The sequence below is a fragment of the Cupressus sempervirens genome, chromosome 3, assembly GCF_028749045.1.
Source record: "Cupressus sempervirens isolate cs-2001-9-10 chromosome 3, ASM2874904v1, whole genome shotgun sequence".
NCBI lineage: Eukaryota > Viridiplantae > Streptophyta > Pinopsida > Cupressales > Cupressaceae > Cupressus > Cupressus sempervirens.
Genome location: NC_143120.1, coordinates 54,095,769 through 54,384,126, shown reverse-complemented (window position 1 = coordinate 54,384,126; position 288,358 = coordinate 54,095,769). Strand labels below are relative to the sequence as shown.

General features: G+C 34.6%; 6 pseudogenes; all 6 read right to left on the bottom strand.

Annotated features, from left to right (window-relative positions):
- Nucleotides 1–116,755: 116,755 nt before the first annotated feature.
- LOC149564751 (cAMP-dependent protein kinase regulatory subunit-like) lies at nucleotides 116,756–117,657 on the bottom strand (annotated as a pseudogene).
- A 9,877-nt stretch (nucleotides 117,658–127,534) lies between these two features.
- Nucleotides 127,535–128,437, bottom strand: LOC149564750 (cAMP-dependent protein kinase regulatory subunit-like; annotated as a pseudogene).
- A 3,675-nt stretch (nucleotides 128,438–132,112) lies between these two features.
- LOC149564749 (uncharacterized) lies at nucleotides 132,113–132,725 on the bottom strand (annotated as a pseudogene).
- Nucleotides 132,726–132,909: 184 nt separating this feature from the next.
- LOC149564748 (uncharacterized) lies at nucleotides 132,910–139,624 on the bottom strand (annotated as a pseudogene).
- A 965-nt stretch (nucleotides 139,625–140,589) lies between these two features.
- LOC149564747 (uncharacterized) lies at nucleotides 140,590–144,066 on the bottom strand (annotated as a pseudogene).
- An 8-nt stretch (nucleotides 144,067–144,074) lies between these two features.
- LOC149564746 (uncharacterized) lies at nucleotides 144,075–288,065 on the bottom strand (annotated as a pseudogene).
- Nucleotides 288,066–288,358: the final 293 nt, after the last annotated feature.

The following is a 288,358-nucleotide window of genomic DNA, read 5'->3' as shown; positions in this document are numbered from 1 at the left end:
TCACAAATTGAGTTTCTAATGGGATACAGTATAAAAATCTTGAGACTTAGGATAACAAGGATAAGCCAGAGTTTTGAATATATCTTTATTTGATCATTTCTATTTTTGAATATATGATTGTTGGACATGTTTCATAGCCAACACTTAAATTTTGGCGAGAGGGAAAATATGGTTAATAGGTCACAAGAGGCAGTTTGTCAATTGATGACCCTCTACGGGTTGTTTAGGAATTCCAAGGGTGAACAATTTTCAAGATGGAGCTAGGATACAAGTTTGTTCAATAGATCACCAAGTGAGAGGTAATTGGCACTTATAGTTAGATTATCCAAGCTAGATTAGTTGTACCGAAGGATTGGGAGCACTTATATATTAACACAAGGTTGAAGTCTCAATCAATGGGAAAAATTTAAGCTACTCTTGCTAAGAGTAACACATAAAAGCTTAATAAAACAAACAACAAGGAAAATGATGCTATAAGCAACATCTTAAAAGGTGTAATTATTTAACTTGACATAATAAAATAACATGTCACATGTCTAACTATGAGGCCTTTCAAGATGCGGCCTTATATAGAAAGAAAATTACAGTTTAGTATTCAAGATTGCATCATGTATATTCTACCTTCTCTAATTACTAGTTATCTTCCCTTTTTCTACATCTAATAGATCTTCTTATATAACTAGCTAAGCCATAAGTTGGCTAGTCATGCATTTAATTACATTATAGGTCCAATCTTGGAAGAATAAACCAAACTCAAGAAAAGGACAACATAAGAAAACAAACACTTAATGCTAGGTGCAAGCAGGAGTTAGGACTTGACTCACAACTATGCAAGATGCCAAATCATCATTGAAAACTCTTTGAATAGAAATGACATGCCTTGTTGGATAAAAACTATAAGAAACAAAGCCTACAAAGAATGGTACTATCAGGTCCCCTCTCTTGTTTGACTAGTAGAGGTAGAGTCATCAAAATTAGTCTATTATTGGAGTCTCGTAGGCTAGTAGTGGTAGATAGACATTGACACTAGATACTTTGTGAACAAAGTTGGTTCTATAGTTAGTTTGAGAGCCAGTTGGGGCAGTTCCTTAATTTTTGGGATTTTCCTAAAATTTAAGTGGTTGTGGCAGTGATCATATTTGAGGCTACTCAGTATCAATATATGGTTTCAGTTTTAGGGTGATAGGTTATATTCCATAGTTTCTAGGAGAATCTCTAGTTTTTATGGATGACACTTCTAGTTGGCCCACATTGCCTGACATCAATCACAAGCAGGTGATAGAACCCATTCACTGATTATTTAATTAGTTTGTCTTTTCAATTGAATTTGGCTTTCCTATTGAATAAAATGAAATATTTTTAATATTTCCTAAGTTATTATTTAAATAATTTACAATAAGCTATTTATATAGCTAATTGGAGTAATAAGGAGATTTTTGGCTTCATCTAGTTAGGTAGGCCTATGTGTTATAGTTCATTGGGAATGTCTTGAATTATTGTAACTTATTTTCATCATCCGGAGACCTTCAAGCATGGAGAGTTTGTTATTTGAGGAAAGGGTCAATTTTCCTATACATAAAGGCCTTTTAATTGAGAAGATATCATTTTATAATAAAGGGAAAGACATATTCTCCCTTTAGAGGTTGATTAGGTTTGAGAGTGAGATAAAAGGATATGTTGGCTCATTATTTCATTATCTTTTATAGCTTCATTCTTTGTATTTGTGATTTTTCTCTAAGGAGCGATTTTAGAGGACTGGGACACAAGCCTTAGAGCCTAGCTATTGGGACGCAAACCTCAATAGATGATTTTAGAAACATTCTATAGTATTGTTTCAACATTTGACAAAGATTTTTAAGTTCAACATTTGAGGGTTCTTGTGCATTGCATGTTGAGTCTTATTAGGCACATTGGTATCTCCTGGCTGCCTTGGCATGACTATAGTAGTTGTACAACTACCTTTTAGCTTGTATGTGATTTATTAGTTAGTTTACGTCAGCCATCTCTACCCTTTTGGTGCATGGCTAGTGCATTTTTGCAGCTAGTATCTTCGTTCGTTATTTGTAAACACCTTTGCTAGCATATTGATTATATATCTTGCCTAGTACGATTTGTAGCTATTCTGGTTGATGGAATATTATATTATTTTTTTCTGGTGTTAATAATTATTTTACTTATATCTAGAAAATAAAAAAAAGAAGAAACAATATTTTGGTAACTTATGACTTATTCTCTCAGACAACCCTCATTCGGAGCTCTCCACCCTCTTTTATGTGCAACACTCCAAAATTGATCAAAACAAATGGAGAATAATTAACGTCATGTTTTTGTTTTGTTTATAATCCATAATCCTCAATCCATAAGATCGCTTTGTTTATATACATAAATAGATACATAGACACAAATATGTGTTTATATATGTATACACATGTACATACATGCATACATATACCCTGTCATGTCCCCTTCTCAGCACTAGATAGATCGGCGCTAATTTAATCTATCTCCACACTCGGATAGGTTAATAATATATTTGGCAAGATGTCTACTAGTTACAATAGGAGTTTAAATTAATTTACTTCAGAACTTTATTAAAGTGAGAGAAAATTAAGTCATTTTAATGTTATAAGTTATTTACTTTATAAAATGACTTTAAGTGACTACAGGATGAAAATAGAGTTTTAATCCCACATTCTTTACTCCTTGTCATTTCCCTCACTTTGAGGCTATAGAAAGGAGCTTACATTGGGATTATCAACACACAAGAGAATTTATGAACTAAAATATTCTAAATCCTAGTTGGCTTGATGTGACTAGTCTAAGAACTAAGAGGATGAAAACCCTCTAGTTTGGAAAGAATTAAGGATTTTGGACATCACCCCAATATTCACTATACCATTTTGAAGTTGATAAAAGATTGACCCCACAGCTCCCAAGAATTATTTGCATGCAAACACGTCACGAAATAGAGAAGCAAAATGTTATGGAGGTTGGAATTGCCAGATCCATAGACAAGGCATTCTTGATGAGCAAAAAGAGAGATTGCTATAATCAAAAGTGAATTAGTTTATAATTACAAAGAGAGATCATAATTATAAAGGATATCAAAACCCTAAAAAGGTCTAACCTAGTTTGCATCATAATAATTAATAAAAGAACTAATTATTAGATGGCTAAAGTTTAGCTTAAGAAAACTAGAGTTAATTATCAAATATCTCATTACTCTAACAATTTTCTCATAGAGCCTCTGTTTTAGAACACTTATCTTTGTAAATCTTCTTTGAACATAGATAAGAATATTTTCGTATAAAGCTTCTTTGAACATATTATAAGTAGAGAAAATAATATTAATTTATTTTCAATATTGTTAAAAGAGAAAGCTTTTAGAGATTTCTTATATAGATCGAATAAGTAATTTTCTTTTTCTCAAAAGTATTTTTATTTAACTATAAATTTAATTAATTCATGAGCTTATAAAATTATAAGAAAAATATCAATATCAAAGAATAAAATAAACAAAATTGTATCATAAATGTTTGTTGACATTATTTTAAATAATTATTGTAGATCTACATGCTTTTCTTACCTATATAAGTGAACAACATTTTAACATAAAGCTTGGGTATAAATTGATTTAAAATATGTTAAATTATGATACTAGTTTAGAACTAACCTTTTGTGATTAGGAATTAGGAGTGGAATTTGAGAACTTGGAAAGGAGGTTGACACATCTAAAAAAAATGTAAAAGTAAGAAATTTGACATATATCATCATATTTTAATAATTATTTTTATAGATTATATTATAAATTTTATTAAATATTTACTTTCATTTAAAATATAGCAATACTTTTTTTTATGATAGACACATGACTAGTGAAGATTTGGATATGTTAGATTTTAAGGAATTGAAGTGTCTTGAAAAGAAGATCAGTATGGGTGTAAAGAAAATAAATTTACGAAAGGTAAGTCACAATAGCTTTATTTTTACTAATTATATTTTAAAATAATGTTTACCTAGATTAAAAGTATATAGTCTTCTAGTAGTATTTTCCTTGTAACTCTTTGAATATTATTTATTTTGAAAGATTGAAGTCAATTACAAATATATTTTAATTAATTTTTTAAAGGTATCTGAATATTTGGTAAAATATTATCTATATTTTGCAGGAAAAAATTTCACAAGAAAATATTAGATTGCTAAAAGTCAAGGTAGTGCACAATATCCTTATGAAAAATCAAGTGTATATGTATTTTTCAATTATTTATTTAATTTGAGTTTATAAAAAGATAAGAAGGATTTTTTATACTCTGTATGAATAGTGAGACTAGATAAGATTTGATGTGTTTTAATTTGTGTAAATAATTATATATCATAAGCTCCTATTGAATTATTTAAATAGTAAAGTTAGTTTTTTTTTTTTTTAAAAGAGCAAAGAATGAATATATTTATATTAAAATATTAGTAATTTATATAATTAGTATGAGGATTAGCATTCAAAAAAACATTATAATCATAACACCTAAGTGCCCATTGATGCCACTTTTGGGAACATGAGACCCTCAAGGGAGCATGCCATATCTTTAGGAAAATAGAACCCTTGAGGGACAATTAAACCTTTATGGGACCATGGCATCGTTGTTGTACCATAACATGTTATTCAAACTAGACACATGAGTAGCCTAGGCTATCACTTAAAATTATCATGATAACAAATATAAAGAGTTAAAGAATTAATCAAAAGTCCAGCCTCATATGTGTTGGAAATAACAATGAGAATGTATGTTTTGGATGGGGGGGGTAGGCAGGCGTGAATTAGCACTTAAAAATTTTTCCTGTTAAAATATATAACCAACATCCATCTCATAACTTAATGTATAAACTAAAATATCTCAACATGCATCACATCTATAGCATAAAGTAAATAACAAATAACAAAATAAATTTGGTTAGCTGTAAACCCTCAAATGAGAAAGTAAACTGGGGTGGGGATGGCAACTACAAATTTTCACTACTGTAGTTGTAAAGTGTGGCCAATTATGGCTACAATGTGTTTGATTATAATGTATGTTCTACCCTGTTAAAGGCTTACAAAGACTGTTAGGTCTCACCTTGTTAGAGGATTTAAACTTACAATAAAGTAAGTACTCGGTTAAGAGATTTACAAAAATTTGTTAAGACTAATTGGTTAAGAGATTTTCTCTGTATCACCTATTCGAATGATTCAACACTATGATCCTTTGGTTAGTACCTTGTTTCTTGATGCCAAATATCCTCCTTGCTATTTAAACCTTGATCCTCCTAATTAGGTATGTCTCCTTTGTCCTTTCACTTCTTTCCTATGTTCTTCTCAAACTAATTCTTTGAAGTATAACTCTGTTATAGCCATCTAAGCCACCATTAATACCTTATGAACTCTTAGCATTCATCTCCTCACACACTCATAAACCTTTTAGGGTTTAGCCTTCTTAAATAAATATTGGTGGTGATGGATTAAGTAAGAATCAATGGTTGTGGTTGATCATTATTTTCCCCTAAAGCTTCCCTCAATCTAATTGGTTGCATGTATTATTTAGGGATTCGTAATATGTCTCTATACTTTCTAAAATCATATAATATTGTTTATGTCAGCCAAAAAATGGTTTACATAGAAGTTTCTACCATTATAAACATCTATGTCATAAACTATTCACTTGGCATCTATAGGCTCTGATGCTCGTCCTTTACTGTGTACTCAGCACTCGAATCACTTGACACATACTACTTTACTCATCTCCTTCTACTAGATTGACACCTAAATGAATTGGTACACATTGACTGCTCGACACCTACTAGTGCTTGGTACTAACTGCCATATTGCTTGGCATGTATTGTCTGGAGATTGATGCTTGGCATACTTTGATTTGCTCAGCATGCACTCTATATTTGCTAGATAATGATTGAAGTTTTTTTCACCATCTCATCCAAACCAATCTAAGATTAACAATCTCCCCCTTTGACATGAGTGGAAAAAACACTTTTCATGGCATATACAACTTTATTGTATGCATAAGTCAAACAATATATCTTCATGACTCGGCTTATATACAAAATTCTAAAAACATAAAAATTTGCAGCCTTGATACATTTCCTTCAAAAATACTTAACCAATACTTTATATCCCAAAAACTTCATATCTCCCTTTTTTGACACTTATGCCATTTTGGTTGTACACTTATAGTGTGTTTGTCCAAGAATGGTTTGTGTAGCTCAAGTATGATCTTCAATGCTGCATCCCAGTTATTGCATGTTACATCTAATAAGTGAATCTATACTTCAAGATTAGTAGCAAGGTTAACTAAGCCTTCATTTGTAGAAATTTGGGAGTCTTCATCAATGTTTTAGCATGGGCTAGTTCATTGTTTAACACTTCCATGTGAGGTGTTAACATGGATTGTATACCGATCAGGGTAGATCAGATATTAGTAGCTTTGGCTCATAATTCAACAAGCCTACTCTAAGTAGTTAGTAACCTCTAAAAGTGTATCTAAATTTGACCAGGAGATTGTTGTAATATACTATCTAAGAGTTTCAAATCACCTTGTAGCTAGTCAGTAGCCTTTTAATTTTCCCTAGTGAATAGATCAATGTTGCATGATTTTTTGTATAGAGAGAAAATATTCTCTAATACCTTCTTCACAAATTCCATTTTGGTTGCTAAATCAACCCATCTTAGTGTAATAGCACTAGATATATTCTCTAAAACCCCTTTGTATAAAATTTCCTTTCAGACCACTCTAACAATTTGATATTATAATCTAGGTCTTCAACCTTTATCTTGTCAAAAATGATGACAAGTTGCTCTATAATGGGCTTATCTTCATTAGTTTCTGGAAGGTTAAAAGAATCCATGAATATGTCTTTAATTTCATGTAAGACTTTCTTTATTTCTATTCCATCCTTAATATTTCTTGCCTCTTCTTTCTCTATAGAGTTTCCTGAAGAATGTTCCTCTCTTTAATTGTGATTGTATATAGATCAAACTTTGGTAACTAAATCACCTCATCTAAGCTAAGCTTACATCCTCAAATTATGTAACTTTGTCTCTCTTTGGTGTGCTTGAACTTAGCTGTGATGTTTGTAATGGTGTTGCATGTGTACTCAGCATCTGAAGAGTGTAATGACTGAAAAGAAAAGTGGAAACTAGCGAGGGGACTAGAGTCTATATTGCAATTTTCTCCTCGAGTTTAGTAGTCAGCTTCAACTCTTCAATATTGTCTCTTTCCTTCTAGATTTCACCCTATAATGGTGGAATAGGTATAGGAATTGCTTCCTGACCCTTATACACTTCTATTCCATCCTTCTAAGTAATCACTACAATGGGCAAACTTGAATTGTTTAGGTTGGGCACTAATGTATCTCTAGATTGTGCTTCTGCCTCTTTCATCTAAATCATAGTTGTCATCATTGCAGATGGTGCCTCAGTTGTATCATCCTTTTATTCTAAGTAAACACTTTGATCTCTTTGTAGATCCTATAATTCCTTTTCTTTTATCTTTGTAGTTCGTGGGGATACATTTGATGTATCTCGTGGCTTCTCCCCTGCACATGCAACTTTTTCCTATTGAATCTAATCCACACTCAAAAATATAGGAGTATTGCATAAAAGTGTTGCATTCATAGAGTTGTGTAGAATTTTATTCAAAACATCCTCACTCAAAGAATTAACAATCTGTGTTATTTTATTAGGAATTTTCTTGATGCTTATTGAGTCCTGTTGACTCTCTTGGTCTTCATGTGGGTGATTGGCACTCAATATTTGTGTATATATCCTATACATCTTGCTACTCTTCTTCAATTTTTTCCTCCTTTTCTATTCCTTCAACTCCCTCCACATTTCCTTCCTTGACTGGGCTTACCTCTTTATCTTTCTCTTCTTCATCCTTCCTAGGTTCTTTATCTTCTTATTCACCTTTCGCAATTATAGCTTTAGTGGATAAACATAAATAGATTTCCAAATTGATTTTCTTTTGGTTACCACATCTTTGATTTTTTTCTTTAGAATTTATTTGGGCAAAAATTTCCCTTTATGCTTCTCCATTACTTTGGCAATCATCTTTTTATCTCATTCAAACATTGCTTGGACTAGAGTAGTTCCCCTAATTTGTCTCTTAGTGGTCAAATTGAATTGCCATTTTTCTCAACTCTTTCATAAAGAATTTGAGGTAAAGTGTTGGCAATCTATAGAGATGTGGTCTCAAAAGTTTCCATCATATCATATATGGCCTCATTAACCTTATTTTTATCAATACTCCTTAGCTTATCAAAATTAGCATTTGCAAAACCTAACAAATTTGCATTGGTTGTAATGTTTTCACACAAGTTGTTAATGTCAGAAGAGGGATTGTGAGTTACCATCTTGAATTGATTCAAGTCATCTGACTCTGTCTTTTCCTCATTTGAATCTTTCTGAGGTGTGTACTTATTGCTTAATCTCTTGAATGTCTTTGGAGTAGGTTGGATCGAGTCTACTATAGTGTTGGCTCTCTTTCCTTTTGCCTTTGTCACTTCTTTGGCCTATGTAGTGGCTACCCTTGTGGTTTACCTAGTTATACATATAGTTGGATTTCATCGACTTCTTCATATTCTTCTCATGTTTCTCCACTATTTCAATTTATGCTTTCCTTTTCTTCTCTTTTTCCTTAGGTGCTTCCTCAGCTTCTTCTTCCTTGACACCTTCAATATCTTCACCTAGGCCTTGGATAAGTTTCAATGGTGCTTGGCCCTGTTCTTCTTCTTCATCATCATCTTGACCTTCACCTTCACCAAATCTCTCTTTAAGATTTTTGATAAGTTTTTTCTTCTTTCTCAAAATTGTAGTTGTTTTCAAGTCAATGGCTATTTTGGATTTAGCTTCATCGAAGTTTCCAAAAGATGTAGATCATTTTATTCTACAAGTAAGGTTGTGATTGTTGCAGAGGCTTCATCGACATTGATCTCATATGGCAAGGGTTTTAACCATCTAACTATCTCATATGAATAATCTGCATCAACTAGGAAACACACATAATTGTAATGTTGTTCCACTAATGATTCATGAATCCTCAATCTTTGTTTCATGGATTTCTTAAAGTCATCAAAATAACTAGTCATAATTGACCAAAAATTGTCTCTAAGTTGCTCAATGAATTCTAAAATCTGCTATGTAATTGACCTATTGGTCTTCGAAGCAACTTTAGGAAAAGTAGGAAATGTGTTTTGCACATAGAAAAATATGCAAACAATCAAAGAACCAAACTTGAAAAATGCACTTTGGGGCTTTCTAAGGGCTTCCAAGTTTTATGATAATTGTTATATTTGTAACTCGAAAAGGTCATAGGAATGATCTCTTTTTGCAATTTTGTAACCTAAATCCACTTCCATATAGGAAACACTGTTTAGCCAACTTGACTGAAATAAGTTATGGGCAATGACTTTGACTGCAAAGGAAACAATGAGATCTAAAATAGTATCTATTGACATCCCTCTCTTATTCCATGTGGCACCTGTATTCTTTTCAATAACCTCCTTTGCATCACTTTGTGTGATCCAATTTTCCATAATTATTGCAAGTGGGTTTGTATTTCTTACCTTTGTTATTCCTTTGCTCACCACTTTTAGATGATTCTCATTCTTTAGTATTAGTGTATCCCAATCTACCTATATCATTATTAAGGCTTGGTGATTCTATTAAATTCTCAAAGTATTTTATGGCTTTACTTGATTTGTAAAATCTTTCAATGAATTCCTTTTCTATTGTTAGTTCACTTTTCAATAGATCATTCAGTGACTTTACGGTTGTGATCTCAGTGGCCTTTCTATTCACTTCATGGTTTGTAAGAATTAATTGATTTATTGTATCCAATTTCATGTTAGCAAGATTTTATGCATCTAATGTCTTCTCTCCGAGTTTGTTAACCAATATTATTTTGTGTTCTTCAATCATGACTTTGTCTGTCTTGGCTTTCTTTTTCATTTTAGTTATCTGACGTAGCAATATTGATTGTACTTCTTGTTCTCTTTTGAGATTTTTGACTTCTTCAGTTAGGGTATTGTTCTTTTCCACTAGATCTATAACTCCTACATCAAATTCATTTTATTTTCCATCCTTAAACAATCTAGTAGTATCTTCTTTTTGCTAGAGTGTCATTTTGTTGAATAACCAATTCCTTTCATCTCTTCAATGAACATTGCAATTCCTCTCTTGCTCCCTTGAGTTGATGTAGGGAAAGCTATATTTCTTTCTTCTATTTCTCAATAATCTTTCCCAACTTGTACACTTTCATCTTCAAGATCTTACCTCCAAAGATGTAATACTTTACTTTATAGAGAACAAAGCTCTGATACCAATTGTTGGAAATAACAATGGAAAAGTAAGTTCCGAGAAAGGGGGGGTGAATAAACAATTAAAACTTTTTCCTCTTAAAACATATCACCAATATCAATATCATAACTTAACATATAAATTGAATTAACTTAACATCCATCACATCCATAGCATAAGGTTATCGTGAAACCCTCCAATGAAAATGTAAGATTGGGGTGGGGATGACACCCACAAATCTTCACTACTACAGTTGTAAAGTGTGGCCAATTATGGCTACAATATGTTTGATCATAATCTATGATCTACCTTGTGAGAGGTCTTCCCTGATAGAGCCTTACAAACACTATTATGTCTCACCTTGTTAGAGGATTTAAACTTATAATAAAGTAAGTACTTTGTTAAGATATTTATAGTAGCCTGTTAGAACTACTTAGTTAAGAGATTTTCTCTGTATCACCTATTAGAATGATTTAGCACCATGATTCTTTGATTAGTACCTTGCTACTTAATTTCAGATCTCCTTGTTGTTGAAACCTTGATCCTCTTGATTAGATATGTCTCCTTTTTCCTTTGACTTCTTTGCTCTGTTCTTCTCAAACTGATATTGTAAAGTATCACTCTATCATAGCCATCTAAGCCACCATGAATTCCTTATGAGCTCTTAGCATTTGTCTCCTCACACACTCATACACTTCTTAGGGCTTAGCCTTTTTAAATAAATTTTGGTGGTGATGGATTAGGTAAGAATCAAGAACTGTAGTTGATCCTTATTGTGACCTAAAGCTTCCCTCAATCAGATTTGTTACATGTATTATTTAGGGATTCGTAATATGTCTCCATGATTATCTTCTATAATTGTAATATACTATTTATGTCAACCCAAAAATGGTTTACATAGAAGTTTATGCCATTACAAACATCTATGTCATGAGCTATTCACTCAACATTCAGAGGCTCTGATGCTCAGCCTCCACTATGCTCTTAATGTTGTAACTCAGCTTCTAAGTAGCTCGAAACTCACTATCTAATCGACACCTAAATCACTCAACACATACTAGTTTACTTAGCTCCTTTTTCTACTCAACACGTGAATGACTCGATACACATTGACTACTCAACACCTACTAGTACTCCACACTAATTTTTATATTGCTTGGCACATATTATCTAGAGATTCATGTTGACATGCTTTGATTACTTAGCATGCACTTAGCTTTTGCTAGATAATGACTTAAGTATTTTGTCACTACCTTGTCAAAACCAATCTGAGATTAACAATATGGTGGCATTCCATCTTTAGTGGGTTCTCTCAATCTTTCCTTCCTTATGTGCGCAAATGGCCATCCTCTTGGCATCTTTTTGTCAGATTGGGATTACCATTGCACCAAATGACCAATTTGTTAGTGTTTGATACAAATATTCAGCTCATATAACACAAAAGGAAGTTAAGCCCTTGCTGTGAACCCTAATGGTAACACTGATTATTTTATCAAAAATATCCCCCTCAGCATTATCTAAGGGCCTAAGGATTCAAACCTATAACCAAGCTCTGATACCACTTGTCAGGGTAGGGTCATCTTTGCATGAAAAGATTGATCTATTAGTGTTTGATATAATCACTTAACTTATAGCACATAGGAGGTATTTAAGCTCTTGTCACAAATCCTAAGGGAAGCATTGCATATTTTGTCAATGCTTTCTAGATCACTCACTACAATGCAATGATAAATATTGAAAAAGCCAAGGTGAATAGTAATTTTTTTACTATAAAAAATATAAGTCTTTCTAGAAACTTGATGCAAGAGAATTTTATTTTCTTGGTGATCTTGCATATTTCTTCTATGTTTATTCTCAAGTAATGATCATTGGTTGTTGAGATTGTAGACCATTGGATATAGTGAAGAGTTGTGTGATTCTTACATGGGGCCATTTGAGATATATATGTGAATTTTCATGGTGATTCTTAGAATATGTGATGATATATATCTATAATAGATATTTCTTATCTATTTTGTATCCTCATCATTGAGCCTATCTTTGGGGTTCAACCTATGAGATATAATACATCTGCCAAATCATATGAAAAAGTTAATATCCTAAGCCAACATGTTTGTTAAAGTGAATTAATATGGAATTTTTTGGGGCAAAAGCACAAACCTGTGTCACCTTTTGTAAAGAAATAAGATATCAGAATGTGACAGTTCAACATTAATGACAAAAAAATGGTATTTGTGTTTAGAATATGAAGATGATGTAAACTAATGAAATGTGTAGAATTGGATGAATCTTATGCCTATAATTTTTATAATTTTTTTGAGTAAGAATTTATTCATGTTATTTTATTTTGAAGTCCATTTTTTAACTGTAAAAAATATAGTGTAGTTCCTGTCAAACAAGTATATGCAAATCATCTTTTTTTGTTTTGATTTGAAAATATCTTATAGATGACATCTATAGCTAGGGAAAGAAAAATGAAATAATTATTTTTGATGTATATTTTTTTTGTTATAAGTACTCAAGTTCGACCTTATTAGAATCCAACAATTTTTTTCTCCCGTCAAAACTTCTCTAACAAATGTATACCTTCTTGAAAAAAAATTACATATTCATGAAGAGGATTCTCTCCTCTAGAGATAAATATTATTTAAAAAAAAATTTGATATGATTTACTATTTTTTTCTTTTCTTTTTTGAAGGAGCATCTTTTGAAATGTTGAAATATTGATTCATAATATTATGAGATTATAACACATTATAACTAATCAAAACACTCAAAAATGTATATAATGATTATAATTAATCTGAGATCTATAAAAGGGTATATTTAGTTTTTGAAAAATATTGAGTTTTGATAGAGAAATGAGATTTGAGCAAAAAAAGTTTTGGTAACCTAAATGGTGACACATATCTGTTCTTTTACCCTTTGATGTACCTAAGTGTAGAATATTAGACTAACTAAATAGGAAGATGGTTTAATTGAGTTCTCATGATTATATTGATCTCTTGATAGATTTATACATATTTTGAGGCTTCAACCAGATAGGTCTTATTCCATAACACATTGTATGTTATCAATCATTGAACTTGAATGTAATCAATTGAATCTATCCATTTCTTTTCTTCTTCATTTAATATTCTTTCAGATGTTACTCTTTCTACATGGTTGTACATCTCCATTAGGGATTCTTCATCCTAGGACTTTATCAAAAATCTATTTTGGACTTCTTTTATTTTTCTTTATTTACTAAATCTTCCATATCTTGACATATAATTTTTTTAGTTTTGCACCATTTGTTGAACTAAGATTGTGATTCATTTCTATGCCTTTCTAAATTCTCTATGAGAAATTTTTAGGTTCACCTAGATTTTATTGAACATATTTATCCATAAACTTGCATTCATAATTTTTTGTAATAAACATAATAGCCTATTTGACCTTCCTAATTATCAAGCCTATTTATGATTTATTACTTAAATTTTTTTTTTGAATAATTAAATTCATAATAAGTATAGCAAGTCTCCACATTGGAGATTCGGCTCAACAACTTTAGAATGTCCTTTTCATTTATTTTTCTCACAATCTACATTTAATGGCCATATAGTGGTGTATAGTACTAAATTGGGGTATTAATGTAGAATTATAAATTGTATGAACCTCATTGATGTTTACAATTCCATACTTGTTTAATATTCCTTTTATTTTCATCTTAGTATGCATTTTTTGAACTAATGTTATATTTCAAAAAATATTGAACTTAAAATATGAGTCCTCTCCAAATTCAATTTCATCATTAACCAATGTGTGCTCTTACTTATAGGTGCGCCCTTTTATCATTTTGTCTCTTTAGTTGTCTGTTGTTTAATATAGGTCCTATATTGCTATGTGTGACCCTTTAAATTCCATATGGATACTACAACTCAATTTTATTTATAATCTAGCATTGTCTCTACAATTGCGACCTCTAAAGAAATATTTTTAGGTCTATTGTTCAAAGAAAATTATCATAATTAAGTTAGGCTTGAACCATGTTACCACTAATAACTCAATCCTTAATTTTTTCCTAGAAATTTAAATCTAGGGTAGATCTCAATAATTAAGTGGAAAATTCAAAATATAATTGAGATTTATATTTGATGATGTATAAAAGTAATTATCTTAAATCATTTTGGAGAGATGAGATAAATTGCAAGGTTGTATCCACAATTTAAAGATATCTTATAAAGTGCAAATCTGTTAATCAACAAGCATCAAGATGCAAATTTTATTTTTTGACATCTAGCAGTCAACAAATACATCATCAACCTAGGAATTTGAAAGAATTTTGAAGATAACTATGAAACCATAGATTGAAAATTATCTTGTATGCTACCTTTGTGTTTGGGTATGGTTTCTTGTTATCATAATATCTACACATTTGAGGTTTTGATTCCAATTTAACAACATTATTTCGATAAAATTTGATTAAATTTTTATATTAAGTTTTACTATATTATGCTTTAGTACATCTCTATTTTACATTTATCTTACAAAAATATAAGACACACTTAGGATTCCAGAGCTCAAAGATTCCCTTTGTTATCATATTGCCTATGTCTAGAGGTAGAAATCACCAAAATAGGGGGCTCACTAAAGAATCCCCGATATAACCACACACATGCATACACTCCAATTCCAATTTTTATTGGAAAAAATAAGTCCTTATCTTAAAACATTTACAAATCTATTAATTTAAATCTTAGTTACAAGTACCATGTGATCCTAGGCAACTTGCTCCTAGACCAAGTTTCAACTAATGAATTTTTCTTCCTCGAGATTGTTCATTTTTTTAGTAATGGTTTTAGGAAATAGAAACCCAAATTTGGAAGTGGAATTATTTGCACATTCTTGGGGACCAAAAGAATAACCCACATGGACATAAAACTAGTTTGGTTCACAAGTGTAGAAAATATCCTCTTAATTTGCCTTTGTACTTTATTTATGATTTTATAAAGTCTTTTTTTTAATTTGTAGTTATTTGTATAAATCTCTATCGTAGTCCTATCAATTCTAAGAAACAACTGAATAGAAGTGATCATAGATAGTGAATCTACTCTTTTACAATGGTAAACCAATCATTCTTGCATTTTTGTTTCTTCATATTCTAATGTGAGTGGAAAAGAGGGTACTTAATCTAGTTTAGTCTCCCATTTTCAAAATGATAGATAGTTAGACATAATCTTCTTACCTCACTAGGTCTCAATATAAAATAAGCATTAATTTACAAGAACTTTCATCAAGTCTTCATTTAGTCGATCAATAAAACTATTTAAAATGTTTAAATAAAAATATTTCATTTCTAATTAACGGATGTAGTCAATGTGATGCAAGAGCATCCTGGGTGTAAGAGCAATCTTGCATCACCCAAAAATATTTCCTTTTTTATTCTTGAATAAGGGTTGTTTCAGTGTAGAGTCAATGTATTTGGAGGCTTTCTACTTAGTAAGCCAGTCATAGTATCTCACAATGTCCTAATTTCAAAGGTGGATGCTCATCTTAGATATATAAATCTACTATTTGAGGCTTAGTGCCATATCATTAGTATTTGTGGCTTTATTATAGACTTTTGGTGTGCAAGTTTTGTATAAAAACTTTAGGCTCATTGTTTAATGCCTAAACGTGCATAGATAAGGCCCAAAAACTTGATAGATGGGCATTTGTGTGAATACGTGCTTGTAGATTAGAAGCTAAGAATTTTTAAAAGTGGTTATATGTTGGATACAATTGTTCAATTGTGTGTTGTCTTTGATGTTACACAAATGTCATATTAGTTATAAGATAGAGTCTACCAAGCTCAGGTGGTAAGCAAAGCAAATGAAAGAGTCTATCGAGCTCAGATGGTCAGCTAAGAAAATTATAGTTTACTGAGTGTTCTTGAATATTACACTGTGGAGATAGTTTCTACCCTGCTCACTCGGGCGATGAAGGCTTTTGTGACAAAAATTAGTTTCTACCGAGCTCACAAGGTCAGTGAAGGAAAGTTAATGTCTACCAAGTTCACTCAGTCTCCAAAGAATTTTGTAGAATTTGCAGTGTTTACCGAGCTTCACTTGGTTAACACTAGAAATCATTTCTGGAGCAATGTTTATTGAGTAGGGTCAGCCAATGAAGGATTTCATTGTTTTGGAAAATAAAGTTTAATTGTTTCATGTAATGTTCATAGCTGACTGATGTAATGATTATTGGTAAATGTAACTTGGAATTGAGCTGACTGGATAATTTATAAGGTATAAATAAAAGGTCAAGTTGTGGATTCTAATTGTAATGAACAAGCATGCAAGTGAGTTGATTGTGTGAAGAGGAAGTGTGAGTAAATTTTGAAGAAGGATCAGATATCCTTGAGGATCAGCAAAGTTGTATTCGATTACAGAGGATCTAGTGAAGTAGAATAGAGATCTGTATCAGCAAAGTTTAGTTGCATCTCATTCAGGTCACTCATTGTTACTTTCTCACAATTGTAGCATTGATTTCTAAATCTCCTAATAGAGTTGGTTTAATAGCCATTTTGTAAATCCTCTAACATGGTGAACAATTCCATTGAATTGTTCTAGAGTCCTCTAGCAAGGCCACTCCTAGTAGGGTGAATAAATCCTCTAACAAGGTCATACCTAACAGTGTATTTTTGTAACCTTTAACAAGTTTGGCTCCTAACAGGGCTCACTTTAGAAGAGTGAAAATTGATAGCTAGTTACTTAGTGGTTTTCCCCATATTGGGTTTCCATGTTAAATCTAGTGTCTTTTGTGTTTAGGTTATTTCTTTTGCATGCATGTTAATAATTGTGTATGCTTAAAGATCAGTAATAAGTTAATACACAGTATATCTACCGAGTGATAGTAGTAACTAGTTATTTAAGAAATCTAAGGGATTTGTGGATTTTTTTTGTGGTAACTGATTCACCCGCCCTCTTAGTTACTTATCTATATTTCCAACAGTTATAATGGCAACCCGTAGCAATGATTTAGAAATTACGGCTTTCCAAAGTTAGGCCAGCCAAAAATTTCAAAATAAATGCCAAAGGTGTATTTGGATTACTGTATATCTATTTTTAAGGTGTATTGGCCCTAGGTGATATAAAATTGCCTATTGAATAAATGCTCGTACATTGTCTAGGATAACTCTTGGTGATAGTTCACAACTTTGTCTTGTAGATTATTGTAATGAAGCCAATATTTTTTTCTTGCAAATTGTTGTTATATATTTGTCTCTATTATATATTTATGGTATTAAGGGGAGCACACTTTATTAAGTGGTATCTGAGTTTGAGTTCTTGAGTATGTAAACAGAATACCGATTGTGAGGCAGTTGCACCAAGATCATGGTTTGGGTTGTGTTTGTAGATAGATCGCCGACTATGAAGCAATTTTCAATAGGGTTTCAATAAAAGTAGAAAGATGCCTCCATGAAGAGAGCATGGTGGTAGAGTTTGAGGTGTTACACCTAAGGGTTTTAGAGCCCTCCAGAGATAAATGCAAGCATTATAATAATAAATGCACAAAGGAATGAATTTTATTGTAGGATATAATGAAAGTGAGGATGAAAGAGAAGACACAAATGTTGATCAAATGGTAGTAGATGAAGTTCTTAACCTAGAGGAAAAAATATTTTTAAGGCTATTTCCAATATTGGAAAAAGACTTGACTTTGATATTCCCACATTTTTGATATATCTTAACAAAAAGGAATTGTTTGATTAGATCAATGAATTGGAAGAGTACTTTGAATATGAAGATATTGAAGATCTGAATAGGGTCAAGTTTGCAAAGGCCAAACTAAAGGGTCACATTAAGATCTAGTGGTAGGAGATCCAATTGGAGTGAAATAGAAGAGTGAAGGAGAAAATCATTAGATTATGAAGTGACAATTGAATCCTGTATATTATGAGATTGATCTACTAAAGAAAAGGTGATGGTTAAAGCAGGCAAGAAGATCTACTAAAGAGTATAATGAGGAGTTCTATCAAGTTTTCAAAAGAACCAACAATGCGGAAGCTAATAAGGAGAAAGTTACCTATAATATTAATGGACTAAGACCAAGCCTTCAAGAGGAGTTGAGCTTGGTTTGAATGACTAGTACTAAGGAGGCATACTAGTTTTCCCTAAGAGTTGAGGAGAAGTCGAGAAAAATGTTTGATAACAAGAATAGTGGAAGAGATCATTGTTGAAGATTTGGTAGATGGTTGTATAAAGGCCAAAATTATGATCAAAAGAATAGGGATGAGGCAAGTAGTATGATAAGGAGGTTAGATGAACCAATCAAAGGTTCATGCAACTAGTCTTCTTGAAAGACTTCTAGGGTATCTCAACCACACCACTTGACACCTATAGGATATTTATTACATATGGATCCCCTGGTATCTCTATCCAAGAAAGATTCACTAATAATGCAAAAACATGATGTATTCTTTCTTCCCTAGCCATAGCACTTAAACCACTTTAAAGGCTTCTAACCTCCAAATCTTGTAAATATCCTTATATAGGTGTGAAATTTTCTCTAAATACTTTATTTCAACCAACTAGTGGTGTTAGGATCCCCACCTAGTTAAACTTTTCATTTGATTCAACCAACTCTTCATAAAACATGCTTAAAAGTCTACTAGCCCAATTAGGTTTCCCGCTTCAAGAAAATAGGGATTTTCTCTTGATCATTCCAAATAATATCTATATCATTTCTTTTAATTCTTGAATCATTTTTCAATCCCTCAAGGATTTTTGGGGTCTTGAGGTCACTACCTCCTATACAATACCCTAACTCAAATTGAGAGAAATTAAGGGTTTTTGGGCTCTTATTGGCACCTTTGTAAGATGTAAATTTTTAAGCTAGTAAATGGATTTTTATAACCATTCCCTCTTGAAAAAATCTTCGCAAGACTCCTATCTTCAAATTCATAAAGGAATTTTGGTTTTAACTATGCACCTCTGCAAGCTATGTTGTCCACAACTTAGTCTCCCCTAGTTAGGCTCACCGTAGGCTCGCCTAGGGCAAGGCATTAAAAAATATCCTCTACAATTTAGGGCCCAAGATTCTACACCATATATGTAAATGTAGTCTAGTAACTATTTCAAAGAGGTTATTCAGAATGGATGGTGGGAAAGTGTGTTAAAACTCCATCTTTGCAAACTACCTAGACAAAATGAGTGATAGTTCAAAAACAAAACTATTTACAAAAAGAAAACAAATATGAACAAAAATCCTAATTAATACAACACAAGATCAAGAAAAAATCTAAAATAAACCATCCACAATTTATTGTGCCAACTTCAATCCTCTAATTACCCACTATCATGAAATTACATAGAAAATGCACACAAAATCACTTTGATACTTCATTACTCAAAGTTTCTCTCTGTACAATGGGTGTCCAACTCTACACTTAGGCGAGGTCATGTCTTATGTAGTGTGGTTAGGTAGTTACTGACCTCTTAGGGCTCTTTGTTAAGGAGTTTCAACATTTGGACAATGTTTTCTTGCTCTCATCCCCTTCCTTGATTCTAATTTGATGGTAGCCACTCTTGAGGTCCAGCTTGGTGAAATACTTAGATCCTCCTATATAATCCATCAAATCCTCAATCCTAGGTATATGAAACCTATATTTGATTTTAATCCTATTAATAGCCCCAGAATTAGTACAAAGCCTCTAGTTACCACCTTTTCTTGGATGCTAATACTAGTGGTACTGCACGAGAGTCGATGCTCTTCTTAATCAATCCTTGGTCTTGCAACTTCTGCGATTGTCTAGCCACTTCCTTGTTCTTCTCTAGTGGGAGCTTGTAGGCTACCTTGTTTGGTAAAGAAGTCCTTAGAATAAAGTCTCTCTGATGACTAATAGATCTCTTTGTAGGTAATGTTGGAGGTGTTCTATTACTAATTATGTCCTTGAACTTCCCAAGCAAGTCTTCTACTTCCTCTAGTATTGGTGTCTACATAGTTTGCTCTCCTTCTTTGGGTTGTACCACTATAGCATATCCTTCACCTCCATTTTAAAGATTTTTAATAAAATCCTTGCCACTATTGAATAAGATACTAGGGGACTTTGACTATGTTTTCTCTTCATCTATTAGTAACTGTATTTTGAAGGTCATGCCATCCTTCTTGAAAGAGATTGTGTTCTCCTTCCCACCATAGATGGATTCCCTATCATATTGCCATGGTCTACCCAAAAGGATAAATCCACCCATTTCTACTCATTTACAAGGACCCTTTGCCCCTTATTCAACCATGTAACCTTGTATGGATTAGTATAGGGTATCTTCTCCAACTTGAGCTTCTTTACTACTTCATTTGAGATTATGTTATCTCTAGAACTTGAATGCATAATAATTTTACATACTTTACCAAGTATCTTGCATCTTTAATGAATAAGGCTCTTCTCTACTTTGGCTCCTCTTTGACTAATTGTCAAATTAGAGCTCTTCTAAATATCAAATTCTCCCCCATCTATGAATCAATATGGCTAACATCTAGTAACATATGTCTACAGTTATAGCACTTCATGCTAGCAAACTATTAGTTGCTTCTACCTACACCTCTTTCTTTGTTAGAACCCAATTGAGTTCCTTAACCTCTTCCATGGCCTCTTCTAGTAGTGGCATCATTCCCATGCTTTGAAGATTTATACTTTCCTTGATTTCTTGATTCCATACCTCTACCTTGATATCCACCTCTATGATCTTTTTGGTGTTTTCCTCTTCCTATTCCCTTGGAATTTTGATTATGTTTTCTTTTTCTCTAATATTGAATCTTGATAATCAATTGATAACATTGATCTATTATTTTGGGACTAAGAAGAGTCATATATTCTTGTATACTCCATTTCAAACTATTCAAGTATCTAACCACCTTAAGACTTTCATCTTTAGATACATAACTCTCATGCAATGCTTTTGGAATTCCTCAATATAGGAGTTCATATCAAGATCCCTTTGTCTAAGACCTTGTCTCTTCTAATGTAGTTGAATCTCATAATCCTTTGGCATGTATGCCTCTATCACTTTAAGAACCATTCCCTTCTAAGGAAAAATTAGTTTCTTACCTTCTTTCTCTCACTTTCCCTTGATGAACTTCGACCATGTCAATGTAGAGCCTCTAAGCTTTGAATTTTCTACCCTCACTTTTTGTGCCTTAGTGATTCCATCACACTCAAAATGGTTTTCCATTCCTTCTATCTAGCCCATGACTAGATCTACCTCCATCATCCTACTAAATAGTGGTATCCCTTCAAGTCCCATCCCACTAATGGCATCTAATGCCTTTAAGAATGTTTTCACTCTAAGGATAGGGTTATGTGTAGGTTCTTCATCCTCTCTAGCCACCCCTTTCTTCTTTCCTTCAAACTTGCCCTTGACTTCCTTAGTCACTTCTTCCACTTGATCCAAATCTTTCTGTATTTGGGTTAATTTGTCTCTGAGCAATTCATTTTCTTCCTCTTTCTCATTCACCTTCTTTTCTAACTCTGCATTTTTCACCATCATAGTTTCTCCTACTATTTCCTCTATCTAAAACATTTACCCACAAGCCTAATCTTTTGTGGCTTTGGTACCAATCTAAATGGAGGTTTGGATGAACCAATCACTAGTTCATGCAACTAGTCTTTTTGAAAGACTTCTAGGATGTCTTCACCACACCACTTGACACCTATAAGATCTTCATTTCCTATGGACATCTTGGTCTGTCTAGCCAACCAAACAATTAAGAAAGATTCACTAATATTCTAGCCATAGTTCTTAAACCACCTTAAATGATTCTAACCATCCAATCTTTTAGTTAGCCCTACATATGTGTGCAAGTATCTCCAAAGACTTCAATTCAACCAACTAGGGGTGTTAAAATCCCCACCTTGCTCAACTTTTCATTCAATTCCACCAACTCTCCATAGAATAGGCCTAAAATGCTACTATCACAATTATGTCTCCTACTCCAAGAAAATATAGATTTTCTCCTCCTTCTTCCAAAGAAGACATGTATCATTTATTAGAATTCCTTAAATATATGTGAATCCCTCAAGGTTTTTTTGATTCTTAAGGTCACCACCTTTCGTACAATACCCTAGGTCAAATTGAGTAAAATTAAGGGCTTTTGGACTCTCACTGATTCCTCTACAAGATGGAAAGTTTAGAGCTAGTAAATGTATTGGTGTGAATATTTCCTCTTCACCAAAGCTTGATAAGACTCCTATCTTCTAATTCCTAAAGGAATTTTGTGTCTAGATATGCACCTTTGCAAGTTATATTGTCTATAACGTAGTCTTCCCTAGTCGGGCTCACCGTAGGCTCGCCAATGGAAAGACATTAAAAATAGCTCCTCTACATTTTAGGGCCAAAATTTCTACAGCACATATATACATGGAGTCTACTCACTATTCCCAAGGGGTCATTCATAATGGATGGTTAAAAAGTGAATTAGTACTCCATGATTGCAAACTATCTTGACAGAATGAATAATAATGCCAAAACGAAACAATTTATAAGAAGGAAGCAAATATAAACAAAACTCCCAATTAATACCACATAGGATCAAGAAAATATCTAAACTACAACATGCACAATTTAAAAGTGCCAGCTTCAGTCCTCTAACTACCCACTGTTATAAAATTACACAAAAATTGCACACAAAAGGACTTGAAAACTTCATTACTCAAATCTTCTCTCTGTACAATAGGTGTCTAGCCTTGCACTTAGGTCAGTCCATGTCTTTTGTAGGGTGGTTAGGTACTTACTTACCCATTAGGTCTCTTTGTCAACAAGTTGCAACATTTGGACAATGTTGTCCATGCAACATTTCAAAGTTATAAAGTTGTAAAATGCAACTTTTATATCTTTTTGGCAATTTCTTGCACGACTAAGTAAATGAGTTCTAATGCTGATTAAACCTTACCAAAGAGCTTCACCATGATTGAAACACGGTTCTAACCTATCCTAGACCTTACTAACTTTATGCTGATGTACTAGGACTCTTAAAATAAAATCCTATTGCACTCGTACCATGACCCACATGACTTAAACAAAATACTTCCAAAATACCCTAAAGACAGAAAATAAAACAAAACTTGACTTGATTAAGCAACCCTTAGGTGCTCCTACACCATAGTAGTAGTCAAAAAAGGAGGAAAAATAATTCCAGTGATTTCAATGAATAAAACAATAAATATCAAAGAGAAAGAGGAAGAGGGGGTTTTGTGGCGAATTATTTCATTGTGGAGAAGTAGGGCATAAGGCACTATGGAGATGAAGGATTTATAGAAGATGCAAATGGAAGACTATCTTTATCAAAGAAATTTATGGAAGCCATTGGAAGGAAAATCCTAGAAATAGGAAACTATGACAAATGAGGACTGGGATATTTTAGATAGAAAGGAATTTGGAAGCACTCAATTATGCTTGGTACCATCAATGACATTTAACATTACAAAAGTGAAGATGATAAAAGAGTTGATGGAAACCCTAGTGAAATTATATGAATAACCCTCTACTTCAAATAAGGTATTTTTCATAAAGCATTTATTTAATATGAAGATGGAAGATAGTGGATCTATTGTAGATCATTTAAATAAGTTTAGTACTGCTACTAATCAGGTATCTTCTGTGCAAATTAATTTTGATGAAGAAATTAGGGGTCTCTTGATTTTGTGTTCTTTGCCTGAAAGTTGGAATGGCTTGCTAATGGCTGAGTAATTTTTTTCTAGATCTAATACCATAAAATATGATGATGTGATTGGTATTATTTTGAGTGAGGAAACTCATATGAAAACCTTAGGTGGATTTACATTAGGAAGTTTTTTAAACACACGAAAAAAAGGAAGAATGACTAAGAGAGGAAATTATTCTAGAAATCATGGGAAATTAAGAGAAAAGTCAAAGGGAAAGAGTTCTCAATCCAGAGGACCAAGAGATTGCTGGTACTATGGTAAACTAGGGTATAAGAAGAATGATTGTTAGACTCAAAAGAACAATAAAGGAAATGAACTAGAAGGGAACGAGGAGGAAAATATTGTAACAAATCCAAAGGGGATGCTTTGCTTCTTTCTTTAGAAAATATTGATGATTCATGGGTGTTAAATTTTGGTGGTTCATTTCATGCTATATCCCATAGAAGTTATATTATTGATTGTGTCCAAGGGGATTTTGGGCTTGTTTATTTGTGGGATAACGAACCCTATCAGATTGTTGGGAAGGGAAAAGTTAAGATTAAGTTGTAGAATAGGAATCATTAGCCACTATGTGAGGTAAGACATGTTCCAAGGCTGAGTAGGAATTTAATTTCAGCAGGGCAACTTGGTGATGAGGGTTGTTTAGTTACTTTTAAGGATAAAAATTGGAATGTTTCAAAAGGTTCCCTTGTAGTAGCAAAAGGAGGGAAGTTAGAAACCTTATATCTTTGTACAGGTCATATTGTTCCTTCTACTTTGATTGTTTCAGAGAAAAATGAATGTTTAGGAATAGTTGTTGCAGTTGAGCAAGGAGAACAAACTATTGTTGTCAATTCTAAAACAACATTGTGGAATGACAAACTTGGCCACATTAGTTAGAAATGTACAAATGTAGTTCATTCAAAGCAAGTTTTACTAGGTCTAAAATGTGTTAATATGGATTTTTGTAGAGATTGTGTGTATGGAAAAGAAAAGAGAGTAATTTTTGTGAAGAGTGGAAAGCAAAAGAAAAATGAGAGCTTAGAGCTTGTGCAAACGGATGTATGGGGACCATATTAGGTATCTTCCCTTGGTGGCTCTCATTATTATGTTACATTTATTGATGATGCAACTAGAAAACTATGGATTTATTTCCTTAAACAAAAATCTAATATATTTTAAACTTTTAAAAAGTAGAAATGTTTGCTTGAGAATGAGACTGGCAAAAAGCTAAAATATCTTAATGTAATGACCCCTTTTAGTTCTATGACCTGTATTTCAACATTTAGTATAATTTTAGGAAGTCATTCCAGTTAACATGCCTTAGATCCTTATTATTATTCAAAATAGAGGGATTGAGCAATATAATTAATTAATTTAATTGATTTATAAAGTTTCACTCTATAGCACCAGGCAAACTGCTCTCTTTGGCTATGACTGTATGGAGATGGTAGATTGATGGTGCAAAGGGCGCGTGAAACAAGCTCCAAGTGGCTCCCTAGAGGATATCATCAATTGCTCAAATTTACTCCACCTTTCCCTCCACCCACTCCCTATCTGAAGACGTCATAGTTTAGAAGAGAACAAGGTTTCCTGGGCTATAGTTTGAAATACATTTCAATGGTAATCTTTAAGATTATTGTTAATTATAATGTAACAATATTTTTTATTTAACATGATTATTTACACATTATCATTATTTAAGATATTTATTTTTGTGTACCTATATATATATATATATATATATATATATATATATATATATATATATATATATATATATATATATATATATATATATATATATATATATATATATATATATATATATATATATAGTATTAAATTTTTAGATATTTATATGGATTTGATTTCATTCTCTATAGAATCTTGAATTATCTTTATCTATTCGGGTTGATGAATGAAGGAAAGCTTTAATATTAAATTTATGTGTTACGTATATTACCAATTGGAATATGTGTGACAGTCACAATGATTCATAACCAAGTCCATTATCGTTATTTATTCACAATCTTTGTAACAAGTTATCATGGTGTGGCATCGTACCTGGTAAGAGAGTTGGTTGGGTGTTAGTCCATGGTACAACATGGATTCACACTGCGTGGCACAGTGGTCCAGAAAGATATTCCGTGCACTGAGCAAAGAACAATGTAGGCCGATATTATTATATTTTTTGACTTTATTGCTTGGTTGTATATATTGTATTTCACCACTTCTTCCTTCCGTAACCTAACCCTAATAATGGGTATATATATATCTTTGGATAGTCACGTACATAAAGTCGTGACTTTTAATAATTTTAACTTTCATTTGTATATTTCAATGCCGATATTATGTTTATTTAATAAGCATTATTATATTTGTATTTATGTAGTAGGTGTAGTCATATGAAAGTATCAATAATAATCAATTGATTAGGTTTTCCTTTCAAAGAATGTTTATAGTAATCAAATTATATTTGTTGAACATAGATAATATTTGTAATAATAGGATTAGTATAATGGAAGTTAATATGCAATAATATATTTATAATGTGAATGTTTATATGGAATTTTAATATTAATAACATTTATGACAACTTATATGCTATTTGATTAAAACAATTCAAAGTAATGCCATCACATAAGTACATTGAATATATATTACTTTTAATACATAATATTTTTGATAAAAAGAGAACATATTAATCCAAGTTCATTACACTTAAATCTGATAATGGTGGTGAGTATTGCAGTCATAAATTGTAATATTATTGATCCACTAATGGTATTCATAGACATAAAGTTATGCCAAGGACTCCATAGGAAAATGGAGTGGCTGAACATATGAACAAGATTATAATGGAGTGTGCAAGGAGCATGAGGTTGCATACTGGGTGGCCCTTAAGCATGTGGGTAGAGGTTATCAATACTACTATATATTTGATTATTAGAGCTCCCTCTACTCCTTTGGGTTGTGGTATTCTAGAGGAAGCATCGACCGGAAAGAAGGTCTATTCTTTTGTCAAAACCTTCAGTTGTGAAGCATTTGCTCATATAGATATTAAAAATAGAACCAAGCTAGAAGATAAGTCAATGAAATGTGTATTTTTTGGATATGGCATTGATGAATTTGGTTATAGGCTTTGGGATTTTGAAAATTGTAAAATTTTAAGAAGTAAGGATGTCATATTCAATGAAAAAATGTTGTACAAAGATTTGTTGTAGCATCATGAGAAGAAAGAAGATGATTATGTACCACTGGATGATACTCCAAAAGATGATGTTCTCACAATTCCTTATGATTTGTAACAACCACAATAATAAATACCACACACCCTAGTGAATGTTAGATGGTCAACAAGGCTAAGTATACCTCCAAAAAGATTTTCTCCTTCTTTGTACTATATTTTACTAACAGATGTTGGTGAACTTGAATGTTATGATGAAGTTGTGTAGGTGGATATTAAGATTGAGTCCGAGTCTGTAATAGCAGATGAAATGGACTCCTTGCTGAAAAATAACACTTGGGATTTATGCAAGTTGTTTGTAGGTAAGTGGGCTTTACAGAATAAATGGATTTATAGGTTAAAAGAAAAGGATAGAGGTAATAATATATTTAAAGCCATGTTAGTTTTAAAAGGATTTGCATAGAAAAAGAGCATTGATTTTGATGAGATATTCTTTCCTATTGTTAAAATTACTTCTATTTGTCCTATTTTAAGTATTGTAACTATTGAAGATTTGTATTTTTAGAAGCATGATGTTAAAATAACCTCCCTTCATTGTGATTTGGATTCAAATATATATATGGCACAGCTACAAGGATTTGAGGTCAAAGGTAATGAGAAATTAGTGTGCAAATTGAAGAAAAGCTTATATCTCTTAAAGCAAGCACCTCGACAATGGTATTTAAAATTTGATAGTCTTATGCATGAGCTTGGATACAATAGGTGTCATTCAATTCATTGTATCTTAATAGGTTGGATGATGGCAACTACATTATTTTATGTTTATATTTTGGCGATATGGTTGTAGTTGGGTCTAATATGAATCACATTGAGGGGTTAAAAGAACAGTTAGCATGTTCATTTGCTATGAAGAATTTTGTGCTAGCAAAAGAAATCCTTGGAATGAAGATTTTTAGAGATAGGAAAAATAGAAAATTGACATTATATCAGGTTGATTATATTGTGAAGGTGTTGCAATGTTTCTCTCTAGAGAATGCTAAAGGTGTTAGCACACCTTTACCTAGTTATTTGAAGTTGACTAAGAAGATGTGTCCAAAGAGATAAGAAGAGGCTAATAAGATGTCCAAGGTACCTTATGCTTCAACTATCAGAGGCTTGATGTATGCTATGGTATGTACAAGGCCAGATATTGCACATGTAGTGGGAGTCATTAGTAGGTATATGAGTCATGTAAGGCTTCACCATTAGAATATAGCTAAATGGATTCTATGATATTTGAGATGAATATATAGTATGTGTCTAAATTTTGGGGGCTCTACTACTGACTTACAAGGATATGTTGACTCAAATTTGGTAGGAGATATTGATACCAAGTGGAGTACCATAGGTTATGTATTTACTATAGGTTATGTATTTACTTGTAGGAGAACTTGTGTACATTCATATCACAATTTATGACTATCGATAGGCCAAAGCAATCTTCCCTCCTTGTTTTAGTTTTTACTATAACGATTAGAGGGTTTCAAGACTACCTAAAGTCATTTTATAAACATGATTGCTGTTGTTAGGGATTTTGTGACTTGTATGGATTTTTTCTTTTTCATTCTTTTATTTTTGTCAGAGAGTTTCTCTTATGAGCCATTTTATGTGACTTGTTCGGATCTCTTATGCTCGATTGCATTGCCTTTGTGTCATATACCTAGTGATGATGGAGATGATTTTTTTATTAATTAGATATCTAAATATGTTAGTGCTAGGTGTCATGCCCACTGGAAATCTTGTGTGGAATCTATTACTTATAACCTTTTGATTACTGATAAGAATTTGTGGTGTCTTCTCTTGCACATCATTCCTTTCTTTATTTCAACAAATACAGCCATAGACTACTCATTTCTATATGGGTATGTGAATTAGGAACCTATCGATTGTTTGTATCAAACATGTGATTGCTAGATCAAAGTATCACACTTTTGCTACCTATATTAAGAACTACCCCTTATTATTAGTAAGATAGATTATGTTATGCTAAAAAGCTTAATTCATTCGTCAATTTTCCCTACACTCATTGGGATAGTTATCTTTTTATAAATCAAATCATCCTTCTCATTTGTAAAGGTTGACATGGCATGATTTTGATACTTGAACAAATGGATTGAAGTGTTGACTCTCAATCTTTCATGACTTGATTTCATATATTTGCTTGAATGAAAAGGGGGCCTAGAGAAGAGTTATTAGGTTCAATGAGTTTGAATTTGTGATATTGTTACTATGTTTTCTTGGTTAGATAGATCTTAAAAGATTCATCGATTATATAGTTTAATAATGAATGTGTGTTAATTGTTTTCTTTTGAATCAAGAAAGATGAAAATTTTGTGTATATAAAATGTAAGAAGGGCTTGTCTATGATCATTCTCATAAGAGATAGGAAATTTTATTGTTATATAGAATTAAAATTCCTTGTAAATTAATGTGAGAATAAAATGAAATGATAAATGGGAAGAATATCATGAGAAGAATCGGTTGAAATGATAAATGGATTCTATAAAAATGGGGAATTGTGCTCCATTTTTCTTAGTGTTTCATTTTCTTCTATTTCTTTCTAGGAGAATCATTGTGAAGACTTTTTGATTTAGTCTTTAAAAAGTTAATTGTATGCAATTAATTTTTCTTTTGTGAGGAAGATGAATTTTAAAAGGGTGTGTTAAAATTTGATTGAAAAGATCATCATTGAAGAAGGGATATTGTTGATAAAGAATGTTTTTAATCATTGTTTTTTCACTAATGTCAAACCTGCTATTTGTTGGAATGACAATTGCTTATAAAATCCAAGTGCTATCACTTAGTTGATTGATGAATTGGATTTAATCAATAAGATATTACAAAAGCACCTAAGGGAAATGTTGAATTATGGTTTTGTAATGAAGTACAAAGATCAGTTAAAAAAATGGTAAAATGATGTATTGATAATACACTTGAAGATACTAGGGTTGGATACACTTAGAAACTTTAGAAGAATAAGTTATAACAAAGTTGTTAGCAAAGCTTGACTAAATTCATTAGTGGGTGCCGAGTAAGCTAGTTCATGCCTAGCAGATTATTAGTAAGTGCTGAGAAAATGAAAAATTTAGTGTGTGCCAAGTGAAACAGAAGGTCTCGAGAAAGTTTAGGTGTTGAGCTAGAAAAAATGTAATAGGTGCCAAACATCAGTAAAACTACATTGATGCTGAGTGAATCCATAGTAGGTGTCAAGTAACATAGTATGTGTCGTGCATCAAAATGTCAATAGTGTTGAGCTACTACATTATTTCAAAAGTCAAAGATTCACCAGGACTTAGCTGATAAGTTTGTTACCTTGAATTTTGTGAACTAGATGGAAGATAAGGATGATGAGCTGGTGGTACAAAATTCTAGTTAAACTATTTTTAGGTGAATATAGGTGTATTCCACAAGATGTTTCTAGAAGAAACAAGGTTAGGGAAAGATTCATTTTATCTTACCTAATCCATTTGAACCTAAAATAAGAGCAGAAAATTAAAGTGAAAAAGTATTCCAAACTTCTATTTAAGGAGTTACATGCCAAGAAGCAAAGGGGGATTGGAGAGAGTGTATGGTGTCAAGGGGAAGGCATTGAGAGGGAAGAGCAGAGTATAGAGACTCTACTTTGATAGGTGATCATAGAGGTGATTGCATTGGCATACTGAGCATGGAGACTCAAGGAGACAAAGCTTGAAAGGAGGACAAGTTGTCAGAGCTATAGAGACTGAAAGCTAGGCAAATTTGTGAACTAAATTGAAATATAAAATCTACAAGTTATGTTGTGAGTTATATCGGATCAAAAGGCCTTATTATTACTCTCTAGCAATTGTATCAGTTAGGAAAAATCCTATAGACTTAGGTTGGTTTAACAACCATTTTGTAAATCCTTTAACAAGGTGACATTTCAATTGAATGTTCTAAAGTCCTTTAACTAGGCTCACTTCTAACAGGGTGGTTGAAATCGCTTAACCAGGTCACATTTAACAGTGTGCTTTGTACCCTTTAATAGGGCAGGCCTTTCATGGGGAATCACTTTAGAAGAGTGAGAAAGGAGTAGCATGGTATTGGTGTTTTTTTCCAGATTGGGTTTCCACGTAAATCATTGTGTTATGTGTTGATTTTTCATGTCTTATTCCTACATGTTGAGTTATCAGTAACTTGCTAAGAAGAATGTTTAGTTTGTTGGCTCACTATACTTAGTGAAAATGTTTTATTAGGACATTTGGACCCCGAATAACTAATTAACTCCTCCCTCTCAGTTATTCTAAAGCATTTCTAATAGGGTGGTGATTATGGGTAAATTAAGGAAGGATAGATCAGATGAATGTGTGTTTGATATGGTGCATAAAATCCACATGTGAGTATATCGATGTGTTTCTCTCTTTTGGATAGTTGAGATTCAATGAACTAGTTAAGATGTGGCTTCACTTGATATTCATTATTTCGCTTGCTTGATTTATGAACTACATTTTATTGATATGTTAGAAATGACACCAATTTTATTGACATAAATGGAATGTATCCATAAAGTGTTTACGCTCTTAGGAAGCATTTTAATTGTATAGCTAAATGTTGGTAGTGCATAGCGGAAAATAGAATGTGATAGAAAATTAGATCTATACATGTTGATCAAGGAATGTTGATGAATTTTTTTCATAAATTGATTTGGCTATCCATGTTATTTGTGAATGCTTTTTTGAACATGGTTTGATTTGACCACACCTTCCATTACTACTCTGAGTTTTACATGTTTAGACTTCCTCGTTGTTAGGCTGGGTATCTTTCATGTCAAGAAAGATTTTGAGGAAGCTTAATAGCTTCGTGGTAAGGTGGTAAAGGAATCCTACAATATTCTCATCCTTGTGTTCTTAGACAGGTTCTTGAGTATTTGTCAAAATGGTTGACATAATCAGTACATCTCAATATTCTGGTAATGAAATTATGCTTTCTTTTAGATTTGAGAATATATGTATATGTATCATTTTTATTAAAGTTAATGATAGTTAATCTAGGTCCTCAAAGTCTCCCTTCATAATTTTCTCATTTATGCTTTGAGTCTCTTCACAATACATTTGAAGTACACAATATGATTGAAAAGATCCACAAAAGATTTCTTTGGTTGGGAGTTGAAGAGAAGAAGAGAGTGACTCTTATTTCTTGTGAGTTTGTCTGTAGGTCCAAAAGGCAAGTTGGGTATTCAAAGAATTATAACTTTCAATAGGGCTCTTCTTTCCAATGAATTTTGAGGGACTTTTGGAGATAGATTGGAATAAAATTTTAGATGGAACAACAAATATCTCCAATATGCTAGTTCTCAAAATAAATTTCTCTTCTCTGATACCCTCAATTTGAATCTTCTCTTACAAACAATATCATTACTACTAGGGATGTTATCATAATGTAAGCCAAGTGGAAGGTTGGGATAGGTAGAGCAATTGTCTTTTGGGAAGATTGTTGGTAGGCCAATGTTACTCTTTTCGATATTAATACTTTTAACGAGTTCATTGTGTCTACAAGAGGGATAATAGATGGATTGGTTTGAATTTAATTATTTTTCTCATTTTACCCCTTCAATGTTTTCTTAATTCTTAGCTCTTGGACTATGGTAGAGGTGAAGATATCTTAGTATGGAAATGGTCATATTCTAGTATTTATTCTCTCTCCTCTCTTGTCTCTTTGATTGATTAGTCGGTTGATCCTTATTGTTTTTGGGGTAAAGTATGAAACAAGATTATTATAATTAAAGTAAATGTGTTCACTTAGATCCCCATTAACAATAAAATTCTTAAAATTGATCATCTATAGAAGAGGTTATTTTGTATCGCTAACAAATGCTATTTATGCATGAAGGATGTTGAGTTTGTGATACACCTTGTACTCCATTACTACATGTTGTTGATATATGGAATTGAAATGTGCAACTTGTAACACCCTGCCAGGGAACCAAAAAGAAATTAACCTAATATGTCACTAAGTTTGCCAAACTTTTTTTTTTTGAAAGATTAAAACAACAAGATATAACATAGTGGAAGCAATAACTCAAATACGTACATAAGAAATACATTAAAAATTACATCTCTTAAGGGCTCCATGATGTTGAATCACATATATAAGTTTTTTTAATATTAAATTTCATACATAACAAAATTCAAATGCTTTGATTCATATATAACATCTGCACAACTACATCTAGCAATGGCATCCAACTATCGGATATCAATGATATAAGAAACACTATCATCCAACCTCATGGAACCTAAATGGTGCACTCCCACTGTGCTAAGGAGATAATTGTTAAGGCTCAGAATTTGCACCCTATTAAACTATACTAGTTTAACAATCCTGCCTAACATGGGAGTTATTTCTGTATGTGGGACATGTGTACCTAGAAATGAAACCTCTGGATTCAAGGCCGGTTCCTATTTGATAATCTATAGTTATTATATGAAACTAATTTAAACTTAAGGGGAAAGAGTTAGAATTGCTGGAAATGAACTTATAATTTGTAACTTAAACTAAATAACTAGGTGATACACCAAATGTGACAGGAATACTGAGAAAATAATGGCTTTCTTAATAAGACTATATGAATTCTATAACTAAAGATTAAAAACTTCTATTTTGTATAGATAAGCATTAATATTTCATAATAAGGTCCTTAAACAGATTAGCAAGGAAGAGGAATTCTTCACATGAAAACCAAATTTAACTTAGACACAAATTATAACCTGCATACAACATACACTCCTGCAACAAGGTAATAGATGAGACAAAAGAAAATAATGAATTATTAACTCACTTATATCTCTCATCAATCATGTAGTTGACACACAAACACAGGAAGAAAGAAGGCTTGAATCTAATAGAAAATTGCTCCAAAATGCTGCTAGTATTTACTAGTCTCCAAAAGAGTTACAAAATTTTGCATGAAAACTGCCAAGGACATAAAAAATTCACAAGAGCCTTTCTCTACATCAAAAAAAACCTCCTTCAATGAGTTCAAAAAAATTCATAAATACAATCCCAACTTAGGTCGAATTCAATAAAATAGGCTACAAAAAGGGAGTGAAAACTTATCAAAAAGCTAACTCACTGCTTAACAACTGTACCAAGTCATAACAAAAGCTATGACTCATGTTAAAAATCCCTAAAAAGTTCTAATTGATCATAAAGATCTCCAAAAAGCTTGGTCAAAGTATGAATTCGACCAAAATAGAAATCTCTACAATCTCTCTTCATAATCCAAAGGATTTGAAATAGTAAGTCTTCAACTAATCTTTCTCCATTTTCTTCTCTCTTTAAACACGTCACACTTATAGTGATATAAGGGACACATGTTGATAAAGATTTGCCATTAACACAAAAATATAGAATAGTTTATAAGGTCACTATTAAATATTTGCATTTTCAAATGAGTTTGCAAAATAATAATAAAGTGTTTATAAACACTTCTAACCCATGGCACATACATATAGTGAAAAGAAAGTAAGAAAAGCAAACCGACCTAAAAGTCTCCCATAGATTTCAAAGTTTATTCAATGAAGGAAAGGTGTGAGAGACTTAAGTCATATTAGCAACCCTAAAAATTTCTCATTCATGCTTCACATCACATGGAGGAAAAGAGAGATAATCGGCTAGGGTTTGCTGAGAAAACTCTATTGTTTGCCATCACCAGCTTGCTGTAGTGTTTGAATCACCTTGTTTTTCTCATTCTCGAACATGTTTCAATGCTAGAAGCACGATTTTTCTCTTCTACTTTTATTTTGGAGTCACCATGGTCTCTTACAGCTGGAGGTAACATTTTTCCATTCTTAATAAATATTTTGCTATTATGCTGGAAGCACAACTCTGTTACATTTGATGGTATATTGCAGGTATATTTTAGATTTGCTTGTTATTTTTTGGGTATACATCAGTATTACATTTTAGAAGCAAAAGTAAATATATTGCTCACTAGTGCTGGAAGCACATTTTTATGAGCATATTTCATCACCTTGTTAGCACGGTCTATTGCTTTGAGTTCATCATTTGAAGCAACTTTCGCTGCTGTTATGATAAGGGTTTTTGCTTTATGCAAAGCATTTATCAAAATATTCTTCAATCAGCTTTTCTTCTAGTTTCTCATATGAAAAATCTTTTGGTCCTGGTTGTTGTTTTCCCTCTTCTTGTAACATTCTTTCCCATACCATTTCAGGTTTGAAGTGTTCCAAAAGCTTTGTGTTCATCAAGTGGAATTCCACATGATAACATTCTGGGCACAGTATAATCTTCATCTAGATATCTACATTCCTTTATAACTTTAAATGTTGTTGTTCTATCACTGAGCTTATTTTTTATGTGATCAAAAGCTTCATACATAAGTCCAACAAAGATTTCATCTGGAACCCCACTATAATTCAATAATGTAATCAAATATCGTGAAAGTGATGACTGTTTTGGCTTGCAGCTTGTTTTATAAATTTCAAATGACTTCATAGTTTGAGCAAGAAAGAAGACTATCTTTCTCAACTGTTATCATTGATTTATGAACATGTATGGTCTTGGGTGGCAACTAATAATGTTAGCATCTCTCTGCATTTGATATGTCATTTTCATTTACATGATTGATATCTGATAACAAGTAAACAGGAGACTAGATAGAAATCTATGGCTGTAACTATACCACCATTTACAGTAGCTTCTTTATCACCCCCAGTTTTAATGGAAAGTAGTAAAACATGAGAGGAGATGATGCATCTCTTGACATCGACCATTCCATTACTATGTCCAGTTTCAATGAGTTCAAGTATATTGAAGCTCAAAATTATTTGGGTTAAGAAATTATTTCCTTTTGTACTATACTCTGCTCATTAGAATCTCTCTTTAGAACAATGACATCGTCAATCTTTTCCTGTTATCATTAAGATCTATGTATCTTTTTTTCCATTTTTTATAGGTGTATTGGCTGAGTTATCATGGCATTGCTTTCTTTTACTGTTTATGCTTCAATATTCCAGATAATACCTCTATGTTTTTTGACTGATCTATTGTACTGTTAACAATTTTTAAATTTGTTGTTATCTCTACTTGTTCCTTGTCACAGTGTTTTATTTTCTAGCAACTCACTCTTTTAAATTTTTTGATATTTGAAATGATCTTTTATGAGGTTCGAGCATGGGCTCGTGACACTCACAAACTACCTCTTTGTGATTTGTATCTGAATACTTAGAATGCACTTGCTATTTTTTGTACGTATTCAAAAATGAGAAGAATATGATATGTGTGAGTACATGGTTATAGATAACTAGTCTTTGCTTAGATCATAAAGATCTAACCCCACCTCTTTTCTCTTGTAGGAGAACAAAGAACAAGAAGCTTACCGGATCAAAATTGAACCATGGGCGACAATGCAACGACAGAGAACATCTAACCAGTCAAAGTCTGAAAGGAAATGACTGGTTATTGTTACCACATTTTGTTTGCCCTGCTAAGGATTCAAATTTCAAATGATCAGCTCGTCTAATGGCTAATTCCCAAGGATAATACTATTTTAATGCCGAGTCTTGTGATATATTTTGTGGCCCGTAGGTTCTCTACCGTCAGATCTAAGGCAGATCTACGGTTGGCGTTGTCTTGCTATGGTGAAGTTGTGCGAGGTTTACAATAGCGACATTGTGCCCTATTGACACATGTCTGGTGGGTCCAGTTGCAGGTCATCCAAGACTCGCGACGGGTCAGAAAAAGACTCACGATGGGCAGGTTGCATCACTAAAAAATGTTTGCGGGGGTTGGGCGAGTATGTGGTTCACAAGCCGAAAAGTCCAAAAGACAGCAAGGCACCATGTCGCAATCAAAAAACTCATGAGTTTTTCGATAGCGACATAGCGCCCGGCCGACTAGAGGTGGTGTTCTACGGTGACTCTCTATGTTGGCGGCAAGGTTCGCGACAACAGAAAAGACCAACGGCAAGAGCTTTAGGCAAGTGGTTGGGTCCCATTTTGTACCTCATCTGCCCAGTTGGTGGAGTCTGGTGTCATGGTGATGAATTAGAGGGAGCCACGTGTGAGAGAAGACATGTCATCAGTTGGGCACTATGGTGCTATGGGAATTAGACCTCAATTTTTTCATAGCGACATGGTGCCTAGTCGACACGTGGCTGCTCTGTGGGGTCAAGTCTCTCAAGTCTGCCAGGTGGTGCTTCGTTAGGCCAATGGGGAGCAACCACATACGCCAGGTTAGAATACAGTCAGCGTCGCTAGTGCATGAAAGGGTTAAGATCTCCACTATCAGATCTACAGAGATCAATGACAGCACCATCGTGCTATGGATAAGCTACGCGAGTTTTATGTTAATGACATAGCACTTGGAGGACAGGTTTCTGGTGGGTCCAAGTTTGGAGGAACGAAAAATATAGATGGTTGGAACGTGACCGGTTCCCATTAACTAATATGTTGAGGGGCAGGGGATAGCAGTATCTTGCTTGCTGTTGGATTAATTTAGATCGACAAAAGGTGCCATGTCGCCATGGTGAAGTAGCATGATCTTTACCATAGCGACATGGCACCCTTTTTCCATGTGTCAGCGAGGCTCGATCACACTAGGGTACATCGATCAGATATTGCCAGGTGTTGTTTAGGTGTTGTGTGGTTGCTAAGGTGGCACCACATATGATGGGCCTAGGGTAAGGATAGCACGGAGCAGTACGAGGGGGTTCTAATCATCAAATTGAGATAGATCTACGGTGGGTGCCATCGTGCTATGAGGAACTGCTTAGGAGATAACATTAGCGACATCGCACCCTGATGACATGTGTCTCACTGGCCCGATCAGGATTGACGGTCGGCTGGCAATTAGGGTAACCATCATAGTTAGTGATAACAGTTCAAAGGTGGCATGGTTAGTCCAACGTAAGGAATGGTCAGCGTGTGGGACCTTGAGGAGGTGGAAAAATAAAGAGAGACGATTGGCCCGTGTGGCCTAGTTGGCACATAAGGAACTATTTGACTTGCCTTTACCTCATAGATTCATGAACCAGAGACAACGAATCAAGTTTTTTGCCACGAGATTTTGATTGTGTGATTAATTGCCACCAACTTAGAATGAATACCAGGTGCAGAAAGACACTCCATCCATCCAATCGATCTACCTACTATGTCAGGGAATGTTGGGGCGTCGTTTCTATCTTCTCCAGGCTCTTTCTTAGAGAAATATCATATTTTTTGGTACGCAAACCATTTTCAAATCAGATCTTTGATTGGATTCCCAGGGTGAGAAGTTAATGCCAGTAGGTGAGAAGTAATTGTAAGGCTAAAAATCTTTAGTTATGCCTAAACTATAAAGGCAATTTTGTGATCTTTTTCTTGGGTCGACCTTCTCTCTAATTTTCCTTTATTTTTGCTCTTCAATTCTAGTGTGAATTCTCCTGTGCCTCTGAACTGTATGATTCTCTACTTATCTCCTTCAGCCATTGGTATTAAAGTGCAAGAATTCTTTGCTTGTGCAATTATTTTGTGGAAATTTGTAATTTGCATGACTGTATATTTGCTGGCCTGTGAATGATATATAAGTAAACTTCTTCCTTGTGTCATTCATCTTGGTTTTCTGATCTGCATGTGGTTATTTGATTAAAGCAAGTCTGGATGTGTAATATCCTTAGTTTCATTCTGGTTCAGTAGCACATGTATGGGCAGAGAATTGGTCCGAACACTCTATTTCCGTGCATCACCTCCTTAGATTAGACTAGGTAGATTTTCTTTTGTGTTCTTCTTCTCCCTTTTCCTCTCCAAGAGTAGATAGGTGTGCCCTGATAGTAAGAGGAAGCCGGCCTTCTCCAGAGACTCAAACTCATAGTTTAAGTCCCATAGCTTGGAGGTTGTTTCCATGTTTCACTAGGTTGTCCTCACGCATAGGCCTTGGACAAGGGTGAAAACCTAAGTGACAACAATTTTTGGCATGCCCAGTGGGACACTTTTTCAAAAAAAATTTAAAGTCTACTGGTGTCAAGAAGAAAGAGTTTCAAAGATTAATGCTGAAGAGGTAGTGCTAGCTTCAGTATTCAAGCCTTTAAGAGGTTGATCCTTCAAAGTACTTCGTGACTTTGAACATCAACAAATCTAGTTCCAGGCCAAAGTTGCAGCAATTCATGCCCAGAGCTGAAACAAGGGTGTCTTCTAGAGGTAAATTTCAATATCAAGAGCTTTCTCTTTCAAACCCTAGAAGGAGGACTAGAACTTCATTATCACTAGTTAGGGGCATAATAATAGTTAATATACATGTAAGATCTATCTCTACTCCTCCTATTGTTCAAACTCATCCTAGATTGCCATCAACACTCATCAATAGAACACTTGTTTACATGGCATAGCCAAGAGTTCATGCTTTTGCCACCTTTAATGGTGGAAGTCCTCTATTGTTAGCCCAAAGACATGATGTACCAGTATCTGCACTAAAAAGCATACCTGATTTTGCTGGTGAAACTTCTATCTCCCCTTCAGAGCATATCCAAGAAGTAGCAAATGTCTGTAATATTCATGGTATTACAGAGGATGATGTTGCTGTCAGACTTCTAGCCTCATCTTTAAAAGGAAAAGCATTACAGTGGTATAGAGGCTTAGCTCATGGTTCTATAACTGATTGGGATGGACTAGGAGTAGGATTATGCAAACATTTTGAGGATAAGAGTGACCATTTGTCACTTTTAGAGCAGCTGACTACAATAAAAATGGCCCCCATGAGTGTATGACTGATTTTAATTATAGATTTCAAAAGAAATGGGATAGAATACCCACTACAGTGAAACCTACCCTTGGTAATGCCTTCTTGCATTACCTTAGAGCTTTTAATAGTGATATTGCCACTACAATCCAAACTATGGGAGGAGATACCTTGCCTAATGCTTATGAGATAGCCATAAGAGCTGAGAACATCTGTATACAAGGAGGAAAATTGGCTCCAAGGCCCCCTATGCTTTTCTTTCCTAATGTTCCCAACCATCAACCAGCAATAGCCCCTCTTCCTACAACTTCTACATCACAAGCCCTTACTCCAGTTCCCCAAGCTTCCACATCCTCAAATGGGATAGATGAACTCAAAGAGATGCTCCAAGGTCTAGTGTTGAATACAGATAAAAGAGAGAAGACCCTGGATAAAAAATTGCAAGAGCAGGGGAGGGAGTTGAAAGACCAAAGGAAAGAGATTAGAGGATAGTTTTTCTATAATACAAAAAATGAGTAACAAGGTGGTGGCCTTAGAAAGGCAGCAAGCTCAAGGTGGCAAGCCTCCCCAATTGCAATATCAAGCTCCAAATGGTGGTAGGCCTCCTAATCAGTGGAATTGCTCTTTTGATCAGGGTAGGCAAAATAGTCATGCTTCTGCTTCAAGCTCAAATCAGAACAGAGCTATAGTCCCTCAAAATAACTTGGCCCAAGATCAAGATTTATGTCCTTCCTGCAACTATTCTTATACCTATTGCATGTGCCAGAAGGCAGAATCTTATTTGGCCCTGACTGACTAGGAACCTACCGCAAAGCAACCATACAAGGAAGATCATCCCAAGGAGGCCTCATATACTCAAGGACATGATGATTGCTCTTTCATGAATCATCAGATTGGGGAGCATTGTAATGTAAACTAGGATTCTGTTGCTTATAATACAAGGAGTAAGAAGAGAGCTATGGAACATGTTGCCCCTCCTTCTCCTAAGCAGGCCTCAACTTCAAGTGCTACACCTCATGCACATGCAGCAAATGAACAAACAAGTACTTCACAACAGAAAAAGCAAGATTCTAGAAAGAAAGATGCAAGTGATCCTTATGTTGCTCCATCTCAACCTCTTATAAGTGCAGCTCCCAAAGTCTCTACCAAAGTTCCTAATACACCTTTCAGTGTGGTAGAGCAAATGAAGAAGGCCAATGTGAATATTTCTATGTGGAATGTTGTTGCTGCCATACCAATGCAGAAGAGGATGCTGCAGCAAGAGTTAGAGAAGATTGAACTCAAGGATCAACCATCTATCATAGAGAGTGCCACAAGTCTAGTACAACCAGTAGAAGATGTGGAGACAAATAAAAAGGTTAGACCTCCTCCATTCTATGTTTCTCTGATTATAGGGGGCAAATTGCTCCACAATTGCATGATAGATTCAGGGGCTAGTAGCTCAGTAATGCCTAGGTGTGTTGCTGATGCTTTAGGAATGAAATATGAGCCCATTGTTAGGTATGTGTTACAATTAGATGGTAGTACTATCAAAACTATAGGTATCCTTAGGAATGTGGAAATGGCCCTACATGCATGCCCTGGTTGCACTGTGGTTCAAGACATATCTCTTGCTGAAGTCAAGCCTTATTTTACCATCTGTCTTTCAAGAGACTTCATTGCTCAAATTGGTGGATTCATATCTGCTGATTGGTCATATATGTCATTTAAGACCAGATATGGAGCCAACGCCTCAATTAGAGTAGAACCTCAAGCCCTTCATCACACTGAATCTTACACCCCCAATCCCATCAACATGAATTGCCCTATTCTAGAGATGGATGAAAATGACCTAGTAAATGAGCCTGTCACTTCCATAGCAGAGATTCTTGATTTCTTCTTGGATGAGTGGGAAAATGTATATCAGTTTGAGCCTATGTCAGAAATTCTTGAGATAGGCCTTAGTACATATTTCATAATAGAGAAAGATTCTCAAGTTCCTGATATTGTTAGGACTAATGATGATATGAATGGAACATGGAGTATGTACGTTGATGGCTCAAGGAATAGAAATGGAGTAGGTGCTAGTGTGATACTGATCTCTCCTACACAAATAAGATACTACTTCTCCTTTAGGCTCCAATTTAGTTGCACCAATAATATGGTCGAGTATGAATCTTTGATTCAAGGTCTCCTACTTGCCCAAAAGAGAGGAATTCAAGCCTTGAGAGTATATGGGGATAGTGAGTTGGTAGCTAATCAAGTGAGAAATTAGAATATCACCAAAAATGGCCTTCTCAAGTCTGACAAACATTGAATCTGGGTTTTGCTTGAGGTTTTCAATGCATTTAATATTCAGAGCATTCCTAGGAAAGAAAATAAACATGCTAATAGACTTGCAGTAGTGGGTCCATCTTATGATGTACTAGGGAATCTTGAGGAAGAGAAGAAGCAACAAATAAGAGTGGTAGTGAGGCTTTTCCTCCCTGATAACAACACTCATTGGCAGGTGTTTGATTCTAATGAGAAAATTGTGAGTTTCTTGTAGAATGAGGTAGAATTCTCAGATAGAAACTAGTCAAGACTGCAAGATCAGTATGGTGATCAGATCATTCATCTCAGTTCTAACAAGTTGCCTAAGGGTCTCATTACCTTGGAGAGTTTTTTTAATCTTGATGATCAAACAAGAGGCAAAGGGATGAATCTAGCTACAGAAAAGGATGATTATGCCCCAATTACAATTGCTGATGGAAAATCTCTGAATATGGGAAAGGTATGTTCTGAAACTGAGCAAGAAAAATTCATCCATTTATGTCAAGAATTTAATGATGTATTTGCTTGGACATATGATGACTTAAAAGGATTTGACCCTAGTTTGTTCCAGCATACCATAGATTTAGTTGATAAGGCCAAACTAGTAAGGAAAAAATAGAGGCCAGTGAATCCTAAGATTGAGCCCCTAATGAGAAAAGAAATATCCAAGTTGATTGAGGCTAATATAATATTTCCTATCAAACACTCATCATGGGTAGCTGACCTTGTCCCTGTAAGGAAGAAAAATGGAGAAATCAGACTGTGTGTGGACTTTAGAGACCTGAATCAGGCTTCTCTTAAAGATCACCATCCTCTCCCTTCCATGAAAAAAATTCTATCTAGAGTCAGTGGGTCAAGGAGATTCTCTTTTCTTGATGGATTCTCTGGTTATAATCAAGTGTTGGTTAAAGAATTTGAGAGATATAAGACAACATTTACTACTAAATGGGGCACCTATGCTTATTGCAAGATGCCATTTGGACTAACAAATGCAAGTGCCACATTTTAGAAGGCAATGGAGATGGCCTTCAAAAAATTAATTGACAAGTTTGTCTTGGTATACCTTGATGATATAACTGTATATTCAAAAAATGTAGAAGATCATTTTAATCATCTAAGGCGGGTATTTCTAAGATTTAGAGAGTTTGGGGTCTCCCTCAACCCAGCCAAGTGTGTCTTTACTACAAGCCAAGGAAAATTATTGGGACACATTGTATCTGAGGATGGGTTGACCATTGATCCAGAAAGAACAAAGCCAATACTTGCCCTTCCTCTTCCTAAACACAAGAAGGGGCTGCAAAGTTTCCTTGGTAGGATAAATTTTGTAAGAAGGTTTATTCCTAACCTTGCTACCATGGTGAAACCTCTTACAGCTATGCTTAAGAAAGGTATGGTCTTCTCATGGGCCAAGGAAGGGAAGGAGAGTTTTGAAGAGATCAAAACAGCCATAGCCTCAGCCCCCACTCTCATGAACCCAAATTTTGAGAAAGATTTTGTCCTCTGCAGTCTAGGTGGTGAGTCAAGTATCTCTGTTGTCTTGACTCAAACAAATGACAAGGATGAGGAGCAGCCCATAGCTTTCTTTAGTGAAGGGCTCAAGGAATATGAGGATAGGTACAGCTTTGTAGAGAAGCAAGCCCTTGTAGTCATCAGAGCCTTGAAGAAATTCAAGCACCTCTTATCCCACAATAGGATCTATTTGTTGGTGCCCCATGCCAGTGTAAAAGACTTCCTATTAAACAAGGATATGAGTGAAAAGAGAGCTGGACGGATCACTAGGGTAATGGAATATGATGTCGATATTCAGATTACCAAGCTGGTAAGGGGAAGAGGATTGTGCAAAGAAATGTTATCAAACCAAGATTTTGATGAAGAGGTCGCTATGGTAATAACAGAGCAGCAAGAGGAAGGAAATGTTAATGGTCCAAGGAGCTGGATAAATGACATGAAGAGCTTCTTGTCAGGGAATGGATACACTTAGGGATTGGACAGAGTTAAAAGAAGACAATATAGATTGCAGTCCATTCCCTATGTTGTGATTGATGGTATCCTATTCAGGAGGGATTTTAATGGGACCCTGTTGAGGTGCATTGAAGAGGATCAGGCTGAAAGGATGATAAAGGAACTTCATGATGGCCCTGATGGTGGCCATTTCTCTGCAAGAACAACTGCTATGAAGATCATGAGGGCTGGTTATTATTGGCCATCTCTGTCCATGATTGTCATGGATATGTGAGGAAATGTGAGAAATGTGCTTTCTTCTTAGGCAAACAGAGGCTTGTAGCTCTCCCCCTTCATCCTATTCAGGTGGATCAGCCCTTTACCCAGTGGGGGTTGGATTTTATAGGCCCCATTAATCCTCCATCTAGTGCAGGTCATAAATGGATTTTGGCTGCTACTGATTATTTCACTAGATGGACAGAGGTAGTTGCCTTGAAGGATGCCACAGAACCATCAGTTGTTGAATTCCTTGATGGAATTGTATCTAGGTTTGGTGCTCCTTCTACTATCATTTCGGACAATGCTAAGTCTTTTGTTGGAACCTAAATTTGTGCATGGGCAATGAATCACAATATCTACCTAAGTACATCATCAAATTACTATCCCTAGGGTAATGGTTTGCTTGAGTCTTCCAACAAGAATCTGATCAAAATCACGAAGAGGACAATAGAAGACAATCAGAGGGTTTGGCATAAGAAACTAAGGATTGCTCTGTGGGCTGATAGGATAACACCCAAGAGATCTATTGGGAATTCACCCTTTGTGCTGGTATATGGTAGGGAGACCAGACTCCAAATTTCATTGGAATTCCCATCCTTGGAGTTGGCTCATTAGCTGGAATTAATTAAAGATAATGCCATGTCGATAAGAATGGCGGAGCTGATTGAACTAGAAGAAAAGAGAAACAAGGCTATGCAAACCCTAGAGACACATCAGCAGTAGATGAAGAGGAATTTTGACAAGAGAGCTAGGGTTAGGACCTTTAGAGAAGGAGATTTAGTTCTAAAGTGGGATTCAGACAAAGCAAAACTAGGAAGACATTCCAAATTTGATGCACTATGGAGTGGCCCCTATCTGATTGCCAATTGCAAACAGGCTAATGCATTCGAGCTGAGCAGATCTAATGGTGAAGTTTTTCCCATTCCAATTAATGGAATTTATCTTAAAGCTTATTTCTGATGAAGTTCGAGTTCTTGTATATAGGTAGTTTAGTTTCTTTTCTATTGTTTCCTGCTTTTCAAGAAGTGTGCGGGCACAACCGCCTCCTCATAAGGTAGCAGATTTTGAGTTGTCTCAAGTTGCAGAGGAAGTTTTGTTTCAAGTTGTAGTTACTGAGCTAGGGTTTTTGATGTTTTGATCTCCTCATAGAAGGGTTAGGGTTTCACAGTATGCACAAACCCAATTTCTGACTCCATAGCCCAATGGATTTTTCGCAGGCACTAGTCTAATACATAGCAGGCTTGCATCCCCTATGAGTTGCTAGAATGTTACTGCATTTTGTTTGCCTTGCCAAGGATTCAAATTTCAAATGATCAGCTCGTCCAATAGCTAATTCCCAAGGATAATACTATTTTAATGCTAAGTCTTATGATATATTTTGCGGCCCGTAGGTTCTCTATCGTCAGATCTAAGGCAGATCTACAATTGGCGCTATCTCACTATGGTCAAGTTGTGCAAGGTTTACATTAGCGACATCGCACCCTATTGATGTGTGTCTGGTGGGTCCAGTTGCAGGTCATCCAAGACTCACAGTCGGTAGGTTGCATCGCCAAAAAATGTTTGCGACGGTCGGGCAAGTACGTGGTTCACGAACCGAAAAGTCCAAAAGACAAAAAGGTGCCATGTCGCCATCAGAAAACTCATGATTTTTCTGATAGCAACATAGCACTCGGCCAACCAGAGGTGGTGTTCTATGGTGAGTCTCTATGAAGGTGGCAAGGTTCACGGCAACAAAAAAGACCAATGGCAAGAGCTTCAGGCAAGTGGTTGGGTCCCATTTTGTACCTCATCTGTCGAGTTGGTAGAGTCTGGTGTCATGGTGGTGAATCAGAGGGAGCCACGTGTGAGAGAAGACATGTCATCAGTTGGGTGCTATGACGCTATGGGAATTTGACCTCGAATTTTTCATAGCAACATGGCGCCTAGTCGACACGTGGCCACTGCGTAGGTTCAAGTCTCGAGTCTGCCAGGTGGTGCTTCGTTAGGCCAATGGGGAGCAACCACGTATGCTAGGTCAGAATATAGTCAGCATCACCAGTACATGAAAGGGTTAAGATCTCCATGGTCAAATTTGCAGAGATCAACAGCAGGCGCCATCGCACTATGGATAAGCTGCATGAGTTTATGTTAATGACATAGCGCTTGGAGGACACGTGTCCGGTGGGTCCAAGTTTGGAGGCACAGAAAATACAGATGGTTGGCACGTGGCCAGTTCCCATTGACTAATACACTAAGGAGAAGGGGATAGCAGTATCTTGCTTGCTGTTGGATTAAGTCAGATCGATGGAAGGCGCCATGTCACCATGGTGAAGTTACACGACCTTTACCATAGCGAAATGGTACCCTTTTGCCATGTGTCAGCAAGGCTCGGTCTCACTAGGGTATGTCGGTCAGATATTTCCAAGTGTCATTTGGGCATTGTGCAATTGCTGAGGTGGCACCAGATATGATGGGCCTGGGGTAAAGATAGCACGGAGTAGTACGAGGTAGTTCTGATTGTCAGATTGAGATAGATCTATGGTGGGCACCATTGCGCTATGAGGAACTGCTCAGGAGATAACGTTAGTGACATCACACCTTGATGACACGTGTCTCATTGGCCCAGTTAAGATTGATGGTCAGGTGGTAGTTAGTGTAACTGTCATAGTTAGTGATAACAGTTCAAAGGTGGCATGGTTAGTTCGACGTAAGAAATGGTCAACGTGTGGGACCTTGAGGAGGTGGCAAAATAAAGAGAGATGATTGGCCCGTATGGCCTAGTTGGCACATAAGGAACTATTTGACTTGCCTTTACCTCGTAGATTCATGAACTAGAAACAATGGATCAGGTTTTTTTCCACGAGATTTCGATCGTGTGATTAATTGCCACCAACTCAAAATGAATACCAGGTGGAAAAAGACACTCCATCCATCCTGTCGATCTACCTACTATGTCAGGGAATGTTGCAGCACCATTTCTATCTTCTCCAGGCTCTTTCTCAAACAAATATCAGATTTTTTGGTACACAAACCATTTTCAAATCAGATCTTTGATTGGATTCCCAAGGTGAGAAGTTAATGCTAGTAGGTGAGAAGTAATTGTAAGGAAAAAAATCTTTAGTTATGCTTGAACTATAAAGGCAATTTTGTGATCTTTTTCTTGGGTCGACCTTCTCTCTAATTTTCCTCTTCTTTTGCTCTGTAATTCTAGTGTGAATTCTCCTATGCCTCTAAACTATCTGATTCTCTACTTATCTCCTTCAGCCATTGGTATTAAAGTGCAAGAATTCTTTGCCTGTGCCATTGTTTTGTGGAAATCTGTAATTCGCATGACTGTATCTTTGTTGGCCTATGAATGATATATAAATGAACTTCTTGCTTGTGTCATTCATCTTGGTTTTTTGATCTGCACGTGGTTATTTGATTAAAGCAAGTCTAGATGTGTAATATCCTTCATTTCATTCTAGTTCAATAACACATGTATGGGTAGAGAATTGGTCGGAACACTCTATTTTGGTGCATCACCTCCTTAGATTAGACTAGGTAGATTTTTTTTCATGCTCTTCTTCTCCCTTTTCCTCTCTAAGAGTAGATAGGTGTGCCCTAATAGTAAGAGGAAGCCGGCCTTCTCCGGAGACTCAACCTCGTAGTTCAAGTCCCACAGCTTGGAGGTTGTTTCCATGTTTCACTAGGTTGTCCTCGTGCATAGGCCTTGGACAAGGGTGCAAACCTAAGTGACAACAATTATCTTTGACTTTCTCCCATATGTTTTATTTTTCTTGTTCTTTAGTATGTATGAAAGATAGCAATTGTATTCTTAATTTGTGTGATGTAATGCCCTGCCAAGGGATCCAAAGAATTAACCTAGAATTTCACTAAGTTTAGTAGCATTTTTTTTTCCATAGAAGTGAACATCACCTATAACTTATGCACATTAACGGAAGCAATAGCATTGTCCATCTGAAATTAAACATAACATAAATAATAGATTACATTCTTTAAGATCCTTTAACGTTGAATCACATACATGAATCCATCGAGTACAACATCCACATGAAATAATAATGATAAGCCCAATGTTTATACATTACATTTCAAATACTTAATCATCCACTATACATGCCATAGGGTATGACAAGCTCAAAAATATACATACATAGAATATGGTACATCATCCTATTCTAATCCATGATACATCAAAGTAGAGATAATCACATGATACAACATCATAGAGAACATATACATCCATCATAAAGATCAAACATAATAAACTAAGTGCATGGTTCCTCCCAACTGTCAATAGCATCATTAGACCATTGTGGATCCTAGCCATCCCTCCGTGCGTAACATTCCAAATCACCGAATAGATCATCGGTATTACATAGTAGGAATGTCACTCCTAATAAATACAACATCATATGTAGAAGTAATCTAACATGCAAATAAAAGCATAAGATAGCATCATCTAACATATGCTAATCATCAATGAAAAAGGATACATATCCACCATCATGAAGGACGCATCAACCATGATGTCTCAATGAATCTCAAAATGATAAGAGTGGAAAATACACTACCACCTGACCGTGTGGTACCAAAGTGGTCCACTCCCACCATGTTGAGGAGATAATCTCAAGTCCCAAATAGGCTATCAAAATCACATAGCACAAATCTCCATAAGTCCAGGAATCCTAAAAGTATACTAACTCAAAGGTTCCAATCACAAAACTAACATCTAATCCCAGAGGCACACAATGAAATGTAGGAACCTACTATGCAAGCGAGAAAGTGTCATTGCATTTATCATGTACAAGTTACCCTGGTAGTTAGCTAAACTCCATGGGTCCATATTGATTTCATGCGGCCACTAGTATCCTCTCATACTGACGAGGCATACTACAGAATGCAAGGTCACAACCATGCATCTCACTACTCCCATCCTAGCCTGTACAAGTGCTCAAGGCATGGGCAAGAACAAAAAACTTATCTTTTTAGGTTCATTCAGTTAGTATTAGGTGTGAATGTTATCACTTATTAATCCAACTTACAATGAGTTACTCTGGTAGCCTCTTAGGGCCCCGACCCCCATTGCAAGCCACTTCCCGTCACTACATGCAGATATCCTACCCTAATGCTCATGGACTCATAAATCTCAAAATCAAAAAAGATAATCCAAAATAAAATCATCAAATATGCATAAAATCATCAAATCTCCATGAGCAAACATCCATAGAAAATCATGAACGCAACAGCTCTCTATTGGCAACTGAAGTATCACTGATAATCAAATATCTAGTGGTTCTCGATAACCAAAATATATCTCAATCAAAATGATCGAAGACTCCAAAAATGGTTGAGTCAAACATGTCACAACATGACATCATCAAGAATAAATCCACATCTCAGTCCCATCATGGCGACTAGAAAATAATCAAGGATAACTGATCGATGACCAAAATAATGGTTAGGTCAAGAGTCTCATACACAAGAATCTCAACTATAGCAATCAGTAATCACATCCAATACATAGAGCATTCCATCACAAACCATGGTTGGGTTTATAAAGATCAAGATTAAAACATCATCATGACATCACAATCACATAACCCCCCAAGCCTCTGGTAGACGTCCTATACTGGCCAACACTAGTCAACCCAAAACCCAAAACAATAGCATAAAGAATACAAAATGTAAACACATGTTTTGATTTTGCTAAGTTTTCAAATTTGAATTTAAAAGTCCCAGTTTACGTTTTTCCAAATTATATTAAGTGGAGAAATTTCACGTTTTTCCTAACCCATGTATTTTTTTGATAGATAAAAGTTTCTCCCCAAAACTATTAGACTCAATTTTCTAATTGATCTAATAATATTTTGTTTATATAACATTGTTTGAAAATTGACACTCTCAATGAATCAAAACTTCGATTATATATGCTAATAACTAATCTTAATTAAATTGAGTTTAATTAAATTAATTATTAATATCTCTTCATAATTGACAAGCTCAATACCAATATTTTAAATCATTAAAAGAGTGATCCATTAATTTAGAACTTTATAACATTCATTTATAATTAATTATATATACATATATACTTATATACATATATATATACACATACATAAATATATATATAAAATAACATTTAATAATTAATGATATTGCAACAAAATCGAGATTCATATCCAAATCTCATATGAAATAACGTTGCAAATAAAACTTTATATAATTTGAAACCAAACTCAAATCGCAATGCGATTTTAAAATTGTGCAGCCCAATACATCCGCACCGCAGGTACCCTGCGATCTCGCAGGCCTGCAGTGGGTGGGGTATATAATACCCGCCCAACATCATATATATATATATATATATATATATATATATATATATATATATATATATATATATATATATATATATTTAAACGTGATTTTCAATAACATTTTTTATAAAAAAACGTTCCCATGCGATAAGAAATACTATTAACATGAAACTCTATCGCGATTTGACATTCGATTATTATATAAATAAATATATATATATACATATGGATGTACATATATATATGGGTATATATATGTATATATATATGGGTATATATATGTGTGTGTGTGTGTGTGTATACACGCAGAGTTTATCACCATCACAGCACATACATATATATATGTATATAATGATATATATGTATATGTGTATGCAGATTAAGGAATATACACAGTTTACTTGGAAATTCTAATTTTCAGAATTTTCCTTTAAATCTTTGATCTTAAAATTTATCCAATAAATAATCTAATGGGTTTGGTTATGAATTTAAACCCTGGCCCCATTTTCTTTCAGATCTATGCATATAAAGATTTCCACATAAATTTAATTGCCCATATTGAGAATGCATAAAAATATGAAATTCCTCAGAAGACATATGGAAGACATGAAGAAGACAGGGAATGCAAGATGCAGAAATAGCATAAGTAAAATGACAAGAATCTACCTGAATTCTGATGCTAATTCACTCTTCCTCAAAAAACTCGCAGAGCAAGCTCCCTTCTTCAGAATTCTCGAATCCTCCAATGCTCCGATTGCACTCCAAACGCTATATCTAAGCTTCTAGGAATGCCTGAATATAAAGAGATCTCAGGAAACCTCTAGAATGTTTCTAGAAATAGCTAGAAGGTGTCACCAACTAAGCATGGGTCTTTTCCAACCTTCAAGATGAGCCTTAGGGTTGTAGACACCATGTGCTTAATTGATGCACAAACCCTCGTGTTGATGACACATGAGAAATAGAGAAGTGAGCTAACTCCCATTCACTTTTTATATAATTTCTATCTAAATATTTATAACTTTCATCTTAAATTTTATAACTTTTATTATTATTATTTATTTATTACTTTATTATTATTTTTTTATTATTATTAATTTTAATTTCTAATTTTCTTTTATTTAATTCATTTTTCTCAATAATTCTCATTTAATTAATTACAATCAAAATATCAAATAACATGATATTTTATATTAATTTTCTCAAATAATTAATTTATTAATTAAATCCATTTATTAAGACTTAATTAATAGAAAATTCACCATAGACCTCCAAGATAAAATATGAAAACCCATCATAGAACAAATCATACAAAATCAGTCTAAAGGGTTAAAAATCACAAAATATGTCATCCGACACATTCGATCAGTACTCAACTCTGATACTTGTCCTAACTCACTAGGAAAAATGGTTTAAGGGTTTGGGATTTGGACTTGAAATTTTATCTCCCTTCTCTTATCATTGAGATAGTATAATAGGGTATGCTCATCCTGGCAATTCAGAGAAGTCGATACCCGATACCTGCTACCTGCAGAAAAACCATGCATGTACATACAATATATATAATGCTAAGCTAAATAGACAATGGCAAGAAGTGGTGCATCGTGTAGATCCCAACTAAGCAGGTGACTATGACTCCCTTCCTTAACCACATCAAAAATGTCATACAATAAGAAAACAAGCACACCATACACATGCAAGTATGGGGTAAGTATCCATAATTAAACACATGAGATAATATACCATCTAACTAATCATCATTAATAACTGAAAATAGTATAATGATCATCATACATACATGAAATGTAAAGTCTAAATGATCTCATCATATATCAACTAAATACATATCATAATATCTAATAGTGTCAAAACAATACCACTAAACCATCAACATAAAAATAGTCCATCAAAGTCTGATAATAACATCAATGTCCAGAAAAGATGTGAACAAGGGTAGGCACTACATGTGAGATACTTTGCCCTCAGCATTTCATTATTGTGTAAAATATCAATTGTATATTCATGAAATGAATGATACAAGGACATTTATATTCTTTCAAATAACAAATGAAAAGTGTTTTCAGCAAATAAAATTTTAATTTTCAGAAATGAATTTTAACATGTGTTAAAATTAAGTAACAATAATCTCAAGTACCATATAGATATTAATCCAAAAGTCATAATCAAAAATCTAGGTCAAGGAAATCCTGGTAGCAATCTATCTCAAAGGTACCAAGTACACAAGTAACATCTAATCCTAGAGGCAACAAAGACATGTGGGAAATATACTATGTAAGTGGGTAAGTGTCACCACATGAGCCAACTCTAAGGTCACCTTGGTAGCCTCTCTAGACTCTGGCCCAATAGTGACTCTATGTGGAATCAATATCCTTTTGTACAACCAATGCAAGGTTACAACCAAACATCTTGTCTATTCCCATCCTATCCTATACTAGCACTCGAGGCATGAACGAGGTAAAACATTGACTCGTGTTAATTTATTCTAACCCATTTAATAAAATTTTATCACTAATTTATAAAACTTAAAATGGGTTTCCTAGGCAACCTCTTTAGGGCTCCGGCCTCCATTGCAAGCCATTTCCTAGCATACACATAGATAACCTACCCTAAGTTCATAAAAAGAATCTCATAAAACAATCACAATATTCACCTCAGTCCTAAACAAGCAATTGGAAAGCACCAATAGATAAATCACAATATCCACCTCAGTCCTATACAAGCAATTGAAAAGTACTTATATATAAATCACAATATTTACTTCAATCCTATACAAGTAACTAGAAATGATGGGGGGGACACAACCCAAGCACAGAATGGACATAACAAGAAAGGGAAAATTGTATTAATTGTGTAAACATTCTATTACATTCAGTACAAAGAAAATAGACTTCAAAGCATGCCCTAAGGGCTTATAATAGTATAAGTCTAGAGATAATTTCTCCTTTTAGTACCACCTCTCAAACTCCACTCTGAACCGCCTTTTACAATGCCTGAAATATTCTTAAATAGACCCCGGAGGTTTAAGGATTAGGAGTAGATTCTAGAAAGTGCTAGTTGGCATCCACCGACTAAATAGAAGGCTCCAGAAGCTGTGTTAGATGTTGATGCAAATCTAGAAGAATCCAATAACAGCAACCAAACTTTCGGGAGGCATAACTTTTGAACTGTAGCTCCGATTGATGAATTGTTTACATTTTTGGAAAGCTCTTGAAGCACTCTATATCCCTATGGACCAGCTTCACTCATCCCCCATTTTTTGGCCCTGTTTGAGGTCATTCAATGCCCCTAACTTGACTTTGAAGCATTCTTAAGAGGTCTCCAAAAATTGAAAAATTGCAATAACTTTCAAATCGTGGGGCCTTTCGACCTGATTCTTTTTCTAGAATGCTCTAAATTACAATTACAATCTTTCGACCAATTTACACCTTCTAGTTCACCAAAATGATGGCTCAATTACATTCTCATATTTTTTCAACATTTACACATATCCCAAGGTGTTCAAATACTCTATTCTAGAACACTGATAGTGGAACTGTGAGAGTTGTAACCTTTATTTGACCCAAATGGGTATCCAGAAATGAAAACACATGAAACAGAAACTAAGTCTAAGTACATTTTTTTTTGTTGACACAGAATTGCCCTTATACCTCTGGATGCTCCTGCATCAGACACCCAGGGTAGATTGAAAATTTACCCTATCACTTTATGAATGGTAGAGGAAATCCCAAATGGGAAACTTTAGCTGCTGAAATCCAAGTTGAGTCCTCTATTGGCCATCCTTTCCACTTGACCAAATACTCTTCATATTGCCTACTTCTGGTACTCCTACCCACACAATGATCTAGAATGTCTTCTATCTCCTCCTTCTTAGAAGTAGGAATTGGACATGGCTCTAACATCAGCTCGTCATCTACACCATCATCATGATACTCTATTAAGTGTACAATGTTGAAAATAGGAGAAATGTGAATACCATCTGGCAACTCCACCCCATATGCATTTCTTGAGTCATGTTTCTTCAAAATTTTGCATGGGCCAAATTTCTTCATTTTTAGCTTGTTGTAAGTACCGGCTAAAAATCTTTCTTTTCGTAAGTGTACCATTACTAGATCCCCTACTTGGAATTCCTTATGTCTTCTCCTTTGATCAGCCCTAGCTTTATACTCTTGATTCATCTTGGTAATGTGTACTTGAACCTCCTCATGTAGACACTTGATATGTTCAGCAAATTCTTTAGCTTTAGCACTTGTCCTCTCCCCTTGCTCTATCTTCCTCAACTCTGGTGCAGTCCTTGGGCTACTTCCATATACAATTTGGAATGGTGATCTACCAGTACTCTTGTTTATTGAGTTATTGTAAGCAAAGTCTGCTTCTGTTAGAATCAAATCCCACCCTTTGGGCTTATCCCCAACTAAACATCTCAGAAAATTGTCCAGACTTCTATTTACCACTTCTGTTTGCCCGTCAGTTTGTGGGTGATGTGTGGAACTGAATTTCAAGTATTCTCTCAACTTCTTCCACAATGTCCTCTAGAAATACCTGACAAATTTAGTATCTCTTTCAAAAACTATACTCCTTGGAAGACCATGTAGTCTTACCACCTCTCTGAAAAACAAGTCTACAATATGGACAGCATCATGAGTTTTGTGGCATGGAATGAAATGTTCCATTTTGGAGAATCTATCAACCACCATGAATACTGAGTCATTACCCCTTTGTTTCTTGGGTAATCCAAGAACAAAATCCATACTTATGTCCTCCCATGGCTTTGATGGAACAGGCAATGGCTGATATAGTCCAGTATTGTGACTAAATCCATTGGCCACTTGACAAACCTGGCAATTCTATACAAACTTCTTCACATCCTGTGAAATCTGAGGCCAAAAATAATGTTCTCTAAGAATGGCAATGGTCTTATCTCGACCAAAATGTCCTGCCATCCCTCCACTATGTCTCTCCTTAATCAAATTTTCCCTCATGAAACTCCTTGGAATGCATAATTGACTACCTTTGAACAACATACCATCCTGAATCAGATAGTCTAGCCACTTGGTTCTGTCTACAGCAATAGGCTCTTTACAAGCTTTCCATGCTTCAGAAAAATCAAGATCCTCAAGGTACAAATTCTTCAGTTCATCAAACCCAACTACTTCAACCTGCATTATTGTAAGCAACAACTGTCTCCTACTTAATGCATCTGCAACCCTGTTAGATTTTCCACTTCTATGCTTCAACACAAATGTATAGCTTTGCAAGAACTCTACCCACTTCATATGCCTTTGATTCAATTTACCTTGGCTATTTAGGTATTGTAATGCCTGGTGATCAGAATATAAAACAAATTCCTTTGGCAACAAATAATGCCTCCATTTCTTTAAGGCCTAAACTATTGCATAGAACTCTCAATTATAAACAGAATACTTCTTTTTCACATCATTCAATTTTTTACTAAAATATGCAATAGGCTTACCTTCTTGACTTAATATAGCCCCAATAGTGCTGCCACTAGCATCACAATCCACCTGGAACACCTTTCTAAAATCTAGAAGTGCCAACACAGGCTATTCTGTCACCTTCTTCTTCAGCAATTCAAAACTTCTCATAGCTGTTGTAGTCCATTTGAACTCTTTTCTATCCCCCTTATTGTGTCAGTCAGGGGTGCACATATGCCACTAAAATTATTAATGAACTTCCTATAAAAAATAATCAAACCATGAAATTATCTTACCTTAGTAGCAGACCTTGGAGTAGGCCATTCCAAGATGGCTTTTACCTTCTTTGGATCCATTTTAAGACCTTCAGGTGATATAACAAACCCTAAGTAGACTAACTCCCTTTTTGAAAAGATACACTTCTTTAGATTAATTAATAGATTCTCTTCCCTTAACCTTTCAAGGACACTACAAATATGCAATAAATGTTCTTCCAAAGTCTTGTTGAAAATTAAATTATCATCCAAATAGACAATAACAAATTTTCCCAAGAACTTCTTAAGTACCTCATTCATAAGCCGCATGAAGGTGCTTGGGGCGTTCGTCAATCCAAAGGGCATGACTAACCACTCATAAAGACCCTCCTTGGTCTTGAAGGTTGTTTTCCACTCATCTCCTTCTCATATTCGTATCTGATGATAGCGACTTTTGAGATCTATCTTTGTGAAGTACTGAGCTCCACTCAAGTAGTCCATAAGATCATCCATTCTTGGCAAAGGAAACCAATACTTGATGGTTATCCTATTTATAGCTCAAGAGTCTATACACATCCTCCACTCTCCATCCTTCTTTGATGCTAGTACTACAGGTAGTGCACATGGACTCAGGCTCTCCCAAATCAAGCCCTTTTCTCAATAACTCCTGCACCTGTCTATTTAGCTCCTCAGTTTCAATAGGAGTCATCCTATGAGCAGCCTTGTTAGGCAAACTAGCTCCTAGGATTAAATCTATCTAATGACTAATTTGCCTTAGTGGTGGCAATCCTTTTGGATCATTATTAGAGATGATATCTCCAAACTCACCTAGTAAATCTGAAACTTCAAGTGGTATTTCACTACTACCTTCTTTATCTTTCCTAGGGATCAAAGCATAGCACATACGTTGATGTTTCATGCCATCTAAAAACTTCCTTCCATCAACAAGATAAAACCTAACATTGCTACATACCTTTTCGCCTTCCTTTTTCAGGGGCTTTAGTTTTTGGTGAACTGCATCCTTTGTTAGAGAGTATGTGTTTGCATGACCATTATGTACTGCATGCCTATCAAACTACCACGGTCTACCCAGCAATAGATGGCAAACATCCATTGGAATAACATCATAGAGAACTTCATCATGGTAACTCCCAATTTTGAATTTCACTAAACATTGTTCACTTACCAAGACCTTATGATCATCCTTCACCCAAGCAATCCGATAGGGGGGTGAACCCACAATGGTGGGTTACACTTTTTTGCCTAAACTGACATTGAACTCTGAATTTTTAAGAAAATGTTCACTTTCAAATGCAAATTCATGTTTAATGGTTAGGAATTTGAAGATGAAGTAAACTAGAGTCATTTAGGATTTTGTGTCTAGATTCTAAATATTTTTTTTTTTTTTGAAAAAAAATTTATTTTATTGAATTATTTTTTCTCCTACGAAAATTGGTATGATATCAAAATCTTGATTTTTAAAGAGTGACACTATTTTTGACACACATAACTTTTTTTCTACAATAGATATCAATGTGATTCTTTTGAACTTAGTTTTTTAACATCCATACCTAAACTGTAGAGTTGGTCTTATATCTTTATCATTAGTATTTCATATTTTATTGTAGTTTAAAGTTGGCATACCACTAATTTAGACATACGTGGCTTTTGACACATGTAACTTGTTATATATTTACCCAATTTTTAAAAAGTAAAATTTAATTGAAAGGTGACTCAAATACGGAGACTGTACTTATTTTTCAAAAATTTAATTTTTATATTTACTATTTTTCCATGAGCGTTGAATATCGTAGTTTATTTTTTACAATAAACCTATATTTAATTCATGTTAAAAAATATATACCTAAAAAATTTGAAAAGCACCAAATTCATAGTCATTAGAAAGCTAGTTCAGAGTACTTCAATCATGTACAATTTCAGGTCTTTAGTGCTCCATTTGAACCTGTTAATTCAGCTCCGAAGAAAGGAAATCATTGAAAAAACTTCAAACTATTCATGGGGGCTTCTAACTAGCTAGTTTCGATAGAAACTTAGTTTCTATCGAAATTATTTTACAAACTTTCGATAGAAACAAAATTTCTTAGTTTCTATCGAAACTATTGCGAGCTTGACCACGTGGTTAGCAAACCGCTTTCCTAGTTCCGATCGAAACTATCCACCTAGTTTCGATCGAAACTAGGAAAGCCAGTTAACCCCTTAGAAGCAGACCATAGGGGTGTTTTTCTAGTCGGCTCCTTAGGATTTTTGTCTAGTCGGCTAATAAAGAGGTTTTTTTTAAAAAAAAACTTGTATATAAATATGAGTTTCATTTTTTACAATTTGCATTTATGTGAAATCAAGTTGTTGGCTTTTGAATTGAGTAGAAAGAAATATTTGACAAACTTCAACCTATTTTCAAATTTTGGAAGAAGAATTTACAACATGGGCAATAAAGATAAAAGAGCAAGTAAATATGCACAAAGAAGAACTAAGGAACAAGAAGATGAAAATCGTCAAAAAATGCTAGCAAGATACTATCTTAGATCAGGTACACATGCACAATCTTTTTTCCAATGTATTTAATTAGTTTATTTAGTTAGGATTAGGGTTTAAATCCAATTAGGAATATCATATTTATCTTAAATTAGCATTACTAGATTAACTTAGTATTAAGAGTTTATTTGAAATTATGTTCATATTTAGGCCATTAGGGTTTATCCAATTATGTCCATATTAGTCCTTAGGTTGAATATTACATTATGAATAAATTTAAATTATGAATTTATTTAGCATGGGAATTACCTTGTTTATTCAATTATGTTAATAATTTATAGTCCATTAAGGTTTATTAGATTATGATTAAAATTAAATAAATGAATTTATTTAGGATGTAGTCAACCAGGACAACCTATCGACATTGGAGAAGGTTCATCCCAAGTTCAAATAGGTACATGTGCATCTCTTGCAAGTATATAATATAGATCTTTCTAGAATTCTAGGTCTCTATCAAACTTTATATCTTTAATTTTTAAATTTAGTGAACAATATTTCCCCTTATAAACTTACTTGATTTTATTTGTTATATCATGCACGTGCAATTCTAGTAGATGATGAAAATGTTGGACATGAGGAAATTGAAGATGAAGCAATGGATATTGAAGAAGGACCATCTGAAGGTTAGGTAATTTAATCAAGTACATAATATTTCACTCTTGAGTTAAACATGTATATATGTATACATATATGTCCCCTAAATCTAGATTGTATCTTAAGACTTTGTTTCATTTTTTCTTGTGCAGCCCGAGATCAAACAACAAATGAGAATGTTAATTTAGCTTAAAGATTAAAGAGAAAAATTAATCATAGAAACATAGATCATTTAATTGAAATAGATGTGGAAACATTGAGAGAATATGCTAATCAACCTACACATACTACGAAGAGGAAATTGAATAAAAAGTCTAAAGACATAATTGCACAATTTGAGAATCTATCAATAGTGGAGAAAACTCAACTATTATCAATTTCACTTCTCAAAGATGAATTAAACGAGCCATTGAGACTATTGGGTATAGATACAAGTATAAAAAATATGAGGACTTCTAAACTAGAAAAAGATATTGTTGAAAGTGTTAAGGAAGGGTTACATTCCATTGGGAAAAAAACTAGATCTGCAGATAAATCCATTGCACAAAGAGTGATACTAACATCTATTTTAAATAAGAAAACATCCCAAAATAGATAGATCTCTTCATTATCATCTCATTTCGGGTATAGTCGGAAGACAGTACTACATTATCTAAAAAGGAGAAACAATTTTAATGATAGTACATTAGAAGGCAATTGGGCACTAATGTGTAGAGCTCCTTGATTTGACATGATTGGGGAAACAGTTAAGAACTTAGTTATTCAATTTTGGATTGATAATACTCATCCTTCACCAATAGAAGAGATATCATCAAGCAGAGGATTGGGCCCAAGGAATATATTCAACACGCAAAACATTGGTTGGATGTCACTCAACATGAATTGTATCTCTCATTTTGTAATTTAAATCCTAACATAAATATTGGACAAACAATGTTTGAAAGATTGAAGCCCTATTTTGTGAAGATAAATAAATCTTTTGAAACATGTTGTTGTCGGTATCATGTTGAATGTGATCTTTACTATGAAGGGTTTCAAAAGATGATAGAAGAAAGTGGTGAAACTTCTCAAAATAATTTTCCTAAATGACCGAGTCAATTCATAACATCAATCTTATGTGACAAACCAAATGATTGTGTCCATGAAATAGATTGCATAAGAGGAACTTGTGAAACATGTGGTAACTTGACTAAATTTCCTTTGAGAGAAGAAGATACTAATACGACAAGGATGGTAAAATGTAAGAGATATAAGTACATAAAGTCAGAAACAAAAGCTGGAAAAGAATCAACAAGGTTATAATATGTAGAGGATGAGATATCGGTTGGAGAATTGATGTCAAATTTTCGTAAATTGATTCAACCATATGTACGCCATGCATTTTTTGCTAAGTGGCAAGCAGAACAATTTCAAACACTAAGAGAAACTTTCCCACTTGGAACAATTCTATCTGTTGTTGACTTTGCAGAGAATTACTCTTTCGTATCTCAAAAACAACTTCAAGCAGAATACTACTATATAGAGTAGGTTACTATTATGGTTCAAGTGTCTTATCGACATGCACAAATTGATCTAGATGGTGTGGAAAGTACAAATCAAGTACGAGTCATTAAAAAAGAGTATCACTTTTATATTAGTGATGACAAAGAACATGACACACATTTTGTGGAACATTATTTTAAGACATTTTTTGAATATTTGAAAAAAAAAACATTAAAATAGAAAAACATTTGGTATGGTCAGATGGATGTGCAGCACAATTTAAATCAGCTAGACCATTTTATGCATTATGTAGATATCATCGATACCTTAATATACCACACATTTGGAGTTTTTTTGAGAGTGGACATGGAAAGGGTGAGCATGATGGTGCAGGAGCTTGTATCAAACGTGCTTTAAGAAAGTATCAAATGGACTATAAAGGATATCACATTAATAATGCTCATGATGTGGTTGAGTGGTGCAAAACACATTTTTCGGTGCCAACAAATATAGATAACACATCATCAGAAGCAGATCGAGTCATACCATTTAGAGTGTTTTGGCAGGTATCAGGTATATATAAATTAATTTGTTCATATTTTTAAATTGAATCTTAAATTTATATTTAATATGTTACCTTAGATGATCTCTAACTAAATTATGGACCTTGTGTACACATTCAGGTGTTGATAGAAGATCAATGCATGCATGCAAGAGGGTAGAGAAGACATGATCTTTGCATTCAGTCATGAGTACAAATAGTAATGTGTGGTCATTGTATACAAGAGAATACTCATGTTTTTTTCCTAATTGTATTGATGAAGACTATGGTGGTTGCATTAATCAAGAACGTGGATATGTGGGTGAATGGACTTTGGTGCTACTAGATGTTATTAATACGAATGAGTTTGAGGATGAAAACTATGATGATATTCCATTAATTTCTAGTGATTATAACCATATTTCAAGATTGATCAAAGTTGGTATGTATGAACTATATATATACTTGGATCATGTACATGTATACATTTTTCATAATTTTGGTTAATTTTTATTATATATATGTACTTATGTAAATGACATGTATCCAGAATTTTGACATATATAAGTTTGTGTAGGAAATGTTTTTGCAGTCATAGCAGAATCGAAAAATGTAGAAGGTGCTAGCTATTATTTATTACGTTGCACCATGGAAAGAGAGAAGCTAACAAAGACTGAAATAAGTGATGAAATTGTTTTTCCCACAGGTTAGTATATAGTTGAATTATGTATATATGTATGTCAAGTATCTATATTTTTAATGAATTCAAATTCTTTGACTTAAATTCAAGATTGATGTATTTTTTAAATGTGTACATGTGTAGGTTCTGTTGTTGTAAAAGGAACATATTTGAAGCAAATAAAAGTACTTAAAAGTGGGATTCATTTCACCGATTATCAACCTAACAATAAGGTATATCAATATAGTAACCATGTTATTGCCACTGGTCTAACTCTTCATCCAGTCAAAGGACCTGGAATACATAAGTGGAGGCTCCATATTGATGATCATGAGAAAATATTAAATGTTATCCAAGAACGAGTTGATCCACTTGATATGAGATAGAAACAACTCCTAATTTGAAATGTAACTCAAGAACAATTTGAAATTTGGTTCAAACTATTTGAAATTTGGTTGAACAATCATTTGATCAATTTGAAATTTCGTGGAATAACTAATTTTCTAAATTCAACTTTTACTCTTTCATTTTGAATTTTCTAAAGTAACTAATTATAGAAATTATGAACTTATATGTACATGTGTGTACACTAATTACCTGACATGTGCACCTTGAGGGAAAGAAATTCGAACACCACTTGTCTTAAGAGGATGAAATTAGGAGTTTGTAAAATTAATTATATTGAACTTTCTATTTCACTTAACTTGTCAATTTTTGGACACATGTATGCTTTCAATTTAACTAATTAGGACATGTGCTTTCAATTTCAGGGCATGCAAGCTTTCAATTTAACTAATTACCTGACATGTGAGCTTTCAATTTTAGGACATGTGAGCTTTCAAGTTCAAATTGTGATTTGTTTAACTAAATTTTGAACATGTACATGTTTTAAGTTGGACTTGAATCAGAACATTGGGCTTAAGGGGATAAAATCCTAGGATACATGTGTGCACTTGAATTAAAATTTCACTATGATTAAAATTTGAAATGTAACTCAAGAACAATTTGAAATTTGGTTCAAACTATTTCAAATTGTGTTGAACAATTTGAAATTTGGTGTCCAATAACTAATTTTCTAAATTGAACGTTTACTCTTTCATTTTTAACTCAATGCAAGAATTCATTTAACTTTCTAAATTATATTGAACTTTCTATTTCATTTAACTTGTCAATTTTAGAACACATGTACACTTTCAATTTAACTAATTAGGACATGTGCTTTCAATTTTAGGACATGTGAGCTTTCGATTTAACTAATTACTTGACATGTGAGCTTTCAAGTTCAAATTGCAATTTGTTTAAACTAAATTTTGAACATGTACATGTTTTAAGTTGGACTTGAATTTTACAACATCAATAAGGGGATAAAATTCTAGGATATGTGTACAAATAAAAGGGATGAGTTCTATAGATTTACTCGAGTTAGGAATTATGTACAACTAATTACCTGATACTTTAACATTTAATACATGTTCAATATATTACCAAACATTTAAATTACATGAACTATTTATATATATATATATATATATATATATATATATATATCTAAATTTAATCAATAAATTAAACATGCACGTACATATCTAAATAAATTACTTACATATCTTAGATAGAAACAATTTATAATATACTAGATCTAGATCTAGTATGTACATTAGATTCCACAACATAATGCAACATGTATCAATCATCTCGAGAACAAATAACAAAAACATGTATCTATCTAGAGATCTATCAAAAGATAATATCAAATATAAATATAGTGTGCACACATGTAGACATGTAAATCCAGGTACATCTATATCAAATCAAATATAAATATAACATGCATCATGTGTGTATATAAAGTGTCTATCTAACATATATGAATGTCTCTCTGGATGAAAGTCTACAACAAATCATCTAGATTAAAAAAACTATAGATCATCACGTGCAGGACTATCATCGCCATGCCTCCTCACAACGCGCTCTGAAGACTGACTAGTATAAAGGTTCTCACTAGGATGTGCTGACCCCTATATATAAATTCAAGAGAAAGTGATATCAATACATACATACATTTAATCAAGAGAAAGTGATATTGAAATACATGTACATGTATTTAATCAAAACATAAATAAACATTACCTGTCCACTACTGACATCATCCAATGAGTCTCGATGATGTACATGATCTGGCATCAAAGCCTGAGTAAAAATAGGCATGTCCCCCTACATTGTACACGTGCACAGGCAACACATCAAATTAAAATTTCTCTACATGATTACATTTGAATCTACGTGCATGATATACATGTACATGTGCACACATGCACATGTCTAAATTAAATTAGTTTGAAATGATTGAAATTTTAACATGAACTTGAAATTTTTTTTACCTGTGTAGATGGTGGCATTTGATAATACTCAAACTGCCTAGCATCGATCATGTCCACTAATGCATCCAGATTTTGTTGCGTCGCATCAAGCTCAATCTTTGCATCTACACGAGCCCCATGGCTGGTGACTGGCACATGTCCTAATAATGATGAGCCAAGTGGACTATGTACATGAGATGGCATAGAAGTAGAATCATCACGTGTCAACAAGTCCATCCACCCTATGGTCGACAAGCTCAAATCAACATCATCAAGGCCCACATCTGAACTCTGAGCCTACACTGTAACACTGGCTGAAGGGTCTGTGGTATGTATATGTCTTTGTGGAGCAAAAGAGTGGTTAGTAGATGGATCATCATGTGCACTACCACCATGACCACTACCTAATCGATGAGAGGAATATGGCTGAGGATGTGTCCTAGTACTACCATGGACACGACCTCGAACATCTGATATGGGTATGCCAAGATGCTCTGATACAAATCTAGATGTATCTAATAAATCCTTAGCCAAACCAATCATAGCATCTAATACTGACCAACCTCATCACTTGAAATATCTAATAGCTGTTGCAATCTCTTCAACTCCCTGAAGGAACCCACGTAACTGAGTGGTACGCATGGCCTCATCAACTGATGGACCTAACACAGGGGAAATAGCAGGTGCCCTCTCTCCGACAATCAATCTATGTGCCAGTGGGGGACAACCTGGTTGCCTATCAACCAATCTACCATGCCCCTATCCTAAATGTCCTAGTAAATCTGTGTAGTTCACCACCCTATGTAAGCGAACCTCTGCATAAAGTTGTCAGGCAAAATAGAGTGGAATTTGGTCGTTATTTGGATAACAACCATGGGAAGCAAGGAAGTGTGGGTATATCAATGTAGCCATCTATGGATCTGTACACTTAAGGGGAGAATACCCCTTCACATACTTTTGTGAAAGATAATGAGGGAAATATTCCCTCTTTAGGACATCTTTGGGCACCAAGCCCTGCACCTCCTGGAGTGAAAGACCAGAGGAGACCTCTCGTCTCTTACTGTCAAGGACAGCCTGTATAGTATGTGTAGAATATGGGGTAGCGCCATGAATCTTATCTTGAATAAATGTCAGGCTGCGTAAGATAGTCTGGCATGCACCACTATAAACACTGGAGCATGTGCCACTAGTCAGGGATTCCTGGAGTCTATGAATCTCCTGGTTAGTGTGATCATAGAGCTCCTGAGGTGGGATAGGTAGCTAATCATGGGGGACATGATGCTACTCAGGGGGGACAGGATGTTGCTCAGGGCCTGGGATAGGCTGCTTGGGCCTGGGTATAGGCTGTTGCTCAGGGCCCAGGATAGGCTGCTCGGGCCCAGGTATAGGCTGCTCGAGGGGGATAGGCTGCTCGGGGGGGATAGAAGGTTGTTGATCAGCCATGTCAATGTATGTAGGTGCGTGTATAATGTGTAAACCTGAAAATTAAAATTAAAATGTATGACATTTAATAAAATTGAAATTTATATTAACATATATGTATGTACAATTTGACAAAATTAAAAAACTTGTATCTAAATTGTTTTAATAAAATTAAACATGCACGTACATGTCTACATATATATAAAAGTCCTAAAACTTAAATGAACATATACCTTAAAAGAAAACTAAATTTTAAAACACATATGTTGTTATATATATAATGTTTGTAACTCAAGGACCTTTTAAGAACTACATGTCTGCAAGTAATATATCTATCTAAGTTAGATTGAATGTTCAAAGGTTTTAGACATATGTGTGCACATAAACTTGTCAGATCTATTTGCATATATAGATCTATTTGTGTACATATATATAACATTGATGTATCATTTTGAGACCTTGATATCAATGTTTAATTAGTTTTAGGATTAGGGTTCAATTTGGTTTGTACTATTTGATTAGGTTTACATGCTTAGGTTTCAATTAGGACAAGAGTTAATAAATTGAATTAACATTTCAATTAAATCTTAGGGTAACGGTTCAATTTTGTTAATGGTTGGGGAAAGGATTTAAGGTTAAATTCAAGGTTTCTACTATTAACTTGGGATATATAATTACCTGTTTATGATCATGGTTTAATTCAATTTGGTTTATAAGTATAATATTAATTAGTTAAGGGCCAGGGTTACCTTTCAATCTAGTTTGATATATTCAATTTGGTTTAAGGTCAAGACCCAAGGGTTAGTTTATTTTAGTGTTAAATATTAAGATATAATGCTAAATTATGATATCACTCATTTTTTGATATTTTGATATGATGGACATGTCATAAATGACATTTCTATATGATTCCTTTGATATGATATGAATGGATTATATATATATAATATTATGATTTAGCCCGTAAATTATCATTTATAATATAAGGGTTTAGAAATTAAATTTTAAGATCTTGAGGTTAGGGTTTGGATAATTAAATTTTAGTTTTAGGTTTACCTGGTTAGAGTTAGAATTATGGTTAGGGCTATTATTTAGGATTGAGACCACGATTAAAGGGTTAGGATCATGTGGTCGAAGGTCCTAAGTACCAGAGTAGAAATTATAGTCTAGATCAATTAGGGTTAGTAAAGTAGGCAAGTTAGTATTTAGGATTTAGGGTTATAGTTATGATTCTAGGGTTAGGGTACATTGGGTTTACATTTCTATTAGTAATATTTATAGGGTTAGGATATGGGTTGACATTGGTATTAGTATTATTTTTAGGGTTATGGTTTGTACATCAGGGTTTAAATTTATGGATCTAGGATTACGATTAGGGCTTATAATTTAGGATAAGGGTTGGGGCTTATCATCTAGTATAAGGGAACTTACCATTATAATTTATGAAATAGGGTTAGAATAATGGTTTAGTACTTAAATTAGTTTATATCTAGCTAGATTTTAAAATTAGAGTTTAGCATTTAAATTTAACAAATTTTAGGATCTTAGTGTACACATACATCTTGATTCTAGGGTTTAGTATAATTTAGGGTCATGGTTTAACATTTATTCAATTATAGCTTATAGGTTTGTACATGATCATTGCTAGAAGTATGGTTAGAGGGTTAGGGTATGGTTTTACATCATGTTGAACTAGAAGTATGATTCTGAGGGTTAGGATTTGTATTAGCAATAAAAATTTTGATTATGGTTTTAACACATAGTTTAAATAAATTTATATAATTAAATTTAGGATCAAGTATTAATATGATTTACTATTTAATGTTGGGGTTTATCATTTAGACCTCTACGGTTCAAATTGAGATTTAGAAAAGTTTTATGATTTCAAGTGTGCATCTAAGATTAGGGGTTATAATTTATGATTAAAGGGTTTTTCAGTTAGGATTATGACCAGGTTTAGTATAATTTAGGCCTACAGTTTAGCATTAAGGAACTTAAGACTTAAAATTTAAGTTAAATATATTTAATCTTTACATGAACATTAGATTATATGATGTACATTTTTTTATGTAACTTGGATATTATTTAATCAAGTTATGTTCTTATAATTAACTTTTATTAATTAAAGGTTGTAACATGTATTCTTTAGGTCATACACATTCTAAGTTATATATGTTTCAAGTATGTATGTATATGTATGTTATATTCTTACCTAGATGCAAATTAATCTCTGACATTCTTATATATGTATTTAATTTAGGATCTGGACCCAAGTTAAGACATGTGATTGAATATAGTTATAATATACTTAGATTATTTTTAAATTCAATTTACAAACTGACATTATAGTTAATTCTAAATGAGGCCTAGCCAAGGGATCCAAAGAACTAATCAAAAGTTTTACTAAGCAAACAATAACATACATACAATAATTTACAATTATAAAAAACATAAGAGATTGCAAATTCCTTAATGAGCACATTTACATTTCATTTTTAAATAATTATAAGTACTAAAAGTAAAATAAATAACACATCCACATGAAATAATATTAACTAGACTTCAGTTCAGTCCATTTAAATAATTTATATACATTTGTTCCGAATGCCACATGGCAAATTAATTCGGAATGCACAATCATCCACTGTACATGTTAGAGGGTATGAAAGGCTGAAAGAATATACATTTATAAAATAGTTTACATAATCCATTTTTTATCCATGAAACAAAGTACAATACAATTTAAGTAAAATTATTTTAAATAGTATTAGAAGTTTTTTGTTTGGATCCCTTGGCGAGTTGTTATGTGATTAAGTACTTACTTATATATGTTTAGGGTTTTATTGTACATAACTATATGGTTAGGTCATGATTATAGTTTAAATAATGAATTTAGGTCGAGGTTATATGGTTTTAGGTCAAGGTTATATGGTTCTAGATCAAGGTTATATGGTTCTAAGTCAAAATTATATTTATTTGTAAAATTACATGTAACTTAAACCATAAATTTACATCTAATCTAATCATTCAACATTGTAGTAAATACATAAATTAAATACATTTTAGAACATCTAAAATAATAAATTTTTAAATAAATTTTAAATTAAAAGACAATATTATATAATTAGATCTAATTTAGAGATTCATAATAACATTAGAGGCTTAAGCATGAATAGTAAAATAAAATATACAAAGAAACATATATAAAAAACAATAAAATATATGAAAAAACATATAAATTTTAACTAAAACAATAGAAAAAAGGAAAAAACAAATGTTTCATACCTTTTTCAAACGGTCGATAAAGCGGATGCCAGGCTCTCTCCAACTTTCGATCGAAATAATCAGGAGAGAATTTGACCATGCCGCTATTTATGCTACCGGGTTTCATAGTTTCAATCGAAACTTAAGTAAAGTTTCGATCAAAACTTTTAAACTACGAGGAAACCTACATTCAAAGTTTCGATCGAAACTTTACTTAAGTTTCGATCGAAACTATGAACGTGGGTTAGTTTCGATCGACAGTTACTTTCTATCGAAAGAAACTAGTTTCGATCGAAACTTTGAAAAAGAGTTTCTATCGAAACTATACGGGTAATTTTTTCGATCCGCCCTTGTTTGGAGGAATTTCTTCCTCTGAAAAAGTGTAACCCACTATTGTGGGTTCACCTAGGGCTGGGGATGTTTCTCCCTCTTGAGCTTTAGCTTAGAGACCATCTCCTATGATACCAAGTTATCAGTGCTACCACCATTAATGATCACATCAAAACATTTATCGTCACACTTGCACCTGGTACAGAATAAACTCCTCCTTTATCCTGGTTCAATCTCACCACTTAGTAGGATCCTTTCATTTACTAAAGTCTCTCCTCTTTCTGCATCCTCTGAATGTGATGATTGTGCATCCTCATCCACATGAGCAACCGTAGCTTGACCCTCAGCGCTCCTATCTGTCCTTCTTTGTCATTGAGGGCATTCAAAGGCTCGATTACCTTCTTCATTGCAAAGGAAATAGGTACCATGGAAGCCTCCTCTTCCTTGTCCACATCCTCTATCTCTTCCTCTCTGATTTCCAAAGTCTTGATCATGGGAGCGGTTAAAACCCTCATTCCTCTAGTTCTTGCTAGTACCCACACTTCATTTTTCTTTTGGATTTCATTTTGGCCTCCAGATGACCTACCACTACCCCTTCCTCCTTGACTGTGCCCTCTTTGTTTCCCTTCAAACTTTTTATCTAGCTTCTCTTTAACTCATAGGGCAAATTGGTATGCCTCTTCAATGCTGGTCATTCTTACTAGACTTAATTCCTCCTAGATGCTAGGTCGCAACCCACTGATATAAAAAGCAACCTTATCCTTATTTTCTTCTACATGCCCTACTCTAATAAGAAGTTGGTAGAACTCCTCTGTATACTCTTGGACTGATTTTCTTGCTTGCTTTAACCCATGCATCTTCTCAAACAAATCAAGCTCGTAGTCAACAAGAATGAAGTGCTTCTTCAATTTGTCCACCATACGATCCCACCTTGTGATCTTCTCCTTTCCTCTTCTATTTCTTTCCAATTGAACCTCTTTCCACTAGATTTTGGCATGTCCTTTCAGTTTTGCCTTTGCAAACTTAACCCTATCTGGATCCCTGATATCCTCATAATCAAAGTACTCTTTCAGTTCATTGATCCAATCGATCAACTCATCTGGTTTCAAATTTCTTGAAAATATACCCACATCAATTGTAGGTCTTTTCCCAAACTTAGTAATGGCCCTAAAAAGCCTTTCGTCTACCTGATTCAAAACTTCCCCATCAAATTCCCCTTTTGGTCCAATTTCTTCTTCTTCATTATTGTCCTCACTTTCATCACCTGCGGCAACATTTGTTCCTCTATGGAGCTCCTCCTGCAACGCATGTACCTACCTTTGGAGGGCTCTAACCTCCTTAGGATTAATAGCTCCAACCCTTCCACCAAGCTCTCTTGATGGAGGCATCTTCTTAACTCAAAACCACAATCACACAGTCCTAGTGCAAACTGCATCAAAGTCAGCACTTTGTCTACACACCTAGGAAAACTAGCTCTGATACCACTTGATGGGGGGGAAATAACTCAAGCATAGAATGGGCACAACAAGAAAGGGAAAATTGTATTAACTATTTAAATATGCTATTACATTCAGTACAGAGAAAATAGACTTCAAAACATGCCCTAAGGGCTTACAATAGTATAAGTCTGGAGATAATTTCTCCTTTTAGTACCTCCTCTCAAACTCCACTCCGAACTGCCTTTTACAATGCCATAAATGTTCTTAAATAGACCTCGGAGGTTTAAGGATTAGGAGTACATTCTAGAAAGTGCTAGTTGGCATCCATCAACCAAATAGAAGGCTCCAAAAGCTACATTAGAAGTCGACGCAAATCTAGAAGAATCTAGAAACGGTAACTAAACTTACGGTAGGCATAACTTTTGAACCGTAGCTCCGATTGACGAACCGTTTACATTTCTGGAAAGCTCTCAAAGTGCTCTATAGAATTATGGACCAGCTTCACTCATACCCAATTTTTGGCCTTGTTTGAGGTCATTTAATGCCCCTAACCTCACTTTGAAGCATTCTTAGGAGGTCTCCAAAAATTAAAAAAATTGCAATAACTTTCAAACCATGAGGCCTTTTGACCTGATTCTTTTTTTGGAATGCTCTAAATTACAATTACAATCTTTCAATCAATTTACACCTTCTAGTTCACCAAAATGATGGCTCAATTACATACTCCTATTTTTTTAGCATTTGCATGTATCCCAAGGTGTTCAAATACTGTATCCTAGAACACTGATAGTGGAACTGTGAGAGTTGAAACCTTTATTTGACCCAAATGGGTATCCAGAAATGAAAACACATGAAACAAAAACTTAGTCTAAGTACAGTTTTTTTTGTCGACACAAGATTGCCCTTATACCTCTGGATGCTCTTGCATCAAGAAAGCACCTATAGATGAATCACAATATTCACCTCAGTCCTATACAAGCAACAGGAAAGCACCAAAAGATAACTGATCGAAACTCATAAGTCACCCCCAAGAAAACCATATTATTGACCTAAGTCCTATATAAGCAACTAGAAAGCACTATCAAATAACTGAACAAAATTCATCACAGAATTATTTAAATAGATCACAATGGTTGGGAATAAAATATTATGACCAAATAATAAACATAATATCATCATAGATCAAACACCGCCAACAACATCACATACAACATCATAAAATAATAACTCCTAGGTCTCTAGTAAACATCAAAAATTGGTCTATGTAATAAGTCAAATTAAACCCCAACACAAAAATAAATCATACATGACATCAAATATTTAACAAGTGTAGTTTCCTAGTTCATTTGGTTTTGGAAACATAAATGTTTGATTTTACCAATAGGTTTTTTTTATTCAAAGTGTCACATTTGCTAAGGTTTTCGAGTTCATGAGTATCTCAAAAGACTCAACAATCCATTAGATTCACCTTAATTTAAAACCCATTTTCATATAAAATGAACTACCATTTTAAACAAAATCAAAATTTCATTAAAGTTCTCTCAAGAAAAATATTAATATTTATTAATTTTAAAGATAAACCCATTTAAAAAAATCTTTAATTAAACATTATTAAGATCTAAAAAATATTAAATTTATTATTATTATTATTATTGAATTTTTAATAACATAATTTTTATTAAATTATGAATAACCATAGCTATTAAATTTACTAATGCACGGTTACCAAAATAGGGAATGGCGAGTGGGAAGAGGACAAGGAAGGGCACCTTTTTGAAATTTGAAGGCTATCCTAGGTGGGATACCTCAGGGAGGAGGGAATCAGAAGCCTGGAATGTAGGAGGGGTTTATGGAGTATCAAGGGATAGTAGAAATCAAAGATGCAATAGAGAATTAAGATGGGGACCCATATGAAAAGAGCAGAGGTCTGGACAAGCTTTTTCTGCCACCGAAGGTGGATCGGTCCGAGGTATTTCCCACAAAATGGTCTTCTCTTTTTGGAGTTAAGCCTATTGTTAAGTCTTTCTTTCCTCCCATTAAAATTCTACCTAGCTTGGAAAAGGGTTCTTGTGCAATTGCTATTTTGGATGAGTTGATAGATCATAGCATTGCTTTAATGGTTTCAACCCTAGTGGGAATGTTTATTGGGCCAAGGCTAAATATATATATTGTAAGATGTTTCACTTAGAAGAAATAAAATCTTAAAGGATATGTCATTGTAATAGTAATGGCGAAAGGCTTTTTGTCTTTTGATTTCTCTTGTAACGAGGACTTGTCAAACATTCTATGTGAAGGGCCTTGGAGCATAGGTCGCTCAACCCTAGAGCTCCAGAAGTGGTCTTCGAAGCTAGATCTGAATGACTTATTTTTTGTGCAAGCACCTATTTGGGTAGGACTCCCAGAGTTGCCTCTGGAGTTTTGGAATGAGGTTATCTTCGTGGGGGTGGCAAATTCCTTTGGTGAACTTTTGTCTGTAGACTCGATAATGGCTTCTAGTAGGAGACTTACATATGCAAGGATCTGTATTAGAGTGAGGGAAGGGGCTGATATGCCAAAAGTTGTGTGCTTTCACTCAAAACTTGGGACACATACTTAGAAATTGGATTATGAAAGCATTCCTTTTGCCTATTTTCATTGCTTGAAATCTCGGTATAAGGCAAATCAGTGTCCTAAGGCTAAAGCTGAAAATAAAAGGATTCCAATTTTTTCTAAACCTAGAAAGGAGAAAAAGGTTTGGAAAAGAAAGGATATTAAGGAAGGCTAGAAGACCCAGGAGATTTTAGAGGAGGTCCTAGTGGCTTCTATCATAGGAGAAAAAAAACTAGTCCAAAATGACCCAAAGGTTGACGAGATAGTGGAAAAGGTCATGACTGGACCAAAGATTATTGAGGTGGAAGACTCAATCAAAATAGGGGAAGACCCCATCATAGTAGAAGACAAGATAGAGGATGAGGTTTTTCCTAGATCTAAGTTAAGTGAGATGGTAGATCTAGTCAAAAACCCTAGTTTCCCTAGAGTCAAGGAGGTAGATTCTCTAGCTAAGGTGGCTATATTAGAGAATAAGACAGAGAATGATAACTTGTCGAAGAGAAAGGGGCAGCAAGTGTTGAGCAATGAAGGGGAATTAGAGAGGGAGAACCAAGATGTAGTAGTGGGAGCTCTTCCTTCTTCTAGGAAAGACTACTTTGTTTCTTGTAATCTAGAGGAGAGATTTGAGAAGGACAATTCCTTATCTCCAATTAAGATGGGAAAGGCTGATGATTGTTTGAAAGATAACAAAGGAAAGCCCAAAAAGAAAAATAGTTGGGAGCCCTCCCTAGCTTCTCCAGCATAGACCAAGAGTCATGGTAGACCGGATGTGGGAGGGAGGTCAAGTTCAATAAGAAGGAGGCCTATTAGTCAAGTCATTCAAGATGAGGCCAGAAGGAGTCTAGCAGATGGGAGCCAAAGAACTATTTTGGAATGTACTTCTAATTTGAAATGAAGATAATTTCCTGGAATATAAGGGGCCTCAATGGGGTCCATAAGCATGAAATTCTTAGGAATATGATTAGAGATCAGATACTTGATATTTTGATGATTTAAGAGACAAAAATGAAGAAGGAGATTCTAGGTAAGATGTCCTTTAGCAGTAATATGATAGGTGAAGCAGCAGACTGTAAATGTTAGTAATAAATAGTTCAAATTTACTTCACTATATAATGATGGAAATAATCTCTTTTGTAAAGTGTTTCATCTACATTCCAATGAATATTGGTTCCTTTTGAATGTCTATGTTGCTAATTCTGAAAGGGAAAGGAAGAAATATTGGACTAAGATTTGTGATATGGTCCAAACTAGTAATTTGAATAAAGGCATTATTATGGGGGACTTCAATACTCCTCTTACAAATGAGGAGAAATTGGGAGTTTTGGCCTTGAATTGAGAAAGCAAGATGGATCTCTCCAATTTTATCAATATCTCTCTTCAATTTTATTAATAGCTTGGATATGTTCGATGTGGATATGTTGGATGGAACTTACACTTGGTCCAACAAAAGAATTGCAAGTGATTGTATCCAGGTTTGGATGGATAGAGCTCTTATTTCTCCGGACTGGCTGAATTCTTTCTCTTGTAGGTTCTCCCTATTCCCAAGAGTTGGTTCGGATCACTCCCCTATATCCCTCTCAGTTGTCTCGCTTTAACCTAGGAGGAACTTCTCTTTTTGGGTTGAAAAGATGTGGACTTCCCATCTTGATTTATTGAATAGGATGTGCTATTGGTGGGGTATGGAAGTGGAAGGAATAGCTATGTTTACAGTTGCTAAGAAGTTGAGTAATGTGAAATGAATGGTTAAAGTCTAGAATAAGATTGACTTTGGCCATATCTTTCAAGACAAAGATGAGTTGTTTATCAAGCTCACTTCTATCCAGGACACTATTCAATAGAACAGGTATAATGATTTGAATAGGAATTTTGAGATGTCCACTTTGACTAACTTGCATAATATTATAAACAAAGAGGAGAATTTCTCAAAGCAAAGACCAAGAATCAATTGGCTTAAAGCGGGTGATCAGAAACTAGGTTTTTTCATATCTCTACTCTTAAGCATATGAGAAAATAATAGAATATCAAGTTTAAAATAGGGGCAAGATCTTTTGACAAGAGAGAATGATATTTTTGCTAAGGTTGTTTCTTATTTCTCCTCTCTTCTATCTTGGGATCCTTTGCTATCAAAGGTGGATCAGAATGAAATTGTCTCTTGTCTCATACAGATTATTCAATCCCATCATAACAAGATGTTGAGGGCAATTTCGAAAGCACAAGAAGTTAAACAAGCTTTTTTTTCTTTGCCTACTAAAAAATCCCCTGAATTGGATGGTTTTCCAACTTTCTTTTATCAAACTTATTGGGAGGTGGTTATGAAAGATGTGATGAAGGCTATCCACGAATTTTTTGGAGCAAGAAGCATTCTTAAGGAGATCAATTCTACTTTCTTGGTCCTCATCCCTAAAGTCCCTAGGGCTAATTCTTTGGATAAATTTAGGCCTATTAGTCTTTGTAACTCTTTCTACAAGATTATGTCAAAGGTGTTAACTTCAAGAATCCTCAAAATTCTCCCTTTGATTATATCATAGCAACAAACAAGTTTTGTTTTTGGAAGGCAGATATTGGATTCTACCATGATGGTTCATGAAGTGATTCATTCCATGGAAGCAAGAAAAAGAGGAGGTATGCTTCTTAAGCTTGATCTTTCCAAAGCCTATGATCGGGTGGATTGGACCTTCCTTGTTTTGGTGCTTCAGGCTTTTGGATTTGATTAGAAAGTTTGTAAGCTTATATCTCAACGTATTTCTACTTCTTCCCTTGCAATCTTGGTAAATGGGGCTCCGTCAGATTTTTTTAGACCTTCAAGAGGGTTAAGACAGGGGAATCCTATTTCTCCTATTTTGTTCATTATCATGGTTGAATGTATTGGAAGGTTGACTTAGAGGAATAAATAAGAAGGGAGACTTAAAGGGATCAAAGTGTCTTCGAGGAGTGTTTCTTTTTCTCATCAGTAGTTTGTGGATGATACTATTATGGGAGGGGAGGCTTCTATTAAGGAGGCAAAAGTGATGAAGGATATTCTGGATTTGTATATTAGAGGATGAGACAATTTATTAATTGGGAGAAAATCTCTATCTTCTTCATTAATACTCCAGAGGACAGACAAAGGAAAATAGCAAGGATTCTTGGGTGTGTTTTGGGAAAGCTCCCTTCTACTTATCTTGGTCTCCCTATGGGTTCAAGGCCTCCTGATTCTTTTTGGAATGGGATTCTTGATAGGCTTAGCAAGAAGCTGGTGGGGTGGAAATGGGCTTCTCTTACTCAAGCAGTTAAATGTCTAATCCACTCTTTAGAATCTCCTGATGTATGCCCTGAGTATTTTTGGGATACTAGTTAAGTTTGCTGAAAAAATGGAAAAGATCCAGAGAACTTTTCTTTAGTCTAGCCTTGAGGGTCAGAAGAAATATCCCTTTGTGGCTTGGGATAATGTCTATCTTGCAAAGTGCTATGGGGGCCTGTGAATTAGGAAATTAAAGCATCTTAATAAGGCTCTTCTAGCTAAATAGATTTGGCACATTTTTAATAGCACAAGGGAATGGAGAGATATTTTTGTTGATAAGTATATTTGAAGACCTATTATTTAGTTCCTACTCAATAATGAAGACATCCTGAATGAATATGTCATTTGGAATGGAATCCTTAAGGCAAGGGATTTGGCTAAAGCTAAGGCAGAGTGGAAAGTGGGTAATGGTGAGAAAAGTCTATTCTAGCATGACAATTGGTTGATTCAAGGGCCCCTTTGAAAATTGGTCAAATATTTGTAGTAGGCAATTTGGTTTAAAAGTTTGTGATTATAGAACTGGCCAGGGTTAGAGAGACTTGTCTCTCATTTCAGATGACCTCAAGCTGGTTATGATAATTTTGAACTCTTTGATTCTTAATAACAAGAGGGATGAGGTAATTTGAGGAGATAGCCCAAATGGTTGTTACTCGGTTGCTTTAGGACATAACTCTGTTTGGACCTTGAATGAGAAGCCCCCCTAGGCTAACTTGGATACCTGATCTTACCCAAAAGATTAATATTTTTTTCTAGCTGGCTTTACAAGAAAAAATTCTTACCCAAGATAATTTAATTAAAAGAGGACATTATATGCCTAATAGATGCATACTGTGTAAAAATCAAATAGAAATGACAAATCATTTATTTATCCATTGTCCTTATTCAAGGGAGGTTTTGGATAGCTTAACAAAGAATCTTGGGGTAAGTTACTACAAGCCAAGTAGTGTACTAGAATTCATTTGTCAATCAAACACTATGTTTAAAGGAACAGATTTGTAGGATTTAAGTACCTGGTCTTTGCCTCATTCTTATTAATGAGTCTGGAAGGAAAGAAACAATAGAATCTTCAGAGAAAGAGAGGAGCCCACTTTTGTTCTAGCGAACAAGATATATAGAAGCTTGAAGGAAAATTTTCAAGTAAGAAAAGGGTGAGATATTGAAACTGGTGTTAAGAAGAAGTAGAAAGATAAGGACAAGAGGACTAAAAGATAGGAGGTGAAATGACTACTCCCTCCAGAGGTATGGCATAAAGAAAATGTTGATGGTGTAGCCAAAGGAAACCCTATACCTTCGGGTTGTGGAGGTATCATTAGAAATAGCTATGGTGGAGGGGATGCAGCTTTTTCCCATCCTTTGGGATATCAGGCAAACCATTATGCAGAAGCTAGTGCTGCATGCCACACAATGAAATTAACTTTACACATGGGAGTTAAAAAATTATGGTTGGAGGGGGGTTCATATAACATCATAAGGTGTATTAAAGGGGTCACTCAACCATCATGGTCCATAGCTAATATTATTGAAAAGACCCAATCCCTTCTTGACAATTTTGAAAGTGTCCACGTCACCCATGAATATAGGGAGGCAAATTCTGTGGTGGACTAGTTTGCCAATGACGCAGTTAGGCAAGAAAATGGGATGATTTGGAATTCTTGTGGAAATATCCCAAAAGAAGAAAAAAGCTTAATTGAGCTAGACAGAATCCACGAAGCTACTGTGGATGTCTAACTGTTATAATGGTATTGAATGAGAGTTGGGGTTTAAGTAATTAAAATAATGGTGTTTATGAAAAATGCAGTTAGATGAGGTTATTAGTGTCACATGGACACATTTCTTGGGTTGAATTCTTTCTCTTTCTTTACCATTTTGGGGGTAAAGAAAGACATATTGGTGATTATCATAGAGGTGACCATCAAGGTGTTCAGAGGTTGGAGAAGGGTTATTAGAAGTTGGGGTTTATGAGAATAGCAAGCATTGAAAATTCAAAAATAGTGGGGGAAAGAATTAGGAAGGAACTTGTTGGTGAAGCAGAAAAATGGAAGCAAAGGATGAAAGTCTAGGAAAAGCTAGAGAAAGGTGGTATAGAAAACTACATCACTAAACTTCATGGCTTCGACCCTATGATCACTAGCAGTATAGTGGATTCATGGAAGTATGAAAGGGTTAAAGTGGATGGGGTTTCATTTTAGGTCACTAAGGAAGTCATTTCTCTGGTAACTAAAATTCTAGTAGAGGGGTTGAAGTTTCATAGGGATAAGAAGATATCAACAAGCGCTGTGAAGGAATTTGCAAAGAATATGGAGGAGAGAAATGAACTAGTAAAGTGTAAAACTCACTATGAAATGGATTCTATCAAGAAGCTATGGAGGTATTTTTTACAGGCCATTATAGAGTATATTTCTTTGGACACTAGATTTGATAGAGTAAGAGCACATCACTTTGGTTTAATCAATCACTTTAGTTATGGTGTCAAGATTTCATTCCCTTTCTAGTTATATACTTCAATGTGTAAGAGTATTTCTAGGCTTAAGAAGAAACCCTCAGAAAATCCGGCCCACATGAGGGGTTATTGCTTCTAATTTATGAGCATTTCAAGGCTTAGACCATAAGAAAAACCCCCCTACAGGGCACAGATGCTTTTGTGGATATGGGAAGCTCTAGTTTCTTGTCTAATTTAGAGGATGTCCAAAGCATATTTTGGAGGGTTAAGAGAACATTACACTTGCTAAGGAGGCCAAGGGTTCAAACAAGAAGTTGCCTTTGTCAATAAAAACCCCAAGCTAGAAGAGCCCTAGAGGACACAAGTCTAAATCATCAAGCCATGTAGATGAAGAGTATAATGAGGAAGGGGATGATATGAAAACTAATGAAGAGTTTGAAGAGGAGGAAGAAACTAAGTCAGTGGAGCCAGTGGCTAAAAAATAGAGGAGGTCAAAATAGAAGGATGTAGAGGGAATTGTGGATTTTGGGCCAAAGCTCTCTACCATTCTTCTTTTCCCTATTCATCCTCAAGAACTGGACAAGGAGAAGAGATTGGAGAGGGAAGAGAGGTGGTTATTAAGGATAGGTGCATGGCCTAGAGAAACTTTAATGTTAGAAGTTCCAAAATGGGTATAGTAAGAGAGGCAATGAACCCACAAATTTTAGAAGAAAAATAGGGTCAGCTCCAGTTGGAGGTCTCATTGATCCAAAAATGGTGGCCATAATGGATAATGCAATGGAGATTGGCATGAATTTTCTTAATAATGCTAGGAACAACATGATTGACAATTGTAGGTCGATCAAATGGCTTTACCATGAGTTTGAGGAGTTTAGAGAAAAAATAGGCCAGTTGGAACACAAAACAAAGATGACAAATTTTGGTAATTTCAATGAACAAGGGGATCAAGTTAGTTTGGTTGAGAAGAGAATCCAAAATTTGGAAAATTACAATCATAATCTAGCAAATTCAATGATTACCATTCTAACTTCTATCAATGATAATATCTCATCCCTTACTGGAATGCTGAAAACTAGGGGTCTTATGGATGAAAATGAGGAAAAGGATAGACAAAGAGCTAGGATGGAGGAGGAAGTGATGATTGACATTACCTTCAGTAGCTTGGAGCGGGATAGTTAGAAGTAGGAATAGATTGCTGAGGAGATTAACAAAGCCTATGAAGTAGTGGAAACAATGCAGGAGCTGGAGAGAAATACAGAGGAATAACACTGGTTTTTCTTTCCATATCTTTTGGACTGTTAGATTGCTCTAGATTTTTGTCTAATTGGTTTATTAATCTGTTGTATTGGCCTTTATGTTGGCCTTCGTTTTCTAGTTGGGTGTTATCTGGTTATTATCAACCTTTGGCTTTTTGTTTATCTATTGAATTGACCCTTTGGTTGGTCTTCTTTTATTGGCTTGCCTTTAATTGCTTATTATCAACCTTATAATATGTTTTAACTCGTGGGTTTCAAGATCCCTGTAAAACCTATTTTTCTTATCAAAAACTATTAAATTTACTATTATAAAATAACACTTATTAAATATTGATAATATTAATTAATTAAGATTTATATAAATTAAAAACATTTTTTTAATTTCTTTTAAAATAAATTATTTTTAAAGCTCGATGGGCTATCATGCATAGTGTGAGGCTACAAGGTAGTGTGAGCTGCTACTTGAAACACATGTTTGTTGTGTGTAATGTGAGCATGCAGCCCTGGCCAGGAGGTAGAAAAAACATGGGGGGGCATTTGGGATCATGGCTTGATCCCCAAAACCCTGAACAATTATTAGATTCTCTTAATCTAATGTAATTATAATTGAAACTCATGACAAACCCACAAATTTGAACAAGAAAACCTAACTGAAAGGAAAAGTACATATTCAAAACTTATGAGTCAAAATCTCAAATTCATGTCACTTGAAAAATTGAGAAGGGTAGATAACTCAGATACTCATCCTACTTTCTAGGACAACTGGCTTATATTTAGAATTTGGACTTGAGAACTATCTCCCCTCTTTACCATTGAGATACTATGATAGAGCATGCTCATCCTAGAAATTCAGGGAAGTTGATGGTTGTTACCTACAATTTGCATAAAGTCAAACATGTACATACACATACATATCTAAACTAAACACGCAATAGCAGTGAATGTTATATTGTGTAGATCTTGACTAACAGGTGACTACAACTCCCTTCCTCAACCACAAAAGAAAAGTCAATCATAAAGTAAAACATACATGTATAAGTATGGGATATGTAACCATAAAAATCATATATACATCATTCATCTAATTTTCATCATGAAACAACTAAAATCACTATATGAACTTACAAAGCATCATCATCAAAAGACTAAACATGAACACATAAAATAACCAAGTATCAAGTAGCTCATCAAATATATAAACTAAGGATACAATAACATCAATTGAACTAGGTAACCAAGTACCACTAAGTCATAACACAACCATAAAAGCTGTCCTATAAGAATTTGGTAATATAACAAAAAAAAAATTAGGGGTAGGCACTACACAACTTTTGGAATCTAAGTTGGGTCTTTTTTAGCTCTTTGTAGGATTTTTTTCAAAAATAGAAGTCTCTAACCTCCAACCATATTTTGATGACTCTCTAATATTTCATCTTTCATCATGTTGCCTTGAAGACGTCGAAGGAGTAGAATGACAGGATCTTTAGGGAAAATTTTCTTCTCTCTTCAATATTATTTCTTGTTAAAATATTCAAAGATATTGGTCAAAATCTCAATATTCTTGTTAGAGCTAATAAACTTGAAGGGAACGTGTTATGTAAAGATTGTCACCATTCCCTTGCCTCTAATTGGAATATTAAGATTGAAATTTCTATATTGGTTCTCAAACATAATAAAGGGAGAGAATATTGTAAATGAATCTATAAAGATTATGATGACCTTCTTGTCTCTAATTGGAATATTAAGATTGATATTTGTATGGTTCTCAAACATATTAAAGGGTAAGTGTATTGTAAATAGATTTCATCTTCTTTTGTTTGGATAAAACTACAATTTGATAGGATGACCAATGGGGTTTCTAAGTCTTCTTGGTTTGGTGGAGTGTTTAGGGATGAAAATGGCATACTTTTTTCAATTATGGTGCTTCTTGTGGGTAGCTAGATAAATAATATGCTCAAAGCTATCTGAGATTATCGGGTTATCTTGATGGCTAGTCAATTAAAGTTCAAAACTTTATTGGTGGAAAGAGATTCTAAAAATATTATTAAGTGCATAAAGGGTAACTCTAGACCCTCATAGACCAATGGAACTTTGATACATAAATTTGAAGATATTATTTCATTCTTTTAATAAATGTTGACATTTACCATTATCCCAATGGGTAGCAGATTGGTTTACAAATAATGGTGACATCAACATGGGGAAGCATATGTGACATAATAAAGATAGGTGGCAAGTACAATAGAAATTTATTGATTAATGATGGTATTTATTTTGGATAGGTAGATTGGATGTATTATTTATAGCCAAAGTACAATTTCTAAAGTTTTGGCTCATGAGAGAACCTTATGGATTTATTAATGTGCTCTTCCTATAATGGGCATTACTTCACTCAATTTTTAAACATAGGAAAGTGTTGTGGTTACATCAAGAATCATAACTCATAGGCAATAAGAATATATATAACATCTTGAAAGTTGGTGGTTTTATTGCCTATTTGGAGCATCTCCATGACTAGAACCTTAAAATTACATCGCTCTTTGATAAACTAGAGTCCTACTTGAACTCTACTATTGGCATAAGTGATATAATTGATGGTGTCATGATTGGTATTATTAGTAATGTCATGATACACATTTGATAGCATGATGGTCAATTAATGTGTTGTTACTAATGTAAACCATTGACCTAGTATTCCTAGTATGCTGACGAACATAATTATGATGAGAATATTATTGCAATAAGGTCCAATAGGTGTGATAATTAAGGGAGAATTGAGGATGTCTATTGAAGTGCATATGGTAACCACTATTACTAGAGTGAAGAGTAAGTTGATTAGTGAATTCACAATGTAACTACTAGAATGTTTGTGACAAGAAATAAGTGATTTGATTGGTTTTTCAAATCCATGTTGAATTGAGTGGAGCAATCATGGGATGATGTGAATAAGTCAGTGAAGCTGATGCGACTATAATATCATGTCACTGTCATTAGAGGTAAATAAATTCCTAGATGGAAAGTTAAGTGAAGTAGTGAAAGGCTTGATGAAAGGATTAAAGAAGAATGAATTATTGGGTAAGAATCAATTAGCTAATGATTGACAATTGGAGTCAGGGTTGTAGTGAATCTAGATGAGTTAGTAGTGATCCAGTGACATTGATGGACATCTAGAGGTGATGATCTTGCATCATATTATTTGAGGATAGCCTTTTTGGTCATTTGGTTAAGAGGATGTATGAGGATGATATAGGGCTGTCATTTATGGCAACATACACTTACTATGAAGAGGAAAAAATATACTATGACATTTTGGATTCTTTGACTTAGAAAATTGTCTAAGTGTTATTCAATAAAACAATGAATAGTCAAAGCGTTTTGTTTAGCATGCTTCACAGGATGCATTTTAGCATGAGTGTAGTTAAGGGAAGATAGAATGGGAAATCTAGAACATGTATATAAAAGTATTACTGATTTGGAGATGGATATACATAGTTATGGACATTTTTCTAGGTACAAATTAACAAGAAAAAATAAAGAAAATTACAAAGAAAACACATTTTGATTAAGGGATTATTTTGGTTTACGAAACCAATGACATCCTAGATGTTATCTCTCACTTAGAAAAATGTAATTTTTAGTTTTGAAAAAGATGCAAGCTATTGATAGTCGATTGATTAAGTAGTTTTGTATAAAGGAAGACTGTTTTTTATGTAAACAAGCATGTTATTTTAATGTAATGGTATGATAGATTTTTGTATGATATGTGATACATATTTTGATGCTAGAGCAAAGCATATACTTTATATGTATAGTTTAGAGAAGAGAAACACAAAAGACAAATAAGATATCAAAGATATCAACATTGTTAGAAAGGTTTTTGTATCTATACCTTTTGTATATACATTGTATTATTATGTGTATGTTTGGGTAGTGGGCTTAGTTTGATACTTGTATTGTAACTACAACTACTAATAGGGTTGAGGCTTCTAACAAGGCCTAGTCCTCTAACGAGGACATATAAACTATATGGATATAATAGATGGGTGGGTGCAAGAAGTTGAGTCCCACTTTTGGCCAAAAAGTTGAAGTGCTTTTTTTATTTTTCAAATTTTTTGTCACTTAATATCCAAATTTGAGGCACATCAAAATTGAATCTTTAAAAACTTCACTAATAAAAATATAGTTTTTGGAGTCCAGTTTTCAAATATATAATTTGTTGGAATACCCACATGGTATAAATTATATTTTGGTAAGCATTTTAAAAATCCACTTTTTTAAAATGCATGTTTTAGGATCATACCAGACAAGTGTACAACCACCCTTTTTTGGAGAAAAAAATGATTTTTTAAAATGTCTTTTGGAAAAAGCTACCTATCACACCAAAGACTGATGAGAATATTTTTCCTTATTTTTGTATTGAATTTTTTCATAAATATTTATTTGACCATAAAGTGGATTTTGAAAAAATCTAGTGTAAGATCACCATAATTTGATAAAACTTCACCTTTTTTCAATTCTTTTTAAATATTGAAGTGCATTCTATGTACATTGGTTACATACAATTCATGTTTCAAAAAATGTAAAATAAAAAAAGTTATTAAAATTTTAGTTAACCATACTATTTGAAGTTTAGGTACAAATTTGGCTTGATAAATATTGTACAAATTCTAAAATGAGACATATTACTATAAGATTTACATTTTTAGAAATTACACTAAGAGTACTATAATGGGTTTTTGTTTCGTCAAAAAATTCATTTGGAATATCCTCCAAAAAAATTTAGCAAGACATGAATTTCATGTTCCTGTGACTTAGCCAAATTATCTGGAACAAGAAGATGCTTCATCCTACCAAACCTATGCCAAACCAAAACACAATGCCACCCATGACATTGAAATTGGAATGTTAAGAAATTAGTACATGTTTCAAAATGGGTACCCATTTCTAAAAGTAGGTAAAAATGAGCTTTCGAGCACCAAAAATTCAATTTTTGAATTTTTTAGAAATGGGTACTTGTTTTGAAACTAATGGGTAGTGGGTACACATTTTGAAATGTGTACCATTTTGAAAAAAAATGGGTATGGTTAGACACTCAAGCCTAAAGCGAGTACCCATTTTTTAATAAATGAGTACTCGTTTCTAGCAAGAATATTTTTTCCTCAATGTCTTCGACCATTTTGGTACTCAACTTGTTGCATTTACCCAGACTTTGTAACATGGTCAACTTTTTTCACAAGATACTTTTAATTAGTAGATCATTTTGTGGGTACCATCCCCATTAGAGTTTTCCCTTAGCTAGGGTCTTCTTAGTTAATAAATAATGGTGTTATGAGTAGCATTGTGTTATTGCTATGCTTACTTTTTTATCATATATGCAAGTTAAAATATTGTTAATAATATCCATAGTTCAGAAAAAAAAAAAATTGGAACAATGATTCATGCCCTCCCATCCATCCCAATATTTCCTATTTCAAACAATTGGTGTTTGAGCCTAGTTACTTAGAGAAGAGTTAACAACTTCAGTAGGATCTCTATGGATATGGATCAATTGCAGAAGAATCTTGAGGAACTTGACGTAATTACAAAAGATAGGAATAAACTGAAGGTCAAACTTAAAGATACACAAAACTTCATTCAAAAAATGAAAGAGAACATTGAAACAATTAGATCAAAGTAGAAAGAGTTGCGTGATCAAATCAAGGATAATGAAACAATTTCTAAGCTTACGAAGGAGAATGAAGTTCTGAAGTGTGAGCTTGATACTAAAAACTTGAAGATAAGTATGATGGAAGATGATAAAGAAAAGTTGATTAGATTTGAAATCTGAGAATGGGGATCTAAAATCTTAGCTTACCAAGGTGACATCTGAAATTGAGACTACAAAGTTAGAATATACAAAACTTTAGAAGTATAACACTATTATAAAAGGATAACTTACACAAAATAGGAAACATCTTGAGAAGTTATATTCAAGCATTAAGAATCTTGATGAGCAGATTATGGCACAAAGATTTGTTGGAGACAAAACAGGGAATGGATATGTTGAATGAGAATCGTCTAATTATTGAGGAACAAGATGTAGTGTACCAACAACCTAGTTAGCATGGAGATCTCAACAAGGAAGTGCCTAATCAATCTAAACAACCTAAAGAAGTAAAGAAATAACTTAATAAAAGATGCTTTACATGTAATTATTTTGGTAACATGAGGATTTACTAAACCCTTTTCTAGTTATTGTTATAATTGCTTTGCTTATATACATAGATTTAATGAATGTAGGAAATCTAGATATAATAATAATAATGGAATGTATGAAAGTACTAACCCTATAGCTAGTATACCATTTTGAGCAATAAATTTTATAAGAAATAGAGTTACATGTTCTAAATGCAACAATTTTGAACATATTTCTAGGGATTGAAAATTTAAAACTAATTAGTTTGGACCTAGATATGGAAACAATCTTATAGCATTTCAGATTTGCAACAAGTTGGGACTTAGGACAAGGTTTTCTAGAATGAAAAAAATGAACATGAGATCATGGAATATGAACTTTAATAGGAATGTGAACAAAAGTGCAAGGAATGGGAATGTGAATGAAAAGAAAATTGAAAGATTGGACAAAACATTTGTTAAATCAAGAACTCTTGGAAGCACTAAAGTATGTGATGTGACACAATGTCTTGCTCTTATCCTAGCTTCCTCTAGGGTCTCCTTGGACCTTTCTCTTGACCTGATAGGGTTTCTAGTCACCCTACTTCCCTTAGGATCCTAACACTAAGGTCCTAGTCCACTCAACTAGTGCACATCAACTGGGTAGATCAACCATTGCTTCACAACTTCCTATGCTTGCTTTGGCCTTATTGCTTCCTCTCCACTAAGTCCACACACCACCCCACCTTCATGATCAACACCCAAAATGTAAGTATAAGTATCTCGGATGACACTAAGACAGTTCCCAAAACTTACTACCACATTTGGGAATGAAACCCTAAATGAGTTCCAAGAAACACATTGAATTGCACAAAACTACTTGTTAAAAGGCTACAAGCAATTAGCCCTGCAAATGAAGAAACACTCAAATAAATTGTAAAGGTACTTAATAAGGAATCAAATAAACTATTGATCTAGGCACCCTTTTTAGAGAACTCAAATATTTTTGTGCTCTAAGGTTCCCAACGTGTCCGTACAGTATGGCCACAAATTAAGCCTAAATCCAAGGGTTTTAAAGGTTTAATAGGTTGTCTGATAACATGTAGGTTTTTCCTTTCATAGAACTTCTGCCAAAGCCTTCCATTCATGTTGGGGCTTCATGACACCTTCCTTCATCTCACTCCAAGCTTTGATTGAAGTATTTTAAATATTCAACTACTCATATCACCTCTGTTGTATACGATGATCCATAGCCAAGCATCTTTGGCTCCCCTAGGCAATCGCCAAAAAAACACTTACCTTGCTTCCCAAGGCCTATCCTTCACTGTTTAGTATGTACAAGTAGTCATCCTCCTAATTGCAAGAGACTTTAACAAATCCTATGGTCGGAAGAGGAGCTATGACCCCATTTTGCTCAATCACTTGATTCAGAATAGTAGGAAGACAAAAAAACAAAATATTTTATTTAGGCAACAAGAAACTTATAAAACCGCAAAGTAATGATGAAAAAACCTTAGAATGAATCCTTCTAATGCTTCTACATATCACCAAGGTAATCTTAATCAATAAAATTACCAAAATGCTCAAAAATAAAAAATGGTAACTATAAACTTGTTGTTCAGTCCATACACCAAAAATTGTTCAAATGTCCAACCTTCCAAAAAAGGTCAAGGATGGCCTTATAAACATATCCCAACTGCTTCAAATAGTTACCAACCTCTAACTGAAAATTTGGTCGAATGCAAAAAAAAAGTTGTCAATCTTGTCAATGACAACATTGATAATTTTTGAGCAATTTTGGCCTCGTTAAGTGTTTGACCCTCAATCTTTCTCTAGAGGTTGCCAAACTTTATAAAAATCCTTAAATGGATTAAAAAAAATAAAAAAGTAAAAAGGTCCTAAAAATACTTATTTGGCCATCCTATCCTTCAAAACAAAAAGATGCTTAAAAAGACCTAATTAAGCAACTATGAGAAATTTAGTTCTTATGAAACTTTCTCACATTAACTCACCTCAACCTAGGACTAGGTTAGCCCTATTATTCATGTAGTGGTGTGGGTAGCACCACTACAAGATAAAATACCCTAGGAGACCTAGGTCTTTCATTAGCCTACCTAGGTGCCCCTACACCATACTGCCCCACAAAAGAAAACTGTCACTGCTATTGACAATAGGTCTTGGGGGATGCATGCCTTGTTGAGATCTGCCTTGGCAACCCAAGTTGCTTCTGAATCAAGTTTACCCTCCATTTGATGAGGTGCTCCATATACACCTAGTGCCTAGTTGCCTTCTTAACTCTAGAATCCAACACTTGTTCAACTTCCAACTTGCTAGATGAATGTTCTACAATAGGCTCTAGATCAGCACTCACTCCTTGACTATTCTAAGGTATTGTACCCTTTAATTCAACCAAATCTTGTACATTGAAGATAGGAGAGATCCCAAATCTGATGGTAAATCAATTTTATAGACATTGGCTCCATATTTGGCCAAGTTTTAGCAAGACCCCACTCTTTTCATTTGGAGCTTAGTTGGCACACCCTTTTGCAACTTGAATTTGTTCAAATGCACCATGACATAATCTCAAAAAAAAAACTAAATGTCATTCCATCTTTCATTTACCTTGGCTTTCAATTTTTTAGTATTATCTTGTATAGTCTTCTCAACTTACTCTTGGATTTCTTTCATTGTTTCGGAAAAATCTTCAACATGTCCACTTCTATGTTCCATTCCTCCAAGATCCCTCTACTCACACTCACCCCTTGGATGCTTTCCATACATAATTTCAAAGGGACTATCATTGTGAGCATACTCTTCTTGGGGAATAAGAAATCTCATATTTACCCATACTCCTTAGCTAGGCACCTCAAGAGATTACCTAGCACCCTATTTACCACCTTAGTCTAACCATCTATTTGGGGATGGTAGGCTGGTAAAAAAGAAATATTAGTACCAAGTCTGCTCCATAAAGTCTTCCAAAAGTGACTCATAAATTTTACATCCCTATCTAGAACTATGCTCAATGCAAGTCCATGAATCCTCACAACCTCTTTGAAGAACAAATGTGCAATGTGGTTTGCATCATTTGTAGTCTTACATGGAATGAAGTGCCCATCTTGCTAAAGCTATCTACAACTACATAGACACTTTCATAACCCTATTTTGTCTTGGGCAGTCCTACTATGAAGTACATGCTCATACACTCCCTTGGCCTACTTGGGACTTGTAAGATCTAATAAAGACCTTCATTACTCATACCACCCTTAGCTTTCATACATACCATGCATTGTTTCACATACTTAGTCACATGTTTGACTAGTTTAGGCCAATAGTAGAATCTTTGGACTATTTATAAGGTTTCACTCACACAAAAGTATCTTGTGAGACTCCCATTATGCTTTTCTTGAATTAGGTTCTCCTTTATTGATCCCCTTGGTACACATAACTAGTTACCCTTAAATAGAAACTCATTTTGTAAGATAAATTCAGAGAACTTGCTATGGAAATGGTTCTCAAAATCGAAACATACCTTATATGCTTCTACAAAGTCTTCATCCTCCTTGTAGAGACTATTGAGGTTATCTATCCCAATTCTATGCAACTGAACCTCTTGGACTGTTAATAATATCTTGCTCAATACATCTTCCACCTTGTTCATTTGCCCCTTCTTATGTTTGATTTTGAAGATGAAAGCTTTTAAGTACTCCATCCATTTCAAGTGCCTATTACTCAACCTCTTTTGAATACTGATGTAGCTAAGAGCTTGATTGTCAATGAATTCAACAAATTCCTTAGGCAATAGGTAATGCCTCCACTTCCTGAGAGACTGAACTAGGGCATTGAGGTCTAAGTCATAGGAGGAATACTTCCTTTGGCCTCATTAAGTTTTTCACTAAAGAAGGTTGTACTAGCCTGCCATCTTGACTCAATACTCCCCTTACTGCTAGGTCACTTGCATCACACTCTATGGTGAAAAGTTTCTCAAAACTAGGCAATTGAAAAATATGTTGGGTATCTACTTGCTCCTTTAACATTTCAAAAGATTTCTCTACTTCCAAGGTCCTCTTGAACTTAGACTTGATGCAATCCTTTATGGTATCTAGCAAAGGTGCACATATGCCACTAAAATTTCTAATGAATTTCGTACAAAATTGTGCTAGACCATGAAAAATTCTTACTTGAGTAGTCATAGTAGGTGATGGCCAATTAAGGATAGAAATGACCTTCTCTGTATCCATCTTCAAGGATCCCTTAGACACCATAAAGCCCAAGTACACAAGCTCTTGCTTGAAGAAGTCATACTTCTCAAGGTTTATAGCAAGTGTCTCCTCATGAAGTCTCTACAATACTACTTCTATATGTTTGATATGCTCTTCCTTTGTCTTGTTGAAGATGAGTATATCATGCAGATATACAACCACAAACCTTCGAGTGAAGTCTTTAAGCACTTCATTCATGAGCCTCATGAATGTGCTAGGAGCATTTGAGAGGCCAAATGACATCACAATCTATTCATGGAGACCATCAATTATCTTAAATGTTTTTTTCCACTCATCTCCTTCAATCCTGATTTGGTGGTATCCACTCTTCAAGTCCAATTTTGTGAAGTACATTGCTCCTCCAAGACAATCCATGAGATCCTCAATCCTAGGAATGGGAAACCTATACCTGATTGTGATCCTATTTATAACCCTTGAGTTTGTACATAATCTCTATTTTCCTCCCTTTTTGGATGCTAGAACGATAGGGACTACACATGGGCTTATGCTCTTCTTGATTAGACCTTGGTCCATAAGCTCTTGTACTTGCCTTGCTACTTGCAATTTTTTGTCTGGAGTAAGTTTGTATGCTGCCTTGTTTGGTAATGATGCACTAGGAACAAAGTCTATTTGATGGCTTATGACTCTTCTAGGAGGTAGGGTTGTAGGAGTGCCATCACTCGCAATGTCATTGTATTTTTCATGCAATGCTTGAACCTCTACAGACAAAGGGTCCTTGACTATCTTGTCTTCTCGCTTGGACTTCAGCACCACTACACAACCTTGTCTCTCTTTATCTTTAAGATCCTTAATCAATTCTTTCCCACTACATAACAACACACTAGGCACCTTAAATTTTGGTTCTTCTCCCTCTAAATAAGATTGAATTTTAAAAGTTCTTCCTCCCTTCTTGAATGATATGGAGTTTGCCTTCCCATCATACACTACCTCTCTGTCATAATGCCAGAGCCTCCCTAGCAGCAAATGACAAGCATCCATTGATAAGATGTCACACAATAGTGTATCCTTGTACCCTACTATGGAGAAGTCAACCCAAGTCTGCTTATTCACCAGTATGCTTTGACCTTTGTTGAGCCCAGTCACCTTGTATGGATTCATATGGAGTAACATAGTTAGTTTAAGCTTCTCAACTACCTCCTCTAATATTATATTATTAGTAGAACCTGAATCTACCACCACCTTACAAGCTATCCCAAGGATCTTGCATTTGATCCTAAGCAAAGCTCTCCTATGCTTAGGTTCATCAGGAGTAGGTTGCTTGATCAATATCCTCCTAAATATAAGGTTCTCACCTTTCTTAGACTCTATATGATGCACTTCATTCTTCTTATAGCTAGAGTTAGCCTCTTGTGCATATGTCACTCTCTTGTCATGGTTTGAAGAAAAGGGCTTCTTAGGGCATCTATATATTGGATGACCTAATTGACAATAATTGTAACACTTCATACTAGAAAAGTATCAGTTACTTCTATTAGATTCTCTACTCCTATTAGAGCCTCTTTGGTTACCTCTTCCTCTACTATAACCCCCTCTAGGAGTTCTTTCAATAGCTTTCTCAATGAGCTTGTTCTTACCTTGGTTCCTCTATTTATTACCTTTACCTTGGTAACCAACTCTTTGTCCTATCTGATTTCTACTCTCACCTCTATCTTTGAAGTTGGAATCCCCTTTCTTCTTATACTTGTCCTCCACCTTTAGGGCTAGTTGATGACACCTTTGAACAATAGTAGGTGTTTACAAACTAAGCTCCTCTTGGATATTCGACTTCAAACAACCCAAGTACCTAGCCACTTTTATTAGCTCATTCTCTTGCTTCTTTGATGTAAGGCATAGTCTATGAAACTCCTTTGTATAAGGGGCCACGTCCAAATCTTTTTGTTTCAGTCCTTGTCTCCTTTTATGAAGCTGAATCTCATAGTCTTTTGGTAGGAGGTTCTCCCTTAGTTTAGTTAGCATTGCATTCTAATTGGCTATAGGCTTCTTGCCTATACTAATCCTCTCATCTTGGACATATTTCCACCATGTCAATGCCGATCCTCTAAGTCTTGATGTGGCCACTTTAATCTTTTTTACCTCTGACACCCCTTCACATTCAAAATGGTTCTCCAACCCATCTATCCAATCCATCACTACATTTATGTCCATCTTCCCACTAAATAGTGGCACACCTTCTAAGGCTTTCCCTCTTAGGGATTTTATGGCCTTCAAGAAAGGCTCTTCATTCAAGATAGGGTTTGGTTCAGGGACAACATCTTCCCCTGCCACCTCTTTACCATTGTCAATGTTATCTTCTTCTTTTTTCTTGGTTGCATCAACAACTACATCCAACTTTACCTTTACCTATGCTAAGGCTTCTTCTAGGAGTCTATTCTTCTCCTTTCTCTCATCAACTTCCTTAGCTAGCTCTATATTAGTCACCATACTTGTCTCACCCATTGACTCTCAATTAGCTACATATATATATACCTACTTCCCAGGTCTTTAACTTGCTCTGATACTACTCTAATGTGACACAAAGCCTTGCCCTTACCTTACCTTCCTCTAGGGTCTCCTTAGGTCTTTCTCTTGACCTAATAGGGTTGCTAGTCACCCTACTCCCCTTGGGATCCTAACACTAAGGTCCTAGTCCATCCAACCAGTGCACACCAACTAGGTAGATCAACCATACCTTCACAACTTCTTATGATTTCTTTGGCTTTATTGCTTCCACTCCACTAAGTCCACAAACCACCCCACCTTCATGATCAACACCTAAAATAAAAGTATAAGTATCTCATATGACACTAAGACACTTCACAAAACTTACTACCACATTTGGGAATGAAACCCTAAATGAGTTCCAGGAAAGACATTGAATTGCACAATATTGCTTGTAAAAAGGCTACAAGCAATTAGCCCTCCAAATGAAGAAACACTCATATAACTTGCAAAAGTCCTTAATAAGGGGTCAAATAAACCATTGATCTAGGCACCCTTTTCAGAGAACTCAAGGATTTTGGTAGTCTAGGGTTCTCAACCTGTTCATACAATACGACCACAAATTAAGCCTAAAACTAAGGATTTTAAGGGCTTTTCCATGTTGTCTGATAACAAGTAGGTTTTTCCTTCCATAGAACTTTCACCAAAGCCTTCCATTGAAGTTGGGGCTTCACCAGACCTTCCTTCACCTCACTTGGAGCTCTGATTGAAGTATCACAAACGTTCAACCACTCCTATCACCTCTGTTGTATACTATGATCCCTAACCATGCACCTTTGGGCCGTATAGGGCATCACCACAAAAACACTTGCCTTGCTTCCCAGGGACCCTTGTTCACTCTTCAGTATGAAAAAGAGTCACCCTCCTAATTCCAAGAGATCATATAGACCCATGGTGGGAAGAGGAGCTATGACCCCATTTTTCTCAATCACTTGATTCAGAACAACAGGAAGACAGAAAACAAAATATTTTATATAGGCAACAAGAAACTTATAAAATCACAAACTAATGATGCACAAAACCTTAGAATGAATCCTCCTAACACTTCTACATATCACCAAGACAATCTCAATCCATAAAATTACCAAAATGCTCCGAAATAAAAAATTGTAACTCTAAACTTGTTGTTCAGTCCGTACACCCAAAATTGCTCAAACTTCTGACCTTCAAAAAAAAGTTGAGGATGACCTTATAAACACATCCCAACTACTTCAGATAGTTACCAGGCTCCAACTGAAAAGTTTCTCGAATGAAACAAAATGTTGTCAATGACAACATTGACAATTTTTGAGCAACTTTTGCCTCTTTAAGTGTCTGACTCTCAAACTTGCTCCCAAGGTTGCCAAACCTTACAAAAATCCTTAAATGGAAAATAAAACAAGTAAAAAGGTCCTGAAAACACTTATTTTGTCCAGATTTATGCATCAACCATGTGAAGGACATTGGACTGCAGCACAATGAGTATTTAAATATTTAAAAAGGAACTCCGACTCTCAGCATAAAATATTCAAAAGTTTCAGACTTCCATCTTACTGGTTATTCTGACTCGGTGTCAAAGAAAATGGGGTATCTACTCGTGGTTATTTGATGACTCTAGGATCAAGTTATAGCTCATAGAGATCAATAAAACAAACAGATCCTGCTGACTTGAAAATGTAGTGGCAGTTCAAGCCACAAAAAATGTTGTGTGGTTTAGGAAAATCTTTGATGACTTGCTAGAAAAAAAAATAACTTCAGCACATTTATTTGTTGATAATATTTGTGCAATACAATCGGCCAAGATAGATTTTATGATCGAACAAAGCATATCAATAAAATATCACTTTATTGACATTATGTTGAGACTGAAACCATATAGTTGAAACACTATTCCATTGAAGAGCACATAATTGATATCTTTACCAAAGCATTGGGATGCATCAAGTTTGAGGGATTCCCAATGCTACTTGACATGAAAGATATCCCTTCAAATTAAGGGAGGAATGAGAACTAATCCTTGGGGATATTTATTTTATTGATTATCTAGAAAGTAGTTTTGATAGTTTAATTTAATAACTATTTCTAAAGTTTTAATCCAACTGTCTCAACAGTTTGGACCTTATTTAATAAAAATCCGTCTCTGTAGTAAATGTTTTTGGTCTGTTACAATCAGCACCAATCCTAATCAACTGTCGAAGAGTCAACACGTGTATTCATAAGCAGACCAAAATAATCAGGCGCACAAGTTGGCCAATCAGCAGGGAATGTAGATTGTTCTGTCATATATACTCTTGGTGATGACCAACCGAACTGTATCAGAAAATTTCCGCCAAGAGAGCTGATATAGTTAACTGGATTCACAAAGACCAATATGAACAGAAATTGGGGGATGTCTACATTCGGAGTAATGCTTCTGCCAGTCTGACCATACTATCATCCATTTGATTGACATATATCAAAAATATGTTACAAAATAGTTTATACCAACAGAATATTAGTATTGGATCTTTTTTGACGCCAATAACAATCAATGGTAGCACCGATATGTCATATCTAACATCCACTTCACTCATCTGATCGTAAGATTCAGACAGCAGTATATTTGGTGTTCAGCACAGATAAAAGCATACAGTTTTACATTTACAACATAGGCTCTGATACAAAAATTAACGTAAAGGTAAATGCATTGAATTTTAATTCATCTTAGTTAATAACATTACGGAGAAATTTATACAATATTATCTGCAGGCCGTTGAGGATAGTTATTACAATTACCGAACCAAAGAAACAATGGAATATGGTTTATGCCAAAACTAAGCAAATGTTGTTGCTATAACAATAATTAGGCAGAAAATGAGAAGATTTCTCTCTTGTATGAGAAGAATAGTACAATTCACTTGGCCAAAACATAGCTTTTCATTCATGAACAAAGTACAAAAAATTGTGCATCTATTGAAAAATAGAACTAGGAAAAAAATGATGACAGCAGATAACAAAGAGATAAATTTAAATATTCACATAGATCTGATTGCACACAAAATAACAGATTACGTAGTTTCGGCTATGAAAAGGAAGTTTCTAGAATTCATATGTGGATTATGGGCAGGTATGCTAAGAACTAGACATGTCTTGAGCAGTTGGAAAGATTTGTGATGAGGTTCTTGACCAACAGCAGTTCAGTTATAACAACTTGATGAGGTGGAGGCTGACAAATTAGTTCTTCCAACTCCTTTCTTTAATTTTCACCACTGGTGCATCTTTATGTGGGAGAAATTACAAGAAGAAATTTAAATAATTCTCCTCCAAAATTCAAATCGATTAGGTCCCGACATTGAGCCTTGTACCCATTTACAATATAAGCTTTTACTTTAGGTTTTTCACCCAAACAAGTTGTTTTGGCTTACGGAAAACCCTTCAATAGACTTTTAGGTTTTTCACCTATACAAATGGTTTGGGCTCACCACAAACCCTTCAAATAGACTTTTAGGTTTTCCAACCAAACAAGTGGTTTTGGCTTACCACAAATCCTTCAAAGACTTCAGCAAAAATACATTTTAATGGCAGTGAAACCATCTCTGAGATGTTATCTTGAACAATAATAATTGAGCTCATATGGAAAACAATCCATCTACGGAGGCATATGGGATGCACTCTTTACAAAAGATCAAGTACAATACATTCTTCGAATTTTTTTTCATTGCACACTATTTAGAATTGATCCTTTTTTAAGAACTTCTCAAATAATATCAATTTCTTGAAGGGTATCATTTCCATAATTTACATGACCACAGCTACACGAGACTTCACACCCATAACCAAATTAGGCTTTTGCTAACTAATCCTTTGGGATATCTTTAGTTTATTTAGTTTTTAGGAAGTAGTTTTCCAGCAGTTTACTTATGTAACAATTTATATAGTTGTACACAACTGCCTGAACAATTTTTAGGTTGTATATATTCCCTTGTTATAATAAATTTTTCGGTGTGTGCATTTCATTTACATTCTTTGGGCCTATTACAATGGTATCAGAGCCAAGTTTTTGGAAAAAAAGAATTTAGAGCGGATTGTGATTCCAATGCATTCTTTAATTTCAATCGTTGGAATAGTTCTTTTTGGAAAAGAGAATTACCATGAATGGTTTCAAAAAGTTAAAAATACTCTTAGTTTTAATGATTTGTGGGATGATATTTGTGAAAGGAAAGATGAAAATGAAGAGCCAACGTAGCCTAAAGATGAAAAGGAACTCGTCATCTGGAAGAGTAAAGACAAAAAGGCTTATGCTCTCATTGATGCCTCCATTACTAAAGAGGTTAGTAGACATTTAATCTCTTGTAAGAGTGCATTTGCAGCATTAAAAAACTCAAATATCTATATGATTCTCATTCAGAACTTGAAATTATTCAATTATTAATGAAGGTATTCAACTTAGAAATGAGAGATAATGATCTGATAAAGTTAGCCTTTGAAATTAGGGCTTTATTTCATGATATTGAAGCCACGAGTCTAAAAGTAGATTTACAATTCAATGGTTTTATTAAAGCTCTTTATCTTACCTATTCACATTATCTTGAATCTCTTCAAGCTAGTGAAAAGATGAAAGATATAACATTTAACAAACTTGTGGAGAAGATTGTAGAGAGAAAAAAAGCATTTGGGAAGAAATAGTCACTTTCAAATGTTGAGACTTTGTGTCTTGCAAAAAAACGATAGGGGTAAACATCCAAAGATGAGCCTTCTAGACATGACATTAGCAATACAGGTCATGGAAGAAGAGAGTCTAGAGGCAAGGGGAATAAAAATTATCAAGGTGATAGACAATATTCTTAGCCACAACACCAACATAGGGATTATCAATAAAAAGAGAGGCAATCTATACAATGCTGTAGATGTAGAAAAATGGGTCATAGTGCCAATCTTTGTCAAACTCCATGCGAGAAGATTTGTGACAAGGAGGAGAAGCCACAAGACAGAGGTAAGCCTCCCGAATCTACACATTATGTTATAGCACATTGTAATGTTGAGATTGAAGAAGTTTTTAGTACTTCAAATTTTAGTTTGAATGATACTCTATTGTTAGATAGTGGAGCCACATGTCATATGACATTTAGAAGAGATTTTTTTGAGACATTTAATGATCAAGTGAATGGATGAGTATATTTTGCTGAAAATTTTGAGTTAAAACCTTCAGGCATTGGATCTATTAGACTTAAATTACCAGGCCTCACTAATTACATACTTTCTAATGTTCTTTATCATCCACAATTGAAGAGAAATTTAATATCACTTGTGCATATTTGACAACAAGGTCATTCAATAAATATGTCTAATGGTATTATTGAGATTAGAAGAGATGATGATCATGTGATTGTAATGACTGGAGTGGAAGATGACAAACTTTTATATTTGAAAGGTACTTAATCAAGATCTCAGAATTATGCAAATTTCTCATAGCATGGTGGTAATATTTCTTCCAGCTTGTTATGGCATGCAAGATTTGGTCACATTAACTATGATAGTCTCAGAATTATGAAACAAAATGGAATACAAGGACTTCTACTATCCCAAAATAAATTTCTCAATGTGATGCTTGCATTTTAGGCATATATAGTAAAGAACCTTTTCATGATTCTATGTTTAGAGCTTCTAGAAAGTTGGATCTCGTTGACTCAGATTTGTGTGGGCATATGCCTTTTCCATCAACAAAATGGAAACAAATACATAATGACTTTTATTGATGACTATACTAGGATGTGTTGGGTTTATTTATTAAAAGAGAAATCTCAAGCCTTTGACACCTTCAAAAATTTCCATTTGTGGATTAAAAATGAGACTCAACTCAATATTGGAACCCTAAGAAGTGATAATGGTGGTGAGTACACTTCTAAAGATTTTGAGAAATATTTGCAGGAAAATAGTATTAAGCATTAGACAACTGTTCCTTATAACCCATAGCAGAATGACATAGGAGAATGTATGAATTGAAGACTCTTGAATATGGTAAGATCTATAATATTTTTTAAAAATGTTAAATCAATGTTTTGGGGAGAAGCAGTGCTTTGTGCTATCCAGATAAAGACTAGAAGTCCTTCTGCTTAACTACAAAGTAAAACTCCCTATGAAATGTGGCATGACCACCTTCCAAGTGTCAAACATTTTAGGGTTTTTGGTTGTACCTGTTATGCTTTAATTCTTGCTTAGTTGAGAAATCAATTAAAAGCTAGGAGTAGAAAATGTATTTTTTTGGGATATTCTACTACTTCCAATGCTTACTGTCTATATGATGAGGAGAATAAAAAAATTGTTATTTCTAGAGATGCTATATTTCTTGAATATTAAAAGATGCACATAGTATTGGCAAACAACTTTCTCATCTTGATAGATTTCAATCAACAAAATTCTATCATGAATGGGATAATGAGCTTCCAACTCTTGAAGGGGGGATTCCCTTTCTAGGTTAATCTTTGGAAGTTATAGAGAATGAAGATAATATGAAAGACAACAATTCTAAAGAATCTGAAATAGTTTGTTAACAACCTATTGAAAGAGAAAAGAGTAGTTCTAAAAAATCTGAAATTGTTTGGAAAAAACTTGTTGAAAAAGATTATGAACCAGCTTGTGAAGAATCTAATTCAAAAGCTCTTGAGATTAATAAAACGCCAGAGAAATCAATTTGTAGATCAATGCGTACCAAGAAAATTCTAAAATGGTATGAAGATTTTGAATTAAATTTTTCTATTGTTGATGAACCTTCTTCATTTCAAGAAGCAAGAAGTGATGCATGGAGAAGTGCAATGCAAAGAGAGTATGATGCTCTAATAAAAAATGGAACTTCGAGGTTAGTGTACCCTCCCATTGGAACCAAACCTATTGGCTGCAAGTGGGTATATAAGCACAACTATAAAGCTAATGATTCACTTGTCAAATACAAAGAAAAACTTGTAGCAAAAGGATATGCTCAGAGAGAAGGTATTGACTACACTGAAACTTTTGCTCCTATGGCCAAGTGGGGAACTATTCAAGCATTATTTTCTTCGGCAGCACAAAAAAGATGGAATATACATCATATGGATGTTAAAACAGCCTTTTTTAATGGATATTTGAATGAAGATGTCTATATGCTGCAACCTCAAGGTTTTGTTATCAAAGGCCAGGAACAAAAGGTATGTAAATTGGTAAAATCTTTGTATGGTTTGAAGCAAGCACCATGTGCTTGGTATGAAGAATTAACTATGCACCTCTTCAAATTAGACTATAAGCATTTAGTCTAGATGATGCAACTCTCTTTGTCAAGAAAATTGGTAGATCAATAGTGTATGTAGTTGTATATGTGGATAATCTTCTCATAAAACTGGCAATAATGATGATTATATAGAATCCATGAAGCGAGAGTTGAAAAAGTGTTTTGATATGACTGACTTGAGATTACTTAATTATTACTTAGGTATTGAAGTCATTCAAAATTCCAAGTTCATTTTTATTTCTTAGAAAAAAAAAAATAGAGTAGAGTTATTATGCAGATTTGGCAAGAAAGATTATAATTTTGTTTTTCCTCCAATGGAGCAAAATTTAAAGATTTCATCCAATGAAGGAAATACTTTTGAAGATCCAACCAAGAATAGGCATCTTGTGTGAAGTTTGATTTATCTCACCACTACTCGTCCTAACATTACCGTTGCAGTAGGAATTTTGTCCATATTTATGCATAAACCATGTGAGGGGCATTGGTTTGCAGCACAACGAGTTTTAAAACATCTAAAAGGAACTCAAATTCTTGGCATAAAATGTTAAGAAGTTTCAGACTTTCATCTTACTGGCTAATCTAACTCAGATTTTGATGGTGACAAAGAGAATGGGTTATCTACTTCTGGTTATTTGATGACCCTAGGATCAACTGCTCTTACTTGGAGATCAAAGAAACAAACAATTCCTGCTGACTATACAACTGAAGCAGAATATGTAGCAATAGCTCAAGCTACGGAAGAAATTGTGTGGCTGAGAAATTTTTTTGATGACTTGCAGGAGAAATAGATAACTTCAACAACTTTATTTGTTGATAATAATTCTGCAATACAATTGGCCAAGAATCCTAAATCTCATGATCGAATCAAGCATATCAATACCAAATATCACTTGACTTAACATCATGTTGAGGCCAAAACAATATGGCTAAAACATTGTTCCTCCGAAGAAAAAATTGCTGATATTTTTACTAAAGCATAGGGATGGGTTAAATTTGAACAATTTTGAATGCTACTTGGCCTCACAAACATCCCTTCAGATTAAGGGAAGAATGCTAACTAATCCCTCGGGATATCTTTAGTTTATTTATTTTCTAGGAAGTAGTTTTCTGGCAGTTTACTTATGTAACGATTTATATAGTTGTACACAACTGCCTGAACAGTCTTTAGGTTGTATATATTCCCTTATTGTTATAATAAATTTTCCGATGTGTGCATTTCATTTACATTCTTTGGACTTGTTACAGCTTCCACACCTAGACGCACAAATTATATGCAAGTCAAAGGGTTTAAGAACTATATTTATTAGTATTAAGTTTTCCTTTCACGACAACTGCCTATGCATCCTACAACCACCATTTTCACTTCTAATACTACTTACTTACGAGTAAACGGTAGAAAGGCCTCATTGGCATCTTTTTTTTCAGCATAGCCTTAAATCGTAGAATAATGAGAAGCCATATCAGTTTTAATCATGACATCAAACACATGATGCACATTTTCCATACTCTCACATTCTGCATACATATCTTACTTAAGAATTCTAATAACCCATACACAAGCAACAAACTCACTTCTATGACAAAATCTGATTTGCACCATCTTTCTGCATTTGCCAAAGATAATCTTTCAATTATGACAACAGATATCATATGTTTCTCTTTAGGGATTACCATCACCAATGGGCGGCTGCAATTTTCTTTACGATAACATAGTGCTAGTTGAAATTCTGTTGCAGAGATTAATGACAACCAGCACTCTAATGATGTTCTGATCTCACAATCATCATTCCAAATGCTTTTCTTTATTTTAGGTTTTTCAAATCAGAAGTTAAACATTTCTTCACACTATTCCCATGCACAGTTCGTCAGATTCTTCTATCTTTCTCCAAATTCTTAGATATCAACCATTTGGCTCTTTCACATATCAGAAAAATTATGATGGCCCAAATACCACATTTTGCTCTGATACCGTATTGAAAAATAGAGAGTAAAAAATGGTGACAGCAGATCACAAAGAGATAAATTTGAATATTCATACAGATCTGGCTGCACACAAAATAGCAGATTACATAGCTTCTTTATATAGAAGAATTTCAGCTATGAAGGAAGTTTTTAGAATTCATATGGATTATGCGGACTATGGGCAGGTATGCAGGACTTGGTATAACTTATCTTACTAGATATGTGTTGGACAGGTGGAAAGATTTTTGATGAGGCTGTTGACCAGACACCTGTTCAGTTCTAACAACTTGATGAGGTGGAGGCTGAGCTATTAGTTCTTCCTTTTGCTAACAGTGCATTTGAACAAAGCAAGCTGAAGTTGCATAAGATTCACACTAGGCTCAATTTTATAGTCAGATTTTTTCAAAGGATAAGATCGAGGAGTTTGGTTTGGATTGGTCAAGGTATAAGAATAAGAGCCATCTTTTAAAATCACATATTAAGGAAGAAATTAAGATTGGAAAAATAAGTCAACTTTGACTATTTAACACTTTTATAGGAATTTAGCCTTAGTGTGTGATGTTTAAGCTGTCCCAAGAATTGTCTCAAGAATCATCCCAAGAATAAGCCATGAAAAGTGGGTGATGTCTATAAACATGATAATTAAGACTTCTAATTTCAATTTCAAGCAAAATATTATTTGATTGTGGCATCTAACTATCACTTATTCAAATAGACCTTGGACTTGCATCTTTTTCTATTCATTTGCATAAAAATTTATCTACATATATAAAATCCTCTTTCTGTATATATCATTTTTTTATAAATACAGCCATTCTGTTAAATTGTATTACAAATATATTATTTATAAAAGAAAAAAGGAACTTAAAATCACTATATGAGAATCAGCACCAAAAAAAAGTAAACAGAAACCCAGGAACATTTAAAAGATATGAAAACTTGTATCCCCTACACATAATAATAGCCTGCTTTGTTACTCAGTGAATGATGTAATTCACTCTGATGTATCTTTTTCTTACTCAGTGAATCATATAATTCACTCTGTTGTATCTTTTTCTTCTGTACATTCTTATCCTCTTTATGATTAAGATGAATTTGTATAAATTCCATTGAACTATTAAAAAACTGTAAAATTTTAGAAGAAACCTTAAGGAAAAATATGAACAATCAACAACAAGCCCTAGACCATGGCATTGAAATTTCGAAAACTATTATTTAGTGATTCAGATAACTTAAGGACTCAGTCCCCGCGCATCATTGGAAACCTCGGGTTCTTTTGTAGCAAACAAAATCTTTGGTAACAATAGATTCAGATAGTTAAACAGGGTGTTACAACCTTATAACATGGTGAATGTCTGTGTAGAACTACTGTTTTCAATAAGCAATCAGCCGAAGGTGACTATGAATGAATTCACGTGGTAAGGAAAGATGACGATCAAAGTTGTTTCTCCACTTCTGGCTGCATATTCTCCTTTTAATTAAATAATTTAAAATTATACCTTTGTTTGTTTTGTTTGCGTCTTCAATATTTATTTGTTTATATTTTTCATGTTTTATTTTTTCCGAAGATTTAAAGCTCTTCACGTGACATTTTGGGCGGATCATCCCACGATAGACGAACTGAATGGTTTTGACAACTTATCTCGAGGGCTCCTGTAATATTTATTCTCATGTCTTTCAACATCTGTTGAAACAATGATGTATCACATTTTAGCGTAATTTGACTTTCTCATGATATGCTATGCATTTTAATTTGGAATTTGCTCTAAGTTGCTTGCTGTTCACGCCCGCACTGACATTGTTTTATAATGGCTGATGATTTTACTTCGACGAAGGAAAAGTCACTTAAACTAGAAAACGCCGAGTTGGATAAAAAGGTAACAAACTGTCCAAATCACCTCCACACTTTCACCATAATTTTTCCTTTGCTTTTGACCACAATGGAATTTCTAAATATGATACAGATTGGTCGAATTCGCAAGGCATTCAAAATTAATCTTGACATCATGGAAACAGACGGTGCAACTCAACAAGATCTGCCTCAAGCTAACCTTAATCTTGTGAGAAATATATTTAAATTTAATTTAATACTCACAACCTTAAACCTAAAATTTTACTCGGCACTTAAAAGTTGCTCGGTCCCTGAAGGTGCCAAGTGACAGATTGCTTGGTACTTGATGGTGCCGAGTGACAGGCAACAGATGCCAAGTTAGCTCGGCACTCAAAGAAATAATACTCAGCAACAATGGATGCCGAGTAAGCTCGGCTCCAAAGAAAATGCTCGGCAACAATAGATGCCGAGTGAGCTCGGCTTCAATTGAGAAAGAGGATGCCAAGTGTTCTATTCAACTGAAAAATTATAACTTAAGAAATTCCAACGTGAATGTTTTCACCATTCAAACAGAGAGCCAAAGCTTTAAGCTTTCAAACAAATTACTCAAATGCAACATACAAGAGAAGAGCAATGGATTCAAATATGCCTGCTTGCCCTCTATTCAATTTTTGATTTAAACTATTACAAAATCTGAGAGCATTCGGTTTCAACCAGAAAATCCTAAAACAACTCTAAACTAGTAAAACTTCAAACTTCAATAAACTTTAAACCTGCAACTGTAATGGCTGCATACAATGGTGCCTGGAGCAATCACTGCTTCAACAGGACAAATCCAAACAACAACTTACAGAAAGAACAGGGGAAACACATGCAACTGCAGGCACAAACTTCTTTTCTTCTTCCTTCTTCTGCTCTGCTCTCCTCTGCAACTTCTGATCTGCTTGATCTGCTTGAATTCTGAATGAATGAATAAATATTCCTTTTTGTCACATTTCATTTTCCCCCTCTTTTTTGATTTCAAAAAAATCTCACCCACCGTATTTATGTTTCTATCTGTTCTAGGCGTCAGAGTTGGTAGGTGAACGTTTGGCTCAAGGGGCAAACGTACGCTTCATTTGATATTCCAACAAATCTCACGTAACTTTCATAATATTAACTTCTGCGAACTGATTTATCTTTAGCTGTAAAGCTAAATTTTAATGAAGTTACTTGTGTACTGTGCAGTCTGTCATGAAGTTAAAGGCAACTGTGGCCTAGTAAAAATCATTACTATTTGAAGAATTATTAAAAAATACAGCGTTGACATAGATTTTATCATAGAGACTTGGAAAAGAAATTAATGCTCAAAGGGGAGTGATGGTCAAATATAATTTAAATTTAAGACTCTATATTGCATTGAATTGGAAGTTCATTTATAAAGAAAAAAAATAGAGAACTACAGATATCTAAACCTGGTTACTGTGAAGATTTACAGTAGTATATAATTAATAAAAACATTGGAAAGAAAAATAGCACAGCATGCAAGATGATGCCCCGTCAAAACAGGAAGCTATAACAAAATACTATGCATATTTATCATCCATGTCTTGACTGTGAATTTCATATAAATTAACAAGATCATAAATATCTGATTTAATTGTTTGGAAGACTAAATATTCCGTTGGACCTAATGCTCTCTTGTTTAAGCTTAATATTTAATAGCATTGTGTCAACTTGAAAATACTTCATGGATTATAAATGGATTGAAGAGCACATTTTGTGGTTGGGCTTTATATTACCCTTCCAGCCAAAACATGAGAATATCTTTTAGTTTGTTTTCTTGACTGAAGTATAAATTACGTGTCTGATGAAATACTTATTTATTTTTGAAAGGAAGAGCTTATTGGGGTCCCTAATGCATTTGCCCAAAGATAACTCAATAATGTTTTATATTAAATTGAAGAACCTTAATATGGAACTGTTGACAAAAACCTCCAATATAGGCATGTAAAGCTCGAATTGGTACCACGGTGTCTAATTCAATATCCAATTTTATAATTCTTGCCCTCGGATCGATATGTATCTTGCCTCCTGACCCACAACAGAAGCAATTTATGTTTTGCCGGTGAATTTAATATAGAACAAATAAGGATTTTTTAATTCTATTTTAACAGGTAGAATTGGAATGAAATCAAAAAATTTATTTTTATTTTTTCATTCACAAAATTTAATCTGAATTAACAAATTCACCATTTGAGAATTTCCAAATATAAGATAAATACTGCATTTAATAAACCCAGCAGCCAAACGGACCCTTATTAAGGACACCAACAAAGAAAAAGGAGGATTAGAAAGTATTGTGCGAAGAACAGTTCTGAACATAGATTAGAATTTGAGAGAGTAGTTAGCTCCAGCTGAGCTCAGAGGTAACTTTTACAAGCATGCAACTTGTTTCAGTTACAGATTGCGGTACAATATTGTTTGTAATAGATATTCTAATCTGAGTTCGAAATGGTTTGGAAATATTTTTTCAGTACAGGTAAGATTCGCTTTTGATAAGGCACAAACTCGGGCTAATAGAAATAAAGTTGTCAAAGAGGTAAACAGAAAAGGGAAGAGTTCACCTAACCATTTACAGGCTTTACCAATATAGTCAATTGGTCAATTGGATTAGCCTTCTCATCATATCTTACATATGGCATTAGCTCAACAAATATGTTCCTTGTTTGAAAGATTAAAGGTTTGATATGAAATTGTAGTTCTATGATAGCAATTGCTATTGAATTGATGAATCTCAAATATACATGAGAGATGGCTTATATATGCAAGTACTACCTCTCAATAAATATTTAATGAAGATAGAACGTATTAAATTATGATTCTGAAAATAACTATTTGTTAAATGATAGTATCATGTGCTAACTAAGTTATCTTAAGTAATATTATTTAGAGTAAATTATATTTATTTCACTTCTGCAACTTGAAGAGATAAACTATTATGCAAATGATGCAAGACTAATATGAAGATACAGTATGTGGACCTTGGTACTAGGCTATGTTAGGTAGCTATGTACAAGTAATTGTGCACCTAATATCTCACAAGTGGAGAGAAGGAAAAAATGTAATGGAACAAAACTCGTCTTTGTTAAAGAGATTCATAGAAAGTCAAGAAGTTGTGTACAAAGGCCACACATCAATATCCTTGAGAACTACATCCATCCCTAGATTTCAATGCAATCAGCCCTCTAATGGCTGAATAGATAGAGACAACATTATCCCCCATTATAAAGAATTATCACACCACTAAAGAAAATTTAAGGCTGAAAGAGAATCCCATTATGAAGAATGAGATCTAGTTGTCCAATTTAAAAAGAACTAATATCCCTAATGTCATGAGAAGGAAGACATAGCAATAAATGAAAGATTAGAATTAGAGTCAAGTGCGTCAATAAATACCTTAAAATTGGAAAAAAACATCAACCAAGAAAGAAATTATGAATGTCAAAAACTAAATATTACCTATTGATGTAAATGTTAGTTTTAAAAGGTGCTGACATGGGGGTGAATCAATACAATAATAAATATGATAAATAAGCTTAAGACCACCTAAAACAACCAATATACTAGACATAAAATAATGTAGAATAATATAACATCTACAAAATTTAACACAAGACACCAAGATTTTTAATATCATGGAAACCCTTATTAGAGGGAAAAGATTTGGTAGGGATGAAACCTACAATTATTTGACCGAGTTCTATGAAATATGGCCTCTAAGGACCAATTATAATAAGTTAAAAATTTCCTCCTTAGAAGTTATCGGTGAAAGTTGGAAATGATCTCCAACTTGCACTAGCAACAAGCTCTATGAATGTATCAATTTGTAAACAAAAGTCAAACTTTATTGCATTTGTCCAAGTACACATGCTTTATTATGAACTTTGATCAGATTTACTAACACAACTCCTACATAATTATCCACATTATAATGGACACATCATCACATATCTATAGACAATGATTGATTCCAAAAGCTAAATTTCTCTAACGATCAATAAAATAACTAATTTCTTTTTTTTATTGTTCTTCACAGTTCTCTCTATCAGACACCAGAATCCAATAACTTCATTTACCAATTGCCAATTAGTGCATGGTTACAACAAGTTAGTAACATTATCAAGATCTAATATCTCTAACCACACAACCTTATTAGATTCTTATTGATCACATCTATCAATTTACCTTTTATGTTCTTGCTCCTATCCATACATTGTGAACTAGTTTCCCATGTTTACCACACTAAACATATTTGGTCATAGAAGTAGCATAAAAATAAAATCTAAAGGCTCTATATATTTCATTACCCCATGATGCAATACAAGTCTCATGTGTATCTTTAAAGGAGATGACTAGGCCCCCAACCAAATAACAAAACATATGTTTAACAATATACAATTGAAACCAACTAACTTTATCACAAAATATCTTCAATTACATAACTAAATACTGATTGATGCGAAAAATCACATACAACGTGCTAGGTTGTAAGGCCTTCTCAGTTATGGCCAATATAATCCAGATTACATACCAAAACTTGGTACTTTATAACTATCCTCTTGCTTTACCTTCTTGATACTACCAATTCTCCTTGTAAGTCTTAATGACATTACTTATATAACTATTAGGACATGCAGATTGATTTGAATTTACAATCTCCAATAATAGGAAATGTGTTGTACAATATAGGACTGGTCCTCAATGAACTAATGACCAAATACATGATACATTATAAAACCTTATGTGGCCTCAGATATAGGTCAACACATTAACCACCTATCTAGATTTAAAAGTGCATAAGCTAACTCTTAAATGTAGAACCTTGTAGAATTAAGTATCAGGCATCATATGAAGAACAATATAGAAAATTAATACTTGAGAAGATGAAGCATAACTCCAACCAAAAGTAATATTAAATAATGTGCTCTTAAGATAATAATCCATGATAGGTCAACAAAATGAAGCCAAGCTCATGATATTTGATGCAGGAGCATCTAGGGTTTCCTTTAGTCCTGCACTTTTATTTATTTTGACAATTCAAACCAGGTTCTTTTCAGACCTTGCCGAGCTCCTCACTATGAACTGGGTTGTTCCTTTTGTGATCGAGTTTCATTAGAGTGAACCATGTTGTTCCTATGCTAATTGAGTGATCCTTCATGTGCCAAGTGGACTTGTTGTTATTGATGCTTGGGTCCTTTCACTGAGTTTGTCTATGTTCGATTCTTAGTTGAAGCCAACCCTTGTATTTAATTTAGTTTGTGACTTAATTAATAGGATCTTGTCTAGGGATGAGTGTTGGCCATTTTGAGGTTGACTTTTCTTTGATCTAATGTTTAAGAATCTTCTATAAGCCATTTTGGGAAGTATAAGTAGATGTATTTGGTTTATCTTTAGGGATAACTTAGAGGACTGAGAATCAGAGCAACTATTGTGAGTTTGAAGCTAAGAATAGAACTTAGGAATATAATTTGTATCTAGTTGTAATCTAGAAGGCCTTATAGGTAGGCATGTATGTTGAACATTTGATGAATCAATAAAAGTATTTGTTATCTCTCTCGGCGTTATTTCTTGTATTTTTCTTATGTTGTGTTTACTGCACGAGGTGGTTGGACAGTTGGGTGTGCCTTTGGCCCTAGTTCATTCCTCTTTACATTGGGTGGTATCAAAGCTTGAGGTTCATCCTTGTGGAGATTGGATCGTGTAAAACTCTAAGTTAATTTGGTTGTAGAGTGGCAGATCTGAGGATTTGACCTATAACTTGTAGAGGGTTACGATCTTACAGGAACCGTATTGTAAACATGTTTCAAGGTAAAGGAAATACTAACAATGTCTTATTGGATACATTGAGACAAATAGTAGCTAGATTAGATGCTGTGGAGATAGCCTAGAGGAGAAGAGAAAATCTTGATGATGTGAGTGATGATGAAGCTATAGCACAAAACCCTAATCTAGAACCTAAAGAAGATCAAGATGAGGAAATATTGTTGAGAGTTTCTTCTAGGGCACATTCAAATCCTATTGTGGAAGTTGTTCCTTATGATGAAAAATTGGACACCAATCCACTATTGGATTGGATCTCTAATATGGAGAAGTTCTTAGAGTTTGAGAACACTCCTAACAATAGGAAGGTGAAAAATGTAGTTACTAGGCTAAAAGTTCATGTCTCACTATGGTGGGAGCATTTGCAAACTGATAGACAAAGGAAAGGAAAGGAGAAGATAAGGACTTGGCTGAAAATTGTGAACAAGATAAACACAAAATTCCTTTTTGCTGATTACCAAGCTAGGTTGTTGAGGAAAATGCAAAATTTGAGACAAAGGGACATGACTTTGAAGGAGTATATTAAGGAATTCTATAGATTGGATATCAGATCTAGATATTTGGATGATGATGCTGAGCAAGTTGCAAGGTACCTAAATGGATTGAGGTCTAGAATTCAAGATGATATAGGTTTTGTAAAATTGGAAGGTGTGGATGAAGCATATCAATATGCCTTGAAATTTGAGGTCTTCACAAAAAAGCATGAACAGAGACAAAGAGGTAGAGGTGAAAGATTCTTGAGAGGCAGACGTAGATCTTATGGAGAAGCTAGCAGATTTGACAATACTATGCAAGATAAGGGCAAATATGAATGAAAGAATGATGACAAAGGCAAGACCGAGTGGAAAGGTGGTAGTTCTTATCGAGGAGGTGCTAGTGCTTACTAAGGAAGAGGTAATTTTTATTCTAGAAGTGGTTTTTGTGGTAATTGTTTCAGCTGTGGCAAATAAGAGCATAGATCATTTGAGTGTAGATCCTCTAAGAATGAACAAGGTAAAATAAATGCTATGGTTCAAGGAGACAAAGGGTTCATCGAGTGGACTTGAGCCTAGAGAAAATCTTATGGTGAGAAGAACCTCATGTAATAAGGGAAGTGATGAGGAACAAGTTCTAATTTTCAAGATCAGATGTAAGATGATTAGAAAATGTTGCAAGGTGATCATTGATAGTGGAAGTTCTACAAATTTGGCATTACAAGAGATGGTTACTAAGTTATAGTTGCAGAGGCTGAAGCATCCTAAACCCTATCATGTTTCATGGATCAAAGATGAGTATAAGATATTATGCCTATGGACTATTTCCATATTCTATTGGGTAGACCTTGGCAATATGATAGATATGCTATACATGATGGAAGTTTGAATCAATATACTCTTTGGGTGAATGAGAGAAAGAAAATGTTGTTGCCTTTGATTGAAAGTCCAAAAGAGGTTAATTGTAGTACTATGATAATTTGCATGGTTAATGGAAAGCAATTTGAAAAGTAGGTGAAGAAGAATCAAGTTCATTTTGCCATAATTCTGAGGAGATTGAGTTATGTTATGCTATTCATTACGAAGTGACATGAAATAGTGGTAACCAATTACCAGGCAATGGTGACCGAGTAATAGATAGTGGAAACTGAGTGACAATAAAAGCTAGTAGTATTGATTGAGTACCAAAAAAAATTACCAATTTTTTGAATGAGTAAAAAGATATCATTACAGAAGATATACCTGATGGTTTACCACCAATAAGGAGTATAAGTCATTGTTTGGACGTAATCCCTAGAGCTTGTTTATCAAATAAAGCACCTTATAGATTGCCAACTACAAACAATGAAGATCTAAATGGAGAAGTGCATGAGTTGTTATAGAAAGATTTGATCAAAGAAAGTTTGAGACAATGTGTTGTACTTATTGCATTAGTACCTAAGAAGAATGGAGAATGGAGAATGGAGAATGTGTACTGATTCCAAAGCTATTAACAAGATCACAATGAAATAATGCTTCCTATGTCGAGGATGGATGATATAATGTATTTTTTGAGTGTAACTTTACCAAAATTGATTTGAACTCTAATGGTTATCATTAGATCAAAATGAGAAAAGGTGATGAATTTAAGACTGCTTTCAGTACAAAAGATGGTTTGTATGAATGGTTGGTAGTGCCTTTTGGTTTGACTAATGCACCTAGTACTTTCATAAGGTTGATAAATGAAGTTCTCAAGAGATTTTTTGGTAAGTTTTTGATTGTTTATTTGAATAGTTCATCACTTAGCTTGAAAGCATCTGGGATGCTACTACGCTAGTAATGACCTAACTCAATATGGAAAATGAACCCTCAATTTCTCCTTGCTTTACAATTTTTGTCCACCTCAACAACTCAAAAATACACTTCAATCAACACATACCTATCTAGATAGAATCTTTGTAGCTTTAATGGTTTCCCCTAAAACCATCCAACCCTTAGGTATGTAAAATTAGGAAATTGTATAAAGAAACTACCATAACTTGTGATTAGTTGAATAGCCTCGAGACAAATATCTTTTCCTTCTCTTGTAAATCAAACCCTAACTTAACCAAGATCATTTCTTGTACCCTTTGAAGATCTTCAATATTTCTCTTCTTTGTAGAAATGGGTGATAATCATATATAGTCATGTTATCAACCCAAATTTGGTGGGGTAAGACCTACTATCTATAAAAAATTAGGATATTAAAAAAAGTAAGATGACATGTAGAGACTTGCAGCTCTTGATACCTACAACAGCTCCTTATGAAGCATATCCATAGTAATCTTGGCCTAATCGATGAACTCATCCTCATTAAGTACAAGCTATATTAATAAATATATCCAATTTTCACACAAGAAAGCATGTAGGTTTCCCTTAATCTTGTTCAAGAAGATGATGAAATCTTTGATTTCAATTATCATGTGTTTCCTAGTTAGGTCTCTTGGCAAATAGGAACCATCCATCTGTGGCTTCAGTGACCAATTTTTAGCAATGACATTGTTAAAATCTTTAGAATCTATTATAAATTGGGAATATGATAAACTAATGTTCAAGTCTTCATACACTTCTTTGGGAAGAATCTATAGGGATCCTATATGTAGGAAATAGAAGAGTAACTAAGAGGGGAGGGGTGAATCATTTACTACAAAAATAAATCCCAAATCCATTAGATATCAATAAAAAACATAAACTCTACTTAAACAATTGTTACTTGGTTAATACATAGGCACTTGGTTAACACCAACAATATATTATGACTCGACAAGCACTATAATTTCAACTGTTACTTGACAAATACTGAACATGCAAATTTTAATGTGTTAACTTTGATTAACCTTAATTAACTTAGTAACATACACATAAAATAAATAGCATGAACACAAGTGACACCACGATTTAATGTAGAAACCCAATTTGGGAGAAACCACCAATTGCAACTAGTTACTATTTTTCACTCTTCTAAAGTGAGGCCTATTAGGAGCGAACCCTATTAAACATTACAAAACACACTATTAGGTGTGACCTTGTTAGAGGATTTAATCACCCTATTAGGAGTGGCCTTGTTAGAGGTCTTTAGACACTTCAATCTAGAAATGCCACCTTGTTAGAGGATTTGGCAAATAGTTGTTAGGCTAACTCTATTAAGAGATTTGATATACTACTACAATGGTTAGAGAGTAACAAACATATGACCTGATTGTTGATGCAATTGTATTGCTGATTATAGATCTCAATTCTGGCTCGAATACTTGATCCTTCCTTATCAGATTAATTTTTGCTGCCCAATAAGGATATTCTTCTTATCCTTCCAATTCGCTTCTTCTAAGTATATTCTTATCTTCACATATTCTCACACATTCAATCCTAAACTTGACCTTATACTTAGATCATATACATTGTCAAGTCAGCTTGCATACAACTTAGAATAATTAATATTCATCTTCTCAGTCAGCTAGAACCAAAAAACAAATACATTAAACTCAATATGTCCAAACAAGAAAATCCTTTGTTAGCTGAACCTGCTTGGTAGACACTAACACTAAAATGATTTTCTTGTGTTAACAAAGTGAACCCAAATAAAATTGCATCTTCACACATTTCTATTGGTAACCGAGTGAGCTTGGTTAAAACTCAACTTTTATGAACTTCTCTTTGACACCCGAGTGACCTTGGTAGACACTGTCTTTTGAACTTAGCAAACATTAGATGCTTAACAAATATAAAAAATTGTCTTCATCACCCAAGGGAGCTTGACATGCACTAATTGGTAAAGATATGATATTTTTTGTAACATTAGAGATAATATATGTTGTCACCTAAATTTGCACCCTATCAAATTACAAGAGAAACTTAAAAATTTAGGCCAACATTGGGACAGCCAAAGGTTGTGGGTAACCTATCAATGGATGAACCTCCAGATTCTAGGCCGGCTCCTTTATGAGAAATCACCTGATTGATTCTTCTAACACTACTTTCTTGATGATAAAAGGGGTAAGGAAGATTGTAAAATGAAAAATAAACTACTTCTTAAAAGGTGATGCACCAAAGATGTTTAAAGAAAAGTTTCAACAAATAACAACCATTTCACCATCAATATGCAAGAAAGCACTAATAAGCACTCAAACTATATATTGGCTTGCAATAGTGTTTCACATTAAGGTTTTGATTCTCACTCATTAAGAAAAACAGAAATTTTTTACTTAATAAGATGAAAATAAAACAAACACAAAAGGTGACCTACAGAAAAAATACACTCCAGTGACCAAGTAAAAACTGAGATAGATTAACAAGGAACCCTTGGACTCACAAACTAACCTATCAAATCAGAAAAACTAAATAGTACCACAGAAAAAGATTGAGGCTTGAAAATCTTTTCCAAAATGAACCTGTAAAATGCTTGTCATACATTCAACTATTTTTCAAAATAGTTACAGAAAAACACATAACAATACTCAGGATAAAATATCACTCAATATTGTTTTGCATAACTCAAAACTGAACTACAAATGAGTTACAAAACTCTATATGTATCATGCCCAACTGCTTGGGTTGTATGAAAAGAAAAACCCTCCAAAAGAGGACTTAATTACTTACATAATGAAGTCCTACCCCTGGGAAAACTCCATTATCTCATAAAGAACCCAATGACTCAGTGATAACTGCCCTAAAAACACTCTAACAACCAATAAATCTCCTCCAACTACCAAGGCAAAGTCAAATTCGACCCCAAAGCCTATATTCTCTCCTAGAAGGATTCATAATGTCTACAAAAACTTAAAGGCCATAATGGAAGAAAGATGACTCATTTTTTGTATTAATAGCATAAAGGAAAAATATTAATGATTTATAGTTACATCATTGAATATTCTCTTCTTTACATAAAAAGTGACAATACAAAAGAAACAATGAGCTTCTTATAGTTTTGCATTTTTACTAAGAAATAATATTAAATGATAACACATCATTATAATATTACTTCTTTAGAAAAATGAATTTCATGCAAAATATAAGATATATATAAAAAACTCCCCTTATCGACTTCAAAAGATAAAAGGATAAAAAAAAAACAATACATCCCATGAGTTTACCATGGACTTCAAAGAGAAATATAATGTGGAAAAGGGAATAAATGTTTCGAACACCCTAAAAAGGCTTTCATTTCTCACACTTCGAAAATTCCAAATGATGAAGAGGATGAAGGGTTTGTTGTGCCGCCATGAATGAAGAACTTACTAGTTTCACCTTAAATGATGTCTGCTGGAGGTATAGTGTTCTGCTATCAAATATTTTCATCCATGCTTCATCATTTCAAACTTGAATACATACAGTTGACTTTTTTTTTTGAAAACCTAAATAGGGTTTGAAGAATTTTCATGGCTGCCATGCATGAATCTGAGTTCGAATCTCTTGGGACTTTACCTTGCTCTCTTCCATATGCATCTACTGAGGCTCATTCTGTGATAACCACCCATATTACTGGAAGTTATGCTGCTATGGAAAACCTCCTTGGAAATATCTTATTTTTTCGCCATGTAGCTGAAACTTGCTGTTTCATGGTTGTTTGCTGTTACATCTTTTGAGTTCTCTACACATGCTACCATTTCATGGTTGTTTACTGTTACATTTTTTGAACCACCATGAAATGAGATTAATTTTTAGATTGTTGTTGAAACTAATAGTGACTTTGATGATTCTTCCCCTTCATTTTAATTAAAATCTAGGATTCGAATTCCATTTTCTTGAACAACAAGTATAATTATATTTTCCTTTCTAACAGGGGGTCCTTTGTGGATCTTATATCAGCCATTACATGAACTTGCTTTGTCTCGAGTTTATGATTATTTGAAGTTGACTTCCAATTTTCTCTAATAGTCTCTTGAAGCTATCACTATCTATTGAAACAGATTTACACTGTGTAATTGAAGTAACTGTTGTAGCACGAGGTTGGCTGTTGGGCAAAGCCAATTCTCAAAGTAATCACCTCTACTGTATCTCTATGACTATTTTTCCCTTACAAATTGCCTCAGCCTTCCCATTTTCAAGGAAGTACATTTTATCCCCTGGTTCTCCTTCAACAATAATGTTCTCCCCTTCAGCAAAATATTCATCCAACAGAATATCTACAATTGTAGACCTCTCATGCCTATCAAGTGTCTGCAAAAGTGGTACATCTTGCAAAAATTTCTCATAAAGATCTATTTTGACCATTTTAGTGCTCATTATTATTGTTTGGAATGTGTTCCTATCAACTACCCAAAGCATGCAGTCTGAGAATGCCTTTATTGTTGCTGCTATGTTTTTTATTGTAAAGCAGAGCAAGCTCTCCAAAGCTGTCACCTTTCTTATATCTCTTCACCATCCTTGAATTTTTTATTAGATCCCTCTATCCACATGTCACAAGTCCCTTCCTTCAACATGAAGAAGTGATCCCCTAGGTCACCTTGCTGAATAATGATTTTCGCTTTTGCATACTTCATCTCTTTAGCTGCACTAATAACAATTTGGGTTTGCTCTTTATCAATAGATTTAAAAAGGAAACAGTTACGTAATGCTTCTTCTATTCTCTTCTTACTATCATCAACTTTTGGAATAACTATTGGTTTGAACTGTGAAAAATCTAATAGAGTAGTGCATTCTGCACTCACAAAGTTTCTTCTCTTTGCCAAAAGTGTAGTGGGTCTGCATCCTATGCTTTCTCTTCTGCTCATGTTTCTTTTGAATTTTCTAGTTGACTGTATCTCATAACCTCTAATTTTAGTTCTTTTGGAGTTTCCAATTTTAGGCCTTTTCTCAATCTTTTGATGACACCAGTTATTCCTTCTTGTCCTTGATCTTAAGAGTACTATGATTTGAAATAACTCTCGAGCTTTGTTCAATGATGCTAACTCCTTAGTGCTTTGTTCTTTAAGATGGTATTGTATGAGGTTCGAGCATGGGCTCATGACACTCATAAATAATTTTTATTTCTTTCTATACATGACACAAACATGTTAGTAATAAAATTACTTGTATACATGATTTTTATTTTCAGACTCTAATATTGTTGCTCCATGATTGATCGAGTTGATTGTTCTTGTTTAAACTAGGATCATGAGTAAATGGTACAAGTGTACATGTATCTTTTTGCAAAACCAGACATTGCTTTGATCCATATGGATCTAGCCTGTACCTTTCTTTGACTTTTTTGCAAGAGTTGGATGCTTAGGGAACCAAGGAGAACTGAATTTCAGCAAGGCAACCTTGGGAATGCAGGCTCAGACCATCCATATACCCCTAGGCAATGGCTGGTTCCCTTTTTTATACTCTTGCATGTTCATTTGTATCATTTATTTTGCTTTTATACGTTCCTTATTTGCACAAGAATAATGAAGACTAAGCTGCTCTCACAGCATTGTGTGAGAGATTTTGATCATTTTTTATTTAGTACATGTGCTTTAATTCTTTAATGTATAAACTCCAAACTAAAATTTGTCTTTGTTTAATACAAATAAAGAACTTTCTCATTTCATCAATGCAATGTACTTTTTTTGTTTCTATGATAATTGGAAAATGAAAGCAATTACTAACCAGTAATGAATGTTAAAACAAAATTTTTTAGGTAGTAAAATTTTGATAACATTTTTGGCAACTTCCATGGGATGTATGCCTGCTATACACGAGACCAGTTGTCTTACATGTCCATTGGGCTATAGAGTCTGATAATGCGAGAATCCATGATTATTGTTTTAAGCTCAGTGTGATTTGGGTGTCTTGGAATGATGAAGACTTGTCCTCATCATTATGAGTTTACTAATGATACTGAGCTAGAAGTAATGATGGTTGACTCTCACATAGGTATCTTGATTGGGCAATCATGTTTGTATGCATGTTGTGAAGACATTTGACTAGTTTGCTGTACTCATTAGACATAGATTCTAAATTATGCATCCCTAGCACCTAAACCTGACACAAAGCAACTTCTAAAGTTGCTGGTTCAGTTTTGAATTTATGCTTGTGAATTTAGTAAGATTGGAAATTCTTATTAAATTGACGGGTATGCAGGGTTAGAACTCGAGTATCAATTTTAGGAGTTGAACCGTCATAGTCAACCATTTGGTTGACGTATGTGTGGATGTATGGACTTATATGAATGTATGTATGCAACGTATGCATGGGTATGCAGATATGTATGGTTGATAGCCAGCCATATTTAATGTCAGCGATATGTATGTGTGTATGTGTGCATATATTGGATATGTATACACATTTAAGCACACATATCGATGCATGCATGAATGAAATGGTAGATATGACTATAGAACAATGTAAACCAACAATTTAACTAACCTAGACTAGCAAACCAAAATAGGACAAAAAGTAAAACTAAACTAAATGCAAACATATTTATTGAAAAGAAGGGAATCTAATCCTAATATGTACAAAGTAGGACTGAAACTCATACCTCAAAACATGGTTTGAGGTGGATCCCATTCATAGGGACCGGTAGCTACTTTCCATTCATCTTTGATAACTGAAAAGCATTATGTTCCTTGCATTCTGTAATGATGAAGGGGCCACTCCACATTTGTCAAACTTAGTATGCTTCCCCGATCTGCTTTTCAGAACATCCCACCTCAAGACAACATCACCTTCTTTGAACATTTTGATAGTTGACTTCTTACCAAAACTTCTTTTCATTTGGATTTGATGGTATTCTATATCCTTCATTAGTTTGTCCTACATTTCTTCTAACTCCACGAGCTCAGCATATTTGATTGCCATTGGGTCCTAATCCTCTAAAATTTCCAATTGACGCACAATCTCTAAAGCTAGAATCTCCAAAGATAAGGGTAATCTAGCTTCCTTCCCATAAACTAGTATAAAAGGGGAATTTCTAATTGATCTCTTTGGTGTTATACAATGTGCCCATAATGCAGATTTCAACTTAGTATACCAATTCCACTGGTTATCTTCCAATGTTTTCTTAATAACCCTTATCAAATTCTTATTTGTGGATTCAACCAAACCATTACCTTGAGGGTAATAGTTTGAGGATGTATTCAAATAAATACCATGCTTGACAGCCCAATCAGTGATTCTTAATTCCAAGAATGCCAATGCATTGTCAGATATAATTGATTCTGGGACTCCAAACCTGGCTACCAAATCTTCATAAAAATTTAGAACCGATGTTTCATTAGCCTCCTTTAATGGCACTGCCTTTGTCCATGTTGTAAAATAATCAGTAGCAGTAAGGATGCATTTATGTCCTGAACTAGATAGAGGGCTAATAGGTCCTATAAAATCCAACCCCCACCTGATGAAGGGTTGATCCACCTGAATTGGCTGAAGGGGTAAAGTAGGCAACTTGTCTTCCCCAGTAAAAACAACACATTTGGTGCATTTTCTGACCCAAGCATGTGCATCCTTAAACAAACTTGGCCAATAGTAGCCAACCCTTAGGATTTTCCAAGCTGTAGTCCTAGGTGCAAAATGTCCTCCTGCTACTCCATCATGAAACTCATGCAAAATCTTTTCAACCTGATGAGAAGCTACACATTGCAGTAACACACCACTATGATCCTTTCTGAATAGCACACCTCCAAGAAACACAAATGGAATTGACTACAACCTGAAATACCTTCTTTTAGCTTTATTCATATCAGCTAGATATGTGCCATGCTGTAAAAAAATTATCGTTTCAGTCATCCAATCACCTTCTAAAACCTCAGCCTCTTGCTGATGTCTAGTTTGTAGCATTAAAACATTGTCCATCTAAGTTAAAATAGGGCCTTCAGCTAGTTGCTCACATAAACCTTTACCTCTGACCAACTTGGTAATCTTGATATGCACATCATATTCCATGAATTTAGTGATCCATCTTGCCCTCTTTTCATTTAAATCCTTGTTTAAATGGAAATCCTTCACGCTAGGATGAGAAACCATAAGATTAATCCTCTTGTTAGATACTAGAGGTTTAAATTTTTTTAAACTTCTAATAACAGCCAACACATGCTTCTCCACAAAGGAATAATGTTGCTCATAGTCATGAAGCCCTTGACTGAAAAAGGCTATTGGCTGGTCAAAGCCATCTTCATTTTCTTGGACCAAAATTGCAAAAATACAATCGTAGCTCCCATAAGCATAAAGGATAAAATCCTTATCAAAATTTGGATTTGCTGAAGCTGAAGCTTCACTTAGAGCTTTCTTGATCTCTTCAAATCTCTACTTTCCCTCTTTTGTCCAACTAAAAATTGCATGTTTCTTGAGCATGGTTGTCAATGGTTTGAGCAAATCTGCAATGTTATGAATGAACCTTTGAAAAAAATTAATCCTTCCTAAGAAACTTTGTAGTCCCTTTTTACGATGAGGCAAAGGCAGCTCCAAAATAGTAGAAACCCACTTAGGATCAATGGTGGTTCCTTCTTTTGACACAATATAACCTAGCAATTTGCCTTGGTGAACAACAAACACACTTTTTTTAGGGTTCAAGGATATCTTGAATTCTCTGAAACATTGAAAAACTTGCTTCAAATAGCCAAGATGATCCTTTGCTTCATTTGAAAATACTGTTATATCATCAAGATATACCAGCACTATCTTGTACATTAGTTTGTCGAAAGCCATATCCATAGCTTTTTGGAATATTTCTCCAGCATTAGACAACCCAAAAGGAATCTTTTTATAGGCCATAGTCCTCGACTTGGTTGTAAACGTTGTTTTATACTAATCCTCATCTTTAACCAAAACTTGATTGTATCCGCTATAACCATCCAACAATGAAAAGCGTTCAGCTCCTGAAACAAACAACAAAATTTGTTCCATTGAGGGAAGAGGGTGTCGATCCTTCAATGAGGACCTATTAAGGTCTCTAAAATCTACACAAAGCCTAAGCTCGTCATTCTTTTTCCTTACTGGGACTAGATTTGAAACCTAGAAAGTATTTTTTAGTGGAAAAATTATGTTGCTCTCAATCAATTTGTTAAGTTCTTTCTGCATTAAAGGCTCTAATTTGGGATTCACAGGCCTCTGTTTCTACCTAACTAATTTAGCACTAGCTTCCAATTTGATGGTATGTTGTGCTAATTTTGGATCAAAGCCTTTCAAGTCTCCATACTCCTAGGAAAAAACATTACTGAACTCATTAAAAAGCTGCATAAAAGACACTTTCTCCTCTATTGTACACATTTTTCCTAGCTTAAGTTTCTTCCTTGCTAAAACCTCCACCTCTTCATAATGATCTTGTTGTACTTGAATGCTAGATTTTGGCTTTTTAGCTTCATCATCAGTATTAAATACTGATTCAAGGGTAACCAATCCCTTTCGAACTTTGTTATTTTTTAGTTGTATAATCTGATCATCAAAGAGATGTTGAATTTTATCTTGATTCATCAAAGAGAATTCTGCCTCTTCTCTGATAAGATTTATGATTTGCTGGTCATTGTCAAAAACTTGCCAATGTACGCTATTATCAAGTATAGCTGGTCAAACAACCACCTTAATATGTTTGTTCTAGCCTTTGCTGCTGACTTGCTTGGGAACATTAAATTCTGCCCCTATGGCAGCCAACCTGTCAGCATGTCTTTTTTTATTTCTTGGAATTGAAATTAGATTTATGGCATCAAAATCTTCTAACAAATCCCATACTCTATTTTTGTAAGATTTCAACAAATTGTTCTTGGTTGTATTCAAACTCCTCACTTGATTAACCACTAACTCACTATCTCCATAGATCCTTAAACAACAAATACCAATCCTTCTAGCCCATTCTATTCCATGTATCAATGCCTCATACTCAGCTGTGTTATTGGAATAGCTAAAATAGAAATGACAATAAGAATAATACCTCTTTTCACTAGGAGATATCAGCATACAACCACCAACAACCTTGACTTTGCTTCTAGCACCATCAAAATACATGTCCCAAACTTGTTCACCTAACTCTTCATCATGCTGGTCAGCCTCTTTGACAAGATTTAGGATCATGGCATTTGGTTCCATCATCATGTAAACTCCAAGGTCTGACTGTTCAACAAGGGCTAAAGTATTTTGCATTTGGTCCTGAATAGCTCATTCATCAAGAAGTATATCTAGAATACCTTCAATTAGAGTTTGACTTTCTTCCCCATTACCCTCTAATTCATTTATTATCAAGTTGGCATTGACAGGGCTAGGATTATAGGGCTCAATGTGATCTTTTGCAATAGGCTCAGATTGGATAGTGACTTTGGTGCCATACCTGGTCCTAAACAACATGTGTGACCAATCTAAAGATAAATAACCTCCTATCTTAGTAGTGAAATCATGCAAAAGACACAAGGAAAAATAAGAGGGTAGCTCAATGATGAAAATATCTTGAGGAACGAAAAAGTTTGGACAAGCATGTAGAGTCAAATCAAAACCCTTAATAACACCAATCGTGCCTACAGATGTTCCATCTAGCTGAACAACTCCCTTTTCCAGAGGCTCATACTTAATTCCTAGCTTGTCCACAATTTGTTTAAGCATAATAGAGCTGCTAGCTCATGAATCGATCATATAGTTATGGACTAGGCTATTTCCAATAATTAAAGAAACATAAAAAGGAGGTGGTTTAGGCTATACCAAAGTTTGAACTACTAGATTTTCTTCAGCATTAGTCAATATGACTTTAGCACTATCAGGACTAGGCTCACTAGATAAAGTCAAATCATGCAAAGCTGATTGCAACAAATCCTTTTGCCTTGGAATACTTAAAGAATCCCACAATGACATGGAAACATTAACCTTCTTCATTGAATCTAAAATATTGAAGGTAGGGACACTTACTTTGGCACCTTTAGAAGGAATCACTGGATTATCAGTTGCTAGAGTAGCAAATGGTAAAGGTTGACCCCTTGGTAAAATCCTTTGGTTGGAAGGAATCTGCTAGGCTTGATTTGTGACCACGGCCGCTGCTAGTTTATCTGGTACTGTAGCTACTTTTTCTTGTATGTTGGCATCCAAAGCTCTCTTTTTGCTTCTCTTGTTATCTGCTATTGTGGAACCATCCTGGTTAACTCCACAAATGTCTTCTTTTTTCTAGTTTAACAATGTTGTTTCAGATTGTTGCTCTACTTGATTGGATGTTGAAACTTCATTGGCTAATCTTGCTGGTTGCCTGGCATACTCTGAATCATCAGTGCCTAATTGATCATTCCATTCACACAAGTATTTTAATTGTGTGCTTGGTTACAAGGATAGCACCATTTGAAATCTTGTACCAGGTTATTTTGAATAGGAACTATTTCCTTTGAAGTACTAGCAAAAATTGGATTATAGGGCTGAAAAGGTCTATTATTGTATGCTCTTTGACCTTGATTTTGCTAGAACACGGGCCTATTCCCTTGGTTTTCTTGAAACTTAGGTTGTATAGGCTGTTGATAAGGCCTATAATTCTGACTTTGTTGCTTTTTAATATTAACTATCTCATTACCAAAGCTCTGTAGCAAGCCTTTGATTTCTTGAAGTTCATTTGACTAAGTTGAAACATCTATTTGTAATGCATTCTGAGATGTTCCTGGTGCTGGCAGTGCTGGTACAACTAGAATGGCCACTAAAGGAGCCACTTGCAATGGCTCTACTAGAGGTAGCCTTGGTGCAATTGGAAAAATAGGCATTGCAGGCCTTGGGGCTATTTGACCAGCTTGTATCAAATTATTTTCTACTCTTATAGCTATTTGATATGCATTTTGGAGATCATTTCCTCCTAATGATTGAATCATTATAGTGATGTTGCTGTTAAATGCCCTTAAGAAGTATAAGAATGCATGCTCAGCAAATGGCCTTGCTGTTGCAGGAATTCTTTCCCATGTCTTTTGGAATCTAAAGTTTAAATTAGATACTTGCTCATGAGGAGCCTGCTTGATAGTTGACAACTGCTCCATCAGAGACAAATGATCTAAGGTATCCTTGAAAAAGTCACACAAGGCTATTCCTAGCTGGTCCCAATTTGTAATGGATGCTGCAACTAACCTTCTGTACCATTCTAGAGCTTTTCCTTTAAATGAGGCTGCCAAGAGCCTAATTGCAATATTATCTTCAGTCACATGATGTAATGCACATAAATTAGCTACATCTTGAATATGCTCTGTAGGAGTGGTTTGTTCTTGTCTTGAGAAGTATGGTAAACTTTTCAAAGCAACCACTGGTATGGGATCATGCTGTGCTAGATTTAAAGGACTCCGCTGATCAAACACAGCAAAAGCTCTTGCCATTTTTGCTCTCTTAGTCCTTCTTTTGACAAATACTAATGGAAATGGCTGTACTAATACTGGACTTGCAGGAGGAGGAATAGATTTTGCTCTTCTTGTCTTGACTAAGCTTTCTTGCACTCTGTCAACTGTTCTCCTGCCTCTCCTAGGTGGTGATAGCTCACTGTATTGAACAGGTGTAGCACTACTCCTTGTTTAGACTTTACTCATAAATTATTGCACTGAAAATACTCATACTAGAATAACAGAGTCACCAAATGTGCTTTTTTTTCCTTCTACAGAAGAATATATTGTTGAACACACCAACAACAATATCAGAAAAACACAAAAAGAAGTACAAAACTCCTTTGGTCCCAACAAGCGAGCAAAAAATTGTTGTCACCTAAATTTGCACCCTATCAAATTACAAGAGATACTTGAAAATTTAGGCCAACATTGGGACAACCAAAGGCTGTGGGTAACCTATCAATGGCTAAACCTCTGGATTCTAGGTCCGCTCCTTTATGGGAAATCACTTGATTGATTCTTGTAACACTACTTTCTTGTTGAGAAAAGGAGTAAGGAAGACTGCAAAATGAAAAATAAACTACTTCCTAAAAGGTGATGCACCAAAGATGTTTAAAGAAAGGTTTCAAAAAATAACAACCATTTCACCATAAATATACAAGAAAGCACTAATAAGCACTCAGACTTTATATTGGCCTGCAACAATATTTTACATTAAGGTTTTGATTCTCACTCATTAAGAAAAATAGAAATTATTTACTTAATAAGATGAAAATAAAACAAACACAAAGGTGACCTACAGACAAAATACACTCTAGTGACAGGGTAAAAACTAAGACAAATTAACAAGGAACCCTTTGATTCACAGACTAACCTATCAAATCAGAAAAACTATAGAGTACCACAAAAAAAGATTGAGGCTTGAAAACCTTTTCCAAAATGAACCTATAAAATGCTTGTCATATATTCAACTTTTTTTCAAAATAGTTATAGAAAAAAACATAACAATGCTTAGGATAAAATATCACTCAATACTGTTTTGCATAACTCAAAACTGAACTACAAATGAGTTACAAAACTTTATATGTATCATGCCCAACTGCTTGGGTCATATGCAGAAAAAATACCTCCAAAAGAGGACTTAATCACTTACATAATGAAGTCCTACCACTGGGAAAAATCCATTATCTCATAAAGAACCCAATGAGTCACTGATAACTACCCTAAAAACACTCTAATAACCAATAAATCTCCTCCAACTACCAAGGCAAAGTCAAATTTGACCCCAAATCCTATATTCTCTCCTAGAAGGATTCATAATGTCTACAAAAACTTAAAGGCCATAATGGAAGAAATATGACTCATTTTTTGCATTAATAGCATAAAGGAAAAATATTAATGATTTATAGTTACATCATTGAATATTCTCCTCTTTACATAAAAAGTGAAAATACAAAAGAAACAATGAGCTTCTTATAGTTTTGCATTTTTACTAAGAAATAATATTAAATGATAACACATCATTATAATATTACTTCTTTAGAAAAAATGAAATTCATGCAAAATATAAGATATATATATAAAACTCCCCTTATCGACTTCAAAAGAAAAAAGGATAAAAGAAAAACAATACATCCCATGACTTTACCACAGATTTCAAAGAGAAATATAATGTGTAAAAGGGAATAAATTTTTTGAATACCCTAAAAAGGCTTTCATTTCTCACACTTTGGAAATTCCAAATGATGAAGAGGATGAAGGGTTTGTTGTGCCGCCATGAATGAAGAACTTACGAGTTTCACCATAAATGATGTTTGCTGGAGGTATAGTGTTCTGCTATCAAATCTTTTCATCCATGCTTCATCATTTCAAACTTGAATACATACAGTTGACTTTGTTTTTTGAAAATCCGAATAGGGTTTGAAGAATTTTCATGGCTGCCATGCATGAATCTGAGTTCGAATCTCTTGGGAGTTTACCTTGCTCTCTTCCATGTGCATCTACTGAAGCTCATTTTGTGATAACCGCCCATATTACTGGAAGGTATGCTACTATGGAAAACCTACTTGGAAATCTCTTATTTTTTTTCCATGTAGCTGAAACTTGCTATTTCATGGTTGTTTGTTGTTACGTCTTTTGAGTTCTCTACACATGTTGCCATTTCATGGCTGTTTACTGTTACATTTTTTGAACCACCATGAAATGAGATTAAAGTTTAGATCCCTATTGAAACTAACAGCGACTTTAATGATTCTTCCCCTTCATTTTAATTAAAATCTGGGACTTGAATTCCATTTGCTTGAATAGCAAGTATAATTATATTTTCCTTCCTAACATGCGAGGTCCTTTGTGGATCTTATATCAACCATTACATGAACTTGCATTGTCTCGGGTTTACGATTATTTGAATTTGACTTCTAATTTCCTCTAACAATCTCTTGAAGCTATCACTATCTATTGAAACACATTTACATTGTGTAACTGAAGTAACTATTGTAGCACGGGGTTGGCTATTGGGCGAAGCCAATTCTCCAAAGTAATCACCTCTACTATATCTCTATGACTGTTTTGCCGTTACAAATTGCCTTAGCCTTCCCATTTTCTAGGAAGTACATTTTATCCCCTAGTTCTCCTTAAACAATAATGTTCTCCCCTTCAGCAAAATATTCATCTAGCAAAACATCTACAATTGCAGACCTCTCATGCTTGTCAAGTGTCTCCAAAAGTGGTACGTCTTGCAAAAATTGCTCACAAAGATCTCTTTTGACCATTGTAGTGCTCATTATTATTGTTTGGAATGTGTTCCTATCAACTGCCCAAAGCATGTAGTCTGAGAATGGCTTTATGGTTGTTGCTACATTTTTTATTGTAAAGAAAAGAAAGCTCTCCAAAGCTGTCACCTTTTCTATATCTCTTCACCATCCTTGAATTTTTTATTAGGTCCCTTTATCCACATGTCACAAGTCCCTTCCTTCAACATGAAGAAGTGATCCCCTAGGTCACATTGCTGAATAATGATTTCCCCTTTTGCATACTTCATCTCTTTAGCAGCACTAATAACAATTTGGGTTTGCTCTTTATCAAGAGATTTGAAAAGGAAACAATTATGTAATGCTTCTTGTATTCTCTTCTTGCTATCATCAACTTTTGGAATAATCTTTGGTTTGAACTACGCAAAATCTAATAGAGGAGTGCATTCTGCACTCACAAAGTTTCTTCTCTTTGCCAAAAGTGTAGTGGGTCTGCATCATATGCTTTCTCTTCCGCTCATGTTTCTTTTGAATTTTCTAGTTGATTGTATCTCAGAAACTCTAATTGTAGTTCTTTTGGAGTTTCCAATTTTAGGCCTTTTCATAATGTTTTGATGACACCAATTATTCCTTCCTATCCTTGATCTTAAGAGTATTGTGATTTGAAATAACTCCCGAGCTTTGTTCAAGTATGCTAACTCCTTAGTGCTTTGTTCTTTAAGATGGTATTGTATGAGGTTTGAGAATGGACTTGTGATACTCATAAATAATTTTTATTTCTTTCTGCACATGACACAAACATGTTAGCAATAAAATTACTTATATACATGATTTTGATTTTCAGATTCTAATATTGCTGCTCCATGATTGATCGAGTTCACTGTTCTTGTTTAAACGAGGATCATGGGTAAATGGTACAAGTGTACATGTATCTTTTTGTGGAACTAGACATTTCTTAGATACATATGGATCTAACCTGTACCTTTCTTTGACTTTTTTGTAGGAGTTGGATGCTTAGGGAACCAGGGAAAATTGCATTTCAGCAAGGAAACCTCGGGAATGTGGGCTTAGACCAGCCATATACCCCTAGGCAATGGCTAGTTCCCTTTCTTATACTCTTGCATGTTCATTTGTATCATTTATTCTACTTATATACATTCCTTATTTGCACAAGAATAATGAAGACTAAGCTACTCTCATGGCATTGTGTGAGAGATTTTGATCATTTTTTATTCAGTACATGTGCTTTAATTCTTTAATGTATAAACTCCAAACTAAAATTTGTCATTGTTTAATACAAATAAAGAACTTTCTAATTTCATCAATGCAATGTACTTTTTCTGTTTCTATGATCATTGGCAAATGAAAGCAATTACTAACCAGAAATGAATATTAAAACAAAATTTTGTATGTAGTGAAATTTTGATAACAATATACAATTGTTCAATTATTTTGAACAATCTCCTCTTTGGCATTGGTGGCAACACAACATGTCATAATACAATAAAATTTTAGAGAAAAATAATGTAAGGAAAATATCCTTAGTTTGATTCTGATTCTCATCCATGAGAACTCCCTGTATCAGTGTGAACTCCCTCTGACTTTAGTTTCTCCCTCTATCAACAAACTCTTCTATCTTCAACATCGTATGATAGAAAACTCTCCATCTTTGACATCTTCAAGAAATTTTTTTGTGTTGACACAAACTCTCCCTCTTTGATATCTTATGCCAAAGATAATATTTAGTGAATATCAATGTACTTGATGTATTGATTCATATGCAATCTTACCTTTCAATACTACATCAACTAACCAATCTTCAACATGCTCTAGTTGATGCATAGCTAAATGTTGTTAAGTGAGCTTCAGATAGGGGAATAACCCATAACTTACCTCTTATATGCAATAATGCATCCCTAGGCAATGAGTTCGTAAATATGTTTGCAATTTATTCTTTAGTATTCGCATATTCCAATCTCACCTCTTTGTCTTGGACCAATTCTCTCAGAAAATTATATTTTATTACAATGTTCATGGTCTTGGTATGCATCATATGATTCTTTGATATATTGATTAGACTGGTGTTATCATAGAAGATAACCACTAGGTCCTTTATTTCTACCTTCATACCCACCAATAGTTGTTTGAATGAAACAAAATTGGAACAATTAACTGCTACTAGAACATTCAGTCTCTGTTATAGATTTAGAAATGCAATTTTTCTTCTTACTTGTCCAAGGCACTAGTCTCTTACGAAGAAAGAATACTCCACCAGTGGTGTTCTTCATATCATCAACACTTCTTACTCAATCTGCATCAGTGAAGGCTTTCAAATCTAATTACCTCCTTTCTTGTACCATAAGCCATAGTCTTCAGTACCCTTCAGATATCTCATGATTCTCTCTATTGCCTTCATATGATTTTCTTTAAGATTGGCTAAAATATTTGCCACCATACCAATTGTAAGAGTAATATTAGTCCTAATATGTACATGTTAAGTTTTAGGATTTGCACCCTACTAAATTGGCAATGTTCAGTAATCCTTACTTAACATGGGAGTCATTTCATTACGTGAGACTGGATAATGAAATGAAACCTTTGGATTCTAGACTTCCTTTTCCACAAAAGGTGCTGGAATGAGATAGAAAACAAGGAATAATGTAAACATTCACAGGTTAACTTATCAAATCATTCAAAACACACACAAAGTTTGTAGAAAAGAAAAGAACTTAAAAATTTACTTCATAAGGCATAATCACATTACTGTCACTAGCATTATTTCTTCAAAATGTTGAATTACAGACCCTGTAACAAAGCTTAGGACTCCAAAGATGTCTCAGAACTTAGTCATAAAATTAGAACTCTTAAAAAATGAGTTAGAAAACTCATTAAGTATAATGCCCAACTGTTGGGTTGTATGCAGAAAGATAGCTTGGAAAACAAGGCTTAGAACCTTCTGAAATAATGATCTTTTGCTAAAAAAGCTCCACTCAGTCATAAAGAACCCTATGACCCACCTTCCACTATCCACAAAATGCTCAAACTGGTCATAAAGACCCCCAAACAGATGTAGCAAAGTCAAAATCCGACCTCCTATATTCCATGCATAAGTTTCCTAATTAACTTATGACACCAAATATCCATTGAATAACATAATACACATGGCTTTAGTCTTTAAGATGCATAAAAAAAAAACATATTCAATGATTTATAAACACCATTGAATATTTTATTTTTATAACATAACACAATAACAAAATAAGAAAGCCATTACTCACTTAAACTTCTATCTACACTTTTCCCCCCCACGATATTAGACATAGCAAAACATTTTTTGAAATACAGTAAAAATCCCATCAAAATGTCAGATTTCAAAAACTTTATGAAATCTGACATGGGGCTTGCTTTATGAACAGTTTTATTTGCAAACCTAAAATCACTTGCAAATCGCAAATGCTTGGAGAGATGCAAGTTAGGGGGTCAGCTAGGGTTTACTAAAGGAAAATTTGCCATCTCACCATGATAATGCCTTAGAGAGTATTGAGATTGTTAAGTTGCAATCATATTGTTGACTGCGATATGACTTAGTGCTGGAAGCATGATTTTCTTTTTGCCATTGTCCTTTGGAGTCACCATGATCTTTTATGGTCCACCTACTGAAGGTAATGTTTTTCGTCTTTTGTTGTTTCCAATCATTTTGAAAAAAATGTCATTTATTTTTGTTATGAGATCTTGCTATAGGCATTTTTTGGGAATACAAATTTAATGCTGTAACTGGGTATCATGAAACCCAAATGGGGTTTTCTCTCTTTGAGAGAATTTGCAAGTATTTCTTGTGGCTTGGTTGACGAGTGGCTATATCTTGCACGATACTACCTAAAACCCACAACATAAACTGCTTCAGAGCCTCTATTAACTATTGATTGAGCCCATTTGTTGAAGTCTTATAAATAGCTTTAGGAATGTAACAAAGAGGAGTTTTTGCAAGCTTGACCACAGTCAAATATTTCAATATTTGATTGATAAGAAACTGTGCAGGAGTAACAGCAACAAATGCACTTGCAAAGTAATTTGCAAATTGCTTTAATTGAATATTAGGTGCATTTCCACATGATTTCATAACTTTTGTAAGAAAATTAGCAAGATTTCCAGGATTAATTTTTGTTGTTGCTTCAGACAGATTCACCTTCAGCTTCTTAGACTTCTTCTATGTAGGTCTTTTCCTCTTCCCTAACCTTTATAGAATTATCATAGCTTGCAGAAATCAAAATCTCATGGACAGGATGCTAATGCATCATCTTCACATCTTGAGTATGGCCTTGTTGTACAGAGACATGCTCAAACTCATTCTCAGGTTGGACTTCCCAGATCCAAACAGACTTGTCACAACCATACATAGAAAGTAATGACCCAGATGCACTCCAAGAAACACTTTTGACTTCATTCTCATATCCCTCTAAGGATGCAACGCATTCAAATTCACCACCAAAATTTTTCCAAATAATAGTTGTTGCATCACAAATTTCTATTGCAAGTAACTTCCATTAGGCAACCATGCACATGACCTAACAGTTCTTGTATGTGTCTCTTCCAAAATAGCCTTGCAAAACCAAGAAGAAGAAGCACTGGAAGGAGCTGGAGTGTTTTCCCATATTCTGACAGTTTTATCACCACTGCAAGAGGTGAGCAAAAGGGAGCTTCCCCACTTCCACTAATAGGATTCCATGCTACAACCCACACCTTGTTTGTGTGCCCTTCCATCACCTCACCCTCACTTAAATGTACTACTTCAATATCTTTTGATATCATATCTGCCTTTATATTTCAACAATATGGGTATTCTGCCAAATCCCTTCTTCATTTGACTACAGTTGCAGCAAGTTCAGTCCTTCCTTTTCTCTTGACGTAGTCAGCAACAAACTTCATTAGATAACAATGAATTACTAGCACCAACCTCTCTTCTTGCTAGTTGAGATGAAGAACAAACTGCTTCTTAGGTGACCCATTTCATGAGGGCATCACTATAGTAAAGGCCAAAGTTTGGATCATAATAATATTTTGTAGATTCATTGAAATAGTAACTAGAGGATTCAATATATGACCATTCCACTAAATTTTTCACTGATGACATTCTAGGTACTTGCTCAGACACATGCAAACTTGCCAAGGACACTGCATTCTTGTCATATTCTGGATGAGATTTTGAAGCCCCATATTTTTCTTTCGTAAACATAACTTTAGTCTCTTTCATAGCTGCTAAATCTTTCTTTTAGCTCCGCATAGCTTTAGTTTCAATTTTTTGAAGATCTTTGATAGCCTGCTATTTTTCTTTCTCCTTTGCAACATTCTCTTTCCGCATTGCAGAAAACCTTTTTGTAACATTTTCCTTGTGACACTGCCCAAGTTCATGAATTCGGATACTTATAGGGTTTTTGGAAATAAATATCTTGCATTGGTCACACGATTTGTTCCCTTGGCTCACCCAATACTATCACTTTTTAGCTTTGATTCATTGTGTTGCATCTAGATCTCAAGTAGTGTATGAATTATATTCAATTTTTCTTTACTTGGAAAGAAGAGATTCTCTACTTGATGCTCATAAACATTTCCTTTTTTTTTGGGTATTTATTTCAATGAGAAAAACATTCTTCATTTTGAATGCTACATTTATAACTTCATGTTTTTTCCCTTTTTGTTCTTGTACTCCTTATAGAAATCTTCAAAAATAGGGAAGCTTCAAGAATTAAAGTACCATTCTCTGATGAAAGTGCATTTAGCATATTAACACTGCAAGTTGTCCAATTTCTTCAATACTCTATAAATGATAGTATTTTCCTAAATTTAGTGAATGATCTTTAATTTGAAGAAAAATCATAACAACAGTCTCTTTGCTTTATGAAATTTATTTGCATATGATCTTTCAGCTGTTACTTCTTCCTTTTGCCTATATAGTACAACACTTCAATAATATGATGAACGCACAGTTTTGTTTGCATTATAGCACAGTCTTAAACTTTGAATGTGCATTCTTCTTTCAGCTTTTATCTCATGTGTTACAAATCCAAATTTTGTAATCAACATTGTGATAGCAGTCATTATTTAGTTGATGTAATCTTGTAGCATCTCATTCTGTGAGGTTCGAGCATGGGCTTGTGACACTCACAATGACTTTTATTTCTTTCTTTTCAATTTATATTCTTTTGAAATGGATCAACAGATAGAATATGCCATTGTAGAGATAGTTAGTCATTGCTTAGATCCTTCGGGATCTAACATCAGTTACATCCATGTTTTTGCAGATGCTGGATATCATGGAGCTTGGAGCTGGATTAGTGTGCCAAAAAAGAGGGTTTATAACCAGTCAAAGCAACAAGCAATGACTGGTTATCTCTACTACTCTTTTCTTTCATTCATATGTATCTGTTTGTATATTTCCTTATGAAAGAAATTTAATATAGTGAGCTATACTCACGGCTTGTGTGAGATCTTTTTCCGTTTAGCATATTAATTCATTTCATTGTTTGAAAACATGAATGTATATTTGAAAATAAATAAATACAAAGACATTTCTATTGTTTGAATGAAATGAATGGCACTTTTGTACTTTTATTGCATGTATGCTTAAAATTTTACACATGTGCAAAATTTTAGTGACATTTTTGGTGACTTCTGTTGTATGTGTGCCTGCTTGACATTTGACTAGTTGTTCTTATTTAAGAGGCATAGAGTTTGATTATGCAATCCTAGCACCTAAACCTAACACAAAGTGACTTCTAAAGTTGCTAGTTTAGTTTTGAATGTATGTTCATCAATTTAATAAGACTGGAAATTCTTATTAAATTGATGGGTATGCAGGGTCAAAACTCAAGTATCAACTTTAGAAGTTGCACCATCATAGTCAACCATTTGGTTGGCGTATGTGTAGATGTATGGACTTGAATGAATGCGTGTATGTAATGTATGCATGCATATGTAGATATGTATGGCAAATAGCTAGACATATTTTAGGGTCAGCGATATGTATGTGTGTATGTGTGCGTGTTTTGGATTTGTGCATGCATTTAAGCACACATATTTATGCATGTGCAAATGAAATGAACGGGTATGACTGCAAAACAATGTAAACCAAAAACTAAACTAACCTAGACTACCAAACCAAAATAGAACAGAAAACAAAACAAAACTAAATGCAGATGCACTTATTAAAAATAGGAAAAACTAACCTATTATATACAAGGTAGGACTGAAACTCATACCTCAAAGCATGGTTTGAGGTGGATCCCATTCACAGGGATCGGTAGTATGTCTCCTTCCATGGTAGCCAGCTAGTAGGCATTATGCTATTTACACTCAGCAATCTGAAATAGTCCAGCCCACATGTGATCAAATTTATTGTGCTGGCCTAGCCTGCTCTTCAAAACATCCCACTTCAGTACCATGTCACCAATATAGAACTCTCAAGCTTGAGCTCTTCTGTCAAAGCTCTTCTTGATTTGCATTTTTAATACTCCATGGTTCCCATGGTCTTTTTTCTTGTTTCCTCCAACTCCATCAGCTGGGTGCACCACACTGAAATAGGATCAATCTCCTCAAGCAAAATTAGCTGTGTAGCAAGGTCAAGTGCAGGTAATTATATTTCAATGGATAATCTAGCCTCTTTTCCATACACAAGCCTATAAGGAAAGTTTCCAATAACTTGCTTTGGAGCAATCCTGTCAACCCATAAGACAACCTTCAGCTTTGAATGCCAATCTCTCTTGTTCTCTTGTAAGTTGCACTTGATAATCCTTATAAGATTCTTATTTGAAGATTCAGCCAATCCATTACCCTGTGGGTAATAATTTGAGCTGGTGCTAAGATAAATCCCATGATTAAAGGCCCAATCAGTGACTTTCATTCCAATGAAAGCAAGCACATTATCAGAAACAATGGAATTAGGTACTCCAAACCTGTTCACAATATCATCATAAAAATTTAGGACTGCTATCTCATTTGCATCCTTTAACGCTGCTGCTTCAGTCCAACACGTGAAATAATCAGTGGCCGTAATAATCCACTTATGACCTACACTAGATGGAGGGTTAATAGGCCCTATAAAGTCAACCCCCCTCTTCTAAAAAGGTTGTTCTATTTTAATTGGCTATAAAGGCAACGCTGGCAGCCTTTTTTTTCTTGCAAACATAGCGCATTTGGCACATTTTCTAACATGTGTATGACAATCTTTGAACAAAGTAGGCCAGTAATAGCCTGCTCTTAAAATATTATGAGCTGTAGTCCTTGGAGAAAAGTGTCCTCTGAAATGTCTATCATGAAACTCATGCAATATTTGAGTGGTCTGATCTGAATCCACACACCTGCGAAGGACTCCATTGAAATCTTTTTGATATAGAATGTCGTTAATTAGTACAAAAGGGACTGATTGCAAGTGATAGTATCTTCACTTTGCTCTATCTAAGGTGGTTGGGCATTGACTGGTTTTCAAAAAATGCATCATATCATGTAACCAGCTTGCTAGTTTATCATCATTTCCAGCTGCTCCGATCAGCAAAATTGTATTCGATTGCTCCTCAAGTTCTGCAATGTCCTTATCTACAATTTTTTCACATAATTCTTTTCCTCTAACCAGCTTAGTGATTTGAATATCTACGTCACACTCCGTGACGTGTGTGATCTAGCCAACTCTCTTTTCATTCAGGTCCTTACTTAAGAGGAACTCTTTGACAATTTGGTGTGCGACATGCAAAATAACTTTGTTATGTGTCAGCAAGTGTCTAAATTTTTTAAGACTCTTCACAATAGCAAGGACATGTTTTTCAATGAAACTGTAATGCTGTTCATACTCCTCCAGTCCTTTGCTAAAAAATGTGATTGGCTGTTCTAATCCTTTTGCATTTTTTTGTACCAACATGGCTGAAATCACATCATAACCACCATATGCATAAAGAATGAAATCTTTATTGAAATCAGGATTGATTAGGATAGGTGTTGATGCTAATGTGTTTTTGATAGCTTGAAAATTGTCTTTAGCCTCCTTTGTCCATGTGAAAAATTGCATTCTTTTTAAGCATAGTTGTTAAAGGCTTGAGGAGTGTTGCTATATTAGGTAGAAATCTTTGCACAAAATTGATATGGCCAATGAAACTTTGAAGGCCTTTCTTGTGCTGTGGTAAAAGTAGCTCCAAAATTGTTGCAAATCATTCAGGGTCCATCGTAATGCCTTCCTTTGATACAACATATCCAAGTAACTTTCCCTCATGTACAAAAAATATACTCTTTTTGAGATTTAAGGAGATGCCGAACTCTCTACAATGCTCAAAAATCTACCTTAAATGATCTTTGTGATATGCTATTTTCTGTGAGTAAACTGTGACATCATCCAGATACACCAAAACAAATTTGTACATCAAATTGCTAAAAGCCATCTCCATGGCTTTTTGAAACATGGCTCCAGCGTTGGACAATCCAAATGGCATCCTTTTGTATGCCATGGTTCCCTATTTTGTTGTAAACATTATTTTATATTGGTCCTCTTGCTTGACCAAGATTTGGTTATAACCTGAATAACCATCCAATAAAGAAAACCTCTCAGCACCTGACATACACTATAATATCTACTCCATGGACGGAAGCGGGTGCCTATCTTTCAATGAGACTCTATTCAAGTCTTTGAAATCCACACACAACCGTAACTCTCCATTCTTCTTCCTTACTGGAACTAGGTTAGCAACCCAACTCGTGTGCTTAATAGGAAAAATTATCTTACTTCCAATTAGCTTGAAAACCTCCTTTTGCATCAACAGTTCCAGCTTAGGATTAATTGGCCTTTGCTTTTACCGCACTAGTTTTGCTAATGGTTCTAGCTCTATTGTGTGCTGTGCCAATTTCGGGTTAAATCCTTTTAAGTCACTATACTACCAAGCGAACACATCGCTGAATTCTTGAAACAAATGAAAAAAATCTTCTTCTTTTTTCAGCTGAGTTGACTTTACCAAATTTCAAACATTTACCTAGTGTAATTTCCAGGTTTGTATATTGATTTTCTGTAACCAATAAATTAACCTTTCCAGATTTGAGCTGATCATCTGAATTAAAAAATGCTCTCTAGCATTACTAAACCCTTTGGAAACTTGTTTTTTTTAACTGGATCACCTGGTCACCATACCGACCTTATACCTCTATTGATTAGAATTAGCAAAACCATCTTCTTCCAGTAAAAATTGTAAAATTTGTTCATCACTGTCAAAAACTTGCCAATTAGTATCATTATCAAGAACTGAAGGTCTAGTAATGATCTTGATATGTTGCTGATCAATATGTGTAGACACATTGTTACCAATGTCATACTGGGCTCCTACAACTGCTAGCCTGTCAGCATGCTAATTTTTGTTTCTAGGGACAACTAGTATGTTAAATGCATCAAAATGCTCAAGTAAATCTCAAACATGATGTCTATAAGATTTCAAAATATCATTCTTTACAAAATTCAGACATCTGATTTGATTTACTACTAATTCACTATCACTGTACACTTTTAAACACTTCATTCTGCGCTTTCTTGCCCATTCTAACCCTTGGATTAAACCTTCATACTCTATTGTATTATTGGTACAAGAAAAACTAAATTTGAAAGCGGCATAATATTTCTCATTATCAGGTGAAATCAACATACGCCCCCACTAGCACCTTGTTTACCTCTTGAACCATCAAAAAACATGCTCCATAGCTAATCTTTGGACTTTGCCGATTGACTTACTGGTTTGACCAAAGCTAGAATTACTTCATTTTTTTGATGGATAATGTAAGTCCCTAAATCAGCACTTGTACATGATAAAATTGATTTCAAAGGTTTGACTAGAGGCCCATTCATCAAGAAGAATATCTGGGACATTATCTAGCTGGGTTTGATTTTCAGCTGCTGTATGACACTCCTCTTCATTAAATGCAAGTAGATTTGCATTGACAGCACTGGGTGTATAAGGTTCTATATGATTTTTTACAAGAAACTTACATTTAATGGTTACTTTAGTTCCATATCTAGTCCTAAAAAGCATATGAGACCAATTAGATGATAAATAACCACCAATCTTTGCTATGAAATCCCTAGATAAGCAGATAGCAAAATATGGGGGTAACTCTATGACATATATATCTTGCTGAATGGAAAAATTAGGACAAGCATGAAGGGTGACACTTGCATCTTTAATCATGCCTATAGTACCTACAGACATCCCATCAAGTTGAACAACACCCTTTTGAATAGGCTAGTATTTTAGTCCTAACTGGTCAACTATCTTTTTTGGCATTATCGAGCTTGTGGCTCCACTATCTACCATATAATTATGGACTAACCTATCACCAATGATCAAGGAAAGGTATAAAGGAGGTGGTTTTATTACCTTATTTGATTCCTTGGCAATTTTCTCACTGTCATCCTTCTTTTCATCAACGTTGGTTAACACTGCCTTTGCTGGTTCATTAATCGCCTTTGTGGGATTTGCTTCATCTAAAAGGGCCTTTTGTAGGATATCCATTTGACCAAGAATAGCCAAAGTCTCCCAAATTGACATAGACACATTCATCTTCTTCATATTCTCCACTATATTGAATGGCACAACAAAGTGTGATTTTTGATGTATCTTAGCAACAGCATATTCTGCTGGTTTATGAATGGTTTCCTTGGTGACAGGGATGTGAGTGTCTCCTACCATGTTTGTAGCACTTGATGATGGCTTAGCTGTGTCACTTGCTTTACCCTTATTTTTTGTTTGGTCTACTTCAAGAGCTCTTTTCTTAGCTTGGGTATTTGTTGATATTGATGAGTCATTATTGACTGCACAAAACGCATCTCTCTACCAATTGAGGAAAGCAGTCTCAAGAGTCGATACATCATGCTGCTATTTAGGTGCATCATTTGTGACATTTTTCTATCCTGCTATTGTATTTTACACCATTAATGCCTAATTTATAACTCCATTTGTGCATGCAACCTGATTGTGGGGTTCATTACAGGGATAACACCACTCAAAGTCCACTACAAGATTATTCTGCATGGGCACTATGTCTCTAACTGGATTAGCTAAATTGAGAGGAACTAGATTGTATGGAAGGAAAGGCCTTTGATTAATATTTTGCCTGTAGCCCATTGCATTACCTTGAAATGGCGGCCTATTTCCTTGAGGCTGGCCTTGATTCTATTGCTGATAAGGCAGATTTACAGTTGGAGTCTGCTGTTGGTAAGATGGCCTAGGCTGAAATTATTGTTTCTTTAAATTCACCAGCTCATTAGTAAAAGTTTGCATCATATTTTCAATTTTGAGCTGACTATTCTTAATTTCTTGCAGCTCTAGAGAAGGACTTGTGGTATTTGAAGGGCTTGCCATGGTAATTTCTTGGCCGGGAACTGCAGGTAATGGGTTAAATGGTAGAATTACCAATGGTATATTTAACTGAATGTCTGGGAAAATGGGCATTGAAGGCCTAGGGCTATTTTACTAGCTTGGATAAGACTATTTTCAGCCCTAATAGCGATCTCATAAGCTTGAGGCATCGAAACACCTCCCATAGACTAAATCATTATTGAAATATCGCTATTTAAGCTTCTTAAATAATAATAAAAAGCATGCTCTGCTGAAGGTCTTACCGCATTGGGTATTCTAGTCCAGGTTCTCTGAAATTAGTTATTAAAATCCATCATTTGTTCTTGTGGTGCACGCTTTATGGTTGTGAGCTGCTCCACAAGTGACAAAAAGTCTAACTTATCCTCAAAATGTCTTCTTAAAGCATCACCCAAAGCATCCCATGAGCCTATAGAACCAATAGCTAGGCTTCTGAACCATTGAAGTGCTTTTCCTTTTAATGATGCTTCCAGTAGCTTAGTAGCCACATCCTCCTCTATAACATGATGTACGTTGCATAAAGTTGCAACATCTCTTATGTGCTCATATGCTGTAGTCTAATTTTCTCTTGTGAAATTAGGCAGACTTTTCAATGTAGCTAGTGGTATATCATGGTGTTGAGAAAAATTCAAGGGACTCCCTTGATTAAAACAGACAAAAGCATATGCCCTCGCCATTGGTGGAGGTTTCTGTACAAGCTGTTGTATTGGTTGTTGATGTACAAGCTGCTGTTGAAAACTTGTATTGACTGTACTTGCTGGTATAAAACCAATACTTGCTGAATTTTCAGTTGAACCAACAAAAATGTCAAAAGAATCAACTCTTACTGATGGGCTTGCTAAATGTCTAACTTTTCTTTGATGTGTTTTGTTGTATACATGAAGACCAGGGACTAAAAGCCACTTCCTTGATGCTAGCTTGGTCCTGGATAAGCTCCTTCCACATTTTTTTTGAGTTTCCAACTATAGATATTAAAAAGAAGTGGAACTTCGTGTTTGAATCTTTCTCATAAATTCATCACCCTTTACTGGTTGGTTGAAAATGACCTTCAGCTGTACTAGCACAGTTGAAAAATACACTCAGGTCCCATCGGGCATGCCAAAACTGTTAAGTTTCAGGATTTGCACCCTATTGAACTGGCAATGTTCAGTAATCCTTACTTAACATGAGAGTCATTTCATTACGTGAGACTAGATAATAAAATTAAATCTCTGGATTCTAGGCCGGCTCCTATTATATCTTTCAATGAAACACTCTAAAACTTAATGAAAACTTAGAGGGAAAAGGTAAGAAAGTGCAGAAAATAAACCTAAAACCTAAAGCTTAAACTAAGAAAAGAGGTGATACACCAAAAGTTACTATGAAGATGTAACACACATGTAATAAAGAGGATTATAGTTCTATCAAATATAGATAAAGCACATTTTCCTGTAAAGGCTTGCACAAGTGATTTATGATAAGGTTTCAATACTGAAACTACAAAAAGAGGATAAATTACTATCTCACTTTGACTAATTTTACCTATAAACACATATCATAACCTGTAAGCAGACTTACTTTTCCACAAAAAAGTGTTGGAATGAGACAAAAAATAAGGAATAATGTAAACATTCACAGGTTAACTTATCAAATCATTCAAAACACACACAGAGTTTGTAGAAAAGAAAAAAGAACTTAACAATTTACTTCATAAAGCATAATCACACTACTATCACTGGCATTATTTCTTCAAAATGTTGAATTAAAGACCCTGTGACAAAGCTTAGGACTCCAAAGATGTCTCAAAACTTAGTAATAAAATTAGAACTCTTGAAAAATGAGTTAGAAAACTCATTAAGTATAATGCCCAACTGTTGGGTTGTATGCAGAAAGATAGCTTGGAAAACAAGGCTTAAAACCTTCTGAAATAATGATCTTTTGCTAAAAAAGCTCCACTCATTCATAAAGAACCCTATGACTCACCTTCCACTGTCCACAAAATGCTCAAACTGGTCATAAAGACCCCCAAACTGATGTAGCAAAGTCAAAATCTGACCTCCTATATTCCATGCATATGTTTCCTAACTAACTTATGACTTCGAATATCCATTGAATAACATAATACACATGGCTTTAGTCTTTAAGATGCATAAAAAAAAAACATATTCAATGATTTATAAACACCATTGAATAGTTTATTTTTATAACATAACACAATAACAAAATAAGAAAGTCATTACTCACTTAAATTTCTATCTACACTTTTCCCCCCACAACATTAGACATAGCAAAACATTTTTTGAAATACAGTAAAAATCCCACCAAAATATTCGATTTCAAAAACTTTATGAAATCCGACATGGGGCTTGCTTTATGAATAGTTTTATTTGCAAACCTAAAATCACTTACAAATCGCAAATGCTTGGAGAGATGCAAGTTAGGGGGTTAGCTAGGGTTTGCTGAAGGAAAATTTTCCATCTCACCATGATAATGCCTAAGAGAGCATTTAGATTGTTAAGTTGCAATCATATTGTTGATTGTGATATGACTTAGTATTGGAAGCATGATTTTCCTTTTGTCGTTGTCCTTTGGAGTCACCATGATCTTTTATGGTCTACCTGCTGAAGGTAATGTTTTTCATCTTTTGTTGTTTCCAATCATTTTGAGAAAAATGCCATTTATTTCTACTATGAGATCTTGCTATTTGGCATTTTTTGGGAATACAAATTTAATGCTGTAATTGGGTATCATGAAACCCAAATGAGGTTTTCTCTCTTTGAGTGAATTTGCAAGTATTTCTTGTGGCTTTGTTGATGAGTGGCTATATCTTCCACGATACTACCTAAAACCCACAACATGAACTCCTTCAGAGCCTCTGATAACTATTGATTGAGCCCATTTGTTGAAGTCTTATAAATAGCTTCAGGAATGTAACAAAAAGGAGTTTCCTGCAAACTTGATCGCAATCAACTCTTTCAATATTTGATTGATAAGAAACTGTGCAGGGGTAACAGCAACAAATGTGCTTGCAAAGTAATTCAAAAACCACTTTAATTGAACATTAGGTGCATTTCCACATGATTCTGTAACTTCTGTAAGAAAATTAATAAGATTTCCAAGATTAATTTTTGTTGTTTCTTTAGATAGAGTCGCCTTCAGCTTCTTAGACTTCTTCTATTTAGGTCTTTTCCTCTTCCCTAACCTTTATAGAATTATCATAGCTTGTAGAAATCAAAATCTCATGGACAGGATGCCATTGTATCATCTTCACATCTTGAGTATGGCCTTGTAGTATAGAGACACACTCAAACTCATTCTTGGGTTGGACTTCCCAGATCCAAACATACTTGTCAAGACCACACATAGCAAGTAATGACCCAAATGCACTCCAAGAAACACTTTTGACTTCATTCTCATATCCCTCTAAGGATGCAATGCATTCAAATTCATCACCAACATTTTTCCAAATAGCAGTTGTTGCATCAAAACTTGCTGTTGCAAGTAACTTCCATTAGGTGACCATGCACATGACCTAATAGTTCTTGTATGTGTCTCTTCCAAAACAGCCTTGCAAAACTAAGAAGAAGAAGCACTGGAAGGAGCTGCAATGTTTTCCCATATTCTGATAGTTTTATCACCACTACAAGAGGTGAGAAAAAGTGAGCTTCCCCACTTCTGCTGACAAGATTCCATGCTACACCCCACACCTTGTCTATGTGCCCTTCCAAAACCTCACCCTCACTTAAATGTACCACTTCAATATCTTTTGATATCATATTTTCCTTTATATTTCAACAATACGGGTATTCTGCCAAATCCCTTCTTCATTTGAGTCCTTCCTTGTCTCTTGATGTAGTCTGCAACAACCTTCATTAGATAACAGTGAGTTACCAGCACCAACCTCTATTCTTGCTAGTTGAGATGAAGAACAAACTGCTTCCTGGGTGACTGACTTCCTGAGGGCATCACTATAGTAAAGGCCAGAGTTCGGATCATAATAATATTTTGTAGATTGTTTGAAATAGTAACCAGAGGATTCAATATATGACCATTCCACTGAATTTTTCACTAATAACATTCTAGGTGCTTGCTCAGATGCATGCAAACTTGCCAAGGACACTGCATTCCTATCATATTGTGGATGATATTTTGAAGCCCCATATTTTTCTTCCGTAAACATAACTTTAATCTCTTTGATAGCTACTAAATCTTTCTTTTAGCTCCACATAGCTTTAAATTCAATTTGTTGAAGATCTTTGATAGCCTACTATTTTTCTTTCTCCTTTGCAACATTCTCTTTCCGCATTGCAAAAAGCCTTTTTGTAACATTTTCCTTGTAACACTGCCCAAGTTCATGAATTTGGATACTTATAGGGTTGTTGGAAATAAATATCTTGCATTGGTCACACCATTTGTTCCCTTGGCTCACCCAATACTATCACTTGTTAGCTTTGATTCATTGTGCTGCATCTAGACCTCAAGTAGTGTATGAATTACATTTGATTTTCCTTCACTTAGAAAGAAGAGATTCTCTACTTGATCCTCATAAACATTTGCTTTTCTGTGGGTATTTATTTCAACTAGAAAAACATTCTTCATTTTGAATGCTACATTTATAACTTCATATTTTTTCCCTTTTTGTGCTTGTACTCCTTATAGCAATCTTCAAAAATATGGAAGCTTCAAGAATTAAAGTACCATTCTTTGATGAAAGTGCATTTAGCATATTAACACTGTATGCTGTCCAATTTCTTCAATACTCTATAAATGACAGTGTTTTCCTGAATTTAGTGAATGATCTTTAATTTGAAGAAAAATCATAACAACAGTCTCTTTGCTTCATGAAATTTATTTGCATATGATCTTTCAGCTGTTACTTCTTCCTCTTGCCTATACAGTACATCACTTCAATAATATGATGAACGCACAGTTTTGTTCGCATTATAGCATAGTCTAAACTTTGAATGTGCATTCTCCTTTCAGCTTTTATCTCATGTGTTACAAATCCAAATTTTGTAATCAACATTGTGATGGAAATCATTATTTAGTTGATGTAATCTTGTAGCATCTCATTCTATGAGGTTTGAGCACAGGCTCATGACACTCACAATGACTTTTATTTCTTTCTTTTCAGTTTACATTCTTTCAAAATGGATCAATAGATAGAATATGTCATTGTAGAGATAGTCATTGCTTAGATCCTTTCGGATCTAACATCAATTACTTCCATGTTTTTGTAGATGCTGGATATCATGGAGCTCAGAGCTGGATTAGTGCGCTAGAAAAGAGGGTTTAGAACCAGTCAAAGCAACAAGCAATGACTGGTTATCTCTACTACTCTTTTCTTTCATTCATATGCATCTGTTTGTATATTTGCTTATGAATGAAATTTAATATAGTGAGCTATACTCATGGCTTGTGTGAGATATTTTTCCATTCAACATATTAATTCTGTTCATTGTTTGAAAACATCAATGTATATTTGAAAATAAATAAATACAAAGACATTTCTATTGTTTGAATGAAATGAATGGCACTTCTATACTTTTATTGCATGTATGCTTAAAATTTTACACATGTGCAAAATTTTAGTAACATTACAATAGACTAAATTTTGTCAATCATTGATCTATATGTGGTCTAATCTAAATCCTTGGAATCATCATTTTTGGAAAGCTTATGTCTAGTAGACATAGGTGTTCCAATTGGTCTTGAATCCTCCATTTCAAATTTCTTCAGTATCTCTTTGACATACTTAGATTGAGTAATGTAGATACTATCTTTCTTTTGTTGAATCTACAAGTCAACAAAGAATTTGATTTCTCCAAACATTGACATCTTAAATTCCTTAACTCGTTTCCCCTAAAAAGCTTTATATAAATCATCATTTCTAGTAAACAATGTATCATCCACAAATATTTCTGCCAACACAATCTTCTTGTCTAGTCCTTTGATGTATAAGTTGTTATTATCATTTATTCTTTAAAAACCTAATTTCATCCAATAATTATGAAGTCTTTCATACCAAGCTTTGGGATCTTTCTTGAGACCATACAATTCTTTGTGCATTTTACAAACTATAACCATTTTACTAGGATCTACAAAACCTTCAGGTTGTTCTATGTAAACTTTTTCTTCAAGAATTTTATTCAAGAATGTAGATTACACATCCATCTAATACACTTTAAATCCTTATGTGCAACATAAGAAAGTAATATTGTAACACATTCTAATCTTGCAATAGGAGAAAAAGTTTCACCATAAATAGTACATTCCTCTTGAGAGTAACCATTGCATACTAACCTTGCTTTGTTTCTTGAACTTTCTCCATCTTCATTCAGCTTATTTCTAAAGACCCACTCGGAGCCAATTACATCTTTATCCTTGGGACTAGGAACAAGAGTCCAAGTCTTATTCCTTTCTATCTATTCGATCTCTTCATTCATAGATTCAATCCAACTTTTATTATCCAAAGTATCTTTAACTATTCTAGGTTCAAATTCAGTAAGTAAACATGTACCTTTCAATTTTTTCCTTGCCATCATACCATCTGATTTGTCTCCAATTATTTTCTCATGCGCATGGTGCCTTTTAGCATATTTTTCTAATATAGGTACTTTGGATTTAGAGTTTGTTCCACTTACCTCACCATGACCTTCTGCATCATGCTCAAGTCCCATTGCCTTTGACTCAAGTCCTTCAAGTTCTAACTTAAGTTGCAATAGCTACAACTCAAGTGCTTTTGGAGATTCTAGGGACTCGAGAGGTGAGGTCTACTAAATTCTAGTTGGATTATGCAATGTATTGGGTTCAAAGTAAATAAATTTTCTATAATCTTCAGGTTCTTTATTGCTTTCTTTTTCACTCTTTTATGCAAACTCATCAATCTTTACACATGCACTTTCTATGATCTTATGAGTAGTTAGACTTAAACATTTGTATACTTTACTTTTGTTGGAGTATCCTAGTAATATGCCCTCATTAGTTTTGACATCAAATTTACCTTCCCTACTCTCATTCAAAATATAGTATTTGCTACCAAATACTTTCAAGTAACTTGCATTAGGTTTGTAGCCATACCATAGTTCATAAAGAGTTTTATTTGAGTCTTTCTTCAGTTGTACTTTGTTTAAGGTATGAACTATTGTATTGATTGCTTCCTTCTAGTATTTGGTTGCAACATTCTTTTCTATCATCAAGGTTCTTGCACAATCCATCATTGATCTATTCTTTCTTTTTTCTGTACCATTCTACTAAAGTGTACTAGGGGCTGATACTTTTCTTTTGATTTCTCTTTCAGTGCAAAATTCATTGAATCCATTAGAAATGAATTCACCTTCTCTATCTGATCTCAAACATTTCATCTTCTTTCCTATTTCCTTCTCAACTCTTACTAGATAGCACTTGAACTTTTGAAAAACTTTAGACTTACCTTTCAGATACATTACTGTCATCATCCTAGAATAATCATTAACAAATAAAATAAAATACTTATCTCCACTATATCTCTCAAAGCCAATTGGTCAAAAAAGATCTATATGAACCAACTCAAAGACCTTCAGAATGATAGTTTTTTCTTTTAAAACTTGTCATGCCAATCTTACCAATTTGACAATTTTCACATAGGCCCATATCAAGTTTCCTTAGACTAGGAATACCTCTTACTATTTTGTTTTCTCCTACTTGATCAAGTTATCAAAGTTCACATGACATAACCTTAATCATCTTTCTTCTATTGAGCAATAAAACATGAACTTTCAGTAAGATCTAAGTAGAATAAGTTACCTTTTGTTTGATTACTAGACCCAACTAGATTTCTTTTTCTATCTAGTAGCTTAGGCTTCCCATTCATAAATTCTATCTTGAATCTAATATTATTCAACTATGCCACACTTATCAGATTATGTTTCAACCCTTCAAACCAATAAGAATTGTCACATTTGAGTTTATTAGTTAGATAAATATAGTGTTTTCTTTTTATGCAACATGGTTCATTGTTGCCAAATCTTACACTTCCATCATCATGCTGTTTCATATGCTCAAACTTTTTTTTATCACCAGTCATGTGATGAGAACAACCACTATCAATAATCCATGCATCATTTTTCTTAACATGAGAGATAAGTGTCATTTTATCTTCTTCATCATCAGGTTCATTTTTTATAGCACTATAGACCATTTCATCATCATCACTACTATTTGAATCTTTAGCCATGAAATAAGACTTCACCTTTTTCCTTATAGTCCTTGTAGTTTTTGAAATCCTTCTTACCTTTATACTTTTTGTTCTTCTTTGCATCTTTGTCATATCTGTTTGGACACCTTGCAACAATGTGACCAACTTCTTCACAAGAAAAATAGATTAGAGAAAATTCCTCCACATTCATTGTTCTAGTAGGAGTTTTATGCTAAGCATTCAAATAGTTCAGACCTGAATAATTGATGTTTGCTAGATGTATCTTCATAATTTTGTGCCATGCTTCAAAGTTATCTTTGTTCATCTTGGAAATCTCTCTCCTATAAGACATCCTAATCTTTAGCTTAGGTCCTCGAAACCTTCTTTACAAGCACCAAAAGCTTCGATACCAATTGTTGAAAATATAAGAGGAGTAACTGAGAGGGGAGGAGTTACTCGGTTAACACATAGGCACTCTGTTAACACTAAATATATGTAATGTTGTGCTCGAAGATCCTTGTCAAAAAATGATGAATAAAATGCAAGAAAATTTTATTTTTTAAAAAAATGGATCCAAACGAAAATCAACATACAAGGATCACAAAAATCACAATAGAAGACTTAACAAACAATCTCGACAATTGATGAATCTCTAAGCACAACCACTAAACTAACACACTCAAACTAAAAGATGAGAACCAAGACAACAATAGAACTTAAAATCTTTGATTTTTCAAAGCCTACTAATATAAGCAATCCTAAAGGGTACTAAAAACACCAAAATACACAATTCTCTCCATTCTGTTGCTAAGGTTTGCACAAGAGAATGCCAACATGTGCGCGAGGAAGTGACAAGTCTTGCATAGGAGAGAGTACAATATCGCATGAGCTTCCTCTACACTTTGCATGAGAGAATGCCTTTTGGCATAAGAGATCACATTCTTGCATGAGAAAACACTTCTCTGACAAGAGGAAGTATAACCACAATAGGGAAAATGAAAGACAAACAAGTAGGAACAATGATTCCTTCACACCGAGGAGTACTAAATCCACACATTGAAGCTTGGACACTTGAACACAATAGTAAGAAGAAAAAGTAAGCATAAAACCAACTAAACCATAATGGTTTAGAAAAAATACTGAAAGTAACATTGCAATGAACAAAAATAACTAAACTCTTGTGTGGTTCCTCCCACCCATAATAACATCATGAGACCTCGAAGGTCGTAGTCATCCCATGATTGCAATATCCTAATCTACCAACTAGATAATTAGAGCTATATTATGAGGGTGTCACTACTAAAACATAAGAACATCATAAGAACAATAAAATCTAACATGCTAATCTAATAAAGAAATAGATACTCCAAAAAAGTAAAACATGTCATCTAATCATATGCTAAACATCAGAATATAGGAATGTGTCAAATAAACTATCATCATCTAAACATGATATCAAAGAATTCCAATGAAAGCATAAATTACAAGGAAGCATACTCTAGAATCTCATATATACTAAGTGAAACATCAAGCATTGGTTGCACTAAAATAATAGATTGTCTATGTACACCAGTCCCGAGCAATGGTATAGGTAGCTACACCTCCCAACCACATAGAACCCATAGGTTCACTCCTATTGTGATGATAGAGATAATCATCCAACCACAAACACACATAAAGAAAATGTCCATAGCTAACACCAATGCCAGACAATAGAAATGACTGAAACCAAGATCTTGATGTGATGCAAGTACAATAGGTCCTAGTTAGACATGCAATGGGTAACTATGTAGGGAATTTCTTGGAGGGTAAATTGGTTGGCATCAAGAGGCCTAAGATAAATATCATTCAATTCAACTTCCCAATGGAAGTCTCTCACACTGTGTCCTTTTATTATCTTGAATTTATTTAATTATCACTTGTTAGAACTTTTTCATGCCAACCCTTTGGACACAATAGTCACCACGTTGTGAGAGAGAAGCCCCCTCCATGCTACCCCACCCTACCCATACTAATCTAATGATGAGTGCCTAAAGGCATGCATATTCCCAACCCAACCCCAAATGAACAAACTCATTGAAATATAATTGGGAGTTTGAGCCTTGTAAGTCACCCAAAAATGCACGCACATGTGCTCATGTATGGTGCACCACCATCATGAAGATCATAAAATGAGGACTAGATGAGAACATAAGAAAAATAACAATCAACAATAAACAATATCAAGAGGATGGATGTGGCATGCATCCCAATGCAACATAAAAGTGAAACAATGGTTTGACTGACATCCTATGGATGATTTAAGTCCATGCCCAACATCATGCCAAGAAAACTAGTTAACACACAAATTGAGGTGAAAACCTCAAAAATCAAAAACTACAAATTAAAACATATTTGGTGTTAGGGCACAAAAGCCATGAAATTCCAATAAAATTTAGGTTCAAACGACATACTCAAAAATGATGAGCATAATGGTGCAAAACCCCAAACCTTCATCCCAAAAATTGGGGAAATGTTCATACCCATCCAATTGGGAAAAACTAACAATAAAAAATGGAGAACACTAGTACTTAGCCTCCTAACATATAGCTACTAGAAACAAAAGCATAAATGGAGTTGGAACATAAAAACGGGAGAGCACTATGTGATAGCCAAAAGGGATAAAACAAGAATCAGCTAGATAAAATAAATGTCATGTAGAAGCTACCAAAAGTCACAGTAAACCAAGGTTTCCTTGAGGTGGACCCAACAAGATTGATCTCACAAAGATTCCATGCCTGTAGGTCTCACAATGAACCAAAACATAATCCTCCAGAAGAGGATTTTGGAAATAGCTCTCAAATTTCTAATTTCCAAAGGTGAGAAACAAGGAATAGATTTCCTCTTTGGATACTTATGTACTTTTCAAGTGAATAATATATTAGGGTAAATAACCAAGTAAAATAGTTACACCTTGAATCAACCCAAATGAAGATAGGCTATTCCAAGTAATTGGCATTCACCTATGACAAAGCTACTAGAAATTAAAATAATTAAAATAAAGCTTGAAAAACCCTTAAACCAAAATCACATAAAGCCTTACCAGCTTTTGTAACAAATGTGAACCTCTAAATGCACAGACATGTTCATAAGTCTAGTCACATAATGCAAATGAGTTTGGATTTAATCAAATCATCAGAAGGTTAAATTTAAACAATCAAATATGATACATCGGCCATACAAGTATGACATTGGTAAAATATGAACAAATGAATCACTAATTCCATGTGCCACTACCAAGGATATAATTCCTACATACTAAAATACATGATCAAGTGTAATTGAATGTAATAACATAGCCAAAGTAATAAATGCATTATTTAACCTAATTTAACCATTAATTTAATTATACTAAACTAATCCATTTACATCTCACACTCACATAAAGAATAACAAAGAAAGAATGAAGTAAATTATCATAGTATTAAATCCATCATAAAACATAATTAGAGATAGGTCCAAATATTGGATAACCAAATATCATTATAAAACATATTGTCATCTCAGAATGGCATCATCATGCAAATATGATCAACTGAACATCATAGTAATCTAGCATCTATTGTACTGGAAATCAAAGTATAATCTAATCCTCAGGTCATCTCAAATGTATAAATAACATGAGTAACAAATATAAAAGTATAAAAAGGTACATACTGCAAACACGAGAGGCACTTCATCCTTCTCCACTAGGAATAAACTTACTCTTGGAAGCCTTCAAATAGATAGGGGTACAATTCTTGCAATCCAATAGCATCCTCCCAAGTAGTAGAGGTTTCATTGCTCATGTCCCACTGGACCCTTACTTGCTTTATGTCTTGACCCCTCAAAGTCAATTTCTGATGTTGAAGGATACAGATAGGCTCCAATGAAAGTTGCCCACTTGTAAAGCATCCCAATAAGGAACATGGGTCACATTGGGAATATATTGTCTCAAAATAGACACATGAAAAAAATCATGGATGTGTGATATGCTAGGTGGGAACACTAGTCAATAAGAAATAGGATGGATTCTCTTGAGGATCTCAAATGGTTTGACAAAATATGGCACCAACTTAGAACCTTTACCATAATAGATGGGGCTTTTCCTTGGATGCGCTCTCAAAAACACCTTGTCACCAATAGAAAAGTGACAATCCAACCTATGGGCATCTACATACTTCTTATGCATGTCCTGAGTAGTAACCAAATGCTCTCTCATACAAATAGCCTTCTGCTCCATATCTTGAAGCATCTCTGGACATACAAGTACTCGGTCCTCCAAATGATCCCAACTCAAAGGGGTACAACAAAGTCTACCATACAAGGCTTGAAAAGGTGGTATGCCAAGAGAACTATGATACCTTCTATTATAAGAAAATTCAAAAATTAATTAATAATCCTCCCACTTTACCTATATTTCCATCACATACATTTGAAGCATGTTTTCTAGAACCTAGTCCACTCTCTCTATCTAACCATTAGTCTCTGGGTGATAAGCTGAACTAAAACTGAGTTGCACACCCAAAGCATTCTAGAGAGATTTTCACAATGGTAAAGTAAACACTAGATCTCTATCCAAATTAATTCGACAAGGGATCCCATACAATTGAACAAGATCTTCCAAGAAAACATGTACTATAGAAGAAGTTATGTAGGATGTCCTCATGGGTGAAAAATGTGCTACCTTGGAAAACTTGCCCATTGTCACCATAATAAAATCATGTCATCAATAGGCAACCCAATTATGAAATCAATAGATATCGTATCCCATTTCCACTCTTGAATGATGTGCAATTGCAGAAGACTTTTCAGATGTTGATGCTTTGCCTTCACTCTCTGACACTCAAGATATCAAGCAATAAAATCAGCAACATTGTGCCTCATACTTGCCCAAAACTACAATTTTTTAAAGTCAGCATACATCTTCTTGATGCTGAGATGTGTAAACTATAGTAAAATTATGTGCTTCTAACAAAACCAAGGTATGAAGATCACTAGACATTGATACATAGATACACCCCAAGTGTTGTAGTAGTCCATCAAACTCAAGCAAATAACTTGAAAACTAGACTTGATATCTACCCTCACCTCCTAATACCATGTGTCACTAGGCAAGGCCTCTAAGATATGACCTCACAAGTCCGCTCCCAATGAGAAGATTGATATCTCATGTCGCCTCCTACTCAAGGCATTCACAATGACATTTTCTTTCCCTTTAATGTAGTGAACATCAAAGTCATATTCACATAGGAACTCCATCAAGCGACATTGTCATGCATTCAAGTTTGGTTGACTAAAGATATACTAGAAGCTCCTATGATCTCTATGAAACTCAAACCTATGTCCCAAAAGGAAATTCCTCCAACAAACAAGAGTATTCACTATGACCACAAGTTAGAAATCATGAGTGCCATAATTAAGCTGATGGTCCTTAAGTTTCCTAGACTCAAATGCAATCACATGACCATCATGCATCAACACCACACTCACACCTTCCAATGAAGCATCTGTGCAAACCATAAAATCACCTACACAATTAGGCACTGCAAGGACTGGTGCACTAGTCAAACACTCCTTAAGAGCACTAAATGTTTCCTTACACTAGTCTGACCAAACATACTTCTTCCCTTTCTTCTACAAGGAAGTGATGGCATGAGGTACACATGAAATATCCTTCACAAAGCGACAATAATAACCCATTAATCCCATGAAAATATGAACCTCAAAAACATTGCTGGGTATGAATCCACTAGTGATCTACCACAATACCATCACCAGTGATGATAAGCCCCAAATACTATACCTCTAATTGGAAGAATCTACATTTACCCAAGTTTCCATACAACTAATGGTCTCGCAAGAATTGTAACAATTGGCATAAATGGACCACATGTTTCTCAAGAATCTTCAAATAGATCAATATGTCATCCAAAAATAGAATAACACACCGGTTGAGGTATGTAAGAAATACTCCATTTATCATAATGGTGAACATCGATGGTGTGTTGGTTAACCCAAAGGGTACAATCATGTACTCATAATGCCCATATCGTGTAGGAAAAGTTGTCCAGTGAATGTCAACCTCATGAATAAGAAGATAATGGTATCTTGACTTATGATCAATCTTTGAGAACACTTGCACTCCCTTCATCTGATCAAACAAGTCATCTATCCTTAGGAAAGGATATTGGTTCTTTATTGTCACCTTATTCAACTATTGTTAGTCAATGCATAAACACAAAGATCCATCTTTCTTCTTCATGAAGATGATTGGTGCACCTCACAAGGATACACTAGTATGAATATGGCCCTTGGCCAACAATTCCTCCAAATACAATCTGATCTCACTCAACTCTTAAGTAGTCATGTAGTAAGGAGCTAGTGAAATTAGCTTCACTCTTGGTATGAGGTCTATACCATGTATCTCATCAAAAAACACATATGCATACTCACAAAGGAGTGGGTGATCATCAAGTGTCATTGTACAACTCTCAACCTCCTCAAGATCACTGATAAACACAAAAAACATTTGACATCCCTTCTACACACTCTACTTTAGTTTATTAGTTTAGATTGTCCGAAGTGAGACTGGTCTCTCAACCCTTAAAAGCTCCACCTATCCACCTATGTCATTAACACACTATATTGACTTATGGTGACAATCTACATTCACCTAATGGGTGGCTAACCAATCCATGGCCAACACAATGTCATATGATCCTAAAGGTAGGATAAAAAGATCCACTATGGTGGTGAAGGTACCCAAGTTCAAACTAAAACCACTAACCAAGGAGTCCACAACCACTTTAGATCTTATAGCTAACTCAACTTACCACCTATTGACCTGATGTGCTACCACTAGCCCACATTGTTGAACAAGAGATGTAAAGTAAAAGAATTTGAAGCACCTGAGTCAAATAATACTAAAGATGAAATACCATGCAACATACCTATAGCCTTGACTATGGTACCTTAATGCTCATCTTGACAGTTATCAATCACCGCAAATACTTGATGGCTTCTACCTACATCTCCCATGATAGTCTCTTATTTAGCTACACCTCTACCAATTCCTAAAGATGCTTAATAGAACATATCATTTCTTTATGGCTAAGCTATCCAAAAGAATAACATTCTCCTTCAAAGCTGGAAATATGTCCACACCCACCTTAAGTAGCACTAGAATAAGTGTACTTCCCTTGCTAGAGTTATACTAACTACTCTAAGTAGGGTGATCCTATTGAGACTTCTAGTCATCCCCTTTCTTCCCTAAGGTATTTGAATTCTGTCGACCCTTTGAATAAAACCCCTTTTGATTCTTACGATGATATCCATCTTGAGAGGGTGCTAACTGGATTTTTCCCTTTCCCAGGGAGTGAGTAAACTATGCATCCTGCCATGAGGTTTGTGCACTATGGTTATGAGAACCTAATTTACCACTAAACCCTCTAGCCACATTGCTCTCAATAATTATTTTCTTCTCCATGAAAAGTGCAAGCATCCTTGGCTGGTGAACACAAACATCCTCAATCATAGAGTCCCTAAGGCCCCTAACAAAATGTTGTGTGAGGAGTGCTTCATCATGACAATAACTTAAATACTACCTCAACCCAAGAAACTACTTCTCATACTGATCCACTAACATACTCCCCTACTTGAGCTCATGAAATTCATTAGTATGGGGCTTACAATTCTACAAAGAAATGAATTTCTCTCTAAACCTCTCCTAAAAGATCTCCCAAGTGAGATCTGCCACATCAATACAGAGCTTCTCGCTCTCTATTTTCCACCATATAGATTTATGGTCTCTCAACTATGTAATAATACAATGGGCTTTCAAGTTGCTTCCATAGGGTAATAAGGAAAAGAAACACCCCATATCTAGTAACCAAGTCTTAGCCTTGAGCCCTATCACTTGGCGATCAGATAGTGGTGATTTAGACCTTTGAAGTTCCTACATCATCTCCACCTAGGTGAAGTCATCATCATCCTAACCACATCCCCTCCATCGATGCACTCTTCCGCTAGGTGTGTATGAGAACATTCACACTCACAATCACATTCTTCTTCTTCCTTATGATCTTACCTATGCAATCTCCATAATGAGATTCATCTTCTTGACCATGGTCACATTGGTTCTCCTCTATACAAGGTCCTAATTGATCGATAATCTCCTGTAGGAAGGGCATCAATTCCCCAATTCCACCTTGATCATTATTACCCTACTCTTCCCCACCAACTTGATGTTCTTCCTCTTGGTTCTCTTCTTCAATTTTATTTTGTCAATTGCTACCTTGACCACCAAGTTTACATGCAAGAGGCATCAATATAGAAGCAAAAGGATAAGGTCAAAACTATTCAGCACAATCATAAAGTCACAAACATGAACCACAATGAGATATCAAAATAAAAAACATAAGTTAACAACATACACACTAAAAGCATAATCATAGTGGAAGCATAACACAAAGATCCCAATGTTGCAACATGGTCTCTGATACCAGATGTAGTTCCCTACCTAGAGATCCTTGGAACAAGGATAAATAAAATCCAAGATAGTTTTGGAAATAAGTATGGATGCAAACAAAAATCAACATACAAGGATCACAAAGATCACAAGGAAAGACTTAACCAGTAATCCTGACAATTAACAAATCTCCAAATGCCACTACCAAACTAACACACTCAAATTAAAAAAAAAAGAACCAAGACAAAAATAGAACTTAAAATCTTAGATCTATTGAAGCTTGGAAATACAAGCAATCCTAAAGGGTACTTGAAACACCAAAATGTGTTGCTCAAAAAATAGTAGAGGTACCCTCTATTTTCTGCATGAAGGAAGATAACCATAGTCTTGCACAAGGAAGTACACCTTCACATAAGAAAGTGGACCACACCAAATGAGGAACTATGCTCTCGTGCAAGGAAATTCTTTGGAATAGCCAAAAATTCTCTATACTTTGCTGTTGAGGTTTGCATGAGAGAATGCAAATATTTGCACAAGGACATGCCAAGTCTTGCATCAGAGATAGTACAATCTTGCACAAGCTTCCTCTACACTTCATGTGAGAGAATTCATTCTAGAGTGATAGATCAAATGCTAATGTGAGAAAACACTTCTTTGATGAGAGGAAGTATAACAACAATAGGGAAAATGAAAGACAAACAAGTAGGAATAATGATTCCTCCACACTGGGAGGTACCAGATCCATTAATTGAGTCTTGGACACTCAAAAACAATAGTAGAAAGATAGAATAAACATAGAACCAACTATACCATAGAAATTTAGGAAACTTACTAAAATTAACATTGTAATGAACAAAAACAACTAAACTCTTGAGTGGTTCCTCCGAACAATAATAGCATCATGAGACCTCAAAGGTCCTAGGCATCCCCTATGCATAACATCCCAAACTAACAACCCGATAGTCAAAGTTATCTTATGAGGAAATCACTACCAAAACATAATAACATCATAAGAACAAGGAAATCTAACATGCCAATTTAGTAAAGAAATAGATACACCAACTAAGTAAAATACAACATCTAATCATATGCTAAACATCATAATATAGGAATGCGTCAAGGAAGCGTACTATTCAATCCCAAATATACCAAGTGAAACATCAAGCACAAGTCGCACTAGAATAATAAACCATCTCTATACACTTGTCCCCAATAGTGGTATAGGTATCTATGCCTCCCAACCACGTGGAACCCATAGGTCCACTCTCGTCATGCTAATGGAGATAATGATCCAACCACAAAAACATATAAAGAAAATTTCCATGGATAACACTCATGCCAAATAGTAAAGATGACTAAAACCAAGATCATAGGAAAATGCAATTACAATAGGTCCTAGTTAGACTCTCAATGGGTAACTATGTAGGAACTGGCCTAGAGGGTAAATTGCTTGGCATCTGGAAGCCCAAGATAAATATCATGCAATAAAACTTCCCAATGGAAGGCTCTCACACTGTATCCTTTTATTATAATGAATTCATTACCCAATTAATTTATTTAATTATCAATTGTTAGAAATTCTTCAGGCCAACCCTCTAGGCACACTAGTCACTAGGCTACAAGAGAGAAGCCCCCTCCATGCTACCCTACCCTTCCCATAATCATCCAATGATGAGTGCCCAAAGGCATGCAAATTCCCAACCCAACCTGATCGGGACACAACCCAAGAACAGAATGGACACAACAGAAAAGGGAAATTATATTAACTGAAAAAATAATCTAGTACAAATAGTACAGAGAAAATAAACTTCAGAACATGTCCTAAGGGCTTACAATAGCATAAATCTGGAGAATATTTCTCCTTTTAGCACCTCCTCTCAAACTCCACTCTGAACTGCCTTTTACAATGCTAGAAATCTCCTTAAATAGACCCTAGAGGGTTAAGGACTAGGAGTACATTCTAGAAAGTGCTAGTAGGCATCCACCAACAAAATAGAAGGTTCTAGAAGCTGCGTTAGAAGTTGGTGCAAATCTAGAAGAATCCAGAAATGTTAACCGAACTTTCGGGAGGCATAACTTTTGAACCCTAGCTTCGATTGATGAACCGTTTACATTTTTGGAAAGCTCTTGAAGTTCTCTATAGCCCTATGGACCAAATTTTCTTGTCCCCCATTTTTTGACCTTTTTTGAGGTCATTTAATGCCCCAAACCTAACTTTGAAGCATTCTTAGGAGGTCTCCAAAACTTGAAAAATTGCAATAACTCTCAAACCGTGGGGCCTATTAACCTTATTCTTTTTCTGGAATGCTCTAAATCATTGTTAAATTCATCTGGCCAATTCACACCTTCTAGTTTATCGAAATGATGGCCCAAATACATGCTCCTATTTTTTTAGGATTTTCAAATGCACTGATAGTTAAACTATGAGAGTTGGAACCTTTATTCGAGCCAAATGGGTATCCAAAAATATAAAGACATGAAATAGAAACTAAGTCTAAGTACATTGTTTGGGTGACACAGGATTGCCCTTATACCTCTGGATGCTCCTGCATCAGACACCCAGGGTAGATTGAAAAGTGACCCTGTCACTTTATGGATGGTAGAGGAAATCCCAAATGGGAAACCTCAGCTGCTGAAATCCAAGTTGAGTCCTCGATCGGCCGTCCTTTCCATTTGACCAAATACTCTTCATACTACCTATTTTTGGTACTCCTACCCACACGATGATCTAGAATGTCTTCTATCTCCTCCTTCTTAGAAGCAGGAATTGGACATGGCTCTAAAACTAGCTCCTCATCTGCACCATCATCATGATATTCTGTTAAATCTGCAATGTTGAAGATGGGAGAAATGTGAATACCTTTTGGTAGCTCCACCTCATATGCATTTCCTGAGTCATGTTTCTTCAGAATTTTGCAGGGGCCAAATTTCTTCATTTTCAGCTTGTTGTAAGTACCAATTGGAAATATTTCTTTTTGTAAGTGCACCATGACTAGATCTCCTACTTGGAATTCCTTATGTCTTCTCCTTTGATCAGCCCTAGCTTTATACTCTTGATTCATCTTGGTAATGTGTGCTTGAACCTCCTCATGTAGACGCTTGATATGTTCAGCAAATTCCTCAGCTTCAGCACTTGTCCTCTCCCCTTTTTCTATCTTCCTCAATTCTGGTGCAGTCCTTGGGCTATTCCCATATACAATTTGGAATGGTGATTTTCTAGTACTCCTATTTATAGAGTTATTATAAGAAAACTCTACTTTTGGTAGAATCAAATCCCATCCCTTGGGCTTATCCCCAACTAAACATCTCAGCAAATTGCCCAGACTTCTATTTACCACTTCTGTTTGGCCGTCAGTTTGTGGGTGATGCGTGGAACTGAATTTCAAGTCTGTTCTCAGCTTTTTCCACAATGTCCTCTAGAAATACCTCACAAATTTAGTATCTCTGTCAGAAACTATACTCCTTGGAAGACCATGTAGTCTTACCACCTCTTTGAAAAACAAGTTTACAATATGGACAACATCATGAGTTTTGTGGCATGGAATGAAATGTGCCATTTTGAAGAACCTATCAACCACCACGAATAATGAGTCATTACCCCTTTGTGTCCTTGGCAATCCAAGAACAAAATCCATACTTATGTCCTCTCATGGCTTTGATGGAACATGCAATGGCTGATATAGACCAGTATTGTGACTAAACCCCTTGGCAACTTGACAAACCTAGCAACTCTGTACAAACTTCTTCACATCCTGTGAAATTTGAGGCCAAAAATAATGTTCTCTAAGAATGGCAATGGTCTTATCTTGACCAAAATGTCCTGCCATCCCTCCACTGTGTTTCTCCTTAATTAGATTTTCCCTCATGGAACTCCTTGGAATGCACAATTGACTACCTTTGAACAACATGCCATTCTAAATCAAATAGTCTAACCACTTGGTTCTATCTACAGCAACAGGTTCTTTACAAGCTTTCCATGCTTTAGAAAAATCAGGATCCTCAGGGTACAAATTCTTGAGTTCATCAAACCCAACTACTTCAACCTGCATTACTGTAAGTAGTGACTGTCTCCTACTTAGTGCATCTGCAACCCTATTCGATTTTCTACTTCTATGCTTCAACACAAATGTATAACTCTGCAAGAATCCTACCCACTTCATATGCCTCTGATTCAATTTACCTTGGCTATTTAGGTACTATAATGCCTGATGATCAGTATACGAAACAAATTCCTTTGGCAATAAATAATGCCTCCATTTCTTTAAGGCCTAAACTATTGCATAGAATTCTTGATCATAAACAGAATACTTCTTTGCATCATTCAATTTTTCACTAAAATATGCAATAGGCTTACCTTCTTGGCTTAATACAGCCCCAATAGCGCTACCACTACCATCACAATCCACCTGGAACAGTTTTCTAAAATTTGGAAGTGCCAACACAGGCTGTTCTGTTACCTTCTTCTTCAGCAATTCAAAACTTCTCGTAGCTGCTATAGTCCATTTGAACTCTTTTCTATCCCCTCTTATTGTATCAGTTAGGGGTGCACATATGCCACTAAAATTATTAATAAACTTTCTATAAAAACTAACCAAACCATGAAATGATCTTACCTCAGTAGCAGACCTTGGAGTAGGCCATTCAAAGATGGATTTTACCTTTTTTGGATCCATTTTGAGACCTTCAGGTGATATAACAAACACCAAATAGACTAACTCCCTTTTTGCAAAGTTACACTTCTTCAGATTAATTAACAATTTCTCTTCCCTTAGCCTTTGAAGGACACTACGAATATGCAATAAATGTTCTTCCAAAGTCTTGCTGAAAATTAAAATATCATCCAAATAGACAATAACAAATTTTCCCAAGAACTTCTTAAGTACCTCATTCATGAGCCGCATGAAGGTGCTTGGGGCATTCGTCAATCCAAAGGGCATGACTAACCACTCATAAAGACCATCCTTGGTATTGAAGGTTGTTTTCCACTCATCTCCTTCTCAAATCCGTATCTAATGATAGCCACTCTTCAGATCTATCTTTGTGAAGTACTGAGCTCCACTCAAGCAGTCCATAAGATCATCCATCCTTGGCAAAGGAAACTGGTACTTGATGGTTATCCTATTTATAGCTCGGGAATTTGTACACATCCTCCACTCTCCATCCTTCTTTGGTGTGAGTACTATAGGTACTACACATGGACTCAGGCTCTCTTGAATGAAGCCCTTCCTCAACAGCTCCTGAACCTATCTATTTAGCTCCTCTATTTCAGTAGGAGTCATCCTATGAGTAGCCTTGTTAGGCAAACTAGCTCCTGGAATCAGATCTATCTGATGACTAATTTGCCTTACTGGTGGCAATCCATCTGGAACATTATCAAAGATAATATCTCCAAAATCCCCTAGTAAATCTGAAACTTCAAGTGGTATTTCACTACTACCATCTTTATCTTTCTTAGGAATCAAAGCATAGCACATATGCTGATGTTTCATGCCATCTAAAAACTTCCTTCCATCAACAAGACAAATCCTAGCACTGCTACATACCTTTTCACCTTCCTTTTTCATGGGCTTCAATTTGTGGCGAACTCCATCCTTTGTCAGAGAGTATGTGTTTGCATGTCCATCATGTATTGCATGTCTATAAAACTACCATGGTCTACCCAACAATAGATGGCAAACATCCATCAAAATAACATCACAGAGAACTTCATCATGGTAACTCCCAATTTTGAATTTTACTAAACATTGTTCACTTACCATGACCTTATGATCATCTTTTACCCAAGCAATCCGATAGGGCTATGGATGTTTCTCCCTCTTGAGCTTTAGTTTAGAGACCATCTCTTCTGATACCAAGTTATCAGTGCTACCACCATCAATGATCACATCACAACATTTATCCTCACACTTGCATCTGGTACAGAACAAACTCCTCCATTTTCCTAGTTCATTCTCACCACTTAGTAGGACTCTTTCATTTACCAAGGTCTCCCCTCTTTCTACATCCTCTGAATGTGATGATTGTGCATCCTCATCCACATGAGCAACCCTAGCTTGGCCCTCAGTTCTCCTATCTGTCCTTCCTTGTCATTGAGGGCATTCAAAGGCACGATGACCTTCTTCATTGCAATGGAAATAGGTACCACGGAAGCCTCCTCTTCCTTGTCCACATCCTCTACTTCTTCCTCTTTGATTTCCAAAGTCTTGATCATGGGAGCGGTTGAAACCCTCATTCCTCTGGTTTCTGCTAGTACCCACATCTTCATTTTTCTTTTGGGTTTCATTGCGGCCTCCAGATGATCTACCGCTTCCCCTTCCTCCTTGACCATGCCCTCTTTGTCTTCCTTCAATCCTTTTATTCAGCTTCTCTTCAACTCATAGGGCAAACTGGTATGCCTCTTCAACGCTGGTCATTCTTACTAGACTTAATTCCTCCTGGATGCTAGGTCTCAATCCACTAATATAACGAGCAACCTTCTCCTTATTTTCTTCTACATGCCCCACTCTAATTAAGAGTCGGTAAAATTCCTCTATATATTCTTGGACTGATCTTCCTGCTTGCTTTAACCCATGCATCTTTTTAAACAGATCAAGCTCGTAGTCCACAGGAATGAACTGCTTCTTCAATTTGTCCACCATGCGATCCCATCTTGTGATCTTCTCCTTTCCTCTTCTAAGTCTTTCTAGTTGAACCTCTTGCCACCAGATTTTGGCATGGCCTTTCAGTTTGGCCTTTGCAAACTTAACCCTATCTGGGTCCCTTATATCCTCATACTCAAAGTATTCTTCCAGTTCATTGATCCAATCAATCAACTCATCTGGTTTCAGATTTCCTGAAAATATACCCACTTAAATTGTAGGTCTTTTCCCAAACTTAGTAATGGCCCTAAAAAGCCTTTCCTCTATAGGATTTAGAACTTCCCCGTCAACTTCCTCTTCTGGTCCCATTACTTCCTCTTCATTGTCATCCTCACTGTTGTTACCTGCGGCAACATTTGCTCCTCTATGAAGCTCCTCTTGCAATGCTTGTACTTGCCTTTGGAGGGCTCTAAACTCCTTAGGATTAATAGCTTTGGCCCTTCTACCATGCTCTCTTCATGGAGGCATCTCCTAACTCGAACCCACAACCACACAGTCCTGGTGCAAACTGCCTCATAGTCAGTGCTCTGTCTACACACTCAGGAAAACTCGCTCTGATACCACTTGATGGGGACACAACCCAAGAATAGAATGGACACAACAGAAAAGAGAAATTATATTAACTGAGAAAATAAGCTAGTACAAATAGTACAGAGAAAATAAACTTCAGAACATGCCCTAAGGGCTTACAATAGCATAAATCTGGAGAATATTTCTCCTTTTAGCACCTCCTCTCAAACTCCACTCTGAACTACCTTTTATAATGCCAGAAATCTCCTTAAATAGACCTCAGAGGGTTAAGGACTAGGAGTACATTCTAGAAAGTGCTAGTAGGCATCCACCGACAAAATAGAAGCTTCTGGAAGCTGCGTTAGAAGTCGGTGCAAATCTAGAAGAATCCAGAAACGGTAACCGAACATCTGGGAGGCATAACTTTTGAACCGTAGCTCCGATTGATGAACTGTTTACATTTTTGGAAATCTCTCAAAGCACTCTATAGCCCTATGGACAAGCTTTGCTCATCCCTCATTTTTTGACCCTTTTTGAGGTCATTTAATGCCCTAAACCTGACTTTGAAGCATTCTTAAGAGGTCTCCAAAACTCAAAAAACTGCAATAACTTTCAAACTGTGGGGCCTATTAACCTGATTCTTTTTTTGGAATGCTCTAAATCATGACTACATTCATCTGGCCAATTCAAACCTTCTAGTTTACTGAAATGATGGCCCAAATACATGCTCCTATTTTTTTTGGGATTTTCAAACGCACTGATAGTTGAACTATGAGAGATGGAACCTTTATTTGAGCCAAATGGGTATCCAAAAATGTAAAGACATGAAATAGAAACTAAGTCTAAGTATATTTTTTGGGTGACATAGGATTGCCCTTATACCTCTAGATGCTCCTGCATCACAACCCCAAACGAATAAACTCACTAAAATATAAATGGTAGTTTGGGCCTCACAAGTCACCTAATAAATACATGTGCATGTGCTCGTGTGCGGTGCACCACCATCACAAAGATCATAAAATAAAGGGTTGGATGAGAAAACAAGAAAACTAAAACTCAACTGACAACAAGCTTAGAGGAAAAATGCAACATGTATCCCAAGGTAACATAAAAGTGTAACAATGGTCTAAATGACATCCTATGGATGATCCAAGTCCACAACCAACATCATGCCAAGAAAACCCAAGAAAATTATATGGTATGCAAATCAAGGTGAAAACCTCAAAACTCAAAAACTACAAAATTAAAACCCATTTGGTCTTAAGGTAAAAAATCCATAAAAATCCAATAAAATTTAGTTTTGTACACTGTATGCAAAAATGACTAGCATAACAATGTGAAACCTTGAACCCTCATCCCAAAAATTAGGGAAACATTCATACCTATCTAACAAGGTAAAACCAACAATCTAAAATGGAGGGGAACACTAGTTCTCATCATCCTAACATACAACTACTAGAAAAGAAAGTAGAAATAGAGATGAAATAAAAAATGGGAGAGCCCTACCTGGAATCATTGAGATAAAATAAATATCCCATGGAAGCTCTTGAAAGTTATGGCGAAAAAAGATCTTGCCAAGCTAGATCTATTGAGACTAATCTTGTGAAGATCCCATGCCTATATCCCTAACAAAAAAATTGAAACAAAATCCCCCAAAAGAAGATTTTGTAAAAAGTTCTCAAATTTCTAATTTCCAAATGTTAGGAGTGAGGAATAAATTTCCTCTTTAGATACTTATTCTCTTTTTGAGTGAATAATTGATTAGGGTAAATAACCAAGTAACTTAGTTACACTCCAAATCAACCCAAACAAAAATAGGCTATTCCAAGTAATTGGAATTCATCTATGGAAAATCTACTAGAAATTAATATCAATTATAATAAATCTTGAAAAGCCTTAAACCAAAATCATATAATACCTTACTAACTTTCATGTCAAATGCAAACCTCTAAATGCACAAACATGTTCATAGGTCTAGACACATAATGCAAACAAGTCAGAATTTAATCAAATCACCAAAAGGTTTAATTTAAATAATAAATAATGATACGTTGACCATATAGGTACAATATTGGAAAAATATGAATAGTTGAATCACTAACTCCATGTGCCATTTCCACAGATATAATTCTTGCACACTAAAACACATGATCAAGTGTAATTGCATATAATAACATACCCAAAGAAATAAATGCATTAATTAACCTAATCTAACAATTTATTTAATCATACTAAACTGATCCATTTACATCACTCATGTTTGCATAAAGCATAACAAATAATGGATGAAGTAAATTACCATAACATTAAATCCATCATAAAAAAAAATTAGAGATAGGTTTAGTTATCAGATAACTAGATATGATCATCAAAATTACTATCATCTCAAAATGGCATCATCATGCAAATATAATCAATTGAACAACATAGTAATCTAGCATCTATGATACTATAAATTAAAGTATAACACCTGACACTTAGGTCATCTCAAATGTATAAATAACATGAGTAAAAAATATCTCTTGGATCAAAATATACAAAGGTACAAACTACAAACATTAGATGCACTTCACAATATATTATAACTTGATAAGCACTATAATATCAATTGTTACTCGAAAAATACTGAACATGTAGATCTTAAGATGTTAACTTTGATTAACCTTAATTAACTTAGTGGCATACATATAAAAGAAATAGCATGAACATAAATGACATCAAGATTTAACATAGAAACCCAATTTGGAAAAAACCACCAATTGCAACTAGTTACTATTTTTCACTCTTCTAAAGTGAGTGCTATTAAGAGCCAACCTTTGTAAAGATTACAAAATACATTGTTAGGTGAGACCTTGTTAGAGGATTTAATGACCTTATTAGGAGTTACCTTGTTAGAGGTCTTTAGACACTTCAATTTAGAAATGACACCTTGTTAGAGGATTTGGAAAATAGTTGTTAGGCTAACTCTATTAAGAGATTTGATACACTGCAACAATGGTTAGAAAGTAACAATGATATGAGTTGACTACTAAAGCAATTGTATTTTTTATTTCAAATGTCAATTTTGGTCAAATACTTGATCCTTCATGATCAAATTAATCTTAGTTGCCCAAGAAGGATATTTTTCTTATCCTTCTAATTCACTTCCTCTAAGCATCTTCTTATCTTCACAAATTCTCACACATTCAGTCCTCAACTTGACCTTATACATATATCATATATATTTTCAAGTTGGATTGAATAGAACTTAGAATAATTAATATTCATCTCCTCAGTTAGCTAGATCAACAAACAAATCCATTAAACTCAATATGCCAAAACAAGAAAATCCTTTATTAGCTAACCTTGTTTGGTAGACACTAAAACTAGAATGATTTTTCTGTGTTAACCAAGTGAACTTAGTTAACACTCCATCTTCACAAACTTCCTTTGGTAACCTAGTGAGCTTGGTTGACCCTAGTTCTATCCAACTTTCCTTTGTTAATCGAGTGATCTTGGTTAACACTCAACTTCTATGAACTTCTCTTCAATGCCTAAGTGAACTCGATAGAAATTGTCTTTTGAAGTTAGCAAACAATGGAATGCTCAACAAACATAAGAAACTATCTTCATCACTCGAGTGAGCTTGACATACACTGACTAGTAAAGACATGACAATTTGTGTAACATCAAAGACAATATACTATTGATCAATTATTTTTAATACCTATAATAGTTACATAGTTTACATATACTGAGACTTCACTGTGATGATCTTAGATACACCTTTTAGTAGCATTATGTTGAGTACTACACTCTAGCACCAATTCTGGGTAATGATTGGCTTCAAGAAAAATAGTAGCTTGAATAAGACCACTTGAGAAACTTTCTCAACTATTGACCTAAGTTGGACATTCTTCAATCTAGACACTACCCTTTCATTCTCTTCATCAACTAGAGAATTATCCCCTAATTCTAGTAAGAAACTCATGGGATCTAGGTTTATTTTCCTTTGAAAACATGGGACATAGGGTAACCATGGAAACACAGAAGTCTTAATTTTAAAAATTAAATAGGGTTTAGAAAATAAACTAGATGAGCTTTAAAATTACTGAAAGAAAAATAAAAGAAGAGGACTTGGGTAAAAAATCAAGACTCACTATGTTCAGATTCACAAAAACTCATAGATGTAAACACTATTTTCTATATGCTCTCAACTCTAAGAATATGTTGCAAGATTACCTTGTTCATAAAATTATGGTATTTACCAGAAAAGGGATTTTATAACAACTCAGTTTTGGGTGACACACATGCTGAAAAATAGGGGTAGGTATTGGTTTGATAGGGTTGTATAATCTCTTAATGAAGAATTTACATTCACACATATGAATTTTCCTTCTCCTTCCACCTTTTCTAATGATCATTTACTACATGTGCTTTTACCTTTATTGGGAAGAACTAAGGGAGGCCAGCCATAAGCTTGCAAAATTTGAGCCATTGGACCATGAAATGCTTTCTCCATAGTTCAAATTCTATCCACAAATAATATTGTGACATGGTGCTCAGCAGACTTGAGTCACAATCTTAATAGAACTATATTTTATTTGAACTTTGAATTCAAACAAACAAAACCTTTTGGTACAAGTTCAATCATATTTAGGAGCGTTGATGTTTAGGAGCATCGATGTCCATTGATAATCACAAAGCTTCATCTCAAACATATAAAACATGTGACTATGAACCACTAAAATTTGAAGCATGAACCAACTAGTTCAATGGTTCAAGTTCAAGGTACAAGCTCGCAATAAAATTCAATAAGGAAAAAAATCATGATATGAAGTAAATATGAATTTAAACCTTTGAACTATTAATTAAAATGGTTGAAGTTCAAGGTTTAAGACTTGCTTGGGGATTTCTTGTGTTAATTAATATAATTAGATAAGGCCAAAAAAAATGTTGGAAACACATTTCGAAGGTGATTTTTTGCACATATTTCTTAGAATTGACAATAGAATACATCTTAGAATATGGTTAGAATTATTTTGAACAAAATGATCTTTCAAAATTTCTTTAAATAAATTATACATTCAATTCGATAAAGTTAGAATCATATGATAAATTTATAGTAATAGATTTGACTACATCCATCGACTTGTCTAGATTTATGGAGTACTTGCTCCCAAAAAAAGCATATAAAATTGAAACCCAAAATAATTTATTAATCAAAATAACACATTTCACAAAAAAAAATGGTTAATACCCAATCAAAAATATTTCTTAAAATGTCTGAAAAAAAAAATTGTGAGCCTTGGGAGAAATCTTTAGTACATTTTGGAAACAATAGTACATGTTGGCCAATTTGACAAAAATGAAAAAGTAGGGAAGAAAGTATTTCCTTTTGCAGGTAGATAATATTAATCTTGTTGGGACTCAAAATTAAAGTGCTAACTTTGAGTACCATTATGAAAATTGAATCTAATTAAGCCCTATAAGAACTTTCCAAGCATATTTACCCGAGCGCTGTTTTGAGGCTTATGATGTGTTTCATGTGTTTAACATGTTTCATTCAGTATATGCATGCATCTATTAATGATAAGTTTTCATTCTGAACCATTTTGTAAAGCATAATTTGATTAAACCTTCTCATAGAGATCCTTAGCTATATCATCTATTACATCTTCAAACTTCTTATTGACAGAATAATATGTCTAATCACAACACACTAGTACATTTGACCATTTTTTTGACCAACATTGGTCGAAATTTTGACTCAGCTTAGTCAAAATTTGGACCACCCAATTGGTTAAAGTTTTTCTTATCAAAATTTTGACCAATCCATTGGTCAAAAAAATTTGAGAGCCCTAGTGCAATTTTTATCAGGCATTGGTCAAAATTTTGATTAATGTTTGGTAGGAAATTGCCAAGCATTGGTTGAAATTTTGACCAATGCTTGGTCAAAATCTTTTTTGAGGCATTCTATAAAATAGTTCACATGCCTTGCCTATGATTTGAAATTTTGCATGCATCTTGCACTCTCTCATTGTGATGATGGATTATAGAGTGATCTGAAATGATGATGTTAAAAAACACACACAATCAAATCCAAAATGAACTTGCATTACAAATGGATTGTGAAAATCTGATATTGTTAATTTTGCATGCATGTCTACCAGGACAATCACAACCTAAACATATATATATATATATATATATATATATATATATATATATATATATATATATATATATATATATATATATATATATATATATATATATATATATATATATATATATATATATATATATATATATATAATAGATTTATATATGTTTAAGTTGTGATTGTCCTGATAGACATGCATGGAAAATTAACAATATCCGATTTCCACAATCCATTTGTAATGCAAGTTCATTTTGGATTTGATTGCATTTTTTTTTAGCATCATCATTTTAGATCATTCTCTGTAATCCATCATCAACCAGATGAGAGAGTGCAAGAAGCATGCAAAATGTCAAATCATAGGTAAGGCATGTGAACTATTTTATAGAATGCCTCAAAGAAGCTAAGAATATTGAAATACTTACAAGGGTGTGAAGCACTTCATATTTTTTGATTGCACAATATGGTTTAAGAACTCCTCCTCACTAATTAACTTACACCACCGATTGACAATCTTCATCTTTGTTGTGGGCTCCTATCCCCTATGTGAGTGCTGATGTAGAAGTTGAAGCAAAAAGGAAGAAGTGAAAGCGTGTTAAATAAGGTTTCTAATCTCAACTTGGTCAACATTGTTTATTTAAGGGCTACAGATTGGGCAATTCTTCAATGCCTGGCAATTAGGGGTAGCATTGCATGATTTCTTAAAGAAAATAAATGCTGAAAAAAGATCAACAATGGATTAAATACACAAATTGATGTTTTTAAAATAAGTCAACCACTAGATTTGACAAAAGATATGAAATACATTACACTTCAGAACCAAAATTATATTAAAGATGCATCATTTCTTTGATTTTGGTCATTTTATTATTGGGATATATTCTTGATCTGTCTTGATTAGTAATTTCACAATGCTTTAGAAACTAGTAGGAGTTTTAGTGATATATTTACAATACAAACTATATAAAATAGATGATCAAATTAATTATACAAAAAAGATCATTATGTATCAATAAAAAATTTATTTACAAAAAATAGATTTATAGAAAGCATCAAAAGATGATCATGGAAATGATTCAATTACATAGAAATACTTATCCAAGGTCTTTTGGAGAAGCTAAGGACAAATATGCATATAATCTATACTACCTTTCTTTAAGAAATGTCTATCTATAGGAAATTTTATAATTTGTAATCACAAATCAAGAATTTTAGGCCTCTCCTCTAGACTGATTTCTAAGGTCCTATTGGGTCCAGTAAAAATGGCCAAATTTTAAACATTAAATACAGGTAGACCCTGAAGCTCCTAGAAATTAGTACTTCAATTAGATCATTGTGGTCTATTGATTTTTCTTTAAGGATGAATATACATTTCATTAAGGTAAATTAACTAAAGCAACCATTTAATTCACACTGTTATCTATAATGTATTCAACACATTATTTATGATTGTTTACTAGCCATATATAACAAAATATATAGTTTATGCTTCTATGACTCTTCTATAATCTTCACTGTGGTAAAATTATTCATACTTGTTAAATCATTTCTTCAATCTTCTATTGTGCATCAATATCAAAAGGATCGACATTAAGAAGTGTTTGCCACATACAAAGCCCTTATAGAATTAGAAAAGAAAAAAGAGGTAGTTTATTAAACAAGCAAAACTCTATATGTCTCAAGTTGAAGGTTAGAATTAATATAATTAATGATTACATATTTCTACACATTCTAAGTAAATATCAAAATCAAAAGAGTATTTTTCATGATAAAACAAATTCTTCAACAAACAGAGAAACAAACAATCAGTATCATGTTTAAGCAACAACATCACTTATTTAATTCATTTACAAGAATACATGAAAACTTAAAATGAATTCATTAAACACAATAAGCACTACCATGGAAAATCTAAATGCCAAAGAAAGAAAAAAAATTAATTTTTCAAGCAAAAAAACCTTCATTCAGACAAGCATAGCCTAGAAGTTCAAAACCATAAGTAGAATGTGCAAGGTCAATAAAGAATAAAAAAATCACTTACTAATTCTTCCTATTGTATACATTGTTGCTGCAAGCTTTCTTGATGGTGTCTTCTAAGAATTTTTTAAAAAGCATCTAAGATATGCTCGAGAATAGCCTTTTTGAATTTTGGATCTTTTTGCAAGATTTTAAAGTTAAAATGGGAACTGAAAAGATAAAATTTATTTTAGAATGCAATGCAAAGAAGGCTCTAGGACTTTTCCCACTTCATAGCTACTTCCAACTATAAAATAGAGATCAATAACATCTATCATTAAGGTCATCATGGACTAGTATATACGCAACCCCACCAATGGTGATTCCTATGCCCTGGAAAAAGTTTTCAAACCCATTAAACCCCTTCATATGTAAACATAAGAATTAAGTAAATTTTCAACAGTGTCTTGTTCATCATTTATCCAGATGATGGGATATATAATGACCCAAATGATTATTGCACCATTTTCCAAGATTGAATTCATAAAAATATAGAAGACAAGGTAAGGGGCAATCCATATAGCACCAAAACAAAGACTTGGCACAAGGCTTTTGTAGTAGAGTCTGTATGTTAGTAAGACATTGGCAGGGATGGAATTAAGGGTGGTAAATACATCATTCATTTCAAAAGGTCCATCTCTAGGCCTATGATGAGATTGCAAAACCAAGTGAATGTTTGATTAGAATAGAGTATGTAAACCTCTTTTTTTGTTAGTGGAATTTTAGGATTGAAGATCATTTTTTCATCTACTTTATCTAAAACTACAATAGCATTAATTTCATTCCTAGTGGATATTCCAGAGAGCACTATGCAAAATTTTTTGTTGAATCCAGTGAGCCCAATGCTCCATTCTAACCTGTATACACAAAAATGAACTTAGTAGAAAACATGTCAAAGCCAACCACTATCGTGGAAGGAGATTTCAGGATTCATATTAAATAATCTTATTGGAAAATGGGGTCATATTTGAATCAAAGATTAAGTGGTGGAGTTCTTGTATTTGTATTCAATAAAAAGCTAAGGTATATAAGACTAGGAATGACAAAACTAGTCTCTTTTTGAAGTCTTGAAAGCATTTTTCCTACTTTTGCATATTTGGCCTAGTTGAGTGCTAGTGTCCCTAAAGCCCTAATTTGACCCAAGTTTGCTAAGAGCCCTAGAGAGGGGGTAAGACCTTAGAGAAGAGGAGTCCACCTGGAGAGAGAGAGAGAGAGAGAGAGGTTAGCATTGGGTAAAGGCTAGTAACCTTGCTTGGCATCTTGTAGTGGGTTGGGTGCTACTAGGCACATAAGAAGATTTTGGTGGATTAAGGCTATAGAATCTACATCAATTGAGGTGAGATATGGGCACATATTTTGGGCACCTTACAAGTTACACTACCTCAACTTGGTGATGCAAGAAATTGACATCCAAATAAAGTGGGTGAAAGAAATAGTGTACATTATTCAAGCACATCATTCTTTTCTTTGGAGTGTTATAATTTCAAGATACACAAATGATGAATTGATTAAGCTTTAGACCCTTCCAAATAAAAGTGGCAGAAAAGATGACTTATTAGGATGAAAAGATGAAAGGTAGATGGATTTTGGTTTTGCAATTCCTTGGTATATTAATTTGAGCTTCACTTGATTTCAAGAATACTATAATATTCTCTACTAAATGAGGCCAAACAAATGAAGGTGGAAGCTCAAATAGCCTCACCCCCCTCCCCCTAACATCAATCTAAATTACCCATTATCATCTAATTACATACTTCATTCATTCATTCATCCATTTATGAACTATAACATTCAATCAATACAATCACATAACATTCATTAATATGATATTAAATTCATTAATGCATAATACTAATCAAGACTTTATTAACACAACAATATTCATTAACATAAAATAAAAACTAATATTAATACTCATCATTCATAGATAATTACTTAAAACAATATTCTTTCATTATCCAACAAGGTTTATCAAAGAGCATTTTTAAAACATCATTTCTTCTTTTTGTTTTTCATAGCTCTCTTAAGAAAAATGCTCATAGGAGCATCCATATCTTCCTCATTCTCCTCCTCTTCTGGCACGTGTAATGTCAAATTACGACGGCTCCTTCTCTTTGGAGGAGCAAGATGGTACTGCACTAAAAGGGGCTCTGTTGCAAGAAGAAGTAAATGAGATAAATTGGCATACTCTTTTTTTTTTAATAGTTACAAGTCTATAATTAAGTACTAGTACAACATACCATGCATTTTTCTTACCTGACAATGGCACATCATGTACATTAACATTTTCATCCACCACCACATCAACATGTTGAACACTTGGAACATGCTCCACTCCTTCACCATGATGCTCAACATGCTCTAAAATATTCAAAAAAAGCATACATGTCAAATTGCAATTGAAGATGTTAAATTATATTCATAATTGCATAATTAATTTCCAATAGCAAATTAATACCTTCACCACTATAATGCACATCATGACCATTTTCATGAGTAATTTTTGTGATAGGATGTGAAGGCTAAAGTAAAATGTTATGCACATTGTTATGTAGTCAATTTACATTCAAAACTAACACCAAAAAAGGATCTTCTCAACTATTCAATTTCATTTACTTTTCATTTGATCAATATACCTATGAGATATCATTTGGTGCACTAGATTCTTGGGCAAGGCTTTTAGATTCTTTGCATAGGCATGTAGCCACAACTTTATAGCCTTCCTTCAAGGAAAATTTTCTATCTTCATTTGTGAGTTTCACATTGAATTCTGTGCCCTATATTTTTTGCTTAATATCATTAGTTTTCCATGTATGGTTTCATTAAACAAAATTGTTTGCAACATTATATAAAAAAATAAATATAAAATTTCATTGCTTCTACTTACAAGTTGAGAGTGAAGATTCATATAGCCACCAAAGCCAAGTTTGTGTTGGCCAACCTTTTGTAGTCTTGCTTTTATAGCCATGGATGTGTTCTACAGTCTATGAATAATTTCAAACATCTTAGATTATATATTTACAAATATCACTAATTAGTGCATTATTACAATGTACTTAATACTATCATGACATACCTTTTTTTTGCCTTGTGTTGCTTCATTTACTCTATTTTCACATAGCCTTTTCTCCTTTGTATCTTCTATTATTTCATTTCACTCCATTAGTGGAATCATAGGAGGATAGTCATACTTTGGGTTCTCCTTAAGACCCCTTCTATATTGATCCCTCACAGTCTTTAAATTCTTTGATGCTCTTTTCAAAAGTAGGCCAATGTCAAAAATGTTTTTTCAAAATTTCTCCTCAAAAGATGTAATCAGCTGATTTTTTAATTCCATAGCTTGTAAATTCCACATTTAAAAAAAAAAATTAGATTGTTAGATCAATAACTTTAATATAGTACAATAAATGAAAGAAAAGAAAAATTATGTAGCAATGATATGAAACTACATAACCTTTACGTATGGTGGGTCCAAATAGTTTCAATGTCATATCAAAAAGATGATCAAAGAAAACATTGTTAGTTACAAAATCATAAAGGGATTATCAGTCAAAATGAGTAATGTAAAAGTAAACTAAATTTAAACTTTAAATAATAATAATTTTAAAGCACCTGGAAGCTTTCGTTCTTGTAACAGAAACATAGTTTTCTTGTCCAGCAACAATGTCCCTACATATGGACTAGTACTAACCACATAGACTACTCCAGGAAATGGATCAAGTTTAGTAGTACTGCTCTCTATTACTCTATCAACTGAAGGTCTATCTATTAATGCACAAAATAAGACTGTAGTAAGATCTATCTGGCATAACTTTTATCACTAGTTACATCTGTTGATGAATTAGGGCAAACATTTACAAACCATATGATTCTTTTACTACCATTCCTCATGACAAGTTTGAAGATTTAAAATATTTTACTTCATTGACATCCAATTGTATATGAGCAATGTTAGTATGCTAATAGAAACCAAATTTAAATAAAGCTTCTAAAAACTAAACAAAATTCATAAACTTCAAGATAGACTAAGATGAGCTCTCAATTGAGAATATGAGCCATTAATGGACTCTCTCAATAAGAAGCTCTCTTGTTGAGTGGCTTTTTCTAAATAGATAGGATGTATGCTCAAGCTTATGCTTCAAAAATAGCTTCAAATGGAGTTGGAATTTGGGTGTGAGTGTATGGTTTTGATGTAAAATGGCTTCTCAAAATGGCATTATGAATTTACTTCATGGATTGTGTTAAAATGGCTTGGGAGAGGATTCCTTAAATAGGCAAAGGGCTTGAGGGATCAAGGGCTAGGATGCAAGGATGGGAAAAAGCTCATGGAGGGCTTAGATTGCATGAGAGGAGAGCACATGGATTGTGCTTCCTTACAACCAATCAAGGAGTGACACATGTCATAGAGTGAGAGGATGGAGGAAAGGGCAAGGATGAGTCAACAAAGGAGGCTCAAGAGATAAAATCTTCATAAAGACCCTTCATAAGTGCTTTGTAAGAACATTTATGACTTTGTGGGCTTTATAAAGTTTTGTGGTTGAAGATATTTGTGAGAGATACCATGAAATTCGAATTTGAGGGTTTAGGGGGATTTTAAGCTTGCTTAGGGTTGTAAAAATGATTAGAGGAAGGGTTAGAGATGGCTTAGGACTAGGCAAGTGGATGGCAAGTGGATGGCATTTAATGAGGGTGGATGAAGGAGGAGATATTTGTTAACTTTGGCTTGGGTTCGTAAGTTTTAACCCATGTTTAGGGAATGTGACAAGGTTAGGAGGGGATTAGGATTAGGTTTAAAGACATCTTCTATAAGAGTCTAGACTTTGGATGAGGATAAAGACTTTCTAGAATAGTCTAGAATTTCCTAAGATGAGGATGAAGACTTTCTAGAAGAGTCTAGAACTTCTTAGGATGAGGATAAATTAGATTTTTAGGAAATAAATAAAGTTTTATTTATTTCAAGGGTTTGGGTTAAGGAGATATTTATTAAAACTTTTTTAATAAACATGAAGATTAATATTTAATCTTAATTAAATATTTTGAGTTGGGATTAGGGGTAGGAAATGATGAGATTAGCCTTTAATCGAAATTAAAGAAGGATTAGAAGATTTTGGAAGAGGTTAGTGGTCTTAAGGAAATTGGCCAAGTTTTGGGCAAAAAATAAATTTTTTATTTATTTTGGGTTTTTTGGTCAATTTATTAATTAAATAATTAATAAATAAGGAAATAATGTTTAAATAAGATTTAAACATTTTTGGGAGGGATTCCTTAATTAAATATTTTTAATTAAGATAAAGGGATTTAATGGCATAAAAATTAATGAATTAATTAAATAATTAATTAATTAATAAATGATGATGTCATCAGGACTTTTTCAGAAAATAAAAATACTTTATTTTCTAAAGGTTTTTAGGTGTCTACATTTTGCCTCTCTTTGATGTGACGCCGCAAGTGGCATGGCATCAAAGATAAGAAAATAAAATGCCCAAGGCTAGAGCAGAAGAGGAGAGAATGGACTGTGAGATGCCCCCTCAAGAAGGCAGCGAGGAGAGAAAGCGAGGCTCGACGACTTCTTAAAAAGTAAAAGAATTCGAGATGAGCAAGAAGACTCAGATTGGCAAAGAGAAGGGGCTGAATTAGCTCAAACTCTCACTATGGGAGAATGATAAAGGAGAATCAGATGCACAAGAGGAAGCAAGCTTAAGACTTTAGGGAAGGTGGAGGATGAAGGAGCGAAGTGCTATAAAAAGGAATCTAGGATAGGGAGATGGATGAGGTTATTATAAAGCTGATGCAATAGGATTTCAAAGAGTTAGATTGGCGAAAGATGGGTTTCAGAGATCCCTAGGACTAGGATTGTGGATCTCGAAAGATGAGGCTTGGTGGATTGATTTGGATTGGTGGATCCCTAAGACTAGGATTGTGGATCCCTAAAGCTAAAGGTGAGGAGTGATTCAAAGAGATACTGATACATAAGTTGGGGTAGGAGAGATGGATGCTGGATATGGATGGGGGATAATGGAGATGAAGGAAAACCATTGAAGCTTTTTGAGCGGGGGAGATACTTCAAAGAGAAGTACCACCATGTAGTTGAGCACTAGATTTGCTATAGGACTATTGGTTAATTTCCAAGGTTACCAAGAACATCAAGGCATTTTCACCAACTGTCCAGAGGACTAACGAACTAACTCAAAACAAACACGCAAGAATTGCCCTAGTATCACACATGAATCCCAGAGTAAGCAGTGTGGAAATGACACTGGGTAACCCACAAGCAAAAAAGAAGACAAGCAAAAGACATGATCAAGACCTTACGCTCTGATTGCCCCATTCATAGTATACCATGATATGGAAGATCGTGGCAACCTTGAGGAGGGAACAAGGAGATTGCTTGGAAAAGATATTTCAAGACCCAATAGGGAAGAGTCCAAATCAAAAGAAAGCAAAAATCCAAAAGAGAACCATTTGCCAACGAGATGGGTAGGATGAGGTACTAACAGACCAAGATTAGACATGAGAAAAGCTATATCCTGCAAGGACCTATCGGAGAGCACCTAAGTTGGTGGATTTGGATGAGTGATGCATCTGGCAAGTTGAACTAAGAAAGATAACACTTTGGTGATAGGAAATCTAGCTAAAGGATGCATTGGAATAGCTAACCAAGATGTGCAATGGGTGCAAGATGCTGATCAAGGATGAGCTGACATGAACGTTCGATAGATGCAATGGTACTAAGCTAAAGAGGATGTACAAGTTGACAGACCAAGATATTTACAAGTGAGCTAATCAAGATATGGTACAAGTTAACGGACCTAGATAGTTACAAGCAGGCAAAAGCTCAGGATGAGAGGATAGTGGGATAGCTCAATTTTGTGCAAGATGTGAAAGCTAAGGGTGGGGTGATAGCAAAATATATGGATTTGGCAGGATGCATCCAATGATGATGAGAGATTTTGTGACCAAGGATAGCTAGAGGAGCAGGATGAGATGGCTAGATAGGATGGTAGATAACTAGGATTATGATGGATATAAAGAGATGACATTGGGTTTGCATGAGGATAGCCTAGAGCTAGATACCAATGACAAGGGAGGATAGAAAAAGACAAGATCTCCAAGGAATATAGTGCCCCCAATCAGAAGATAACATGCGAAAGGAGTTCTTATGATGGATGTGATAGGATTGAAGCTAGGATGGAAAAAGCTGAAGGGGCTATGGAGATGGATGATAGCTGAGATGATTGGCTGAAGCTGCATAAGATTAGTGGATGGTGTGAGATGGAAGCTGGAGGATGGAGGATAGGTGGATAGATTGGAAGATGGAGGTGGATGTTAAGAGATGACCAAAAGCATGAGGGTGATAGGCTAAGATGGGGATGGCAGGATTATGCATGACACTTGTTTGCTAAGTTTTCATCATGGTACTTGTCCAAGGTGCTTGAATTGCCAAGTTTTCACCAGTGGACACTTTATTTTTCTTTTCTTTTTTTGACTTTTTGACTTTGGACTTAGCTGGAATGATTTTGGCTTTCTTCAGCTATTTTGGCTTTTTTGGGATTTTTCACTGGCTGTTGGAATGTTCAATTTTGTTGCTAGCTGTTGGTACACCGGATGTGTGATTTATGCAATAGATCGGATTAGATGGGATTAATGGTAGGAGATGGAAGGATGAAAATGCTGGAAAGGAGCATGAGATGGGGATGTTTGCAAGAGCAACATTGGCACATGTTGGAATGGGTGTGAAAAGAGCATATGGGGGATAGATGGTAGATGCAAGCGAGATGGAGGATTTGTGGAAGCATGCTTGGGGATATAGGCACCCAAGATGGAGTTAGGAGATGGGGGAAATGAGTCACTAGATGGGGGATTAGCAATGGTGGATGCCATTATGCATTGGGTTTCAACTTTTTTCTTGGGGATCCACATGGTTTTGGATTTTCTTTTCATAGGCTTTTGCATTGTTTTGCATTCTTTGATTGGATTTTGCCTTTTTGGAGTATGTCTTTTAGAATAGACATATGATTGCCTAGGATGTGGATTTTTAGCTTTATGCATTTTGAAGTTGGCATTCACATTGCTGTGGTAAGCTTTGGGAAGATGGTTAGGAGAAGCTTTGTGAGATGGAGAGGATATGAAAGAGCATGTAGGGGGATGATGATGGATGATGTGCCCTGATATGTGCCTTTGTTGATCTTGCATAGGAATGGATGGAATAGGATTTTTATGATGGCTAATAGGAGGATGGAGGATGGTAGATTTTGGGACATAGGGACCCAAAATGGATTTAGCGGATGAAGGGGGGATATGGTAGGTTGTTTTGGGTTGCAAAGATGGTGGAGGGGGGATGACATAAGATTTCTTGAAGGAGTGATGGGAGGCTGGCATGGTGGGCTTGGAGATAGGCTTGGTTTCGGGGTGTGGTGTATCAACACCTTTAGATGGTGAGCCTTTGGATACATATCCAAGACCATGAAATCCTAGATTTTTTTGTGCAATAATAGGCTCTCTGATTCCTTGCTCTTTTGGTCCTAAACCTTGACCTTGATAATGCCATCGATTGAGCATTTGAACAAGCTGAGGAAACTTTTTGCTTGCGAAAAATGGTAGAAGTGATTTATTAGGTGTACTGAAATGGGGAGATACTGTTCTTAATTCTTTTGTTGAGAGAGGGCCACCATGGATGAATGTAAGTGAACCAAGAGGGTATATTATAGATGGTGGAATAGCTTGGATAGGTGGTAAGATGGAAGCATGGAGTGGGGGAGATGGAAGGATAGGATCTTGATGTAGCTGGTGGAATGACAAGATATCTTGTAGTGGAGGAGATATGGCTTGAGGTTTTGGAGATGGAGTAGATGGTGACTGCATTATGGATGGAAGACATGGTATGATGATATCTTCATTTATTCTTTGCGGGATGTCAACATGCTTTTGGGTAGGATCTTGATAGGATTGGTTTGGAGTGGATGGTGTGATAGGAGGTGAAGGGATGGATTCTTCAAAGGCAGCGGATGGATAGATGGGAGATACAGTAGTGGAGATGGGTGAGTAGAAGATGGATGCATAAGGGTCATTACGAGAGATTTGGGAAATGCTTGGAGGCGATGTGGATAGGATTTGGAGGGATTTGACAGGTGGTGGGATTTTGATTCTTGCGAGAAGTGGAAGGATTTTAAGCAATTTGATGGATGGTATGGGGATGATAGCAATGGGAGATGGAGGTGATATTATAGATGGGAAAGCTTCATCACTGGCTACTTCACATAGTTGGATTAGATGACATGGCTTATCGACTGTTGGAGGCAACTTTTCTTGTATTTCCTCTAGGAGATTCCTTGGAGACTTGTGTGTCGAAGGTGGAGGTGGATTGACAGGAATAGCTAGTGTGATGGGGGTGGAAGATTGGAAGCTTGGTTGATGGGGTGATGGAGGGGAAGCTGGAATATCGGATGGCATGACTAGATAGTTTGGAATAACTCTTGGATTTTGGGGGATGCTTGGGGGAATGTTTCTAAGGCTTTCAATATACCCATCATAGTCAACAAGATTTTCATCATCATTGGAATAGGAGGTGGCGGGAGCAAGGACAATGCGACCAAACACATCATGATAGGATTGGTACTTCATGCTTTGATGATGAGTTTGATGGGGATGGGGTCTTGTATATGGATGAAAACAAAAGCTCATGGTTGGATTTGGATTAAGCACAGATTTTGGATTGGCTGATGAAAGATTTCCTAGGGAGAGTCAAAGCTGTATGATAGACCTAAGGAGGATTGGCTAGAAATTTTTGGCTTTCTTGTGGATGGAAGACTTCAAGGGCATGCTGTCAAAAGGTGAGAGTTTTGCTTTCCTATGCACTGGATTTGGTGGTGGCTGTGTCAACTTGAGGATAGACTAATGATCCTATGGGCATGACACGAGATTGACCACTTGTGGATCCCAACCTTTAGGTCAAGGTGATGAGGGATGCAAGTGACAAAGCTAGATTACCCTAGAAAATGCTCTGTCAGAGGGATAACCTTGGTGAGATTGGTTGATTGGTAGGATAGATTGATTGGATAGAAAATTTTGGCAAAGTGACAACAACTCTTTAAAGGCTTGGGTGATTTTGGATTGGGTTGCTAGTTGGCTGGGGGGATGATTTGGATGGACTTTGGGTTTGGGATTGTTCTAAGGTAAAGAACTAGATAGATTCGGTTGCAGCGGGGGAGCTTGGATGATTTTCTGATAAAGCAGTGACTACGCTAAGTATGCCTTGAGTTGGGAGATTTTTGCTTTTCTGGGATTTCGACCAAAATTGGCAAACATTCATTCAAAAGCTATGAACAAACAAGCAGACAAAAGTTTTGAGCAAGCATGTCAAACACACCAACATCTTAGGAAGCTTTCTACAAGGATGAAATTTGATTTAGCTAGGGAGTCCTCGATATACACAAGGTACATGAGGCCCAAATCCGTAGATGAAACCAAAAAGATGTCACACAGCCGAGAGGAGCGGTAACCCACTTCTCCTCTTTCACTTCTCAAGGGTATAAAGTTCCTTGAGGCTTAGCCCGAGTGACAAAATTTTGATCCCAAGAGAGGTGTCTTTGGATTCACCTTTTGATTTTTATACTCCGTCGGAACACTGGAGTTGAGGTCGTCCCAAGGGGTGATGAAATCTCCAAGCAGGCCTCCTAAAACTAAAAACAAGGTTTTGGATCCTAGTTTTATGCACCCAAGATGGCCTGCAAAGGCAACAAGGGGAGAGAAGATTCGGATGACCTTGGGCTAAAAAGTAGAGTTCTTTTCCAATTGATGATTTAGATTTTGTAAGCTATGATTGAATACACTTGTGATTATGGCACACAATGTTCATTCCTATTTGACAGCGTCGTTAGCATAATGGAAGTCAAGAGATCGTCAACATAAGAAATGTGAGCGTCATTGAAAACGTGTCAAAACCATGCGATGTTCATTGATTGTTAGGCATTCAAGATTGAGTGTGAATTTGTTTTAAGCCCAAAACAAAGATGTGGGAAACTCGATTGCCAAGCACGCACCCGAAGGCTCTCCACATCAATTGTTGTTCAATTTTAGTGCTCAAACTTGAAGTGTGATCGATTTAATCTAGAGTTTTGATCATTTAAAAATTTTGATAAAGTTAAAGCAAACATTCAAAGACCAAGTGAGTGAGTTAGATTGTGGAACATTTAACACCTTTTTCAAGTAGACCCATCCCCATGAATGGCGCTGCGATTGCAACCAATGGTTAATATTTGATGGGTGATTAGAAAAGAGGTGAGTCCAAGGAACTACTCAAATTAATTTTTGCAAATTTTTATTTTAACTTAACAAAGTTTCTTAAATGTCCAAAAATCAAACTTTACCTAGATTGCATGTGGAAAAGAGATTTGTTTTGTTCAATTTTTAGAAGCTCCAAATGAAGTGTTTGATATTGCAATGGTTAATTGATCCTTGGCATTCAAGATTGGATTTGTTGTTTTAATCATGCATTCAAGGAAAATTTGATTTTAATCCATGGCATTCAAGAGTTTGTTTAGCAACATGCATTCAAAGACAAGTGATTAAACATTCAAGTTTTTTCCTTTGAGCATTCAAGATTGAGATTTTGTGTGTTGTTTTAAGAACTTTGAAGTGCTTTGTTTTAACCTTAGATCATTCAAGATTGTTTTGGACTCAAAAGTGAAAATGACTCTTTGGAATTTGGTTTTCATTCAAGATTTTGTGTTCTAGTTTGCATGTTTTAAGCCCAAAAATGATATTCCTAGATTGTTTTGATGCATGAAAAACCTAAGAAACATTCAAGATTTTGCAACAAGACATTTGTTTGGAACAAATAACAAAGCTTTTTAGGACAATTTTGGCAACCATTTAGGACTCTTAGTTTTCATGAGATTTTTAAAAGAACTTTAACATATTTGCAAATGAGGTTCATTTTATCCTTGATTGATGCTTTGAGTTTGATTTAGATTTTAGTGTGCACTTAGTGTTGATTTTGAACCTTTTGAAATGGAAACTTGAAGTTCTTTTTAAATTCCCAAAAATGAAGTGTTCCTAACTTTGCATGAATGCATCTAAAACCTTGATGTTGCAAGGATGCAAATGATTAGATTGGTTTAGTTTCACTTGTTAAAAGATTTTTTATTTTTTGCAAATTTTTAATTTTTTAATGGATTTAAGTATGATTTGGGGGTTCATTTTAAGCACTAAAAAGAAGTGTGTATGATTTTGCTTCCTTAAAAAATAAAAATGGCCAAGATCTTCCACAAGAAGAAGAAGAAGAAGTAGATAGAATAAGAAGAATATAGACAAGAAGAGGAAGAAGAATTCCAAGTGCTTTGTCCACCTATAAGCTTGAAAAATCTGCAAATACTATGAGATAGACTATGAGTTCCTTTGTCTTCTTCATGCTCATGTGGACCTACAAAACCAATTTATACAATCCTACCAATCACAAAAACAAACAAAATTAGCCAAAATCAGCAAATGACATACAAAACTTGACTAAAAAAGCTAATGAAGATGACCCATGCGGGGTCCCACCGGGCGTGCCAAAATGTATATGAGCAATGTTAGTATGCTAATAGAAACCAAATTTAAATAAAGCTTCTACAAACTAAACAAAATTCATAAACTTCAAGATAGACTAAGATGAGCTCTCAATTGAGAATATGAGCCATTAATGGACTCTCTCAATAAGAAGCTCTCTTTTTGAGTGGCTTTGTCTAAATAGATAGGATGTATGCTCAAGCTTATGCTTCAAAAATGGCTTCAAATGGAGTTGGAATTTGGGTGTGGGTGTATGGTTTTGATGTAAAATGGCTTCTCAAAATGGCATTATGACTTTACTTCATGGATTGTGTTAAAATGGCTTGGGAGAGGATTCCTTAAATAGGCAAAGGGCTTGAGGGATCAAGGGCTAGGATGCAAGGATGGGAAAAAGCTCATGGAGGGCTTAGATTGCATGAGAGGAGAGCACATGGATTGTGCTTCCTTACAATCAATCAGGGAGTGACACATGTCACAGGGTGAGAGGATGGAGGAAAGGGGAAGGATGAGTCAAAAAAGGAGACTCAAGAGATAAAATCTTCATAAAGACCCTTCATAAGTGCTTTGTAAGAACATTTATGACTTTGTGGGCTTTATAAAGTTTTGTGGTTGAAGATATTTGTGAGAGATACCATGAAATTCGAATTTGAGGGTTTAGGGGGATTTTAAGCTTTCTTAGGGTTGTAAAAATGATTAGAGGAAGGGTTAGAGATGGCTTAGGACTAGGCAAGTGGATGGCAAGTGGATGGCATTTAATGAGGGTGGGTGAAGGAGGAGATATTTGTTAACTTTGGCTTGGGTTAGTAAGTTTTAACCCATGTTTAGGGAATGTGACAAGGTTAGGAGGGGATTAGGATTAGGTTTAAAGATATCTTCTAGAAGAGTCTAGACTTTGGATGAGGATAAAGACTTTCTAGAATAGTCTAGAATTTCCTAGGATGAGGATGAAGACTTTCTAGAAGAGTCTAGAACTTCTTAGGATGAGGATAAATTAGATTTTTAGGAAATAAATAAAATTTTATTTATTTCAAGGGTTTGGGTTGAGGAGATATTTATTAAAACTTTTTTAATAAACATTAGGATTAATATTTAATCTTAATTAAATATTTTGAGTTGGGATTAGGGGTAGGAAATGATGAGATTAGCCTTTAATCGAAATTAAAGAAGGATTAGAAGATTTTGGAAGAGGTTAGTGGTCTTAAGGAAATTGGCCAAGTTTTGGGCAAAAAATAAATTTTTTATTTATTTTGGGTTTTTTGGTCAATTTATTAATTAAATAATTAATAAATAAGGAAATAATGTTTAAATAAGATTTAAGCATTTTTGGGAGGGATTCCTTAATTAAATATTTTTTATTAAGATAAAGGGATTTAATGGCATAAAAATTAATTAATTAATTAAATAAATAATTAATTAATAAATGATGATGTCATCAGGACTTTTTCAGAAAATAAAAATACTTTATTTTCTAAAGGTTTTTAGGTGTCTACACCAATGACTCTTAAAGTGGAATTGAATGCCCTAGAAGTTATATGAACATTTTATATTCAATAAAGTCTGATTGCTACAAACAAATCCCTTTGTAAACAAAAATGAAGTAGTGAGAAACAAAAAATAAAATACAAAATTCCTTATTGACATTGAATGAGCCTTAAAATGGAACTGGGTCCCTAGCAGTTGTCTAAAACATTTCATATACAATAAAGCCTAATTGCTACAAACAAAATGCCCTTGTAAACAGAAAAAGATACTTGGAAGTAAATATTTTATTTTATTGACATTGAATTAGCCTTAGAGTGGAATTGAGTGCCCTAGAAGTTGTATACACATCATATACAACAAGTTTTGATTGTTAAGAACAAAATGCCTTTGTAAATAGAAATGAAGCACTGAGAAGTTAAATTGGTGCATATACCACTTGAACTCTACAAAGTTTTTGATACATACTTTGTTGATAGAATATAGATTGAAGGAAATGTCAAAATCGTCTCTATGTACATTATTGGAAAGTTGTGTTAAGACTGCTCTTTGAACAATATTTGATGTATACTTATGATGCAATCCTAGTCTAAAGATCTAAAAATGATTATTTTGGAGTTGGTAATTTGTTGCTAGTAAAAAACATTGAATGACATGGTCCTTACAATAGTGTCAGTAAAATAAGTTGGTTACTCCCATTGAAATAAAAAGGATGTAGTTAACTCTTGTGGAGGAAGTCTAGGGTAATAAAGTCCTTAATTTCATCTAAAAGGTTTGCAACCTATTATCAGTATTAATAATATTTTAGTATTAGTCCTTGGAAGATCAGATTCTCTTAAAACCTAATGTCTCAACAACCCTTCTTTCACTGCATTTACAATGTTATCCTTAATACTAATAAGATATAAGCTATAATCAAATGGAAAGTACCTTGTCGATTATTGCATATGTTGTATACCAACATTCCTTGAGGTGATCTACTCTTTAATGTCTAATGCCAATTCACCACATTATTTTTCTACCATCACCTCTTCACCAGTTCCTTTGTTGTTAAAATTTCTCTAAATATGTTGACTCCTTGTGTAGTAAAATGTACAATAATGGTACAAAACTAAATAAAACCCTTTATAACTTAGGTCCTTTATATACTTTTCAGTGTTTTCCTGATGCCTAACTCTCACATAGACAACAATAGATTAGTTTTTTTTTTCAATGCAAGCCTAAATAACAAGGAAAACTATCAATCAAAGTAACATTTATAGGTTGCAATCAGAATTTGATTCAAGAGAAAAATGATTGCTAAGAGCTTAATCACACAATTTTAAGCAAGTGTCATCCAAACCAGCCATGTTTTTATTCAATAGCTACCCTTTAAAAAGAACTCAATACTAATATGAAGTCAGATCTCTTGAAATTATAAGCTATATATATTTCAATCTATGCTCATTCAAAGTTTACCTTAAGGCATTATTGAGAATAGAAAATTATCACTCTCATTCTTTTCAAATCTGAGAGTAAACAAAATAACATAGGAAACAACAAAATCATTATTTAACTTAGGGGAAATCTAGGAAGTTAATAGTTAGGAGTTGGATACAACTGAATCAAATAAATGGTATGTATAAGTAAACAAATTTGATAGGTAATAGAATTACTAGGATGCTAATATTTATTAGAAGTATTAAACTTTTTGGAGATTAATCTTAAAACCACTTTTACACATCCAATTGGGGTAGGCATCATTTGTCTCTACCACCAAACAGATGAATTCGGTGGAGCATCTGATTACCAAACCCATGGCTTCAAAAACTTACCACGTTGGAAACATTTTTATTCTTCTTGGTTAGGAACTTGGGCCACTATTAACCCCTAACAAAAATTAGAACATGTTCTTGATGTAAGTGGACTTTAACACAAAAATTTAAGAACAATCAGTCATTTAAAAACATAGATAAATAGGATTTTAACCAGTCCAAAAGAAACTGATGGAAAGGAAATATAAGGAATATTAATTGAAATGACTTGGAATGGATTAAAAAACTCATTTCTTATTTTTTTTTCCCTTCTCTATCAATTTATAGATTCTTTTTTGAGAACCCTCTTAAACTTGCTTAGAATCACATGGAAAGTTTTAGGAGAATGTTAGGAAAACTAGGGCCTTTGGATAACTTATTCCAATCTTAGGCTAGGGGTTTCATTGATAACAATATTACTTGTGTTGAATGATTTGCATTGGTTACATTGTGAAACAAAAAATGAAGTAAGAGCTTAAAGAGCTCAGTTAGGAAGCATTGGTTGGTTCTTTAAAAAAAATGTAGTTAAATAGGAGGACATGAATTGGAGAATGATGTTTGGTTATTGGGTGTAAACAATATACTCTTTCTGTAACCCCAAATTGTACACTTAACCTTGTGGAAACTTATCAAACAGTGAACACCTCGCATTTTGGTATAGGTTGAGATGCATGTAGTTGGATTAATTTTACAAGATTCATTTCTTCTTAGAGATTATACCTATCTTTAAGTAAGCATTTAGAACTAAACCATGTAAGCTTAAATTGAATGGATGGGTACTCTCCCGAAAATTGAATTTCTTAAGTAAATGCAGATGACTACATTAGTTGAATACATATCAAGTGAACAAAAGTCATTATAGCAAAAATATACCTCAAAGAAATGAAAGGACTGAACCGAAAAAAATCCATTCTAAAATAGAACAAAAAGAACTACAATAATTTAATTTATGAGGAGATTAGAGCAACTTGATGAATTAGCTTAAGTCTATGTTTTATTAGTAGTCTAGGTGAGTGGAAGTTATGAGACCAGCTAAATATGGATGTAGGCTGAACATGGGCTATCCAATGAGTATGTTGTTTGCAAATTCATTTTTATGGTGGAAATGATTCAGAAATCACTACTTTGTGGTTTTTACAAACTAACTTTTTTCGTATTAATACATAATTATGATTATTTATAATGTAATATGTGGCTTGTTTGAGTTTTATTGTTCTATTAGAGTGGTCAACATTGAGTTGCACATTGTGGTAGCATAGCATGTAATTTCCTCTAGAAAACCCTTGGTCAAGAGCTTTTATATTAGTTGGCAGTTGAACTTTGGAATGCTTAGTTAAGTTTTGTTTTGATTTGCAACATTACAGTAGAATTGAATATTTTAGTATGAGTGGTCAGTGCAGTGATATAGGAAGAGCTAGAGTTGATAAAGATTGTGATTGATCACAAACTAGCATTGTTGGATGCATGCAGTATAACCATTACAAGAACAATAGAAGTCAGTACAGAAATGGGTGAATATAAATCATTATTTTAATAGTGGGCTTGAGCTTTCCAAAATTCATGTAGTATGTGCAAGAGTTTTGTAGAAAAACTTGTATGTGTATTTTGAATTGATTGTTTGGTTTGCAGTCAATGATCCATCATTAGGAAGGGAAAATTTGGTTCAAAAATCATATATAGTTTTCCCCAAAAACTATTTCACATAATTTGAGTTTTATACCTCAAGCATGTCACTATAGGAGATGACATATTTAATGTTTCATTTGAGAGGACTTTTCAGCAATTGAAACAATTGATTTACACTGCATCTTGACTTACACTACATCTAGAGTACTTAGGTTCTTGAGAAACATCCTTTAAGCATCATTTTTCTCTCTAGTTTGTAACTAGAGTGCAGGAATAACACACAACTTATGGTAAATTTTACTGTATCTCAATATTTTTGAGTGTAGTTTCTTTTGTCAGCATCCAATACTAATATTATTGGGAGGAACCTACTTTAGTACATATGTTTTTTTTCTAGTAGATAGATTTGACTAATAGCATGCATGTGAAAGAAAGTAATTTAATATGTGTTGATATCCATATGATCAGGAAGTGGAAATCATCAATGATATATAGGCTTACAAAAGTTCAATAGGATTTTAAATGCATAAACAAAAGTTGCCATTAAAGATACAAATGAAAAGCCAAAGAAGTATGTTTTGCATGCAAGGCTTAATAGCTTATATTTACAAATCCCAATATCTTAAATACAATTCACCTTAGGCTCTTATCTATAGTTGTACATAGTGATATAAACATAAGGCTGAAAATGATAGTGACAAGGAATGCTTTGTTGGTGGTGGAACTAAAGTATTAATCACACGAACTGCTCCAAGAAATGGATTGGTCACACATACTAGAGTACTAATCACCAGATTTTGTACTTTGATACATATGATAGGTACATGAATACAAAATCCACCCAACAAAAAAAAATGCATGATTAGCACATTACAAAATATAGAAAAACCAGGTTTTACCAATTACAGTGGGCATAGATGAAGATGTTTGCATGGACCTTGTTGTTGATAATGTACAAGGCAATATTGGACTGTCAACCAAAGGAGGCATCCGCACTTCATCATGAGCTAAAGAATACAATATTATTAGCAAAGACATTTGCAATAGATAAAGATCAAATGGAATACTAGCTTTAGATTATAAGATTCTTCTTTAAAGTGTGACCATGTTTTTTCTATCTCTTTAAATGTAGAACCTTCAAAAGAAATTTTCATAATGTTATCTTGACTTCTATTGTGTGAATGGTAATCCATAAATTGTGCCAAACTAGTGCACCTTAATAATTGTTCAACACATGTAATAATGATAATGTATTGAAGAACCTTGTGAGGCACCTTTTTTTTTATTTGATCTGACTAATATCTATTAATATGACAATTAGGGCATTCTATTGTAAATTTTTGTTGTTTATGATATAGAATGTGATCATTGGGACATGCATGTATTGGTTGATACTTCATTCCAATTTTATTCATAATGGTAGATAATTCTCGGTACAAACAAGCCAAAATGTTTGATGGTGGTAACAAAAACTCACCTATCAACCTACAAAAAAATATATGCATTGTTAATATAATGAATAGTAATTGTATGGTAACATTGAATATGACAAAAATGGCATACCTTAGCATACATGACATTGCTACATTGGATATACCATTTATAACTGTTAAGTTCACCAACAACACTATAGCCGAGAGTAGAGTTATTTTAGAGCCTTTGTATAAGGGTCCGTGTGCCTTCTTAAGTAAAGGTATATCAAGACCATCTTCATCATCATTTTTAGATTCACTAGTACCATCATTGTGAGCCTCTTCATCACCTACCCCAATATCATCTTCTTTAATCATGTCCTTTGGCACATTATCATCTTCTTCCATGGGAGCATTATCCTCAGCTTGGATATTCACACATCCACATTCCTCTAATAGGAAATCCACATTCAGCAATGGAAAAATATCATAGCCCCCTTGAACATGACCATGTTGCCTACAATGACTCTATGTTGTTGTGATTAGAATATTTTGATTCTTTAAGACCTTACACTTTTTGCAAGGAAAATAACATTTATTAGGTTTTCTTCAAAATTGAGACCACAATGCAGCCATTATCTCATTATTTTGTTCTAGGTTCATATTGTTCATAGGAAAATATATCTGTAGATAAATTGGACATGTAGTTAATGTTTATATCTACAGATATGGAAATTGTTGATTAATTTTTTAAAATGTAACTAAAATGATCCTATAATTTCTAGAAGACCTAGATGTTTGAAAAATGTGGAGTTAATAGAAAAAGTATCTTAATTATTTTCAAAATGCGTCAAAGAGATGTCACAAGGTGAAAGTTATTTAGGTGCTATCAGTAGCATGCCTTGACTAATCCTAATAGCAATGACTAATGTGATTAATGCATCAACTAATGAAGATGACCAAAAGATCGAAACATACTAATGTATAGCAATATTTTACTCAAGGAAATATATGCTCTTTAGTAAGATATAAAAGGAAATATGAATTAGATGTGATCTATGTGTGCCCCAGGTAGATGGACATTACCTTTTTGAAGATCGTTCAACAGGGGCACCATATTTTCATCAATTTATTAAGAGGTTTGTACAGTTTGAGATTGGAGTAAGAGACAATTATCATTGTTGCTAAAGATTATTATCCTAAGGACTGTAGACTAAGTACAATTAGACATTTCATTTTCTATGGTTTTACCAATCCTAGGAGGCTAGCTAGGAATAGGAACTACTCTAGGAACATTTTGTGGATAGGCTTTTGGAACAAGACAATTCAATATGCTTGGCATTTACATATAGCAATCTATTGTGATACTTTTAGCAACTACAATTCTCTTATTTATACTAAACATTTTTTCAGAGTCTATATTCAAATTGTTGGGATAATCCACCATCATTGTTGCTAAGTCTAGAGTTCTCTTGAATTAGATGCTTCCTCAACAATTTGCATTTGCCACAAATTTATCTGTGCTAATATTTTTACATGAATAGGATTTAATTTTACCAATAGTCTGAATTTTTGTAAAAGTGCTAATCTTCCATTTTGTGGTCTATTGGATCACTTCTTTCACATATATATTAAGTCTCCCTAGTACAGTTATTGCAAAGATTATATCATGCTAATTGGGTGCTATCAGGTCCTCTTATTTGGTGGGACTAGTACTAGGCATACTTATTTGTTTCACTAACAGAGTATGCCTAAAACCTCACCAAGTTTTTTTGGAAAGACTCAACATGTTTGTGGAAAAAGCTTGTTTGCATCAATAAAAAAGGCTAGTTACTTTTCTATTAGGTTTTTCACCATTCATTCAACATGTATTGACATCTTCCAACATGAAACAAACCCCTTATTAAGGCCACTTGGCTTCAAATTCATTAGCTTTACTTGTCAATTCTCTTGGTGTACACTAGTCAAACGACACTTCCTGCATATATTAGGTTAGTAATATCTCATTTATGTTATAGATAGCCTATTCTAGGTGAAATAGAGACAACATTCATAGAATGGCCCTAGTTACCATCAAAACCATTTTGAATAAGAAAAAGTAGTAGCATGAAATGAATCTTTCAGCAACACAAAATGGAAATTCTAATGGAACTTTGTTAGTAGAACATTCAAGTCAATATTAAAATCTTAGATTAATTCAAAACTACATCCAAATATTTGATTACTCAAATGAATCAATAAATCATGTGACAAACTTAAATTTTCAAGAAAACTATTTATTATTGACTTTATATCCCCTATACAACTCTTTAGATCTTAGTCTCTCTCTTACATCAAACACATTTTAGATGAATTATAGATCCTATTCCAACCTTCCTCATCCAATTCTATTTGATTCTAATCATTACATTTTGAAAAGCAATAGATTTGTTTACCCCCTCAAATACCTAACTGTTAGGAATTTGAATTTCAAATTTGTGAAATTTTGAAATGTAAACCCATAGACTCCTAGCACTTTACCTATGATCAAAATTGACCTTATTCCATTATTTAGGACTTGTTACATCCATTTTATCCCATTTGGCATCTTACGTTCCACTTGACAACTTTTGGTCCTATGGTCCTTACCAGGACCATTAGGACATTTGATTACATTCTTGAATTTATTACAATCCATAGCCACTATAGGCCTTAGTATTTCATAGTTAGGTCCTCTAGAACCAATATCACTCCTTCTATTCCTTGATGTGTTCAAAGTCTTCATGGTATCTCTTGATGCTCCTACACCAAGTACCCAAGTAGCCCTGTCATCATGCAACCTTGGTTTGATGTGTTGGGTGTGTGATCTTGATGACATATTAGTTTGGGAATAATATTGTAATAATAACAAACCTAGATTTTCTTTTTGAGAATAATAAGACATTTTCAGCCATCCAATGTTTTGTTCCCCACCTTTTGATTTCCATTCAATGAACCTTGGGCCTCACTTATTCAATCCACACATTGTTTCATCTCTGCTATTAATAATTGTAATGTTCCTTCCTTCACAGTAATTTTTGATTTGAAATTTTCAATTGAATTGGTGTAGGTGACAAAGAAGTCTATGGATGCTACCACCCACACAATCAAGAGTGTGGCTTCAATACACTATCAAGGGCCCAATTTAAATCTATGAATGTATTAGATTGGTTGATAGGTAAGAGCTATTTGCATTAAGAAGTTGGTAGCTAAAGTATTGAACTAAAATCTTTAATGGTCCAAACCTAAATTAAAAAATCTTAAATAATGTTGAAATCATGGAATATTTCTTGACTTGGGAATGAGGATGAATTGAAAGTGGTGAAATTGCTTACACTGCCAAAATCAAGAAATCTTAAACTTACAAAATTGAGAGATATCTATAATATTTCCTTTTAAAACTGCAAACTAAAAATCTTAATCATCCGGACAGCACACAACAAAGGGAAAATTACAAAAAATTTGCAATATTCTGATAAAAAACTAATTTTTTCCACTATTATTTCTAATTCAAGTAAATTAGGTAATACATGAATAATGCATAGTGCATTCAACACCTACAGTGCTCCTATTTTTATTTAATTCTTCAAATGCAAAAACCAATAGGTATTAAACTCTGCACTTGAAGTAGCTATCTCCTTATTGGTTTTTACAAATATGAATGGCCTTATAAACAGGTCTTCATGTTCAATATGCAACATCTAGTTTTTCACTAGACTAAGATAGAGCTTGGGTCACTGTATTAACAAGCTAGATTGAATCCCTATATTCTTCACATGATTGTTTGAGAGGCAAGTTTTAGTTTCTTTTTGGATTTCATAGTGAAGAAGTGTGTCTTTTTATACATGGATTATATCTATGAATTAGTAGACAGGATACTTCACCAGAGAAACCAAGTCTATATTGAAATATCTAAAAATTAATCTTTATAGACTCCATTCAATAACCTAGATTACATACTATAGTTCTTATTTTCATGAGCACTAAAAAATATGGCCCTTAAAATAGTTAATTGAATTAAAATTTGGTGGCTATAAGATTGTCACATAGTGTAGACTTTGGATGACTTATATAATATAATCAGAGCAAAATAATAAAATCAATTCTAATTTCTAACTATTTGGGATCGAAACATGAGAAACAAACTTTAGTAAGCAACAACATGATATACTTCATACCTTAATAATTCTTTGTTGTGGCACACTACATGATGCTTTGAAACTATCTTTGGAACTCTAGTGCACAAAGCCAAAGTTTACAATTGGATCTCTTAATGACTATGGCACAACCCATAATATAACTATTCCTATATAAGATCATGTGTAGCCTAGGCACGCCATCTTAGCATCCTTATTTCATAGTTGACTCCATTGCTAGTTTCTATATAGAATTGTTGTTTTGTAGGGTTTCATCTACCACTATAGTCAATTCAATTACTAATTGAATTGGAAAACTATCAAATACTATTAGCCAAACTATTAGTCACATTTCAATATTATATAATAGTCATATTTTAATATTATATAATAATGGGATGCAAAGAAAATGCCTTATGACGAAGCGATCCTAGAGAATATATTTGTCAATGACAAAAATCAAATACAATGCTTAGTTTAAGTCTTATTAAAAATGATAAACTTTAATATTACCATTAGTCAAAATACACACTGTTATATTTTGGATCATATAGTTTCATCTAAAACATTACCATTGTATGATCAAACCTAGAAAAAATAATTCATTGATATGAATTGTGGAAATATGATATTGCTAAATGAGAAATCTATTTAAAAATAGAATACCAATGTGAAAGAAATCCCATAGAATATATATTTTTCAATGATAACAATCAGTTGTAAGCATGAGGTTTCCAATTGAAACTAAACTATAAGCATGACACTCCAAACAAAATGTGTGATGAAACAATATGTGCAATTATAACTAAAGTGTCATCTAGTGGTTATATCTTGCAATTGTAAACATGATTCACAAAAATATTTTGGGTGTGAGACTCTCAAACATAAATTCTATCATGGAAATGGTTCTATCTTGCAACCATAAACATAACAAGAGTGTCACCTAATAGCTCTATCTCAGAACCAGACAATGATACTCCAAAATCTTCTAGGAGTTCAAATGCATACATTCAATCTTATGAAAATCTTAGCTAGTATGACAAGGGCCATGATCTAACTAATCCAGGTGATCCCTTTAGTAGTTTCCTTTTCAAATAGCCATGAGCCTTAATGGCATGCATCTTCATAGCACATGGATCCTATAGTTCACTGCTACTTAGAATATTTATTTCATTGGCTTTCATCAAATGATTTGGTTGCAAAGAAGGCATACAATTGTATAATTCATATAATCAAGAATGGCCATGGCATACATTAACTCTTACTATACATATTGTAATACTTGTTTTAAGGACCTTTAGCTTAAGAACCACACTTCTCTTTGATGGATTTGCTAAGCGAGATAAAAAAAACTTACACAAGATTTGTTGAAGAAATGTACCATCAAATAACAAGACACATGAACTTTGAGAAACAATATTTGTATCAAATAGATAGCAGAAATCTAAAATTTGTGTCAATAACATGCTATTTTGAGAAAAAAACTTAGAAGATGCTATGTATATGAAATTTTCTACTATAGTAAATGTAGAGAGGATGTGACAAAGGAATTCCCAGACCTAGAATTTGTGATCTCTAATATTGTTGTAGTAAACATTCTCACATTCCCATAATTCCAAAACTAATAGGAAAATGTAAAAATATGCTCTGATGTCCTTATTCTCAATGGCCATACTAAAAAAGCTCTAAAATATCACTTTGCATATAGAGTAAAAGATAAGTTCTTCTAGACCACAAATTTTGGTTTCATATATGATTTGAACAAAGACTGTATAAGAAATGTGTTAAGAAAGAGATTACAAAACTAAATAAGCAGAAGCCAGTGCATAAATACAGGTTTGGCAAATAGAAAACATTGAACTTATAATTGGATCAACATGACTATGTATGCAAGTCCAAACCCTCACCTATCCTACAATTTAACAAATTTTCAAAAAATGAAAAGACAAGTAAATTGATTCATCGAGCTAACACATCCACCTAAAAGGATATTTTTATTGGAAAAATTTCTCACAATCTAGAAAATCATATCCAAATCTTAATTGTGGATAGAAAGGAATGTTTGCAAGTAGTTTCCTATTGTGATCCCTAGATTCTTGGCTCAAAACACACAATGATAGACATGTGGAACATGGATAGGAAAAATAATATAGGTCATAACTAGAAAAGAGTTTAGAGATGGTAAAGTTGATACTAAAGTCAACCAAACAACAAATAACGTGAAATCATAATGGAAGAGTGAACAATGGGTAATGCATGGTATCCAAAAAGGGGGTTTGGAAAACTTGGAAGATAATGACTAGAAAGGATATTCAAGACTAGTGAATAGCAAAATCAAATTTCCTATAATAGTCATGAGTGAAGCCATAAGTAAATGAGTGGTCACAATCTATTCCTAAAAGACATGTAACCTCACAAAATTCTATACAACTAAGTAACATCATAAAATTCCACATAGCTCAATAACATCATAAATCTTACAAGGCCTTATGATAGAACGTGAGCTTCCTTCTCAAAGTTATTAGAATGAGATTAAACAATATTTATACTCATAAACTTAGAAATTTAGAAACCAATATTTCAAATGTAATATAATTATGTTATGGGATGTGTGTGCATCTATGCAATAATTTGATACTATTGACAATCAAGAAAATGACAACAAACAAAATCAGCATAAAAATAACTCTCCTACTACTCACACCTTTTTACTGGCTTCCTCCTAGCCTCATTGTTTTCTATCTCGGTAGTTCCTTGGCTTCCCCCTTGCAATCACCATTTAAACATGTTGAAATCATTCAAATAAATAGTAAAAAGAGTAGAAATTATTTAAATTTGAAATATTACAAGGAAACTCACATTTATTATAATTTTCTAGTTAATATGAATTGGAAAAAATCCAAGCCATGGAGAGAAAGGTTGTGTCAAATTCTTCTCATTATTGAATGAGGAAAGGTATAGTTCAAGGTGACATTGACATAGGATCGTCAATGCATTGAAAATTCCTTAGGCACTTTGAAGAAAAAAGCCAACTTAATGACCTACTAATATGCAAGCTTTGTGAAGAGCTGACTTGATATGGTTCCCGATGGGAGGTGCATAGGCTATGGTCAGGTGTTATACTAGTTTTTAAATGTCATACAAAATTGTTTGAGAGAATAAATGAAAGCTTGTAAGAATTTTCCTAAGGGAAAAATTCACCTAGGAACTAAGAACTCAAACACAAGCAAACAGTAGACCAAAGTAGATAGAGTATGATCAAAATAACAATGTATTAATAACTAGTTCATCATAAGAGTACACTAGGAGTGCCTGAATATAAAAGTCTTAGGAGAGCTTCTAGAATGCATAGAAGTTAGCATCATGATGTGTCATACAACCAAGCACATGTCCACCAAATATGGGCTATCCTCCATTAAGCATGGAAGTAAGTGCGGTGATGTGAGGATAAGCCTACAAGGGTGTGACACACAAAATAGTGTTGTAGACACCATGTGCATAAATAGAGTTACATACTCCTATGTTGTCTACATGACAACTCAAAAGGTGTACAAACTCCTAAGTGTCTCACAAATAAAAATAATAAAATAATGCAAAATAATTAAATAATGCATTAAACCTAAGTAAACTTAAGTAAGTGTAAATAGTAAAGTATGTATTTACACCAGCAAAGTTGATAAGATTCATGTGTAGGTGCAAAATGCAAGCCTGATAAAAAATCACCTTAGGAAAATAAGGTCTTTAAGCCCTAGACAAGGATGACAACTAAACATACCAATTTAACATCATCAATGTAGGAGTTGATAAAATCCAACTCCGCAGTCACCAAGATCACCTACATGCAAATAGCTTGCTAAAGAGAAACTAAAGGAACAAGATCTTGAAGAAAACAATGCAAGAGAAAATATTTCACAATAGGAAAAATGAAATTTCTATGTGAATGGATGATTTTACAATGAGAGAGAGGCCGCTTATAAAGGCCTCAAGGAAACTTGTAGAACAAGCTGGAAGGAGGTAGAAGTTAAGATTGACAACTAAGCACTCTTCCACAAAAAAGTGAAACATGCTAGAAGGGAACAAACTCCCATGTTGTCAACAACTAACCACTACAACTATTAAATACTAAATATTAAATAAATGCATTAACCTAAGTAAGCTTAAGTAAATAGAATAAATAATTAACAATTAATTAATTATTTACTCTAACAATCAAGAGCAATCACATTTGAATCTATTACAAATGAAAAATGAATGAGCAGTGTGGAAGCTTAAATATACAACCATGGAGCTTTAGAATCTTGAAAAAATTTAGCCAAAAATGGCATAGTAAGAGCCAAGTACAAAGTAGTTTCTCTATTAGAGTACATGAATAAGCCAGAGAAGTTAATCATTTTTTCTAGGGTGCATCAAATTGAGAAACCCAGGAGAAATCAATGGCAACCACGTCTTCCAATGCTCTTACTAAGAGCCAACTCGAAAGCTAGTGTGCTAATTCATATTGAATGCTGCCAAAAGTATTCCTTGTCTTTCATTTCTAAACTATTTATTGTGATGGGTAGTGACTACTTTTTTGCACATTGGAAGAATGTGGGGGCCACATTTAGAGTTACAAAACCTTTTGTCACATCGCATGAAAATAACACAATAAGTTAAGTGCAAGGCCAAACCTAATGGGGTGCATTGGGGTTAGCTCTACCATGTAACATATAAAAAAATATTGCATCTTCCCTTGCATCTCAATCAGTGCCAATAATCTCTTCACATCACAAGATAGTAGGCAAGGCATGGGATCTGCATTGCTCTGATACCATATTGAGTATTGGTAGAGCAATTGAATGACTTAGTTTGCATAATGAGATATATTTATACATGAAAGTAGTGATATTTAACCATATTAGTTTGCATAATGAGATATATTTATACATGGAAGTAGTGATTAACCATGTATTCATGGGTATAAGAAATAAGTAGAATAAGTTAACAAATAACAACAAGCTAAAAGTAAATGTTGTCAAGCCCTATCACACAACATGCAGAGATAATGATAGGATATGCATGAATCAATGCATGATTTGTGGTAGTTTAAATAATTGAATAAAACAAATATTAGATTCCTCCTCTAAATATATTGGTAGCAAAAAATTAACTCTCTTTATCAAACTCATTATGCATAAAATGCAAACAATAATTTTTGTTGTAGAAATTCTTACTTAATGATTTCAAAAAGTAATAATTTTCTTTGCACTTAAGATTATATTTGATGGGATTTAAAGTTCACTGTTGTTTCCTATTGCATTATTTTTGAGCAAGGTATGTCTATGGTAACTTACTGAGAGTCTAAGATATTCATATTGATGTTTATGATCATTTATAAAAATTCTTTTGAAATATTGTGACATTGGAAAACTTGAAGTTCCTTGTACATAGTTGCTAAAGAGGATTAAATTTGGAGAAATTTTTTGCTAGGGTAGTGTGAGATATCTTTTATGTGAATCTTGCATTAAATTAACAACAACAATGGTAGAAAATATGATAAGTACAAAAGAAGCCATAAGTAGAGGAAACCATAAACCCTAGAGAAAGAGAGAGGTAGTCAGATTGCAAACCATAATATTAAAATACCTAGAGAATGCATACAGGATGCCCTTAATATTCTAGTTTTCTCACTCTATAGTCTCCTTAGCTTCCACAAGTATAGTTTTTAAAAACACTCAACCTATGACCTTTGTAATCTATTAAGTAGCTACCAAAATTAAAAGGTGTAATGATTTAAGGGGAACTTAACACATAGCTCCCCTACATGTGGAGAGAGCATATAAAGATGCCAATTATTAATGTCATTTGTGTTGACGAGAACATAGATGCCCTCTACAAAATAGCTGGTGGTTTTAATCATCCCACAAGAATAGAGGGCCCAAGATGTCAATATGCAAAAAAATTCTAAAATAATCCCAAGATAGAGGCCTCTTCCTCAATTCTTGTGTCTTCTCCTACCTTGATATTGTTAAAGTGTTAAGTTGATCATGCTATGAGTAACAGTCGATCACATTCACCAATTCTTGTGCTTGTGTAACTCTTGTGTGTGCTTCATGTGAAACATAAACATTAAAAAGGCTGAAACCCTTTTTCATTTTAACATGTTAAGCTTGTGTTGGTAAAAATTTTGACCAACACAGGCATGGATTTTTAAAAAAAAATATTTTTCCTTTCATATTCTAACCAATCTAAAACATTTTAATAGATGGTCAAAAAATGAGGTCAAATGTACTAGTGACATTTTCTAACTGCAATCTATCTATACTAGTGTATAAATGATAATACTTGTTTAACTCAACAAAGCTTCTTTCATTTATTATCATGTACTTTACCTTATCAATTTTAGGCTTCCATTATTCCTTCCTAACATCACAATTTCAATTTCATTCTCTAAGGACTCCTAAGGCTCTATCTGACTTCACCCCTTCTTTCTTGGTATGGTTGGAATGATTTCTTTATTTCTCTTTCCTAGACCTAAGGACATGGCCTTCATTCTCTTCTTTTTTGGAGAGTGATGTGATTCTTATTTCACCTCTACAAGTCTTATTGATGTCCTCTTAACCTCAACAATTTCTACCTCTTCAAACTCCTTAGAGAGTGGAATACTAGGAGTGCTAGGTACCTATTATTGTGAAACTATTGTGTAGGGAGCAATAGGGGTTGTAGTAGGAGGTGCAACCACTATCACAATGTCAATTGGTCCAACTGATGCAAAGGGTGGAACATAAATCATCCCTTATTGACCTATTTGCTACATACTAGTGAGAGTTTGTCTCATTGCACTTACCTCCTCAACTATCATCCCAACTCATTTAAGTATCTTCTTCATCATTGCCTCTACCTTCTTCTTTAAAAATTTCTCTAGTTGGGTTTGACTTGCTAATTGTATCAACTCCTCATAGATTCCAAATATATACAACTCTCATCTCTATCTTCCTTTAGGATAACTTGTGCATATCCTTCTATCTCCACTTCTGCCAACTCATAGCCTAGGGGTTCAACTTACAACATTCTAGGTTCAATTTCTTCAATGTAAGTGAAGTCACTATCTACCATGAAGAAAATGAGACCACCCAAAATTAAAGCATCTCTAAGGTTACCTAAGCACATTTGAGAGGTAATCTTTAGAGGGTCATAAAGGTATTGAGACATATTGACAAATTGTCAAATTCTAGAGGACCATGATATCAATGTATATAATAACCTCCTCATTTTTGGGAGGATCATTTTTTTTGAAATTGGAACAACAATCCCACTTGATTCTAAATATGTTAGTGTTCCTTAGTGAATTGTTCCACCACTATGAAACTTTGAAACTTTTAGTTATACATGGAGTCATGAGAATTATTAGCTTTGGGTGGGTAGATGAACCCTAGTGACACCCCTAGTTTGACCACAAAGTCACTAGAATGTTTGTGAGAACCAAACAATAAAGTATCCATAAGGTGCACTAAGCACGTTAGAATAATAATATTTGAGGGTCATAACTTAGAGTCCTTGATGTTTTGTTTCTTCATTATGTTCATGGTTAGTTGGATGTTGAAAATTTTGAAGGGCTTGTCTTAGCTTTTGGTTAGTTTTTCTTAAGGAGGGATTTTGGTTTCATAGTTTCTTAAATATTTGGAGGATTTCAATTCCTTTCTTTTATTGTGATATTGATTTCATAAACCATGAACAAGGTTCTAATGAACAAGACTAAAATGAATAAGGTTTAAAAAATCATGTACAAGATTATAATGAACAACAATCCAATTAACAAGATTATAATGAACATGATTAAAATAAATAAGATTCCATATATTGTAGAAATACACATGCACAATAATTCACAATAATATAGTATATCAAAATATATAATTATATACAATTTTGATGCAAATGTATGTCAAAATGTACATGCATATACAAAATATGGCACATGCCATAAAAATATGTCTATGAAAATAAATTTTATATGTAAAATTTGGCATATGTCATTATAAAATGTATCCTAAGACATCCTTAAAAAACTACTATATCCTAGGTTGTTGGAGTATCGTCAAAATGGATCTTGTTCGATGCATAATTTGAACTCGCTAGATCTTGTATGAATGAAAAAGAAAAAATTCAAGTTAGACTAGTTAATTAAATTATTTGTATATAAAATATAAATTTTTTCAAATGCATATTGATCATTTATTAGGGAAACTTCATTTACCTCTCTCCACACCTTCCTCTACCACTCATGAGTCCTCACATATGTCCTTGAAAAAGTAGGCACCTTTCCACCTCTAACCTAAATATGTTTGTATGGTTTTCATACTGATCCACTACTTAACCTATAACATTATTAATTATAAAATAATAAAATAATCAAGAATTAAAACTAAAATTTACCTCAGGTGATCTCTCATCAATAAATGTCAACTAAGTGAGAAAAGATGCAAAGCCTTGCCAATCCCCATCCATTGCATCAAGTGTTTCCTATGAGAGTTAAAAATATATAGGTACAATGATGAAAATCATTTATATATATTATAATAACATTAAGATAAGTTAAACTTAAATAATAAATATACAATCTATATGCCTCTCCCTATGAATGGAAATGCTCAATGGTTTGCGATGGTGAATTTGGGATGACACATCATTAGAGGTCACCCCCTATAAAATAAATAATGCAATAAAATTATATTAGTATAAAAAACTTACAAAATATATGCATCTATATATACATTTAATAATTATAAAACATAAAGTTACCTTCCCCTTGTTAGTGGTTGGTGGTGTAGCCCCTTAACACTATCCACCACTGACAAAAGAAACCTACAATAGAAAAAGAAGATGAGAAATCATGTAAACTACAATATCAAATAGGAAATTAATGATTAATAAAATAATACACATTGTAAATGTATCAAGACCAAATAAAATGGTCGAAAGAATGACCAAATTTCTCATCTCCTCCTTTGTCAACACCTAGACATAAATGAATCAAATAATATACATAAGTATGAAGTTGTCAAAAAAAAATTCTAAATATTAATTTTAAATTAAAAATTTTGTGAAAAATAAAATATATAGACTTCCCTTAGCATAAGGAGTCCATGTCTATGCTAGCCCCTCCTTGTCTCTTGTAGGAGCTATGTGCATCTCTGTACCCATGTTTATTGTTTCATCATCCCTAAGCTCAAATTGAAACTTGGAACTAGTAATGGGACCTAGACAAATATTCTAGTACATAAGGCAAGTATGCAACACACAGACCCATAAGGAACTTCTAGATGTACTAGAACCAACATCATCAACACGAGGAGGAAATAATGACCTATTCTGGGTGACTAGTAGACTACTCAATGACGAATGGCTATAACAAAAATTGGACTAGCCTTGAAATTGACATCAAGATGTTGCACTGAAGGAGTTAGGGCCATTTGAGAGGGGGATGGGGCCAAATGTTGTGGATTTCTTCCACTTCCCCTCAGGTCTATCCTACGGAGCTCCACCTCCTATGTCCATGATGCACCTCATGCTTCAATAATTAACACTAAGCCATTTGATTAACTCAGCATATAATTTTCTCACAAGATAGAAGTGCACCTCCAAATTTTTATGTGGTGGTTTATAAAAAACTATCCACCAATGATACCAAAAATGAGTTCTAATGGCCTAATTAGTGCACCATTTGATTGAAAGTTCAATTTTCTAGGGTCAAGTAGTTTTCCAATATTGGGGTTGGATAATAGGTCAATTAATTTTTTTTTACTAATCGTGAGGGCCGCAACCCCATCATAATCTAAGTCATTGTCAAACTGGCACTGCATCCCATTTTTCCAATGAAGAGCTACATCAAGGATCTCAATATTAGCCATAATAGTATTAAGAGTGGCTAGCATGGGAGACAATGTAAGGGTAGCGTTGTATTTTTTTGAACAACCCTAATTTGATTTAGATTTTCTTGAATCAAGTCTTGAATTTAGGGAGGGTTTTGAGGGGATAATCATGTTTGTGGATTGTTTTGAGGATCATTGTTTGGTGGTTTGGAGGTTGGTTAGGGTGTGTCCTGCCTATTTATAATTCAAATAAACGTAGAATTATAATTTGAATGAACAATTTATAAATAAAACTTTAAAAAAATAATTTTCATTACAAAAACCTAATTTTTTAAAAAAAGTTAACTCAATAAAAAATTAGTAGAAATTGAACCTACTTGTGGTTGGATTCAAAGTGGAGTGGAAAACAAGAAATCTTGTATTGTATACAAAAACAATTTTCCTAATCCAGATAGTGGAGGTCATTGGTGATAAAATGAAAATGGTAAAAAGTATTCAGATGTTTTTTCAAACCTATGTACAAGTTTTAGGTATTCAATATATGAGATACATGATAAGCCTAGGTAGTTGTTTTTGCATTGGTATCAGGATTGGGGCAAAAAAGGTAAAGCAAATTTAAAATTGCTTTTGGACATTTTTAGACTAGTTTTTTTTATAGTGTCTATTTTTGGCTGACCATGATCCTACACATACCCTAATCTCCCTAAGAATGTCTCCCCCTACATCTTCTTAAGACTATATTTGTTTACATCCTCTTAAGAGTCTCTAGCTCTAGATCCCCATAAGACACAATATCTAGATTAATTTAAGATTTTATCTCTCATTATCCCCTTAACTTCTCTTTCTCTCTTTAGATATATTGATATATGTATATTCATTTAGATAATTATAATTTTTCTTCATACATATGTAGAACATAGATAACAACATAAAATTTTAACATCAGTACTTAAAATGTATTTTGCATACCTTTCTCCTCACTTTTTAAATATTAATTTTATTATCATGTGCAACATTTGATGAATAAAATGTTGGACATGGAGAAACCAAAGTTGAAGCCATGGATATTGAAGAAGGGTCATTATAATGTCAAACAAGTATATTTTTGCTTTCTCATTTCTATGTTTTTTCATTGGGATGTAGTTAGAAGTTTTCTTCATGTACATTTCCCCTTGAGGCTCTCTTGAGGATTTTACTCTTTTTTTTTTCTTGTAACCTGAGTTCAAGCAACAAATGAGAATGTTAATCTAGTTTAAATGTTGAAGGGGAAATTTAATTTTAGAAAAATATATAATTTAATTGAAATGGACATGGAAAGATTGAGTTATTGTTTTAAAAAATATACACATACTACTAATAGGATATTGAATAAAAATTCTAAAGAAATAATTGCATAATTTTACAATCTTGATACACTAGAAAAAACCCAACTATTATCAATTTCACTTCATAATGATGATTTAAAAGGTTCATTAAAACTATTGGGTATAGATATAAGTTTGAGATAGAGAAGGACTTATAACCTAAAACAAAAAATTGAAAGTGTTAAGGGAGTCTTGCATTCCAATGGGAAAAGAACTATGTCTATAGTTAAATTCATTTCATGAAGAATAACACTGATATATATATATATATATATATATCCCACAAAATAAAATTCTTTTGACTTTCCTATTATATTAGGTACAGTTGGGAGATAATATCACATTATTTATGAAGGATGATTGATTTAGATGATAATACATTAGAAGGTTATTGTGCACTAGTGTGTAGAGATCCTTGATCTAATAGGGTTGGGGAAATAGTTAGAAACTTGATTACTACATTTTGGATTGATAATACTCATTCTTCACCAAATAGAAGGGATATTATCAAGTAGAGGATGTGGACTAAGGAATATTTACTAAATGAAAAATATTTGTGGGGTGTCACACAACATGAATTGTATCTCTGATTTGGTAATTTAAATCATAACATAAAGATTGGAAAAGACTGTTTGAAAGATTAAAGCCTTATTTTATGAATATGTAATTATCTTTTGACATCTTTTTTTGTTGATATCATGTTGAATTTGATCTCTATGATCAAGGGTTCCAAAAGATGATTGAGAAAGTGATTGTTCTCAAAATGGCTTTGCTAAACAACCAATAAAAATTGTGGCATCAATTATATATGATAAATTAGATTCTTGTGCAATAGGTTAAATAGATTGTATAGGAGAATCTTGTAAAACATGTGGTAAGATAACTAATTTCTTCTTATAGATGAAGATACTAATTTGATGAGGATGGTAAAATGGAAGATGTATAAGTACATAAAATGTGAAACAAAAGTTGGGAAAGAACCAACAACATTAAAATATGTAGAGGAAGAAATACCAATTGGATAATTTATGTCAATTTTGGTATATTGGAGAACAAATTGGATGAAACACCATATTTATAGAAAATTAAAGTAGTTAAAAATGGGATTTACTTTGATAATTATCACCCTAACAACAAGGCTTCATTAGAAATAGAAAATACTGGGTGGGTGAGGGTGAATAATTATTTCAACTTTGGCTCAATTATGTATATCTTTTATAATCTTAAAACATGCACATGTGAATACACTGAAAAGAAAACATAATAGTAAATCAATGCAACTCATAAGACCATTATTTATTAACTAGAGAAACCTTGGCCAAGGGAAAACCCTAGTGGAGATGGTCCCTCAAAATGATCCACTAATCAAAACTATCTTGTGAAAGATATAAACCCTATTAGGATTCTATTACATCCATATTGTGTATCAATCCTTGTTGGAGGACTATGCTTTGTTAGAAGCCTCAACCCTATTAGGAGTTAGTATTACAATTTTCCAAATGTATGCAAGATGAGACCACTACCAAATCATGCAATATAAAATGATACATATATAGTACAAAAGGTATAGATACCAAAAAAAAAACCTCTTTCCAATGCTAATATCTATAATATCCAATTTTATCTTTAGAGCTTAGTGTATAATATTCACATATACTACCTCTTATTGCTCTCAAAATAAAATTCACATCACAAAATAATAGCATTACAATGTCATAGAAATCACAAAAATTTCAATCAAAATATCCATCCTTTGTACCAAGTAATAATCTTGTGTCAGCCTTTATACTTTTACACATGTCCCAAAATACAAAATTGACCTTTTCTCTCTTAGAGTTAACATCTTCGATGTCATCCCTAATTGGTTAAGTAATTATTTTTCTAAACAAAATAGTTCCTTAACTTAAAATATGTGTTTCGTTATCTCTGTTCTATTCTTCTTGAGCATATTTGTACTTACTAAATCATCAATATATCTATCCATACAACTCATAATGAAGGAATGTACAGGACCATGACGGGCCAAAATGTGGTAATAAAAAAAAAAAAAAAATCACTTTTCATTAGAATTTGATGAAATGAGAATGGTTTCTTAAGGATATTATAAACTTTGCATCAACATAATTGATGTCAAATTATGTGTTTAGTAAGTAATTATTACTTATTTTCTAATGAAGTTACTTATAAGGTTCTTATATATCTATTTATTAAAAAAATATTATATTATAAAATGGTATAACATTTTCAAAATCTGAAAGATGCATCACATTCTATACTTTTCCTACTATTAAGAAAACAAAAAAAAAAAAAAAAATTGTATAGTTTTGAATGAATTAAGGTGGTCAAACACGAGAGTTTTTTATTTCCAAAAAATGTTTTAAGAAAAAATTAAGAATTAATTATCTACTTAAAATTTTTTTATTTTAAAAAGATGCATCACATCTTGGTATCATTCTACCTCCTATAGATATAATCTAAAAATAATAATTATCATTTAACTTTTATTAAGGTGGTCAGACATACACCTACTTCTTATATTTTCTTAATTTTTTTGTACTTTTGCATTGAAATTCAAAATTTTAACCAATTAATTTTTTGTTTTATTAAAAAAGGGATATTATTTTAGAAACTACATTTAATGCATATTCTATTTTTATGAAATTTTGATATAAGGTGTTGATATCAAATTGGTTTTAACAATTAAGTGTCAACACACTTAAGTCATTTACTTAGTTCATGCCGCACTAGTAATACATGGCGAGTACAACATGTAAATATTAGACCATGCTGAGTTGCAATGAGTGTTGAGTCACTCAAGTGTCAAGTAGATAGACCATACCAAGTGATTCAAATGCCAAGTGAATAGTAGATGTTGAGCAGTTCAGGTGCTGAGTCAAAAGTAGAATTCTAGTGTATGTCAAGCATTAATAACTACATATGCCAAGTAACATACATTGGATATATTTTTCTATTATGGCACAAATGACTAGGTGAACCATTTTTGAGCTAACCTAAGGATATTTTTTTCTCCTTTAGAGATAAGGACAAATCTATATGTAGAATCCCTATGCAATTACATGTAGCCTATCAAAAAATGGGAAGGTCTAAGTGGCAAAATAGATGAATCTCAACAATAGATTCATACCTAACCCTAAGACACCAAAGTCTTTATAAGGAAGATGAAGCCCTAAATTTTTATAAAATAAGTTATAGGAAGGTAAAAAGGGTTGAAAGTTCAAATTGGATGAGCAAACAAGAAAGTTTGTAGAGCATTCAAGGTGACTTAGCAATAAGAGTGAATTGCAGAATTAGTTAAGTGAAGAATAGAGGATAGAGGATACAAGATTGATACATAAAATTGTGATGGATTAATCAAAGATTGGATAGAGGTAATCTATTATTAGGCAAGCAAGTGACAATTGGAAGATCTATGCTAAGACATTTTGACAGGTGATTTCAATTAAATCTCCTAGGCAAAGTAGTCCTAATAGGCTTACCAAATCCTTCAATAGGGTGGCATTCCAAGTGAATGACCAAAAGTCCTTTAACCAAGTACACTTCTAATAGGGTGTTGAAATCCTCTAACAATGTGGGACTTAATAGTCTTTGTAAGCCTTTAATAGGGTAGATCATAATTCATGGTCAAACTATTGTAACCTTAATTAAATACACTTTACAACTATAGTAGTGAAGATTTGTGGATATCATCCTCACCCCAGTTTTACCTTCTCATTTGGAGGGTTTCTAGGTAATCATATCTAGTGTTAAGTGTGTTTGTTTGTTACTTATACGTTTTAGATGCATTTACTTTATATTTTATTTCAGTATGTTAATGCATGTGATGTATTAATGGTGAAAGTTTTATGGGTTCAAGTTTAAACTCTTGATTCCAACCTCTCCCCCCCCCCCCCCCCCCTCAAAATTTTACTCCTTTCCTACTTTTAATTTCAACAATTGGTATTAGAGCCTAGTTCTCAAAAGGAAAAGCATTGAATCTTAGAGGAAAGTTCTTGAAATGGAAGTCTACAAGCTGTGAAATACTATTGAGAACTAGGAGATTGAAATACATCTTATACTACATCAACTGAATGAAGGTAGAGATTCTTTAAAGAGTTCCTTGAAGAGAAGGAAATAAATTTTCATTGTAGAGAATGACACACAATACAAAGAGATCAATATCAAAAAGCTATTTGTAGATGATAGCTCCAGTGAATTTGATACAACAATTGTAGATCTAATGGAGAAGAACATAATCCAAGCTAAAGCAATAAAAAATCTCAAGCTAGAACAAGAATCTCAAGCCATGATGCTATGTGAGGTGATTGAACAAAAGAAGAAAGCCATGGAAGACAAAGCCATGATTGAAGAAGACAAAAAAATTCTAGCAAATAGACTAGAAGAGAAGTCAACAAAGCTAACCAGGATCTCAAATATAAAATTGGATACCTTGAGCCAAATGATGAATGCTCATCATGGGTTAAATGTCAAGGACATTGATATAATTACATTAAAGTTGTAGAATGAACGACTATAGAATAACTTGAAAAGAGAAAAGGAATTTATTGAAAGTTCAACAAGCCAAATGAAGCCATCAAATACTTTGAGCAATTACTGAGATCCACTAGATCTAATAGAGATACATCAAGATTAGGCTACACAAGAATTGAAGAAGGAGAATCATCAAAAGTTGTTGAAGCAAGGAGAATCAAAGGTAAGAACTTAAAACCTACTTGTCACTTTTGTGGTAAGAAAGGACATACTGCTAATGTGTGTAAGAGCAAGAATACAAATCAAAATCTTAAGCCTAAGAACATGATTCATTGTCACAAGTTCAAAAAATAAGGTCATTAGCCACATGAATGCAGAAGTAGAACCATGCATGCACCAAGATTTGAGGGATATTGCTACAATTGTCAGAAGTATGGACATAGAGCCTTTGAATGTAGATCCAAGTAGATGTGGTCATCAAACAAGCCAACAATGGTAAAAAGCTATGTAAACTCTTATAATTGGGATTACAATACAAGATGTAGCTACCACTATTGTCAAGAATAAGGACATATTCCTCAAAATTGTATTAGGATTCACTTCAATGGTAACTAGAAAAGGTGGTTGAGTCAAACCACATGCTTTAGCTATTTGAAGACTGGTCATATTAGTAAGCATTGTCTAACTAGGTCAAAGGCACCAAGTTGTGAATTTGATAAAGGAAAAGCCAAGGAAGATGTTGAAAACATTAGGAATGAGATGAATAATACATGAAAAAAGAAAGATGGTTGCAGTACATCAAATGCAAAAGGGATCACTTCACTTAATGGGTCAAGTAATCGCACCTCATCAAATTGAACAATCAAGAGGTATGTGGAACTAATATTTAAAGTATTATATCATACATTAGTTCCAAAGGAACTTAGTACTCAAAGGACTACATTAGCATGAATGAAGATGCAAGATGTTATTGAAAATTCAAGATTACATTTTAAAGCTTTCATGTTATTGCCAAGCATAATAAGTTTTCAATGGATGCCAAGTGGAATGTTGGTTGATGCCAAGCTGCTAGATTAGCTAGTTGATATTGAGTCTTTAATAGTTGCTAAGTGATGGTAATATCAATATATTCCAAGTGAATCTAAAATCATGTTGATTTCAAGTTTACAGTTGTATAAGCACTAAGAATTAATTGCAAGGGTTTTTGAATGGTGTATGGTCATTTTTTACTCATTTTTGTCATTTTTAATTTGAGTAAGAGAAAATAGAGCAGAAGGCAATTCAAAAATTTGTTTGAAGTGACTGAAGAGATCTCAGTGATGATTTCACTTCAATTCTTTAGATTTTTAAAGGTATTTATCATAAGCTATACTATGCAATTTGCATTTATAAAAAACCTAGTTTGTTACAATGGCATCTAGCTCAAGAAATGTAGAAGGGAAAGAAGTCTTGAATGTCCAATTAGTTAGTAACAAGGTAAAACAACCAAATTCCAAAGCATTTATAGATGTAGCTTACAATCAAAATCCTTCAAGCACATTGTCCATGATCCCCCCAAATGTTATTATGGTTCAAGATGTCAAAAAATGTTACAAATATAAGATAGAAGGAATAGGTGACATGGAAATAAGGGAAGCCTATGATAGATTATGTGCAACTAGAGTCTTGAAAGAAGAATTAAAAATTGTTGAAAGGAAGGGTTTGATGCTTGCCCTAGAATTTCCTAGCATATTAAAGAAATAATGAATAAGAATAGTATTGAGATGAGTACGCAATTGATCTTTATGGTTGCAAGGTGGACCAATAAAGATCACCAAATAAATAATCCATAGGGTTACTAGTTTTCCAACCCTAGATTGGCCAGAGACTCTATGGAGTGATTCCAAAGAAGCGATAGAAAGGAAAATAGGGGCAAAGTGGAACAAATAAGGAATGACAATAGACACTATAATAGATCCACTGATAAAATTTGTAGTAAGGGTTATCTCTCACAAGTTTTATCAATCTAGTAGATCAAACAGTGTACCTTGTATTACAATAGATTTTGGATACAAAATTGTGAAGAAAGATCATACTTATAATCTAGTTGAGCTTCAATTGCAACAATTAATGGAAAACCTTCAAGTAGTATGGACGACTAAGAGTGCACAGTGCAAATTTGGATCAATTCTAGTTTACATATTTTTCCATGTACAGAATACATTCCCATCGTTTGTCACTGTAGGATGGAAGACAAATAGGCTAGTTTCTATTTAGATAAATGAATACATTGAACAAATGGGAGAAAAATTTGAAACATTGATGACTAGTTACATTGAAAACTTTAAGATTTCTATGAAGAAAAGAATAAGGATACCTATTTCTTTGGTTGAAAAATATTACAATGATATATGTTTTCTTGTAAACATTGATTACACATATGTATAGGCTATCATATGTAGGGTAAGATGGCTAAGACCCTTAAGTTATGAGATCAATGTTGATGAAGCCTCAACAACCACCATTGCACTTCTAGCAAAGGAAGTGGACAAAATAGAACAAATATTTTGAAACTATGATGCAATGAAGTCAAAGATAGAAATGAAATTGAAGACAACCTCTACATTGAAGAAGAAGGACAAACTAGTGAAGAAACTTAAGGCTAAATTTGGTGAACATGTTGAAGAGGAAGAAGAGGGAAGAGATGAATAGGAAGAATAGGAACAAACCCAAGATCCTCTTGCATTAACCCAAGGCATGGGTGAAGATAAAGAAGAAGAGGAAACAAAGGGTGTTGAGGAAGAAGAAGCTGAGGAAGCACCAACACATGTTGAGCCAAAGAAGAGAAAGACCAAGGCACAACTTGTGGCTAAGAAAAAGAAAGTTGCTAAACCAAGCCCAACAAAGCCAACAACACCTATCACCAGAGCAAGCACACGAGCTACGACACAAAAGGCCAAGGAGAAAACTAAGCAAATAGAGTAAGGAGGCCAAGTGCAAAAGAAGCAGAGAAGGAAATATATTGCACAACCTAACTTAGGTGAAGAGAGAATTGAATCAAAAGATACAAGTCAATTCAAAGTGGTAAATCACAAACCACAATCTAATCTTGAAAATATATGTGAAAATGTTAGAAATAATGTAGATTTATCTGGTTTAAAGAATATTGACTTTGAAAAACTTGGAAGAGAGGAGAAGAATCTAGTAGAAGAGGCAGTGCATGTAATGATGTCCAAATTCAAGAACACTCCACTTGAGTTTGACAACACTATACCAAAAGGTTTGTATGATATTGTGGAACAAAAGTGGTATTATTGTTTAAATTTGGAAAAATAGATCAGAGAATCAACACTGGCCCAAGTAATGCCAGAACTAACAAAAGGGCAGATTGCCAAGGCAAATAAGAAATATGGAGGAAGGCTTGCACCAAAGTATAGAGCATTCAACATTCTCAAAATTGAAGATATTGTCAAAAAATCCACTCAAATGTGGAAATTAATCTATGGATTAACTACTATAAAACAAGGAGAGAAGGAAAACTTTGAGGGTTAAAATGATGATAAAGAAGAAGATGAAAAAGAAGATAGCAAGGAAGAAATAAATTTAGTTGAGGAGGAGACTGAGAAGATGGATATTGACATGACAATAGCTGAGCAATGGCAAGAGGAACAAAGTACATAAGACACATAAATGTTGAGTACTAGTCCTCCTCATGACATTAGTACAAGAGCATATTATCAAGAATGTCTTTGACACATCAGCTCAAAACATCAATCCATTGACTGCAAAAGATTTGGAAAAGATTCTAGATCAATCTACACTACAAGCACAACTATGTGCAAATCCTATTTTGATCGGTGTAGAAGAATTTCAAAAGGTAATAACTAAAGTTATAATGGATAAGGTGGATACACAAGAACTACTTTCTATCATCCCTTCAATAACTGGTGATCAACCTTTGATTCAAACAACTGTAGACACATCTATTAAGGTTGACATAAGTGTTAAAGTAGACACAAATTGCCAAAGAAGAAAAAGAGACAAAAATAGAGCAAAAAGGACAGATAGATTCATCTATACCTGAAGCACAAACACAAGGTGCAAGACATGTCATTGTCATAGATCAAGATAAGCCAAAAGAGAAGAATCAAGCACCAAAGGTAAAGGAACAAGAGGCCATCCAAGAATTGGTAACTTTACCAACATTTGGCTCTTCACCTACAAAAGCTCTTTAGAAGCCAAGCATAGAAGCTATACCCCTACAAATCTCAGTGCTAGGCTCAAGTTTTTCTAAGGTTGAAAAGGTAATTCACTATGGAGATGTAACTCTGGATGAAGAAATAGTGATTCCTAAATTTTACTATGTAACAATGTTACTAGAGAAAATAGGCATTTTGCAACAAGCCTTAGCAAAAAATAAGCATCAAGAAATGTTTAGGAGGGAATATAGGCAAAAGCAAGCACCTCAAAAAATTAAAGACATCTTTTTAGATGCATTTAGCTTGGCACTCCTAAAGAAACCAAGCCACTGCTGGAACAACTATCATATATTGTGGAAAAGGTTAATAATGAAGACCTAGATACTACTGCTGAACTTTTTGAATGACCTGAAAGAAAGTTTCAAGGGAAAATTAATGAGAAGATATCTGGTGAGATATCACTTACTCAAGTTGCACTGGCAACAAAGGTTGAGGATATGAAAAAGGTACTTGAGAATATATTCTCACTGTACACCAAATTGTGTGATCCCACACTCTTCATCCAAAACACCAAACATAGAATTTTGAGCCTAGAGAGGAATCTAAACATATTAGGCACACAACTACCTAAGAACCTAGCTTAGAGTGAGAAGCATTTCAATCCATTGCTTCAATCACAAAGTCAATTAGTTGTGATAATAGTAGAAGATGCTAACATAAGATCCAAATTGACAAATATTCAGGCATCCCTCACCCCACACATGGAAATCCTCCATAAAGAACTAGGTTATGTAGAAACTCTACTCAAGAAAGAATCCAATCTTTCTACTCTATATGGCTTAGTACACCTTGTAATAGAGCTAGCTATCCAACTCAAGTCATTGTATGTTGCATGTAACAACTAGGATGCAACTCTTAAAATCATCATGGAAGTCCATAAAATCTTTTTTGGACAAATACACTATAAGTGTATTAGCCCATTTGACATAAGTGTCAAAAAGGGGGAGTATGTAAGCAAGAAGAAAGGGGGAGTAAGTAAGAAAAGGGGGAGATAGCAAAAAAGGGAGAGCCAAAAAATGTAGAGATAAAAATAGAAATAGAGCAGCATAAAGAGTATAAGTACATTGCAGTCAAAGAGTGTCAACAGAGACAAATCTACTCAAAATGGAGAATAGATTTTGGATATGGAACAAACATATTAACTCAAGGGGCTTTATACATTTTGAGGCACATAGGTTATTGATTTCTTTTGAAATTTTGAAGTTTTGTAAGTAAGTCGAGTCATGGATATGTTATACTTGAGAAGATTAGATTGATTATGTATATTCAAGTATTTTTGACACTCATGTCAAAAGGGGAGATTGTTGATCTTAGATTGGTTTTGACAATTGATTGTCAACACACTTAGTTCATGTTGAACTAGTAATACATGTTGAGTACATGTGAATATTAGACCATGCAAGTTGAAATGAGTGCCTAGTAACTCATGTGCCAAGTCACTCAAGTGCATAGCAGATAAACCATGCCGAATGATTCAAGTGTCGAGTGAATAGTAGATGCTGAGTCAAAAGTAGAATTACAATGTATGCCCAACATAAGTAACTACAGATGTCGAGTAACATAGATTGGACATTTTTTTTTTTATGGTACAAATAACTATGTAAACCATTTTTTACCCAACCTAAGGATAGTTTTTGATCTTTTAGAGATAAGGAAAAATCTATATGTAGAATCCTCATGCAATTACATGTAGCCAATTGGAAAATGGGAAGGTTTAAGTGAAAAAATGGATGAATCTTAATCGTAGATTCATACCTAACCCTAAGACAACAAAGTATTTATAAGGAAGATGAAGCCCTAAATTTTTATAAAAAAAGTTATAGGAAGGTAACAAGGGGTGAATGATTGAATTGGAGGAGCAAACAAGACAATTTGTAGAGCATTCAAGGTGACTTATCAATAAGAGTGAATTGCAAAATCTGTTTAGTGAAGAATAGAGGATAGAGGATACAACATTGATACATTAGATTGTAAAGGATTAATTAGAGATTGGATAGAGGCAATATGTTATCAAGCAAGCAAGTGCCAACTAAAAGATCTATGATGAGACATTTTGACAAGTGATTTCAGTTAAATCTCCTAGGTAGAGTAGTCCTAATAGGCTTTACCAAATCTTTTAATAGGGTGGCATTCCAAGTGAATGACCAAAAGTCCTTTAACTAGGCACACTCCCAATAGGGTGTTGAAATCCTCTAACAAGGTGGGACTTAACAATATTTGTAAGCCTTTAATAGGGTAGGCCTTTCACAGGGCAGATTATGATTCATGGTCAAACCATTGTAACCTTAATTGGATACACTTTACAATTGTGGTAGTGAAGATTTGTGAGTGTCATCACATCCCCAATTTTACCTTCTCATTTGGAGGGTTTCTAGGCAATCATATCGTGCATGTGTGTGTGTGTGTGTGTGTGTGTTTGTGTGTGTGTGTGTGTGTGTGTGTGTGTGTGTGAGAGAGAGAGAGAGAGAGAGAGAGAGAGAGAGAGAGAGAGAGAGAGAGAGAGAGAGATTACTTATATATTTTAGATGCATTTACTTTACATGTTATTTCAATATGTTAATGCATATGATGTATTAATGGTGAAAGTTCTATGGGTTCAAATTTAAACTCTTGATTCACCCCCAACCCCCCAAAAGTTTACTCCTTTCTTGTAATTCCAACATAAGATTCATAACTAGTTGAACATTTTACATCAACTTGACCAACACTGATGTCCTGATCTTTCATTGCCACTTAAGGTCATAGTTTTTCCCACCATGATCCTGTAGATACCCACGGCTCATCCACTTGGGTACAAAATTCTAACATTCTCTATTATCACCAAGTAATTGTGCATGTTGTAAAACCTTTTGTGTGAACTAGTTTAGTTAAAAGGTGTCGATGCTGATTGATAAACTTCATAATGCTTAGATAATTTTTGAAGTCTTCAACCCAAAATTGAAAAATCCAAACTATCTACCTAGCCAAATTTCCAAAAATCTCCCCATTTGGCATTGATGGAAATATATGAGAAAATTGGTTAAGTCCCAAAAACTCAAAAATTCAATTTTGTGAAGTTCTTCACATGACCATTAGAAAAATTCAAAATGTGGGTCATTTTTTATTTATACCATCTTTACATCCTCATATCTCCTAATTAAAATATTACTCCCCCTTACTCTATGTGCTACATTATATCTCCTTTTACATATAACATATATTATTTTCCTTACCCTTACTTACCCTTTGACATCAATGATAAATGTGGGTCATATTATATATACGAATCAAAAGTTTGGATCTATGTTTCATTTCTTCATGTTCAATCATGTGATATGAATGCAATGCAATTAGAAAATTTAGTCTTTAGGTTATTGAATTCCATTTCCAGTTTGTCTTTGACAACTTTAGATACACTAATAAGAACACATAGTTCCTAAGATGCAACTTTAACTGTGTTCATGTTTGAATAGATACATTTCTCATAAAATGCCTTAGATTTCAGGAATTCATCTGACTTCTTCTAAATATGGATGCTTTTTAGAGTGAGATGCTCTCTTGGAAATGAAAAAATCTTTACAAACACTTCTCTTCTCATCTCTATCAAGCTTATCTCAGCACTAAAATTTTGAAATTTATTGTCTAAATCCTCAATCTACATGTTTAGTAGCTGCAATTTATTGACAAAGTTTTTTAACTCTACTCTTTTTCCTTTTATCTCTTTAGTTATGTCATTGATGAAATTTTGTGGTAATGCACATTATCCATACAAATTATTTTCTTTCGTTAAGCATCTTCTTAGCTCCTTAATGTAAGAGTCAAGACTTTCCAAGTCTCCTCTAATGTTCTTCCATATAGTTTCAAATAATTGTGCATCATGCTTTACCTATTCCTTAGTATATGCAATTTCCTCAAGAGTGTTGAATTGATTGTCAATGACCTTAATCACCTCTTTAGCTTTCTTCTTAGGGTCTAATTTAGTGACCTTTATTTGGATGATATCTTGTTTTTTTTTTAGTCAGTCTTTCAAGAACTTCTTGGGTCTTCTCTATGCCTTTTGGATTCTCCACAATTTTACTGGTGGCAAGCACTATTATCTAATTGAATATATCTATCTTAGGATCACTAGTAGGGGTTGAAGGTCCATTACTTATCATGTTTTCTAAGACTAAATCTATTGGTGATTTTCAAGAACTAGTTGTATCTTGACTTGTATTACTGATTGGGTGACCAATTATGTCTCTGTAACATTTTGACTAACACCAACTCATTATTGCAAAGATTGATCATTACTTGTTTCCATTTTTTTCTCAGATTCCTCTACCTATTGATTAATAGAAGTTTCCTTTTTTTTTCTTTGTATTCTTTTCTTGTGTTGCACATAAAGAAGTTTCATGAGAAATATTCTTCCAACTAGCTTTCACCTTCTTATCACATTTTTAAGTTGATCCACCAATGCAACTAGATCCTCCTTCTCATTCTTCTTTACTTCTCCTTCCTTCTTTTCTCTTTCCTCATCCTTCTTTTCTTTTTCTCCTTCATTTTCTTCTTATTGACTCCTTTCTTCTTCATCAAAACTTTTTTAACAAACCACATTATCAACAATGTTGAAGACAAATTAATACAAGTATGATAAATGTGTTTCAATCATTGTTTTGTCAATGATGTCAAACATACTACTTGGTGGTAAGAAAAATATTTATATGATTTAAGTACTATCATTTTTTTGATTAATGAAGAGAATTTGATCAAATGAGGTAACAATAACACCTCGAGGAAAGGTTGAGTTATGATATGAAAAGGGGTACAAGAATTAGTTAAGACAATGATATTATAGTGCATTGATAATCTACTTAAGGTTACAAAGGTTGGTTACACTAAGTAAGTTTAGAAGAACAAGTTAAATGAAATTTATCTACCAAGCTTGATTGAGTGGACAATAGGTGCCAAGCCAAGTTAGGGCAAGCCAAGCAAAAAATTAGTTAGAGCTAAGCAGATTCAATTTTAGTGTAAGCCAAGTGAAATAGTGTAAGCTGAGTAAATTTTAATTATTGTTGAGCAATAGTAAACTTTAGTTCATTCTGAGTTTTTTGACAATGGATGTTGAGGAATGCACTATGTGCCAAGCATTAGAAGCTAGTTAATGTCGAGTGTCAGTATTATGAGAAAGGTCAAGAATTCGATGAATTTGAGCTAAAAATTTTGATTTGTTGGATTGTGTGAACCATGTAGAAGATAAGATTGATGATTTGGTGGCACAAAATTCCAAATGAACCATTTTGATGTGAATTTAAAGAGGATTGAAGGAGAAGTTTCAAGAAGGGAATAAAATGAAATGAGGGGTAGATTCGTTGAATCCTACCTAATCTAACTTAACCCTAAAATGAACAATGTAGGTTGAACAAAAAAAAATCTTAATTCTCTATTTATAGAGATGGTTGGTAAGTAGAAAGGGTTGTCATGTGTGAGAAGCTAAGGAAGATAAGGAGTCTAGGGTTTTTGCTTCATTCAGTGATCTAAGAGAAGAGACTAAATTGAAAAACAAAGCAAGAAGGCTTAAGGGTATAGATGCTTGAAGGGTGAACAAGTTGTTAGAGCTGAAGAGTGTGAAAGCAAATTAGAATGGAGAACTAAAAAAAATATCTATAATCTACAAATGAAGTTATAAGTTTTTATATCAAGCCTTCAATCTAGGGTAAATCCTTTAGATTAAGGTTGACCAAATAGTCATTTGTAAATCCTTTAAGTAGGTGACATTCCTAGTGAATGTTCTAAATTCCTCTAACAAGGTTCACTCCTAATAGGGTAATTTAAATCCTTTAACTAGGTCAAATTTAGTAGGGTTGGCCTTTCACAGGGCATCACTTTAGAAGAGTGAGAATGAGTAGCATGTTACTGGTGGTTTTTCTCAAATTGGGTTTCCTTGTTAAATCATTGTGTCAAATGTGTTATTGATTATGTTATGTTTCATGTTTACATTTCTGCAAATTGATTTGACAGTAACCTACAAGTTCAAGTGATTTTATATTCTAATGGATGCATGCATGATGAAAATATTTTATGAATATGGGTTCACTAAGCCATGAAAAGTTGTAATTGTACATCTGGACCTTGGATATTTGATTTACCCCCTCTCCTAGTTATTCTAAAGAATTCCAACAAATAGTGGATCCATGATGGGGACACAACCCAACAACCAGAATAGACACAATAGAAAGGGGGGAATTATATTAACTGAGAAAATAAGCTGGTACAAACAGTGCAGAGAAAATAAACTCAAAACATGCCCTGCGGGCTTACAATAGCATAAATCTGGAGAATATTTCTCCTTTTAGCACCTCCTCTCAAGCTCCAATCCGAACTGCCTTTTACAATTCCAGAAATCTCCTTAAATAGACCTTGGAGGGTTAAGGACTAGGAGTACATTCTAGAAAGTGCTAGTAGGCATCCACCGACGAAATAGAAGGTTCTAGAAGCCGCGTTAGAAGTCGGTGCAAATCTAGAAGAATCCAGAAATGGTAGCCGAACTTTCGGGAGGCATAACTTTTGAACCGTAGCTCCGATTGACGAACCGTTTACATTTTCGGAAAGCTCTCGAAGCGCTCTATAGCCCTATGGACCAGCTTCTCTCATCCCCCATTTTTTGACCCTTTTTGAGGTCATTTAATGCCCCAAACCTGACTTTGAAGCATTCTTAGGAGGTCTCCAAAACCTGAAAAACTGCAATAACTTTCAAACCGTGGGGCCTTTTGACCTGATTCTTTTTTTGGAATGCTCTAAATCTCAATTACATTCATCTGGCCAAGTTGCACCTTCTAGGTCACCAAAATGATGGTCAAATTGCATGCTCCTATTTTTTTGGGATTTTCAAATGCACTGATAGTTGAACTATGAGAGTTGGAACCTTTATTTGAGCCAAATGGGTATCCAAAAATGTAAAGACATAAAATAGAAACTAAGCCTAAGTACATTTTTTTGGGTGACACAGGATTGCCCTTATACCTCTGGATGCTCCTGCATCAGACACCCAGGGTAGATTGAAAAGTGACCCTGTCACTTTATGGATGGTAGAGGAAATCCCAAATGGGAAACCTCAGTTGCTGAAATCCAAGTTGAGTCCTCGATTGACCGTCCTTTCCATTTGACCAAATACTCTTCATACTGCCTGTTTCTGGTACTCCTACCCACACGATGATCTAGAATGTCTTCTATCTCCTCCTTCTTAGAAGCAGGAATTGGGCATGGCTCTAAAACCAGCTTCTCATCTGCACCATCATCATGATACTCTGTTAAATCTGCAATGTTGAAAATGGGAGAAATGTGAATACCATCTGGCAGCTCCACCTCATATGCATTTCTTGAGTTATGTTTCTTCAAAATTTTGCAGGGGCCAAATTTCTTCATTTTTAGCTTGTTGTAAGTACCAACTGGAAATCTTTCTTTTCGTAAATGCACCATGACAAGATCCCCTACTTGGAATCCCTTATGTCTCCTCCTTGCAATAGCCCTAGCTTTATACTCTTGATTCATCTTGATAATGTGTGCTTGAACCTCCTCATGTAGACGCTTGATGTGTTCAGCAAATTCCTCAGCTTCAACACTTGTTCTCTCCCCTTGTTCTATCTTCCTCAATTCTTGTGCAGTCCTTGGGCTATTCCCATATACAATTTGAAATGGTGATTTTCCAGTACTCCTATTTACAGAGTTATTATAAGAAAACTCTGCCTGTGATAGAATCAAATCCCATCCCTTGGGCTTATCTCCAACTAAACATCTTAGCAAATTGCCCAGACTTCTATTTACCACTTCTGTTTGGCCATCAGTCTGTGGGTGATGTGTGGAACTGAATTTCAAGTCTATTCTCAACTTCTTCCACAATGTCCTCCAGAAATACCCCACAAATTTAGTATCTCGGTCAGAAACTATACTCCTTGGAAGACCATGTAGTCTTACCACCTCTTTGAAGAACAAGTCTGCAATATGGACAGCATCATGAGTTTTGTGGCATGGAATGAAATGTGCCATTTTGGAGAACCTATCAACCACCACGAATACTGAGTCATTACCCCTTTGTGTCCTTGGCAATCCAAGAACAAAATCCATACTTATGTCCTCCCATGGCCTTGATGGAAGAGGCAATGGCTGATATAGGCCAGTATTTTGACTAAACCCCTTGGCAACTTGACAAACCTGGCAACTCTGTACAAACTTCTTCACATCTTGTGTAATTTGAGGCCAAAAATAATGTTCTCTAAGAAATGGCAATGGTCTTATCCCGACCAAAATGTCCTACCATCCCTCCACTGTGTTTCTCCTTAATCAGATTTTCCCTCATGGAACTCCTTGGAATGCACAATTGACTACCTTTGAACAACATGCCATCCTGAATCAAATAGTCTAACCACTTGGTTCTATCTACAGCAATAGGTTCTTTACAAGCTTTCCATGCTTCAGCAAAATCAGGATCCTCGGGGTACAAATTCTTGAGTTCATCAAACCCAACTACTTCAACCTGCATTGTTGTAAGCAACAACTATCTCCTACTTAATGCATCTGCAACCCTGTTAGATTTTCCACTTCTATGCTTCAACACAAATGTATAACTCTGCAAGAATTCTACCCACTTCATATGCCTCTGATTCAATTTACCTTGGCTATTTAGGTACTGTAATGCCTGATGATCAGTATACAAAACAAATTCCTTTGGCAATAAATAATGCCTCCATTTCTTTAAGGCCTGAACTATTGCATAGAACTCTTGATCATAAACAGAATACTTCTTCTTTGCATCATTCAATTTTTCACTAAAATATGCAATAGGCTTACCTTCTTGGCTTAATACAGCCCCAATAGCACTACCACTAGCATCACAGTCCACTTGGAATACTTTTTTGAAATCTGGAAGTGCCAACACAGGCTGTTCAGTGACCTTCTTCTTTAGCAATTCAAAACTTCTCGCAGCTGCTGCAGTCCATTTGAACTCTTTTCTATCCCCTCTTATTGTATCAGTTAGAGGTGCACATATGCCACTGAAATTCTTAATAAACTTCCTGTAAAAACTAACCAAACCATGAAATGATCTTACCTTAGTAGCAGACCTTGGAGTAGGCCATTCCAAGATGGCTTTAACCTTCTCTGGATCCATTTTGAGACCTTCAAGTGATATAACAAATCCCAAATAGACTAACTCCCTTTTTGCAAAGACACACTTCTTTAGATTAATTAATAGTTTCTCTTCCCTTAGCCTTTCAAGGACACTATGAATATGCAGTAAATGTTCTTCCAAAGTCTTGCTGAAAATTAAAATATCATCCAAATAGACAATAACAAATTTTCCCAAGAACTTCTTAAGTACCTCATTCATGAGCCGCATGAAGGTGCTTGGGGCGTTCGTCAATCCAAAGGGCATGCCTAACCACTCATAAAGACCCTCCTTGGTTTTGAAGGCTGTTTTCCACTCATCTCCTCCTCGAATCTGTATCTGATGATAGCCACTCTTCAGATCTATCTTTGTGAAGTACTGAGCTCCACTCAAGCAGTCCATAAGATCATCCATCCTTGGTAAAGGAAACCGATACTTGATGGTTATCCTATTTATAGCTCAAGAATCTGTACACATCCTCCACTCTCCATCCTTCTTTGGTGCAAAAACTGCAGGTACTGCACATGGACTCAGGCTCTCTCGAATCAAGCCCTTCCTCAACAGCTCCTGAACCTGTCTATTTAGCTCCTCTGTTTCAGTAGGAGTCATCCTGTGAGCAGCCTTGTTAGGCAAACTAGCTTCTGGAATCAGATCTATCTGATGACTGATTTGCCTTACTGGTGGCAATCCATCTGGAACATTATCAGAGATAATATCTCCAAATTCTCCTAGTAAATCTGAAACTTCAAATGGTATTTCACTACTACCTTCTTTATCTTTCCTAGGAATCAAAGCATAGCACATACGCTAATGTTTCATGCCATCTAAAAACTTCCTTCCATCAACAAGACAAATCCTAGCACTGCTACATACCTTTTCAATTTCCTTTTTCATGGGCTTCAATTTGTGGCGAACTCCATCCTTTGTCAGAGAGTATGTGTTTGCATGCCCATCATGTATTGCATGTCTATCAAACTGCCATGGTCTATCCAACAATAGATGGCAAACATCCATCGAAATAACATCACAGAGAACTTCATCATGGTAACTCCCAATTTTGAATTTTACTAAACATTGTTCACTTACCAGGACCTTATGATCATATTTTACCCAAGAAATCCGATAGGGCTGGGGATGTTTCTCCCTCTTGAGCTTCAGCTTAGAGACCATCTCTTTGGATACCAAGTTGTCAGTGCTACCACCATTAATGATCACATCACAACATTTATCCTCACACTTGCATCTGGTACAGAACAAACTCCTCCGTTGTCTTGGTTCATTTTCACCACTTAGTAGGACTCTTTCATTTACCAAGGTCTCTCCTCTTTCTGCATCCTCTGAATGTGATGATTGTGCATCCTCATCCACATGAGCAACCCTAGCTTGGCCCTCAGCTCTCCTATCTATCCTTCCTTGTCTTTAAGGGCATTCAAAGGCAGGATGTCCTTCTTCATTGCAATGGAAATAGGTACCATGGAAGCCTCCTCTTCCTTGCCCACGTCCTCTACCTCTTCCTCTTTGATTTCCAAAGTCTTGATCATGGGAGCGGTTGAAACCCTCATTCCTCTGGTTCCTGCTAGTACCCTCATCTTCATTTTTCTTTTGAGTTTCATTGCGGCCTCCAGATGATCTACAGCTTCCCCTTCCTCCTTGACAGTGCCCTCTTTGTCTTCCTTCAAAGCTTTTACTCAACTTCTCTTCAACTCGTAGGGCAAACTGGTATGCTTCTTCAACGCTGGTCATTCTTACCAGACTTAGTTCCTCTTGGATGCTAGGTCGTAACCCACTGATATAATGAGCAACCTTCTCCTTATTTGCTTTTGCATGCCCTGCTCTAATTAGGAGTCAGTAAAACTCCTTTGTATATTCTTGGACTGACCTTCCTTCTTGCTTTAACCCATGCATCTTCTTAAACAGATCAAGCTCGTAGTCCACAGGAATGAACTGCTTTTTCAATTTGTCCACCATGCGATCCCATCTTGTGATCTTCTCCTTTCCTCTTCTAAGTCTTTCCAGTTGAACCTCTTGCCACCAAATTTTGGCATGGCCTTTTAGTTTGGCCTTTGCAAACTTAACCCTATCTGGGTCCCTTATATCCTCATACTCAAAGTATTCATCTAGTTCATTGATCCAGTCGAACAACTCATCTGGTTTCAAATTTCCTGAAAATATACCCACTTCAATTGTAGGTCTTTTCCCAAACCTAGTAATGGCCCTAAAAAGCCTTTCCTCTACAGGATTCAGAACTTCCTCGTCAACTTTCATTACTTCCTCTTCATTGTCATCCTCACTATTGTCATCTGCGGCAATATTTGCTCCTCTACGAAGCTCCTCTTGCAATGCTTGTACCTATCTCTGGAGGGCTCTAACCTCCTCAGGATCAATAGCTCTGGCCCTTCTGCCATGCTCTCTTTATGGAGGCATCTTCTAGCTCGAACCCACAACCACACAGTCCTAGTGCAAACTGCCTCACAATCGGCGCTCTGTCTGCACACTCAGGAAAACCTGCTCTGATACCACTTGATGGGGACACAACCCAACAACCAGAATAGACACAATAGAAAGGGGGGAATTATATTAACTGAGAAAATAAGCTGGTACAAATAGTGTAGAGAAAATAAACTCAAAACATGCCCTCCGGGCTTACAATAGCATAAATCTGGAGAATATTTCTCCTTTTAGCACCTCCTCTCAAGCTCCAAGCCGAACTGCCTTTTACAATGCCAGAAATCTCCTTAAATAGACCTTGGAGGGTTAATGACTAGGAGTACATTCTAGAAAGTGCTAGTAGGCATCCACCGACAAAATAGAAGGTTCCAGAGGCCACGTTAGAAGTCGGTGCAAATCTAGAAGAATCCAGAAACGGTAGCCGAACTTTCGGGAGGCATAACTTTTGAACCGTAGCTCCTGTTAGAGTAAATAATTAATATTTAATTATTTATTCTATTGCTTAAGCTTACTTAGGTCATGCATTTATTTAATATTTTATATTTAATGCATGTAGTGGTTAGTTGTTGACAACTCGGGAGTTTTCTCCTTTTTTAGCATATTCCATTTTCTGTGGATATGTGCTGAGTTGTCATTTTTGTCCTCTACCTCCTTCCAGCTTGTTCTACAAGCTTCCTGGAGCTCTTTATATTCGGGCTCTCTCTCATTGTAATATCAGATCATCATATCATTTCTTATTGTAAATACATTTTTCATTGTGTTTGCATTTATGATGGCTCTCATGTCCGTTTAGGGTTTTTGCCCATGCTCCATGCTCTTCCCTTCTTTGGCTTCTCTTTGACAGGTTCGCATGCAGGTGATCTTGGCGTCTTTGGAGTTGGCTTTCCTCAACTCCAACAGCTCCGATTGATGAACCGTTTACATTTTTGGAAAGCTCTCAAAGTGCTCTATAGCCCTATGGACCAGCTTTGCTCATCCCCCATTTTTCAACCCTTTTCGAGGTCATTTAATGCCCCAAACCTGACTTTGAAGCATTCTTAGGATGTCTCCAAAACCCGAAAAATTGCAATAACTTTCAAACCGTCAGGCCTTTTGACTTGATTCTTTTTTTGGAATGCTCTAAATATCAATTACATTCATTTGGCCAAGTCGCACCTTCTAGGTCACCAAAATGATGGTCAAATTGCGTGCTCCTATTTTTTTGGGATTTTCAAATGCACTGATAGTTGAACTATGAGAGTTGGAACCTTTATTTGAGCCAAATGGGTATCCAAAAATGTAAAGACATAAAATAGAAACTAAGTCTAAGTACATTTTTTTGGGTGACATAGGATTGCCCTTATACCTCTGGATGCTCCTACATCAGACACCCAGGGTAGATTGAAAAGTGACCCTGTCACTTTATGGATGGTAGAGGAAATCCCAAATGGGAAACCTCAGTTGCTGAAATCCAAGTTGAGTCCTCGATTGGCCGTCCTTTCCATTTGACCAAATACTCTTCATACTGCCTGTTTCTGGTACTCCTACCCACATGATGATCTAGAATGTCTTCTATCTCCTCCTTCTTAGAAGCAGGAATTGGGCATGGCTCTAAAACCAGCTCCTCATCTGCACCATCATCATGATACTCTGTTAAATCTGCAATGTTGAAAATGGGAGAAATGTGAATACCATCTGGTAGCTCCACCTCATATGCATTTCCTGAGTTATGTTTCTTCAAAATTTTGCAGGGGCCAAATTTCTTCATTTTTAGCTTGTTGTAAGTACCAACTGGAAATCTTTCTTTTTGTAAATGCACCATGACAAGATCCCCTACTTGGAATTCCTTATGTATCCTCCTTGCATTAGCCCTAGCTTTATACTCTTGATTCATCTTGATAATGTGTGCTTGAACCTCCTCATGTAGACGCTTGATGTGTTCAGCAAATTCCTCAGCTTTAGCACTTGTTCTCTCCCCTTGTTCTATCTTCCTCAATTCTGGTGCAGTTCTTGGGCTATTCCCATATACAATTTGAAATGGTGATTTTCTAGTACTCCTATTTACATAGGTATTATAAGAAAACTCTGCCTATGGTAGAATCAAATCCCATCCCTTGGGCTTATCTCCAACTAAACATCTCAGCAAATTGCCAAGACTTCTATTTACCACTTCTGTTTGGCCATCAGTTTGTGGGTGATGTGTGGAACTGAATTTCAAGTCTGTTCTCAACTTCTTCCACAATGTCCTCCAGAAATACCCCACAAATTTAGTATCTCGGTCAGAAACTATACTCCTTGGAAGACCATGTAGTCTTACCACCTCTTTGAAAAACAAGTCTGCAATATGGACAACATCATGAGTTTTGTGGCATTGAATGAAATGTGCCATTTTGGAGAACCTATCAACCACCATGAATACTGAGTCATTACCCCTTTGTGTCCTTGGCAATCCAAGAACAAAATCCATACTTATGTCCTCCCATGGGTTTGATGGAACAGGCAATGGCTGATATAGGCCAGTATTTTGACTAAACCCCTTGGCAACTTGACAAACCTGGCAACTCTGTACAAACTTCTTCACATCTTGTGTAATTTGAGGCCAAAAATAATGTTCTCTAAGAATGGAAATGGTCTTATCCCGACCAAAATGTCCTGCCATCCCTCCACTGTGTTTCTCCTTAATCAGATTTTCCCTCATGGAACTCCTTGGAATGCACAATTGACTACCTTTGAACAACATGCCATCCTGAATCAAATAGTCTAACCACTTGGTTCTATTTACAGCAACAGGTTCTTTACAAGCTTTCCATGCTTCAGCAAAATCAGGATCCTCGGAGTACAAATTCTTGAGTTCATCAAACCCAACTACTTCAACCTGCATTGTTATAAGCAACAACTGTCTCCTACTTAATGCATCTGCAACCCTGTTAGATTTTCCACTTCTATGCTTCAACACAAATGTATAACTCTGCAAGAATTCTACCCACTTCATATGCCTCTGATTCAATTTACCTTGGCTATTTAGGTACTGTAATGCCTGCTGATTAGTATACAAAACAAATTCCTTTGGCAATAAATAATGCCTCCATTTCTTTAAGGCCTGAACTATCACATAGAACTCTTGATCATAAACAGAATACTTCTTCTTTGCATCATTCAATTTTTCACTAAAATATGCAATAGGCTTACCTTCTTGGCTTAATACAGCCCCAATAGCACTACCACTAGCATCACAGTCCACCTGGAATACTTTTCTGAAATCTGGAAGTGCCAACACAGGCTGTTCAGTCACCTTCTTCTTCAGCAATTCAAAACTTCTCGCAGCTGCTGCAGTCCATTTGAACTCTTTTCTATCCCCTCTTATTGTATCAGTTAGAGGTGCACATATGCCACTGAAATTCTTAATAAACTTCCTGTAAAAACTAACCAGACCATGAAATGATCTTACCTCAATAGCATACCTTGGAGTAGGCCATTCCAAGATGGCTTTAACCTTCTCTGGATCCATTTTGAGACCTTCAGGTGATATAACAAATCGCAAATAGACTAACTCCCTTTTTGCAAAGACACACTTCTTTAGATTAATTAATAGTTTCTCTTCCCTTAGCCTTTCAAGGACACTACGAATATGCAGTAAATGTTCTTCCAAAGTCTTGCTGAAAATTAAAATATCATCCAAATAGACAATAAAAATTTTTCCCAAGAACTTCTTAAGTACCTCATTCATGAGCCGCATGAAGGTGCTTGGGGCGTTCGTCAATCCAAAGGGCATGACTAACCACTACTAAAGACCCTCCTTGGTTTTGAAGGCTATTTTCCACTCATCTCCTCCTTGAATCTGTATCTGATGATAGCCACTCTTCAGATCTATCTTTGTGAAGTATTGAGCTCCACTCAAGCAGTCCATAAGATCATCCATCCTTGGTAAAGGAAACCGGTACTTGATGGTTATCCTATTTATAGCTCAAGAATCTGTACACATCCTCCACTCTCCATCCTTCTTTGGTGCAAGTACTGCAGGTACTACACATGGACTCAGGCTCTCTCAAATCAAGCCCTTCCTCAACAACTCCTGAACTTGTCTATTTAGCTCCTCTGTTTCAGTAGGAGTCATCCTGTGAGCAGCCTTGTTAGGAAAACTAGCTCTTGGAATCAGATCTATCTGATGACTAATTTGCCTTACTGGTGGCAATGCATCTGGAACATTATCAGAGATAATATCTCCAAATTCTCCTAGTAAATTTGAAACTTCAAATGGTATTTCACTACTACCTTCTTTATCTTTCCTAGGAATCAAAGCATAGCACATACGTTGATGTTTCATGCCATCTAAAAACTTCCTTCCATCAACAAGACAAATCCTAGCACTGCTACATACCTTTTCACCTTCCTTTTTCATGGGCTTCAATTTGTGGCAAACTCCATCCTTTGTCAGAGAGTATGTGTTTGCATGCCCATCATGTATTGCATGTCTATCAAACTGCCATGGTCTATCCAACAATAGATGGCAAACATCCATCGAAATAACATCACAGAGAACTTCATCATAGTAACTCCCAATTTTGAATTTTACTAAACATTGTTCACTTACCAGGACCTTATGATCATCTTTTACCCAAGAAATCCGATAGGGCTGGGGATGTTTCTCCCTCTTGAGCTTCAGCTTAGAGACCATCTCTTCGGATACCAAGTTATCAGTGCTACCACCATCAATGATCACATCACAACATTTATCCTCACACTTACATCTGGTACGGAAAAAACTCCTCCGTTGTCCTGGTTCATTTTCACCACTTAGTAGGACTCTTTCATTTACCAAGGTCTCTCCTCTTTCTGCATCCTCTGAATGTGATGATTATGCATCCTCATCCACATGAGCAACCCTAGCTTGGCCCTCAGCTCTCCTATCTATCCTTCCTTTTCTTTAAGGGCATTCAAAGGCACGATGACCTTCTTCATTGCAATGGAAACAGGTACCACATAAGCCTCCTCTTCCTTGCCCACGTCCTCTACCTCTTCCTCTTTGATTTCCAAAGTCTTGATCACGGGAGCGGTTGAAACCCTCATTCCTCTGGTTCCTGCTAGTACCCTCATCTTCATTTTTCTTTTGAGTTTCATTGCGGCCTCCAGATGATCTACAGCTTCCCCTTCCTCCTTGACCGTGCCCTCTTTGTCTTCCTTCAAACCTTTTACTCAGCTTCTCTTCAACTCGTAGGGCAAACTGGTATGCTTCTTCAACGCTGGTCATTCTTACCAGACTTAGTTCCTCTTGGATGCTAGGTCGTAACCCATTGATATAACGAGCAACCTTCTCCTTATTTTCTTTTGCATGCCCTGCTCTAATCAGGAGTCAGTAAAACTCCTCTGTATATTCTTGGACTGACCTTCCTGCTTGCTTTAACCCATGCATCTTCTTAAACAGATCAAGCTCGTAGTCCACAGGAATGAACTGCTTTTTCAATTTGTCCACCATGCAATCCCATCTTGTGATCTTCTCCTTTCCTCTTCTAAGTCTTTCTAGTTGAACCTCTTGCCACCAGATTTTGTCATGGCCTTTTAGTTTGGCCTTTGCAAACTTAACCCTATCTGGGTCCCTTATATCCTCATACTCAAAGTATTCATCTAGTTCATTGATCCAGTCGATCAACTCATCTGGTTTCAAATTTCCTAAAAATATACCCACTTCAATTGTAGGTCTTTTCCCAAACCTAGTAATGGCCCTAAAAAGCCTTTCCTCTACAGGATTCAGAACTTCCCCGTCAACTTCCATTACTTCCTCTTCATTGTCATCCTCACTATTGTCATCTGCGGCAATATTTGCTCCTCTACGAAGCTCCTCTTGCAATGCTTGTACCTATCTCTAGAGGGCTCTAACCTCCTCAGGATCAATAGCTCTGGCCCTTCTGCCATGCTCTCTTTGTGGAGGCATCTTCTAGCTCGAACCCACAACCACACAGTCCTGGTGCAAACTGCCTCACAGTCGGCGCTCTATCTGCACACTCAGGAAAACCTGCTCTGATACCACTTGATGGGGACACAACCCAAAAACTAGAATAGAAACAATAGAAAGGGGGGAATTATATTAACTGAGAAAATAAGCTGGTACAAATAGTACAGAGAAAATAAACTCAAAACATGCCCTGCGGGCTTACAATAGCATAAATCTGGAGAATATTTCTCCTTTTAGCACCTCCTCTCAAGCTCCAATCCGAACTGCCTTTTACAATGCCAGAAATCTCCTTAAATAGACCTCAAAGGGTTAAGGACTAGGAGTACATTCTAGAAAGTGCTAGTAGGCATCCATCGACAAAATAGAAGGTTCCAAAAGCCACGTTAGAAGTCGGTGCAAATCTAGAAGAATCCAAATATGGTAGCCGAACTTCCGGGAGGCATAACTTTTGAACCGTAGCTCCGATTGACGAACCGTTTACATTTTCAGAAAGCTCTCAAAGTGCTCTATAGCCCTATGGACCAGCGTCGCTCATCCCCCATTTTTTGACCCTTTTTGAGGTCATTTAATGCCCCAAACCTGACTTTGAAGCATTCTTAGGAGGTCTCCAAAACCTGAAAAACTGCAATAACTTTCAAACCGTGGGGCCTTTTGACCTGATTCTTTTTCTGGAATGCTATAAATCTCAATTACATTCATCTGGCCAAGTTGCACCTTCTAGGTCACCAAAATGATGGTCAAATTGCATGCTCCTATTTTTTCAGGATTTTCAAATGCACTGATAGTTGAACTATGAGAGTTGGAACCTTTATTTGAGCCAAATGGGTATCCAAAAATGTAAAGACATAAAATAGAAACTAAGTCTAAGTACATTTTTTTGGGTGACACAAGATTGCCCTTATACCTCTGGATGCTCCTGCATCAATCCAAAATTCTTGAAACTATCTTTTGATTCATGAACAATAATGTTAGTGCTATCACATTATGTCTACATTAATTTTTACATGGGGTACATCTAATAATTTAATTTTTGTTTCTTTTCTACCTACTACATCTTTCATCTTTGTGTCCTTTATCATAATTGTAGTAGTGGTAATAAGAGTATTCATTTCTCCCCCTGACTTCAATCTCTCTTTTGTTAACATAAAGTTTTTTGCCATTAGTGACAACACTTTTCTCACAGTCCAAACCGAGCATCGAAGACACGGTTCAAACCGAGTGAAGATGGAAGCAGTGTTAACTAAGTGAAGTTGCACTTATTGTTAACCAAGTGAAAATGCACTTAGTGTTAACTGAGTGTAGTATTAACTGAGTGAAGACGCAAGCAGTGTTAACCGAGTGTAGTATTAACTGAGTGAAGACAGAAGCAGTATTAACCGAGTAAAGAAGGACTCAACGTTAACTGAGCTTAGTCGGTAAGAAAAGAAGTTAGTTTCTGCTGAGTGACACTATATCTACCGAGTCACCAATGGTTACCGAGTTCCAGGCAACATTGTATGACTAGTATGAACTGCACCCCTACCTCTACCTAGTGCATGACGATGCTGTGTAACATGGTGGTTGCTGTGTATCAGAAGGTCATCATGTCTGTCTGAAGAACTCGAGTTTATTTTACCATTCGGCCAACTTAGTTGTATTTTGTTTACTTATGTTTAGCCGACCTTGCATCTATTATTACTGGAATGGTATAAATAATGCTTTACATTTTGTAAAAAGGAGACAACAATAATAATAATAACAATGAAAGGATGTGTGATGCAAATATAGCAGCAGAATAGTATATTAGCAAGGTCTACAAGGTGTAGCAAAGGCTTCATCAATCACAAGAGGTGATCAATTGTAAAAGATCTAATCAAGTTATATATAGATCTGATTGGTTCATCCTAACAGGTGAATCATCTTGTAAATCCTCTAACTAGGTAGACTTAACAGTCTTTGTATAAAATCTCCTAACAGAGTGCATACTTATAAAGTGTGTTTCAAATCCTTTAACAAGGTGGATCTAGCAATCCTTCATGCTCTTAATAGGGCAGATCACCAGAAGTGATCATTGTATGCCTTAACCGGCTAACTTCCTACTGCAGTAAAGAATATTTGTGGGTTTCATCCCCACCCTAGTTTTACTTTCTATTTTGGAAGGTTTTTGGGTCACCAAAATCTTTCTGTATATATGTTTTGGATGTTTATTTATCTCTTACATGCTACAGATTAGGTGAATGAATACTTTACTGGTTTATGTTGAATTGATTAAAAGGTGTATTGTTACTGATTCGCCCCTCCCCTCTCAGTAACCTGTTATATCTTGAATATTTCCAACAATTGGTATCAGAGCTTTTTTGGTTCTCAGGACAAATCTTGATAGCTTGAGCAAAGATCAAAGTCAATGGAGATATTCAGACTGGAGAAAGTTATAGAAAATGAAAAGTTAGATCTAGAAATGGCCATGGTTCAACTCAAAGAAGCAAAGGAACATCTTTCTCAATCCCTAAAAAGAAGAAAGGAACTTGCAAAACAAACATGAATGACCATCTTTATGTTGAAGAAAGGATTGAAGATCTGTTACCATCAAGCAATTCAGAAGAAGCTGACAAAGAAATCAAAGAACTTCTAGGAAAGAATGGATCTCTACAAGAAGAGGTAAGAAAGCTTAAGAGAGAACAAGAAATACAGTCAATTAGGCTATGTGAAGTTTTGGATCAAAGAAACAAAGCACAAGAAGAACTGGAAGATAGAAGTCATGAAATCTACAATCAATCTCATCAGCATGATGATCTTATAGACCAACTTGCCAATGGAAATGAAGAAATCAGGATTCTTAGAGCACAAAATGAAAGAATAAGGAATGATTTAAACACCGAAAAAAAAATCAATGAAAGTCTACAGAGTGACTTAAGATCTGAGAGAAAAATCAATGAAAGCTTGGAAAATGACCTAATCTTTGAAAGGCAAGTCAATGAAAGGATGATGAAATCTCAGGCAAATGTGAATCAATTAAATGAGCAGAATCTTCACAGACAAACAGGCAAAGCTGGTCTTGGATACAAGGAAGCTGGTGAATCCTCCAAACAAGGTAAACGAAGGAATAAAAGACTCACTTGTAATCACTGTGCCAAGTTAGGTCATACATCAAACAAATGCTAGAGCAATGGGAAAGCAAAATTCAATGGTAAATGCTTCAACTGCAATCAACATGGTCACAAGGAAAATGAGTGTAAAGAAAAACCAAAATTTGAGGGCAATTGTCCCAAATGCAAAAAGCATGGTCATAAGGCATTCCAATGCAAATCCAAATCATTCAATCTAGCTGAACAACTTGTCAAAGCTATATTCGGATGGGACTACAACACCTGGTGTAGATGTCACTATTGTGGAGAATATGGACATACTGGTATAAATTGTGCTAGAAATCACCTAAGGAAGAAGGACACTACTGTAAGGTGCTATACATGTACAGAACTTGGTCATATAGCTAAAAATTGCATGAATATGAAAAGAATTGAAGATGAGAATAAAATCAAAGCAAACAACATTTGAAAGCAAATGAAACAACAATGGATTCCAAAATCTACCGAGCAAGATAAGTCAGATAGAAATGTCACTCAAGAAATGGCTGACTCCACCATTTCCAATTAATATTCATATAAGAAATATTGAAACTGCATCCTCCAAGATTTATCCTAAGCAGCTCCAAAGGAAGAAGAATGATCAAATATGTATTTCAAATACACTTTGATTCCAAGTCTGTTCAACACTTTACCGAGTTTGGTTGGTTGTAACAAAGCTTCATTAACCGAGTAGCAGTTATCGAGTTTAGTCGGTAAGAGACTTTACTGAGTTCGGTCAGACACAACAAAGTTTCATTAACCAAGTTGTGTCAACCGAGCGAGGTCAGTTTGTGACCTAACCAAGTTAGGTTGGTACTTCAATATTTTCATCCGATCACCGAGCTAGTGGATGACAACCTGTCATTTCATCTACCATCGTACCAAAACATTTATGGCGAATTTGTTATCAAAAGGGGCAAAATTTGATCTTAATTTTTACTGTGAAAAAAGAGCTAAGTTATCTTCTATGATTTCAGAGCGAGCTTAAAACATTCTTGAGCAAATTTTTCAAAAGGGAGAAAGAATCAGTTCAGAATTCTTCTACACCTACCGAGTAGCAATGGCATCCGGAAGTGGTAGCTCCAAGACCAAGAAAGGTTCAAAAATGCTGGTTAAAGGAGAAGAATGGAAGGTGTCAAACTTCAAATTGGCACCAGCTATTGCAAAATCACTGGACCCTAATGGTGCTCAATCTCAAATCCCTACAAAGGTACTTATTATTAATGATATCCGCTCTCATTTCAAATGCTCCATTCAAGAACTTGGAAACCTAGAAATTGATAATGCCCTAGGTGAAATGAGCATAAATGGAAACTTGAAACCCGAACATAAACATCTTGAAATAAAAGGGTTAACCCACATTTCGCACTTGCCAAGGAAATTTCATGTAAAATGGGTTAGTTATGTACTCAGTCAGGTTCACAATGGCCAATTGTGGTTAGAGAAACCAGTGCCCATCACAAAGAAAATGATTAGTAAAATTACTGGACTCCCTATGTTGAGCAAAGCCAAGACTACCAAAACCCTAGGTTGGGAAGAATTGCAGAGACTGACCCAAGCAGAATGGGATGGTAGGGGACTTAAGCTCAGTACAGTAGCTGACGTTGAATTGAGATTTGGTATTCACGTCATTGCTCACAAAATCTATAGTTCAAGCCATCCAAACAGTGTATCCTGTGAAGCTGTGGATTTGGCATACAAAATAGTAAAGAAGAATGGATAATTTGATTTATTGGAATTTCTTTTGTCCCAATTCAATAAGAATATGGAAAGCATAAGAACCTCCAAAGACAATCCCTGCAAATTCGGTTCGCTTTTGATTTGTTTATTTTTCTATATTCAAAAGTCTTTTCCATCAAAGGGGTTAGTAGTATGGAGTAAAGATATTCCAATTCTTTATCAGATAAATGAGTTCATTGCAGAATTAGGCGAAAATTTTGACAGTGTTTTGGATAACTATTTTGAAGATTTTAAGGAAAGAATGAACCATAGGTTTCGAATTCCACCCAGACTTGTTGAAGAATACAAGGAAGAAGTATGCTTCATGGTAGACTGTGACAAGGTATACATATAGGTAGTCAGGCCTCGGGTAGCATGGGTGAAACCTCTTCCCTATGAGGTAAATATTGATGAAACCAGGGACATCATAGAAGCATTGGTGAATGAACCAGTAGACCCAAGGCAACCATTTTTTGGAACATATGATCAAGCTAAGGCCAGAATTGAGCTTCAAATTAAAATCCCTTAGGCCATTAGCAAAGGAAAGAGAAGGGTAGCCCAACTAAAAATAGAAGTTGGTTCTCTTATGATAATAGAAGGCAAATGAGAAGATGATGAAGAAGAAGAGAAAACCGAGTTAGAAAAAGAAAAAGAGCCTCAACGAAAGAAAGGTAAGGTGATCATCACCAAACCTAAAAGGGAAACTTTTGTAGTTTTCTCCAGGAGAACAAGATAGGGGAAGAAGGAACCTGTACTTGTTAAGCCTCCACTCACATTTGAGGCAAGATTGAAGCAATTAGAAGCAGGTGCTAGTTTCAAAAACTTCAAAGCATTGAAGTTTGAAACCAGAATAGAACAGGAAAAGATGCAGATTGAGGAACTAGTACTGAACAAGATGGGTAAATGGAAATACTCACTGGATTAGATAGCCTCTCAGATCTCCAAAGAACTATTGGAGAGGTTGCAATCAAGATGGGAATCTCCAACCAAGACTGTCAAAGACATCTATGAGCAGACCTTGAGGAATCTCCTGCCAAGTCTCACTGATGCTGAAGTGAAGACATCACTGAAAGACCATGAAGGTAACATGATGATTAGATTCCACGCCTGTTTGATACTTGTCAAAGATATTGAGCATGTGGTAAATGATGCAACAAACATGTGGAAAAACATCTATCATCTACACAAATCCAGTGATGATACTGTTGAAATCAAGGATATTGACAATAGTTATGATGATGATGATGATGATGATATTGAAGATATTCCAAGGGATCTCCATTCAATAATGTTAGAAGTTGAAGAAGAAGCTAGAAAAGAAATTGAGGAAGAAGAAGCTGAAAGAGAAATGGAGGAAGAAGAAGATGAACAAGACAAAGAGGAAGAAGATCCAGTAAAAATTGCAGCTAAAGTCATTGCATCTCTTCCACACTCTCCACCTAAAATAGTTACAGCTTCTACTGGTGAGATTGTGAGCTCATTGACCTCATCAATTGATCAATATTCACCTGTCTCCTCTCAGCTCCGGGTACCATCTATGCAAGTGTCAACCACTTCATCAACCAAGCTGCAACCACCTTCATTGACTGAGTCTTCCTCAGTCATAGCAGTAAGATCATCAAGCACATCAACTTCTACTACAGAGTATATAGTAAGTGTACCTACAAGTACTACAATTTTGACTTCTCCTGCTCCAATTTTGGCAACTATTAGTTCTCCCACTCCATCCTATACAGCAATTTTGGGAGTAACATCAAATTTTGATACTATTAGCACATCTCTCAGTCTTCCTCTACTTAGTCCTATTCCAGTTTTGTCAGCCAGCCCTGCCTCATCAACTATAATCTCAGTTTCCAAGGTTCAAGGTGAAGTCTTTCTAGGAAAAGAAAAAAGATACATGTTTTCCAGCAAGACAATGGATGAGGAAATTGACTTGGATAAGGAAATTTTCATTCCTAAAATAGATCTAGATACACCATCTGTTGATGAAATGAGAATGCTTAGTCAGCTATTAGAGTAGAAGGCTAGGCAAAAATAGCTCAGGCATGAAAGAGACCAAGAATATAGCATTATTGAAAGTGCTAAAAATATAATAACAGAGGCTATAGGTATTGAAGTAGATTCTACTCAACACATTTTGATTCAGTTGGAAGAGGCTGTATATAAATTCAATGAGGATACCTCCGACCAAGAAAAAATGATTGAAAAGGTAGAGAAGAAATTTGACAATAAGGTGCTTGAGCACATTGCTCAGCATATTGCATTAAAACAGGTAGAATTGTCTACAATACTGAGTAATTTTGAGAATTCTTTTAATAATGTAACTTCACTTTTTGGAAAACTTAGTGATGTTACTGAGTATACCAAAGAAATCAAAGAAAAGTTGAATAAAATTGATGAGGACATGAAGATCAATGCCCAAATGCTACAATCTGACCACAGTGCAAGTTCATCCCATCATCATAAAATAAGATTTTTGTCAGAGAAATAGGCAGAATTGCTGAGAGAGGAAGCAAGAATTAGGTCTACTCTGATTGATATCCAGAATATGATTCTTCCTATCATGGATACAATGCAGAAGCATATTGCCCATTCCAAAACATTGATCCATGACAACAACTTCTCAATTGTAGATCATATGATTGAACTTTTTGCAGAAATTCAAATAGCACTCTCCACCAACAAAATTTTGCAAGAAAATTGGGATAAGACTTTGGCTCTTATTCTCAAGGTACATTTAGGATTTATCTCTCATTTTGGAATCTCTGTGTAAATTGTTTGGCATTATTGTCAAAAAGGGGGAGATAGAACTTCAAGAGCTAACTGTGCAAAGACATATGTATTGACTTATAAATATTGTACATATTTTATGGGGGAGACATATATGTAGACACATCTAATAAGATTTGCATTTTTGAAAAATTTTGAACTGTATGTCAATTTCTATACATAAACTTTGATTCATAATTGTTTTTGTCACTAATGCCAAAGGGGGAGATTGTTGGCATAAAGTTATTTGCCATTAGTGACAACACTTTTCTCATAGTCCAAACCGAGCATCGAAGACACAGTTCAAACCGAGTGAAGATGGAAGCAGTGTTAACTAAGTGAAGTTGCACTTAGTGTTAACAGAGTGAAAATGCACTTAGTGTTAACCGAGTGTAGTATTAACCGAGTGAAGACGGAAGCAGTGTTAACCGAGTGTAGTATTAACCGAGTGAAGACGAAAGCAGTATTAACCAAGTAAAGAAGGACTCAATGTTAACTGAGCTCAGTCGATAAGAAAAGAAGTTAGTTTCTGCCGAGTAACACTATATCTACCAAGTCACCAATGGTTACCGAGTTCCAGGCAACGTTGTATGACTAGTATGAACTGCGCCCCTACCTCTACCTAGTGCATGACGATGCCGTGTAATGTGGTGGTTGCCATGTATCAGAAGGTCATCATGTCTGTCTGAAGAACCCAAGTTTATTTTACCATTCGGCTGACTCAGTTGTATTTTGTTTACTTGTGTTCAGCCGACCTTGTATCTATTATTACTAGAATGGTATAAATAATGCTTTACATTTTGTAAAAAGGAGACAACAATAATAATAATAACAATGAAAGGATGTGTGATGTGAATATAGCAGCAGAACAGTATATTAGCAAGGTCTACAAGGTTCAGCAAAGACTTCATCAATCACAAGAGGTGATCAATTATAAAAGATCTAATCAAGTTATATATAGATCTGATTGGTTCATCCTAACAGGTGAATCATCTTGTAAATCCTCTAACCAGGTAGACTTAACAGTCTTTGTATAAAATCTCCTAACAGAGTGCATACTTATAAAGTGTGTTTCAAATCCTTTAACAAGGTGGATCTAGCAATCCTTCATGCTCTTAACAGGGCAGATCACCAGAAGTGATTATTGTATGCCTTAACCGGCTAACTTCCTACTGCAGTAAAGAAGATTTGTGGGTTTCATCCCCACCCCAATTTTAATTTCTATTTTGGAAGGTTTCTGGGTCACCAAAATCTTTGTGTATATATGTTTTGGATGTTTATTTATCTCTTACATGCTGCAAATTAGGTGAATGAATACTTTACTAGTTTATATTGAATTGATTAAAAGGTGTATTGCTACTGATTCACCCCTCCCCTCTCAGTAACCTATTATATCTTGAATATTTCCAACATCTTCTTCCTTGCTAGGTTTAGAACTAGTCAACATTATTTTTTCTTCTAAAGTCTTCTAAGTCTCTATCAAGGTATCTTTAAACTCTATCATCACCTTGATAACTACTTCCTTTATTTATTTTTTGGCTTCCTCTTAGTTTCCTCTAATTTTGAGAATGGCACTTGTTTTATTCCTTATCAAAGGTTCTAAGCTACTCATTATTCTTTTGAAGTGCTTTTCATTCTTAATTTTGCAAAGCATTTTGACTACTCTTTCCCTTATTTCTTTATCTTATGCGTTAATTTTCTCCCTTCTATTTGTCAATATTTCATACAAGTCATTAGGAATTTATCCTTGAATATTTTCAAACTTTTTTTTGAACAAAATCATTCATCTGATTATGGTATGCTCTGATTACAATTTGTCAAGGTTATCATACAAGTTGTTAAATATATTTAACTTTGTTAAATTCTCATCATTGATGATTATACAAATCATGTTCTCTATCTTTGGTTTCCACTTCTTTGTACTGTAGCTAATACCTCAAGTTTTTATTTTTCTCCCATTTCTTCCTCTATTCTTTTTTCTTTTTCCTGCATTTCTTCTTTCTTACTTTTTCTCTAATGCTTCTTCTTCTTACCTACATATGTCACTATATTTTTCTCTCTTTTACCTATTTGAGTGGAAAGTTCCTTTACTCTCTTATGTTTATAAGGTTATATTTCCTTATGTTTTACTTCATCTAGCCTCGTTGATCTTTTAGTGCTTCTAGGTGCATATGGTTAAACTCTTATTATGCTTGAATAGTTAGAGAGGGAACAGTCAGTGGTTGAACTTGTGATACTACTTCATATGGTGCTATTGGTGACCATGCAAATGAAACTATAATTGTTACTCCCTCATTCGATCCACTTTCAATTGCTAATAACTTATCAATCAAGATTTTAGACCACCTAGTTGCTTTCATCTCTCTAGCTATGCCCATAGCTTCTCTAAATTCTTCCTTTCTCATATTAGTTTCATTCAACATTCCATTGATTTTCTTGTCAGCTTTCTTCTTAATGTCCATTCTATATAACTAATTGTACACGTTTCTCACTTTTTATTCATAGGTGCCCAATCTAGGACACTCTTCATCCTTCTTTGATTGAACTATTATCTTTGCATAAGATTCTATCAATTCCTTTTTCATTTCATATCCCACAGAGTCAATGAATTTGAATCTCATTTTAAAATGCCTTCATATAGGTTACATATGTCTCTACCATTAAAATAAATCATCTTTATACTTTTCTACTATGGCAAGTAGAATCCTTAATCTTTATTTTATTTCAGCTTGGAAACTTTTCATCATTATAGACATATCTTCTATAATTCTCTCCTCTGGTTGTTTACTATAATAGTGGGTGATTAAATCTATTATGTACTTGTTTGAATTCCATTCTGAATTAGGCATACCATGAAATATTCTCATTACTTGAAAGAACAAATGTGTCAACAAAGACTCAAATCTAAATGTTTCATTTTTAGTTTTCTTGATTCTATCGATTTTGTCAAGTAATTTTTGCCTAAGAATTTCAAAATAATTAACCTTCTTTCTTTCTATAGTCATCATAAATGCTACATGAATGATTGCAACAAGTAAAAAGTTTACTCTTAAACTATGATTCATCATATCTCCTATAAACTTAATTAATCTTAAATCAACTTACTCAATCTTGTCTATTTTTATGTTTCTTCCATTTGATACTCATTTCAAGTTTTTTTCAACTAGCAAGGTTACATCCCTCATTAATGGGGATACTTCCCTCATTACTCAATCCATTCAACTTTTGAATCATGTCATTATCAATCATTATTAGAATGTCACCTGCCTAGAACATGTCCTCCTTAATTTGTCTCAAAACTATCCTTGTCTAGTCATGTTTATCAAACTCCTCAAAAAACATATGCTTGGTATTGTTTAGGTTTCCCAAATGGTCAAACCCTTTCTTGAATGATAGATCATTTTTGTATACTAGGTTCATATCTTATTGGATTTCATTGTCTCCAATTGTTTCTTACTTACATTGAATATATAGAGAGGTAGTTTCTATGTGTAGAAATCTATTTGGTATTTGTAAAAATGCACATGATGGTTCATCTTCTAAGGAGATGTATGGCTACTTCTTAGCTAGGTATTTGACTTACATCACATATAGTTGGTGTCACCATTTTTCAGAATTGAAACTTCCAAATTACAACTACATAAGTGATAAATACCTTCAAATTCATAAAAAAAGGGCTCGTGGAATTCACTTTCCAATTTTCTTAAGAACAGTTTAATTTTCTCTTAAATTTTCTTTTTTATGCTCCTTAACTTTTTGCAAGATCAAGTGGTACTAAAAAATCCAATTTCATCCTTCAAATCCTTTCCAATTAACTTTTCCATTATTTATGCAAGTATGCATAGGTCAAAAAGTTATTCTTATTAACCATTAAAATTTTTCCTCTTTGTACACTCACATATGAACCCAAAATACTATGCAAACATAGGTTCCTTGCATCCATATAAACCTCATATTAACTACAAAAACATAAATTCTTCCTCTAAGGGTTCAAATAATTCTCCGATGCCATTTCTTCTATAATTATCTAATGAAATAATTTCTTAAATTAATAACGCTTAGTTTGGAACTAATACTAATTTCAACTTATTTTGTAGGTGTTTCACTTGACTTATTTTCTACCTAAGCTTGTGAACTTGTTGGTTTCTTAGCTTTAACAAATGTTTTAATGAGGTTTTCTACATGTTCTTTCACATTTTTTTCTAATTATTATTTCTATTCTCATTCCTTCTAATGTTCTTCACATCCCTTCTAAAGTTTGGCATTCTCATGTTGTTCCTCATGTTTTTTGGCATTCTTATGTTGTTCAATGTACAAAAACTTGTTGTATGTCTCATAGTTTTACAAATCTGGCATGCTATTACATTGTTTCCATATCTAGGTCCTTTATGATTGATCTATAATTGGAAATGTCTAACAATATGTCCAAAGTTGTTACACTTATAATGCATGATTCCATTCCTTATAAAATTGGTTCCTCCAATAGGTCTACTAGCTGCATGGTAGTACCTTCATACATATTATTATTAAATCTACGCCTTTATGCATTCACTAGCTCTATGTTAATAACCATAACAATTATAACAATAACTATAGATAAGGCTAGTATACTTACTTGTACAATCATTATTTATATGATCAACTTCATTTCATGCATAATATTTTCCATTAAATTACCTCTTTACTCATTTGGGTAGTTCAAATTGTTTAGGTACATCTTTTGATTGTTTACACCCACCCTTTTTCAGAATCTTCTTGTTGTTCTTTAGGTTGTTGGACCAAAAGATTTAGTTCCTCTATTGCCTTAGACCTAATTGATGATTCTCCTTCATAATAACCAATACCAATCTTATCATAAGGACATCTTTGTGATTTTATCTTCTCATCAAGATTCTCACTACTTGAATACAACTTCTCAAGATGTTTCTTTGTCTATATAAGATCTTCTTTCACAATATCATTATGCTTTTCAAGTTATGCATACTTTATCTTTAAATATTTAAGTTCAAATGTCACCTTGGTAAGTTCGTATTTCATATCTACATTCTTAGATCTTAAATTTGATTCAATCTTCTTTTCATCATCCTCCAAAGTCAATTTTAGGTTTGTAATCTCTATCTCATGCTTCAAGACCTCATTCTCTTTCTTGAGCCTCTAAACATTAATCACTATCCTCTATTTGATCTTTAGTCTCTTTCTTAGATCTCATAGATTTTATCTTTTCCTTTAGCTTCTCAATGTAGTCTTTTGCACTCTCATATTTTTCCTTCATGATATCTCTTTACTCTTTGATTACATCAATTTTCTCAAGAGACTCTTCTAGGTTATTATTCATCTAATCCATTTCCATAGAGATCTTACTCAAGTTATTAGGCCTCTTCTGAGTAATTTTTGTGTGATACCAATTGTCAGAGATAAGCAATACAAAGAGGGATAGGAGAGGGGTGGAGATGAATTAGTAATTTACAAAAAATTTCCCAATTATAAATATCTTTAATAATCTTACAACATGCACATGTGAATATATTGAAAAGTAAAAATAATAGGAAATTAATGCAACACATAACATGATTATTTTTTAACTAGGGAAACCTTGGCCAAGGGAAAACTTCAACAAGGATGGTACCCACAAAATGATCCACTAATAAAAAGTTTCTTGTGAAAGATTTTTACCCTATTTTACCAATTGTTAGAATGTTTAGAATCATTGAGTGAAGAGGTGAATCAGTTATTCAAGGTTCATAAGTACCATTTAAACTATCAAACATTAAACATTTACTATTCGGGTTACTTGTTGTAGCTCGATCTCTATTGAATATTGATAGAAAAAATTACTAGTAGTTCGTTATCTTATTATAATAGACTTTACTGAATGTAAACATGTGAATACAAAACATCATAAAAAATTTGACACAAGTTTGACAGTAGGATTTTATGTAGAAACCCAATTGGAGAAAAACCATGAACAACATGTCACCACTTTTTCATTGTTTCTAAGTGAGCTCTATTAAGATCCAACCTTGTTAAAGGTTACAATACACACAATTATATGTGACTTGGTTAGAGGATTTAATCACCCTATTATGGGTGACATTTTTAGATGACTTTGATTAATCCATTAGAATGTCACCTTGCTAAAGGATTTACATAGACTATTAAGTCCTTCAATGACTATTAGGTCAACCTTTGATTAAAAGGATTTCAATACAAAATATGTACTATGATTAGAAAGAAAATAGTAGGGTTTTGATCTATATGATTTACAACTCATATTTTCAGGTTTAGATCACTGTGTGGCTCATGTGATGATTCACTTATAAGTTCTCTTTGTCAACTCTATCACTTAAATTGCTTGGAAATCCTTCAAGAAGTCAATCTTCTTCTTCCAAAAAACTTAAGCCTTTTTCTCATATTCACTTATCAACTTTAGTAGCATTTGTGTAAGCACTTCTTTTTCTTCACTCTCACACCCACCCACACATTTTATTGACTCTATGCTTCCTTAAATAGGTAATTATGGCTTCACCATTTTCCATGATCACTGTAGATCTTAGGGTTTATGATTTGGTTCATTAGGTTCATTGTATCTATCCATATTCTTCTTTTCTAGAAACATCTCATCCATTGAATTTGATCTTAGGAATCATACCCAATCCTCACCTTGAATTAAGTGACCCAACTCATCAATCTTATCTTCAACATACTTTCCATATCCTAAGAAATTAACTTAATCAGTTGGAAATCATGATTACTGAAATGCATTCAAAATATAGTTACTCAACAATTACAAAAGTTTGGCACTCGGTCACTATAGAAATCTTGGCTTGACATCAACTAGCTTGCTTGATTGATACTGATGTTTAGTCAACACTAAATTTTATTGACACTTACTATGGCTCAGTTGACAGTAGCATCACTCGACATTCCTTAGCCTTTCACTCTATTACTTAGTTAAGCTTTACATAAGTGATATATCTTGACTTGTACTATAAAAATTTGAACACTATAAAAATTTGAACACTATTATGATGTAAATAATCACTTTGTCTTATCAAAGTCTAACTAATCAAATTTCCATTATAGCTTCTTTTTCATAACTCAACCTTTTCTCTAAGTTCTATTGTTATGAGTAACTCTTCTGTTCCTCATCATCAATCAAAATAGATATGACATTTAGATCAAATAGAAATATGTCCCATTAGTAGATTTAATATTAGTGAAAAAACAACAATTATTCCAATTGTAGTTTCCAAAAATTTCCCTCTTTGGCATTGATATAAAGACCACAATATATATTACAATACAGGAATACAATCTCCCTCTTTGTTACCATGCAATCTGAAAGATTTCACTATCATAAGTGATGCAGGAGCATCCAGAGGTATAAGGGCAATCATGTGTCACCCAAAAAATTGTACTTAGGCTTAGTTTTTTGTTTCATGTGTTTTCATTTTTGGATACCCATTTGGGTCAAATAAAGGTTCCAACTCTCACAATTCCACTATCAATGTTCTAGGATAGAGTATTTGAGCACCTAGGGATACGTGTTAATGCAAAAAAAATAGGAGTATGTAATTGAACCATAATTTTGGTGAACTAAAAGGTTTAAATTGGTTGAATGATTTTAATTATAATTTAGAGCATTCCAAAAAAAGAATTAGGTCAAAAGGCCCAACGGTTTAAAAGTTATTGTAGTTTTTCAATTTTTGGAGACCTCCTAAGAATGCTTCAAAGTCAGGTTAGGGGCATTAAATGAACTCAAATAGGGCCAAAAATGGGGGACAAGCACAAATTGTCCATAGGGCTATAGAGTGCTTCTAGACCTTTCCAAAATTGTAAATGGTTCATCAATCGGAGCTACAGTTCAAAAGTTATGCCTCCCGAAAGTTCAGTTACCATTTCTGGATTCTTCTAATTTTGTGTCGACTTCTAATGTGACTTTTGGAGCCTTCTATTTGGTTGGTGGATGCCAACTAGCACTTTCTAGAATTTATTCCTAATCCTTAACCCTTTGAGGTCTATTTAAGAACATTTTTTGCATTGTAAAAGGTAGTTCAAAATGGAGTTTGAGAGAAGGTACTAGGAGAAGAATTTATCTTCAAATTTATGCTATTGTAAGTCCATAGGGCATGTTTTGGAGTTTGTTTCTCTACACTAAGTGTACTAGCATATTTTTACAGTTAATAAATTTTTTCCTTTCTTTTTGTGTCTATTCTATGCTTGGGTTGTGTCCCCATCAAGTGGTATTAGAGCTGGTTTTCCTGAGTGTGTAGACAGAGCACTAACTGTGAGGCAATTTGCACCAGGACTGTGTGGTTGTGGGTTCAAGTTAAGAATATGCCTCCATGAAGAGAGCATGGTGAAAGGGCTGGAGCTATTAATCCTAAGGAGGTTAGAGCCCTCCAAAGGCAAGTTCAAGCATTGTAGGAGGAGTTTCATAGAGGAACAAATGTTGCCGCAGGCGACGAAAGTGAGGATGACAATAAAGAAGAAGAAATTGGACTAGAAGGGGAATTTTATGGGGAAGTTCTAAATTAGGTAGAGGAAAGGCTTTTTAGGGCTATTACGAAGTTTTGGAAAATACCTACAATTGATGTGGGTGTATTTTTAGGAAATCTAAAACTGGATGAGTTGATCGATTGGATTAATGAACTGGAAGAATACTTTGAGTATGAGGATATTAGGGACCCAAATAGGGTTAAGTTTGCAAAGGCCAAACTGAAAGGACATGCCAAAATCTAGTGGTAAGAGGTTCAATTGGAAAGAAATAGAAGAGGAAAGGATAAGATTGAAAGATGGGATGGCATGGTGGACAAACTAAAGAAGCAGTTCATTCCTATTGACTACGAGCTTGATTTGTTTAAGAAGATGCATGTGTTAAAGCAAGTAGGAAAATTAGTCCAAGAATATATAGAGGAGTTTTATTGACTTCTGATTAGAGCGGGGCATGCAAAAGCAAACAAGGAGAAGTTTTCTCATTATATCAGTGGGTTGCGACCTAACATCTAGGAGGAATTAAGTTTGGTAAGAATGACCAGCGTTGAGGAGGCATACCAATTTGCCCTATGAGTTGAAGAGAAGCTAAATAAAAGGTTTGAAGGGAGACAAAGAGGGCATGGTGAAGGAGTAAGGGGTAGTGGTAGGTCATCTAAAGGCTAAAATGAAACCCAAAAGAAAAATGAAGATGTGGGTAATAGTAAGAACCAGAGGAATGAGGGTTTCAACTGCTCCCGTGATCAAGACTTTGGAAATCAAAGAGGAAGAGGTAGAGGATGTGGACAAGGAAGAGGAGGCTTCTATGGTACCTATTTCCATTTTAATGAAGAAGGTCATCATGCCTTTGAATGCCCTCAATGACAAGGAATGACAGATAGGAGAGTTGAGGGTCAAGCTAGGGTTGCTTATGTGGATGAGGATGCACAATCATCACATTCAGAGGATGCAGAAAGAGGAGAGACTTTATTAAATGAAAGGGTCCTACTAAGTGGTGAGATTGAACTAGGACAAAGGAGGATTTTATTTTGTACTAGGTGCAAGTGTGAGGATAAATGTTGTGGTGTGATCATTGATAGTGGTAGCATTAATAACTTGGCATTCGAGGAGATGGTCTCTAAGCTAAAGCTCAAGAGGGAGAAACACCCCTAGCCCTATCGGATTGCTTGGGTGAAAGATGATCATAAGGTCTTGGTAAGTGAACAATGTTTAGTGAAGTTAAAAATTGGGAGTTACAATGATGAAGTTCTATGTGATGTTATTTCAATGGATGTTTTTCATCTATTCTTGGGTAGACCATGGCAGTTTGATAGGCGTGCAGTACATGATGGTCATGCAAACACATACTCTCTAACAAAGGATGGAGTTCGCCACAAATTGAAGCCCATGAAAAAGGAAGGTGAAAAGGTATGTAGCAGTGCTAGGATTTGTCTTGATGATGGAAGGAAGTTTTTAGATGGCATGAAATATCAGCGTATGTGCTATACTTTGATTCCTAGGAAAGATAAAGAAGGTAGTAGTGAAATACAAATTGAAGTTTCAGATTTACTAGGTGAGTTTGGAGATATCATCTCTAATAATGTTCTAGAAGGATTTCCACTGGTAAGGCAAATCAATCATCAGATAGATTTAATCCCAGGAGCTAGTTTTCCTAACAAGGCTGCTCATAGGATGACTCCTACTGAAATTGAGGAGCTAAATAGACAGGTTTAGGAGTTATTGAGGAAGGGCTTGATTTGGGAGAGCCTGAGTCCATGTACAGTACCTGCAATACTAGCACCAAAGAAGGATGGAGAGTGGAGGATGTGTACAGACTCTCAAGCTATAAATAGGATAACCATCAAGTATCAGTTTCCTTTGCCAAGAATGGATGATCTTATGGATTGTTTGAGTGGAGTTTAGTACTTCACAAAGATATATCTCAATAGTGGCTATCACCAAATATGGATACGAGAAGGAGATGAGTGAAAAATTACCTTCAAGACCAAGGAGGGTTGTTATGAGTGGTTAGTCATGCCCTTTGGATTGACGAATGCCCCAAGCACCTTCATGAGGCTTATGAATGAGGTACTTAAGAAGTTCTTGGAAAAATTTGTTATTATCTATTTGGATGATATTTTAATTTTCAGAAAGACTTTGGAAGAACATTTATTGCATATTCATAGTGTCCTTGAAAGGTTAAGGGAAGAGAAACTGTTAATTAATCTAAAGAAGTGTATCTTTGCAAAAAGGGAGTTAGTCTACTTGGGGTTTGTTATATCACATGAAGGTCTCAAAATGGATCCAAAGAAGGTAAAAGTAATCTGGGAATGGCCTACTCCAAGGTCTGCTACTGAGGTAAGATCATTTCATGGTCTAGTTAGTTTTTACAGGAAGTTCATTAAGAATTTTTGTGGCATATATGCACCCCTAACTGACACAATAAGAGGGGATAGAAAAGAGTTCAAATGGACTGCGGCAACTACAAGAAGTTTTCAATTTTTGAAGAAGAAGGTGACAGAACAACCTATGTTGGCACTTCTAGATTTTAGAAAGGTGTTCCAAGTGGATTGTGATGCTAGTGGCAGTGCTATTGGGGCTGTATTAAGCTAAGAAGGTAAGCCTATTGCATATTTTAGTGAAAAATTGAATGATGCGAAAAAGAAGTGTTCTATTTATGATCAAGAGTTCTATGCAATAGTTTAGGCCTTAAGGAAATGGAGGCATTATTTATTGCCAAAGGAAATTGTTTTATATATTGATCACTAGGCCTTACAGTACCTAAATAGCCAAGGTAAATTGAATCAGAGGCATATGAAGTGGGTAGAGTTCTTGCAGAGCTATACATTTGTGTTGAAGCATAGAAGTGGAAAATCTAATAGGGTTGCAGATGCACTAAGTAGGAGATAGTTGTTGCTTACAATAATGCAGGTTGAAGTAGTTGGGTTTGATGAACTCAAGAATCTGTATCCTGAGGATCCTGATTTTGCTGAAGTGTGAAAAGCTTGTAAAGAGCCTATTGATGTAGATAGAACGAAGTGGCTAGACTATTTGATTCAAGATGGTATGTTATTCAAGAGCAATCAATTATGCATTCCAAGGAGTTCCATGAGGGAAAATCTAATTAAGGACAAACACAGTGGAGGAATGGCAAGGCATTTTTGTTGAGATAAGACCATTTCCATTTTGGAAGAACATTATTTTTGGCCTCAAATGTCACATGATGTGAAGAACTTTGTACAGAATTGCTAGGTTTGTCAAGTGGCCAAGGGATTTAGTCACAATACTAGACTATATCAGCCATTGCATGTTCCATCAAAGCCATTGGAGGACATAAGTATGGATTTAGTTCTTGGATTTCCCAGGACACAAAGGGGTAATGAATCAGTATTTGTGGTGGTTGATAGGTTCTCCAAAATGGCACATTTCATTCCATGCCATTAAACTCATAATGTTGTCCATATTGTAGACTTGTTTTTTAGAGAGGTGGTAAGACTACATGGCCTCCCAAGGAGTATAGTTTCTAACAGAGATACTAAATTTGTGGGGTATTTTTGGAGAACATTGTGGAAGAAGTTGAGAACGGACTTGAAATTTAGTTCCACACATCACCCACAGACTGACGACCAAATAGAAGTGGTAAATAGAAGTCTGGGCAATTTTCTAAGATGTTTAGTTAGGGATAAGCCCAAGGGGTGGGATTTGATTCTACCACAAGAAAAGTTTGCTTACAATAACTCTATAAATAGGAGTACTAGAAAATAACCATTCCAAATTATATATGGAAGTAGCCCAAGGACTGCACCAGAATTGAGGAAGATAGAGCAAGGGGAGAGGACAAGTGCTGAAGCTGAAGAATTTGTTGAACATATCAAGCGTTTACATGAGGAGGTCCAGGAACACATTACCAAGATGAACCAATAGTATAAAGCTAGGGCTGATCAAAGGAGAAGACATAAGGAGTTCCAAGTAGGGGATCTAGTCATGATACACTTAAAAAAAGAAATATTTCTATCCGGTACTTACAACAAGCTGAAAATGAAAAGATTTGGCCCCCACAAATTTTTGAAGAAACATGACTCAAGAAATGCATATGAGGTGGAGTTGCCAGATGGTATTCACATTTCTCCTATTTTCAACATTGCAGACTTGACCGAGTATCATGATGATGGTGCAGATGAGGAGCTAATGTTAGAGCCATGTCCAATTCCTACTTCTAAAAAGGAGGAGATAGAGGAGATTTTGGATAGTCGTGTGGGTAGGAGTACGAAAAATAGTTAGTATGAAGAGTATCTGGTCAAGTGGAAAGGACAGTCGATAGAGGACTCAACTTAGATATCAGTAGCTAAGGTTTCCCATTTAGGTTTTCCTCTACCATTCATAAAGTGACAGAGTCACTTTTCAATCTACCCTGGGTGTCTAATGCCGGAGCATCCAGAGGTATAAGGGCAATCCTATGTCACCCAAAAAAATGTACTTAGACTTAGTTTTTTGTTTCATGTGTTTTCATTTTTGGATACCCATTTGGGTCAAATAATGGTTCCAACTCTCACAGTTCCACTATCAGTGTTCTAGGATAGAGTATTTGAGCACCTAGGGTTGCGTGTGAATGCCAAAAAAATAGGAGTATATAATTGAGCCATCATTTTGGTGAAATAGAAGGTGTAAATTGGTTAGATGATTGTAATTATAATTTAGAGCATTCCAAAAAAAGAATCAAGTCAAAAGGCCCCAAGGTTTGAAAGTTATTGCAGTTTTTCAATTTTTGGAGACCTCCTAAGAATGCTTCAAATTCAGTTTAGGGGCATTAAATTAACTCAAACAGGACCAAAAGATGTGGGATGAGAAAAGCTAGTCCATATGGCTATAGAGCGCTTCAAGAGCTTTTCAAAAATATAAACAGTTCGTCAATTGGAGCTACGGTTCAAAAGTTATGCCTCCCAGAAGTTTGATTACTATTTCTGGATTCTTCTAATTTTGTGCCAACTTCTAATGCAACTTTTGGAGCCTTCTAATTGGTCAATGGATGCCAACTAGCACTTTCTAGAATATATTCATAATCCTTAACCCTTCAGGGTCTATTTAAGAACATTTCTGGCATTATAAAAGGCAGTTTGGAGTGGAGTTTGAGAGAAGGTATTGGGAGAAGACTTTATCTCCAAATTTATGCTATTGTAAGCCCATAGGGCATGTTTTGGAGTCTTTTTCTTTGCACTAAGTGTACTAGCATATTTTTATAGTTAATAAAATTTTCTCTTTCTTGTTGTGTCCATTTTGTGCTTGGGTTGTGTCCCCATCAATAAGTGACCAATATCAAATTCAAATCTATCCCTCTAATATATCTTTCTTCTCTCTTTCATGATTCTCAACTCTGTAATTTTAGAATCTCTGCCTCTATCATTATACTCTCACTCTTTTGTTATTCCTTCTTTTTATATATCTCTCCTTCTATAGTAAATCTATGGGTCTTTGACAACAATGCCAAAGACATTCACTTGTTCCATGCATCTTTATCATGTAGATATTTGCATGTCTACTTAATTTTTGTCATTTGTTTACAACTGATCTATTATGTTGGTCTTCATCTTAACTTCACTACCTTAGGAATCTCCTAAAGTAGAACTTCCTACATCAATGTGTATGGTATATTGATTACCACAATTGATGTAATGCACCATGTCTCCTTAAGTTGCTTTTCTAAGGGGAATCACCCCTATTTTTTCTCTAAGATATTTAGGAGCATCTTTAGGTAAGGCTTTAGTGAATATGTTCACAATTGGTTCCTTGATATGCACATATTCTAACTTTCCTTCTTTTTCTTGAACTAGTTCCCTCAAGTAGTGATACTTGATAGCAATATTCTTTGTCTTAGTGTGCATCACTTGATTCTTTGATATATTGATTGTAATTGTGTTATCACAATAAATAACTACTAGATCTATAATTTCTTCTTTCATTCCTTTGAGGAATTACTTAATCCACATAATGTTTGAGTAGTTCACTGCAACAACCACATATTCAACTTTAGCTATTGATTGGGAAATATAGTTATGTTTCTTGTTTGTCCAAGAAACCAATCTCTTTCTTAGAAAGAATGCACCTCCATTAGTTTTTTTTTTTTCTCTGTCATTGATATTTCCTACCCAATCAGAGTTTGTAAATACATTTAGTGCAAATATATCACTTCTCTTCTAATATAATCTATAATCTTTTGTACCCTTCAAATATTTTAATATCCCTTTTTATAACCATCATGTGGTTCTATTTAGGATTTGTTGAAAATCTAGCAACTATCCCAATAGCTAATGCAATATCAAGTCTACTATGAATGAAATATTATAATTTTACAATCATTGATCTATATAGTGTTTAGTTTACATCGACATATTCATCATCTTTAAATAACTTATGTACTATAGACATAGGTGTTCTTACTTGTCTTGGCTTTTCCATTCCAAATGTCTTTAGTGTCTCCTTGATATATTTGAACAGAGTAATAAAAATACCAAACTTCATTTGATATGCTTGCAATCCGAAAAAGAATTTGATTTCTCCAAACCTAGGCATTTCAAATTCCTTCTTCATTTCATCAAAAAATGATTTGCAAAGTGCTTGTTTTCCTCAAAATTTAATGTCATCAACAAAAATCTTAGATTGTAGCACTTCATTGTTCTTACAAATCTTCAAATATAGGTTACTATTTGTCCTTTCAAAACCAAATTTCAAAAAATAATTGTGCAATCTTTTATACCATACCCTTGGGGCTTGTTTCAATCCATAAAGAGATTTTTTTAGTTTACATATCATATTCTTCTTTTCTAGGTCTGCAAATCCTTTAGGTTATTCAATGTACACTTCTTCCTCAAGTATATCATTTAGAAATGTAGATTTGAGATCCATCTAATATACCTTTAAATTCTTCTAGGATAAGTATGCAAGTAGGGTTATGATTCCTTCAAGTATTTTCATAGGAGAAAAAGTTTCTCCATGCTTAACTCCTTCTTGACTATATCATTTGCATACTAATATTGCCTTCTTCCTTGTTAGTTCACTATTTTCATTCATCTTATTCCTAAAAACTGACTTTGTTCGAATAACATTTTAATCCTTTGGTCTTGGTACTAGGGTCCAAGTATTGTTCTTTTCAATCTATTCAATTTCTTCATTCATTGCATGAATCCAATCTCCATTTTCTAGAGCATCCTTCACTAATTTGGGCTCAAGTTCACAAAGTAAGAATGTATCATCTTTGAGTCCTCTTTTCATAACACTTGATTTAGCATCACCAATGATTTGTTTGGGGTTGTGATGTCTTTTTACAAACTTGTCTAGCACAGGTGGTTTCCTTCTCTATTCTCCAATAGATTCATCTTGAAAGATAATATTAAGATCATTAACTATTTCTTATTCAAGTTTTGGTCCAAGTTTTGCATGTTTGAAATTGTCTCTCTAATGATCAACATTGCCAATGTGAGGCTTAGAATATTCAGTCTATTTCTCGACACCCATTGCTTGCTTCTCAACAACTTGTTGTTGCACCTTGAAATTCTCTATATATTGGGAAATTGCAAGTGTATTTTCTTATTACATAGGACTTCCTGGAGTATCATCATCCACATAGATGAATGACTTGTAATCTTTAGATTCTTCCTTACATGCAAGATTATTTTTATCTACAAATTCATCAACTTTCACATTTGCATTTTCCATAACTTTGTTAGTGTTAGAGTTTAAACACTTCGAAGCTTTACTCTTAGTGGAATATCCTAGGAAGATACCTTCATCAATTTTTGCATCAAGTTTTCAATTCCTATTATCTTTGAATATATAACATTTTCTTCCAAAGATCTTGAAATATTTTAACTTAGAAGCATATACATACCATAGTTCAAAAGGTGTAGCATTTGTACCTTTCTTGACATGTATTCTAATTAGGGTATAGACTATAGTACTAACACCTTCTATCTAATACTTCTATGATACTTTCTTCTCCATCATCAATGTTCTTGCACAATCCATTATTTATCTATTTCTCCTTTCAACTATCCCATTCTAAAGAGGGATCCTTGGTGTTGACATTTTCTCTATCATTGCAGACCATATTGAAATCATTGGAAATTAATTCATGATCTCTATCAAATCTCAAACACTTCAGACTCTTCCCTATTTCTTTTTCAACTCTTGTGAAATACTACTTAAATAACTGAAAGGCATCTAATTTAGCTTTGAGAAACATCACACTCATCATCCTAGAATAGTCATTAAAAAATAGAATGAAATAATTATCATGACAATAGCCTTGAACATCAAGAGGTTCACGTAAGTTAGTATGAACCAATTCTAGTATATCTCAAGCTGTGTATGTTTTTCTCTTTAAACTAGACTTGGTCATTTTTCATAATTAACATTGTTTACACATAGCATTTTTAGGCATGCTTACTTTAGGAAACCCTTTCAATATTGATTTATCGAGGATTAAACTAGATACTAAGGTAGGGGGGTTGAATCAGAATCTATAACAATTTATACCTTTTCATAGTTTCATCCACATCCAATAATAATTTATGCATGCAAATCTATAAATGTAAACTTATTGTAACATGACACCAGTTCAATCAAATTCATGAAAGTAATAACACATAACACAATATTTGTTACTTAAAAACCCTCCAAGGTGAAGGTAAAACTTTAGTGGGGATTGTTGGTGTTTCAGATGATGTTAAAACAGTGCTAAAACTATTAGGCAAAAAAAGGCTTAATACCTAGATATCAGTACATACACAACCTAAAGAATAGCCAATTCTCATTATCACTTGCATATGCAAAGTACTAGGACCCAACTCCAACAAAACCTTAGACGGTTTTCTACTCTTTTGGCTCTGTAAAAACCAGGGCAGGTGTACCCGAGGATGGTTCAAAGATGGAACAATTGTATGAGAATTATTCTTAGTTTCATTTTGATTCTCATCTCTAAATCCTCAAACATATACGTAAATTTTACCGAATTGATAAACACATCCCTTGAACAGATATGGCCAAGAAATCTTCTATAACTCTGCAGATGTTTCCAACAACAATGGCTAAATGAAGCTAAAACAATCCATGCAGGCAAGTGCTAGCCAACTTTGAATATCTTACAGGAAATATAAGTAAAAATTGATTTTATGATGTACTTTGAAAAAATCAGTCATTATATACTTCTCTTTTGGCTGAAATACTTTCGATCAGTGCCTAATCCATTGGGGATTCAGAGTCAAGTAAATTCTTAGATCTAATTTGTTGCTTTGCAACAAATTCTTATCAGCAATTCTTACCAGAATTTATCATTCAAAAATCCTTTTTAACACCTAAGCAACCTCATCACATTCATCAGAGCCTTTATTTAATCCATTGAATTAACAGCAATAACAAATGGATGTACAACCTTACTATATTGCAATCAATTGCATAAGCTTTTACTCACACAACATCAAGGTAGCTAAGTATTTAAAAGGAGACAAAATTCAAAAAAGAACAGATATGGGGACAGTTCATAATTTGTATTCATTTCCTTTGAAAATGGTATATCCTTTACAATAGACCCAGAAACACCTTTAGAGAAGAAGCATAGTTCTTTCTACATTCATCTATATCTCAGAGATTTTGACAGAAAAGTATACTACAAATTTCATTCCCAAAATGTTTGGACCAAAAATAGAACTAAGCACAATACTTAGTAAAAATAGAATTCAGACCATTCTTTAGCCTTGGGATCTCACTTAAATAGTGTGAGATGCAAAAAGCTTCAGGCTAAAGAAGGTGACAGGTGTCCTTCTTTAGAAAGACAAAAACAAAAATAACAGAAAGGCTAATTACAACAACAATTCTTGATGGGTCCCTTTCTGTTATGCTTCTTGGTTGTTGTGATCTGATCTTACAATCATTCTTCATCTTCAGAGTACATACCCATAAGGTCTGTAAGTGATGTATCATCTTCTGTCACCTGCAAACTCACTTTAACCTGGGGATTTTCTATGTCATCATTGCTGATTACAAAAGTAACTATTACTCTTACATCTTTTTCGTCATCGTCTCCTGAAATCTACTCACTAAACTAATTTTTCCATCTATTAAAAGTATCATCATCTGGCCAATCAAAACTTAGGGTTTCTCTTTGTATCTTTATTAAAGAATTGGCATTTTCCTCTAAATCATCGAATTCTTTTCTCATAGCAGCATAATATAATTGTACTTTTACCAACTCCTCATTTGTCTTTGCCCAAAACCAAAGGCCAGTCTCACTGATGATGTTTATTATTCTGTTATCAAATAATTCATCCATTTCCTTTTTCCATTTTTCTTTTTCCTTTACTGTATCAACAGATTCTAAAGCACAAGGAAATAGGGTGAATTTTTCAGCAAGATATTTTGAAAAACAGAGTATCAATTCTCTCTGTAAAGAATCTCTTTTATTCTCAAAATTATCTAATTGATTCAATAAATCAAAAATCCTTTCAACCTGATGATAAGGCATTTGGACTGTAGATATACAAATAATTGTAACATCATTGTTTCTCTGTCTCCATTTCTGTGCAAGAGAATCTAGTCCATCCTTTTCTTTATTCAACTCATCCATGAGGGTTACAATCCTTGTCAACTGATCATAAAAAGTTGACCATATTATTTTATCCCTCAAATATGTCACACCCTGCCTCCATTTCTCTTCCTGCTAATTTCTAAATTCTATCTGCCGCTCATGTAATTTGGTTTTTTCTGCTTCAAATTCCTCTACAGTATAGAATTGGGGTCTTTCAGGGGTGTTAGGTATCTCAATAATAGGGGTTAATCCCACAGATGACTGTGGAGGATATGCAATTCTCAGTGCACTAGATTCTCCCACTTTCCTCTTTCCAAGTACCTTCTCTAATTGAGATACCCTGTTTTCCAACTCAATTCTCCTTTTTACCTCTTGGTTATAAGCATCCACCACTATTTCATATTTATTATGCATATCAATCATTTCCCTCTCTTCTCTTTCTGCAGTAGCCAAGGCAAATTTAGAATAATCCACATTCATGTGGGCTGCCTGTACATTTGAAGTATCAGCAACTCTCCTTACAATGATACTCCCTGTTAGTCTTGAATCATCAGGTTGTGATGAAGTAGTTCTGGATCCTCTTCTCAGGGACCACATAACAAGGGTAGCTTGATCATTGCTGAATACTGTACCTAAGAATTCCTCTTTATTTGGATCCTGGAGTCCTAAATTATTTGAAACAGAATTAAAAATTAATGCGTCAGCAATATCCCAATTGGGCAATCATAAAACATTAGCATTTTTTACCATCTGTCTTCCCTCATCAGGGGTTATATTTTGGAACTCTTGCACCATTTGTTCCTTTATTTGATTTTGAATGGAGGTCTCATCCATTTCTGGATGTTCTGTTTTCATATTCTTACACCTTTGCTAAAAAATGTGCATGTTTACCCTCCACGCAAACTGATGGAAAGCACTAGATCTTACAAAATTGTTATCAGACAAAAAATGCTGACTGGCTTGTTCCAAAACAGGGTCCAATTCCCTTCCTCTGAAATCTTCTATAGTTAATTCAAAACTTGGCACAGGAGGTTCTTGGGGGTTCCCTTCATCAATTTCTGCTTGTGTACCAAAAATTTCTCCTTGTGACCCCATTTGTTCGAATTGCTCATTGGTGAGCTGTTCTTCCTCAATTCTTATTGGGGTTTGAGAAGGTGAGTAACTTTCATCAGGGGATTCTTCCTCCCTTATTATTCTTCTTCTTTTGGGAGAAGGTTCAGGGGGTCTTTCTTCCAGGACAGTACTGGTGGATTCAACTATCTATTTTTCTTTATGTACAATGGGCACCTGCTGTCGAACAATAGTATATCCTGTCTTCTTTTGTACCACCAGTGGACCCATTCCAATGTTGGGGGTGAAACCCAATTTTCTCATAACTTCTCTGGCTTTATCTGGGAAAGAATTAATAAAATGCTATTTCTTCTCATTCATTACTTCCATTATCTCAGAGAAAGTACTCATGAGCTTATTTATTTTATCTGCATTGGTTGCAGCATTACTAAGAGGACTGTAATCTTTGTCAAAACAATTAATGAATTCCAAAACTTTTGAATAGACTCTCCATTTTTCTTTCTTTATTTCTTTCTCATGGAGAGAATATTCATTTCTTATTATATCTTTAGGAAAATAGAATTCATGCTGAACTGGACGAAGCTTGATTCTAAATCTAAGAGCAGAGTTAAAGAAACCTTATGTATCACAAAAACGAGAATGAGACACTGCCATCTTATATTGATCCAAAATTTTGTGGAGAAAGACCCACCCTTCTTTAGTTATCACAAACTGGTGGGCTATAGTACAAGTAGGAAAAATTGATCCTGTCCCCCTTTTGTGCAAAAAGGCCTCCTCCACTCCTCCCAACTGCCACAAAAATTCAGCTATCCCTACCTTTAAAGGTACCTGATAGGGTAGCACATGGGGTGTTCCTTTGAATCCATAGACCCTGATGACAGTTGAGACTGAATATGGGATAATATCTCCCCAATTATGTGAAACTTTTAGATTATGGGGTTTGTCCATAGGCCTAACAAGGTGCATTAACGCCTTAGGGATTATGGGATTATCACTCAATATGAGGCATCTTAGTTTGGAGGCAAAGTGCCTATCAAATCTAACGAAGCTAGCATTTTTTGCTTCCCAGGTCATGTCTGCACTCCATAATTGGACTAGTAGTGCCTCTCCCTCTGGTTCTCTATCTAAAACCATTTCTTTACCAAAATAAGTGGCCCCTTTAAAAAGAAACATATGCATCAATAAGGAGTACTGACCCCAAACCTTTTCCACCTTGCCCTTTGCAATCCCCACCAATCCCTGGTGAATCTCATTTGCCAAGTAAGATGCAAGATCAAAAATTATTTCCACACCAAAAGAGGAGATTTGGGTGATCATATACATGAAGCTCACCGGAATAAAATCTTCTTCGCCCTCTCCGAAGACTCTGCACAGGGTCCTATATATCTCTACTGCCCTGGCATTAAAGCATGATTTCTTGAATGGTTCTTTAGAAGATGATGTTATGGTTGGGAGGCCTCCAATCCGGCCTATGTGGGCTTTCAGTGCACCCTGTCTAACTACATCCCTCTTGGATATATATTCTTTTTCTAACTCTATCAAATTAATGGGCACATGATACATGGTGAGAGGTCCCAGATTGAAAACCTTTCTAATCTCCTCGGGACTGATGGTAACTAAAGCCTCACCATCCATTCTTCTCACTACCTTAGTGGCTTGGTCATAGTTTTTTGCTATAGCTTCAAGCAGGTCAAAATCCATAAACACGCTGGGGACAACAAGCTTTCCAAGATCAAAATTCCATATATTGGCATGAGGGGCATATAACTTCCTTTCCGCAAACCATTTTTTGAATAAACTCAAACCAGTTTGAGAAGTTTGAGCATCCCGGACCCAATTACCCTTATCATACAATCCATTAGCTATCCTTAGCCTAGGGTTCAGTGAGGTTAACCTCTTAACATGCACTGTTTCTACAGTAGACTCAGGAAGTAACTCAAGCAAATCATCATGCACATTTCTATCCAAGTAGTTTATTGCACCTGTAAATCCCTTCTTCGGAGGCATCTTGGGTTATCTTTCTAAAACTTAAAAGCTCACGAAGATGATGGTAGTTTTACTTACTTGAATTCTGTCTCAATTCTCCTCTGTATTCCTGCAAATTTTCCGTGAACAGACAACTTGACAATTTTTTATCAAACCTTGGCACACTTTTCTTTCAGTAATGGCTTCTGCACAAGAATGGTTCCAAATCTTTTCTCGCTTGAAATGAAACTGATGAAATCTCTCTGTATTATACTCTATTTTTCCTCACGGACAAAGCTTTCTTGTCTAATTAATATAGAGAGTGGCACTACATTTTTCATTTAAAACTGAACCATCGATCTTCAAAGATTCTACGATCATGCGGTACAGAGAGAACAACTAGGAGTTATATTTGCCATGTCAGTTATTTTACCCAATGAGAACTTGCCACGTACAGAATTCTTTCTTTTGATGGCACTTATATTTGGACCCACTGACGATGAAGAACACGTGTCAGCATGTCACTACTTCGTTATGCATAAAGAACAAGCACCTTGCCATGGCGAAGCGGCGACAATCGTTGATCAGATCAAGAAATGATCGAAAGATATGCTACAGGGCTTCTTAAGAAAGAAGGCGACGGGCCCAACTCGCTATGTCGCTATAATTATCTCCCTTGCAACTCTTCATAGCGAGGAGACGACAGCCATTGATCACTTACCAAATCAAAGGTGAAGAAGAAACACAAGATCTCCTGATTTATATTTGCTATGTCACTATAATTATCTCCCATGCAACTTGTCATAGTGAGGTAGCGAGCTCCGTTGATCAACTGCAAGCTGATGTTCAAGATTTTTTGTACATTCAGTCAGATAGGTATTAATGAGAATCGAATCTTTGCATAGTTGGCACATGTCAAAATTTATCATAGTCATTTTTCATTCCACATCATCAAAGATCTTGCCAATCTTTTACCATTTTACGGGGCCTCGCTAACTCGCTAATGGTGAAGCACCTGAATTTTCCGATAGCGAGGTAGCGAGCTCCAGAAATTAAAAGGATTCTATGTCGGAGAATGCAAGGGTTACCTAGTAATTACTTCTGTTAACTAAAACTAATTCTGACAATGGTATTTATGACTGGTCATGCCACCTGGTGTAGTTATGATACAAGCAAGATGCAATGTCATAATTTTCAGATTTTCACGTGGCCTCGCCACTTTGCTAACGGTGAAGTGTCTGAATTTTTTGATAGCGAGGTGGCGAAACATCTGAAAAAACCAACATTTCGGCTCTGATGTCAGATATTCTAGTGGGTCCCTATCCTTTTTTGGATGGTGAATTTCAAAGTGTACCTGCACAATAAAACATTTAATAAGCAAATCTCTGATCGCCGCATCTTCACTTTACGGTCCCACCACTTAAAATACTCAATACTCGTTATCTCACTATACTTAATAAGCATGCAACTCATCATAGCGAGGTAACGCCAATGGTAGATCTAATCGGATCCGACGGTTGGGACAAATAGGAAGAAAGGTAACCCGGGAGAAAGGAAAAGGAATATGACAGCATATTCGTCTCTTTTAAAAATTCAAAATTTTGCGCCCGACAATTTATGAATAGAGATGATATAGGGTTTATATGACGATTATTTCTTATGGATGGTTTATCCAAAACCCTATGCTTTACTTAGGCATAGAACATTTGACTTTTCTATGATTTAACTGAAAAATTTTACTACACAAAAAGTCAGACCAACAGTGGCTCTGTCTGGGGATGATAGACTACTTGAGTCTATGCAAGGATTCAGAATCTATGGGAAAGCAGACCACACATCTAGTAAAGTGACAACTTCTTCAAAGAGCACAAAGCAACACACAAAAACAAAAAACCCAGACTGTACAAGGATTCACAGAAAATAGGACGACAGGAAACCCTAAAACTATTGTTCATGGAAGAAAATAAGTATTTTTTCAAGAAAAATACCTCTTCAAGAACTGTCCATGAACTGGAAATTCAAGAATATTATCAAATATATCTTTGATTATGTAAGAATCTTTACCCCAAGCATTCTCAATGAGATATGGACCTAACCAAATGGGATCAAATTTGCCATGTTTTCCTTTATCTTCAATTCTGGCATTCCACATTAAGACTAGGTCTCCTTTTTCAAATTTCTTGTTTACAGTTCTTTTATCATGGAGTGTTTTGACTTGTAACTGCAACTTTTGATTCCTCAGAGATGCTTCTCTTCTGGCTTCGGTCAATCCTACCAATTCATCCATTCTTTCCTTCATTTCATCAGTAGTATCTTCATCATATGACTGGATGTAATTGTATAATCCCATCAAGTTGTTCTGGGGCATTCTAGCTTGAATTCCATACACTAAATCAAATGGAGCCACCCCAATTGCCTTCTTTACAGTTACTCTTTCAGCCCATATTGCCAACTGTAACTTGGAATCCCAAGCCCTTTTATTATCGGTCAAGGTTCTCTTAATGATTTTCAACAGGCTTTTATTTGTGGACTCAGCTTGTCCATTCCCTTGTGGATGATATGGAGCAGATGATGTTCTTGTCATTCCATATTTATCACAAAACTTGATGAATTCCTCAGACCTAAAACACATAGCATTATCTGTGACAAATTTCTGTGGACATCCAAATCTAGAAATGATATTATTCAATAGGAAATTATTTACCACTTTACTTGTTGCATTTCTTGTAGGGATAGCCTCTACCCATTTTGTAAAGTAGTCAGTAGCAACCAAAATCCAAGAATAGCCAGTGCTGGACTTGGGAAAGATTTCTCCTATGAAGTCCAGACCCCATTGTTGAAAAGGTGCTTGAGTTTCAACTGGCTTCAGTGGAGTATTTCCTGAGAATTTCAGCTTTCCAGCAAATCTCTGACAAGGATCACATTTCTTAACCATAACTTGAGCATCTTTGAACAAAGCAGGCTACCAGAAACCAGCCCTCATTATCTTATGCGCAGTAGTTTTGGCCATGTAATGTCCTCCACATACTCCAGCATGCATGTCTTTCAAAATCTCTTTTGCCCTTTCTTTGTCAACATATTTCAACAGAACTCCCTCAAAGTTTCTCCACCATAAGTTATTTTGAACAATTACATACCTGATGGCTTGCAATTTAATATTCCTTTTTTCATTATCAGGCAGATGGGGAGGAACTTCCATATGTTGCAAGTAATGTATAACATTGGTGTACCAGTCACACTGGTCCATGTCGCAGAAGTCAGCTCTAAGATCATCATTTACCAGGTTTATCTGATTAGCTTCTAGGTTAGTTTTGGCCATGAGTTTGGCCAAACCTTGACCTCTTACTAACTTAGTTATCTGCATATCAATGTTAAATTCTTGGATTCTATTGATCCATCTACATCTCCTTCCTGACACTTCCTGGTGAGAGAATATATCTTTAACTGCAGCACTAGGTACAAAAGCAATAATAATAGCACCTACCAAATAACTTTTGAATGCTTTTATAGCCTTTACCAAAGCATATGCTTGTTTTTCATTTATTTCATACTTTAGTTCAGCATGCTGCAGGGATTTGCTAAAAAGGCAATAGGCTGCTCATACCCTTCTTGATTTTTCTGTAATAAAACTGCAGCTATAGTATGGAATGATGCAAAAGAAAAAATATGCATGGGTTTTGCATAATCTGGGGTTCTCAACACTAGAGCATTTTTTATTGCAATTTTTATATCTTGGAATGCCTGTGAAGGTTCACCATTCCAATCTATAACAGCTCCTTTCTTGAGCATTTTTGAAATGGGTCTACTAATTTCAGCGAAATTGGTAACAAACCTCCTCAGAAAATTAACCTGGCCAAAAAAGGACTGTATACCTTTCACATTTTAGGTTTGGGGATTTTATCAATAGCTATTACCCTTTCTGGGTCTATTTTTACCCCATCCTTAGACACTATGTGTCCTAATAACTTTCCTTCTGTGACCCCAAATGAGCATTTCTTTGGGTTTAGAGATACCCCATATTCCAGGGCTTTTATAAAAAAAAATTCCAAGTGTTTGCAGTGATCTTTAGCCTTGTTAGAATACGTTGTAAGATCATCCTGGTACACAACCATAAATTTTTCAATATACTCATGAAATGCTACATCCATGGCTCTTTGGAAAGTAGCTCCTACATTAATCAAGCCAAAAGGCATCCTTACATACACATATGTTCCCCAAGGGGTTGTGAAAGCTATTTTGAACTATTCACTTTCTTTTACTAGAACTTGATTATATCCAAAAAAATCGTCCATCATTGACATCAATTCAGAGCCGGTCACTTGTTGTAACATGGCTTCCATATTAGGTAAGCCATAATTATCTTTTAGAGATGCAATGTTTAGATTTCTAAAATTCACACAAAGCCTAATATCTCCATTCTTTTTTCTCACAGGAACAAGGTTTGAAACCCAAGTGGAATGCCTAATTGGTTTGATTATTCCACCATCTCTCAATTTTGTCAGTTCTTCCTGCATTTTTGGGGCAAGGGTAGGATTTATTGGCCTCTTTTTTTGCCTAAAAGGTTTCACATTTTCCTTCAACGGTATGACATGCTGGAAAAGGTCCTCCCTGTAAGTTTTAAGGTCATCATATGACCAAGCAAAAACATGCTTGTACTTTCTAAGTAGGTCAATCAATGCTTTTCTGATTTGAACAGGCAGATCTTGGCCGAAGTAAACCCTTTTAGAGAATTCATCAGTTCCCAAATTCATTTCTTCTAGCTCCTGGGGTTTGGGGTCATTTACTCTTGATTTTACTCTGTCTTGGTTATCAAAAATATTCTCCAAGACTACCAACCCCTTAGGCATCTTATTTGTTTTTAATTGCACGATTTCTTGACCAAAAATGGTTTCTTTCCCATTTATGGTTTCAATCAGTCCATTGCAGTCCATCTCCTGACCATGGTATTTGTCTTCATTTAGCAAAAAATTTGTAATATCTTTATCATCTTCAAACACCTACCAATTTTCAATGTCATCAGGTATAGAAGGTCTATTTTGGACCTCGATCTAGGAGATTCCTGCAAATGATATTTCTTTTGGTTTGATAGCTACATTGGCCAGAAGATCAGCCATTTTATTCTGGGTCCTATCTCTCCATGAGATCCCAAATGCATCAAAGAATTCTATTTGATCCCAGACTGCATTTTTATATTGTTTTAATCTCCTATTTTTTGAGGAGTAGGTTCCTTTGATCTGAGAGATGATCAATTCAGAATCCCCTATGACACACAATTTCTTAATTTTGTGGTGTGTGGCCACTTTGAGTCCTAGTAGCAATGCTTCATATTCAGCGATGTTATTAGTGCAGGCAAACTTCAAGGTGAATGAATACCTGAAGGTGTTATTTTCAGGGGACACAAAGACTACACCTGCCCCTGCACCCTCTTTAGAACTAGCCCCATCAAAGAACATTGTCCATAATTTTGGTTAATTCATGCAACATTCAACCTCATTTTCAATGATAGCAGGCAAGTTTTCCACTTCCTGAATAATTAATTCAGCCCTGGAAGCATTAATCCCAGTGTTTAGGAAACAAGTGGTATCTTTGTCAATTTCTTCACCTAAGATGTGGTTAACCTTTGGTTCCCTATTTACCCTGATAGCTTTGTCCCCTATATGGAAGGTGGCATAAGTAAGGTCACATTGTAGGCTTCCCCCCATGGTAGCACTCCATTTTTTGGAAAGTAGCATCCCGTAGTGTGGGGGTATATCCACCACAAGGACAGACATGGTTAATTCTACCTCATAAAATGCAGCCAGTTTGAATGGTAAGGCATTTATAGTACCTATTACTGGAACCTCTCTAGCATCCATCCCTCGACATCTACCTTGCTTAGTATCCACCTTTAATCCTAGGGCTTCCATTACTTTGAAAGGCATTATAGTGTTGGAAGCTCTAGAGTCTATCATACAAATTTTCAAGGTTTTCCCTTTTATGATTATACTAAGAAAAAAAGGACCAATATCTTCTATGAACGCAACTGATGAATCATCTAAAAACATCTGAGGAATCTGGGATATAATACCATTGTCCTCTATTATTAATGGGGTCTGTTGGGCCACAGCTTGATCATCAATACTATTGTTGTTTGCTATTCCACCCAACCATGAAAAAGCCTTATTCTTATGCTCTTCAATTCTAAAAAGCTCAGATAAGGGCACTTTCACAGTAATTTGAGATAACATGGCAATCATATCAACAGGTTCAACCACAGTAGGTTTTACAATAGTACCTGGAATCGGAGTCTTTTGAGTAGTGGGCACCACTTTTTGCTTGACAACATCCGGTTCTAATTTCTCTGGTTGCACTACTGTCTTTGTTGCTTCACCTATCTAAAATTGAACCTTCTTCTTTGGTTCCCATTTCTGACCCTTTTTCTCCTTTATCTTAGGCACATCTATACTGACTTTCTTGTGTTGATCATTTGTCTTATGAGTAGTGTCTTTGATGAACACACTAGATGGCCTTCCTGCATCATTATTTATTGCTCTATTTCTCAAATTGTAATTACTATGGACTTGTGAAATCATCTCGGCTGTAATTCTATCAATTTCCTCCTTGGAGGGGATTCTTAGGTTTGTGAGACCTATGTCAAAAAATGTATTGCATACCTTATCTGTATCATTCTTTTCATCATCTAAAAATATTTGCTGATGATGTAACTGGTAAGAAATTCTCTGGCTAGTAACATCATTCTCAGGTTCTTCTGAATCAGAATCTATCAAATCATCAGATGTGTTCACCATATTGCAGCTTATATCATCATGGTTTTTCTCTTCAGTTTCTTCTTCTGCTTGCACTCCTTGAGCTTGGGCGAACGACTGGGCAACAGCACAATAATCAATAGAATGAGGTGATTGGCATATAATGCACCAAGGTACATCATCATTCATATTTACAGTGTTCCTTTGCAGGGGGTCTGGAGTACCCTTATCTTTCATATTTTGGGTCTGGTTGGGAACTGGTTTACCATCTTTCCACTGAGTGGTGTAAGGGTAATTCTGCATCCTAGGCTATCTATTGAAATTGTTGTTATTCATAGGGGTTCTCTCAGTAACATTTGTCTTGTTGAAAATAGTGGGATTCATCTTCTTGAGCATTTCTAAAATATGGCCTATAGTAGGTTCTTCAGGATTTTTTCCTATGGGAGTTTTGTCACCCTCCTTTTTATTATTATTCTTAGGATTGAAAAGCTTAGGATCATCCCTCCTCCCTAATTTTCCAGAGGCCTTTCTATTATTTTCTATATTCACTGCAACTCTATAGGCATCTCTTAAAGTTTTAAGATCCTTATCTCTCAGTTGGTAGGCCATTTTGCTATCAAAAGCATTGAAATAGGTTGTGAGACAAACGTCTTCATTTAACCGCATAAACTAAAATAGTTTGTACATCCCCTTCTGAAATCTCACATTGAAATCAAATGTGGATTCATTTGGATTCTTCTTGATATTGTTGAACTCATTCAACATGAATCCTGCATTAGTATTGTCCCCATATTGCTCTTTGAACAATTTCTCCAAATCACTCCATGAAGTAATACTATCATCAGGCAACCTCCTGAACCAATCCCTTGCATCCTCTGTGAGTGAATGCACAAATAATTTCATCACCATGTCCTCATGTTCAACTTCATAATCATTGAGCATGTCAATGAAAATTCTCAAATGTTCTTCACCAGTAATAGCATTATTTCCAAAAAACTTAACCACTTTATCCCTTAAATCAAAAGATATGGGATGGGGGGCACGAGGAATATTGGAAAATGATATTTGTCTATATTTTTTGAGGTATATAGGTTTCTTCTGGAAACTAGGAACATTAGAGGTACTAGCTATATTAGCTTGACTCAGGAGAGCAGCTTGGGACAGCTGTGGTGGGACAAATGGGACTTGAGTGCCAATATTGGAAGATGAGGTAGGAGCAGATTGGGGTACTCTCTGAGTTGGGATTATGGGACCACTAACTAGTGCAGGATTTGTAGGTGGGATAGACAAACTAGGCCATGAATTCAATGCAGAATTAGAATTTATGAATTGGATTTTGCTTCTGGTTTCTGCGGCCTGAGCTTCATTTTCAACCTTCTCAAGTTCTTTTGCAAGGTCTTCCCTCTCCTTTCGAGCCTTCTCTAGATCTAGATCTAATTTAGATATGGAGGGTTGTATAGGTTTGCTCGGTATGGCTTGAGGCTCATTTATTTGGATTCCTATAGCCTTGCCTTTCCCTTTATCTGGAACTGTTCCAGTGGGCTCTATTGGATCAACTTGAATGAGTTTATAAGCTTGAACTTGAGCAATAATTGGTTCTTGCCTTTGATTTAGGCATTTCTCCTGTTGTTGAACTTTAGCTCTTAGATTATCAACATCTCCAAAGACGTCCTGATGGAGAGTGGGGGTATTCTCTTCTAATTTTTTATTTTTCTCTTTCAAAGCAACCATCCTTCTTAGCAGAGTATCTCTTTCTATTATTGCATCCAAAGTGGCTCACTCCCTCTCCTTTTCAAGACGGATGCGTTTAGCTTCTTCCTCAGCAATCCATTTCTTCAAAAATCCTATTTCAGATTGCACTTCTTTAGAATCAGTAGAGGTTGCCTCGGAATCGGCAAGGTCATCTAGATCTATAAGGTTTGGTTCCATATACGGGGCTACTCTGGGATTGAAAGGGGTATCAGATGAACTCCTAAATCCTAGCCTACAGTTTATATCTGCTATAGGCTCTAGTCTTAATGAAGCAATTCCCATAGTAGATACGTCTTTGTCTTGAAAAACTCTCTGATCTGGTCATGGGGTACTGAAAATACCTCCTAAGAGTCTTGTATTTTCGGATTCAGAGCTAAGCGAAGATGACTCTCTTGCTATTATTGGTTGATAATGGGAATTTACAGAGGCATTACCTCAAGGCTTCCAAATAGGATTTGGATCTGTTCTTTTCTTATTTTGGTTCTTCCTACCACCTTGGGGTAGATCAGTATACATTGATACATCGGGATTGGCTCTCATGTAAGCCCTTGTGTTCTTTCTCTTGTCAGCCATATTCTTCTTTTGTTACAATAAGCACTAGCTTCAAAACCTTGACTGAGTCGCCACCCTCTTTCGAGAAAATATAATAACACTCTTACTGACAGAAAGAAAAAAATACACAAGTAGGAACAAAAATATGGCACAAAGAGACCAATCACTGATGTTGTAAGACTGCAACTCTTGCTTGTTAGATAAGACACTTGGATAAGTTGGATGCATCAGTGTGTAGCAATGGTACTTGGGTTATATCTTCTTTAAATCCTCAAGTTTTGACACTAAAGATTCCCTTATAGCTACAGGCAAAATAAAGATCACACGACACATACGTACTTAGTAAGGCTAAAGACAACTGCAGTACTTTTTACAGATGTGTTAGACAGTCCCCAGCAGAGTCACCATTTTGTTGGTGTTTCGGATGATGTTAAAACAGTGCTAAAACTATTAGGTTACAAAAGGCTTAATACCTAGATATCAGTACATACACAACCTAAAGAATAGCCAATTCTCATTATCACTTGCATATGCAAAGTACTAGGACCCAACTCCAACAAAACCTTAGACGGTTTTCTACTCTTTTGGCTCTGTAAAAACTAGGGCGGGTGTACCCGAGGATGGTTCAAAGATGGAACAATTGTATGAGAATTATTCTTAGTTTCATTTTGATTCTCATCTCTAAATCCTCAAACATATACGTAAATCTTACCGAATTGATAAACACATCCCTTGAACAGATATGGCCAAGAAATCTTCTATAGCTCTGCAGATGTTTCCAACAGCAATGGCTAAATGAAGCTAAAACAATCCATGCAGGCAAGTGCTGGCCAACTTTGAATATCTTACAGGAAATATAAGTAAAAATTGATTTTATGATGTACTTTGAAAAAACCAGTCATAATATACTTCTTTTTTGGCTGAAATACTTTCGATCAGTGCCTAATCCATTGGGGATTCAAAGTCAAGTAAATTCTTAGATCTAATTTGTTGCTTTGCAACAAATTCTTATCAGAAATTCTTACCAGAATTTATGATTCAAAAATCCTTTTTAACACCTAAGAAACCTCATCACATTCATCAGAGCCTTTATTTAATCCATTGAATTAATAGCAATAACAAATGGATGTACAGCCTTACTATATTGCAATCAATTGCATAAGCTTTTACTCACACAACATCAAGGTAGCTAAGTATTTAAAAGGAGACAAAATTCAGAAAAGAACAGATATGGGGACAGTTCATAATTTGTATTCATTTTCTTTGAAAATGGTATATCCTTTACAATAGACCCAGAAAGACCTTTAGAGAAGAAGCATAGTTCTTTCTACATTCATCTATATCTCAGAGATTTTGACAGAAAAGTATACTACAAATTTCCTTCCCAAAATGTTTGGACCAAAAATAGAACTAAGCACAATACTTAGTAAAAACAGAATTTGGACCATTCTTTAGCCTTGGGATCTCACTTAAATAGTGTGAGATGCAACAAGCTTTAGGCTAAAGAAGGTGACAAGTGTCCTTCTTTAGAAAGACAAAAACAAAAATAACAGAAAGGTTAATTACACCAACAATTCTTGGCAAGTCCCTTTCTGTTATGCTTCTTGGTTGTTGTGATCTGATTTTACAATCATTCTTCATCTTTAGAGTACATACCCATAAGGTCTGTAAGTGATGTATCATCTTCTGTTACCTGTAAACTCACTTTAACCTGGGGATTTTCTATGTCATCATTGCTGATTACAAAAGTAACTATTACTCTTACATCTTCTTCGTCATCGTCTCCTGACATCTGCTCACTAAACTGATTTTTCCATCTATTAAAAGTATCATCATCTGGCCAATCAAAACTTAGGATTTCTCTTTGTATCTTTATTAAAGAATTGGCATTTTCCTCTAAATCATCGAATTCTTTTCTCATAGCAGCATAATATAATTGTACTTTTACCAGCTCCTCATTTGTCTTTGCCCAAAACCAATGGCCAGTCTCACTGATGATGTTTATTATTCTATTATCAAATAATTCATCCATTTCCTTTTTCCATTTTTCTTTTTCCTTTACTGTATCAACAGATTCTAAAGCACAAGGAAATAGGGTGAATTTTTCAGCAAGATATTTTGAAAAATATAGTATCAATTTTCTCTGTAAAGAATCTCTTTTATTCTCAAAATTATCTAATTGATTCAATAAATCAAAAATCCTTTCAACCTGATGATAAGGCATTTGGACTGTAGATATACAAATAATTGTAACATCATTGTTTCTCTGTCTCCATTTCTGTGCAAGAGAATCTAGTCCATCCTTTTCTTTATTCAACTCATCCATGAGGGTTACAATCCTTGTCAACTGATCATAAAAAGTTGACCATTGTATTTTATCCCTCAAATATGTCACACCCTGCCTCCATTTCTCTTCCTGCTGATTTCTCAATTCTATCTGCCACTCATGTAATTTTTTTTTTTTGCTTCAAATTCCTCTGCAGTATAGAATTTGGGTCTTTCAGGGGTGTCAGGTATCTCAATAATAGGGGTTAATCCCGCAGATGACTGTGGAGGATATGCAATTCTCAGTGCACTGGATTCTCCCACTTTCCTCTTTCCAAGTACCTTCTCTAATTGAGATACCCTATTTTCCAACTCAATTCTCCTTTTTACCTCTTGGTTATAAGCATCCACCACTATTTCATATTTATTATGCATATCAATCATTTCCCTCTCTTCTCTTTCCGCAGTAGCCAAGGAAAATTTAGAATAATCCACATTCATGTGGGCTGCCTGTACATTTGAAGTATCAGCAACTCTCCTTACAATGATACTCCCTGTTAGTCCTGAATCATTAGGTTGTGATGAAGTAGTTCTGGATCCTCTTCTCAGGGACCACATAACAAGGGCAGCTTGATCATTGCTGAATGTTGTACCCAAGAATTTCTCTTTATTTGCATCCTGGAGTCCCAAATTATTTGAAACAGAATTAAAAATTAATGCGTCAGCAATATCCCAATTGGGGAATAATAAAACATTAGCATTTTTTACCATCTGTCTTCCCTCATCAGGGGTTATATTTTGGAACTCTTGCACCATTTGTTCCTTTATTTGATTTTGAATGGAGGTCTCATCCATTTCTAGATGTTCTGTTTTCATATTCTTACACCTTTGCTAAAAAATGTGCATGTTTACCCTCCACGCAACCTGATGGAAAGCCCTAGATCTTAGAAAATTGTTATCAGACAAAAAATCCTGACTGGCTTGTTCCAAAATAGGGTTCAATTCCCTTCCTCTGAAATCTTCTATAGTTAATTCAAAACTTGGCACAGGAGGTTCCTGGGGGTTCCCTTCATCAATTTCTGCTTGTGTAACAAAAATTTCTCCTTGTGACCCCATTTGTTCGAATTGCTCATTGGTGAGCTGTTCTTCCTCAATTCTTATTGGGGTTTGAGAAGGTGAGTAACTTTCATCAGGGGATTCTTCCTCCCTTATTATTCTTATTCTTTTGGGAGAAGGTTCAGGGGGTCTTTCTTCCAGGACAGTACTGGTGGATTCAACTATCTGTTTTTCTTTATGTACAATGGGCACCTGCTGTCGAACAATAGTATATCCTGTCTTCTTTTGTACCACCAGTGGACCCATTCCAATGTTGGGGGTGAAACCCAATTTTCTCATAACTTCTCTGGCTTTATCTGGGAAAGAATTAATAAAATGTTGTTTCTTCTCATTCATTACTTCTATTATCTCAGAGAAGGTACTCATGAGCTTATTTATTTTATCTGCATTGGTTGCAGCATTACTAAGAGGACTGTAATCTTTGTCAAAACAATTAATGAATTCCAAAACTTTTGAATAGACTCTCCATTTTTCTTTCTTTATTTCTTGCTCATGGAGAGAATATTCATTTCTTATTATATCTTCAGGAAAATAGAATTCATGCTGAACTGGACGAAGATTGATTCTAAATCTAAGAGCAGAGTTAAAGAAACCTTCTGTATCACAAAAACAAGAATGAGACACTGCCATCTTATATTGATCCAAAATTTTGTGGAGAAAGACCCACCCTTCTTTAGTTATCACAAACTGGTGGGCTATAGTACAAGTAGGAAAAATTGATCCTGTCCCCCTTTTGTGCAAAAAGCCTCCTCCACTCCTCCCAACTGCCACAAAAATTCAGCTATCCCTACCTTAAAAGGTACTTGATAGGGTAGCACATGGGGTGTTCCTTTGAATCCATAGACCCTAATGACAGTTGAGACTGAATATGGGATAATATCTCCCCAATTATGTGAAACTTTTAGATTATGGGGTTTGTCCATAGGCCTAACAAGGTGCATTAACGCCTTAGGGATTCTGGAATTATCACTCAATATGAGGCATCTTAGTTTGGAGGCAAAGTGCCTATCAAATCTAACGAAGCTAGCATTTTTTGCTTCCTAGGTCATGTCTGCACTCCATAATTGGAGTGGCAATGCCTCCCCCTCTTGTTCTCTATTTAAAACCATTTCTTTACCAAAATAAGTGCCCCCCTTAAAAAGAAACATATGCATCAATAAGGAGTACTGACCCCAAACCTTTTCCACCTTGCCCTTTGCAATCCCCACCAATCCCTGCTGAATCTCATTTGCCAAGTAAGATGCAAAATCAAAAATTATTTCCACACCAAAAGAGGAGATTTGGGTGATCATATACATGAAGCTCACCGGAATAAAATCTTCTTCGCCCTCTCCGAAGACTCTGCATAGGGTCCTGTATAACTCTACTGCCCTGGCATTATAGCATGATTTCTTGAATGGTTCTTTAGAAGATGATGTTATGGTTGGGAGGCCTCCAATCCGGCCTATGTGGGCTTTCAGTGCACCCTGTCTAACTACATCCCTCTTGGATATATATTCTTTTTCTAACCCTATCAAATTAATGGGCACATGATACATGGTGAGAGGTCCCAGATTGAAAACCTTAGTGGCTTGGTCATAGTTTTTTTCTATAGCTTCAAGCAGGTCAAAATCCATAAACATGCTGGGGACAACAAGCTTTCCAAGATCAAAATTCCATATATTGGCATGAGGGGCATATAACTTCCTTTCCGCAAACCATTTTTTGAATAAACTCAAACCAGTTTGAGAAGTTTGAGCATCCCGGACCCAATTACCCTTATCATACAATCCATCAGCTATCCTTAGCCTATGGTTTAGTGAGGTTAACCTCTTAACATGCACCATTTCTACAGTAGACTCAGGAAGTAACTCAAGTAAATCATCATGGACATTTCTATCCAAGTAGTTTATTGCACCTGTAAATCCCTTCTTCGGAGGCATCTTGGGCTATCTTTTTAAAACTTAAAAGCTCATGAAGATGATGGTAGTTTTACTTACTTGAATTCTGTCTCAATTCTCCTCTGTATTCCTGCAAATGTTTCGCGAACTGACAACTTGACAATTTTTTATCAAACCTTGGCACACTTTTCTTTCAGTAATGGCTTCTGCACAAGAATGGCTCCAAATCTTTTCTCGCGTGAAATGAAACTGATGAAATCTCTCTGTATTATACTCTATTTTTCCTCACGGACGAAGCTTTCTTGTCTAATTAATACAGAGAGTGGCACTACATTTTTCATTTAAAACTGCGCCGTCGATCTTCAAAGATCCTACGATCATGCGGTACAGAGAGAACAACTAGGAGTTATATTTGCCATGTCAGTTATTTTACCCAATGAGAACTTGCCACGTACAAAATTCTTTCTTTTGATGGCGCTTATATTTGGACCCACTGATGACAAAGAACACGTGTCAGCATGTCGCTACTTTGTTATGCATAAAGAACAAGCACCTTGCCATGGCGAAGCGGCAAAAATCGTTGATCAGATCAAGAAATGATCTAAAGATACGCTACAGGGCTTCTTAAGAAAGAAGGCGGTGGGCCCAACTCGCTATGTCACTATAATTATCTCCCTTGCAACTCTTCATAGCGAGGAGATGACAGCCATTGATCACTTACCAAATCAAAGGTGAAGAAGAAACACAAGATCTCCTGATTTATATTTGCTATGTCGCTATAATTATCTCCCATGCAACTGGTCATAGCGAGGTAGCGAGCTCTGTTGATCCACTTCAAGCTGACGTTCAAGATTTTTTATACATTCAATCAGATAGGTATTAATGAGAATCGGATCTCTGCATAGTTGGCACATGTCAAAATTTATCATAGTCATCTGTCATTCCACGTCATCAAAGATCTTGCCGATCTTTTACCATTTTACGGGGCCTCGCTAACTCGCTAACGGTGAAGCACTTGAATTTTCCGATAACGAGGTAGCGAGCTTCGACAATTAAAAGGATTCTGTGCTGGAGAATGCAAGGGTTACCCAGTAATTACTTCTATTAACTAAAACTGATTCTGACAACGGTATTTATGACTGGTCATGCCACCTGGTGTAATTATGATACAAGCAAGATGCAATGTCATCATTTTCAGATTTTCACGTGGCCTCGCTACTTCACTAATGGTGAAGTGTTTGAATTTTCTGATAGCGAGGTGGTGAAACGTCCGAAAAAACCAACATCTCAGCTCTGATGTCAGATATTCTAGTGGGTCCCTATCCTTTTTTGGATGGTGAATTGCAAAGTGTACCTGCACAATAAAACATTTAATAAGCAAATCTCCGATCGCCGCATCTTCACTTTACGGTCCCACCACTTAAAATACTCAATACTCGTTATCTCGCTATACTTAATAAGCATGCAACTCATCATAGTTAGGTAATGCCAACAATAGATCTAATCGGATCTGACGGTTGGGACAAATAGGAAGAAAGGTAACCCGGGAGAAAGGAAAAGGAATATGACAGCATATTCGTCTCTTTTGAAAATTCAAAATTTTGCGCCCGACAATTTATGAATAGAGATGATATAGGGTTTATATGATGATTATTTCTTATGGATGGTTTATCCAAAACCCGATGCTTCACTTAGGCATAGAACATTTGACTTTTCTATGATTTAACTGAAAACTTTTACTACAAAAAAAGTCGGACCAACAGGGATGACACCCAAAGATCATCACTACTGCATAGTAATAAAGTTAACTAGTTAAGGTTACAATGTTTGACCATAATATATCATCTACTCTGTGAAGAGTCCATCCTATTAAAGACTTCATAAACTATTAGGTTTCACCTTGTTAGACAATTTGAGACTTACAACTAAGGAATTTTTTAGGAGATTTACAAAGATATGTTAAGATTGCTCTATTAGGAGATTTATCCTTATTCAAGTCTATTAAAAATGACTCAGTACTTGACTCTTGGTTTGCTCTGTAAGTTGATTTTGTATCTCCTCCTTTGTAACTGATCCTCTCCTCAAATCTAATACTCTTGTCTTTCACTTCCACTTTCACTACTTATGAATAGGCCACTTATTTTATTAAATGATAATAGAACCCTTGAATGACTTATGACCTTCTCCTCTCTAATCTTTACATGCTTACACACAATCACTTCCACACACTTGATCTAGGCTAAGATCATTGCTATATAAAGATTCCATGAAGATTCATCTCGATGGTTCCATGTTTTTGCTCTTCATCCTAATCATTGAACATACACATGGGGATATGTGATCCACACCATATGAATATTATGTAACAACCTCACAAAGTATTAAATGTTCTATACAATCCTCTTCAAAAATTAACTAATGCTTGCAAGTCGCCTTGATAATTTTTTTGCCTAAAAATATATTCCATTTTGTACTTTTACATAGACTTTGCATTGCTTGGCCTATATTGTTACTGGTGCTAGGCACATACTATATCACTAGGTACTTATATACTATTGATATGAGATTGTTTTGAAGTGAAGAATCTATAATAAAACAATCATTATTTTGTCATTGATGTTAAACCTGCTACTTGCTAGTAAGACAACTACTTAGTTGATTTGAGTACTATCATTTGTTTAATTGATGAAGATATGTTGACCAAATAAGATAAGAAGAGAACCTAGAGGAAATGGTAAGTTATGGTATGTAAAAGGAGTACAAATTCTAGTTAGGAAAATGATGACATAGTGTATTGATTATCTAATTGAGGCTGTAAATGTTGGTTACACTAATTAAGTCTAGAAGAAGAAAGAAGAACAATTGAGTCTTCCAAGCTCGACCAAGTTCACAGTAGGTGCTAAGAAAAGTTAGTACAAGCCAATTCAGTGTATGGAAATTGAACTTAGTGTAAGTTGAGTAAAGTGTAGTTGATGTCAAGCATCAATAAACTTTACTATTTGTTGAGTTAACTAGTGGAAGATGAGTGGAAGATAAGTTTGGATGCCAAGTGACAACATATTGATTTTGAGTGCCAATATTCATGTGAAATCATATATTTGACAAATCTAAGTTGACTATTTTATTTTCTTGAATTGTCTAAAGTGTGTGAAACATAACTATGATGAGCTAGTGACACATAATTCAAGGTAAACCATTTTGAGGCAAATTCAAGGAAGATGTTTCTAGAGGAACTGAATGAAAAAGTGGGTAGATTCATTCTATCCTACCTAATCCTACCTAACCTTAAGATGTATGATTGATGTTAAATAGAAAATATCTTAAACCACTATATATAATGAGAGTTGGTTAGAAGAAAATGTTTTGATATGTGAGAACCTAAAGAAGACAAGGAGTCTAGGGTATTGCTTCATTCAATGGCCAAATGGAAGAGACTGCAAATGGCATACAAAGCAAGAAGGCTTAAGAATATGAATGCTTGAAGGGTGAACATGCTATTAGAGATGAAGTGTGTGAAAGTGAAGTAGAATGGAGGACTGACATAGATATATGTAATTTGCAAGTAAGTTGTAATTTGTTATCAGATTAAGCCTCACTGTTACTTTCTCATCATTGTATTAGTGTAGGCTAATGTCATGCCCATAATTCAACAAGCCAAAAACACAACTAATTTGTTTTTTTTGAAAAGCAGCTATTGAAGGCAAGAAACATAATCTACCCTTAAACTTGGAGGTGAAGGAGCATGATAATGGAACAAATTATTGATTTACTTGGAGTTTGGTTACAAGTTCACTAGGGGTGGTTACCCAGTAGCTAGTCACTAAATGTAGAGCTACGTAATGGTGTGATGGATGTGAACCCTTAATCTTTTGCACCCTATATGAGACACCCTAATTAGATAAGTGAGATTCAATTTGTTTCATTGCAGTAGTAAAAGTTCCAAGGTTGTAACGAGAAGATGCTTTATCAATTCATCATTTAATTTCTATTAATATTAGGTCTACCTTATTTTTATTTTTATTAATATTTTCATTATTATTATTATTCAACTTTTATTATAATTATTATTTGAAACCCATATACTTCTACTTAATATAATTTTTTTCTTTTGCTGCTAACATTATCAATATTTAATACTAAATTGAAAACTACTACATTTATGAATAATGCCTGATTAATTATTAAGTAAAAGACTATCATCTTAACCTAAACTAACTTTAACAAATAATCTAAACTATATATGTATATATTACTCTCCTAGAATATCTATGATCAAATATAATTAAAAAAAATATATTAAGGTAACATATACATACATATATGTATGTATGTATTTATGTATGTATGTATGTGTATCTATGTGTATGTATGTGTATGTATGTGTATGTATGTATATATATGTATGTATGTATGTATCTATATATATATATATCCATGTATGTATATATATAAATACATAGATATATATATATATATAGATACATACATACATACATATATATATACACACATATATATGCATGCATGTATGTATATATATGTATGTATGTATATACATACATACATATATATACATATATATATATATACATACATACATACATACATATATATATATATATATATACATACATACATTCATATATATATACATATACATACATACATTCATATATATATACATATACATACATACATTCATATATATATATATATATATTATCTTTTGAATTTATGTAATACACTACAATCAATTTATAATCAAAGTATACTTTCTATCATAACTTACAACTCCTAAATCAAAATATAATCAAATAAAATAAAATTCAATTTACAATCCCTTTATTATATACATTTTCAAAAAAAATACCCCTAAATTTATTCCACCCATCAACTAATACTTTAATATCACATACTTTACCCCTTTCCCCATTTACCTAAGGATTCCTACATTCCACACAATTCTTATACTACCTATACAACTCTTAATAATTATTTAAAAACTATAAAAATATACTATAATCTACAAAAAACCAATGAATAACTATTACCCATAAAAAAATTATTATCAAACTATATTTAAAATATACTCCAAATAAACTAGAACCTAAATATACCTTTACCTACTATCCTAGCATAATCCACGTAACATTAGCAAATATTTATACAATCTATTTACATATGCCCAAATCCTTACTTTCCTTGTTGCACGTGTATTCCTCCTCTACTAGGCATGAGTGGTGGAGGATTCCAAAGTAACAACTTTTCCCATGCTCAAGGATAGGTGCCTAGGAGGAAGGTGGTCACATCAAATTTGTTTTTATTTAAACTTTCCACTTGCTCCCCACTTGGCCACCTACCCCATTCCTTGCTGCCTATGAATTACTATGGCATGGTGGTATGAGAGATGGGAGGGTTATTTGACAAGACTCCCACCCATCTTATTTAATAAGCATCCCTAGTCTGGGCAGCTAGTAGAAGGAGGAGTCCTATCTAGAACTTAGGGAATGATTAATTCAATTTGACTTTAAACAAATCATGTCTCCTTTTTTCAAATTGTCAGGTGGGGGTGGGTGAGGATGTGACCCATCCCCTCCTTAGATTTTAATATATATATTTTTAATACTTATGGACATGTCAACTCATAAATGCCCCTAGTCACCTTCTAAAGAGGAGTTTCTTAATTATTTATGTGTTTGTGTGTGTGTGTGTGTGTGTGTGTGTGTGTGTGTGTGTGTGTGTGTGTGTGTGTGTGTGTAATTTTATTTTTAATTTAATTTAATTTCTTATTACTTCTTAAGATATCTTTTATAGTTATGAATGTGACTTTATGCTTTTTAAATTGTATTTGGAGAAATAATGTTATCATGTACTGATTTTTTTAAAAAAAATTAATGTCTGTAACTTGGGAGGGATTTTTTTTTTTGTTGTCCATACCTTTTTCAAAGATTTTTTATGCTTCTACAGGTCTTTATTTGAGTTTAACTTCATGCCTATATTCTTTGATGAAATCCCTCAAATTGTTTAGATTGAGTTGATATTGTTCCAACATTGCATTTTGCATTATAATTTCCATTCAAATAAGCAAAACTATTATAAAACAACTATCATATTCCAAAAAGTCTACTTACAAAATACATTAACATGGGTCTTGTATGAAATCCATTGATTCTAATTTTAGGAGCATCATGTTTTCAAATACATTATTGACATTCAATTTAAATCTAAACTATTTACAATCCATAAGTAATCAATTGTATATTTTACCACAAGATGAAAATAACAACACTAAACTCCAATGCAACTAGTTATCATTATGAAATTTGAGGAGATAAGTATACCAATATGCTAATGCCCTATTCATTTCTCCAAGAAATATCATATTACAATCTCCTTTCTTTATCACATTCTAATTCAAAGTATTGCTAAGGCAAGAACATCACAAGAGTAATGGAATGAGTGAATCATCATATCAAATACACAATGGAAGGACCATTTGAATACATAAATTATTCAAATCTAGCTCTCTCTATGGACAAATAAATTGAAAAAAATAACTACACTCTTACAATACAACTTGCTTCACATAACAAGTGGATTTTATCTCTCCATTTTCAACACAATAATAAAGAGTCTTCTCCTATGCCAAGAATAAACTACATGAACATCAAGATTCCATGCTCTTCAAGTGAATACCTATAAAAGAGAGACAAAATGAGAAACCATTGAGGCTCACCTCCCAACCTAGGCCTCAAGGAGGCCACCCATCAAGCTTGGGGAAACAAGGCACATATGGGTGCATACTACACATTCACATGCCATGCATGATCACAACAATATCACAAGATTTAGCACAATACATTACAATACATACCATCCCAAGGCTTTGCACAATGATTCATCAATTGAATCAAGTATAGGGTGAAGGTGGTCTCTCTCCATGAGGAGGATTTCCAAAGCTATGATTCACAATATACATATCTTCTCATTTTCAGCATGCCCTTTCGAGGCTTACAATAACTTTCCCTCCACATATCTCCTTATGCTTCCCATAATACAAGTATCAAGAGTATCACATTCCATTGAACACATAAAAATTATCTCCATACATGAGAGAGTTACTCAACTACATGTGTGAGCCCAACTAACCCCTTCACCCAAGCATCTCTTCCCTCCCAAGGGTGAGTGATTCTTCACACCCATTACACAAAACACACATAACATAAAAGAAAAACAAGATTCAAGAAGGATTCATACAAAACTTGTCACATGCAACACTCAACAAGATATTTTCCCACAAACCACATCTACAATACACCAAAAATTCATCATGAAATGAAGAACACCATATCTACTCTACATGCAAAATGATGAACAACATGGATCATGGGTACCAACCTCACTCTAAGAAATTGAAATGATAGTTGTTGTAGAGATCCTTATCCTCTTTCTCCAAACCCTAGTTGTCTCTAAAGATAGAGAGTGGCCAAGTGAGTTTCCAATTTAGCCATGCCTCTATATATCCCTCTCATTTTCGGATTCAATAAAGAATGTAATTTTTTGGGGGTCTCCTAGGTCTACTAGGCACCCTAGAGGTCATTATTAGCCCCCTAACTTAAGGTACTAACATGGGTAGGGTTTAATTTTGTCACAAACTCACCTTAGAGTTACTTTATGGCCCTCCCAATGCTAGGTAATTCAAATTCTAATTTTTCCCATGGTGATAACCTTTTTCTCTTTACTAATTTAGGGCAATAAATCAAATTCTTAATTAAGGCATTTAACTCAGAATAAGGTAGCCACATGATCCATCATCAAGAACATGTCATTTCACATAACAAGTACAAGTGTCAAGTGACACACAAAAAATGCATTATACATCACACATGACACGTTCAAAATCTACACATGAAATACATACTACACACATACATCTCACATTTACAAAATAAGCACATTGCAACAAGGTTTACGAATCTTACAAAGATTCACCTTGGCAGAGTCATTTAAACATGTGCGTATACCTTGTTTCCCTATTAAATTTCCATGGTTCCTCTTCCTACACATCAAACTAAAGAATTAGTAGTCCAAGGAGTCAAATAAAAATATACTACATAAGTGCACATAGTAATAATATCCATATTAGCATAATTCAAATTAGATTTCCTTTCCTAGTTTTTTCAATTATTCCATTCGAAATGTTAAGGTATCAAAATATGCATGTCATAAGTCATCATTATCAAATTAACATCTATCTGAATATCCTAACCATTCATCTACATGTCATAAAGCATCATAATCAAATTAACATTTATCTATAAATTAGAAATCATCAAAATCAAATTAACATTTTGCATTGCATCAAAGTCTAATAATATCATTTCATAAAGTTGCATCCATATATATTCAAATGATTCTTACACAATAATAGGATCTTAGTGCATATAACAATGCAAAATGCTAGTGAAGTATCAAAATCAATAGAAAAAGAAATCCACTATCCATCTAAGTCTTGATTAACAATCAAAATATCAAGGTCTCCAATATCAAAATGTAAATAAAATATCCATGTCATGAAAGGTTGAGGTGAGGCCTCACAGGTAAATCCTTTGGATTAAGGTTGACCTAACAGTCATTTGTAAATCCTTTAACCAGGTGACATTCCAAGTGAAATATCTAAGGTTCTCTAACAAGACTCACTCCTAATAGCATGATTGAAATCTTCTAACAAGGTCACATTTAAAAGTGTGTATTGTAACCTTTAATATGTTTGGCATTTTCATGGCACATCACTTTGGAAGAATGAGAATTAGTATCATGTTATTGGTGGTTTTTCTCAAATTGGGTTTCCACATAAAATCTATGTGTCAAATGCATTATTGAATCTTTTATGTTTCATGTTTACATTTCTACAAAGTTGGTTTGACCTAGGATAGTAACGTACAAAGTTTAAGCATTGTATGATCTAATGAATGCATGCATGAAATTTTTATGAATATGGGTTCACTAAGTTGTGAAATGTTTTAATTGTACATTTGGACCTTAGATAACTCATTCAAGCCCTTCTTAGTTATTCTAAAGAATTCTAATAATTGGTATCAAAGCTATTTGCTTCAGAGGACCAATTTGAAGGTACTACAAGAAAAAGATCAAGATATCAAAAAGAGAATTACCCAAGCTTAATAAGGATGACTTCCTTACATGGTAAAGTCCAATGAAGCTACACTTAGGAGGTCTTGGAGATCATACAAAATCTACCATTATCGTTGAGCATAGCAATCTTGCTGGAGCCCTAACTACTAAAGATTTGAAAAAGAAGAAAGAACATAATTAGGTAATGTTGGAGATTTCCTCTGCCCTAAGTTATTATGAGTTCAATCAAATCAAGGGTTTTGATTGTGTAAAGAAGATGTGGGATTCTCTTCATACCATTTATGGAGGAGACATAAATGTTTTGAGAGCCAAATTTGAATGTCTTAGAGGTAAGTTCGATAATATCAAAATGGAAGAAGGTGAGAATTTTCCGTAATATTGCTCTAGAATAAATGATGTTATTAATACTATAAAAGGAGTTGCTAGTGAGATAGATGATGATATTGATGCAACACAAATTCAGATGTACCACAAAATGAGGTGATCCATAAACTAATAAAAACAAATACATAGCAAAAAGTGAACAAGAGGAGCAAGATTAAGATCCAAAGAGACAAAATTTCATATATTCAAATCAAGAAGTTTACATCCAATATAGATCTCTAGACTAAAATATGAACTTCTATCTCCAAGCTACTCCATGCTAAGACTCCCTAACTAAAATGAATTCTTCAAGATTCTCTACATCTCCATGCTTGAACAAATAATGACTAAGACTCTACCCAAGAACCCTTTAAATACTTGCATGGCCACAATTCAGCCTAGTACAAATTACTAAACAAATAAACCCTTACATTAAATGCATAACCAAGCCACAAGTCAGTTGTCAACAAATATTAAATACCCATCACAAAATTAAACATAAGCAAGGTCAGCTCAAAGTGGAGCTAGCCATAGAAAACTTAGTCAAAGGACCAAGAAAATACTAGCACTTGACATATTTAGGATCACTTGTCACCGACAAGAACACTCAACACATGAAGGAACACTTGTCCAATACTAGAAAACTTAGCACACATTGCAACTCGACAAACATTGCAACTTGTCAAATATTGCATGCTCGACTAACATTGCAACCCACCAACTCAACACTTGAAAGATTGCTTGGTCGATATTGGAAGAACAAATGATATAAAATGCTAACTATTATGTTAACATGAGGGTGAAAACTTCAACTCCAAAATGACTAAAAAATTTAGTGGCACTCAACAATGTTTGTAACTGGACAACAACTAATAGAATTAGGAGGATAATGTGACGGCTAGGATGCTTCTACATTAGACTATTGGGGTGAATAGAAAAGACCTCAAATGCTCCTACATTAGACTTATCAAGTAAATAGAAAAATGTGTCACACATTTTTTATCCAAAAGAAAATTTTATACTCATCTTCATCTTCACAAAAGGTTTCCACTCCATCACGAATAAAAGATCAAATTTGAAAATCAACCATCTATGCTTCATCCATCCAAAAGTTAAAATATCATCCATCCAATCAACATACTCACTCAACTAAAAATTATAATGTTCCATAAGTAATCTCTACAACTTATCACCGTAACCATCCATAATATCATCCTCAAACATGAAAACTAGACCAACAACAATATCCAAATCAAAAACTTGATCATCAACAACATATGAACTCAGGTCCATCATATTAAAATCATATAAATCCATAATATATAAATCCTCCACCAAATCATAAATGAATCTAAATTATGAACATGCAACAATAACCCTATATCATCCATACTCATAATAATATGTATACTCATTCTTCCAACAACATGTAGTTCAACAATATCAACAAAATCCACATTAGTAGCAATATCTATATCCTTCAACATCTCAGCAACAACATATAAGTTCAGATCCATATCAACAACAATAGTGTCATGTAAATCCATATCCATATTAGTAATGAAAATATCATGTAAATCTACATTATTAACATCTATAAAATCCTTAACCATATTACCAACAAGTAAATCCAACCTCTTACCTTTAGTGACATCTAGATCAATAAAATCCATAATAAAATGAACATATAGCTCTGGATCAATAATGACAGCACTAGATAATTCCTCAATAAAATCAATTTCAACATTAACATAATCTTGAATAATAGTAACATCTAATTCCTTAACAACGTAAGTGAAACCATCCTCTTCAGCAATCTCTTTGCACACAACAAGATGCCTTGCAATTTCCATGTTAGATCTATCCATCTACTAATGAAAACCAAAAGATACTTCATCCATTTCAAACAAATTATCATGGACTTCCATGATCTATCTTCTTCTCTTCATAATATTTTTAATTAACCAAAAAATATTCTTTCTAATCCTCATATGCCAACTCAAATCAAACTCTTCTAAATCATTAATCCATTCATGTAAACCATCCCAAAAAGAATCATGCTCATTTCTCTAAACATCATCAAGATGTCTTCCACAGTCTTGTGCTAACTCAATAGCTTCTACATTGGCTACAAGATTTCTCAACA